Source organism: Maylandia zebra, linkage group LG23, assembly GCF_041146795.1.
Source record: "Maylandia zebra isolate NMK-2024a linkage group LG23, Mzebra_GT3a, whole genome shotgun sequence".
Lineage (NCBI taxonomy): Eukaryota > Metazoa > Chordata > Actinopteri > Cichliformes > Cichlidae > Maylandia > Maylandia zebra.
The window spans coordinates 6157648-6416704 of NC_135188.1; the positions used below are offsets into that span (position 1 = coordinate 6157648).

The following is a 259057-nucleotide window of genomic DNA, read 5'->3' on the forward strand; positions in this document are numbered from 1 at the left end:
CTCCTTGGCGGCCGCTTATCGGGGCCTGGAGCCTGGGGCTCGCTCGGGCCACTTCGGAGGTGGGGTGCCCCCGGCCTCTCGGCCTGGGGCTTGGTCACTCAGGCACGGCTGGCTGCCGGCAGAGCTCACGGGCGCGTCACTGCAACTCCCCCTGGCCTCTGCTCCGCAGCTGCTGAGTGAGCCCTCATCTGGGACTCTCCTCAGCTCTTTCTGGGACAGTGGCGCGGCTGCCCCTCTGTTGGTCTTCCTTGGTCTCTTGTGTTCTGGGGGCCTCTGGATGTCTGGAGTTTTGATCTCCTCCATACCTGCTTCATGCCCTGGAGGACGGGGCTGTGGCCCCCCACACCTTCTAGCAGATCATTACATGAAGGAACCTTTTAAAAAAACAAGCGCATCCATGCTCACAGGTGTACACACGGGTGATCACACCCACAAACTACACCCTTTTTGGCTCCTACCTCAAAGCACACTGTGTTCTGTTGATCTTATGTGCTGCACAATAATGTTTAATATTTAGTATTTACTGTCATATTCCCATATATCATTGTGATGCTGTTTATTCTATTACTCTTGTTCTCTTCTGCTTGTTTTCTTTTTTCTTTCTCAGCAGGTGATCCAGGTGATCGATATATGCATTTTTTTTTCTTCTTCTTTTTTTTTCTCTGCTCATTCTGTTGGTTTTTGTTTTTTGCCCTTCTCCCCCGTCCCTCTTCTCAGCTGTTTCTCTTTCCCTTTCTTTCTCCCCTTCTTTCCCCCAGTCAAGTCTGTCCCGTATTCAGCAAGTGAAAATAAAATAAACAATAAAAGGTGAATCAAATGGACCATTACGGCAAGGCTGGGATGGTCAATTTGGTAAAGTAAATCCGTTGGGCATCTTTCTTTGCCTTTAGACAACAATTCTGATGGCAAAAGAGCCAAACGGGACAGGCAAAAAAAAAGAAAGAAACAAATTTGTTTTTTTTCTACCTATAGTGACAAACTCTGAGTTTAAAAATAAACCCTGAGTTGGTTAACTCTAAAATTGGCAATTCTGAGCTTTTGTTTCCAGAACAGAATAAGTTTAATCAGTTCACAGTTTGTTAAGCACGTATGTATAAGAGAAAGGAAGCAGTCATCAGTGGCACTCTGATACCACGATTCACCATGGCAGCAGATATTTAAAGAGCAGAGGCAACATTTTAATCCAGTGGACCCAGGAATATGAACTGAAACAATGAACATGAAGGAGGAAAAATAATTATAATTAGCTTGGTCCACTCTGTCACCATCGACAGAATAAGTTTGATTTAAAAGATACATTCAATTTCAGTTTTTCAATTTTATTTATATAGAGTAAATCACGACAACAGTTGCCTCAAGATGCTTTATATTGTAAGGTAAAGGGCACTACTTAACTAGTAATGATAAACATGTTGGAAGACATGTCATAACTGTTACTGGTTTTAAATATTTCAGTAAAGTTTCTGGAGAATCATTTTGAATAAATAATACAAACTGCGAGGAAATTTCAATATAAAATGTTCAGAACAGAGACTGTCTGGAGGCTGCATTTCAAAACTCTCTTTAAATAAACATGTAGTTCTTTTTAGAGTCATAAAGTCATTTCAGCTTTATCTTCATTTAAAGAGTCAAAGCTGTGTTAAATTTTTCCATAAGTGCAACTGATCACAACATATAATTAATTATTGATCAGTGTGTTGTGTCAAAAACTTTATATAGAGAAGTTTGATTTAAACAGTGTTTGCTAAAAATAATAAATACCCAGAAGCAAGCTAGTATCTAACTGGGATTTAATCTAAGGAGCTTGGAAAGAAAAGCATCTGGACTTCTTTAAGTTGCTTGAAGACGTTTCACTTCTCATCCGAGAAGCTTCTTCTTCTTCTTCTTCTTCTTCTGAACTGATGACCTGGATGACTGAGAACCTTCACAGACAACTGGGATTTACGTTTTTGTAAACTATACATTTCTGAAGATGTATTTGCTTTGCTATGCTCTTTGATAGCAATATTATAAAAGGAAACAGATCACTTTACGGATTACTTTCTGCCTCCCCAGTCGAGCCCCCATGTCTGTCTGGCTTCCCTGTGCTGTCTGTTTTCTCTTTTTTGTCAAGTGTGTATACATTAGTCACAGTCTCTATGTCACTTCCTATTTTATTTTGATAGTCACTCATCTTAGGTGCATTATTTTTTTTTTTTAGTTTTTCTTTCCTTGTCTCCTTGATCAGATTCTTTTCAGCTGTGTTCCCCAGGTGTGCCTTACTTCCCTCTTCTGTGTAAATTGTCTGCATCTCCCTCTGAGTTTTTGTTGTGTGTGTAGCTTCACACTTCATGGTGTGTGTAACTTCTATTTGTCATCACCTGTTTACCAGACAATTCCTACCCAGTTCTGCTATTGTTTTCGTCACCTTTTTGCCAGCCCATAAATGCTGTGATTTTGAGTTCAATCCATCTGTTGAGTCACCTTAGTTCATGATGTAACCAATGAAAATGATGTTATTGTGGGCGGTATGATATGGAACAACCACACTGCTTATTACTTAACTCTTTCTTCACTGTTGTCTTCAAACAACCAAGGCAACTATACACTACTAGGGATGGGTATCATTTAGGTTTTATCCAATACCGGTGCCAAACCGGTACTTTTGAAATGGTGCCGGTGCTTAAACAGTGCTCAAACCAGTGCTTAAAGAATGGAGAACACAAACTTTGTCCAAAAACCTCTTATGTTTTTATTTTTAGCAGTCTCTTTTTTTCTTGCAAAATCATAACCAAGTTAGCCTTTTCTGTTGATACAACATACCTCCTTTGGTAGGAACGGGTGCTACACTGGCAGGGCTAGGGGCCAGGACTCTCCTCTTCAGGTTCTTGGGGAATGTTGCTAACTCCGGGTCTGATAACAGGCACACAGTAGATGTGCTCGGTGTGGGGTCTTGCAGTAAGCTATCAAATACGGTGCATTTCTCGGCTTTTAAAAAAACGCTATGTGTTGCCAGGTGTTTCATCAGATTCGCGGTGTTACCTCCTTTGCACAGTATCACCTTAAAGCACTTGTTGCAGGCTGCTGAGTTTGCATCTTTTGCTGTGAAGTACAGCCAGACTTCTGACCGCTTCGCCTTGGGCATTTTTAATCTGTAGCTCTGCTCTAAAAGAACGTACATACCTGGGCCCGCCTACTATCCTTGGAAAGGTAAAATGATTGGCTAGAATCTAAAGTGTATCACAGCTCAGGAAAAAAAAGCACCGAAATGTGCGCTGCTTTTTGGTCTGGTTACTACAGTTTAAGTCAGAACCAGTGCCATTATCGGTACCCATCCCTATACACTACCCAACAGATAAGCATTTATTTTTTAATAGACATCAAATATATTACATTTCGTTTTATACCCTTCTAATTTGTCATCATTTGTCTGACAGTTTTTTACTACATTCTTCTGTTCTCTTATTTTTGGTTGAAGCACGAGTTCACTGTTCACATAACAGATGAGTAAATGATAGGAGCACAAAAAAGACTTACAGTAAACTGAGAGAATATTAACCAGCCCACTTGAGGACCTTCAGTCGAGCAAAGGTTAGATACATGAGCTGAAAAAACAAAGCAAAAAGCATTCAGGCAGATGTGACTACACTCCTACACAGGCAGGACCACATAGTTTAACCCTGTTAAATTGTTTCCACAACAATTAAGAAAAATTGCACCTTCAATTAGGAGTTGTTTCCTCCTGAAGGTGACAGACAACAACAGCAAAGACATGCTGGGTGCTGTGAGGGAGTTGTGCGTAGGCGTGTGTACAGCTGATAATGTCGAGGTGCTGGGCTGACAGATGTGTTTATGTCAGGTAAGTTGTTATGCCATGCAGTCAGGGGCTATACAAATGTTTGTGTGAGAGTGTGTGTGTGTGTGTGTGAGTTGATGGGGTTACATGTTTTACTTGCACGGCACTGTTCGCATGTTGGTGTGTTTTTTAAAGTGTTTAGCTGCTGTCAGATGGGCTTCGTCTTTAATCTGTGCAGACAGCTTTGTAATTGGAGCACTGCATGAAGAGCAGCTCATAGTGTGTAAGATCAAGAAATAATTGAGGTGGAGGATGGGTGCATGTGCAGGGGTGTATGGCAGGGTGTTTGGTTGGGGTTGAGAGCCCAGGGACTGGTGGCAGTGTTCCTGGGGCTGAGGGGGTTCTTGGTTTGTCACCGGGGCAACAGCATCATTGTCTGGGTCAATTCACTCGATCCCCACCTGTGTGCCCCCTCAATCTGGTCAAAACCAATTGAGTGCTTGTATGAATGGATTCCAAAGGCAGCAGTAAGAGCCTGCCCAATTTTCATTTCAATGCATTTCAGACACATTACAGTTTCACTTTCAATTCTCCCCATCACAGGGCCCCAACATAATGCGGTCCTCTCCTCTGGTTCCAGCCTCCTCCCCCAAGTACACCCACTGCACAGGAGCACAGCAGATGAACTCACCAGACAGGTGCCATACTGCTCACCAGAATGACAATTTGCCTTTTGGAAATCAGCCTCTGGCTCCATTGTGTTCCCTGAAATTGAGTTAGCCCATCAGCAGACACTCAACAGCTCCCTCCTGTCCCCTCCCCCTCCCTCCCTCCCCCTCCCTTTCTCTCTGTTTCTGTCAGTCCCTTTAATGTTAAAGCTAGATGAGGAGAGTGCTTTCATCGGAACGTCTTCACAATAGAAGCATATTTTAAATTGGAAAAGCATTGCATATTATGCAACTGCTAGGGAGCTGTCTAGCATAAAAGTTGTAATAAAAAACTGGTCCGTATGCAGGTGAGCGGCAGCAGGTATTCATTTCATCTGCACAAATTGTATCACTGCAGTCGTATTGCTTATTTTTATGTGACATAAAATAGGAAGGTAGGCCTAAAAAATGCAATACTTCTATCAAGCAAAAAAGAGAAGACACCGTTTTTAAGATAATAAGTCCCAGCCCTCCTGTGTCATGAAAAGAATACCCTATAGTACTTTAAAGCAAGCACCTACTTCCTATATTCATTAGAGCCCAATATCAGCAACTCTGGAGACATTATAGATAATCAGGGCAGGCAGTATGCAGAAAGATATTGGCTGCCTAACAGGGTCCTTGGTCAAGCCTAATTAGCTGCTGTATCCAAAATCAAATCTGTTATCCATCAGGAGAAATGGTTTAGAGCTTCATCCATCTCCGGTGTTTCTGCAGAACATACAGTCAGACGTTTTAATTAATCTGTATTGCACAGGTAGCAGAACTAACCTAGTTACTGTTGCAATAAGGCTTAGGTGGTGCGGTAATGGTAGGAAGACGAAACTGGAAATGCAAAGATGTGCTCCACTCACTTAATTGGATGGCCATATGTAATAGTTGTGAAGCTGAATTATTTTCAACCTTAAGAGCTTTTATATTATTTGTGGCACCTCGTAAAGTACTTGCCTCTTGCCAAACAGTGACAACAAACAACATGAAGTTAATGTGGCTAATAGATGTCACATTAAAGGCTTTGTAAATTGTTTTATTAAGACAGGTCATTTTTTAAACTGAATTTTTCTGCTGTCATTCATTACCAGAGAGAACAGAGAATTTATTTGGTTGTTTAATCTGTGATCACACTAATGCACACCTCATTTACAGAATATACTGATAAGCAAGGGTCTTTGTGACAGTACTGAGACAATTATTTTTGAGGAAACGGAGAATGCTTGCTTTGGTTTCGATCACCTTAGGTAATGTATAACTAAAGAGTTGGTTGCTTTAACTGGCTGTACTGCTAGATGGCAGATATTTTTCTCTTCAGCTAATACAAGTGTTTATATATTTGGATTATTTATTTAAATAGTCTGGCAACAGTATCACTTGGCAAGCATTTTATTGTACAATCAGACGATGTAAATTCTTACATCACTACCTGCAACAACTACGTGCCGTAAAGCATATAGTAATTTGCATTATGAGTTAAGTATTGTTATTGTAGGCGCTAAAATAATATATCAGGTGACAATGAATAATGCAAATTTTATGCAAATGCTTTAACAGCAGTCTGCTAGAGGACAGAAGGGAATTTGGGCTGTAAAGAAAGATTAATTAAACCTACACAATCTTGACTGGAAAATTGTCAAGGTTATTTTTTTTAGAAAAGATAGAAAACAGGTCATAGTACCAGACCGTTCTTTAGGTTTCTATGAATACAAGCAGGCACTATTTAATAATAAAATTCTACTATTGATCCAGTGTTAGGTGGCCATGCAGGATTTTTGATTCTGTGCACTTCTGTTCCTCTTTGTAAGCGAAGTGGGGGTTTTTTCTTTCTTTTTTTATTAAAGCCAAGTTTCTAAACGATGTTGGAAGAGGATTTATACGTTCTGACCACAAAAAGGTTTGGACTGAAAAACTGTCGTATAGAAAGTGAGTGTGAGTGCTTGCGCTCTTACCATTGTGCCTGTGCGCATGTGTTTGTGTGCGGTGCCTCTGCTTTGTGTTGAGTCCAGATGGCTTTGTGCTTTCCTTAAGGGGGTGGTGTCAAGAGCGCTTGCTTTGTTTCTCAGGAAAAAAAAAAATCTGAACATTGACCCTTATTGACAGATCTAACGGACAAAAACATCTGTGAAAACCGTGTGTGCAAATGTTCCTATGTCAGTTTGTTCTTACTCTTACATACATATTTAGAACTGCCTCATGCAGAACATGCATGTGAACATATGATGAAGACCTGGAAGTAGTCAAAAAAAAATTACACAGCTTTAAATGCAATACTACTACTAAAAATGATAATACTAATAATAAATGAATACTAAAAATAGTAATAACACTAATACTACTAATAATACTATTATATTATTAGTGGTATTATTATTATTATTATTTCTTACTTGTAATTATTTACAGTTTTAGCAAGATAATTTGAATTGAACACATGAGATATTAAATTACATAAAGAGGGCTAACTAGTGTAGACTTTAAACTTTGTAAAACCATATTGTTATAGGCATTATCTTGTCATGTCTTTTCTCATGTCATCTTGTCTTATCATTAACGATGACCCCCATCCTATCTAAATGTTGTCTAATATAGTCTAATTTCTTGGCACTTTCCCACAAATGCTGGAGGATCTGGATGTTTATTATTGCAGTGAGTTTCTTATCTCAAGGTAGTCTCCACCGGTCTTCTCCCTTTTTTTGTATTGTCAAGGATTTTCGTTTTACTTGAGCCATCATGAGTGGAAAGGATATTTAGAATCGCTGTTATTTCACTGTTATTTTTTTAAACATCTTGACTCCTGTGAAACACTTTTGAAAGGTGCATATTTTCTGGCCTCCTCCTTGGACACTATTGCTTTAATTTCTTCAGGCTTCATTCTGTCTTTCTCTCGGTGTTTTTCTCTTAGTGATACAGGCTTCTCTCTTACAACAGCTCTTTCTCCACTTCACCTAAAGGCAAATATTTTTGCTTGTATAGAGAAATCTGGGTGTGGGCATATGCAGACTGCAGATAGTGACCATGAGCTGGTTGATATATATTGATTTTGATTCACTAACATGTGCACAGTAGTACAAACAAAACTGACTGGTACACATTTCATGATTCTGATTTTGCAGACACACATACAAACATTTTTGCACACATATTAGTGACTCAATCCTAAATTTTTGTTTAGATCACACATCTTTATCCGTTTGCTCCTATTACTACCATAATAAAGCAGTTTTGACTCTTTACGAACTTCATGAGGGTTCTCCCATTTCTTATCCTTCAAGCTCGGGTCCTCTACCAGAGGCCTGGGAGCTTGAGGGTCCTGCGCAGTATCTTAGCTGTTCCCAGGACTGCGCTCTTCTGGACAGAGATCTCCGATGTTATTCCCGGGATCTGCTGGAGCCACTCGCCTAGCTTGGGAGTCACCGCACCTAGTGCTCCGATTACCACGGGGACCACCGTTACCTTCACCCTCCACATCCTCTCGAGCTCTTCTCTGAGCCCTTGGTATTTCTCCAGCTTCTCGTGTTCCTTCTTCCTGATGTTGCTGTCATTCGGAACCGCTACATCGATCACTACGGCCGTCTTCTTCTGTTTGTCTACCACCACTATGTCCGGTTGGTTAGCCACCACCATTTTGTCCGTCTGTATCTGGAAGTCCCACAGGATCTTAGCTCGGTCATTCTCCACCACCCTTGGGGGCATCTCCCATTTTGACCTCGGGACTTCCAGGTTATACTCGGCACAGATGTTCCTGTACACTATGCCGGCCACTTGGTTATGGCGTTCCATGTATGCCTTGCCTGCTAGCATCTTGCACCCTGCTGTTATGTGCTGGATTGTCTCTGGGGCATCTTTACACAGCCTGCACCTGGGGTCTTGCCTGGTGTGATAGACCCCAGCCTCTATGGATGTTGTGCTCAGAGCTTGTTCTTGTGCTGCCATGATTAGTGCCTCTGTGCTGTCTTTCAGTCCAGCTTTGTCCAGCCACTGGTAGGATTTCTGGATATCAGCCACCTCCTCTATCTGCCGGTGGTACATACCGTGCAAGGGCCTGTCCTTCCATGATGGTTCCTCGTCTCCCTCCTCTTTCTTGGGTTTCTGTTGCCTGAGGTATTCACTGAGCACTCGGTCAGTTGGGGCCATCTTCCCAATGTATTCTTGGATGTTCCTTGTCTCATCCTGGACTGTGGTGCTGACACTCACCAGTCCCCGGCCCCCTTCCTTCCGCTTAGCGTACAGCCTCAGGGTGCTGGACTTGGGGTGAAACCCTCCATGCATGGTAAGGAGCTTTCTTGTCTTTATGTCAGTGGCTTCTATCTCCTCCTTTGGCCAGCCTATTACCCCAGCAGGGTACCTGATCACGGGCAGGGCGTACGTGTTGATGGCCCGGATCTTGTTCTTACCATTCAGCTGACTCCTCAGGACTTGCCTGACCCTCTGCAGGTACTTGGTGGTTGCAGCCTTTCTGGCGGCCTCTTCATGGTTCCCATTTGCCTGCGGGATCCCCAGGTACTTGTAACTGTCCTCTATGTCTGCAATGTTGCCTTCTGGTAGTTCAATCCCCTCAGTTCTGACTACCTTCCCTCTCTTTGATACCATCCGACTACACTTCTCCAGTCCGAACGACATTCCAATGTCATTGCTGTATAGCCTGGTAGTGTGGATCAGTGAATCGATGTCTCGTTCACTCTTGGCATACAGCTTGATGTCATCCATGTACAGGAGGTGGCTGACAACTGCTCCGTTCCGTAGTCGGTATCCGTAGCCAGTCTTGTTAATGATCTCACTGAGGGGGTTCAGGCCTATGCAGAACAGCAGTGGGGACAGAGCATCTCCCTGGTAGATCCCGCACTTGATGGTTACTTGTGCTATGGGCTTGGAGTTGGCCTCTAGTGTTGTACGCCACATCCCCATTGAGTTCCTGATGAAGGTTCTTAGGGTCCCATTGATCTTGTACAATTCTAGGCATTCCAGTATCCAGCTGTGGGGCATTGAGTCATAGGCCTTCTTGTAATCAATCCAGGCAGTGCACAGGTTGGTCAGTCTGGTCTTGCAGTCTCGGCTGATTGATATGATATGTGTATATATATATATATATATGTATATATGTATATATGTATATGTATATGTATGTATGTATGTATATATATATATATATATATATATATATATATATATATATATATATATATATATATATATATATATATATATATATATATATATATATATACATATATACATATATATATGTATATGTGTGTATGTATATATATATGTATGTATATATATATATATATATATATATATATATATATATATATATATATATATATATATATATATATATATATATATATATATATATATATATGTGTATGTATATATATATATATATATATATGTATATATATGAAAAAAACCCCTTGGGAGTGTTTTCAAATTTGAATACTGCTGATTTGTTTACATTTCAGCTTTTTCTTCCAGTGTGCAGAACCTGGAATCCCAATGCAGTTAATAGGGAATGGTCTTGACCAAAGTAATACATCAATGCCAAGTAGGACTGAGATCTGCTAGTGAAATATGATTTGCTCTTTATCAGTTTAAATAAGTTCCCATAACTCCATTAAATGAAAATAAACTGCTGTATTTGCCAGCCAAAGCCCACTTACTTATGGTGGATGTGGATGGTGGATACATGGGAAAAAAGAGGAAATAACTGTATATATCTTATTTCTACACGAAGTAGCAAAAATATGCTTTGTCCACAAAAAAGGGATGGAAATTACAGATGGATTTGGAACTTCAGAACTCCACATTCTTGACTCATAAATAAGATTATAAAGAGAAATCAGGTTTACAATTTGATTTCTCGAGAGGTTGAGCATCATGCTGTAGTTCAGAGAAAAGCATTATGAAAAAAAGCGGGTTATGAATCTGTTTTCAAATTGAGGCCACCTCACCAACACTTAAACTCTTTTAAGTAGGGAAAAAAAAGAGTGCTCGAAAGAACCATTCAGCTTTCTTGCCATTTCCACTCTTTTTTCTTATACTGTGCTTCACATTAAACACCTTCAGCAAAATGCTGTAAAATAATAACTATTACTGCAGGCAATGTAATCTCTTGATGTTCAGTGAACATTGTCAAGTAATAGAAGCTTAAAGGGATGTAATGGCCATTTCTCTTTGCACCTGTTTGGCTCAGTGTCGCCCACCTCTTCTCCATATCACCTTGGCCATAGGCTATTTTCCTCTGTACAGGCTGTAAAAACCTTACAAGGGCTAGCAACCTGAATGACATTCACTTAAACGAGACAGTACAAATCGCTTTTAGGACATACACTTCATACGAGTGTACTCGTGCTTGTCCTTGTCTGGGTTGATTTAAATTTCCACCTGTCATTATGCTGTTTAATCAAATTTCTTTTTTGTAATGCTGGACAACACCTTGAAATATATTATGTCCTTCCAAGAACAGCCATCTATTTTCTGTAATAAACTAAAGATTGAATATTAACAACTCTTTGTGCATGGTAGGCAAAGTGTGATACAAAACCAATGTTGACAGACAAATTATTCAGGGATATTTTTGTTAGATAATATACACAGAAAAATAGAGTTCTATTTTGCTGAAATCAGCCTTGAGCATTTGTCACAAGTCCTAGTCATAGAGTGAATATTACAAATGGATATAGCCATTGTGACATTACCCACTGGTTAATGAAGTCTTTTGTGTGGCTTTGAGCTCAACTTTTCTTGGTTTTTGAAATCAAACATCATGAGCGAGGGACACTGAAGGATGCTGCATGCCCATATTGCAACTACTTATCAATTGCAAGGTAAGACTAGACTGATCTTGCCCTCCTTTAGTGTCCTTTTTACTCTAATATATAGTATCATGATATTATATCACACAGGCCTAGAGTCAGGAACTCCCTAGGTACCTCCAGTCTGTAGAGAAAAATGTGTATTCTCCAATCAGTTGGCAAATAGTCACTAGAGGTTGTTGGCTGCCACTCAGTGAAATCAGTTACTAGCATATTGCTACAGTTACCCATAGTTTACATGTAAGACACTAACTTGTCTATGAACATCAGCTAATTTTCTAGCCATAGTGGAACTTGAAAATCTGCAAAGGAAACATGAAACACACAGTAAAAGTCGTGCCAAACAGCATGTTTCAAGAAGCTTCAAACACTTTACTTTGAAGAGAAACAGTTTCCTTTCTTGTTTGCATCATACTTTTCACCGTTTCACTTCTGCCTCTGCAAACTGTAGGTGAATGCGGCAACCTGCAAGTAAGCAAAGCAGTCACAGGGAGGTTTTCAGTGCACCGTGTTGTGATCTGTTTCCTCTAGGGATTGGCAGGAACTATAAACAGTCAGAAAATACACATTTTTCCTGGCAAGGGGATTGCCAAGTGGTATCTAGACATGTTACTGGAAATTACATTATTAAATAAAAGTAAAGCAAAGAAGAAGAGTCTTACATTTGAGAAGCTAAAACAATTAAATGTTTTTGTATTTGACTTGATGAATAACTTCTACACATTAGTTTTCATTTTCTCTTTTTATCTGGTGTTGGTTGAATTTAGACTCGTACGTCATACAAAAATTGTTCGCTGTACTAGCATGTGTGGAACTCTGTACTGCAGGGCTGTTTCTATAGCAGCAGGGGTTAAAGAGGGCACGGAAAAGCACACTCTAAGCTTTCTTTGTTGGTCTTTTCTCTATTTACTTCTCTTCATCTAAGTTGTTCCCTTCCTCACAGAATGTGAGGCTCAGCTTGTTTGTGGCCCTGGAAATAACGTATTCGAAGATGAATTGTATCTGTGCATTTGATATTCACAGTACTTCTTATTTAGAATTTTGAAATTATGTTTTGTGAATACAATGTTGAAGAGATACATACAGAACATGTGAATTTGTTCAAATTCTGCTCAGGGTTGTTTCATGAAAAGTAAATTAGATGTAATACTGGCAGTAATAATACTTGTAATGCTTAAGTGATCAAAAAAGAACACTTTGGTTAATGAAATACACCCTGCTAGAGCTTTTGTGTCTTTGTATTTCTACAAAAATAATGCTGTGATCACATAAAAAATGTGACTCATAATCACTCAAATGCCCTTATTACTAGCTCTTTGGGTTCTTTTCTGTCCTTTAGTTTGTTATATAATTTTTTATACGTGTAAAAGTCCACTCTAAATTGAGCGTCTCTGTCCTGCATAAAAATGTTGCCAAACTGCCTAAAATGCTATATTTATAGTCCAGACTTTTCTTGTGTTACTTATTTATGTTCCAATTTAAAACACGGACACAAATGAACAGCTCTTTCAGTTAATCCAGATGGAGCAAACTGACAGTCTTCATGCACTCCCTGCATTTTAAGATTTCACTTATTTTCAACTCAATTTATATACAGCGCCAATCACAGCAACATCGCCTCAAAGTGTTTAATAATGTAAGGTTAAGATCCTATAATAATACAGATAAACCCCAACAATCAGACGACCCCCTTATGAGCAATCACTTTGGCGACCATGGGAAGGAAAAACTCCTTTTTAACTGGTAGAAACTTCACACAGAACCAGGCTCAGGGAGAAGCTCTGGGAAAAACTCCCAGTGAGTAGAGCCTACATTTCTTTTTCTATTAACAAAGCGCTATATAAGAATCAGTCCATTTACCATTTCCCACGCTCCAGCCAGCACACCTGTTTTTTTTCCTGTTTTATTTGTTTTTATCAGTCTAATCACCTGCCTGCATATAAGGTCTTGCTCTATCAACCTTCACCAGATTGTGTCCTGCATGGCTGCAATTCTTCCAGACTCACTTACCTGATTCCATCAAACCGATCCATGCCTTCTGGAAATCTCAGGTCAAGAACTCATCTCTTGGATCTACCTATGTACGACCTACCTGTCTCTACTTTTTCCAAAAACATGACCAGTGGCTTTGCCCGCTGTTTACTTCAAGTGTCTCCAAAGTGAGAATACCTACCTGCATTCAGAAACTGCCTCTTACGTTGTTAGTCTTACGTTGCAAATCTAAACATATTCCAATATAAAAACAAACAAAATAATAAATGTTACTCTGTGGTCTTCTAGTAGAAAAAGCAATGGAAAATGTCATTAGTCAAAATGCACTGAAAATATGCTTTGTTATCAAATCGAATGAGATACAGTATCCAGACACCGTCATCCTAGCTGTGCTTTTCTTTTATCTTCCTCGAAGGCACGGCATTACTTTAGATGTCTGTTAGAAATTCAGATCATGAATGTATATATGCAGTTTGATGTGGGTAGTGTATATGGTGCAGTGTCTCTTTTCTTGGTCCAAAGCATGCATATCACATTGTTGAGATCAGCAGTTGTGTTTCCAGCAAAGATTAGTCATGACACTGGCTCTGATACTGTCTGCTCACGGACTCATTTATAAATTCTTATATGTTTTGACAGGTACGAAATATGTTTGGACAGCTGAAACACATCAGACTGCATATTCTAGTGTCAAACACCATTTTAGTAACTGTTCTGAAATCTGCAGTGTTAAGACTGGCTGCGCGGTAGATATGTGTGTTTCAACAGACGATAATGAGCGACAGATACAAAGTGAGAGCGAGGAAATAAAAGACAAGAGAAAGCAGATTTTATACATCCTTAATTGTCTTCCTCTGCCAACATCAAACAGAACAGTGTGTGGCATCTTGAAAGAGACTTCATCCATAATTTTGAATGCAGCTCCACAATGTGCTGTGTACTTGCATAAATAAAAAAAATACACATAACATGCAGAGGAAACATGATATGAAGACAGAGAAGGAAAAGTTACGAGGCACTGCTCAAGAGTGGCCTCAACTGCTTACAGCTACAAACCGTCACCAAAATTTAAACTAATGATGAATGGAAGTGGTTGATCTTATTTTCTAACCTTAAACTGTACTCTAAAATTTAGTGAAGGAACATTATGCAGCACTGTATGATGCAATAACTCAGATATGGCATTGCTCCATTCTCACTTACCCAATGGAAATTATTTTTTTCAAAGAAATTATTTGTTTAATTACCCCAAGTGGTGGAGCCAATTAAGAATATAAACTCAATTAAGTCTTAAGTGTGAATTTTTACTTGGAAATCAGATAATGAAGTGAAACAGACAGGAGCCTCTCTGATAAGTACAGTCATTCATAAAGAGGATTGTTTACGTGTGTAATTACTCTCCATGGCTTTTCTACCATGACGGGCTTGCCTTGAATTTTGGCTTTTTCTTTGTGTAAACCTTCTGTGAATGTGTTGGTGAGTGAAAGTGACTTTCAGATCCATGTTACTGATGATGGCTGGACCTCTGAACCTGCTGTCATTGAGTTTCAAAAGTCTGCCAAGATACATCCAGATTTTATAGATGTATTAAGTAGCTGATTTTCAACAACTCTTTTATTTATAAATTATACAAATCGATGGAACCACATTGCTGCAGCTAGAGACAATATTTCCCTGCCAATAACAGAGAATTTGTTTTTCCGCTTGTGCAAAACTAATGGACGTCTGGCAACTTCCCTCTTGGGTTGCTGCCAGTGTGGTTATATAGATGATAATAATGAGCCTCTTTTAATTTGGTACCATGTTGTTGGGTTTTTTTTTGTTTGTTTGTTTTTTTACTTCTTATTTAGTACTACTGCGATTTAAAAAAAAAAAAAAAAAAAAAAAAAAAAAAAAAAAGCAGTTGGTGTATTGAACAGAATATTTCATTCTTGGACTATATTGTCCCGAATGTCCATTGTAATTTTAGTTACAGAAAGGTAGTGCACTCTTTAGTTAAAATGTAATTTCAACTGAGATGCAAATTAATTGCTCCCACTTTTGTAAAAAGGCATCTCTTAGCAAGAAAGTAATTCTCTCCATCATAAATATTTCCATCTCTGAGTCCACCCATTGTTTAAGATTTGGAGTTCTTTGTAATTGCTTTGTTTTCTTGGTTTTTTTCCCCCGTTAGCAGTAATGAGTTTTAACAACGTTCTCTTTTTATTACCCCAAGGTACAATATCATGACATCTTGGGGATTTCATTTCATCAGCGGTTTTGGTGCACATTGACATGACAGCATCTCACAGTTGCTGCAGATTCGTCAGCTACACATCCATTGTGCGAATTTCTCATTGCACCACATCCCAAAGGTGCTCTATTTTATTGAGATTTTATGGCTGTAGAGGCCATTTGAATACAGAGAACCAATTGTAAAGTTCAGAAAACCAGTTTAAGATTATTTGAGCTTTGTGATAAAGTGCATTGTCCTTTTGGAAGCAGCCATCAGAAAATGGGTACACTGGTCATAAAAGGATGGACATTTTCAGAAGCAATCCTCAGCTAGGCTGTGGCATATAAATGACCCTTAGTTTGTATGAATGGGCCTAAAGTGTACCCAGTAAATATTCCTCATACCATTATACCACCAGCAACCTGAACCGTTGAGATGAGGCAAAATGTATCCATTCTTTCGTGTTGTTTACACCAAAGTCTTACCATACCATCTAAATGTCACAGCACAAATTGGGACTTGTGAGACCAGGCAATGTTTTTCTGGTATTGTGTTACTGAGTTTTGGTGAGCCAGTGTAGACTATAGCCTTAGTTTTCTGTTCTTGGCTGTTTCTCCAAATGAGTCTTCTGCTGCTGTAGCCCATCTGCTCCAAAGTTCGATGTGTTGTGCATTCAGAGATGCTCTTCTACATACTTTGGTTATAACAAGTTACTTTCGCCTTCTTATCAGTTTGAAGTAGTCTGGCCATTCTCATCTGACCTCTGGTATCAACAAGCCATTAGTTTTCTGATTAATTCTCTTTAAACCCTAGAGATAGTTTAGTTGGGAAATGCTAGTAGATTATTCTCAGAGAAGTCTATTTGATCTTTATTCTCCATTCTTGAACTTTAATAGGTTTTCTTGACCATGTCTACATGCCTAAATGCACTGAATTTCTCTTATGTGATTGGTTGATTAGATATCTGTGTTACCAGTAGTTAAAAAGGTACATCTAACAAAGTACCCAGTGAGTGTGTCCACACTGTCTCCAGCATGGCTGCTATGACTAGAATTGTGTGCTTTTCATGTAAAAATGTAAGTTAAAAATAAAAATATACAAAATTCCAGCCAAATTCTCTCCACTTGCATGAGCTAGTAGATGTGAGTTGTATTACCAAAATGGAGTGACAATCGTCTTCAGATTTCTTTATTTAGTTCTTTTTTCCATTTTTTTTTTTTTTTTTTTTTTACACATCTAGTTTTATTTGCACATGTATCTGTTTCTGTAGATACTGGTGTAATTTAGAGATGGTTTTCATATTAGTGTGTTTATGTGGTTCAGTCAAAATGTGTACTATCTTTAATTGGCAGCAGCTTATCTACAAGAAAAAATCTAAAAGGCAGTTTATTTAAAAACGAATTTTAATATATTGTAATAGGTAAACATGTCTAAATATAAAGATGAAAGAGAAATCAATTTAAGAGTGAAAGCAAGCCAGCCTCCCTTCAACATCTACTACAAGGAAAATATAACTTCTAAACGATCACATTTTGAAAACCTAAAGTTAACTACTACTACCAGTTTAAAAAAATGTTACATTAAAAACTCATGGTCTGTAAGGCTATGTAGCCAATAGAGCTTTTCACCTGGAAAACTCTGAAGTCCTTGTTTTATTACCTGCCACTTTCTATACTGTTTGTAATCTGAAGGGTGTAAAAAATACTGGTTATATTATATTAATTTGGTGTGTTTTTAATTAATATCTGATGTTCAGATAAAAGCCCCGGGACTTAAACTGTGATGTAAAGACATAAAATAATAAAATAATCTTAACCTCATTCTAATTCTCCCTGACAAGCACCTCATGCCAGACGGCTCTCCTGATAGGCGATGCCAAAATGAGGTGAAACACAGTGCGAGGAGAGGGCTCTGCATGCAAGATTAAAGCTATGTTGATTTTGTCAGCAAGCAGAGGTTGTCTGGAGTTTAACAAATCAGGGAAATTCACACTCGCAAGACTGGGGCTTTTTCAGGACAGGCCAATAAAGAATAATTTTTTTCCCAACGGACCTGCAGTGTAGATTCCCCTCTGCCATTACTGTATCACTTCCTCTTTGCCTTTTACCTCCCTTTCGCCCCCTCTACTTCTCCAAACCAAGTCCCCTGGCACATAGCTTCTTACTCATCTTCTGTCTTGTCTTTTATGCCATATCTTTTCTCTTCACCTACTATTCTTAGCCAGAGGCATTTTGTTTTTTCTCCTTTTTGCCCTCTCAGCCTCCCTCGAGCCTTCTGTCTCCTTATCTGTCTCTGTCCATCTAGTCTTTTGAGTCACAAATAAAATTTTCTGTCTGCCATAGATGGTAGAGGAAGGAAAAACCAGTCTCAGTAAGGTGATGGGCCGACACATGCCACCAGAACACTAATTCATCGTGGCATTGATTCTCCAAGTAGTTCGGACTCTACTGGAAGGATGGAAGACTATTCTCCCAAATATATGCCCTTACTTGGTGTTTTGATGATGTCAGTGATTCAGTTCAGTGACTGCACCTGCCTTATGGATGAAGCATTGTAATCCCAAAAGAAAGTGACCCTATTAGTTGTCTTTTTATAGGATAAATGAAGGACTTTGCACTAATTTTGCAGCGATCTTTCCTTCTTATACAGCAGTCACAATGGCAAAGTGCACCCAACTACTTTGTTGCAGAGTTGCCGTGGAAATGATGGTCTAGTTTTCACCAAACTCTTCTTTTGTGTATATCTACGACCATGAAAACATAGGATTGGTTAATGCTTTATCATGTCACTGTAGAGCCAAAAAACGGAATACTGTTTATTAACATGCTTTTTCTTATTTTTTGTCATATTTATAATATAGATCATATATAAAATAATGAGATCAGCCTATATAGAAGTAATCCCTGTGAGCAACAACCTGAGGTTTCAGTTTGCTTTAACTATGTTGCAGAGAATTTCTACACTCTGCGTCATAGAGACCAGATATGAATAATATTGTCATCTCAGACACACAGCTTAGTTTGCAAATAGAGAAACCCCACCTACCATCAGATCTTTTGTTTGCCAGTGGCAGCCAGTCATTGGAAAGTTAGCTTGAGGAGGCTTAAAAGAGTCCAAGAATAGAGTGGAAAATGAGCAAAATCCCACACTTTACCACTGTTATTACCTGAAGCAGATTTAAAAGTGTGTTAAAATGTATAGGACATTCAGTCACCCAGGGACAATATAACAGTGCTATCAGAATGACATTTATTACTCCAGGCACACAGTAATGATATATATCATCCTACCTTTCATAATACTCTTGCAACCAGCAGTGTCAGTAACAGAAATGTTATTCCCAACACACTCACATCTTTATATATAAGACACATCGGATCAAGATCAAGAAGTTTCAAAGGTTATTTGTAAGGAAACCGACAGGTGAACAAAAGCCTTGTGAAGATAACGCACAAAAAGGAAAATGTCACTTCTGAGAATGTGGGGGAGCACATGTATGTAAATAGAGTGTATTTACATACTGGGCATGTTTGTACGTGTGTGAATGCAAGGAAGAAAAATTAGAGACATTTTAGCCACAGACAAAAAGCACATCTGAAGCGTATGTTCTGATTACCAAGATTTCTCCTTAAAGCAGAGATGTTTTTCAAAGTGAGTTTCTTTAAAAATGTCATCTCCTGCTTAGATAAATGGTTTACACCTTCTTTGCTGCCTATTGAGCCATCATAGTTCCTTTGTGTCGTAAAAAGAAGAGTATACTTAGTGCTATATAAAACTATAATAAACTTGCTCCCTGCAAATGTCTGCAAATCCTGATATTTATTCTTCAGGAAGATCATTAGAGAGGAACTGGAGGCAACCATATGGACACGAATGCTGCTCAGCTCAGTCCATTATTTAAATACAGATCTTGGTAGACACCACCAGTAGGCTTTCTCCATCTGCTGGCACAAACACATACCTAGGATGCAAGGCAGTAACTTGAACAAAATGTGTTATAGAAAATGTCCCTGTTCAGATGGTTTATTTTAAGTTGAGTTTTATTTCAATACTGAAAGTAAAAGTAAGACATCATATTGGGAGCTGATAGACAATGACAGGTAATACTGTTGAAATCCAGAACAGTCAGCTTTATGAGAAATGTCTCGAACAGACAGTTGTATCTGAAAGTCAGCAAAATTGTTGCAAATTTCCCCTGAAACCATTTTAACACACATCCAAGCAGTTCATAGTCTCAGGATTCTGTTTGAATCATTAACCCGTATGAATGCTTAGAAATTACATGATTTGTTTTTGCAAAACAAATGTGAGCAAATGTTTTAGCTTTTAAAATTCAACATTTACACAGATTTATATGATAGCTGACATTATACATTACTGTAGCAACACGATCACCGTTTCTTTTACGACATCACCATAACGAAGGCACTAAACAGCAGCTTGGCTGCTCTTTTGTTTCATTTGACTCCAGAAGACAAGAGAAAGATCAACATGAAAAAGAAGCAAATTCATATTGCCCCCGGCATGCTTTTCCATGCTAAAATATGCATCAGAGGCTGTGATTATTATGCCTGCCTCTTTCTATCGAAACTAGTGGAGCAAGATTATTTGGTTCTACATAAAATGCAGCTGAGGATGCCTAATATCAGAGTAGTTCTGCTGCTGTATAAAGTTTTTTATAAGTTAAGGTAGATGAGTATGTGAAATTCTTGATGGTTTATGACATAGTTGATTGTTTATTTTTCACTATTCAAGTAGCCATCACATCACAGATATATAACATTTTGTGGTTGGCAGTGTGGCTATTAGGGAATTCATGTAGTACAATGTAAGGCAGAGGTCCCCAACCTTTTTTGCGCCACGGACCGGTTTATGCCCGAGAATATTTTCATGGACCAGCCTTTAAAGTGTCGCGGATAAATACAACAAAATAAAACTAGTACCGGTACCGAAAAAAATAAGATTTATTCATAACACACGTGAAAAGACCCAGGAAAACCGAGTAAACGATAAAAGCGATAACAAAATAACGCTGAAAACCGATAAAAACCCTGAAAACTATACATTTCACATCTGAGCCTCAACTCTCGCGGCCCGGTACCAAACGACTCACGGACCGATACCGGTCCGAGGCCCGGGGGTTGGGGACCGCTGATGTAAGGCACTCAACATGCTTAAATTAGCAGCAGGAATTGCTGGAGGTTGGAGAAAAGAAAAAAGGTGTCATGCAAGAAAAGTGGAAAAGGAGGGCTGGAGTTAAATGATATGCACAAGATAATTAGAGATTGTGAAGTGAAGAGATGAAAAGAACCAAGTGCCTCAATATTCCAATACATGAGGGACCCTGCAGGTGGACACCAGGCCTTTAGGCTGAAATATATACACTCATTTTCTTGCCACCAATTGTACAAATTGTTCTCTGCGCTGGTCTATCTACACATGCTGTCTTTTCAGATAAAGCCAAGCCAAGGGAGCCGGAACGGCATGCTGTGTTTGGAGGCTTGATTATGCAGAGTGGCAGACTGAGAGAGGCGTTTGGAAACGCTTCAGCAGACAGATCACTGCTGGGCCTCTACGCGGTGTGTGTTTGCTGTCCAGTAGCCGAGCTTCACAGATAGTACTGCTTCCCTGTTGACTGGCAACTCTTTAAAGGCCCCCCTGGACTGAATGAGCTCTGTGGGAAGAATGAGAGGAAAATGGGTGAAGAGACCACTCAGGACAAACAAATTTAGAAGAAACAGGGAAAAGTGTACCTTTAGACAAAGGGATAAATACAAGAACTTATTAAAGATGCTTTATGAATTGTATTGTAATGAATTTTGAGAAGCCCAGAAACATGTTTGATTTTACTTCTCAATGGGGTCCGATGTATTACTTTCAGTGTAGTGAGCAATATTAAATACTGCCGACTGTGACTTCCGTACCTCAGCTCTTTATCAGATTGTTTCTGTCATTGCTTTCCTGCCCTCCACCTCATCAGAGACACTGGAGTGTCCGTGGATGAGACTTCTGCAGTGAAAAAACAGTTGCAGGCATCGTCTCTCTGGTTCCCTGCACTGACACTGCGATTTGTAGAAGTCACACACTACAGTGATTGCAAATAATGATGAGCTGGTGAAGAAAGGCCGAGGGAGAGATGAGGTGGTGATTGCTGCTGCACTGTGTAAGTCAATAATGGAGAATATATGTCATCTGCCATTATGTATCTTACAGCGCCCCCGTAACCCATATGCTAATTAATGCTGATTTATGCCTCATTATGTTGATTTATAACATGGCTACCAGAGTGCTGTTGACTGACTGCAGGACAAAACCCCAGTTTGAAACATGTTAGCATCACTCTCGCGTGGTCTTCGGGATGGCTCGGTGAAGATGTGTCTCGTTGTTTTAAAAAAAATCTCACTTAGAATAATTTTTTGAGCGATCATGATAAATCTATGTCATAAATTTTTTTTATACTGCACCATTAAAGGGCCAAAACTGTAGCTCTATGTGATTCAGTCCATTAACTGCAAATCATGTACACTTTGCATTACTGATGGCCATTTTCCAAACCATAACTTTGATTTCCTACGTTCGAGTCACTCATTCATTTGCCTCATTTCAATAAAATACATACATCAACTTGCTGAGACTTGAAGCTTACTCGAAATAGGCAATCCATCATAGCTTTTACTGTATACATGGCAACTCATTTAAAAGTTTTAAAATATGGAGTGGCGGTGCTTTTATAGCAGCCTATGACATTCAAGTTTTCATTGTTACCTAGCATTTTGTACTAATTAGCTATGTTAGAAAAAAAAATCTCCGACCAAAACACGAGATGGAAGGCTGTTATTTTTCTTTCTCCTAAACTCTACACAAAGTAGCAGTACGAAAAGCCAGAAACACAAAACTGATCTACTATCTCTTCATAAAAAGTCATAGCAAACAAGTTTTAACCAAAAGTTGCCCATTTTCACATTTGTCAGACATGTAGCAACATTAGCATTATTTTGACTTATAGTTCAAGCCAAGTGATGGAAATAATTCCAGAATTCACTCTCATTTTAGCTTTGTTTATGTCCCGAGAAAGAGAGATATATGAAATATGTTAATGACAGAGCTGAGTTTGATCAGAAACAATAAAACTGTGGACCATAAATCAAAACCAGAGGAATGGAAGATGTTTAACAACATTGCAGAGCTGAGAAAAACTGAAGGATACCATTATTTGTATCTTCGTCAGGGCATAATATTACACTTTATTATTTGATTGATTATTAATATGTAAATTTAAATCAGAGGAGCTTTAAGGAACTATTTTTTATGACCAAGTTTTATGCAAGTTGGAATGATGGGGTCTATATTGCATGAATGAAAAAAATCTAAAGCCTCCAAATATCAAAAGATCAATGGCAATAATGTGAAATACACTGGCCACTTCATTAGATACACCTTACTAGTATTGGGTCCACTTGCTTTAATTCTTTGTTTCATAGATTCAACAAGATGCTGGAAACATTCTTTTGAGATTTCCTATTGATGTGATAGCATCATACGGTTCCTACAGATTTGCTACCCATCATGTGAATCTCCCATTCCACCATATCCTAAAGGTGCTCTGTTGGACTGAGCTCTGGTGACTGTGGAGCTCATTTGAGTACAGAGAGCTCATTATCATGTTAAAGAAACCAGTTTTAGGTGATCTTAGCTTATCCTCCTGGAAGCATCCATCACAAGATGACTACAGCATGATCGTCAAGAGATGAACATCATCAGCAACAGTTCTCAAGTAAGTTGTATAAATGATCTTCAGTTGGTACTAAGGGGCCCAAAGTGTACCCAGAATATTTTCCCCCTACCATTACACCACCACCACCACCACCAATCTGAACTTGTAATACAAGGCAGGTTGGATCCATACTTTCATGTTGTTTACCCCAAACTCTCACAATACCATCCAAATATTGTAGCAGACCAGAAAACATCTGTGATTATCCAATTTTAATGAACCCATGCAAATGTTATCCTCAGTTTCCCGATTTTAGCAGACAGGAGTGTCACCTGGTATGGTCTTCTGCTGCTGTAGCCCATATGCTTCAAGATTTGATGTCTGTGTATTTAGAAATGTACTTCTGCATACCTTGTTTAGAACATCTTCTGATCTCTGACATCAACAAGGCATTTTCCTCCCACAGAACTGGCGATCACTGGATGTTTTCTGCTTTGTGAACCATTCTCTGTAAACTCCAGAGATGGTGGTGCAAGAAAATCCCAACAGATCAACAGTTTCTGAAATACTCGGATCTGCTCGTCTGACACACCAATGATGCCACGTTCATAGCCACTTAAATCATCTCTCTTCCCTATTCTATTATTGATATGAACTTCAACAGTTCTCTTGGACATTTCTATTGGACATGCTTAAATACACTGATTTGCTGGTGTGTGATTGGCTGATTGGTGTTTGCACTAACAAGGTGTACCTAATGAAGTGGCTGGTAAGTTTCTAGTTAATGGGCTAAAATATGGAAAATTATCAGTAAGTGCTTGTGAACACTTCACTAAATGCTAGAAAATGCTGATTGATTATACATATATTCAATTCTACCTTCTATTTCAGGCAGCAGGTTCAGAGTGGCCAAGTATACTGATATTTGTAAAGAAACTGTAAAACTGGCATTTGACCTACCTACTGTTTTTGTGCATGCTCCCTGGATTTAAAGCTTGTGTTTCATCTCAGCCTTCTGGACCATGGCAGACACATTTACTTCAGGCTTTTTCACCAAACAGTCATCTCCACCTTAACAGTCAGTCTTCAAAAGAAGAAAAAGTCACTGGTATCAGTGCTGATGGTGCTGTTAGTGGCTCCCATAGAAGTTTGTAATTCCGTCCCAGGATACAGTCTTTGATCAAATCATGCAGTTTCTGAAGCAGTGTGCCAGAATGTCAGTAAAGAAAACAGAGTTTTGGCCACACTTGACTGAGCCTTTTACTTAGAAGCACTCACATGATGAAGGAAATGCATTCTTGATCATTTTTGTAATGGAAATGTTACAATTATGCATCATCAATATGCTGTTAGGCCTCATTGACAAAGGTTAAGAATAATATCAGCTCACCCCACTGTAATGCAAAATATGAAGAAAATCTGTATGGCAGTGTCTCGTGTTTGAGTTAATTTTATTTGTAGTATAATATTTATATACACGATGTGATTTTCTTTGATAACACTCCTTTGATCAGAAGGGGGAGAACTGTCAGCAGATTGGAGAAGGGCTGGCGGTAGAAATACAGCTAAAATATGGTTTCACAAATAATGCTGTTCAAATGGAGTTCACATGCCTTTTTGAATTTGACAAAAACAAATCTGGTAAACTGGTTTGCTGATGAAACATCCCAAAACATAACATTTCCATAATTCACAACTGTCAAAAAAAAGGTTAGGACGCAAATGGAGGAAGTTAAAGGCTGATTGACTTAAACGAAAAAGCTTTAATGCTGAAGTAAATCCAATTTAAACAAAGTCCAAACATGAAAAGAGAACTCTATAAACACTAAAGGCAAAAAAAATTACAGTGCTGAACATAAGGAGAAAAAACAGGAAACGAGACGAAGGCCCAGTCCACAGTTAAAGGTTTAGCCTTGCTGCCTGATTCTGGCCGCCAGGCAAAGGCATTTTAACTTAATATCTCATGGTCATGATGACCTCCTTATAAAAGCCTATTTCATGAGCAGAACATACAGGAACACACTCAAAGTCGATACATTGCGCAATTGTCATTCTCGACCTCCATGACCATATCTGTGTGACAAGACAATCCCAAAGGCCAAAACTAAAACAGCTATACCAAAAGGTGATACCATGAAACAGACACTAGAAAAGAATATTTCAGTATGTCGTTCACATGGATGGCATGTTGCCTGGGTCTAGACATATGAATCAGTCCACTCCACTGAGTTGTCTGATTCATATGGGACGGGGAGATAAAAGGTGAATGTAGTCACTGTGACCTCACCCGTTGGTCTGTGTACTTCAGTTTTAAAGCTTAGGTTTCTTTAGATTTAATGTCAGTATCTTGATTTTTTTGAAGAAGAAAAACAGCAAGGAATAGGTCTGATGGGAACCCAGAAACAGATGGAGGACAAAGCATACCCTTCTATATCGTCTATTTTACCCTCAGTGTGACCATTATTTATAGAATAAAAAATGTCCTGTAATGAAGAAGGCTTGAAATTACAAACTGAGACCATAAACTCATTAGGAAAATGTTTACTGAGGTAATAAATCAAGAAGTAGAAGAAAAGTTGGGCCTTTGCTCATAGGCTTCTATACAAGTTGACGTATTTTTGCAAGCAGAGGAGTTGGCCCCTGCTGGTTATGATATTTGCAGGTTTAATGCTGAAGGGGCAGTCTTCATGGACCACATGCTGTTATTTTTAATCTGATTTTTTTGGATTTGAGTTGTAAACTGATAGGGCTTATACACTTTGTGTTTACTGTATTTTTACCATAGCCAGCAATGCCAGCTGTTAGTAAAGAGACAAAAGCAAATATTGAACAAACAAAAATTGAGTAATATACAAGGTCAGTAAAAATAAAACCTGTGTAGGATGGCTTAGATATGTTTGTTTTAACCCTGCAGTGAAATTTGAATCTGTACATAATGGTTTCTAATCCCAGTTCTTATTGATTTTAGTATGTTGACACTTTGCCTTTATTATGTCCTCCCTGCCACGACCCTACAAAAACAGATACTGATAAAATACATTAGCAGGAAAACGCTAGATTCTGGCTGCAAAAAAGCACATGTATTCTTTGTGTTATGCCTTTACTGGGAACATCATTAAACATCAAACCAAACCTTTCTTGCTCCCTGCCTTCCATCAGGGTCAGTCAGAGAGTCTCTGATTGGCTGTCTGTTTATAATAGGCTAAGCAAAGCCCAGCTAACAGCCTCTTGTCTCCTCCCCTCTCACCTTCATTTATTATAGATCACCTGCCCCCACCTGCATGGCTTCATTACTCCCTCATTTACAGCTTCTCTGGTCTGCTGACTCTTCTTTTTTTCCTCGGTGCCTAACAGCTCTCCTGGTGCTGCTGTTTCAAACCCCGCCAGCATCACCCCTCTCTTTGTCTGTCTTCCCTCTCCTCCTCCTATCCCTTTCTCTCGACCATCCTGAGTTCTCATTTTCATCCATTAGGTAATTTAAACCGTCATGCAGGCAGTCGTTCGCAATGATGGCAAATGACTGAGTGCAGTTTGCTGATAGCCTTTTAGTGCTAGTGTCATTCATTTCTGGGTCAGTAAGCTGCAGGACCTGGATTGGCACCAGTGGTGACCCTGACATATGACACACACAAATATCCCTCTCTATTTGTCAGACACACATGCACTGTTACTCCCTCCCTCTGTTTAGCTGCTTACCGATGAGCCTATCTAGAAAGCTGTCTAATGACTTGACAAAGCCATATAAACAAAAGAGAACAAAAAGTTATTGGCAGCTGGGCCCGGGAACCTTTTGCTGCCTTCTTATTTCTCTTAGTCTACTTATACGTGAAGGTGTAGTACTGTCTAAATAGTAATAAGCTAATTGACCAAAGAGTATTTATTTGATTGGCATTTACTAACCTTGCTATACCGGATTTTTACCTGCGTGTGCTCCCTTTATTTGTATGTTTAGGCTTGAGTTGCTTTCTCTCTTACCTTGTTTGGCCCTCAGGAGACAAGCTATCCTGAAAAAACAAAACAAACAAGCACAAACGTAAAATAAGCTTAAGGCCAAATCACTGTTGCTACCTGTGTACTATTGCTAGTCTGTGTATGTGTGTGTGTATTTTGAGTTAAAGGAAGAATAAGGTTTTAGAAATCTTGAAATGTTTGAATTTGTTGATGGAAAATTATTTAATGGGGAATGCACTCAGCATCAAGTCTTTTCATGCGCTCTCTTACATATACAGATGCCTTGAAACACAATAAAACCCACTGCTGCCTCCTCCACTTTTCACTTGGTTGTTTACTCAGGCTGGATGTGCATCACTTTCAGCTTTCTTTAAATGAAGGCAGCTGGTGGGAGTTTGTGTATTACAATTCTAAAGATTAACATCAGTTTGTCAGGATGCTTATGTAACTTATTAAATTTGTTTTCCATCACTGTGACCATTTAAATGTGAGGATTTCTCTGAATAATTGGAAGCAGGAAAATGCCGAGGTTGGCTGCGCAAAAAGTTTGTGTTCTGTTAAACAAGTTTAAACTCAATGCAACAAAACCATTGGGGATTAATTGTGATTTGTTACCACTCTAGCTGTGGGACACTAAAATGTTGTTACAGCAGGGAGAACACAACCTGCTGACCTTGGTAATTCTCTAATTTGGCCTGTGCAGTCACCAACTTTACTTGAACATACAGGTGTTAAAAATATGGCCCACAGGCCAAAATCAGCCTCCCAAATGAGTCAATCTAGACCATTTATGCAACAGTATTTTTGCACTTAACACTGTATTTTGTATAGAGGGACACTATGTTGCAAGATGCTTAGAATGAACAATGAGAGCAGCTGTCTGACCTAACACATTTCTGGTAAGAAATTTACATTCATCATGGGCGTTAATGTCTTAGTAATTTGGGGCTTTAAAAGATTTCTTTAAACTTTTCTTTTTCTAGGATGGAATGATTGCACAGCATACATAGTGACAAGTAGGGGCTTCTTTCTTGGTGAGCACACTGGCTTCACTGTGGACAGTGGTGCTGGTATTCCAGCAGTTTTCAGTTTATGACAGGCTTCAACCTTGGTGGTTTCTGGGTTCTTGAACATCAGAACCAAATTTCCCGTCATGTAAAGGTAACAGTTTGGGCCATCACCCAGACCTTGGCAAAGTGGTAACACATCCAAATAACTTGTACTCATGTATTATTGTTGAAGGAATATACCATTATTTAAAAATCACTCCAACAGACCTTCCCAATTTTTGTAAAATGTAGAATCTCCTTAGAACTTCACTTTGGCCCTTGGACTTGCCTGTCGTTCGTAGTATTGGTCATCCAATGAGTGCTGTCAAACAAATGCTTTTTAGGGTGGCAAAGTGAAACTACCAGTTGCAGTCAATAAGGATCATGAAAAAGACCTTTGGGCAGATGTGTGCTGTAAAGTTATTCCAACTTGGAAAAAGAACAGTTCAAAGAAATTATTAAAAGCCCCAAATTACCACCACATTCATGCTCCTGATGACTGTATATAAATTTCTGCTCACAACTGTAGATTATTCTGGCCTACAGTATAGAGACTGAATGTGGAAAATCTGAGACATTGTTGAAACTGCATAATTTTTCTTATGATACTCATGTTGCTCATGAATGTTCTGAACGTAGTTCTTCACACCAAAATAAAGGACATTTGACGGTGTTTTATTGGTTTTTAATAAAATTATGTTAGTCTGACTAACTTGAAGTCAAATTAAGCTATCCCATGATCTAAAATGAACATGTTCAGGATGGATTGGCTTATCATTTTGTACAGATATTCACGATTTCCTGATGATGTCACAGGTCCAAACAGACTCAAGCGCAGACCAGGTTTATTTCAAAATGAAAGTCAACAGTTTATTTACAGAAACACCAAGTGCAATATAGACAATGTGCAGGGCCCGGGGCTTTCAGGGATCCATGGGGAGGAAGGGAAAAGGTCCCCACACACACACGCAACGTTCCTCTTCAGTCACTCAGGCTCTCGCTTCACGCACATCTCGCCACTCAGCCACTCTCAGATAATCCAGGGACAGGAAAACGGAACAGGTCCAGAGGACTCTAAATACAGGAGAACATGGTCAGAAACAAGCTAGAGATTCGCACAGGATAAACAGGTTTGCTGGAGCTGCACTAAGACAGGTTACTCAATGATCTAGTGGCAAGAAGCGCTAAATCACCATCTTAAATAGCGGCCAGGTAATCAGGCAGATCAGCTGCCCGTGAGTAATCAGGCCAGGTACATGGGCCAAAGGCGGAGCCCAAGATGAGCTCCGCCCAGGTAGACCGAGGATAGAAGAGAGGACATCTGAGTTTCTAAAGGCACCATAAAGTTGACTTTTGTGGTTTTTCATGAATTGTTTGGAAAAATATTTGATGTGAACATACTGGCTGTCTAACCAGGGTGCAACCTGTTTCTACAACAACAGTTGCAGCCTGCATTTAATAAGTGGTTAAGAAAATGAATTGGTGGATTTGATGTTCCCATTATGAATGTAACAACTTAAATGGATCATTAACTTAATGTCCAGTGCCACCTTCAGATGAAGATATCCTTTTGCATTTGCTTTCACTTTTCTTCAGTTCCCTCTGTGTTAAGAGCTGATTGGTAGAATGCTAATACTCTGACTTCACATATTGAGCATGGTAAACATTATAGTAGTTACAAAGCAGTATGATTTGCATCCTATTGTTAGTTGTTTGTTTTTTGTTTTTTTTTTTAAGCAAAAACTCCTAAGTGCTTCATTGCAATACTATTAATTTTTATTTTTGAAATTAAGGGCATAATGTGTAATGACATAAAAGATGGCTTTGTTATAAGGCTGCTAAATAGCTGTTTTTTGTGGATTGTCATTATATACATGCTACAGTTTATTTCGTATGATCAGGTCTAGTGTATGGCCAGGGCTATCTTATAAAGGGGATTTTAATCTCACTGGGATTTAATGTTAAATATATGTAAAATGGTAGTTCTTAGTGTTATAAATGTAAAGCTGACTGAATGCAAAAAGAGATATAGAGTGTAACAGGCCCTGTGATTTATAGCCAGATGGAGTCACTGATGCATTCAAGTAACTGTTTTAAAGATGAAGGTAGCTCACTGGGTAATCTTGCACTCTGGGTCAGAGTTTAAACACACATTTGTTGTGTCTGATTGAGACTACAGAGAGGACAGATTATTTAAGATGGGAAAACAACAATGAGCACAAAGCTTTAATAGCAGAAGTCTGTCTGGGCGTCTGCATGTCTGCTGACCTTTTTCCTGATTTCCTCTTCCTCAGTGGCAGAAAAACAAGCTTCAATCAGTTTGTTTTAATTGCCAAACAAATATACGTTCTGTTAATTAAAACTGAAATACGATGGCTTTTCTTTGTGTTGACTTCACTCGAGATACTCACCCACGTACAGTACCGTGAGATGTTTTCAATGAGTTTCTGGGGATAGAAAATGCAGTGTTGTTGTCATTAAAGCTGATGTGTGCTTCTTGATTGTTACGCCTCTCAGAGTTAAGTCTGTGTGCAAACAAAAGCCCAGTTCCTGTCAAAGACTAGGGGGTAAACTTTATCCCAGAATCCTCTCAGGGACGAACGCATTTCTCTGCTCTGTCTAATTATTCCTTTGGGTTTCAGGGGTGGCTGGACAATGTTTTAAGAAGCCAGTTCTCCAGGGATTAATTTCTCTCATGCTTTGCCTAATTAAGGTATTAACAAAATGTAATAAACTCTTGCCAGAGGATGCTTCAAAGCAGTGCATTGCTCATTGCTCCAGTTGCCCCATCAAATATGTATTTAATCTAAGTATAATGTAGTGGCTACAGAAGATAAACACATTTACCCACAGCTATAAAGCCTAGGAATCGATATAAACCATTTCTTTGTTTACTCTCTTGTTTGTAGTTTGATTGCCTTCAGGGAAACAGAGAAGCAGGAAAAACAGAGAGGCAAAGATTAAAACAAAAAAACAGGGAGTAAGAAAGCACTGTCTCTGTAGTCTTCGTCATCATCTCAATCATCACCACCATCATCAGAACTCTTCAAAGGATCCTGCCCTTTTTAAAAGTCGGGATATGAGGAGATCTGATAAGCTTGGGCTCAGGGTGGTGCTGCAGTCCTTTTGGTGTCAAACTCACTGGAGAGTCCGCCTGGCTTCAACCATTCTTTAAAGCTGAGGATAGTCTCAAGCACTTAGCCAGGATTAGCTGAAGAGCACTGCTTTGAACAGGACAAAGATTTCAGCCATCCCCACAGTACAGCCATTATGCCATCAGCAACCTGTCTGTAAGCATCAGATGATTTGCTCTAAGTGATGAGTTGTTTAAGTCTTTTTCTGCCAGTGATCATTAGAGTTGCCTCCCATGTTTTTTCATCAACTCTGAAATCCAATGATATTCCCAATATGCCTGCAAATAAAATCTGCTGTATGCCTGTTTATTAAATGTAAGTTGAGAGCAAATAAAATAATTGCAAAAAAAAGAATGATATTGATTGTAAGGCTCATTTTATAGTGAGCAAGCTAACTTTGATGCACAGAAACAAGGCTTATGAATTTCATGAGGTATCTTACAGTTTGTCATCCCTATTTGAATTATGAAAATTACATCATCACAATCAAAAATATTTTTTAATTCTAATTTGAGCATTTCTCTCACAGTCACTTTATAACTTCCTAATTCTTGATTAACTGTCTTTTTCTGGTCTCTCCTTCAAACCTGCAGCATTACAATTGGCCAAAAGAAGATAATACATGATATACTTTCCAAAGTCTCACTCTTGGCTTTTATTTTATTTTATAATATATTTTATGATATGCCTTATGACACTGCTCAATTTTTAATTACTCAGGGGGCTAGCTCCCAAATATATAACACTTGTGGTTATTGGATAAGTCTTGTCTGCATCTTTATGTTCTCTGGCCTTTTTGTTGCTCCCTTGGCTAGGACTAACACTTGTGTTGAGGAAGCTGTAGTTTCATGGCCCTTTCCTCTAAAGCAGCCATCCAAAAGACCGGGAGGCATTTGAACCTGCTGACAGCTCCACAGAATTTCAAGTTATACTTTGTCAACAAAGTATTTAAATAATGGCAAACAGCAGCTGGGGTCAGCGTGAAGTATTTTTAAGTACCATCGAAGAATTGTTTTTCTTATTGCCTTTTCTCTGTCTTGTTATGCTTCTGCTATAATTAATAATTTAATGCCTTTTAAAAAAAAAAAAATGTACTGGAAGTACTATGGAGCTGGTTTAGACCACATTTAACCACTGACCTTCTGATTTGGGAGATAGCCAACTCTTCCTCCTGAGGCACAGCTACCCAATGATGAAAAATAAAATAACTAAGAAATGGTAAAAGTAATGTGTAATCATAAAAATAGAATTTAACAATGAATCAAAGATTTCTTTTGCTTATGTTCGTTCACACTTAACTATAGGAACAGAGAGCTTTAATGGTCTGCTGTGAAAGGAAAGACCTTATTTTTGGCTGTGTCTGATGAGATTAAATATAAAGTCTGTTTCATGATTTATTGATCATCATGTGATGATTTTAAGAGCTGAACTTCAAGGTGTCTTTTTCTGTGTGTGCGACTAGAATGGGAGAAAAAAAGTGAGCCATGGAGAAACCTTTTAAAGATTTTCTTTTTCTTGTTTTGCTTGTAAAAAGATATTGATTTAAGTCTTCCCAACTTAGAAAAAACATTTTAAAGCAAAGATGATAGACATTGTTTCGCTATGCATTTGATATTTGTGGCATGACAATGATTTATAACTGCCAGCTCTTTGGCGAGCAGACATGCAATCATGCTTTGGTAATGCCAATGATTTAAAATATTATGTCATTAAATCTAAGCAGCAGCCTAAACCATACCCCCGCCATGCATCCTTTCCACAGATGCAACCAGCAAACAGTGTATTGATTAGCACGAGGATAGCAAGATAAACAAAATGTAATTTGTGACATTTATATGTATCGTACTCATTACACAAGACAGACTCAAACAGACTCGAACTTTATCTCATTCTTATGTTTCAGTAAAAGCAACCGTCATTCAATACTTACTACCTTCAGGTCCAACATGAGCTGCTCACTTTCACTTGAGAAGGCAGAGGGAAGGCAGACACGGGGCACAAGTATAAATGGAAACAAGGTCCCTCCAGTTGTGGAGATTTAACGCAGGGCTATTCACACTTTATGCCGCTCAAAAGCTTCAGCACCACGGACAGCTCCTTTAGTCTTTAGATGCCGTGTGGTCTCCATTAGCGACCCTTTTTACAGCAGCCAAGAATACTGGAGGCATGTGGTAAAAACGCACTCTGCCTATAGGAAAAAAATATATACATGTAAAATCAACAAAAATGCAAGCTGCCCCAGTTATGCGTAAATTATACAACTCTGCTGAACAATGCCTTAATCTTCCTGTCCGCACGGGTCTCACGGGGGATCATTATTCTTTAACAAAGCAGTGGGTCTTTCAAACTGCCCGTGAATGTATACAAGCACCACTTTTGCAAACTCTTTCAAATGACCGTTTTTATTTTTATTATTTCACAAGCACCACAGTAATTATGCTAATGTTAAACTCCCACCGCGCAGACTTTACAGTGCAGGGTAGAAAGCCAGTAAGCCTCGCTATATGTCCATGTCAGATTCGCTCTTATGTGAAAAATGTTGATTCAACGTTTGCCGCTTAGGCCTGCCAACTAAATCCTTGGCAATTTGGGCATTAATCCAATTTGATAGCCTAAGCTCGCTCCATTGCAAGTAAATCTCAGGTTGAGGTCACTGCTACGCTGCCAAACAAGGTAATTCTTTCCCTAAAGTCATTAATTACAGCGCTCAGACAAAGGCCAAACGGGATTGTGGGGGCCTACAGTAGGACAGAGATGCCAAATCACGTCTTAAACTAAACCCTCTCCCTCCCCGACTGTCATAAATTCCTTGAACAGATAATGACTAATGGATTTGTGATTGTTGTGTGCCTGGGTTTATTACAAGCAACCACACGTCTTGTCAGGCGGTCTACATGCGTTACATTAGATGGTTTTCAAGAGATGCTCGAAGTACAAACTTCTGATCTTTATATCAACCTTAACACTAAAGGCTCCCCCCCCCCCCCCCCCCCCCCCCCCCCAACACTCTTACACACACTCACACATCATCCTCCTCCCCTTCGTTCCGCACACCCAACCACCAGCACCCCCCAATCTTCGTTCATCCCTCTCTCCTGCTATTTGAATAGAGAGCCTGCGGAGCACTCTTTTGTTCAGTAGCGCTCAGCTGCTGGAGAGGTGAGCACCACTCTGGCTGGCGCTCATCCACTCATCGCTGCTGCTGATTCGACAAGTCCCCGAAAGACGCAAGGACACGTCTCTGCATCCAGGCGCACTGCACACGAAACGACACAGACCCTGTCTCCCTGTCTGACAGAAATTCCTCGGACTCGCGGGGCTTTTACGCGTCTCTTGGATGGTTCAGCTTCCCTGACTGTGGCGCTACCACCTGCACTGTATCACACAGACGCTCCTGTAAAGCTGCGGCATCGCTCTACATTCCTGTAGACGGGACCTGACTTGATCTGAAAGGTGAAGGCGAGTAGTCTTGTGTGTTTTTGCATATCTATTTATTTATGAATTTGTCTGACTGTATTATAAAATTAAGTCAATTTAACATTATTTTAATTCCACGAAACGAAATGGGTGTTTCACGAATTTTGTTCACTTAAAGTCGATCATCATTTGGAAATGTCCTTGTCGGTACTATTCAAAGACAAAGATATGTGGCTGTTACCAAAAGAAATGTGCTTTATATCGCAAAAGTGTGTAGTCTTTGCAAGCATGCGATTCACTGCTTGAAGCTAGTTACTGCTTCCATAAGGCTATTTTTCAATTAATCCTTTTAGGTTTTGCTGTGTTGGTGATTTAGTTTTAATAAGACTCCAAAATGCACTTTGACAAAAGTTAAGCGATTTTGCTTTTTTCTGTCTGTTTGAATTACGTCGTAATTGTCCAATTATGCAGCATCTGTTGAAAAGTAATAAATGTAGCAAAGCGTCGCTCCCTCTTATTTTCTCCTTTGAGGCTGCTTATGTTCAAAAGGATGTTTGACAGCGCCGGTTACTGTACGATTTGGATCTGTATGACCATGAGCTCACTTCTTTGTAGTGAAAATCCCATTTTCTTCTCCTTTGGTAAGCCTTCAGGTGAGGCAGATGGGGACAGAGGGAGCTTTTGGAGTGGGTGTAAGTCGATAGGCAGCGCAGGCAGGGCTGTCAGCGCTGTCAGCGAAGCAAAGGAGGGAAACCTGAGACATTATCTTGGATGGCACTTGTACTCCACCTAAAGGGTCTCTCAATTATTTCTACTGAAGAAAGGCTGGCATCTGGCAGAAGGAGCTCTAGGTCACAAACTGACTGAAAAGGAGGAGGTCCAGCCCAGCCTGCATGCCACGGTTCAGTCCTGTGTGGACATGGCTTTCATTTGCCTGTGTAGCAGCGAGGAGTGTTTTTTGTGGATGAAAAAGAAAGTAAAGTTTTGTTTCATTTTTCATGTTTGTCAGAGAATGGCAATGGAGCTGGAGTGAGGTTGCTCATGACCCCCTGGGAAATTAAGCAGAAATTCAGCCAAACTGTTTGTGAAATGGTTACTAGCCTCCCTCCCTCCCTTTTCTCACTCTCGCTGGGTTCTTATTCTGTCTTATAATTGTGTGTCTCAGGTATTTGCATACATGTGCACACATTCACTCAGCCAGCCAACCTAGAATTTGTCTAAGCAGTCTTCAGCCAAACAGATTATGCACCATTTTTATCTGATATTCCATCTCTCCAAATCTCCCACAACTACACAAATCTTTTGAATCTGTTTGGGCTTAGCATTGGCAATGTGATCCTTGATACTCCAGGTCTGCAAACTGACCAGCCTCATTTTCATTCTGTGACTGATTGTAGATAAAACATTCTCCTCTCACTGGTTGGGCAGCCATGTGTAGGTCTTTGTCTATCTGATAAGTGTGTGTGTGTGTGTGTGTGTGTGTGTGTGTGTGTGTGTGTGTGTGTGTGTGTGTGTGTGTGTGTGTGTGTGTGTGTGTGTACATTTATGGCCACCGATGCTTCCAGTTGCTGAGTTTTGCTGTTGGATGATATGGGCATCATCAGCTCCTGTTGCACTATTAGTATCTGGCTGCACATTAAACTGCTGTTTAAGTCCCTCTGCTTCTTTCTGCCTTGTCCACTCATGCATATTGCAGAAGGTTTCTGTGTTTGTCTTTGTGTCTCTTTCTCTTGCCCTGCACTGTTTGGACTCTCACTCATCACTCTTGCACTGGATCGCAGGCTCTACTGTTAGCGCTATTGTTCTCAGAAGAGGTATTCTTTTTCTGTGGCATTGCCAGTTCACTGCCCCCATTTTCACATTTTCTGTGTGATGAGGCATTACAATGGATGAACAATATTCCTTTAGAGAGTGGTTCATCGCTTCTTAGTGGCTCCTCTCCAACTGCGGTCAAGGCCAAAAGCAGTTCGGAAATGTTGTCATCACATCTCATGAGCATGGACAGAAAAGCAAGACAGAACGAAAGAGGAAAGAGAGAAAGAAAGAAAGAGAATGAAGAAGGGATGTAACAGACTGTGGGAGTTTTACAGCATTATCTGCTCTTTGCATGAGGTTGCGTTGTCACATATTTCAATAATGTGTCTTTTCTGGTTGGCTGCACTCAGCTTAGTGCAGACACTTGTAGCGGAAGACGTGAATGGGCCAGAATTCAATTTTGCACTTGAGTAGTGTCCAAGCAAGTAAATTGGAAACTGTGAATTTTTACAGAGATTTCGCAAATGTAAGACATTAATATTCCTACAATGAACCTTCTGCTATGCTTAAAACAAACAAAGCCGCCCTGGCACAGGATGAAACAAGGGAAAGCTGCCAAGCAACTGCACAATATCAGTACAGAAGATCTCTGGGCTTGAGTTAGACTGTTTGACTGGCAAAGGCCTCCAGCTTGAAATCCTGTAGTTGGAAGAGTGTGGCGCTATGAATCAGCTGTGATCCTGCTGTGTGTAATTTTACAGTGGGAAGGAACATTTATTAATATGTTTTTTCTTTTGTGTGTTTTCGATAAAGGTTCAGAGCTGTAGGCTCACAACGTATGTTACAAATGGGGGTAGTTTTTTTTCCCCCCATGGTGGGAGAAGGGCCAGGAGGGATACTGGAAGACTCCTGCAGTGAGAGACTAATTTACACACTTACAGTACATAACCTGGATCCAATTAGGCAGTGAAAACACTCACAGCAGCCTACGCGCATATTCAATTCTGTTTGTATAAATGATCATGAGAGTGTGCGCTTGCTATTGTCTGTTCAAGTTACACGTGTGTCGCAGCAGAACCCTGAGCACACACGACCATAGATCACATTTTAGGCCAGGATCCACTTGGCACCTCTGTTCCCCCAGCCCCAGGGTCATTTCATTGGTTTAATGAATGCTGTACCTTTGCTCGCTGGACGACGTCAGTCTCCTTGATAGACAGCTCTGGGTCCCTCCATTCCTCCAACCTGACACCACCAAGCAGATGGAGCGGAGCCTAAGTGGGCTGCTGCTAGCTTTGCCTTGGCTAATAATATAATAGCCTGGCATTAACCATGTTGAACTAGCCACTGTGCGTAGCGCCAAGCAAATGAGCAGCGCAGCTGGGCCATCATGGCAAGTGGCAGAGCAGACAAAGCCCAGGAGGCACAGAGGCAGAAAAAAAGGTAGTTTAGCACAATCCCTCCAGACGCAGCTTGTGAATATTCATCAGTCAACCTCTCCATCCCCACCTCCCCAAATCCAGCGCTCTCACCAAATGTATTATTCAAAAGAAGCATTTTCACTATTAAATACTATAAATAAGTAATGACATCTGGTAACAGTTTTTGTCTGCTGAATTAATGACAGGAGCACAGTTGAGTATCTTCCAGTGATTGGAGAAATTATTCCTGAAGGTGGATTTTTGTTAAGCCTTCCTTTCCCCTTTGTCTTGCCAGTTCAGTGTGTTGCCTCTTTTGTTAAACTCATTTGGCACATCAGTAAATCTGAATTGGCCCATGTCTCTATCATTCACCTTCTAAAACACCCAAGAGGAGAAGCAAATACTAAGAAGCTGCTTATTTTACCATTATGTCTGCATTTCCTTGCCTGAGCTAATCTTCGGAAAATGAAAAGCTCCCTGTTGGCTCTTTCTGTGGTTTCAGCACTGGACAGCGCCTGAAGAATTGCCTGTTTTGTCTACCTCATTGTTTTTCTTTCCTGCCTAACAAAAACTCAACAGGGTTCCCACATCTTCACGCACATAGTGTACAACTGAAAGACGTCTTACTGAAGGATATCAGCTATAAAATGCTGGAATTATTGTTGTACAGACTGTATCTGTCAGACTCTGATGAGCTGGTAAACAGGGAGTGCTTGGAAAGCCTACAGATGGTCAATGTTTTCCACTCATGTGTGCTCCATTTCCCAAAGGAGAAACCCACATTTTTGTTGTATGTGACAACAAAAGTGTTCGATTTTAATCTGTAGCGGTACAGAGGAGTCCCCTGGATCTGCTCGTTGATTTCCAGACAGGAAGATCATAACTAAAGTTTGAGAAACACAAGACATAAGTGGGGAGAACAATAAGAAGGACGTCTTGTTACCAAGAGTGATTTCTGTCTGTCTTCCTCTACTTTAGCCTGCCGCCTGGATTCTACACAGTGGGGCTATTTATGAAGCCGAGGCACCAGTATGATACTTATAAAGCCCTCCTCGCTAATAACAGATCTAGCTCTGGGGTTCCTGAAACCAATCACAGGGATTTATGGGAGAGAATTGGAAAGTAGTAAAATTAATTTTATTCAGAACCTTTGCACCCAGGTTAAGCTTATCCATGCACGCTGCTGCCAGGTGGGGAGCACATTATTCTAGTTCTGCAGCTGTTGATATTGGTTAGCACTTTTGAGCCACACAAAATAAGACACAATGTGATTTTCCCTGCTTGGTGTTATTCACGCAAATGTTGAAAAACTATTATGTTCAGTAGTCCTTAGTGCATGATTTCTGGAAAATTATTTGGCTTCAGAAGGTTTCTTGTTGGTTTATTTTGTCATTGTAAAAAAAATAATAAATCAGTTCTGCTTTTTATTCTGTTCCCCATCCAGGAAAAAATAGGTTTCTGTAACCCTCCTGTCTGTCTCCCTAGAGGCAAAGAACTGTGAATCATATTTTTCTTAAAGGTTTTTATTGTTGTGGTAATATTGGCTTTTACTCTTGTTCACAGTTCTTCTGATGAAGCAGCTCTGCTCATTTTAATGAATCCAGACGCTCTCACAAATTAGATTAAAATATAACCGTCTTGGACTATGACAATCACATAAAAGTCACTCTAAAAATATAGTCTAAACTTTAATATGTAAATCTACTCTGACAGAAAGACCAAACCAAGCCTTCTTATGTTGTGTTTTATAGGGTGTGATCAAAAATTCAGAGAACAGGTCCATAAAAGTCAAAAGCCTTACCTGATTTAAAGTTGTCCGATTTCAGATTCAAGGTCATCTTTTTCAGGCATGTCCAGGGAGCCTTGAGTGTGGCTTCTATCATTAGCGTCTTACTGGAAGTCCTGTTCTGAGCACTTGCACTGTGCACTCTGCAATTTCTCTGCAGACCTCCACAGAGATTAAACGTCATTCATCTTGTGCTTCAAACTAATCCACATTTTGTGTGGAGGATCATGCTGGTAACGAGACCTGGGTTTCCATCCATGAACAAGTAGTTTTAAGTGAAAGACTATGCTTTCCAAGCCAGAGGGCACGTGTGTCATGTGTGACACGACAACCTCTCTGTTTGTCATAGTGTTTATCATGAATTATCATGATAACACTGTAAACATGGAGTTCCGATCTAATGTTTTGAGGTGTCTGAGGGAGAATGTTCAACTTAAAAATAAAAAATGTCTCTTTCTTGAGAATGTCCTGGTCTTGCCCTGGTCCCAGATAGTTAATAACCTAATGTATTTTGCACTTGTGGGGAAAACCAGAGATTAAACCATTTTAGAAAAGCATAAGAAGTGCTCCAAACAGAGAGCACTTTTGCCTCACAGCAAAAAAGATCCTTGATTCCAATGTGTTAATCACTGAATTGCTTCAAAAGAAATTTTTGAAGATATGTGAAGGGCTACATTCACGGTCACATTTAAATCAGGTAATCTCCTTCAAAAAGTATTTTTATTAATCACACTTCATATGTTATGTCATATAAGTAAGATGTGACAGAAAAACCCTGCTGGCACAAATATGTTTATAAGATTTGTATGTATATACAGTGGGGCAAAAAAGTATTTAGTCAGCCACCGATTGTGCAAGTTCCCCCGCTTAAAATGATGACAGAGGTCAGTAATTTGCACCAGAGGTACACTTCAACTGTGAGAGACAGAATGTGAAAAAAAAATCCATGAATTCACATGGTAGGATTTGTAAAGAATTTATTCCTAAATTAGGGTGGAAAATAAGTATTTGGTCACCTCAAACAAGGAAAATCTCTGGCTCTCACAGACCTGTAACGTCTTCTGTAAGAAGCTTTTCTGTCCCCCACTTGTTACCTGTATGAATGGCACCTGTTTGAACTCATCATCTGTATAAAAGACACCTGTCCACAGCCTCAAACAGTCAGACTCCAAACTCCGCCATGGCCAAGACCAAAGAGCTTTCGAAGGACACCAGGAAAAGTATTGTAGACCTGCACCAGACTGGGAAGACTGAATCTACAATAGGCAAGCAGCTTGGTGTGAAAAAATCAACTGTGGGAGCAATCATCAGAAAATGGAAGACATACAAGACCACTGATAATCTCCCTCGATCTGGGGCTCCACGCAAGATCTCATCCCGTGGGGTCAAAATGATCATGAGAACGGTGAGCAAAGATCCCAGAACCACACGGGGGGACCTGGTGAATGACCTGCAGAGAGCAGGGACCAAAGTAACAAAGGTCACCATCAGTAACACACTACAACGGCAGGGAATCAAATCCCGCAGTGCCAGACGTGTTCCGCTGCTGAAGCCAGTGCATGTCCAGGCCCGTCTGAAGTTTGCCAGAGAGCACATGGATGATACAGCAGAGGATTGGGAGAATGTCATGTGGTCAGATGAAACCAAAGTAGAACTTTTTGGTATAAACTCAACTCGTCGTGTTTGGAGGAAGAAGAATACTGAGTTGCATCCCAAGAACACCATACCTACTGTGAAGCATGGGGGTGGAAACATCATGCTATGGGGCTGTTTTTCTGCCAAGGGGACAGGACGACTGATCCGTGTTAAGGACAGAATGAATGGGGCCATGTATCGTGAGATTTTGAGCCAAAACCTCCTTCCATCAGGGAGAACTTTGAAGATGAAACGAGGCTGGGTCTTCCAAAATGACAATGATCCAAAACACACCGCCCGGGCAACAAAGGAGTGGCTCCGTAAGAAGCATTTGAAAGTCCTGGAGTGGCCTAGCCAGTCTCCAGACCTCAACCCCATAGAAAATCTGTGGCGGGAGTTGAAAGTTCGTGTTGCTCGGCGACAGCCCCAAAACATCACTGCTCTCGAGAAGATCTGCATGGAGGAATGGGCCAAAATACCAGCTACTGTGTGTGCAAACCTGGTAAAGACCTATAGTAAATGTTTGACCTCTGTTATTGCCAACAAAGGTTATGTTACAAAGTATTGAGTTGTATTTTTGTTATTGACCAAATACTTATTTTCCACCCTGATTTACGAATAAATTCTTTACAAATCCTACCATGTGGATTCATGGATTTTTTTTTCACATTCTGTCTCTCACAGTTGAAGTGTACCTCTGGTGCAAATTACTGACCTCTGTCATCATTTTAGGTGGGGGAACTTGCACAATCGGTGGCTGACTAAATACTTTTTTGCCCCACTGTACACACTTGATCTTATCTATGTTTCAAACCAATAATCTTCTCACAAGCTCTGGCCACTAAAGTTAACTTCAGGTTGGTGCAATTAGAGGCTTATCAAAGTCAGTAGGATTGTTTTAAAGGGAACATAAATTTCCATACAATATGTTATAATTCATGTAATAGATGCTGAGATATCTAAGTCTCAACCAAACTGGTGTATGCTGAAATCAGCATTCACCTGCTGAGTGGCTAAAACCTGCAAAGATTTGTGTGCACCAGTTGGCTCGTAAAGTACTCTTTAAAAACTAAAACTATCAAGGAACATTCAGAGAGATATGAGACAGACGGGGATATAGATACAGATAAATGGGGAAACAGTCAGTGTGAGCAGCAGCAGCTGGCCAACTTCCAGGCCTCACCAGGTGGATTTAGTCAATTGTGTCCAAAGTCAGCCTACAGGTGACTCTTGGATTTGTCGTCCATGACGGTTTACCCACCGACATGAGAAAATCTGCTCCTGGAGAGGTTTGGACCTGTCTGTATTACAGCTGTATCCAAGCACTCCTGTGTACGTGTGTGTGTGTGTGTGTGTGTGTGTGTGTGTGTGTGTGTGTGTGTGTGTGTGTGTGTGTGTGTGTGTGTGTGTGTGTGTGCGCGCACATAGCTCAGTGGGATCCATGGATATGCTGAGCTAAACAGAATGTGCCAGAGGATTAGAAAGTAGGTGAAAAGGTCAAACCAAGAGCTACCTTCATGTGGTCAGGGTTCATCTTCTTGGCATTCACCACAACACATCTATTCTGCTAATTTGTTTGTTATCTGTTTTTACAAGTTATCTCATAACCATATATGATAGTAAAATTATAACATCTAACATGAGAGGAGGATGTTAGTGAAGCTAATGTCCATTATGGACAGCACCTCTCACTCCCTTGCAGGAGACTATGGAGGCACCGAGCAGCTCCATCAGCAGTAGGCGTTACAGCCACGCCATCGCAGGTCCTTCATCACGACAGCAGTCACATTGTACAGTGCACACAAGTGTACAGAAACCGGCTATAATTTACCTGTATATATTATCATTTTCACTGCACTTTAAGTAAATGTGAAAAATTCTCTGTAATTGGATTTACTGCATAAAGCAACAATTTGTAAATAATACTAATGACTCTTTTTTTTATTTGTACACTATTTTTCTAATCTATTTGTTTTTCTAGTTTTTATTTTTCTAATATATCTCTAATTCACTTCCTCTTGCTGACCCTTGTGCTGCTGTAATATTGTGTGAATTTCCCCAGGGTGGGATTAATAAAGTCTTTGTCTATGTCTAAGTCAGTGTCAGATTCCAGGGTGATATTTCACATCTTCTCTGTTTCTTTCGTTGGTGCTGAACGAAATGCTGGAGAAACCAACCTAATATTGAATTTGCAATGCAGATAACGGGTCAGATGTCTTGCCAGTAGAGTTCGTAGTTATTTGGCAGTTCTTAATAAGATTGCCAATGCTCCACCAAAGTGGCTTTTACACTGAGCTATGACGCATGCTGCCTTCAAAGCCCTGAGGTATTAGAGTCGATGGTAGAAGTGATGGTGGGGGTAGCGGCAACTGTGCATGTGTGTGGGTAAGGAAGTCAGGGGGTTAAACCTTTGGTCAAGGACTGTGGCTAATAGGAGTGGACAATACAGTGTCAAAATTATATCATGATATTTCAAATAAATATGTAGAAAGAATTACTAAATAAAGCTTTATCAGCAATTGCAGCCCGCAGGATTTAGTAGTGCAAGCAAAATGAATGGCGTTTTCCATCCTATAGTGCAATAGTAGTGACACAGCATAAGTCATATGTAAGTAAAAAGCTGCTTAGGCAGTGCCTTCCCTGGAAATTTTATGTATGCACTATATTGTGACATCATAACATTGAATTTGAAAAATATTTTCTACCTGGGATGTACCAGTTACTTAAATCCCTCCTTTTCCCACCATAACACTATTTAGGAATTTTGCATCCACCATTTGCTCTTCTTCTAATATGAAATTCGGTTGAGTCATTCACTTACTTTTTGGTTGCACATCACCTGCTGCTCATATCTCCTCCTTCACAGCTTGGTTGTAATTGATGACGTTTTTGTTTTTTGCCTGTGTGGTGAAACAGATTAGTTTCCACTTTTAACAGTTTCCTTCATATTTTGCAAAGTATCAAACTTTGTTGGAGGTCTGACCTCTTGTATCCCAGCCACTTCCTGTTATTGAAGTAGCTCCCTTTTTTAGGTACTTGGATTTTAGGTAATTGGATGCTGAAATGCTGGACTCGCTCTTAGGCATGTTTGGGCTTGTGTTGTTGTTGTGGATAGTAGGGAACATAACGCATGGCATTACTATATCACTGAAAGCATAATACTGTTTATACAGTAAGTGTACGGTATGAGGAGGTGGCATTTGGACTCCTGGTTTAGAGGAACTGATTTAATCAATTTTTTGGGAAGAGAAGAACTCATTTTCCCAGTGTTCGTGGGATTGCTAGCAAGATCACAGCTTGTTTAAAGAACAATTTTCAATTCAAATAGCTTTTCCTGTTTATTTTTCCAAAGCACTGATCAAACAAAGAAATAAAATCTCTGTTGTCTGCTGTCCAAATCATGACGAAACCAAGTTACTCACCGGGTCATCCAATTTGTCACACTACATGTGGAGGTCCATTTTTGTGGTTGCAAATTTTAATGTACAAGGCTGTTAAACAATTACCGAGTTGCGGCTTTGCACAGACTCTCTGCAGGCCAATTCCCCTCAGCGCTTAGAGTAGCTTTTCAGTTCTGCTCTGGCAAATTCAAAATGAGCTGCTGGGGTGCATACCAGTACTGTTTTGTAATTAACTGTCACACTGCTAAATTAATAGAGAAGAAAATAAAGCATGGAAAATGCAGAAAATGAAGAGCCCTTGCTGCAGTCACTCAATCTTTAGTCAGACAGGAATTACATTAATCAGCCGTTTTTCTTTATGTCAAAGTGTAAATCTTCAACCCCAACATCTGGTTTCTCTGTCATTGAGGCTTCCTACATCCCTGCCTCTTGCATCCAACAAAAAGCCACATTCAGTTTGTGCCCCTTATGTTCTCTCCCCATCCACTCTTTCTGGGATTTTTTCCCCACAGCTGTAATTAAAGGGGCTGTCTCTCTGACTTTCTAACTGTCCTAATAATTACACATTGGCGCAGAAGTGCTGGAGCCCTCCGGATTGCTCCTGGACCTCTTTGATAAATTTGGCAACTGCTCCCAGAGCTGTTGCTGGGGCACCTCTAGTGACTGTGAATGCCCGTGACTTGGTGGATCTGTGTGTGATAGAAAGGTTGGTGTGAGATCACTGCCACTGTATCCCCAAGCGTTCAGTTCTCTGCAGAGATTGATTGGGGTTGCTGTTTGTGATGGACCCTTCTGTGTGCACTCTTGTTTGCACTGCAAAGGGGTTTCTGCAGCTGCACTGAGGACTGTGTGTGATTATGTGCACACATTCATTACCAGATCATCCGCATTTTAGTCTGACTCTTCTTATCTGTTTTGACTTGCTCCAGCCGTTACATTGGAGTCCATTGGCTTCGTGGATAGCAGCCAGGAAAACGGTGCATAATAATTGTAGTAAAATGTCTCTTCTCACTGGTGTCCTCTTTTTGCTTTAATGTGTGTTGGGACATATGGTTTCATAATGCTTGACTATCCAAATGCCTGCCACCCCCTCCCGTGGTCAGAAGCACACATGCAAACCCTCTAGACAAAGAAAAACACAGAGATTCTCTTTGCTCACCTCAGGTATTTGAGGCCAAGCTCTAATTGGACCTTGTCTTAGTCTGACCTTCATTGTTTTCACAGAGAAAAGATCGCAGAGAGACATTCCTCTCCTCTCCATGTCAAACTATCAGGCTCAACAGTAAGGAGGCATGTTAAAGCAACCTTTAGCTGCCACCCAAAGCTTCTCCAAAAGGGTCAGCGCTGTCTGAAGCTTTGGAGTTTATTTCTTAGCACTCTCCTCGGTAGGTAGTCAGTGTGTGTGTGTGTGTGTGTGTGCCTTTTGATTGTTATATGCACATTTTGTGTGTGTCTTGCCTGCGACTGCAACAAGACAAGCACCCAAGAATTGCAAGTTTCAAATAGTGAGTCGGCTTTCGAGTTCGTGATGTGATTTACCACTGAGCCATTAGCAGTCAAGCTGGGTATGCTTCAGGTGTTCTCAGAGGGAATGGGAAAAGAAATACTCCCCACTGCACTGCACACTGATTTTAAAAGCTCCCTTGTGATTTATTAGGAAAACATTTCTTTAGACCACCCGCAATCACTTCACTGCCTTAGAACGTATAGATGCAGAGTGTGCACACAATCGCAAGCTCGCATGCTGAAGTAGCAGGAGAGCAATTTGGGGCGGATTTTAAGTGGCCATTGGAGATTCACAGTAAATCACTAGATTTTCTCTTCTCTGAGCTCTAAATGTCCTGTCATCGTAGTGCTTTGGTAGGTGCTTTACAGAGCTGCTTGTGCCAATATCTACATGTTTTTGCTGTCTACTCCCACTTGGGGTACGGCAATATATCATATAACCTTTAATGTGAGCTACTCTTGTTTTCGTTTGTGCTCCCCCGTCGATCCTTTAGCTTTTGCTGTGCTGTGGAGAAGACAGATGTCTTAATGTTCATTAATTTCTTTGCAGTGGTGAGAAACTGAAAAGTCAAAATTGTTCACTGTTTCTGCTTTTCATTCATTCCACAATAATCTTTCGGTCTTTGTTTCTTTTATCTTCTTTGTCTTTATTGTTACTCCTGCTATGATTGTTCCCTTTCCAAGTTTTAGACCAACTGCCATTTCAGCCAGTGGGTAGCATCAGCACTGCTGGGTAATACTCCAAGCACGTGTCTGTTAAGATGCTACCAGAACCAATTCTTACAATAACTTTTTTCTAAATTTCAGCATTCAGAATTGTTTTTTTAATTACTGTTTTTTGTACTGTAGGTGACATTAGCAGTGTACATACCAAGTCTGCAGTTCCTCCAGAGCTGTTGGGGGCAGCATAAGTTTACAGGTGTTCTTGTCTGACTTTACATCCTGAAGAAGGAGGAAATTTGCAAATCAGGGATAAGCTGGATTGGCTTGTGTTACTGCAAAATTGGGCTGACTGAATACCAAGTAAATACAGGGCCAGTATAATAGATACCCCCCCCCCCCAAAAAAAAACAAAACAAAAAACAAACAAACAAACAAACAAACAAACAAACAAACAAACAAACAAAAAACAAAACAAAACAAAAAACTTTTAATTTGTAAAGACAGCTTATGTAAGAGACAGTGGTGTGTCTCCTGAAAAAATAACAATAACAATAACTAGGTTTAACACAAAAGGGTTATTATATCTGGATATCTTCATACTTCATGTTTATGTATGGTTTTCAGTTCCAATAATATAATTCATTTAACAAATGTCAGTGCGCTAAATATATTATGTGAATTTCTGAATGTGTTTTATAATCAGTGTGCTGAAGTACCAATTATGATGACTAATAACGCTTTGAAAATTACCTTTGATTAATGCAGATCTGACATGAGTCATGACTGAATCATCATTTTCACCACTATATGAGCTACCTGGTTATTCTTTGCTTCTCTTAAAGGACTTTGCTAGTGGGCAGATGAACCCAGTCGGGTCGACCTGGGTTTATCTGAAAGATTCCCTCAGATTTTCTTCACTCCAGCAAAAAAAAATTTTTTTATTTTTAAAAAGTTCCAAAGTTTTCATGTTTTTTCGTATATTTCTATAAATTGGTTTTGCTACCTCAGTAGAGAATTTCTTTCTGCATCGTTTGGGAAATTTTCTTATACAGCTGCAACATATCTCCACGTGATGCTCCTTTTTTTCACTCACTGAAGCTTGCATCTGTCTGCTTAGTGCAACTGAGTCACATGGAGATAGCAAAACACAGCCGAGGACGGGGAGGGGGTGCTTGCATAAGGGAAGTTTGCACAGACATGTGTACTGTTTGATGAAATGGGAACAACGTACTGAACATAGCTGAGAGAAACAAACGAAAGCATTGATCCTATCGTGCTAGCATCAATCTGACACCAGTTCAATGTTGGTATTGAGACTATCAGAAATACTACACATGGACTCTCAGAATAGCTCTGCCTGGATGTCATTCATATCCCAAAATACAAGTTACCATTTCGTTGGAGGCAGAGGGCATTGCCATTGTGAAATCATGCATGATTCCTAAGTTAAAAGGTTTTTAATGGATAATGTTTTATCAACCAATGGAAGCCTATCCAGGAACCATGTAATGTTAACATTTTATGGCTTTCCATCACCGTCTCATTGATTTTGAATGGTTAAACATTTAAAACTTTTTACTGAAGGAGTTTATCAAAGTCAAAGTAAACTTTATTGTCATCTCTGCTATATACAGTACAGTATATATAGAGACGAGACGACAAGGCTCCGGTTCCATTCAGTGCAAAAAACAACAATAAATCTAATTGTAAGAAATAAATATACTCTTTAAGACTAAGGTAAGGGGAGTCAATATGCACTTAAACTAAAAAGGATCAGTCACAGTCTAGCTTTACAATTTACAACTGAGATTTAAAGTGACCTTGAAGTGGTTTAAAGAACATGGGATAATATGATTCTTTATATTTCATTCTGGTAAAAGAATTGGTTATTGAGTAATGTGTAATTCTACTTGTACGAGTATCAGCTGGTATTTCTGGTATCATTCCCAGTCTTTGTAGTCTCTACATTGCTAACACTTTATTACAGGCATTGTAAATGAAATAAATAGTAAGGCTTTTTTAAAACTGTTGACACATAATCAAATTATAATTAATAATGTTTACTGATTTGCTTATGACATAAACATAGATTGACTCATGCTTACTATTTATAATTAATTATCATTTGATTGTTTACAAATGAAAGAAGTCTTATATAAACTTATATTTTATTAACTGCCAATGCACAATTTATGAACAATAGTTGTTATAACCTGCTACTGATTTCCCATAATCCTTTCCACATAGATGGAGAGCTAATGGATATTGTAAAGAATGTGTCTAACTGATTATGCATAATGTGTGTTGTGTTTAGTACGACTACTACAAACATATTACATCTCCACACAAGGAAATCATTGATTCTTTCTTCCTCCTGCTTTTTTTTTGCATCTCGCTGAATCAAGGTCACATTTGAACTTTAGCACGTTTAAGAGGCCAATCCTGCAATCACGCTTCCTGATTGGGGTGTTTATTCTCAATCAAGATCTCAGGAAGGCCAACATCTTTAACAGCCCATCATCACACCTCACAGCAATCACAGCATTTGTCATTTCTTGTCTATTACTACAAACACCCTTAATTGGCTGCTGTATCTCCCTGGACCACGCTGCCGCTACCGCTGCTGCTGATGAAGTCACTCAGGATTAATAGCCCTTTTTCATAATGCAGACTCTGAAATTAGCTCTGTAAATGAATTCTCAAGATTATGGCTTGGCTGCAGTTTTTGTTTTATTTGATTTTAAATTGTGTTTTTTTAAAAGGTCTTGCTCCAGTTCATTATGGGTTTTATGTTCCCCCTGACCTGGCTGACCTTAAGCTTTGGCCGAGCTCTGTTTTAAACTGCTTGCCTGTGTGCTGTCCAACACCAGTGTTTGTCCGAGCAGCTTTGCCTTTTCCTAAAGCCAGGAGCTCGGGCTGCTCATCTTGTCACTACCGTGGATCCAACTGCCAGCTCCTCAGGCCCCCAGTGACATCTGCTCTTTGCATTTGGCTGCCAGATAAATGAGGTGTTTGCTTTTCTTTGGCACATCAGTACCTTTTGGAAGGTCATTGAGGGTGATTTCACCAGGGAAAGTGAACACTGTTGATATTAAAGGACAAGTAGTTCTGAATGTGTTAGCCCATTAAACACAAATCATATACGCTATAGGTTACTGCCAGCCATTTCCCAAAGGCGACTAGGTATTTACATAAATTTCTTTGCTTTACCTATCCCACAGCAAAGTGAATATTTCTTGATGTTAGTAATCCATCAGGGTGAGCATTAAGTTCATGAAACCTCTTTGTGTCCAACCTCTTTTGTTCCATTTGTTGAAGGTTGCAGGCTGTAGATTTTGTAGCTACTGAAAACTACCAGAAATACAGTAGAATTCTCAATCCTCTCAAATTTATCAGAATGATTAATCCCCTACCCCTCTCACAAGTTTGTAGTCCCTTCCCACAGTAAAGTGAAGTTTTCAAGATCAAAAGAGCTTCTATTGGAGACTTCAGTTAAAAGAAAGGAAATGAAAAGCTTCTTCGATATCTGACCATTACTTTAAGTAACATGCAGTATTCACATTTCTCACCAGGCGTCAAGACCAGGCATTAGTGGCAGTTTGTTCATTCTGTCCCATTTAGGAAATGCTTTTACTGGTGAAAAAATTATACCCACAAACAGGAGCAGTCTAGTATTACCATTTTTGTGAATGTGTCAACGTTACACTCAAAACGCAGCTGATGAACAGCCTTGCAGAGCTGCTAGTATTTTAGAAAAGTATGTGCTTTTTGTTGTTTTTATATGACTGGGAAATGCATGATAGCAAGCTCTGACAGTCATACAAGCAAAGCCAAGGCAAAGTACAGGGTGTACTGGTTTAGGAAGAAGTTTAGAAAGAAGTTTAATGTGAAAGCACATGAGTGTTTAGTTTTAAAAGAAAAAGTCTTAAAAGAAAAAAAATCAGGATAGGATTCGAGATAGTTACCTTGATGTCTGATGAATGTCTTACAGACAAAAACATTTATTATTTAATGTATTATATTAATACAGTTATTACGGATTGTTATAGATAATGTGAATCTGTAATTCACGTTAAAAAAAACCCTCAAGCAGAGAACTTGAGCAACCCCAGACAAAGGTAGCATGTCTAAGTCTCCTTATGTACACAAAACATATCAAATTTAAAGCTGCAAATTTCTCATCTCTCCCTTTGACATGCCAGTGCTGCTACCATCCATTGTTGGCTGCTGTTTCAGCTCCTCTACCACCTCAACATCCACTCAGGCTCCATGTGAATAATTACTCATCATTCCCCAATTTTATATGTAACATATTTGCAGCGACACGCTTGGCACCTAGATGCCAAACTCTAATTATGTTCCTCTGCTGTAATCATTTCAACTGTAAGATGTCTGTCTAAACTATGCTTTTTGCTTTCTTTTGCTCATGTACTGCAGTTAGCTGGCATGCAGCATCGGTCTCTGGCTTCAGAAGTCAGATTCAAAGCTCCCAGAAAATTGAAAAGGAAAAGAAATGTGATATACAAAACCACAAACATGTTTAGAGGATATCTTTTCTGTTAATGGGTCAGACTGGTCGAAGCCCAGTGTATCCAGCTCACGAATCTGTCTCAAGGAATACACTAAATCTCTTTATTATGCCAGTGCCTTCTGCCTGCACATCTTTCTCAGTAGGCAAATGTTTTGTATTCTTTTACTTCTCTCTACCACACCGATCCTCCGCTCATCCATTTATAGACAGCTCTGTATTTGCCCTCCCTCTTCTGATTCTTTCAAGTAAATCCTCCCATGATCATTTACTTAACATAGCTCCTACTCAGACCCCCCATCACTTCACCCAGCCTCTGCATGGAAATGTGCTTTGAATTAGCTTTGCCATGCCTTCTTCTTTAGAGCAAAGGTAAGCCACAGGAACAAGAGTGCGTCACACACACTCCGTGAAGCTTTAAATTCCCTCATACAGATCACCGTCACCTTTGATTAGCTTTGAATTTTCTCTTGTGTCTCATTTAGGACTTCTCTTTCCTCAGTGCTTTTTGTGGCCACTGTGTAACATGTAAATCTTCCTTCCTTGATCTCAAACCTCGGTTTGCAGCCAGCTTCCACTATGACTCATTTTGCTGGAGTGCCTACTTTTATGTTCACTGTCATTAATTATACAGTACCTACGTAAGTACCGTGCATAATTATCTCACAGCCTCAACATGGAAATGTCTTGTTGCTGTTCCTGTTCCATTTGTCAAGATGCAAAACAAAATGTTATAAAGAAAGACACTTGTGTTATTTACCTCTTATGCACTGTAAATGAATGAAATTACACAAGAAAATGATGTAGTAAAAATAGTTCCTTAACTTCAAAAGGCACTTTTCCCAAAATCTAAATATTTTTCATTCTTTTAGATCTTATTTCTCTATAAATATTATTGTCGCAACATATATTGCATCTTTCCACTAGTTTTCACAGTCTTTTACCACTGTCTATAACTCAGACAAGTAGTATTTTCATTGCCCGACAGCATGGCACATCCCACCTCTTTGACTTTTTCTTTTGTCAGGTTATAGAGATTCATCTTGTAGCTGTCAGAATGAATGAGGTGAAACATATGTTTGAGGTAGAAAATGTCCAGTCCGTATCTGGACAATCTTTTCCATATAAATATTATATTTAAAGGATGAAAAAAATATTGCTCTAAAAGTTTTACTTAGGGAGTAAGAGAAACATCAAAAGAAATAACTGCCAAAAGACTCCTGAGTCCAGGGCATCACTACAAATTCACTTAACATGCTTAGTATAGTTGAAGGACTAGTGTGGTGTTTTGGAAAATACACCTGAGGTGGCTGCTTGCAGGTTAGATGAGAATACTGATTAGGATACAGTCAATTAGACTGGAAGAAGGTTGCACCTGATATTTTGTTTCCAGGTACAGGTAAACACATTCTGGCAACCCACTGGTTAGTCCGCCACAAAAACACCGATGACACATGTGGGATGGTTGAAGAGTCCAGGCTCAGTTATGTAGGTAATCTTCTGATGTATTTGCCACCACTTCATATCTTAAATAATGCTCACTGGTAGCTTCTTCAATGATGTGTCTCAAAGTTGTACTAAGTTACTTAACTGAATGTTATTTCACCTCTAATTGCTACAAGCTTCTAAATTTCATTTAGGACTTCAAGTTCTGTCCAAACAAATGAAGCATGAGGACTTTGAAATGCTAAATAATCATTTTTTAGCTCTTACAACCACAGCGGCTTAAACTTGGGTGGCCAAGAGAACCTGGACTGCAAAGGGACTGCATGTGGAAACTGGAAAGCTTCAGGTGTCTCCACATATCTAGTGTAGCCATATGTTTAATCTGTTTATAATGATTAAACTAAATATGATTCAACCCAAGGATACTGATGATTGACATGAGCAGGTGGTAAATACATTAGAGGATTACCCAGGCAACTGTAGCCTGGAATGCCCACTAGCTATAAGTGGTCAGCAACAAAATAATGGGCATAGAGCAAATCCCACATATACTTAATTTTTTTAACTCTTCGGATTGAGCCGGAATACGTTTTTAGTTCTGTCTCCTGACAAATACAGGTTAGTAGGAAACACCCTCAAAGAGCAGCATGAAATTACATGTATCCAACAATAATGACTCATATGATGCAATTCGTGCATAATTTACATTTCTACTGTGCTTATTTCACGGTTACAACATCCACCTGCTTCTCAGAGTTACTCTTTTTGAGAGAAATTCATCCACCTATGAAACAGGATTTCTGTTCTGACACTACTCTGATGGGATTAGCGCTGTTCAAATGTGCAAAATACTCAATTTATCAAGAAGCCAACAACTGGGAATCATGTGAAATTAGAAATGAAATGCTGTCTCTCATATAAACCTGTACCAAATAAAGACTTGGATCTCTTTCTGCAAATAGGGTGCATAAAGACCTAGCCACTATTTGAGCATTTACAGTATTTATGGGGCACATGTAGTATAAGATACATAAACCTTGTGATTGAAATTCTGAAGATGTTATAGTCTTCCTTGTCATTTGTTGCACAAGCCTATTGGCATCACACTTTCTTCTCTTCCTTCCACCTGTGCCTCTCAACATTGCAACACTTTGGCTTTCTCTCAGTCAGCTGTTATGATATGTTGTGACACTTTCCCCTCAAGTAATTGTGTGTGAAGGAGATGTCGCTGAACTTGAACTGCTATCACGGCCATATTACTCCCACCAAAAGCAGAAGAATACAGTAGCTTTGTTTCTTTGTAACTTTACCTCCCCTTTGACTTAATCTTTTCACCACTTTTCATTCACCAGGCGGTGGGTCAAAACCATCAACGGAGAAGTAAAAAAAGAAAAAGAAAAAAGGGAACAAAAAAGGAGGAAAATGGGAAAATGTAGAAATGGTTATTTGCAACGAGATTTTGAGGAACTGCTGAGTTCACCCCACAATCAAATATAAATGTTTTCCCTCTGAGTGGTAGTGCCAGATTTACATTTAGATTGTTTTAGCGTGAGATGTACAGCATTGGAGATATCGTCTTTTTAAATGTTGGTGCTCCCTCTGATATGTAGTAGAGCTAACTGGCAGCAATGTCAGTGCACCAAAAGTCATGTTTTGTGTTCCTCAAAAAAAGAAAAAAATCCACAAATGTTGTTACGTTAGCTTCATGAACTATTACTGTGAAAACTATAAAGTGTGAAAAGAAGCTCATGCTAACACAAGCGTGGCAATGCTAAACTTCTGCACAAAGACAGAAGACAATGTTGCTGAGCTTTTAATTTTTGGGTACTTGAGCAATACAAAGCAAGGGGACTTAGTTTCATTATAATCAAGGCAAGGCAGACACCTCTATAGCTGAGAATCCAAAAACTGGGCAATACACATCAATACAGGCGAATGGAAAATACATACTTTTAATTTTCAGTTATCGAAAGAAAATCATGTTAGAGAATAATTATAGAATAATTGAAGATGTGGAGCAGCTATTAAAATCAAATGTGTCCCTAAGCTGCCAGTGCTGTATCCTGAGGAAGACAGGTAATGGGCGGCGGTCGGGGGGATGAGAGGCATCCGCTGCTTGAACAGTTGGCTACACTGACAGGACAGCATCCATCAGGGCTTCATGGATGACGGCAAGTTACCAGGTACGAGCCCAGAGAGAGTGAAAGAGCTGGCCGCATTGACAAACACACATTCACAAATCTTATCCCAATATTTACCCATCATTGCTTGTGAAATATGAAATGTGGGTTGTTTATCCTGAAGGTAATAACCAACCATGTCCGTAATTTGCCTCAGTTGGTGTAGAGGGAACTATTATTTGATGCATGACTCCACCTCGGAATTGCAGATCATGCCTATGAAGTCCCACTACAGTGGTAATGCAGGAGGACAGCTGAGAGCCTGTGGCTGTGTGTGGTCGTGATGAGATGTGTAATTATCCAAAGCAGCCTGACAAAGTGCTGCAGGTGCATGAGAGATGAAAGGAAATGAGCCAGGAGAGAGGTCAGGCAAAGAGGAGAGGAGTAGTTATTGTAGCCTGCAAAATTCAAGGTTGATCCAGTTTGGTGAAGTCATGCAATGATATATTGTTTTTTAGTCTTTATGTCAGTGAATTCAATACTCTCTTGCTACGTGCTCGAGTCAAAGCATTTCTCATTCAGTCTGGAAATACAGTGCTTTGATAACCACTGCTGAGGATGACTATCAAGGCTACAGTATGAATCAGGTACTTTGTTTGCACTGCCAAGAGTCCAGGTGGAAGAGGTGGAGGTTAACATCACCGATCAGGGTAATTAATTGCTCCAATTTAGTCATTAAGTGTTGAGCTGGAACCGATAGCTGACACCTGCAGGGTCTCTGAGAGAGTCACAAAGAGAAATGATAGGGGGAACTGGAACAGTGGGATGGAGGGACAGGAGAAAGGTAGTGACTGTATCGTTTTAAAAATAAAGGGAAGTATATAAGCTAAAAATGAATGCAAATGACCTATTCTCGTAAATTGAGTGATATTACTACAAGAAACCTGTATTGATTTGTTATGTAGCTCATTTTGGCTGCAGTTTAAAATTCAGTGGCAGTTCATAGGTGTGTGTGTGTGTGTGTGTGTGTGTGTGTGTGTGTGTGTGTGTGTGTGTGTGTGTGTGTGTGTGTGTGTGTGTGTGTGTGTGTGTGTGTGTGGGTCTGTGGGTCTGTGGGTCTGTGGCCACTGAGGTAAATTCTGACAGGCCCCTGGTGTGACACCTTCACTGGTTCTGCTTCTGCCAAGACACTCATCAGTGATCCCACGGAGAGGGAGGAACAGAGCAGAAAATTGGAAGGCAAGAGAGAAAGAAAAAAGTTAGAGGAGAGGCAGAAATGTGTACAAAAGAAAATCTAGGCAAAGAGAACAAATGGAAAAAAGTTTAAAAAAAAAAAAAAAGATGGCGTAGCTATTAATCTGCAGAAAGACTTTTAGAATAGCACAAAAAATACATATAATTTTAGGCTTCTGAAAAAGTGCAATTATAAAATGAGACTTTCCTGATTGGAATCTTGATTTAAATTCAGCTCAAGTAAAAAAAATACTTAAACTCTGTAAAATCTGCTTCCCAAATAGTTATAATAAAGCCACAATAGAGGCCACATAACATTCCCTGTAATTTTACCTAGGTCATTGTGGTTAAACGGTACAAAAACAAAAGGTTGCAAAGACTGAAATTCTCACATGAAATCCACTGAACTCTAATTAAGTTTTGTTTTGTTGCAAGCACATCTAAACGGAAACGTTTCAATAAGATAACCACAATTTGTGGCTTAAGCTCATTTTTACAATGGAGACCAAAGTGGTATGGATGTTCTCATTAGATTGTGAGAAACAAAAGCAATAATTTCTCACAAATTCAGACTATTCTTTGAGTTGTTGCGTAAAGCATTTGGGTAAAGAAATACAGATAGAGAAAGAGCAATGGGAATTAAGCACCCAGTGAGTGGGGTGTCATCCAGAAAAGGCTTTCCATCCCTGTCTGTTCTGTACAAGTAGGTTTTCGTGCAACAGATGGTCCAAGCAAAGCTAGCCAGCCACTTTTTACCTCAACTTTTAAATAATTTCTCACTCTTACAGTCTTTTCCTCTACTTCCCAAGTTGCCTTGACCTTTTCTTCATCGCTTTCTTATTCCTCCCTCGCTTTCAAAATGCTTCTAGAGCTCCTTCACCTGCTTTCATTGTCTTCAGCAGTGCCTGCTCTGTAAATCCAGTGTTTCTTCTTGGGTTCCAGTGCTGAGTAATTACAGCACAGGCTGGAGGAGGTTACGTTTGCCACACCAGCACTCTTTTTCTCTGATATTCAAATGAGCTTTTGCGTCCTCATTTGTCATCTGTTCGATGTTGCGTGCACGCGCGTGTGCTTACATGTTTGTGTACGTTGCGTCTCATCTCTTATTTAGTGTATCCCACGGGAACGTCGGTGAGGTGAGAAATTAGAAACGGGGCTGATTAATTCCTGGAAAAAAGGAATTAAAGGGTTCTTCCCTGCCATCCTCTTTGTGGAGGAGCTGGGATTTACCTGCAGTGTGATTGAAGGTGGCTGCTCTGCGCTGCCACTGTCATTAATAATCACCAGCCTTCAGAAAGATTCATGCTGCCATGTGCTAGTTGGTTCAAAACACTTAGCCATTACACATGACACCGAGGGCTTGATAAATGACAGGCTAATAGCTCTCCATTCCAGCACCAAAGCTGTGGGACAACAATAAGAACCATTAAGCTTTTATCAAAAAGATTACAAGAACAGGTTACAATTCAACAAAAGTGGCAGCTTGTCAGAAAACTGAACAAAAATGAATGACTGTAATGGAAAATTAGTACAGCTTGGTTTATTCTCTATTTGTTTGGCTGGTATTGTAATAAATTTTAAAAAGAATCAGAGGCTGTGCATTTCTCGTTTGGGGCCTGTGTGCTTGGAATGAATATTACTGGGGAGAACACAGGCGCTGTTGACTCATAAGCAAGAAGCATCTTTCTGATGGAATGGCTTTGCTTCTGTGATGCTCTCATTTAGTCAGCTCACAGAGTAAAACCTTTAAAGCCCCCCTACTCCACTTCTTCTTCTCATGTACAGGGAAAAATATAATAAATGTGATCAAATTTACAGGTTGCTAACAGTGTTCTCTCCTGTAAAGCAGGTTAATTTGTCTCCAATAAAGAAGCAGTCGGAGCAAAATCGCTTTATTACTTTAGATTCAGGATGGAGTGCCTTAGTTTTTTTTGTGTTTGACTTTTTTCTGAAGGTGTATTCAGCGGAGATGAATAAGCACTTCATGGCTGGCTCTAATTTTCCCTGGTCAAGTGTTAGGCTGCAGGTACTAATCAGTTTCATTACACTAACTGAGGTGATAAGGCCTCTTGGGAAATTGGAAAAGGAGTGTTTAGCGCTGCAGCACAGCCTTTTACCTAGCCCGAACTCTTCATGTGTTGCATGCAAAATGAAAAAGCAACACAAATGACAGCATGTTACACTTTTAAAAAATTACATATTAGTAACGGCCTCAAGGATATAACTGAAACAACCACCTGTAGTGTAAGAGAAATACAATGGCACTTATATATTGGAGGGCATAAAGTATTTCCATGCTTAAATTTTGCAGGTTGCACGGGAAGCTTTTGGGATCCAAAGTCTGTCAATTACTGACAAAAACGTGATAGAACTGAACTGATCAAAGGCTGTCCTGATGTAGTCTGGCCTCTTTGTTCCTTTCTCAAGGGATGGGGGAAGGGGTTGTATTGATGCTCTGCTGCGACTTCACATTCAAAAGGCTTCTCTCCAGACCAGAAAGCAAACAGAAATTCAATGCATATGCTGAAGACCAACGCACATGCACAGTCACAGACATACAGTATTCGTACAGATTGACTCACCCGAGCATGAGAATGGCTAGCGACAATTTGTCACATCAGAGCTACGCGCCTGTACAGGTGCACGGTCTGCCCCAAACTGCGTTAGAATGATATCATATGTTTTCCTGTCGCCCTCCCAGAGAGACCTGCCTGACCAGAAAGATGATCGCCACGCCTGAGATTAATTCTGGTTTTTGCTGCTAATTATTTTATGCCTTCGTTTGAACTGTCTGATGAAATCCAATTATCAGGCAGTCTGTGTAGCTTACAAGATTGGGGCGGCGACGAGGGGAGGGGAGAAATTGGAGGGCTGGGAGAGAAACAGGGACAGGGGAAACACTGTCTGCTTGTGAGATATGAAGAACCTCACAGAGCAATCCTTTATATACGATGCTTTTAAACGCTTGTTTACTTTGAAATGGTGACTGTGTTTCTTTTTGCTTTTCAAATCACCAAATAGGCAAAAGGCTTCAAGCAATAGTTTGTCTGGCTGGAGCTGGTTAGCTTGGATTAGCTTAGCCTCTGTAATTGGGGTGAAACACTAGCATGGGCTCTGTTTAACAACATCAAATATCTATCTACTAACACCTCTAAAGGTCACTAATTAAGACACTGTCTTTTTTTACACAAAAACTGAGGAATAGCACCAGCAGCCCCACAGATTAAGTAACAAGCTAACAAAATTAAGGCTTTGGAGATCTTTGTAGTATAAATCTAGAACTATTTCTTGAGAAAAACGGGTACACAAGAGAAAAGATGGAGTCAAATGGACAGGAAGTCTCCAGATATCTTCATTGTTGACGAAGAACTTAAATGACAACAGGAGTATCGACTTTGCAGCAGGGAGTGACATGTTGCTCATGTTAAAATCGACTTGTCTGTATGTAGGATAAGTGAGCCTAACAACAAATAGCCTAAAACTAACAATCAAGTGAACCTTAAATTGAACTACACACCTCTGAGAAATGTCAATTTGTGTTGCCTAGCTGGTTCTGCTTTATGCAGCTCATGGGTTAAATCTGTGTTCTGCTGCATGCTCAGTGTCCCGCTCTTTCACATCCACTCACATGTTCTGAAATTGGTTGTCATGCTTGGACGTGGAGGGCTGCTGGTAGCCACTTTATTCCAAGACAGCCAGGAGCAGGGCTAGAGCAGACACCAGATAAATAGGTAAATAAACCTCTGCCTTAGGCAGGTATCATCAATTTTGATTCTCCCAAATGAGTGTGCCTGAGAATCGATATACCTAGGGGATCCTGGTCCATCTCCATCTCAAACCGAGAACTCGTGCTTGGACTTAGACCGCACTGTGGCACTTTGCAATAAAGCCTGAAATAAGCCAGACTGCACCATCGCCTCTTGCTTTCTATCGCTCTTTTCCATCCTCAGTCGTTCTACTTTTTTACAGAGTTGCCCAAACTTTCCATTCTTCTCTTCATCTCCCATGGCTTCACTCCCACCAGTGCCTCACACCTTCCTCAACCTGCTTGTTTACACGTTAACAGCAATTATACTCCTTTGCCACGCTTAAAGAAAGACTGGAGACATCTGTACATTTCTACAACTCATTAACACTTCTGCATGTGACTTTTTAATGCATTTAAGAGCAGTGAAGCTACTCCCACTATTATGTGCCTGCTTCATTTCACCTTGCATTTTACACCCCACCCCCCACACAGAATTTCCTTTCTTAGTGCTTTGAGTATTTGATTTTTTTCCCCCCCCCTTTCTATTCTCACACTTCGATTCTTCCGCCTCACACAGTTATCACAGCTCAGTGTCTTTCTCCTTCATGCGGTTTCTTTTCTTACACTCTCTGTCTACCCTGTCAAAATCAGGTTCCCTTCATGGCCCGAGTATGCTCCAATTCCAATTTCTGCTCAATTTATTCACTGTACTTTTCATCTTGTCTTGGTCTCTCAGTTTTTTTTTTTAAACCTCCATTTTTTCCCCAGTTTCTTTCCATGTTATTTCCTATATATCCGCTATCTGGTACAATTTGTCAGAGCTGATTCATTGTCAGAATCTTATCAGCAATCTCATTGTCACTCTTCTATATTTCAGTTGCCTATAAGACTTCGGACTTGTTAATCAGCCCTTTTTCTTTCAGTCGCACTTCAATTTTAGACTGAGATTAACACAACTTCACGTTTCTAGTCCTGAACATTTTTAGTCACATCTCACTGCTCTTATTAACTGTACTCATTTATTTGTCTAAAAAATTAAGAATTTTCTTCTAGGGGCTATAGCTTTTAGATCAGAGTTGTAGAATGTGGATGTATTTTTAGTGCAGATTTTACTGCAAACTCTTAAAACTAATGATGAACAAAACCCACTTTATTGCATTTTATTTTAAGAAGCACCACAAAAAGATTAAATTGGATCATCGGTATGCTGTTTCATTCAGCAGTCACAGACATTACTCATTAAAATCATTCACAAATGGTGGGTGTATTCTTAAACACACAATCTTTTTTATGTTTTTTGCAGCTCATTAGCTTCACGTCCTTGTTTTTGCCTGAATGTAGTGTTTTAATAGTTTCAGTTTGTCATCAGTCCTGCCATGATATTTTCTGTTTTCCATTTCTCATGTGGCATACTCTCTCAATGCCCGACTTCCTCTAGTGATGCCATAACATCAAAGGTATGGCTTAAATTCAAATTTTCTGTCACAAACACTCAGTGTCCAACTCAGGAAGAAGAATATTTATATTTTAATATTTTACAAAGCCCTTGTATATCTGCTACACTGTCAGACCAAATAATGTTATCTTCTGGATTAGCAAAGAATGATGCTAACGCTCACGCTCTAAAAGTAGAGCTGCACTCTTCAACTGGGTGGGGACCAGAATTGGCCAATTTTCAGTGTTCTTAATCATGACTGGCAAGTCTGCATCATACGTTTCATCCATGTGCAAACCAAGCAAATAGTTGCATATGCAATCACAGCTAAGTGGTAAAAGGTCATTAGTGTAGAAGCTTTTCACTGTGGGCAAAGACACAAACGTAGCCATGAAAACATTCTTAACAAGAAACCTAATCAGACACTTAAATCACATTTTAAAAGGCTTAAAGAGGAGAAATGGCCAAAGCTATAGATATCCACCTCAGAGCCCACTGTACGCCAGTGTCAAGGTGACGATGTGTGGCAGGCAGGATGTGGACCCAAACGCAAGACTCAAGACGAAGGAATAAACTCAAAACGGCAACTTTATTGCTGGAAAAACTTCACGTCAAGTACAAAACTAAACTAGGAACTGGAATCAAGAAACTCGAACACTAGGAAATAAACCAGGAACTGAGAACTAGGAATTAACTAAGAACACGAAGGGGGGGAAATACAGCATAGTGAGAGTACAACATGACAACGGACAGAGGAAAACACAGGGCTAAAATATACCAGTGAGTAATGAGGGAATGGAAAACAGGAGGAAAGCACAGCTGGGGCTAATCTGACATAACGAGACAAAGGAAACAAAGCAGAATACGCTAACATAGGACACAGACTGTCAAAGTAAAACAGGAAGCACAAGGCATTCACAAAGACGCAGACTAGAAAGAGACATGGAAACATGACAGACTCTGGAACAGAAGGAACACAAAGCGAAGAGACGAAAGTAACAAGACATGGGACACAGGGAAGAGATTAATTAATAAATAAGCTGGAGAAAAAAAACAAATGTCAGATACTTACATTATTGTTACTTACACTGTTTTGTTATATAAATCTGTCTAAAAGTGGGTGCACAGCAGCTCGTTTTCAGTTAATTACGTGTACCTTCTTTCTAATAGCAGAGCAATTTTCAATTATTTAAATGAGAGATGATCTTTAACTTACTACAAAATATTATTGTGAATTAAAAGAAACATTTATATTTGCTCGTGTAGGATCTTAAAAAAAAGAAAAAGCTCTTAAAAAGTCTGACTAGCTTATCCTAAAAAATCTAATTATAATAACTGCTATTGCTGTTATCCCATAGATTCAGTTCTTTCAGTGATGTCTCTCTCTCTCTCTCTTATAACGTCTATGGTTTGACCGTCAGTCAGCCAGAAACTGTGACACCAAAGGTCACAGTCCAGTCCAGTTCCCACTCAGGGGGCTGCAGTGTTAGCTGAGCCATACACACAAACATCCAACCCTTGTGAACATGATACAAACACACCATCTGTCCATCTGCATCCTGGTGACTTCACGGTTAAGTTTGTGTATGTGTGTTTCAGATGGATGTCTGTGTCTGGCAGTTGCAGCAATCGTGATGAGATGTAGACTGATTTAATTGCACATCAAAGCAGCAATTTACCCCTGCCACAGGGCTAGTGTGTGTGTGTGTGTGTGTGTGAGAGAGAGAGAGAGAGAGAGAGAGAGAGAGAGAGAGAGAGAGACCACCTATGCATAGTCTTCTCAGTGTGTTAATTGTGATATGGTTTAATGAAAAATATAAAAGTGGATTATATGGATCTCGCGTACACACACACACACATACACCGATTTTGTGTCATACTGGGGTGTTTCTATATAAATATTTCTCTTATTTTGGTCAACCCTCCCAGAATGGCTTCTCAGCTTCCTTTTGAAAATACAAGGGACAATTAGATAAGTCCCTAAACGACAGGCAGCTCTCATCCCTCTGTTAATTAGTCTGCTCTCTCTGTGTGGCTGACTTGCATGATGAGGGAGGTGGAGGAATGAAGGAAGGAGAAGGAGCATGTGTATCACCAAGGGAGGAAGGATGGAGTATTCAAACTCATCCATCATAGACAACTGAAACAACTGTGATGGCAGTACTGGGTTTAGTTCATTAAAATCCTAAACTTTAATAAATGTGTATCACAGGAATAATTATCAGAGTATTGATATGAATATTGATCAGATGAGAAAATCACATCTAAAATGATCTAATTTATTCTCAGTGCAGCTAATTTTGCTCCACAACTCTTCATATGCATTGCATACTTTTGCAGATTTGATAGCATTACATCATGTCACAATACTAAAAATAGAGGAGAATACACCAGCCACCCTTTTCTGTAACCCATCATGCCTGTGGTGTGGTGGTTGAAAAGCAAAACTCGAGTCAACTCATGCTACTGTACATACTGTATGATTGTGCTGATCTATAGACTGCTGCTCTATTTATTCTAATGGGAGAATCTGGTGCACAGTTGATAGTGCTGGTTTACTGACCAGCTCCTTGGCCTTTGCCTCAGCATGATTTAGTGCCGCTGCTCTGCTGACATTGATTAACTGAGGAGTCTTTACAACCTACAGTCAACATCCTGGATTTACTGTATCCCATTCGTCCCTGGATCCTGAAAACAGACCAAAAAAGGGACAAATTGAGAGAGGAAACACAAAGACGTACGAGCTGGAGTCAGATGACAGAGAAGAAACAATGTAGAAAAGAGAGAATAAGAGAGTGAAAGAAGTAAAGAGAGGAAAAATCTTGGCAGCTTTCCCAGAGAAGTATGTCCTTCTCCAAGACCTGCTGTAATAAACTGATAACATCCTTTCAGCACCGCCATGTACAGTGGTATACAAAATATGTTTGAGCCTGTGTTTAGTAGCTATATTGAGAGGAGGATGGTTTATATAGATAAATAGATAGATAGATAGATAGTCTAAACGAGCCCTGACGGCAGATGCAACTTTGCCTCTCGTGTTCAAGGTGTTGAAACCATTTCTTTCCTACACCCTGCCTCAAGCTACATTTACTATTCCAGGCGAAGGCAAGTAAGCGGCCAAGGGGACCTTGATGTCACCAGAACAAGTTTAACATTTGCCACCATATAAAGTGGCTTTGCAGGCAGGCCAATGAGAAGCCTCAGACATTTGAAAATTGCCTGGCCACCCTTCCCGCACATAAAAAGCTTTCTGTCACCTCATTTTTCAGGAGAATCTCTCACTCTGTTCCTCCCTCTCTCTGTTCGTTACCTTTCTCTTTCTATCGTTCACTCTTGCCCTTTTTTATTCACATGTAGGATGAGCTCGCCTTTTCTGGCCACAGAGAGCAAGGTAATATGTTTTAGAGAAAGTAATGGGAGATATTCCACTTCCAGCTGACTCTTTAACAGGAGCTCGGGTTGTGGTGGCTGGTGTGTGGGTGCGCTGTATGAATGAGGGAGACCAGGGTGGCTTTCAGCTGTAAGTAATGGCTTTCTGTATGGTTCTGGGCAGCCCTGAAGCCTATTCCCACTCGGCACCATCAGGGTGCTCAGCAGTGTCAGCCCTGCTTTCTATAGCATAGAAGCTCTTTCTCTTTTTTTTAACCTGTCCTTTGCCACTCAGACCATCGTGTTTATTGAAAATTTGAGGAATCGCAGCAGAAAAGCATCTAAATGCAAACATTCAGACAGACAAATGGACTTGATAAAAACACCTGTCTGGGTTTGGGTAAGTGTGCGCACGCAGTTTTGTGCAGTAAAACACAGTAATTGACAACACTTTTCAGCTCTGAGGCACACAATGGTGGAGGAAGCGCAGTCTCATCCTTGCTTTTTATTCCCTCTTCCTTCATGGCTTTTATCCCTCTGTCCCTCTTGTCCCAACTCCTGATTAACTGCACCTTTTCATATGAGTACGAGGAGCTCCTCATTCATGTCCTACAGAGCCTATTAAAAAATAATCTGCATTCGTGTGGGACCTTTAAATATAACAATTAGAGTTCTTTGTAAAATAAAATGCCTCACTTGCAATATCAAAAGAAAAGCGAACAATAAGAAAAACAAAAGCATGAAACTCTTTGTTTAAAAAAAAAAAAGGCACAAATTATCTACAAAAAGCATTCAAGTGTGTCCTGAGTTGAGATGTATGCGCAGGTGTATGCACTAATGAGTTTATATCAAGTGCATGTCTGCATTCGAGTGCGTGCGAGCAAGCATCTGTTCATGTCATCCACACTTCATTCACACTCTTAGCACACAGGTATATCCACATTCCCATAGGTATTTTAAACATTACTTATTCAGTGTTCATAATATTCCAGGCTTCATTTTAATGCAGATCAGTTCTCCTCCCTCATAAACAGTGCCTTCTTCAGACTTTCAGATTCTAAGGAAAATTTTATTGCCTGTATTTGCACTGTTGGCATGCATACGTGCGTGCGTGTGTGTGTGTGTGTGTGTGTGTGTGTGTGTGTGTGAGAGAGAGAGACAGAGAGAGAGAGAGAGAGAGAGACAGAGAGAGAGAGATGGAATAAACCTGTCTCTGAGTTAACCTGTGTGTCTAAGCCCATATGGTGGTTTCTTAATCTCATGGCAACTTTTGCGTTTTGGGAGTCTTGCCATATTCCCTCACCCTGGTCTACGAGCTTCTGTTCCCTTCCAAGCATATACAGAGAGTGCAGGCATAGCAAAGCATCAGGGGAAATTTATGGCTGCTTAAGATTCAAGTTCCCCTCTCATCCACTCAGGCTTGGCATTTGAGTTGGGCTGAAATAAGCCTTGGCTTTCTCAGTACCGTTTTTGTTTCTCTGTGCCTTTTCACACTTTGTTTACCTCACTTCCTTTCGCTTTTATTTCAGCTACCTGCCCATTTTTCTTCCTCTCTCAATTTGGATGGTAATTGAGGAGTTATCAATGAGTCATCTCAATTGTCAGCTGTACAACTTATTCTCTTCCAGCACACAGTATATGTTCCTTTTTTCTTTCATTCTTTTTTCTTGTCTGAACAGCCGTACGGTCCTGCTGTTTTGCCTCATACAGGTTTTATAAGCTGGAATATAGCCACCCACTCAGCCATTGTTTTTATTTAGGTGTTTCATGCTGTAGCTCGCCAGCAACAAAAGAAACCCACCCAAGGATAACACATGCTTCAAGACAGGTGCAAACACAGAACAGTCCCCTTTTGTGCAGAAAATGTGAAGTGCTGAAGCCATTTATGTATGACACAGCGTGACAGGTTGCTTGCTAAAACCTTGGTAATATCCTCCTGGAAGGAAAACAGCCCTTTGTCACTCGAAGGGTAGCCTCATTTTTCACTCTAAGGGACTTATACACAGACACTGATGGGACTAACTCCCCCTGTGAAACCAGCATTAATGTGTGTGTGAATGTGTGTGCATGTGTGCTGCGGGGACAACAGAAGTGTGTGGCGATGGAGTGACAGGCAGCCCGAGTGATTAATGTGCCTCCTTAATAATGCAGCATGGCGAGGAAAGAGTGTTGCGACAATTTGAGAAAAGCAAATAAATGAAGCAAGATCAAACTTGTGTGTGAGAAAAACACACACAAAAAAAGACTTCTTTGAGCCATGGGTAAAGATGGTGGCAGACGTAGACTGGCAGCTAATTTTATCCAAATATAGATAGACAGAAAAAGGTAGAAGGTGAGATTAAGATGGAACGACAGATGGATTGAGCAAGTCATCCATGAAAGGCTGAGGTTGGACCAAGGTCTTTGGAACTGAAAGGAAAATGCGACAGCTTGGCTCTGTATCTTTCTTTCAGGATGTCTCTGTATTTTTGTCGGTCTGTCTGTAACCATCTAGCTGTCTGTCTTATCTACAGTATCTGTGACAGGCATGGTGGGGAACAGGGCACATCTCTGACATGCTGAGATCTGGCTGAATCTTTCCTGCTGATATTACCACACAGCAGGAGAGATCATACTGACTTTCAGTTGCGATTAGTCAGCTTCGGTTGGAAGACTTTCTAATAGCATTAATAAATCAAGGAATCTCTGTATGTTTTTCTGCCTTTATTTTCTTTGCATATCTCATTAGCTATTCACCCGATCCACTTCACACTTATATTATGGGGGACCTAGATAAGTGAAGCGTCAGCTTTGAGGCTGTATAGATGAGGGGCTGGGCGGTAAAGGTAGTATTTGTAGGTTCTTATGCTAGATTTATTACTTCCTGTCTGTGATCTCATATAACATATTCAAGTCACATAGTTCAAAAAATAAACCTTCATTGACTTGTTGTCATTTATTCTCCTTTTTTGGTAGGAAAAATCATATTAAAAGTAGCTGAACTCTTTTAGTCTTTCAGTTTCTCAGCATCTCTCAACGTGTACTCAGCACAAAATGATGTCTTTAATATTTAACTATCAGACCAGCTAATATTCAGGCTCCATACATAGTGAACTCTGCTGCACCTATTTAGTAATTAAACAGCCCTGATTCTGACTGGAATTTGCCTGAGTTCAATATATAAATGTGGAGCCAAGACTGGAGCCAAATTCACATGGATCAGAATATTTTTCTTGCATCCCCCAAACTCTTGATGGAGAATTTACGCTGCTGAATTTAGACTCGATGTGGGAGTTTAATGTCAGGTCTGACTCAAGTGAGCTGATGTTTTCAAAGGACAGTCTCAGCATGTTGTCTGGAACATACTTTGTAGAAAGCACTTAGAATACAGATGTAGAAAACCGCTCTCACTTATACAACATTGTCCTAGAATCCTTGTAACAGCCAGAGTCCTATTGTGGATATACAAGAGATAACCTTGCATCACAAAAGAGGAGAGAGGAGGAGAAAGGAGGGCACAGCGGTCTATAGAAAGGTGTGATGTACCAATGCAAAGCATTAACGTTGTCCTGGAAGAGTTTAATACACAATTTGCAGAAAAGGGCATACTAAGATAAAATGTTGTACTTTTTATTTACTATAGCTTTGTGGAGGCCTTAAATTTAAAATGCAAAGGGAATGAAAAGCAAACACCATGAAAAAAGTGAAGGAACGATGGATAGTAGACTAAATGTAGAGATGATGGTTGGGTAAAATAAAAGGAAGCGATGAAAATGGTTGGTCACAGTAAACAAAATTGTGACCGGAGAGTGCACATGAGTAGCTGCTAATGATTAACAGCTTTGATAAACTGAGGAGGGAAAGACACAAGAAAGAGTCAAACCTAGCAACCAGTGAAGGAAAAATAAAGCACAATATCAAACTATGATGAATATGGAGCTGCAAGACAGAAGGAACAGAGGTGGAAAGGAAGATTCATGAATGCACTGGAGGAAGATGTGGCTCAGTATACATGAAGAGGATGCAAGAGATAGGGTGAGATGGAGGCAGATGACCTGCTGTGGCAGAAGCTTAAACTGTGACTGTGTAATTACTTAAGCAATTTTGAAAACAATATGCTTTTATTTTAGAATTAATTAAAAAAGTTCCGAATGTTAGAAAATACAGCACCAAGCCAAAATAGCAATTAAGATAGACTTTTAATACATGCTGTTTGGACTTGCAGAGTCTTCTGTGTATATTCTCATGAAAGTTGAAATTAAATACCTGATGCTGATCTAGCTTTTCTAAAAAAAAAAAAAAAAAAAGAAAAGAAGAAAAAACAGATCAGTTCAGTTAAATTGAACTTGTATTGTGATGCCTGTCCTGCACATAATTAAGGCTGCAGGCTTTTAATAATTACTTTCAGAGAGTTTTGTAAAATAGCTGCATTTATTTGCCTTAACCATTTGCTATCAAGCAGGATTTTACAATGGTTCAGCTTCAAAAATGTTCTTTTTGCAAACTTGCTGTTTTGACGTGTGCTGCCACCGTGGACATTGAGCTGTTGCAGAGCATATGTATTTGGTATGAGGTCAGTGTTTTTGTCCTTGGCTGTAACGTTGAGATTGAGTCAGAGAGACCAGCGCTGCCGTAACTGACACTGGTTATCTATGTCCTGCATCTCTGCGACCAGCCACTAAATCCTCCTCCATCCCTCCCACCCAGCTCCTCTCCTGCCCTCAGGCCCCGCTCGGCCTGCCATGTCTCCAGAGATGCCATACTCATTATTTACACCCGGGACCCAACAGCAGGAGGCCGACTTACCTCATTTGGTCTCCATCCCCTTGCTTTTGTGACTTAAAGACATTATGTTATAGTCACATATACATAAATAAATGCTCAGATAATAGTGTTACTTGAGCCTTGTTTGTATGGTCGTCCATCTCTTGTTTTCTTGTTGGCTGCTGTAAACTCTCGGACAACTACGATGAAAAATACAAAAGGTTGCAAAGATCTTGGCAAGAGAGAAAAAATATTCAGTCCTGTGATGTACACTGGCATTGGGTAGTCATTATCAGCATGTTTTAGTTCCTATACTCCTTGAATTTTAAAGTGAAAGCTAAGCCAGCATCGGTGTAAGTCACAAATATCCCTAGTTATTTAAAAAATGTTTTCCAGATAAACTTATACAGACATACCATAGACACCTCCTGTCAACCTACCTCTCAAATACATAGCTTTTTTTGTTGAATGTGGCAGACTCGATCCTGCTTTGATTCAGCAGAGTTTTCAGCAGGCAGTGTGGAACAAGCGAACCCAGAGGTCCATCATGTTAGATTTGGCTCTAGTATCCTTATCTATCTATTTTTATTCTTGAAATCCATCAGCATCTCTTCCTCTTCTTCAGCATTTTTCCCAAAAAGTCTCTTTTGCTTTCCCCCCCTCCATTAAACCTTTGAACAGCTTGCTATATCAAGCAAGCCATTAGGCACATTATATAGTTAATATTTTTTACCAGAATTTTCATCACATCTATTGCCAGTTGGTTGATGGCTTAGTGCGCAAAGATGGTATGGCATGGTTTTTGAGAGCTTGGATATAAGGTGAAAATTTATGCCATGAAATATTCTGAGAAAGAAGCACATATTGGGATAGATTTAAAGATAAAAGGTAAATCTCAGCCTGTACATTTAATTCTGAGCAATAGCTATTTGTGAAGTGTAAAGATAATCATCTATTTCTTTATTGTACTTCAAAAGGATTAAACACAATGGTCACATCAAGTCGAGGTATTTATTACATAGCCTTTAAAAGCCTTTAATCACCATTGTCTGAAAAGGCTTCAGAAGACTTTATCCCACCCACATTACGAAACAGCAAATTAAACTGAAGAATGAACTGTATGTGTGTCCTAAGGCCTTCACTGAGCAACAGGGGGGGAAAAAATCCCTTGAAAAGGAATTATTAATGATGACTCATCCAAGCATGTCTTGTGTATTAGAAGAACTTCACAAGGGCAATGTGTTGATTACAGTTTCCTTTGTGTACTCACATTTCCTCCCTCTCTCTTCATCTCTGTCTCCAGGTGCAGCAGGATGCAGGGCTTACTGCCTGTTTGTGGACCGCAGCTCCTGCTGGCCCTCCTTCTGCTTCAAACTGCGGTCTGGGGTGAGTCCTCATTAAACTGTGGGCAATCCCCATCGTCTGACCTAGAGTGCATGTAATACAGAACTTTCTGATAACCATCTGCACACATAGCCATTAAACCAGTGTCTCGGAAATCTTCCCAGAAGCTAAAGTTTCTACAAATTTTCTCTTACGTGTATTAGATTAATTATAAACAATTAAATCACAAGATTTAGGTTCTCTGATACACAGACAACTCTTGCCTCACTTTTCTGACCCAGAAGTTATATTCGAGTTTTATATCTTTTGTTTCTTAGCAGTAGCTGATAATGGCTAGCTGTGCCAATTAAGGACAATATAATATGGATAATAGCTATAGTCATTTAGATGTGGCCAATTTGTGAAATATTGCGTGTTGTGAGCAGTAGCCCTCCGCAGCTATCTTCAAGGAGATTAAAAAACCACATCTCTTTACATTTCTCATTAGCTCTTCTCGGTCATGCTGACATTTTCTTTGTCAGTGTGTCCATTTCCCTCTAATTCTGTAGCCGCGCTCACGATGTGAATGCTTGGCAGACCTTCACCACCAGCCCACTTACTTTCATTTCATCTGCTCGTAATTACCCCAATGGCTCATTCAAGAGGAGCTTGAAAGGATGAGAAGTACAACAGAAATCACATCTGAGATCTCCGAAGCTAGCTTTCACCCTCTCAGCCATTTTAGAGAGACTGAAATGATTTTGATTGAGATTTGATAAGTCTCTGAGATATTTATTTCTAATATAAATTTGCAGAGCTCATTAAACTTTTCTTTGATTGGGCTCAAAAGCTGGACTTTACGATCCTAATCCTCTCATTATGTGTCAGCGAGTTAGCCAAACTTTTGAATGTTTGTTTTACTGACTCACTAAACCTTTGAGTTTAGAAAAGGACATCGTGACAGAGAAACATGTAATTGGGTGTATGAAAAGAAATCATCCATACAGTTAAGACGGAACTCTAAGTCTTGTCAGCCTGTACGCCTAATCTGGTTAACTGCTATCTTATCTGTCTGTTTAGTAGTGTTATCTGTCCATTACAAGGACACAGTATGCAATACAAGGATCTACAACCCACGGTACTTCTTTGCCCTCTCCAAACTCTCCTTGTACACTCCTGCTGTGTATCTGTGTGTATCTGCATGTGCTGGTGTGTATGTAGGACAGACTGCACGCCCCCTCACTGCTCTCAGTGGCCTCCCCAACCGTCTGCTCAGTGTATTGCATTGTTTCTGCCTTCTGTGCAAGAAAAAAAAATCTACTGTCCTGGCAGCAGGGCCTTTCTGTGACTCAGGGCTCTGATTCCACAGCAGAGAGATGATGAAAATGCAGCCAACTCTTCTGTCTTTCTCTGTGTGTATTTGTTTGTGTGAAAGCCTCAGGTTACATCTGCCAGGTAGTTGCAGCCAACTTACAGAGAACTGTAGCCCGCACACACACAGAGCATCTCCAAGGAGTCTGATAACACACTCGTGACAATTCAGAGTGTGTATGTCATGCGAGAAGACACTCCCTGCTTCTGTTTTGGAGTTTTGGAGGAGTTTTTGAGGCCATCAACATTGCCTGTTCTCGCTTTCTTTTTTTCCTCCTTGCATTTTGTGCTTTTTTCCACTTGAGTGGCTCTGGAAATAGTCAATGGTAGGGGACTACTGGGAGGGGTGGCACTAAAGCTCACCCTGTGACACTTTGCTTGACAGCCCTGAAATGGAAAGATGGTGGGGAAGGAACAGATTAGGTGTGAGCTTTTTGCACGTGTCTGTCTGTGTGTTGGCGATAGTGTGAGCTTGCCTTGCACTCCTGTACAAACGCTGATATACTTGTATATATGCATGTTTATGAATTTTAAAATGTCGGCAGTGTGCCAAGCAAGATAAAGGTATCATTATGCCTCAGAAGGTCCAAAATTAGTCATGGCAGCAGCCTCAGGGAAGTTAGTGTGAAGCCTGACATGGCCTGGTAAAAGTCAGCTCAGGCACAGAGAGCTACAGTGAGAGGGTTAATAACTGTCACCTAGGAAGGCGGAGGAGACAAAGCATGTAGTCAGATTTAGAAAGGATTTAAGGCATGATTTAAGATTACAGTAGGTATGGGGGAATATACCTGATCACAAAATACCCAGGGAGTTGGTAACGAGGGTCATTTACTTTAATCACCCGCTTAAATAGATTTGTTTGATTTGATTGTTGCTTGCTGGCATCGTGACTTGTGCAATAAGTTGAGCTGTTGCTTTCATGGTAAGGCAAGGCATGGGAGAGAGTGTCTGGCACCGTCAAGTCCTGCATTGCACGAGCGCTAGAGGATGGCACTGGTTCAGATGGTAAGAACAATTTGTGGAGTGACACAGTTTGCTGTGTATGATAGTCTTTTTCAACGCTGGACATTAAACAGCCAAAATGCCTCCACATTCCCATATTCCGTCTTTTCTACAGTGCCCTCTTTTGGGACATGTGAGCCTTGAGCTGCGTCAATTGGGGTGCCATGTTTGGTAACGTTGTTTTTGTCTTTTATCTCGCTCACACTCCTAATGTACTGGTGTACATTAACATTAGTAGAAGTGGTACTCTTGCAGGCTGTGCCTCAAACCTACCCTCACGTGGCTTTAACTGTATTCAGACCACATGCCTGGTTCAGGATGGGACTGTTAAATTAGAGCTTTTCAAAACCAAACCCTAGTGAGCAGTCTGGAAATAGCAGCAGCACTATAAGCAGTCCAGAATTGCATAGGAAGGTTGCCTTGAAGAAGCGATTGGTCACATTTAGATCATATATGTTTTTTGCCTTTTATGATTATGCTTCTTGTACAGAAAAAAAACGTGCCTGGCTCTAACCAGGTCAATAAGCACTGTGTTCATTTATCAAGGCTTAATTATAACAGACGTGCATTAGATAAATTCCCACCCTGCAAATTTCACAGCACAAAATAAATCCATCTTTAATCCAAACTCTGGCTGTTTGAACACTATTATAGTTTCGAACACAAGTCACAGTTATTCTTTCTCACTTGATCTGATTGTTGCAAACTCTGCTTTCCGCTGCAGTGTGATCATTCAGAAGGCTGACTTGCTCAACAAAGCACCGACTGTCTGCGTTTAGTTACAAGCAGATAAAATATCTGTTAAGATCCAAGTAGAAAGATTTCTGCAGGTGACATTTAGAGGAAGGAATAAATGTCTGAGACGCAACGTCAGTCGGCCATTCATTTCAGCCAGTATATCAAACTGAGCATAATCTTAACTTTATTGTATAGCCACATTGTATATTCCTGTTACATAGCACAGCATCAGTTCAGTCTAAATATCAGAAATGTTTTCCTGATTTGTCTCATCTGTTCTGTCTTGTTTTCGCTAAGACTGTGGATTCGCTCTATCTTCCGTCTGTAAATCTTTTTTCCTTCGCACAACTGGTAACATTAGCACACATCTCTGGCAGAGACATAAAGCAGCTAAAATGCAAAATGCTGCTCATTAGTGTGACATGTCAAGTGGCAGAAACAGTTTGTGAAAAAGAAATCCTTTTGCAGAGGATACATTTTACAAATCAGGAACATAACAAAATACATGTCTGCATATGGCTGCTGTTAATTAAGTAAGACAGGAATTTGCAATTAGTGCATGTGTACATTCTCCTGTCTGTCACATTAGGTTTTGTTTCCAAAGGCTACTTTTCATTAATTTTAGTCTAGCTTTGAAATAGGATTAGGATTTATATGAAGAAAAGCCAAACTGAGAAAAATGAGGAGCAGGCGTTAAGAGAGAAAGAAGTCGGTTAGGCAGAAAAGCATAGGTGGTATATAATAAGAGCACAAAATACCCAATGGATGGAGAAGAAAGACGTGAGCGCAATAGGAAAGAAAACATCAAGAAGCTGAGGAGGACTCCTGGAAACAAGTGGGAGTTGAAGGGATGTTTTGGTGGAAGATATCATGAGAGAGAATGTCAGCAAGAAGACATTAATTCCAAACCCTGCATGATGTCCGCCTGGCAGATCTGGTGTGCTTAGAGAGGTGACATGAATGTGCATGGACACAGACACACACACATACACACAGACACAGAAAACTTAGTGTGTCTTTGAATGTCTTTGGTTTAGAAGATCCAACTGTTTGTGTAACTTTGTATATTTACAGTGTGCGTCTCTGCAGATGAGACTGTGTACTTCCTGTAGGGGTAGTGCAGCTGCACTGCAGTGAAACACACACCACTGATCAAACACGATGGAAAAATGAGGAAACCAGCCCTTCGTTTAATTTACATTATACAGTACATAGCATCAGATCTGCTCTTTGAGGAGGCCACCGACAACGCACACAGTTAAAGTGTGTATGCATGTGTGAGCGCGCGTGTGAGTGTGCTTTTAATCAGAAGCTTCTTCCCGCCTTTTTTTGCACTTGTGGCGCCTCTGTTGCCATGGTTATGGTTTCTTGGCTTGGACAGGGCGGCATCAGCCTCAGCGTCGTTTACTGTGCTCTTCGTAAGCGATAACGTGGCAGTGCTTAAGGATCAGCCATCGCCGTTTTCATGTTATTCATCTTGTTCTCTCCATTTGTCTTTGTGCATCATCCAAGGTCTTTTTCAAAGGATGCATTTCTTCACAACCAACAAAGAAAACCCCAAAACAATAAAGACAGCAAACGAAATGCTCTCAGGAAAACAAAACTAACCCCCACTTACCACCATTGCCCTTGACGTGTTTTATTCACACAGAAGGCAAAACTTATACAGCTTCCACTTGCTCTAAAAAGTTCGACTTTACCCTCTTTCTTTTGTTTTCCCTGTTTACCAAAGAAACTTACCACAGTAAAATACATATAAATATTTCTCCTTGTGTGTTAATTTGAATAATTTCTTGTGAAAAAATTTAAATGAAACTATAACCTCATACTAAGCAGCTACATAGTCAGTTTTGAGGGCCACTTTGAGGTCTAATGATTTTTAACTTTAAACAGGAGTACCTGTTTTTTTATTTTGTTGTTGTTGTTAGTTTTTTTTTAACTTGCAAAGTATATGGTTAATCTGATTATTATTAATTAAACAACTGAGCAGTATTTGAGTATGCAGAGCGGTAATGTACATCTAAAATAAACAGCATCATTAAAACACTTGTCATGTGCATTAAGTGCATTTTATCGGATGTCTTTGAACACAGAACTTTCATTTCTGGCAGATTATTTAACCCAGTTCTGTGTTTTTTAGTGAGGTATCAGAGCACCAAGTGCACAGGAGGCCAGTTAAACATACAAAACTGTTACAGTCTACAAATAATCAGAACTAATCTAACTGTATCATAAATAAATACTTGAGTAAAAGTGCAACAGAAAATTTCTTAGGAACTCAACAGTTGCAAATCTGTTTATTTTTACACAATTATGTTTCTGATAATCATATATGAATTATTAGTAAGGCATTTACCTATTGCAGTTAAATAAATATAAACCGCTTCCTGTGAACTGTCTCTTTATGTAGCACCTCCCAGGTGAAAGCAAAATCTCAAAAGAGTTCAAGCCGTGCCTGCTGCTGTGCAGTTGTATGTGTTGTATCGACTGTCATTTCTTAACACAGTAATCAACAAATAGCGGCGTGACTCTGTCAGACAGCTCGTCTGTCATGATTTATGACCTGCACACACACTTGTCCACACACACACACTTACACAAACATATAATCAGCTGGCATGCAGGCAGCAGAAGTGGAGTGCCGACGACTGCAGAGGGATATACTCGATCAGTCCCGGGAGCTCTTGACTGGCAGGTTGGCAGCTGTGATGTTGGCAAATTGAAGACAATGCTGCCTTTATCTTTGGAAAACCCATTGCAAGCCCCATGGAAAGAAAGAAAAGGAGGAAGAATAAGAAAGAGAGAACGAGAACAAGGAATGATGTTCTCAATTGTGTTCCTATTACAGTGAAAATGCCATTACCGCCCACCTTGTGTCTGTGTGCAGCTCCGTGCCAGCTATATAAAGGCTCTCCGACTGTTTAATAATTCGAGAGCACCTCTAATGGAAAGACAGATGGGTCAGTGGTGATGATCACGCAGATGCCTCTGTGAACCAACAGAGAAAATGGGAAAATCTAAGCTCTACCTGCAGGCTGCTGGAAGTGGATCTTCCGGGAAGAGTTGCACGATGTGTCCTGTTACACCTTACCCTTCTCGTACCCATGCAGGCAAAGACACAAGATGAGGTCAATAAAAGATCACCTGGTGACATTTAGAAGAGTCCTCCATAGCACCTTGGGTTTTGCTATCCAATGTTGCCAGTGGACAAGTTTTACTGAGCACACGCTCCCTTTTTGAGCACCTTTCTGCTTTGTATTGACATTCAGGATTTCCTCTTGTCTTTTTTCACCTCACAGCCAGCCAAGCCTTGTTTAGAAAAAAGAATGACAATGAGAAATATGAAACAAGGATAGATAACAAAACAAAAGAGCCTTGTGTGGGTTATGCCTGTGACAACATTTCTATCTAAATGCAGATTTCAGATAGAGGTGGCACTGGCGCCCTTGCTTGTTTACATTCATTACCATGGAGGAAGAGAGCAATGTTGTTGTTTGTCTTGTTTTTTTTTTTCTTTCAAAATTCCCCCAGTCCCCTTCGAGATGTAATTTAGGCTTTTCAACAAGTGAATCGGCAATTTATTTTATTTAATTTCTCTGAGCAAATTGCAGCACTGGCCATGTAACAAAGATAAGCATTTGTCCAAATAAAGTGGACAGAAAGAGTGAAGAGTGGGCGGGAGAATGTGAATGAGATTTTGATTGTGAAACTTGGTTGGCTACATTTAAAGCTTTGTATCGCTTTTGGCAACATTGGGGTTGTTACCCAAATGACACTTACGCAGGTGGAACTTGGCAAGAAAATGGCAGGCCAATTAAAAGAATAAATTTGCCTATTTTTGTTCTGTGCACGCTTTAGGCAAGGAAGTTTGTAGGTTGATTGTCTTCTGGGAGCGCGTTTCACTCTATTTGTGTGTGTCCGGGCATGTGTGTTGGGAGGAGGGGCACGTGCATGAGTGTGTGACAATCAAAGACGAGTGCCACATCCTCAAGGGGGATAAAGCAAAGAGCGTGACAGCAGGTAGTGGAATCTGATAGCCTCTCTTCTGAAAGATGTTTTTTTTAAGTGCGCTTCTGTTTGTGTTTGTGTGTATGAGCATGAATGTCTCACTTTGTCAATCTTTACACATCTCCTGCTGAATCATAACAGTGCATGTCTACTTTTTCCATCATCTTCTCTTGACTCCCTTTCCACATCACATCACTTCAATTTTCCTGTTACACATACCCCCTGTTTCTTTTTTCCTTTTCTTTCTGTTCGTTTGGATATTGGGTTTGTTTCTCTCCCATTCTTTACCTCCTTCCAAACTCATCATCCTGGACTCTGTCATGATTGAGTCAGTTGTGTATCTTTTAGATTACTTCTGCAAGTTCTTCTATCAATGCAAAATGATATTGTTGCTGCCATCAAGTAAAACAGAAGTCAGAAGTAAATTATTTCCTGCACGTCTACTCTCATACCAGAGAGCTCAAGTATTTTCTGTGCTGTTATTGACAAAATTAATATGAATAATTTATTAGAAATTATAAGCATCCCAATACACCTGGTAACCTTGATGCTTTGATAAACTTAAACCTTCCACTGAGTCAACATTCAGCCGATGTGAGCTGCTCATTATATAAAAACATTGCTTAGTAATCAGGACTAGTGAAAGTGCCTGAAGTCATTTCATTATTATTTGCAAAAAGGGACTTTCTCAGTGTCACCGCTTGCCTTGACTGAAGGTGTCTAAAATATGTGGCACTCTAAAACACTTTGCAAAAACTTAATCAGATGCATTCCCTGTGCAGCTAAGCAGACCAACAGTGACCACATGAGCTGCCAGGCAGGAGGAAAAGAGGAAGACCACAGAGGAGATTTATGGAAGCAGTGAAGGAAGACATGCAGAGGGGTGGTGTGACAAAGGAGGATGGTAGAGATGGGATGAGCAGAAAGTTAGATGAATAGAAGAGAGAATGACATCACAGTCCAATAAACCCTCAACAAACATGGTTGTGGGAATATGCTTTACTTTCTACAAAATCACCTGACATAAACCCCAATGGGAGCATTAAATACTGAGAAAGTCAAGCATTCATTACATGGCAAGAGGCTATTTGGAACAGCCATGCTGGCAAAACAGTGGTATCCATGGTTTACATGAACTTGTGGTGTCTGTTCAGCTGAGATGTATGGTTTCATATATATGTTTTATATTTTGATAATAAAATTAATATTGTTATTGATTGAGCCTAACAACGCAGGAACTCCAGCAACACGTAAAGCTAAAGAGGAACAACTTTTGTTGCTATTTACTGATTGAGCCACCAGAAAATAAATATGAGCATTCATCTAACTAAAAAAACATTTTTTTAATACATAGGCGAGAAAAAACAGTAATCAGAAAAAGGTGTCTTCTCTAAGTAGCCACATGGTAACAACCCACACTGCTTTGCTTATTTATTCCTCACCTCCCCTTCTTGTCTTATCGTTCTGCTTTCGAAAGCTTCATGCATTTTGTTTCACAGGTCACCTCACTCGACGGGCTGAACGCCTCTCGAGTGCAAAACGAGAGGCCATTTCAGAGCACAAATGCTGTTTGATGTTGCCATGCCAAGCAACACAGATCTGTCGGTGAGGGAGTTAAACAAGTAGCATTTGTCTAAGGCGATGTCACTGGGAGAAGCAGAGAAGTGGGTATTAATGTGTGTTTATGCGTCTGTGGGGAGGTGAAAATGTGATGGGAGGGCTGATGTTAAGCTATCAGGGAAGAGGCACTCATCCTCTTAGCTTGAGCAACTGCAACAGGATAAGGGCTACAGGAATGAGCAATGACAGCTAATCATGCACATTTTTTATGTGTGTTCAAAGGCACATTAACCAGTAAGGGATGAAATGTGGCAGCAAGGTTTGTGTGTTATGTGTGTGTGTCTGTGTGTGCAGAGCAGAGAGTGTGCACTTGATGTTCCATGAATAGTAAATAAGAGATAAGATTTTTTTTTTCCACTTGCAAGTACACACACACATTCACATCATATTCCCCTGTTGGGAGCATTGCATTCAGTGGCTGTCAAAGATAAGGCAACTAATTCAAAGTTGAGTCAGAATGGTGGAATAAGTGAATTTTTACAGAAGGGCTAAGGAGGATCAAGTCCTGAAAACAATAATAATAATAAAAAATAAAATAGTATATCTTTATACATATGTGGAATAAAAATACAAAAATAAGAAAAAGTGAGTTGAAAAGCTCATCTGAAAGCTGGCAGGTGGTTGTACTGCAGGGGACGAAGAGGGAAAAGAGAATGGCAGGAGATGGGGAGAAAAATGACAAGGATGGGAGAAGGACGGAGGGGTTGAGCAGCTCACGCAGCGATGCGTCTGTGATCACTGGAAAAGCACTGTTCCAGAAATATGCCATTTAATTACAGGCAGGACAGGCTGACCTTATAGCGTGTAGTACTTTAACATGGATTCAGACAAATAGGAATGGAGCATGACAGCGGAAACCGACACTAATAAAAGAAATCGGGTAGGCTCATTTTCCCCACCTCACTGTCTGTTTCACAATCCTTGGCTGTGCTAAATTCTTTATTTGTTTTTTCTCTCTACTTGTCTTTTGTCACTCATTCTTAGCAGCAGCTGTACCTGTTTGATATAGATCTTCAACTTCTCTGCAGGTCAAATTGTGTTTCTAATTATTTGCTGACTGACTGACACTACAGGCCAGTTTTAAAACATGTTTTATTAATAAAGTAACTTACTGTGGACCCTGGTCTGTTCCCAGAGTTTTTGAAGTCTCAGTTTCTTATTTATTTTTAGGTACTCTCTGTTTCTTTGCTTTAAGGTTTCTTTTATTCTTAGTATATTGTTGTTTAGTGCTGAGGTTTTATTTTCAATTATTCCTGACCATTATAATGCTTGTTATCTTTTAGTAATAGATACTGTTTACATTCATGGATTTATTAATCCCTGTGTGTCTTTCCTCATTTTAAATGAAACTGGTGTTTATATAGTGCTTTGCTATTCCAATCATTTTAGTAGTACAAGCCTTATTAATGCATTCACATTCATACAACCACTTTTATCTATGGCTAAGACTTTTAGCCTAACATTCAGACGCTCACACTTTGATGGATGCATCAAGGGCAACTCTGTCTCACTCAGGAACACTTTAACATGTTTTATTTTTATAGTTACTTGTCTCTTCTGTCTTGATTGTCCTCACAAGTGACTCAAGTGACTCACACTTGTGTCTCAGCTGTTTCCACTTCCCTGATTACCCCATCTGTATAAATAGTCCCATCTTCTCCTCAGCCTTTGTCTCACTATCTTATTAGCTCCCTGTGTTAAGTTCTCGTGTGGCCTGAACGATCTTGGATTCTGTATGGGACTTTTGTTTACCAAAGACAGACAGCAGCATTAAAGATTTAAATGCAACTCATGTGAGATAGTTTTACAGTCTAGGGTTAGAGGGCAGAGCAGGGTGATAGTGAACAGAGTTCAGTCTTCTAACATCCTGGTGAATGAAGCTGTTTATCAGTCTAGCAGAGCGAGCCCGGATGCTCTAGAAATCTTCTTCCCGAAGGCAAGAAGCTGAAAAGGAAGTGTGAAGGGTGGAAGAGATGGGTGTTGAAAATGTCCATGAGGAAGGGCAGGAGGGCACAAATAATCTTGTTGGCTGCACTCACTATGGCTTGCTGGGTCTTCCGGTCAGCCGGTCTTCTGGCAGGAGGTTGTGCAGCCTCGGTTCCACACAGCAGCCAGCGAGGACACTTTCAATGGTGCCCTTGTAGAATGAATACATGATAACAATTGCTAATGACAAAAAACAATTACAAGAGCAGAAAGCTAATCGGGGTATTCCATATGTATTTTTCCAGCAACTAACAAAACTTTAGTCAGCCTAATTGTTTCCTGTTCTTCTTGGGGAATCCAGAGACACTGCTGGGCCAGATAGATATCACCCCTGAAATTCCAGGTCTACCCTGAGGTCTTCAAGGGAAGTTTCCCTGGAGGAATCCTGATTAGAGACCTGCACCACATCGCATGGCTTCTCTTTGACACAAGGGAGCAGCAGCTCTATATTTCTAAAGCTATTCCCTGCCAGCCTACGGAGGAAATTAATTCATCTAAATGTATCTGCAGTCTAATTCTTTTGGTCACTACCCAAAGCTCATGACCATAAGTAATAAATCAAAGGATTTTCTTTCTTGCTCAGCTCTTTCTTCACCATAAGTCTGCTACACAACCCTCATCACTTGCAGCCCTACACTAACCCACCTGTCCATCTCACAGTCATGACTTCAGATTTGGAGGGAACAATTCTCTTCAATTAAACGAACAAAAAATACAATGAACCTTTCATGTAAGAATTGCTTTCCCAAAAGATTGAACCCTCCTGGAGTCATGGAGCTCAGCCAGGCACGGCTGCAAGAAATATCATTAAGCCACCCATCAGCTGCTGCATACACACAACTGTACATTGAAAATGAATGTGTTTCTTGGCTGTTTCTTGTCTTTGGGGCAAATTAGATAAGACAGCAACATTTTTTATCAGGATTCTTAGAAATAAGAGAAAGGAAGTAGTGACTGATAAGCGAACTATAAAAAAGTGAGATGAGGGGAAAGCGTTTACAGGTAAACCTCATTCATACACTGTGCACAAGAGAAACAAAGAAGTGGATAAAGCTCAGAAGTGATAAACTGCATCACTGTGTTGTTTTGTTTCCCTCTACAATGTAAATGAGCTACCTATATCTTTTCTGTGAAGGTGGCACCGGATTAGAGCATAAAGATAATGTATGATGTGTATTAAAGAAACTCTACCATTGAAAAAAAGAGTTTTACACTGGTTGAAAACAAATATCAATAACAGAACTTTGCAGGATTTTGCTCAAGACACTACCTTTTCTTAAAGTCATTCATTTTAATAATATCCTGTCCCTGCATTTAGGATAAAATATTTTTATTTTTACGGTGGGGATGGTGGTGACTTAAACTGCAAAAAGAGGTGTGTAATATTGATCCTATAATTCATATCCACATTTGATGTATGGTTCATGAAAGCACCTTTGAAATCTTTTATATATATGCCTCCCAGTGTTAGATATCAAGCTAATGGTCTGTTGGATCAATGACGGATAATCAATAATCATAGGGACACAATGAGCTTGTGTTTTTTCCCTTCTACTCTACTACAAGAAAGATCTGATGGGGTAACGGAACTCAGAGGGAAAGCACATGCTTGACTCTCAAAGAAGCAACTAAGAGAAACCTGCTTAATGAGACAAAACATTTTGTTACTTCATTTACAAATGAAAAGCACTGATTTATTTCTCCTCTCCTCTTCTCAGGCTTAACCAGTGCAGATACAGTGGTGAATATGCGGAAGGTTACCCATCAGACCATAAGTGAGGAGCTTTCTAAAACAGTTCTGCTCCCTTGCCTCTTCACCCTCCGCCCCAGTGCTGGTTCATTCCATGAGCCGCCCAGAATCAAGTGGACTAAGGTTTGGGGCCAAAGAGGCTCTGATGGCCTGCAAAAGGAACAGTCAGTCCTGGTGGCCAAAGACAATGTGGTCAAGGTACAGTAAACATATTTACCGTTAGTAAATGCTTGACTTACCTGTAATTTAGCTATTTCTCTCAAACATTTTTTTTTCACTATTTTTCTCACTCTCTGCTCCTCAGGTGAAGAAGGCCTTCCAGGGTCGTGTCACACTGCCTGGTTATAATAAGAACCGCTACAATGCCAGTCTCGCTCTGACTGGGCTGCGCTCTAGCGACTCTGGTCTATATCGGTGTGAGGTAGTGGTGGGCATTAATGATGAGCAGGACACAGTTCCTCTGGAGGTCACAGGTGAATAAAATGTAAACTTTTCTTTCACTGTGATAGTTATTTTAAATTTAAGGTAAAGTTTTCAACATTTCACCTACATTTAAATTACTTCTGGTAAAATATAGTGAGTAGTCACACTAGCATCACCCGCTCCTCACCCTACCTCTAAGGCAGAAAACTCCAGAAGTGGAAGATTTAGAGCTCGATAACCTCATCCACAAACTAGTAGGAAGAAAACTAGGCGCCAAGCATTTGGTGGCCAGATCTGTAACCATGATGCTCGGTCAATTACAGTGGAAAGAAATAGCATGAACCCCTGTCTAGCAAAGTCCATGTATCTACCCCATCCTGTGGATGCACCACCTGCAGGGATAGGCATTGATGTTGCGTTCAGTGTGAGCTGGGAGGTAGGCAAAAGTAGGCTCCAGGGTCTTTTTTTGTAAGCAGTTGCAAAATAAATATACCTGCAGTGCTGAATTACAATAAAACAACAGTATAATATTTGTGACTGGATGACTGATTCTGTTTTAAAATTGCTCCAGTTTCATTTCAAAATGATCCCAGTCACGGTCCAGATGATTTTAAAATTATTTAAAAGCTTACACTTCATTATTTAGTAGTGTGTACAATATCTGTGCAACTGATTCAGGATGTAGTATCTGTTATATAAAGAAACAACTTGGAATACAACGCAGTAGCAATTTAAAATTACTGCTAGTTCATCTGGTTAGATGTAGCATCATTAGGAGTGCAGACAGAATTACCAGTAATAAAAAAATCAAGAACTAAACTAATAAAAAGATTCAAAAACTCAAACAGCATATTTGGGGTAATCTTCATTAATTGTTTGTGTTATTATTGTAGTGTTCAGTTATACCACTGCCTCCTCTCATCCTAATCAGAGTTTGTACATGTAACAAACTTAGGACGTGACCAGGTTTTGTTTTAATTTGATGGCTATAAGACGAATTATTAACACTATTTTCAATGTTTTGTAAGAAAAAGAAAAAAGGTAGAAAGCAGGAAGTATCTTCATAAAAACTGATTATTTCTATTCAGTGTGTGTTTATGTACGCGATTACATTATGTATGCGTTATGTGTGTTTAACCAACACAAAGAACTGTCTCAGCAAATAACTGCCGCGCTGGTTGTGTATAGCTCCATTGTAGCTCTCAAGGTCTGCCACTATGAATAATAATGACCCTGTTTCCGTGTCAGGCTAGTACAATCATTACAGCAAGGGTTGTTTACTGTTTATGTAGAATGTATGATGATAGGGAAAAGGTGAAGGAACTCAAACACATTAAACATCATTGACCTGGGCCATTCAGGTGCTGTTCATGCACTGAAAACCTAATGAAGCCAATAAGGTAGAAACCCAGCAGGGCACAGTGTTGTCAAATAGCATTGCACCGAGAGCTCTGTGTGGCTCTAGGTGGCTTAACTAAATAGGCAAACCATTTGTTCTGTCCAGGAAACCGATATTTGTGGAATACCACGCTACTTGGAGGTAGCTCGCTCTAGTGGAACTATTATTACCGTGTCTGGGTGTTTTATCTGCAAAGCTATCATAGGTTTTTGTCGGGGCACTCACTATTTTTAATAATAACCTACTATCATAATGACTGCCGGGAACTGATTGATGCATTAGGCACTGTACACCACGCCACCACTTACTAAGAAGCCATGCTACCGCTAACATAACCAACAGAAGCTGTAAAAGTTCAGAGGACTTTTGGCTCCATTTTCACTCTTCATAGTAATAGAGACAGACTGCACTCAGTTTCTGCACATGGTTCAAATGTGAACACGTGCAAGCTTGTTAATGTCTGTGGGAAATTTGTGTGTGCCTGTTTGTGAAGACCACTATGCCTAATGCCTAATTTCAGTACTTCAACAAGGATGCCATCTGGTTTTGTCAAGTATGAAGAACACCTAATAGGTGCTCATAGAATACATTTCATAAGTGAGACCCCTGCCACTATGCTTGGGAGACCCTGTGTCCTCCCATTCTTGGCCAATTGATTAATACACCATGAAAACCACTCCTTCAGAGAGAAGCCAATTACGTAGCTGGCGAGGAGTAGCCTTCTCCAGGGCTTAGTCTTAATTGGAAGTCACGGTACATGGCAGACCACAGCCGTCCTCTCGCTAATTCTACCAACTGCTCAACATGTTAATTAGCAGGTATTGATACTGCTCAGCTGTATTAATATCATATTAATCCACACCACTCTTCTTATAGAGTAATTTGTGTGTTCCCTGATGTCCTCTTCTGCCATTTGTTGTTTTTTTTTTTATTTCTCCCTTGTTCCCTCTGCCTTTCTTCCTCCTTGTTTTGTCTCCATCGTCTTCCTTTCTCCTGGCACATATTGACTGACCAATTGGCTGTGTCTCACCAATTACAACGCAGTGCTATTGATTGTGTTTGTCAGACTTTCTCTGTGGTGACATATGGCAGCTCACTGCTGTAAGAGCAGTGCATAGTGTATCTGCACTGACTATTGTTAATGTAACCTCTGAATGGAAGGAAACTACTTGAATGGCCAGATCATGTCAGCTATAAGACGACCATCTAGAAAAGCTGATATCAACTCTGCAAGTTTCTGAAAGTTTACTGGAGAGATTGAAGTTGTTTTCTTTTTTCCAAAAGTTTGTTTTTGTTTTGTTTTTTTCTTATTTTGTGGATGATGATTGTAGTGCATCGAACAGCAGTGTCTAACACACTAGTCTAAAATGTCACTGCTTTGAAATGTTTCCTCATATAGCGCTTGTGTAACTTACAGGTCAGCACTGCGACTGTTTAATTTTACTTTATGTTCTGTTGTTTCCTTTGTCACCTTTTCTGCGTTGTCACAAATTAGGAATGAAAGTGTGGTTTAGAAATCACACTCTGAACTTAAAATACATCAGTTGCAGAAAGATGATACAACCAAGAGGTGGGAGTAAACTATCTTTAGACTTGTAATGCATTGCTCAGTTTGTTAACTTCATTGTGACACATTCATTATTTACATGTTGTGCCTTTAATCCAATTGCTTGCAGTTCAGACATATGTGTTTAAGTGATATGTAAATATCACTTGGCCCAATGTAGTAGAGTTACTGTTGCTCCTTTCAGAATGGCACAAAATGTTCAAATGCTGTCAGACTAGCTGTTTCTGTATTTGCTGTGTTTATATTGTCAGACTTGAAAGTGGTTCTCTCATCCATGGCCAGAAAGCAAGTAAGTGATTGTATTTTCAAAAAAATTAGCACTTTGAAACAGCTCTTACCGCTCTGTAATTTAAACAAAAAAGGTTGATCATTTATTCAAAATTGCCTCATTGTATTTGTTGGGTTAAATAAAGAAAAATAATTATACATTTTTAAACACTAAAGCACATTGCGCCATATAATAATTCAAGTGTCAAGAGACACCAGCTCCTGATTAGTGTAGCAACGAGGGCATCATATGGTGGCTTTCTGTTTTTCCCTTAGGAGACTGTGTGGGGATGTACAAAGATGCATCGTGGTAAAAATAGATGAGATGAGGTATTGTGCATTCCCTGTGGAAAGGCACTGGGTTTCCCATGCTGAGAGGAAACCCATTTATCTCTCTGGTGCATGTGTTAGCCAGCAAGCTACAGTAGCATCTATGTTTGGACAAAACCCCGCAGCCTCAAAAGAGAAGGGATGGAGGCTGAGAAATTAGGAGAAGAGAAAAGAAACAAAACATTTCTTCTGCCCGCAACAGCAGATGCACTGCTGGTGCTGTGGGAACTCTCTCTGTCTACAAATGGCCCTGCTTACTCTCTGCGCTAAAGCCTGGAGTGTTAATGCTCAAATTGTCACAAGGGCCCTACGTCTCACATAGGAATATCTGTCACTCTCCCAGACAATGCCAGCGAAGATAAAGGCGATGTATTAGTTGCCAAACAGCCACTAGCTTTCATGTTGCTGGATGCACATCAGGGGCACAGTGTTGTGTGAAAGGCAACCAGAGGTGTGAACTGAAGGATAAACACTTGAACTTGGATAGACCTTCTGATGCAGTTCTATTCCAGGTTCGATGGAATATACTGTGTCATGTCTTTCTACTTCAAAATTTTTAACCAAGCTTTTCATATTCTCTGCCTATTTTTCTTTTCACTTTGGTTTAATGCACGCATGGTTTTCCTTTTCTTTGTCTGTCTTCTTTGTCATTCCATCATGGGTTCAGAGGCAGGCGGCGTGCAGCAGGGGGACACTGTGTTTGTACTGTTAAATCAGTCAAATAAACATCACCACTGTTTGTCAATCTCTGTATCCAAGGGCAACATCTCTTTTCTCAAATAAGCCAACCGACTATCCGATGCAAATGAGACTCACGTACAGAGGTTCCTGAATCTGAATCCTGTAGTTTCATATCACACAGATGGAACAATGTCAACACCTGATGAGGATGTCAAGGGGGCTTTGTGCACATATGCCTGTGAGCATGTACATGCTCATGTTTCGATGGTGCAAGGTTATAGTTCATAAATACTTTGGTGAATTGAAGGTTGCATGTTATGTATTCGTGTTTTTTGAGCTTCCTCTTTATTTCTTATCACAATTTCTTTGCTCCAGGTGTGGTATTCCACTACCGGGCCCCTCATGACCGCTATGCCCTGACCTTTGCTGATGCCAAGAGGGTGTGCATGGAGAACTCAGCGGCCATTGCAACACCTGGTCAGCTGCAGGCTACCTTTGCTGATGGCTATGACAACTGTGACGCTGGCTGGCTTTCTGACCAGACTGTACGGTGAGGCTTTTCAAGCTGGGTACAAGAGCTATTTGGGTTTTGTTGGAATAAAATTCAAGAATACATTATTCAATATGACTAGTTAATATACTGGCTGAATTACTACATTCTAGAAACTGTATATAAACAATGTAAATAGCTTCCAGGTCTTAAAAAAATATATCCAGTTTTGAAGTGCATTAAATCTGCTTTCTTTCTCCTCTGTCATTACTTTCTTATGATGTGATGGCCCAAATCACTGGTTTCAAGTTATTTATTCACAATGTCCGTTTTTTAAAATTCTGGCCCAACGTAGAATGGCCTGGCTAACCGCCCACCTCACTGCTGCTAAATTTAGATGTTTTTTGCTTCTATCATTAATTACCCTTTTATTTACCCCAAATCACTCAAATCCACTCCCCACTCATGGAGTCTGCTTTAAATAACACAAGATGTTCATAGCCAGTTCACAAACCCAAGTGACTCCTCAGTCTTTTTGTGGAATCTGTGCAACAAACCCCCATTAAATAAAGGGTATCATCAGCAAATCCAGAAGAAAAATTGTGAAAAAAAGACATATTTTCCCTCTGGACAAATGACAACAAATAAGCTGTGTGACTCTGAAGTCTTGTTCTGTATGTCTGTAAATTTTCTCCCCAACAAACACAACAATGTCGACAAAACGTCGTCACCTGCAGGTGTCTTTGGTTTCATTCTACAATACTGGACTTATTTTTCTACAAGGTTTGAACTTTGAGTGTTAAACAAGAGAGAAAAGTGTGAAATGTTCATCCCTGTCTGAGAAAAGTGTATAAAGTGTGTAGTGAGGGCTTTTACAGCCTTAAAACATCTATAATAATTGGCTAATTTGCAGATTTCACCTATCGCGGGTTATTTTTAGAACGTAACTCCCGTGAAAAACAAGGGACCACTGTAATGGGAAATGGCATGGGTTCATGCATAGTTTCATAACATGTGTAAGAATTGGTACCCTCAATTTATTTGAATTGTTTTCTGCTAATCCAATTGAGAAAACCTGGGGTAAATTTTAAAAGGTCATTAATGATAGCTGAAATGAAAAAACAGTGGTGAGCAGTTAGGCAGGACGCTATGGGATAATGATCTAATAGTGCCAAAAATCACAATCACTTTCTGTAAGCTCTGTCTTTTCACTTTCATAAGGCTTTGTCTGAAGTTCATCTATGTCACTTGATTGGTGCTTTTCATTGGCTGTGACTTAAGAACGCACATGAGTTATTTAAAAAATCCCAACAACATTTGACTGAAGGTATTTTTGGGGATGACTGGAAGAGGTCTTCAAAACATCCATTACTTTGGTGATTTTGTATGGTGGAAATTGACCTTGTAACATGCTTTGAACGCTTTGCTTGATCCTTTTTGAATCCTCATTTATGTGGTTTAAAGATATATGCACAAAATTACTTTCAGCAAGCCCAACCCCATTGGTTGGGATTGCTATGCTCGAGGTGTAGTCATGAGGTTTGGTGAAAAATATCAGTCAGTGTGCCAAATTTCAAGTTTTAGAGAATCTGTGAGGAAACTGTCTTCGGTTACAGGCAACACATTATTTATCCTATAGACACTGACTGACTCATAGATTGCAGCTGAACTTGACTTTTAAATAAGTTATCTATCTAGTTCTCATACTAACACGGTTTGCTGAAGAGAGTTATCATATAAAACCTCTTTCAAGCAGTAGATAAGACTAATATTTGTGATTGCTTTCCTCACTATCAAACATTATAACAAAAGACAATCTCTAAATAATACGTCTACAAAAACACAAGTTAATGAACTATCTATAAGTATAAAGTATCAAAGTTTGAAAGTCATTGTGATATTTTGGGGGTTTTCATAGACTTGATACTGTGCAACATAATTGGACCTAATAGCTTGTTTGTACACTGGAAAGGCAGTTTAACTACATCAGCCCCCTCTGAGCTGCCTGTCAGCCATGTACCACTTGCCACTTTCTGTTAAATCCCTTTTTACATTACCAGTCAGAGCCTGCCTCTCCACATTGTTTTCCATATCAGCATTTTAATTTCAAATTGCCGTTGCTCCACTTGGCAAGCACACTGACTGTTGTCTGCCTGACAGTTTTTCACAGACTTCCTGCGGCACGACTTCCTTGCCTTTTTCTTTCTCGCCTTCCATCCCGCACTCCTGTTGTTTTCACTCGGGAGCTACCTAATTGGTCCAGATCCAGGAGGCTCTGACTGCACATCAGCCAGGAGGAAAGTGTCCAATTAATACTTGGTGAAAAAATATAGACATCAACCGCCATTTCATCAGACACCAAGCAAAAAGAAAGTAGCTGCGGCCTGAGACACTAAAAGATTTTGTTCTCTTCTTATATCACAAGCATGTCTGTCTTCTTCATGTATATTTGATTGCGCATCTTTTCCAAGTGCTTCATAAAGTCCCTGTATGCCCAGCATAATCTTTTAATCAGCCTCTTTGTTTGCACTGTGGTGCTGCAGGAAACAATGTTCTTGTGGAATAATTGCTCAGTTGGAGCCTAAATATAGATTGTTGATGTTGTTTTTTTCTTTTTAGCCCCACAGGCATGCCAAGCCACCACACAAATTCCTGATTCTTTTAACCTCTTCTTGACTTTCTATCTCTCTTTCTTTCTCTTTCTAAAAGCTCGAGCATTGACAGTCTTATACTGCTAGAGCACTAAATGCATTTTCAAATGATTTAAAATGAAACGATTTGGTTGTGAAACTCACACCGAGGGCAGAACAATTAAAACAAACAAGATAGTGTATCCATTGAAGTGCTTGCCAATTATTTTCCCGCGGTTGTTGTCGCATATTGTAAATGTTACTATATTTCTTGCTTCCAACCAGATTCAAGAGAGGACATCTCTGTGTTTATTTTTCATTAGTATTTGGGAAATATATTTTGGTCAACTCTGAGAGGAAGATATGTTTAAACTTATTGTATTTCAGGGCAGGCAATGATAAAAGTGTACCTTTTATCTTATTTTGTATGCGTGTGAACACAGACTCATCCCAGGGGAGCCAAGTCTCTGGCTGCTTTTTTCATGGCCAGGCTATATTAATCTCACTCTCTTTTCTTCTCTCACTCTCTCTGTCATTGTCCCTATCTCTTGGGTTCCTCTGCAGGTATCCCATCCAGTCACCACGGCCAGGTTGCTATGGGGATTGTGAGGACTCACCTGGAGTTCGTAACTACGGCAATAGGTCCCCTGATGAGCTGTTTGATGTCTACTGTTTTGCTAAGCGTCTTCAAGGTAGGAGTCAGGAGCTTCTACCATAAATTTGAGTTTAGTCATGCATGGGTCCACTAAGCCGAGGGTTCGCAGTGCCAGAAGGCTGTGACCAGGCCTTAATACTCTGTTAGCACAGTGTAGAGAAGAGCAGTGGGAGAGGAAAGGGAGGAGAGTTTGTTCAACTGAGGGAGATGCAGAGGCCTGAAGGCAGAATCTAAGTGGGTCAGTAGTGTTATCATAAAAGTTTGCTCTGATTTGCAGCGCCACAAGAAGAGGTGGCACTGGGCACATCTTATGTGTCCAAAATCTTATTTACCCCATCCCCAATTGCTGCATGTTGTAAACGCAATAGCTTACACAATAAAACTGGGAAATCTATAGATTTGGTGTCATGCTTATTCCATTTTTATCGTTTTAATCTTTATTGTGAGATTTTTACAAGGATGTAATAAAGATGTCATGGACTGTGTGTCAAAGATCGGCTGTGTGGGAGTCGAAGGTGGACTGCAATAGAAAAAGCAAAACAACCTTAATCCTGTCTTGCAAAATGTAAACAACGCCTAAAAACAGGGCCATAAAATACAAATAAAAGACAACAAGGAACAAAGGAACGCAAAGCAATGAGGGACGACGTGGCAAACAACAAGGCGACTCAGACGACATATACTCACATGATAACAAGGTGGAGAGGTAACGGGTGAGAACACAGCTGAGGATAACTTAACATAATGACTCAGAAGGAATAAAAAAATAAAAATGGGAACAAAACAGAGACTAAACAAGCCATGAAAACACAAGGGAGGCAGGAACACACAGGAACTCAGTGACTTAAATACCCAACTTGAAGTAAAAGTAAAAACAGAAAATATAAATATAAAGAAACCGACCAGGAAATGCTATTACAAGAAAAATGTCAAAACAAATGATTCTCAAAGCCAAAAGAATAATATTATACAGAAAACTCAGAACCCTGACAGCACACTTATAACTGCAAAAAGGTAGCGGAAAGCTCTCTTTACACATTAGAGACTTAATATAGATTTACTTTGCAAGTTAGGGGGCATATCCTGATTTCATAAAGTGTTGCTCCACCTTTAAGTTGTTCTCCAAGTTGGCTGACTTTTTGCCTATAGCCTAAATCTGTTAGCGTCACATCATATAAAATATATAACAATTGAATGCATGTTTGAAGCATTTTTTACAGAGTATTCTGTTCAATGCCAGTTAGCTGGAAGCATTGCAAGACAGATGGAGACAGAGTTGGTTTTCATACATCAAAATCAATGGTTGTTGGCTAGAAATTGGAGGCCTGCTTTGGTTTTCTCTCACAAATGTCCATAAATCTTGAATGATAGATCTGACAACTATGTCAGTGTTTACTGCATCACCTCAAAGCCTGACGATTATAGCAAGAGTAGCTGGTAGGCTGCACCTTATAAAGCTGCTACTGTGCAAAATGAAAGTCCTCCAAATCTACAAGAACTTCAAACCATTTTTAAGGATTAGAGAAGAAAGATGGCCATATGATCAAGCTATTTAAACGTTATTTAAAGAAAACATTTGTACTTACATCTTGAAATCAAATATTGCAGTGATGAAACATTTTCTGTCATTGTCTGACTTTTTCTTTTTGACTGAATGACAGAAAAATCAGACGGCCGTCCATCATTTTTGACAGATTAGAAGAATGGCCTGTATTTGTATAGCAAATAATTCATATGCAATAGTGACAAGAACAGTGCTCACAGCATTGGTGACTTCTCTTTTTCTAAACATAACATCAAACATTATACAGAAATATCCTCCCTCAATTTCTTTGGGTGCATCTGTGACCACTGCAGGTCATAGATGGATTCTGTTGCACCCTGATACAGAAGAAACGCATGTGGTCTCATGTAAACACAGTATTGCTGACCTCTGATCGCCTCCCTGGGGGCAGCGTTTCTAGACTCGTCCATCCCACCCATCCATTCTCTTCAGCTATAATAGAGCAAGAGGCGGGGTGCACCCTGGACAGGTCGCCAATCTTCAATATATGAGGTTATGATGAGGGTTATTATATGATTACTGACAGTGGCCCCATCAGTTATCTTACTTTATCAAGCGAGCATCCTGTTTTCGTCACATTTGGTTGTTTAATAACAATGGTTGGAGTATTTTAGTGTCACTTTGAGTAAAAACTTATGTGCTTCTTGTGGTGTTGACATGAGGAGTGATCCCAAGGTCTGTGAAACTGTCTGTCCTTTCCTGATAAATGCATGTTCTCTACTCTGTATTAAACAGTGACTGAGTTGTTTCTTTATTATCTTTTTATTGAATATATTTCTTTATCAGGATAAATTAAAATTAAAATGACTGGTAATAATAGATTATGATGGACATTTTATGACCCTGTCTGTCACAATGACAGATGATGCAACCTCAGCTTGAAAGACATCAAGTCAGCCAGTGACCTTTATGATGCTTATTCCTCTTAAAGAGTCATTGATGTGCTTTGAGATTTGCCTTCTTTCTTCTCAAACGTCTCAGTTACATTTTTAGCCCTCTATTCTTTAATCTCAACATTGGATACACAGTATTTGTTGCCATCTTGATGAGGACTGAGCAGCGGCTAAACACCAGGGGAAATTATGGATATAAATCAATTAAACTAGTTGATAAGTTTTATTGTTTTTAGGTCAAATTAACAAACATATCTAACATTTTGCTCCTCCCGTTTGATTTAATTGGTGACTGAAGCCTCTCCACTCATTACTTATCTTAGATAGATGACAGCTGTGCAAGTGTGCTCAGGCATCACAAGTTCACTACCGCTCATACTACATGACAAGCTCTATGAGTGCAATTTACCGTACGTCCAGTGTATCCTTTGTGTAACGCAGTATATTTAAGCTGTCAGAGCTCTGATTGCTCTCTTGTTGCCACACTGCTATGATAGCCCTTCTTTCAAGTGTTAGTGCTGTTTTTAGAGAATATTAGATCACCTCCAAAAATCCAACTGTAGATTGTAAGTATGTGTTCCTCAAGGGGGAAAGTGATTATCATCTCTCTCTCTCCTCCCTGCTGTGCTGAGCGTGGTGTTTCCTCTAGGGGAATGATGGGCTCAGTGCTGAAATGGCAAATATTAACACTGCATATATTCGTCATTCACACCATAATCACGTCTATGCCTGACTGAAATTAAGTGTTTGTCATACTTTAACCTCGTGCAAATTCCAAAGCCCAATTATAATAACCGGCATCCGTTTTTCTAATAATTTTAACACCGCATTCTGACCTGCAACAGGGGTTACTTTATCTAGGTCTCTCAGTATGAGGTGTGCAACTGTCATTAAGCATCATAGTAGTAAGAAAGCCATTCCACTATTTAAAGACAATATTAACACCTAGTATGGGACTGATGTGCTGAGAAGAGAAAATTGTACGACAATCTCTAGACTTTATATCCTGCAGTTAAGAATGTTGTTCAGTGGAATTAACAACCTGATTGAAGTAATCAGCAAATAATTGTCTGCAGTCAAAGCAAAATTCCTGGGTGATACATAGCTGGCGTTTCATTCATTAATAAGAAAACAACAAAAACTAAAAGATGAATTAATAAACTCAGCAACAGACCTTTCTCTACATGTACAAAAGCTCAATGGCGTGTCCAGCGGGGTGGCCTGGGGGGGGGGGCACAGGCCACCCCCCCAACCAGACTGGCCACCCCAGGTGCCACCCCAAAGGCAAAACAATAAAATTCAATCAAATATCAAATGTCCGATTATGTTTTCACGGTGACGCTCAGATATCCGAGTGTAAGTGAATGCAGCATCGGCTTCTGCGCTATGTGCATCACGTTAGCAAAGGTAGGAGAGCCAAGCGCGAAAGATGGCACTGCAGGAACACAATTTTTCGGTGAAAGAAAATGAGGACAGAATAAATGTCCCGGTAAGTAATATTAAGTTTGTTGAGTTTAGTAAACTTCGGTGAAATTAGAATACCAAGGAAAAAATAACACTTAAAGAATTATTGCAGCCGTGGAATATTTCAGACAGTATGCTACTGAGGGCAGCTAACATAAGAGTTATGAGTTATAAGATGTAATCTAAGTCGTAACATTGCTGTATGGAGCTGCAGATTTGGTTGCAGGTTAACATAGCTGGACTGGCCATCGGGCTTATTTGACTTATTTTTTATTTTTTTTGTAACGGCATGAACAATGAGAGGTGGTGGATTGGCCAGATGCAGGTCGATGTGTAGAAATAACTCCGTTGTTTGGTGGTGGCTATGGCGGGGCTTCCACAGAGGCAGCAGGTGGATGAGGGAAGGGGAGGCAGGAGGAGAGCCCCGAGGCAGCCGCCAGTCCGAGTGTCAGGTGAACTGAAGTTCAGGTAAGAAGTTATGACCTGCAGTCTATCTGGGTCAGATATGAACTAAGTTTAGGTGGAGTTTATTTTCGTTGTGCTGACTTTTTACTGTCAGTTGCAATAACTCATACTGCGTTGATGTTAATGATAGTGAACTTTATTTTATTCATAAGGTTAGTTAGTAGAGTTGCCAACGGCTCCTTAAAAAAATGGAATGGTCCCTCATTCAGAGAAAATATTACACGTTTCGTATTGAGCTGAGAAGACACGCAGTTTGTCCCGGACTTTAGCTAGAATGGAAAAAGACACAAAGCTGGATTTATTCTGTCTTTACGCTGCACAGCTGCCTCTTCTCTCATCCTGCCTCTCCTGTTGCTACTTCAATCATGAAACTGATCGATGATCAGCTGATCGTCTCTCTTGTTTGTTTATCGCCCACTTTGCGCCAGAAAGACGAAACCAGCAGATGTCGCGCTAAACAACAGCAGCACGTTTAAGCTTGATCGGCTGTTGTTAGAATTTATTTAATATTAATTTCTAGTATCAGCTGATGTTTTCTGGAGCCACAGCTGTAAAGCTGCTGGTCATGATGTCGGTTTGGATATCTGGTGAGAGGGAAACGTGAAGACCACCCACCAGGATCCTTTTTTATGTAGCTGACAGCTGGTAACTGTGCAGGGGCGGGTCTAGCAAAGTTTTGCCAGGGGGCCAGGTAGGGCATTAACAGGGAAAGGGGGAACAAAGAAATACTTTTCTTTCTTATTCTCATTTAAAATATCTAGCTTTTATTAAATAATTATCTAAATCTTACAACCAAAGTTTTTATCTGACGTAAAATGTATAGAAATCATACATATACCAAAAAGACTGTACATCACTGTCACAACAGGGTTTGTTTTCATTCAAAGGCTTTATGGCTTTAATACCTGGTGGGTCGGTCTGTAGTCAAAATGCCCGATTTTCTGTCCCAGTCCAGCCCTGCAGGTTATACTGGCAGTGTCACCATGCCAGCTGAATGTATTTCATCATCAGCCAGTGTTGTTCTTTATCAATATTACCAAAGTTTACCATAAGGCAGCATAGAAAGTATTTACTTGCTTTCAGGTTTTATTCAAATATTAGTCTTTTCAGTTGTTTCTCCACTTTTTTCCTGTTTCAAAATCAAACACCAGTTTGTGAGAAGATTATCTTCTTTTTTTAACAGGCAGAGAAAGTTTTACATTGGAACTGGCTAATTTGTCAATTGTTTGCTACAAATGTTCGTATTTTAATATTCAAAAATGTTTTTGCCCAAAACATATGTGCAGTATATGTCAGTAAAAATACTATGCAAATATTGCTGTCCTTGAATGCTGAGTAAACACTGACAAAGCACTAATTGTATCTCTTGTACTTTATCAACGCAGTATCTAAAAACTTTGCACCGTAGTGGTTAAAATCTCATTCTAATAAGAGTTAAAAGTGCATTTGGTTATTAGGTTTATAGGATTATTGAATTATGGTTAAGGGTTGGTAGAATTTTTTTTTTAAACATTATCTGCCAATTAAATCTGCCACCCTTCTCCAAATCTGTGCCCCTACCTGGCCCCCCCAACAAAAATTTTCTAGACACGCCACTGCAAAAGCTCAGCTGGGCTTGATTTGCACAAAAAAATGACAGTATATAGGTCTTTCGCTGATTTGTCAATCTTTTCTAATTTAATCTGCAATCTATAAAAATTAGCACACTTTCAGCACCTTTTAAATGCCTATTTAAGCATCTTCTAACTTTAGTTCTGACAAATAACACCTCATATATCCCCTTTCTGGCTCTTTCCCATTTTATTTTGCTTGGATCTTGACCTTTTTAACTGTTCAGAAAAACTGAAGTGACATTCTTCTTTCTTGACATAAATCTCCTAGATCCTCGTATCAAATGTGTTCTTCTGTTTTCTGCTCCTCATTCTTACTGTCCAACCCTCCAGCTTATATATTTTTCATCACCACACCCTGAGCTGCCAGCGATCATATAAATGCATTTGTGCTATGTTCTTCTTGAGCACTCTCTGTCTTGCCTGTTTTTGAATTTCTTCTTTATCAGCATCAACAGCACCATTCTTCAGCCTCTTTTTTCTTCTTTTCTTTTATTCGCTGTCTGTGTACTTAGATCTTATTTTTTTAAATGTCTTTGATTTCAAACAATTTCCTTTAGTCAATACTTTGAATTACTGATTTCCTTTTATTATTGCAGGCAACAATAAATGCCTTCTGCTTCCTCACTTCTAGTCTACACCTCTTACTTTTTTTACAGTTCACAAAGGAGAAAGAGAAAATGTCTAGAACTGACTGCCGTTATAGCACCTTAAAAGAAAATACTAATACGGTTCAACCAAGAAGAGACAGACACAAACCCAAATTCATTTAACATCAGTTTGCAATACCAAATGATCCAAGAATCAACCAGCACTCAAAATCCTGCTACTGCCAACCAACAAAACAAAAATTTTCTCGAGGCTGAAGTGCTTTTGCTCTGTAATACAACTCAACGTTTCTTTTTACACCTTCCAGGTGAGGTTTTTCACTCCACAGTGCCAGAGAAGCTGAGCCTTGCCACCGCCTCCACTCACTGCCATTCCCTGGGAGCCCAGCTGGCTACTGTTGGGCAGCTCTTCCTCGCCTGGCAGGCTGGTCTTGACCAGTGTGATCCCGGCTGGCTCGCTGATGGCAGCGTTCGCTATCCCATCAACGTCCCGCGGAAGAACTGCGGTGGAGACGAGCCTGGGGTACGGACTGTCTACAACAACCCGAACCGGACTGGGTTTCCTGACACCGCAGCTCTGTTTGATGCCTACTGCTACCGAGGTACTAAGCCCTCTGCGATAATGAAGGTGATGCAGTTACATTGTGGTAATTGCCATGGTAACGAGCGTTGTATCTGGGGAATTGTTTCCCCTTCTGATTTTTAATTAACATGAGATGTTGGTGTCACACATGAAGGAGTTGTGAAGAGACTGCGACATTTGTTTCCCCTCAATGGATATCAGGGCTTGTATGTTGTGGGTTTCTGCGCTTGCAAGACAGAATGGAAATGTGGATCAAATAAGAGTGAGAGCATGACTAAAGCAAGTCTAGCTGGGGTCTGCAGTGACTGTGTCTGGCCTTGTCCTCTTATCTGCTGACACACGAATAAGTTGGGCTCATCTTCAAACTGAATGAACTATTTTGTTCACTGTTTGTAGCCAACTTCTTCCACCAACACACACAGAATAAGAACTGATATTATGAGAAGACTACAAATTAATATTTAGGTAGGAAAAAAGAAAGAATGACAATTTCATCTTTCACATTGTCAGCCCATGAAAATGTAACTGAAGTGAAACATCTGCATAACCCAGTAATTTTAAAGTAAACAAGAACAGCGTGAGAGCGGAGCAGCAGTGAATCTGTCAAAACAAACAGCTGACAGATGAACCTCTTCATAGCACCAACAATGCTGAACGCAGATTTACAAGAATAATGTCTTTCAGATAGCTAAAAGTAGATAAAAATGGTAATGGATTTTGTTTATTAACATAGATATGGTTCGTGTGAATAATATTGTGGATACAGTCACATTTATATATTTGCTGATTTCAAATGGTTGTAATTTTTTGTAGAAAAACAGATCTACTTGTGATATCTATAACACATGTGTGTCCTACTCTGGATTTAATCTTCTTAAAAATAAGGAATGTGAGGTTTTGGGCTGTGTTGTAAGGTAGAAGACAAAACAAGTCAATTGATGTTTGATTGTGTGTTTCAGCCCACCAGCCAGCAGGGGTGCAGGCTGCGGAGCCACAGCCTTTGTATCAGACACCTCACCTGGCAGCAGAGGCCATGTCCTTATTAACCGAAGCCCAGGATAGTGCCTCTATTCCTAAGACTTCCACCTGGACTGGCCTTGTTGACTTAGATGAAGTACGAGTCCCGTCCATTGCTGGAATCAACAACTCATCTGAGATCTCCGAAGAGCATGTGATCACCCACTTAAGGCCTGAGGAGGGTTGGGATGAAACTCAGGATGGACCTGGAACGCCAGAACCCAGCCAGAATGAGTCACACAGCTTAAATAACAGCAAGACTCTGGGCGTTTCTGACCTTGAAACCTTCGAGAAGCATGGAGGCTCTGCCCATGAGGAAGAAGATGGAAGCTACTTTGGATCTGAGACCCCAACATTATCCTCAATTTCTACTTCCACGCCCCAAGTTCAAACCAGTAATAGTATTCTGACTGACTTTGTTAACACTCTTATGAGGCCTTTTAGATACTGGACTCAGAGTGAGAAAGGCGATGATACAGAGAAAACACCCATGGTGCCAGACGAAAAGACAACAAATAACCAAACACAGGGGGAAGCGCCCAGCAGGAACCCAAGTTTTCCAAAACCCAGTGGGAAAAAGGGCAGCATAGATAATGCCATTATGGAGCACAGAAGTGGCACTTTTTCTTTCAGGAGTCCGGTGACTGAGCTGCAGAACTCAGAAGAAGGTCTTTCCAGTGAGGAGAAAGAGGTGATGCCATTGATTCAGTTAGTACCTGCAGTCCAAAGCACAGAGGCAAGTGGTACGAGCAGCCCTCCAGGAGAGAGAACAACGAGCCCCATCGCTGACCACACTCAATCTGCTGTTAAAGGTATGCGTTCAGCTTTTAATTTGTATGTATATTTCTATCTACAATTCAACTTTACCCTTTAAAACAAATAACTACACGTGAAATTGAAACAGAAATGAGCCTAAATTGAAGCTGTTTTGTTTCAAATGGAGGCGGGGTGCATTTGAATATCTCTGGTAAATATAGAATCTGTTTGTGTCATGCCTTTTAAATAGTCTCTGCCTCTCCATTCCACTCTATCTTCTTTCCCCTCGAGTATGCCATAATATATTCCTCCGCAGGGCAATTTGAAGTATCGCTGTAAATTTAATTAAACAGTAATTGCAAACAAACAAAGGGGGCACAGCACATACAGTAATGCAGGGTGTTGGAGTGTTCTGCCTTCATTCTCATATTTATTCAAAAAGCGCTTTGTTTACATTGCAGGCTGTAAGAGTAACAGCTATGCTTACTTTTTTAAACCTATTTGAATGTGATGAAATGTGTTTTTTTTTTTGTCTTTTGTATTTTTGTTTAAAAGAGGACAACTTACAGCCTGTTTTTTTTAGGAAATGGAGCTATATTAGACTATATTAGTGGGAATACCTGTGGCTAATATTATAATATAGAATAATATAGAAACATTTCAAAATCCATCTTTCATAGTGATTAACAAGGATACAAAAAAAATCCAAACATACAAGTCCTAAAATCCTGAGATTTAAAGGAAGACATGAGAATCTGGAGTGCAAAGTCTGATATATAATACTGTGCTGAAGTCTTGAGCCCCTCATTTCTTTTTGCTTTGATTCCAAGGAGCCAGATTTTCTTGTGATTGTTTTAAAGTGGCGTTGGGCTATAGTTCTCTCAGCTGTCTGAAGGTCTTTCAAAGTTTGTCTTTGATCATTGGCCGCTCTTTCACACATTTTCCATCCAGTCCCTGTATGTGGCCATGTTGAATGGAATGCCTCTTTGCTTGTTAAGCCACCTAAGACTGACCTTTGAATCCTTCAAGCATAAAAAGGGGCACCTAACTCAAGGGACGAGCCAGCGTTGTGACAGACAGCTTAGCAAAGAAAAATTTTAAACTGTTTCTTTAGCTAGCCTTATAATAGCAGCCTGTTGTAAAAGCACGTCATTTGTTGCTATTTCTTCTGTTGAATCTACAGAAATGCCAAAAATAACACAGTTTGATCGGCATAAAATAGTGTTTGTGGTACAATAAAGTAATTTTTGAAGAGTTATTAGCCAAAAACAGGCATTTTTAGGATAGTTTGCTGTGTGTCCTTAAACGTTTTGAGGAAACAGGACAAACAGAGGACAAAAGAAGAAATAGCAGGTCTAAAAAAAACTATCTGCAGCAGAAGAGCAGTATCCAGCAAAGACCTGACAGAGGACTTGAGAGAAGCAGCTGGCCCTTCAGTTGATTCATCATCCATTCACTGAAGCCTTGTCGGAAATGGTCTCAATGGAAGTGTAGCTGTCAAGGAGCCATTCTCAGATAGACAACAGCAAGAAAAGCCTGACAACTGCCAAATTACACAAGAGCTGGGCTGAAAATCAATGGCAACAGGCCTGATGGAGTGATGGCTCTAAATGTGAAATTTCTGGTTGAAACCGTGATCAACAAGTGTGGAGCAATTCAGAAGAGAGGCACAACAGTGAGTGTCCACAGCCATCTGTAAGACATGGTGGAGGCTCTGTCATGGTTTGGGGCCACATTTTAGCGAGTGGTGTTGAAAATCTTGTCAAAATTGATGGAATTATGAATGCAGAGAAGTACCATCAGATTTTGATCCACCATACAATACCATCTTTAAAGTATTTGATTAGTAAATAAGTTAATTGATTAGGTCAGTGCATACAAGCATACCTGGATGGAAAAAGACAATGGAACACTATCAGTCATGGATTGGCCTCCCCAGAGCAACACTCCCGAAGCAACGTTGCCTCATCTTGACAAAGAAAAGAACAAAAAGGTAGCCAACATCCAAAGAAGAGCTTTGAGTGTCCTTCAGGAAGAATGGAGAACTATTCCTGAAGAATAGTAAAAGGAATTACAAGAAAACTGTCTAAGAGAGTTCAGGCTGTGTTAAAAAATAAATATGGTGTTACCAAATACTGACTTTAAAGCTCATCAAAATTGTACACATCAACTGTTTTGCCTTATATAGTGTATTCTACTATAATACTAAATTAGAGCACATCAGAAAGAGGTAAACAAGCAAGGCTAAAAAGAAAGTGTACTACAACCTTGGGTTGATGGAAGCAGGAAGCTTTTCTTTAATGGCTGCCACAAATAACACATCCATGGCGCCAGCTAAATAGGAAAGATCCAAAGTAAGACAAACATTCACACCAGCAGCCAAAAGAATGATTCAATAAAGGTGCAAGGCTTTTCTCACCTAGCAATTGCTGGCTTTATTAATATAAATACTCACTGCTGTGCTACCTGAAATCCCATAGCAACCCAATCCCAAGGTATTAATGAAAATCCATCCTTTAGTCCGCATGCATTATTCACAACCTTATCCAATTAACATGGAGGCTGGGCTGCAATGCCGTTCACTCTAACCACCATCCATGTCTCTGCCAATTAGGCCCCAGCTCTTTGAAGGTAGGCAGTAATGATCACTACAGTGTGGGTGAGCAACACACGAGGAGCGTGAGTATAGGAGGGAAGAAGCAAACAAAGGGAAAGATGGAGGAAGGACTGTGAGGTGTAGTTTTTTTTTTCTTTAATGTTGCTGTGATGGAAAACTGCCCAGCTGATGTCTAGTAGAACCAATGAACTAAATTAGCTGTTGTTGTGCATCAAGGGCTCAACACTTGATAGCGATTAACATTGCTGTTTTGTCTCTTTGATTGAGGGGAGGAAAACATTTGTTAAGATGGGAATTTATATAATGATCACATTTATTTCAGATGCTTAAAAATTCTTTGCATCAAGAGCATTCAGTTAAATTATTTGCCAAGAAAATATGAGTATTTTGAACATTTTAATAAACTGAAACAGCATGTTAACAAATTATATTCAGGTCAAGAATCACAGCTGAGGAAATATTTGCCAGCTTCATACCAGTCTCAGAAGACAGTGAGGTCTTCACACTGACACTCAGTGTGGCTGCTCCTGACATGATTCACCTGGCCATGCAATAACTTTGCCTCAGTCTTTTTTTATTAGATGCCATATCTGTAGATGGAATGAGCTGGCATTAGTACCATCTTCTGTCTCGCGCGCCTTCTCTTTCTATCATTGTCAGTCTCCTCGCTCGCAATTTAATATCATGTCTGCCTGACCTGCAGGGATTCTTTCAGCCCGTTTACTCCACTAAAGTGGAGTCAACACAGCAGAACCACTCAGTGGAAGCACACAATTACTGTCTGAATGAGGTTCATTATAAGTTTATTTTGCAGCATTTTTGCTCTGAGTTCTGGCCATTTCCACCAAGCCCTCCACCAGCAGATTTACAGCAGCTGAGCTGAACTCTAACCATGCTCTAAATAGCGCCATGAAATCACCCAAACCTATGCCTAATCGTCTCATTTTATTTATTACATGGTTCATTACATAGATGATCAAACCAGATTAATGTGTTTAATTATTCTCACTTCCATCAGTGTGTGTAGTAAAAGTATGTAATTAGCTATTTGGATTATTAATAGGACAATTACACCAGGCTACATGGCTCTTATGGAAATGAACCTCAGGCTCGTAAACCTCACTTAGGCATACGGCAACAGCGAACCTTCTGAATAATTTACATACACTTTAATATTTTATGCATAGACATATTTGTGCATGTTGTCCATCTTGAGGTAATTTGTTGTGCTGTATTGCTATACTTTTCTGGCACGTTAACCGAACTGAGGGTAGCCAAACTGGGCTGAATGATTATAAAGGTGGGATCACTAACTAGACCTCTCAGTAATGTGACTGCACCACTCTCCTAAAAAAAATCCCCACGAACATCATCCATGAGTTACACATGCAGACAGAATGAATTATTGATGGTGTAGACAGAGTCTGGTTTAAAGCTGTAAGCTGATAACATACAGTGGAACATTTCATCTAAATAAACAGATCGAGATGGAGCTTGTTGTGGAGCCAGTCATTTGCTTATCGTGCTGCAAGTGCATCTGCATTTTTCCACATGGCTTCTCTCACTACAGGCAACTGTATACCAGCAGGAACTTGTTTTAGGTAAAAGAATCCACAGGGAGTGGAGAAACAGGGACAGAGAAGTGTGAAATTACATTTGAATACATCCTCCCATCCTTTTGGTGTGAGTTTATTCGTGGGCATGTGTGCATATACTCCAGAAGAGGAGGTTCCCATTTTTGTCTACAAACTCCAGCAACTTTAATACCCACACTGATCAGCTCCAGTGGTGCAGAAAAATATCCAAAACATCCAGCTTACAGTAAATGGCAGTTAACTGCTTCTTTTAGTTTGCCAAAATTATCATTTGACTACAGCTTCAAGGAACACACAGAAGAAAAAATTGAACCTACATCTCAGGTACATTGCGTCCGTAGTAAACGTGTAAAAGCACAGTTAAGATTTTAAAGACATTTTAATACACTTTAAGTTGTTGCAGCAGTGCATAAAAATGTAGAAAATATAGTTTTATGGAAATAATAGAAAAAGATGGCATGGCTAAACTACAATTGTTCTCTGCAGGTGATTGTGTTACAAACCAAGACTAAGAAGAGTAAATTCTACTCGAGAATGCAGCTTTGAGGGAAATGGGCTCCATAGGCAATAAACACATCTGAGAGAACTCTAGATTGTTTACTTTGTTTGATCTTGGTTGATATAATTCATTCTGAAATAATGTGTTTAAATTATTAACAGCTTTAGTTTATTACATGATAAATATGATGAACAAAAACTGTACTTTCCAAGCTCAATTGGAAAGCGCAGTGTTGGATATTTCTGTGCTCCGGTCAAGCACGAGGAACATTTTGCTGTTCTTTTTTTTTGCATCCTGATAGATAAGTGTGAATGAAATCAGTTTGAAGCCATAGCCACTCAGCCTGATTGGTCAAGTAACCAAGAATTATTCTTTGTTTATTTAACTTCTTATAAAAAAAACCCCCAAAAAAACAGGGATATTACTGATGGAGATTATGGAATTGTTGCTTGTGTAATCAGGAATCAAATGGTGAAGAAAGGCATAAAAGGAATGACTTCATGGCATTTCAATCTACATTGTTTCATGGTGAACTCCCTCTTCATTATTTACATGCATTTTCACACACTTGATTATTTTTACACATTTGGACCTGATTATTTGAGTGTTTCTCTCACCAAGACTTAGCTAAGACTGGCTGGCTGTGCAAGCCCTTTCTGACTTCTGTTTCCCTACTGGCAGGCTGACAGCCACTGTATCTAAAATCCTCCATTGGATAGATTCCAACTCCACTGTCTTGTGTTGCATCTAATGATGCTATTCTTTGCTTTTAAAGTTCACTGTTGGTCTCTAACCAAACGCTGTGCAGTGCAGAACAAGGACCACTGTTCTTAACTGCTCTCCAAGGGCACAAGGTTGCTCATGGCTCTGTGGTTTATTTGCCGTAAAGTAGAGCAACTTTTATTTGCAGAGTTGCATCGTTTATGTCGTGTTATTTATTCGTTCTTGATCAGTGAGTGGGTGAGTGGTTGCACAAACCAGTGAACCTACCTCATTCTTCAATATCCACCCTTTCCATTACCGCAAATTGAATCCAATTCCAGTTCGGTTGGGAAAAAAGCAGAATTCTATTATTTCATAACTGCGTACAATGTGTGTGCAGGAATAAAGGAAATATGCAAATACTATGAATGAAATCAGATACAGTTAACACACAGCATTTCCATCTCAGAGCACTGGCCACAGCAAATCTGTGTTCTTGCTGTTATCATTCATTTTTTAACTATGTTCCCTGAACAGTCTCCATGGGGTTGATGTAGTCTGTGCTTGAGTTTTAAATTGCTAATTCTAGATAACATCCCCTGATGCTTTGCTTAATTAGTCTGTTCTGTCTCTGTATTTTCTATAGAAATCCCTGAATCGGATCCCACTGAGAGCTCACCATCCAGTGAACATGTCAACTTCTCCAGTCTTCAGGGTCTCAGGCGACACCCTACCTTTGTTCCTGCTCCCAGCTCCCAGTTTCAGTGGGCCATCAAATCAATGCGCATTCCCAAACTAGGCCTTCCTAAAAATGTGGGCTATGTGGGTAAAAAACCCACCTGGGAGCCAATGGAAGCTAAAGCAGGACCCATTGAGATGATGACCCTGCCTACCTTCCTTCGACAGGACTACACAGATAATTATTCAGGTGAAGGCAAAGAGCAGGATACAGAGAATGTCAATACTCCAACTGCCAGAAGCGCATCAGGAGAGGAGAAAGTGATAGAGGGTAGTGGAGAAGGGAGCAACGTGGCGGATGGATTTGGAGTGAAAGACAACAATTTGGACAGCAGTGGCATCAAAGTGATTACTGAGTCGAAATCTTCACTCAGCCACAGTGATTTTGCCACTGTGACTGAGCGCACAACTCTGTCCCACTGGCAGCTGGTGGAACAGCCCACCACCCCACCTCAGGTCTCCCAGGAAACAGAGTCAGCAGAGGAGGCTAGGGGCGAGATCTTCTACATTCACAGGCCTACTGACAAGCTCTCATCTACCTCCTCACACAGCGGGGAAGTTAGTTCAAACTCCGGATTCACCCCAGTTTATAGAAAAGACAGTAAAGATACAAGCACTGATGAGGTGATGATTACTGCACATGAGGCTTTGATAGAGATGCTGACAACTTCTGAAATGACGACGGCAGAGCTTCTGGGCAGAGATGCACAGACAGTGGATCCTGCTACCACAGCAGCCACTATAGAAAATAGATCTTATACAGAGGAGCCATCTATTTCCATTTCATGGGCTCAGGAAGACAAGGAGAAAGCTACAAGTTTCCCCAACATGCAGGGCCTCTCATCGACTCCCTCACCCGAAGGAGCATCCACAACCACTTCTGGAGTCATTCACTTGACTACTGCCGTATCAGACATCAAGGTTGCTGCTACAGAAATGGAATCCAGATCTGCCGTTTCTGAGTCTTTTGTTGTGGGAAGCCATTGGACGCCATTCAAGGGCTTAAAGTCAGAGGAACATAAAACCCCGCCAACAACAGAAGATACTGGTACAAAGAATCCTTTTGGCATTCTTGTACCCAGCTGGGAATTTGGGCTCATCCCATCAGGTAGGTTAGCTTCATGTTGTTCCCAGTGAATTAACTGTCATTATTGTCTTCATCATTGTGATTGTCTAATCAGCAGAGATTTATTTAATTATGTATGCAGATTAGTTGGAGACAAAAGCATCAGTACCCTCCACCTTAAAACTAACTCAGATATAAAACATATGCTCCCAACTTGGTCTGTCTGTCACTTGTTGTTTCATTCTACATCCTGTTTCTGTCTCCTGCTTTGACATATATCATGCATTCTTAATCCAGCCTCGTTTGCCCTTTGTGCCTTCACATTTACTTTCATTCCTTGTCCCACCCTCCCACACTGGTATGGAGACAACTTTAGACAGAGAAGTAGTGCAGTGAAGTGAGACCAGCTAGGTCTTAGTGAAGTAATTAGCGGGTCACAGTGAGTGCAATTAGGTGAGCTGGGAAGAGGCAGAGATCCTAGTCCCCAACAAATCAATGTAGACACAAACTACAAGATGGAACTCGTAATAGACTGTGGTCTCTTCTTCTGTCTCATTTTCTTTTGTGTTCATGTTTATTTGACTCAGTCTTCCATTTTTGGTTCAACTATGTTTTCTTATACACTCACAATAATTGCAATGTCTGTGCTCTTTGTCTCACGACAATCACATCGATTTCTTTTGATACTTAATGCACCTGCTACTTGTGGCAGAAAACCTCAAAGTAAATGAACACGGAAAATGCTGCATGCTGTATAAGTCTACTCAGGTCTCTGAAATTTGTCTGGTTTTAACAACCAAAATGTGTTTGCTCAATGTTTAATGAATCTATGTGGAAGGATTGCAATATTTATTGCTCCTTAACTAATGCCTTATATTCATCCTCAGATCTGTGCTTCTAGGTTTTGAAAATGCATTTTTAACATCATGATTTGGATTATGAGTCATCCTGCTCAGTAAAGTGCATTTCTAAAAGTTTTATGTCATCACATGGAGTTGGTGCTGTTGGGAATCACATTGCACGTGGCCCACATACTGTACAGTTTTTTATATAGATAGATAGATTGATTTACACTATCTATCTATCTATCTATCTATCTATCTATCTATCTATCTATCTATCTATCTATCTATCTATCTATCTATCTATCTATCTATCTATCTATCTATCTATCTATCTATCTATCTATCTGTCTGTCTGTCTGTCTGTCTGTCTGTCTGTCTGTCTGTCTGTCTGTCTGTCTGTCTGTCTGTCTGTCTGTCTGTCTGTCTGTCTGTCTGTCTGTCTGTCTGTCTATCTATCTATCAGTCAAAAGTTTGGACACACCTTCTTATTTAATGGTTATTCTTTATATAGGCCAAGGGTTTGCAGCACTGTCAATAAAACAAAGGGTGGCTACTTTGAGGAATCTAAAATATACGCCAATTCCATATCTTGTTTTAAAATATTTGATGTTTTCAGTATGAAGACATTGAGAAGGTGTGTCCAAACTTTTGACTGGTATATGCATTTAAAAATTATTATATATATTAAAATAAAAAGTCTGAATATATCGAATGAAGACATCCCCACAGGAGAAATCAGATTTGGTCGAGTGATGTTTTCTAGTTTACAGGGAGCTGTAAAGCAGGAGATGAGCTTTCATCCGTTTAATAACAACAGGAGTAGGAGATAGATTTTGATTTCAGTCGAATGCACCCCAGCAAACCAATAACGTAGGCTCAACTCTGTCTTGTTTGCTTCAGGTGCATGCATTCAATATATTTCACATTTTATGAATGCTTTCCATGGAGCATGACCATGACCCATTATGCAATCATTTAATTTAGTGAACGTGTAAATCCTGCCAAATTATTTTATTCAGAGAAGGAAAAAACTGTTTATATAAGTGCAGCTCAAGGGCATTTAAAAAAAAAAAGTAAACACTATATTCTCTGTGTTCAACTGTTTATTACATCAGAAAAAGAAAAGAAAACAGTCAGTAGTAGAGGACATTTTGTCTTTATCATGGTGATATTTGAATGGACTGAGTGGCCCTGCTCTTGTTGAGTGATTAGAAGCATGAGACCACTTCCTCTGTGTGACCTTTTATAGTTGTCAGTTTTTAGTACAGAGGAAATTACAGCAATGGTTGTCTGCCCATTACTTCAGAGAGATAGAGACAGAGAGAAGGGAAAGGGCAGGAGGATGGACAGCCCTGGGAAGTAAGAATAGGGGGCGGGAGGGTTGAGGCAGTGCTTGAGAGAGGTGAGCATGTCCTCCACAATGCTGTGGGTAGGAGAACATAAAGCTCTTTAATCAATGATCAGAGACTACACTAACCATAGTCCTGTGGGCATCCAGAGAGCACATTGTTCCTCCCCATGTTTTCTTTTTCCTCTCCTCCTTTTTCTTTTTTAAATTTATTTTTTTACATGTCTGTGCTTCCTTCCGATCTTCATTCATCGCTGTCTGATCAGGCTCAGCCCCTCTGTGTCCTGTTTGGCTATATATCTCTGTGCTAAGACAATGGTATATAACGAAACACCCAGCTTTTCCAATCCCTTGTTGCTTTGCCCTCCAGCTAAACCCACACAGATGGGTGGACACACACACTCAAACACAAACACATACATAAGGGGGAAAAAGATATGTGAAGAAGCACCAGCATGCACAGCTCACTCTGAAGTAAACCTCTCTAATCCATCCCACATGTCACACCATCATATACAAACACACACACAGGATATGTGCTAATCCCTCTCTGTGAACACTGTGAAAAGTAGAGACATTTATTTTCTTTTTAAAATTTATTTTATCTTAATTTCCATATTGTATAATCCTAAAGACGGCATTTGTTGAAGTTTGCAACTACGAAAAGTTACAAAAATTGATTTCCAATCCAACGTGTCTCAACAAGCATGGAAATTTACCAAATGCTTCGGAGCACTGGCATCCGGCCCTTTAGGGTGATGAAGCGAGGCAGGTGCATACAGTAATATTGGCTGTCTATCCAACCTTTAAATTACCAATGCTGGTCTGATACTCTGGCAAACAGGGAGCAGGATGCCTCTGACTTATAGCCATTTTGACTGAAGCCTTGTCCCAGGCTCTAGATGGATCAGACCTCTGGCAACATCAATAACACGGCAGCCAGCCCTCTACCAAATTAGAGTGTTAAATTTGGAGGAGAAAAGCCAGTAGGTTGAAGTGTGTGCATGTGTGCGTGCGTGTGTATGTGTTTATGGGAGGAGACGGAGATAAATGGAGACAGGGACAGACTGGGGTGGCATATTATGAGTGTGGGTCTGTGGATAGATGTTCAGTTTGTCTGCTGGCTGTTGGAGTCCTTGGATAGGCTGTCTGGAGCAGCAAGAGGGCACATTCTCAATGCTGCATATAGAAGTGTATTGATTTTCCTGCCTCTCGCTCCCTGTGTCTTCCATCTTTTTTTTTTCTTGACTATCCTTCTTTCCCTCTGCCCTACTAGCTTTTCTCATCTCCCTCCTTACCCATCTCCCTGACTTTATGTCTTTTATTACTCTGCTGGTCATTGTTATGACTCTCCCTGGCATAATGTTTTGATAGCCTCTTGAACTCCAACATGATACAACACAAGGCAGTCAATTGCTGTCTAACTGTATCTGTCCCCTGTAGGATCCTCTGCCTCAGCAAAATCACTTGCGTTTAAAAAAGAAGTCACCTCACTTTAAATCCATTCATTGCCTAATCAGTCATCCTCCCCTCTACTTTCCATCTCCAAGTTTCTCTTCTTTCTTTTCATGGTGTAATTCCACCATTTTTCCATATCAAACACTCCTGCCGAATCGAATCCAGCGCCACTGGCTGCTGCTTATTAAATGAATGGGCTTTGTTAAAGAGGAGCCTTAAGGGACTTTTGGTTCTATCGTGGTGTGGGATGAAATGGTGTTACATACCGCTCTGTGCTGACTGAGCATAGGCCCTTTGTATCCCGTTAACCAGGGAAATAACAGCACTACCAAAGTGTTGAAAATGAGCTCAGATCAACTATGCTGAGCCTTTTGTGTACATCATTAACTGTTAATGATATTAATGCAGACCAGTCTTAAATCCACTGAAATCTCCAGTCTTAAATCTCCATCAAATCCTACTGTCAGTTTCTCTGTAAACAGATGTATAACTTTGAGGATATCTCAGTGATTAGTCTCAGGTGAAGTCTACTAAGGAGAGGATGTCATTCTTTGAGGAAATAATCATGCCGGGACCCAAATACAGAAACCACGGAGGCAAAATGGAAATTTACAAAAAATTCACTCCTTTATTTTCAGCACACAAGTATGACTGAACAAAATTTCATTCAATACAAGTGTATTTTTCAAAAACAAACACTAAAAGTCCTAATCAAAACAACCAAATGTAGTAGATTATCTTGAGATCACAAATGAATTATATGCAGAAACAGAAGGGCTTTGTGACAGCAACCTGACGAATATGGAGGGAGAAAATGCATACTAAATAAATACACCAGGGAGAAGGGTAAGAAGGTGCAGGTGAATTCAATTAAGACAATAATGAGGATGGGAGACGGAAAAAAAGAAGACAGTAAGATGCAGAAATTAGCATGAAGAACTAACCTACAAAATGATTACTGATTACTACAGCTATAAAAAAAAGTCAGTAATTTGCCCCTCAGGGATAGGAGAGCAGAGACAAACAGAAACAAACAAATCCATTGTTTTACTGACAAACTAGTCTTTTCTTCATTCTTGCTACAGTTACTTGTTATGTTGTCAGTTTGTATTCCCTCAATGGTCAGACACAGTGTTACCACCCTAAGATTAGCCTTTAGGTCCGTATCCTCAGGTAAACAAGATGGTCTCAATTTCCAGTCAACTGAAAGATCTCTTACAAGTGTGAATCGATAACCCCTGTTTTACCCCCAAATCACAGTTTACAAGAGAATTTTGGACAGCAGGACAATAAGTACAGCTGGTATCAAAACCTTCTTTCATTTGTTCTTACAGAACAGAGCAAAACTACATCAATACTATCACGCTGTTAGTCATGGCATTAACTCCAGCAAACTATAGACTGGATGGACATGATGGATGTAGCCCTTTTTTTAAACTCTATATTGCTCAGCCAGCTATACGTGCAACTTAGGTGCAGTTTGTTTGTTTTTTTAATTATGGTTGGATCTGCCCCTTAATGCATCTCCTCATACTGTGTTTCATTCTTAATCATAGTAAGAATGAAACATTCCATTATGCAAGAAGATAATTCATTAATTTGAACTTGGAAGAGTTTTCATTTTTGTTGTTTTGTTCCTTTGAAAATTGATAATATGAAATATACCATAAAGTACATGAGGAATAACATAAACCGAGTACATAAGAAGAAGAGTAAAGATTAAAGAGAGCAATAAAACAAAAGCAGCCTTGATGAAGTACAGAGAGCTCAGTCAAACATGATTAACCTTTCCCAAGTCAAGCTGAGCTTTACTTGCTGAGCAACGTCCAAGAAGTGGGTAAGCACAAGGGCCAAACGCTGTGCCTGGCAAGGTCATCATCTAACATCAACAGCAGTGATATAAAAAACAAATTCTTGCTCCTTTGCAAAGCACTGTTGGTTTTCAATGAATAAACTCAAACCCATCCTGAGTAAATTTCACCAGGGAATTTTTATTTTCATGCTTTTTATGCAATTTTTTATTTTACATCAGCCAAAACGCTCCAGCGAAAAAAAATATCTGTTATCAGTGTTCACTGTCTTCTGGAAATGGAGAGCATTCTTTAAACATGTAAAAGTCAATGACATGCCACTTAAGTTGGTAAAGCTAATACTCTGTGAAAATTTTTGGTTTATTATTCTGCAGCAAGCTTGGAAAAGCATAGAAAAGTCTTGAACAGGCGTTTTTATGGCATCATAAAAATGCTTTATTATGTTTGCTGCCACAACAAAACCTGGTGATTATTCAGCCTAGGAGCCCCATCACAGGCAGCTGTATTTTATTTTTTAGATTGTGTGACCCAGAGCTCCCATTATGGCAGATGAATGACTGCATCTCTTGACTGTTCCTGGTAGCAAATCCGCAACAGAATTGATAAACAAGTTTTGTTGTTGTTTTTATGAATATTTTCTCATCTCAAAGCCCTCTAAAGATCAGTTGGGAGGCAGACAAAAGTGTGGTGTTAACTCTAGTAATGCAGTAACAATCGATACTAAACTTCAGTTTTTTGTGTCCCTGGGCACAACATATGTCTTCTAATCATGCATTTGTCTTTTTATTACTCAGCTTTATACTCGCATATGCACAAAGCCCCTTTGTGTGACCATTTGTGGTCTTTTCTCCCATTCAGCTCTCAGTAACTTTGCATTTTTGTATTGCAAGTTTACGATAATTGATCCTAGTCCCATACCAGCCAAAATATGGCAAACATTTGCTCCTGTTGCCTTTATGAATGAGTCACATTCAAACCAGCTGACTCAATGAGGAGTAAAACAACTAAAAGTAAAATCTCACAGCAGATACAGCCATCAGCTGCTTGGTGGAGCATTCAGGCAACCTCATCTCTGCCTGTTTTATGGTACTCATTTTCATTTTGAAGCTGCTCAAAAGAAGATGAATGAAGACCCCTCCTGGGTTGTATGTCACCCTATTTAGAAAAAAAAAAACAAGAACAAAAACCAAAGAGCATTTCACTCAGGGATTTTTTTTTCTTACCCAATGAAAAACTGAGTGTTTGTTGTCAGGCACAGACTTTGGGATCCTGCTGGTTTGTAGAGTTTCAGTGAAGCAAAGAACAACATCACCTCTGTGTGCCACCAATTGTGAGGTGATAGGGGCGATGGATGGAGACAGAGAGCTGGACGTGGTGCTGTCAGACAGAATAAAATCCTTTATGTGGAGTCATTGTGTGACTGTGCAGAGTAGAAAACACTCACCTGGTTGCATGATATAGGTTACAGTGGAGCATTCAAGTGCCATCAGATTAGATGTCAGGAATCAGCTTCCTTCTGCTGAAAGAGACAGGTAACAGTTCTATCCTCTCCGTGGTCAGAGAAATGAGACAAAATATCAGCTACTTTTATTACAACCAAATGCGGAGCATGTAGGCATTCATTTTATGGTAACAGGTCACTAGGCAGAGCATAAAAACAATGGCTGCCAAACATGATTTGAATACCAGCATCCTTGCGTGTTCCTCTCACGTTTCCGCACTCCATTTGCAGTCAGACACACGCGTGCACACCTGTCAGGATCTCAGCAAGTCACACATGCATGCACTTGCCGTCAAAAATGGAGCTGCCATCAAGGTTAACAGCGAAATGTATGATTTCGAATTGAGGTATTTTCTAGCTACAGACGAGTGGCAGCAGAGGGGATGAGTGCACTCAGCTGGGGGTTTTGAGTTGCCAAATTGCCTGACTGACTTTGCTCCTTCTCTGTGGTGCTAAAGGCAGAGCAGTGGCAGCGGTGTTTGGCTCCCAGCATCAGTCACAACGCATCATGTAGCAGCCAGCCCACAGCGGGTGCAAGGGCTGAGCGGTCTCTTCATGTAGGGCATGTCAGACACACCCACGGATCTGTCCCAGCGAGAAGGATTCAGAGACGAGGAAAAATTACAAGTCACAAGAGGGGGAAGGTCTCTAAATGGGTAGAGGATATGAAGGTGTAAATTATACAATTTTCTGAGTTTCTGCTGGCAAGCAGCACTCTGGGGTCATCTAAAGTAGTTCTTCTTTGTTGAGTTTTAAATATTTCTACAGGCAAACCCTCCTGCCCACAGCTTGCTTGTAGTAATAGTGCTGCAATGCTGTCAGAACAACTTCCTCGTGGTAACCACAGTGGGATAGAGACATACACACAGGGGAAGATGAGATTCCCTAACCACACACGTACATGTGTGTGTGTGTGTGTGTGTGTGTGTGTGTGTGTGTGTGTGTGTGTGTGTGTGTGTGTGTGTGTGTGTGTGTGTGTGTGTGTGTTCCCTTCTATTACCAATTTTCTGACCTAAATCCATTTAGATAGTTGCATTGTGGAGACCTGACTAGATTTCAGGGACAAAAAGCAAGTCCCTAAAGTTTAACTCATTCAATATAAGGTTAGGCAAGAAGTAGTTATCCTTAGGGTTTAGAACCCTGAAACGAATAAAAGTGTAATGTCCTCTAAAGGAATAGAAATAGAACTGCTCGTGTCGCCTTTCCTTTTCATTTAAAGCAAAAAAAAAATGTCGTGTGTCCAAAGTCAGTGAGGGTGTTTCCAAGCATGCTTGGCATATTTGTAGATTTTTGCAGAAAAGATTTGGAAAAAGTAGAATAGAAACTGAAGTATTTTGGAGTTTAATCATTGCCTTCTCAGCCAGTCTCAGCATTAGCCTCATCTCTTTTAAGCATATGTGTCAATCGCAGTGAGGAAATGGCTCATCATTTTCAAGTGTGGAAATAAGCTTCACCAAGCAAGAAAGTATTTTTGTTTTTGATTCAGTTTAACTAGACACAAATGTACACCATCGCACTGTGTTTCCAAGGGAGGTTATTCCTTTTAAAATTTCATTTAAAATTCTAGTGTGTCTCAGTGATGTGCACCTAGTGCTTAGCTCCATGATTTCTAACAATCACAGTTAGAAATGCAGTGTCTTTTAGGTGTGAAATGTTTCTGATCTATACACCCACCAAGAGTTATATCCAACACAGTCCAACACAGGTACAAAAATTAAATATGAATGACTTCAAAGAAACCCTCTCAGAGCAGCACCAGCTTCTTATTGAGAACAGTCTGGGCTTGGGTGAGGTTGGACAGGTAGGTCACCATTAACAGGTCATTGATGTTGGAATTGAGCATGTTCTCAAAGTCCTCAGGTGAGATAGTGGGTACTTTGTTTACCAGATCCATCAGGAAACGGCCCACGCTGTTGTCTGCTGTCACCTTGCCAGACAGCACATCCTCAATGTATGCCAGCACTGTGGTCAACATGTACAAACAGCATTAGATGACATATAACAGAAATATAAATGATAATTGGTTTTACAGCTTATTTGAAACAATGTTTAACAAATCATCAAAAGCATTTTTTCTTGCTAAAACCTCCTTATTATTCTGAAAATGCCGAAACTCACAAAATTCAACCATTTTCCAACCTCTTGCTTCTGATTTGCATGGAACTCTTTTGTAAATCTTTTGCACCACATGTGCTACAAGGGCATAAAAATATCAGAGGAGGACTGTGGATTTCAAGGTCAAAGCATACCATCATGTTCCTTGCACTTCATGTGGCACATTTTGCAGTGCAGCTTACTGAATACTGAAAATATGAAACAGCGTACTGCACTCGTTGCACACTTAATTTGACAGCATATTTTTCATTCACCGTGCATCTTGATGGAATTGTTCAATCACTTCATGTGTAACGCTGCAAATTCTTTAAGTCAAAATATAAATAATTCATAATCATTGGCAGTGTTTAAGCCCCTTTTTAGTTCTGTGGGTATATAAAATGTTATTAGACAGTTAAAAATGGGAGGATGTGGTTGATTCAATATTCTATTTCACAAAGCTCTGAAAATGAAAGCAAAGACAAATTGAAGAGAAGGGGGAAGAAACCCAAAGTGGATCGAATGTGTTTGTGATGATAAGCCAGGATGGATTATTTTGCTGCCACTCTGACAGTCCAGATAATGCAATTTATTTAGCACGATCGGAGACGCTACAAGTGCTGCTCTTGTAACAATGGACCCTCAATTTGTTCGTCAGTCTCGCTTTACAGGGCTGTGGAATTGGGTTGTGTTGAATCCCTGGTATGTTACTCCTCCCCGGTCCTATCCAGGCTGATTCAGTGTGACGCTCGGCCCACAAGGTGCTCACTAAGAGTGCATCGGCTGCTTTCTGCTGTCTCGGGCTGCTGGTGCTGTAGCTAATCGCAAGTGTCATGCTTTTTCATATTTTGTGTTGTTGTGTGTGCGCGCTTGTGTGTGTGTATGTGTTTGCTTGGAGAAAAAAAAATTAAATATAGTTAAAAAGAGATGAAGTTGAAAGTGGAAAGTTTTATTTAAATTTGCAATGGACCAAAAGCCAGATTGGGCTAAAGTAGATTTCTAAACTTTCATCAGCTTCAGCTTTTTGTATATATTTTTTTTTCTTGTATTGTGAAAGTGCAAGTTTGTTTGAATTAATTGTTTTTTCTGTAACGCATCTGAGCCTGTTTGCTTCTCTTTTTGTTTTGGGTTTGTTTTTGTGTTATATTTTGAAAAAAAAATTGCAATGGACTCTCGGGTTGTCTTGCTATTTACACAAAGAAAAATTGATAAATAACTCTAAATATGCTTTATATCTTAGATTCCTGAGAGTAGCCACCCTTTGCTGGTTTATTGACAGCGCTGCAAACCCTTGGCCTTTTCTCAATGAGCTTCATGATGTAATCACCTGAAATAGTTTCCACTACACAGGTGGGCCCTGTCAGGGTTCATTTGTGGAATTTCTTGAACTCTTAATGGTGTGGGGACTATCAGTTGTGTTGTGCAGAAGTCAGTTTGGTACACAGTTGAGAGCCCTATTTGACAACTGTTAGAATTCATATTGTGGTAAGAACCAATCAGCTAAGTAAAGAGAAACAACAGTCCATCATTGCTGAACTGAAGGTCAGTCAGTGGAGAAAATTACTAAAACTTTGAATGTGTGCCCAGTCACAAAAACCATCAAGTGCTACGATGAAACTGGTTCACATGAGGACTGCCCCAGGAAAGGAAGACCAAGAGTCACCTCTGCTGCTGAGGATAAATTCATCCGAGTCACCAGCCTCAGAAATTGCAAGTTAACAGCACTCAGATTAGAGCCCAGATAAATGCTACGAGTTCCAGTAGAAGACACATCTCTTCATCAAATGTTCAGAGGAGACTGCGCGAATCAGGCCTTTATGGTCAAATAGCTGCTAAGAAACTATGACTAAGGAAAAGCAACAAGCATAAGAGATTTTTTTGGGCCAAGAAACACAAGGAGTGGACATTAGAGCAGTGGAAATCTGTGCTTTGTTCTGATGAGTTCAGATTTGAGATCTTTGGTTCCACCTGCTGTGTCTTTGTGTGACGCAGAAAAGGATGGTCTCTACATGCATGGTTCCCATTGCGAAGCGTAGAGGAGGAGACGTGATGGTGTGGGGGTGCTTTGCTGGTGACACTGATGGGGATCTATTCAAAACTGAAGGCCACAGCATCCTGCAGTGACATCCCATCCGGATTGTATTTAGTTGGACCATCATTAATTTTTCAACAAGACAATGATCCCAAACACACCTCCAGGTTGCGTAAAGGCTGTTTGACCAAGTAAATGAGCCATGGAGTGCTGTCCCTGATGGCCTGTACTCCACAGTCAGCAGACCTAAACTCAGTCGAGATGGTTTAGGATGAGATGGACCACAGGGGGAAGGCAAAAGAGCCCTCAGTGCTCAGCATCTGTGGGAACTCGTCCTCATGAAGCACATCGAGAGAATGCCAAGAGTGTGCAAAGCAGTAATCAAAGCAAAGCGTGGCTTTAAAAACCATTAAATGAGAAGGTGTGTCCAACCTTTTGACTCGTGTGTATATATATGGTCTTGTTTTTCATTTTAATTTTTTATTTGGTAATACATCTTATTTGGGCTTTTTTCCTTTATGCGTCTCCACAGCTCTGTTTGTTTTGTGTCACATACACCAGCAGGGTTAACTTACCCCATTGAAATATGACTGAAATTGATCCCCGTACGATTTAAATAAATAATACTTTGGAACAGTTTAATATATTGGCAAGGTAGTAGGAGTCATTTGAGTAATCCAGTGTTGATTGCAACTTTAAGCATTCTTATTAATAATTAATGGAGCACTGTTAATGGTTACTTGTGGAATGGCTGAGCAGTGTGTTTGACATCTAGAACTACAGTTTAGATCCAGTGTTGCTTTCACCCCTTTTCACCTCTGGACACACTCTCTCTCTCACAGACACACAAAGGTGTGTAACGGCAACTAGACAAGGGACATCATATGTGGTCAGATGGACAGAAAAAGCTTCTCCCTCCCCTGCAGTGCTCATAAATCCTATTTTGTCAGACTCAGTGCAGTAATCACATCACTACACCTGCTCCATGAACAACCTTGCCTCTAAGATGTGAACACATTCCCAAAGGGTGCAGGCTTCTGTCTGCAGCTTTTGAAGTACATCAGGTGTTCTGATCATCCAATCAGCTCCTGCGAGATCAGTAGTCAGAAGACTGATCGATAGAATTACAAATGACTTCACACTGTTTGTAGTTTTTTGGCCTTTACATTCACCTACCCTAATCAGTTTTATCACTACATTGACAATGTGACTTTGCACAAAGAACTTTCCGGTGTTTTATAGATTAACACTGACAATTGAAACCTTTGACTTTTGAGAGACAAAAAACAGATTTAGATGTACATTTACAAGCCGTTCAATAATGACATTAAATCATAGAGAACACACTTCTGAGGCAGCTGCTCCTAGACTTTTTTTTTTTTGCAGAATTTGCCTGATTGCTATCCCTTGGTCTTCCAGTTAAATGCAGACTGTGTCATTTCCACCCCTAGGGGTTTCTCAATAAAACTGATAATAAAAAAGGTAATTTGACAGCGTTGTGAAGGAGGATGAGGTTGTAGAAGTTGTTGTCTTACTACCATTGCCGCAAAAGTCTAGTGTGGGTAAAACTTTTTAATATAAAACCTCATGGTATCTTTCAGGGAAACAGGGGTAAGACGATAACGTCCGTCAGTGAATATTATTTTAACTCGAAACACGATATCTTGATGTTGGTAAGATGATATTTCAAATAAGCCAACCCTATCCCAAAACGCTTTCTCCAGATGAACAGATTCAACCTTTTGGGATTTACTTATCTGGATGATTGAGCATGCATCAAGACAATCTAACTCTATCAATTCATTCTAATGAAATATGTAACTTTAGCTAAGATAACGTTATTTTCTTACCTTCCCACTAAACATTGGCTGTTGGATAGATGTACAGATCATTTTTTTATTGGATTTTGTTATTTATAAATATCAACATTATTGTTTGAAAAATAACACAAAAGAACAGATTATTTATAAACAAAAACAATTTATTACGTGTTGGCCAATTTATTTTTTGTGCTTATTTTACATTTTCTTGTTTTTCCTTAATTGGTTTATTTATTTGTTGAATAAATCAACTTAATTGTTTGTAACCAGGCTAAAACTTTATTAAAATGTGTTGAAAGATTAAAAACATTGAGATCCATGTTAAAATATAAAATAATAATAGTATTTAGTATTTAGAAAAACTTTTTGAAATTCCTTTTAGAAGGAGTACAATGTGTTTACTAAGTTTAAAAGAGCTTTTGCACTATATATGATTATTTTTTATGAGTACCCTGTTTTATTGTGAAGAGCTTTGAAAGAGGAAGTCAATGTTGTTGTGATCGGCAGCAGGACAGACAAGTTGCGATGGAGTTTATACAAGTGTATGTATGAACTGGACTATCTGCTCGACAGTCTTTGTTGATGTGCACATTTTGCAAACTGTCTGTGAGAAGCTGGGGACATATCTGGTCGAAATCCACCATGCAGCTGCTCACTTTTGTTTTAGCTTAAGAGCCCACAAAATCTTGGAGATGTCCGCTGATCACTGCATTCCTTCACACACAACTTTTTGTGTACAGGAAACATGCCCTCCACTCTTTGGACACATGGGACTACAGAGCCTTCAGAAGCAGTATAAAAACAATCTCTATAATGAGTCGAAGTTTGCCATTGAAAAAACGTCCACAACAACCACATTTTGGCCCGTACCTGGAGGTCATATGGATAACAACACTAGACGTTGCCTGGTGTTACAAAACAAACCCTTCAGTAGCTGAAAATTGCACGTCCATAGTTGCATATGCAACTATCCATAATTAACATTTAGCTGATTATCCCTTCGAGGTCATTTTTTTTGTGTATGTTCAAGCAGCTTACTAAGCAGCTTCTGTTGTTAGGTTTGCCACTGGCAGTCCTGCTATATTGCCTTGCACCATTTATGGTGTATTACACTGAATCTGTTCTGTACACTGAAATGTCTTCTGTTTATCACCTTCGCCTCTCCGTGTGGGATGCACTGGCATTTGCCTCCCAGGTAGACACTAAGCCGAAGTTGTTGGTATGATCAAAAAATGATGGCATATGCAGCAGGTCAGGTGTTTTCTGCTGAATATTCCCCATCAAAGGCCACAGGATGTTATACAAGAAGTCAGTTTTGATAATCTCACCGAGGGACAAATTGGAGGCGCACAACATCTGGAAAGTTGAAAAAATAGCAAAGAATGGTCCTGGTCCCAGCCCTTGACTTGACACATCACTCTAAGTTTTGAAAAAAGTAGAATTTTGAAGCAAAAACTGCTGTTTGGTTTCTGAGTCATAGCTGGAGATCCAGCATTTTTTACCACCAATGATCCTCCACTCAAAAGTCAGGCCATTTGAAAACAAAATTGGTATTTGACCTTGGGGTCAGTGGTAAAATCACACAAGTACATAGGATCAGAACAGGTCTACCAGGGACTGTTCTGAAAATAGTTGTATGCAATAGCTTGGTAGCTGGCAAGAGTAAAGTGCAAAATTTACATTGTTCAGTTTGTAGCACAGATGCAACTGACTTTTCGTTAAAACCATGAGATTATATTTTTAAATCCCCACTTGTTTTAATAGAGTAACCAATAGGAAGTGAAAATATTGCAATTATATAGCATTTCACCAAGAAAGAGGAAGTACAAAGATAATTTTTAAAACCTGAAAACCACAGTTGTGATAGCCTCCAGCTCCCTAATGACCCTTAACTGGATAAATACAAGAGGATGGATGGATGGAATGAATTGCATTCAGTTAAACCATATTTAATTTTCTTCTAAAACTACCAGTCTTCACACGTATCTTGTGTACCACTGCTTTAGACTGGTAAAGGGAGAGCAGGAAGCAGCTTTTTCCCAGGGAGTTGAGACTGGCTGTTGTGTACATGATCCCTTAACTTGTAGGCCTGAGAAGTTTAGTGTAATGCTCCAGACTGCAGACCGACAGCTCTTGGGTGCATTAAATTGACGGTTGGGGCACCGACATCAGTAAGAGGCGAGAGCTGCACTACCCACAAGTAAACTTAACCTCTGTCTCACTCTATCTCTTCTTCTGCCCTTTTCCACTTTCTTACCTTCCCTTTCCACCTTTGTGTAGCTCACCTCTGTAAATCAATCACTTTGAAGTAATCTAAGATTGCATTGGGGTCTGCATCTCTGTGCTAGAGAGACGTGTTATCTATATTTCAACACAAAGCGGTTTTATATTTCCCCAGTGTGTATTCAGCTTGCAGTGGCAGTAATTGTGGCTGATCTGCACTGAGTGACTTTCCTGCCCAGGGGACACTGATACATGGCTAATGTTCAGACATGTGAGTCTCTATGTCATTCCTGTCAGAGGCGAGATGGAAATTTGAAGTCATATAGGTCATACGGATTATTGACTGAACCGTAGACTTTGGCAGAGCAGACAGTAGAGCCAACTTTTTACAATGGGTGTATTTTTCATCATGGAAAGTCATGCCGCACCTAATTATCTTAAAGAGCACTTCTAGTTTTATACAATCTGGCCTAGTACTCATTGCTGAGCTGTGCAAACACTAGAAGTATTAAGGAGAAGATAAGAATGATTAGAACTTAGGTGTGAGATCCCTAAAAGTTAAATGGGCTTTCATTGCTTTCTCATTTCCTGTGTGTCTGTATACCATAAAAGGTGTGACTATGAAGTTCAGCAAGTCTGCACCTAAAAATTAAAAACATTGTTTTTAATTTTTTGACGTGCACATCGTTTCTGAAACATCGCCAGGAAGTCACGTTTTGCCCTCTTCTTCTTGCGTGTCCGCAGCATTGTTTCAACATTTCTAGTTTTTTGCGTATTTTACTCTATTTTAAATTCTAGACTCCCCAAGTGTGGGGAATTCTTGGAGTTATACAGCACAGATGTTGCCACTTTCATATACAAAAAATGAACTTGTGATAAAATAGATGTTCACGGTGGCCATTGAACAAGTGACTATATAAATATTTCACACTGCACACACAGATGAGCTGCCACAGTGATGACAACAACTCTAGTGAAGCCCATACTTTGCAGTTTAGCCCTGGCATTCATCTGGCTCTAACATTTCTGTGTGCTTCGGTACCTTTTCGGAATGTATTGTAGCATTAAAGTTTTATGGGCCAGCTCTTTCTTGGGCCTAGGTGATGGCTTATCACGCTCAGAGAGGGGGAACACTTGAACAGGCTGAGGTATGATCTATGTCTCAGCAAAGCTATTACAAGGTTCACTGAGTCCAAGCACAGCTAAATGGTGGGTGATAAGCAGGTGTATATACAGCAAATGTAAGTGCATATGTGTGCAGTTTTGCCACATGTGGGTGTGCGTGTCACACATTTATTCATGCAGACTTCAGTGTTTCTGTCAGCACAACCTTTTCAGCAGGCTTCCATTCAGATGAATTTGCTAACCACTCAGCCTCAGACTTCATAGGACTTGAGACATTTCCCCAAGTGCAATCCTCTTTTATGGTCCATTCTAAATCCTGTGTGTGTACGAGCACACATCGAGGAGTAGCTTCCCAAATATGCCACAACGCTAAGATAATCTCTCTCTTGAGAGGCTTAGAAAAAAACTAAAGATGACCCAATGGAGCAGTAAAATGTCACCCAGCAGAACATATTTCATAAAACTCTGCAGAGGAATGAAGAGATGTTGCAATATCTGCTCATTGTCAGGGATGAAGACTTTACATTTTGTGAGTATGAATTTGTGTCACACCGCAGACCTTAGCCCTGGAAGTTGAAACCCTGCAAGGCTGAAAATGTCTCTCTTTTGCTATATCTGCCTATTTCCGTGTGTCTATGTCAGGGACAAGTTTCTCTATCTTTCCCCTTGTCTTTTTTCGTACTCTAGCCTCCAATCTTTCTTCTTCGGTCTTCGGCACAGAAGGAGAAAGACACACAGAAAGGATAGAAGGAGCGACCTATTTAAAGACCAGTGTGTAATTAATCATAAGCTAGCAGCATTAAGAGAGGAAGAAATGTATGACAGTTCTCTCTGTGGCTTTCTGTCCCTCTCTAGTTGGCATTTTCTCATACTTGTGCTTCTCTTTAATAAATGTGAATTTCTATCTTCTCCTCCCATCTGTGTCACGGACCAGGGGCTTTATCTCCTCCCTCTCATACTTTTTAAAAACTGTTTTCCAATTATATAATAACCGCAGTTAATATACGTGTACAGACATGCCCACAAGTACACTGTTCCAAAAAATAGTAATGTCAAAGTATCTTACTGTATATTTTACAGTTTTGTACTGTCTTTCTAGAATATCATTAAATTTACATAAGTAGACTGTAATTTTACATGTCAAAGGTAAAATAACATATCATTACTGTAAATATAGTAAAACAAAATTTACTTCTTTTTTAAATATATTTTTTGTACATATGCATATTTAGATTGTAAAAATACATTCAGAAATGTATCATAATTTCACAAATATTTGTCTGTTATGTGAGAGAATGATCTGTTAAATTCAAATGTAATACTATGGAAAAATATATAAAATGATCAAAAATTAATGAGAATAATCAATAATTTAAGGAGTATTTGAATTATAATTTTGCTGAAAATTTCATGTCATCTAGGTCTGATTCAATAATTCAGAGGTAACAAGTGAAAATATAATTAATAGGAATAAAAACTAAAAAAAAAACATATAAAACATTGCACGGCCACTCTGTGCTAATTATATATTTTAAAAAATAAATGTAGAGGTAGGAATTGCAATTAATATAAATCTCAAAGTATTCACAACATTCCTGAACAGAAATAGGCCTCTGCACCTGGGGTGAGGGTGTGGCCATGAAAACAATGTGACATGCCATTGGATGTTGGGACACATAATAACATGACGCTAAGCATCGGCCAATGAATGTGAACTAACAACCACAAGGTCGTGGGTATGGCTGCACTGTAGGAAAAAATCCTAATATAAAAGTATTTTACTGCATTTTACAGTTTTGTTCTGTTCTTCAAGAATATCATTAAAGTTAGGTAAATAGACTGTGATTTCACATTTCAAATGTAAATTAACGTTAAATCACTGTAATGCAATAAAACATAATTTTATTGATATATTGATATACCTTTATTAGTCCCACAAGGGGAAATTTCACAAATATATGTCCGTTATTTGAAAGATTGAACTGTTGAATTCAAATGTAATGCTATGGATTTGATTTGATATACCTTTATTAGTCCTACAAGGGGAAATTTCATAAGGCTGCCAACCTATTGCACGCAATGGCGGCGCCATCTTACCCTCCGACCATACATACATTACACAAAACATCACATGGGGAAGACAGGTCAGAGAGGTATAACAATGGAAAATGCACCACATGAGGAAAGATAAGGAGAAAAAAAGAACTCCCCCCAGACTGAGCTCCAGCAGGGAGATCAGTTTGAGAACAGAAAAAAACACCTCTGCACATAGCACATGAAAAAACTCTTAATACACCAAAGAAACACATGACAAGCAAGCAGGGGTGGGTAAAGGGTGAGAGACAGCCGATTTAGACAGTACATCCGGGCCTGCAGCCTGTACGCTGGTCTCCTTGATCCACCGTCAGCATCAGAGGGGAATAAGCGTCGAAGGCGTTTGGAAAGGGAGGGGGGGATGAGTGTGTGGAAAAGTATATAACATGATTCCTATAACCTTGTGTTACATCACATAAGTATTATTATCATTGCTATTTAGGGCAATTGCGGCTCAAGAGTTGGCAGTTTGCCTTGTGATCAGAAGGTTGCCGGTTCGAGCCCCGGCTCGGACACTCTCGGTATTGTGTCTGTGGTCAAGACTCTTCGCCTACTGGTGATGGCCAGAGGGGCCGATGGTGCGATATGGCAACCTCGCCTCTGTCAGTCTCTCCCAGGGCATGCAATCCATTATTATTTAAACCAACTGTTAACTGTATATTTCTGTACATTTACGTATTATGATTCATATTGCCACATTCATTGACCTTGTTTATAGGTAATTTCATTGTTTGATCACGTTAAAATGTTCCTAATTTGATGTCTAAAAGCACTTGGAGAAGGCAGAATCCCATGTGAGATTAGCGTAACAAACTGTATTTTCATTACTGAAAATAACTGTATTTTCATGAGGAAGTTATTTTCTGTTATTTTACGGTAGTATTTTGGCGCCCCAGCTGCCAGAATATTACAGTTTTTTTAAGATGTTTTTTTTAACAGTGTACTAGATGCAATGGGCTGGCTTTGTGTCTTCTTAAACATTCAAGCAGAACCTTGATGTGTACTGAAACTTTCCTGTACTCAATCCATACCTATGATTTCAGCACCAAGTCTGCAGGCTATTGTTTGTGGACAGATGGTGAAGAACACGGTCTCATTTGTGTGTAATAAGTCGTTACTAATTGTCTGCAGATTGGATCAATGTTCTATTCTGCTACAGCTCAGCTCCTTGTCTGTGTATTACCATAGACTGCACTGCCACCATTTATCACTGCTGGTAGAGGAAAAGTCCTTTTAAACTCATTATTAAGGCAATTTTGCTAGAACTACTTTAATTATAGCAAGAAATCATTTCTTTTGTGGCAAAAATTGAACCAATAGGAATTCATTTATGAGGTTTTTAAGGCATAAATGCATACATTCCCATATACATGAATAAACACAGCTGCCACACACAAGCTTTGCTCTAATTTTTCCTATCAGCTGGCAATGCCATTCACTGATATCTTAAAGAGCTTATGGATTACTTTTGAAGATCTGTCACTCTAATTTTTCACGATTGCAAAGAAGAGCCTTGTGCGACATTAATTCCAACAGCACCACAAGCCAAATCTATAGTGATACTCTCTGTGGTTTGACTGAATGGGGGTATAGTCATAAGGAGTTTGCCTTTTGGGTTCTGAAGCCTTTTTCACTGATAACCTGGTCCTCAGCTGCCAGTTACTTTGTGTGCATCGCTACCTTTTCTACTGCACCAGTAACTTGAGACATTTGTGTAACTGATTGAATGCCCCAAAACTGACAGAGATAATCAAATGGTAGACCTATTTTTGGCAGTATGTGGTAAAGTTTGAGTAAGTGTGACTCAAGCAGTTTATTTAAGTGGGAAAGAGACCATTGGTTTATTTCATTGCAACTTAAATGTAAACATTTAAAAGATAACATGTAGAGGTTTGTCGAAGAAGCCATATAGATATTTAAAACTCCAACATATTAGACTGTCTTTTTTTCTTTCAAACATATGAAACATAAACAGATTTCCCTAACATTTGTCTTGCATATTTATTTTTCCATTAATACTCGGCCAATCTCTGCTGGGATCAGCTAGTCGTTGTTTTTTGAGGCGTTCCAAACTGTGTTACCAACAGGGAAACTGCAGAAAGTCTCTACCTTCAAACTATGGAACATCAGCACTAACAATAGTTTAAGGATGTGTCTTGTCTCTTCTTTACTTTTTTAATTTTTGCTTTATCAGCAATTATAGATGCTGATACTGAAAGGCATTTACTAACAACATATAGCCAATATGGGCCAACCAGTAAATTGTTGGTGCTCTAATATAAAGTTGTATACTTGAAGTCTTGCTTCAGCCAGGTTGATCTCTACCTTAGCATATAAATTTGGTTTTAATACGAGCAGACGATACTTTTTATGGGGAATTAGACAATTATTAGCTCTTTTATATTTGAAGTGCATACCATAAGGGTATCTCGCTGATACTGATACCTTCAAACACTGCACAACAACATTGCGAAGGACATTTGCTTCGCCCCCAATTCCAGTTAATGGTTTTATTTATATTATACAATGTAAAATGTAAAAAAGTACATTTTACAATGAATTACATTTTTTTAAATTAAATGTGGATTTCTAAGATTTGCAAATCATTGCATTCTGTTTAAATTTTACAAAACATCCTAACTTAATTGGAATTGGGTTAAGTTAATATTAGCTTTGAGGCACTATGATTTCTCTCTATTCAAGAGAGGTCAAGAGAATAAAGTTCAATAGAATCTGTGCCGAGCTGAAATAAAAAACATTATCGTCACTACTATTCATCACTGATTATTTATCCCTAATTTTCCATTAAAAAGAATTCTATGCATTTCTCCTTTTTTATTTTTTTTTATTTGAAGTATGAAACATTATTGACTTTCAAGTCACTCGCTTTGAAGCTAAATGCATGTGTGTTACATGTGCACTGGTATTTATGGCGGCTAACCACCATTTCCACATTACCAATTTACCTTTAGCCCTGGTGGATGAATTGATAGACAGATAACAACTCAGAAGGTGTCTGTCCTTTACCTCTTTCCTTCATTTCCGCAATTTTTCTTTACCCGACATTTTCAAACCCAACCAAGCCTTCAAATTGACCATATCCTAAGTGTGTTTTCACTTTGTCATACACTACTAGTACTTAGAGATTTCCCCATTTCCATCAGCACGTCATTAACCTTTAAGCAATGTATGTTTTCAAATCACGTACAGTGTTGCTTTTTCCTCCCCACTGCTGAATTAAGAAATGAGCCTGTCTCTAATGGTTTTTCTCATTCGGCGAATCACTTTTATGTATTTTCAAAGCCAGCATTTCCATCATTGCCCCTGCCCGCTGTATCAACAGCAGCCCCTCTGCAACAGCAGGAGTTTATCACCATGTTTCACAGAAAATTGAACACGCGGCCACATTATATCTCGTGTGCATGCAATGAGTCAGGGTCAGAGAAACATCCAGATATTCACACACATATGCTTCCAGATGTGCACATGTATAAAGACAGTAACGCACCCACCAATGCAAGTGTTCCCACACTTTTAGACCAAGTGTACTCTGTGTTGTGCACAGCATCTCTATGCTCATACATCATTAAGTGAGCCTGGGTGTTATTATGGAGAAGATGCAGTGTATTAGATGCCCTGACAGATTGTGTCAGGGCCTGCAATCCTATCAGGATTGGATAATAAAAAGACACTTAATCTAGGCAGTTCCCTACAGTCCTTTGCACACAGAATAAAAAATCCTGATGATCATTCTGTGCTCTAACTGTCCTTGTCAAATTTTCTCCTCCCTCTGTCCCATACTAAAATATAAGTTCAATAATTACAAGTTAATCTCAATCTCCACCATTCATCTGCCAAAACATTTCCCATGAAAAGGCACAGAGTTATAGCCCACCAACGTAAAATGCGTTTATTACCTTCTCGGCAACTCACTAATGGGCCATAGAAATAGGTCCCTGCATCAGTATGGATGACTAGAGTATGATCAGCTAATTTATGAGGACCTTGTCTCATCAGTAAGACCTGAGATGTGGGACAGTCAACTTAGCATGCTGTCCTTCTGGTGTGCCCCATTTTACTATCATTCATGATAAATAGGGGCATGACAGACACAACAACAGCCAATCCGTCACCTTGTTGAAAGTCATAGAGTCTGAGACATACTGTCTGCCTATGCTCTTCTTCTATCCCTGCCAGAGAGGAGCCAAAAATGAGCTCAGTAAGGGTAATGACAGAGGTATAATGCGGGCACATTGCCTGTTATAGTTTGTGAAGACACTTTTATAATGCTCTCTATCTATAGAAATATACCTGATAAATTCAGTTAACTTCTCCCTCGTCTTGTTTTCTTTCCTGACAGTGGAGAGTAATCCATGCCAGACCAATCCTTGCCTCCATGGTGGAAGCTGCCTGCAGGAAGGGGATGGTTACAGTTGCTACTGTCCTCAGGGGTTCTCTGGAGAGAGCTGTGAGATCGGTGAGTCACTGCCAGGTCAGGTATGAGTGAGGGAACCTCAGAGGTCAGCAGCTGCAAACTGCTGTGTCCCTGAAGCATAGGGGGAAATAATGACAGGCATATTCTGACTTAACATTTAACATATGCAGTCTACTGTGAGGTGACTTCACGAGGAAATGGCAGATTGCCTCTGTGGGCCTTGTTTCCATATTATGTGTTTGAATAACTGATTACAATCTCAGCCGCTTCACTGTCAGGTCCAGGAGGCCTGGGTCAAGCTCCCTGACTGAAAATGAACATGAAATCTCCATATGCTGCAAGTCGGCCGTTTGTGCCAGAGGCTGTTCAAGATGAAGTATAGAGTATGTGCCTCAACTGTGTGTGAGTGTGTGTGTGTGTTTTCACCTTCTGCCCTGAGAGCAGTGGGCAGCTCATGTTTCCACTCAGCTATGTGATGTGAGAATGTGTCTGTCAGAAAATGGCAGTGCAGTGATTTAGGTGAATGAGGCTGTGTGTGTGACACAAGGACATATAGGCCACAGAGGAGCTCTGAGCTCACTGAGCAGTGGAGCAGCTGATTAAAGTATTGTCGAAGCGGTGCACGCCGCAGTGGATGAGGGAAAATACAGCAAAGAAAAGGAAGATGTGGCAGTAGTAGAAAATATCAAAGTGACTTTACTACTTTGAATGGCACTTTAAAAACTGAGAAACACTCAGTGGAAGACTTTGACTGAGCTTAAACACATCACCTTTGATGCAAAGTTGTTGACAGCATTCAGTCTGACATTGATTCTGGGTCCTGGCCAAATTTCTGTGGGAATACTACAGTAAATGTTAGCTTGTGCACAAGAGTTACACGATGTTGCAGTATGTGCATATCAAGCCATGTCCTGTTTTTGTGTTGTCCTTGCTGTAACAGCTCCAACAGATGAATTACAAACATCTCCAGTTGTGGTTCCGTCGTCCATGGTCTGATGTCTATGGTGTGATGGTCTTTTTCAGTTTTTCACAGTCATCCATGCAAAGACATTCGGCCACGCTGTGGTTTTAATGATCAATACTTATGGAAAGGAGTCACAGATCAGGGGTGAATATATTGACCTGGCTCTGATTATTCAATGCCTTTTAATGCTTTGACTCAAAAGTACCTATTATATAACATTTAGGCATGCCTGTGCATGAATGTCATTGAGGATCAATCAACACAACACTGGATCAATGAAAATTGATGCCAAATGAATGTATAACATCCACGAATGCACTTTGTAATGATTTTTAGCCATTGGATTTGGTTAAGGCTGCATAAAGCTTGATGGTTTATAGAAGCAGCTAGAATAAATTGTGATATTTTAGCTAAAATGTTTGGGCAGAAAAGCACTAAAAAGTCACAAAATATTGGTTATTTACTTATTTCTTCATTTCTGTGTCTCTCTTTGGCTTTCTTTTCTTTGAAGTTGTTATTTCCCAATGTAACTAAATTGCTGTGATGGCAATTAGAACAGCTGCATATCTGATGTGTTTTGCTATTACTTACCGCTAAAGGCAAAAAAGGTTAGCAACCTATAACAGAACATGCTTGACTACAATTTAAATATGTGCTATTTTGAAGAGGGAGTAGAAAGTCAGCTTTAATAACAGTGTTTCATTTCACATGTGTAGCCTCAGTGTCCTTAATCAGTCACTGATGGACAGCTTATTGAAGAGCTTCCATCTTTTTTCTTCTGGTTCAAATTGATTTTAGACAGCCAATACAATCCTATTATAGCCATAAAATCCAATAAACCAGTATTCCACCCATTGCCCCTACTCCATACAAGGTGATTATTTAGGCAAAATGATGCAATGTCATCCTTAGGGACTGTCTCTGGAACTTTTGGGAATTCTTTGGCGAAAAGCATTTTAAAGAACTGGTGTCTTCATGCTTTTTGTTTCCTCTGTGAGTTTGTAGTTAGTATTTATGGAGGTGTGACAGTGTAAAAATTATCTTCCAACTCCACTCTAACTTCTATTCAGGGCTCTAACTTTATCTAAACCCACAGAAGGCTGTCAGTAAGACATATGGGCAGTAATAAATCTAAAGACATTAACAATCTTGTTTGAAGTTGTGGTATCCCACTGATCATGAGAACCAATTTTTAGAATGCTGCAATAGAAAAAGTGGTTGATGAGGCACATCAAAGCCTCTAAGTTTGATGGCCATGTGTTGATACACAGTGATTAATTATATTATCCATATCCCACAGCTGGAATGAGTTGGAGATACAGAATAATTTAATAAACATTTACTGCACAAATAAAATAGTTGAAGGACTTGTTGAAGTGATTATCTTTAATGATTCTTGTTGTAACAATGAAGTGTGTGGATTGCAACGTTAAGGTAAGGAGGCAAAGTTGACAGTTAACAGAAAGCTTTTAAATGCTATCCAAACAAATGCAACTTGAGCGGGGACAAACAAGAGCTTGTGAAAGGTAGGACACAACAGGTACATTCACAGAAAGCCTGACAAAGAGGGCAGGACTATTTATACACTGGAGGCTAATTGAAAACTAGAAAAAAGAAGCACATTCTGAGATGCATTACAAACCTAATAACTAACGCAGTTCACTATACAGCACACTTAATTATCAGGGCTCTAGACTAACTTTTGCCATGGGCGTACTGGTACGCCTAACTTTAAAAAGTTAGGTGTACCGGCACAAAAGTTAGGCGCACACAAATTTTATAATAATTTATATAATATAATGTGTTTTTCTGGATACACTGTGCTTTTTCAGCATTCAAAGATTGATGACACCGTGTCAGAGCACTGGCTATGAATTTCAGAAGGATCAGGCCTTAACTTAACAGAAAAGTTATCAATAGTTCTTTTCCTATTACAGCTACATCCACTTCTGTCGTGCCTAGGCTGCTCACTAGGGCTGGGTATCATCACTGATTTCTATAATCCATTCGATTCCGGTTTTCAAAGTCCCGATTTGATTCAACTTAGCCTCAGACAGTCAGAAATATTATAATTCTGATCATTTATCAGTACTGACTTCATCAGAATTGTGAACATCACAGCAGATGCCTTTGTGTGAAAGTAACTGAGAATAAAACACAGAAAAACATGAAGGAGATTTTCCTGGTCTGGCTTTTTATAGCAGATAACCTTAAAAATATTCTACAATGTTCTGTATATAAAGTTTAAATTTCTTCAGTATTGAGCAACAGAAAAAATAGGCTTTGTTGTCCGAGGTCATTTAAGTGACAAAAAGAAAAAGAAAAGAAAAAGACAGCAGCCGACAGCGCTGTAAACAACGGTAGACTGGTGGGTAATAAGCGAATGAATAATACAGAAAACAGAGATTGGAGACGGGAAACTGTTCTTGAAGTACAGAGAGAGATAGAGAGAGAGCTAGCTGTGCATGAAGTGTGTTTTTAATAGTCGTGGAAGCAAAACAGCAAAATTCATGATGACATTGATCAAATGTGAAGCGTAGTTTGCTGCTTCTTTTGCTGCTGGCTTGGTGAATTTTGGTTGGAGAGAGACAAAACCTGCAGCTCAGAATCAGCGCAAAAAGACGTAATCACAGCGCGGACCGGACGCATCAGAATCGCTAAGCTCCGACAGCATGTCCGTCTACAGGCCGTCGGGTGAGAAAGCCGAGAAAGACAAAGCTGATTCTGATGCGTCGGCTCTGTGTTTACGTCTTTGTGTGGAGTCCGTGTACCTGCTCTCATTTGCTGTTTGGTTGTTGTTGAAATGGTTTTGTGAGCTTTAATCTGAGAATCTGGCGTTTCTGGCAAAACACAGTTATATTTAAAAGTCGATTCAGGATTTAATGAATTGATATCGCTTTATTCAAGCTACTCACCTCCCACTTCCACCTGCACTTTCAACTGGACCACGGCCAATCAGAGAGGTCCCGCCCCTTACTATCTCTGATTGGTTTAGTCCACGATAGGGGCATAATGTGTGTCTGTTGTTGACCACAGGGAAGGTTGCAGATTTTTTTTTTTTTTGCTACCCGAACAGTTGGTCGCACAGGTGCAACCAAATATTTTTTTTAGTCGCACCACTGAAAAATTTGGTCGCATTTGCGACCAAATTGGTCGCACTCTAGAGCCCTGATTATTGTTGAGTGATGACTAAAAGGCTTGTTGAGAAATGATAGGTATGTGTGGGTGCGAAATGTTGGGTGCTTTTAATTAAAAAAATGAAAGGACTTAAGTTTGTGTGAGCCAAACAACTTTAACAAGAGCACAGCAGCACAACAAGCATCGACTTCGTACATCTACTTTTCAAAACAGAGATCTGCCAGCCTTCTACAACTGAGGTTAATAAAAGCCCCATTTACTTTTTTATGAAAAAACACACAAACCAGATGCAGTGCCCCCAGGCATTAGTGTATCCCAAGTAACCATGATAATAAATATTAAATCTTGTTTAAAAATCTTTCTTATATTTATTAATACTAAAATCTCTAAATTTCACACACACTATAACTTTATCTGCCAGCTGTAAACACTGATTGAATCCTAATGGAACAGACCTGAGGGGTGTACTATGAAGTGAGATTAGTGTCTTAGCTATGCTAAGCTTAAAATCAGAGGGTTTTTTTTTTTTTGTATCATGAAAGAGGCTCCTTTCTCACCTGGCTAAGTCATAGTGGTAACTTTAACATTTCATTTACACCATGTTTTACATTAAGTGCATTATAGATTCTCTGTTGGCAGATCTGTTTTATATGTGGAAGTTGTTAAGCCACACCTTACTAAAACCACCACCAAATGAAGTGCACACCACAATATCACAGGAAGGTGCATAAATTAATTTAGTGATGCCAAAAATGTATAAATGCCATTATAACTGATCCTAATCTGCTGCTAAGTCTATTTTACACTGCTGGAATTGCAGCTACTAGAAGACAGAACACACACCAATATTACCTGTTCAGTGAATGAAAGTAATTTCACTTTGATCTGTTGACAAATTTCCATGTCTCCTTTATTGGGCTATGGGACAGTAACCTTTAATGTTCAAACGTATCCAGTTTAAAGTTTCAGAAGTCTAATGTGCAGCCAACAGCGTAGAAACAGACAGCAGTGCTGAGAGCGCACTCAGCAATAAAATGATTAACTCGCATTGGAATTGTTTATTTTACTGCTCTGTGCGCTAAAGCGCCAGATTAATGATTTTCTGAAGCATTAATCTCGTCTCTTATTTGCGACAGTTACATTTTACTTTTAGATTTTTTTTATGGGCTTTATAGATTTTTATCATCATCATCTGATAATGTCTCTGCTTGGAATAAGCAGCACTCACAGCGATTATTTTGTGTGGAAGAAATGTCATGTGACCCACCAATGGCCCATTTTTATGTGAGTGTGCACAGAGCCAGAAGCACGAAGCTCTGCTTAACAGAGAAAGTTAATAATCACAACTGTGATACAAGTCAATGGGGTTTAAAAATTTTGTGAAATCCTTCCTCTACGAAACTAGTATTAGTACACCTCTCTGGTCTGACTTTACTTGACTGGACTCTCATAATCGACTTGAGAGTGTCTCCACTTTACAATGACACTTAAATGCATGAAGTAAACTAGATCATTAACTTTTCTCAGTGTTAATTTTTCAACAATACACGTGTAATACTATTAACCAACAGTTTAAATGCAAAACCTGAAACCAGATGCATATGATAGTCCACAAATCATCCAGTTTCTATAAAAGAATTAGGTAGTAGTGAGAATTTGTGCAAGTCATGGACATACATGACATGCACACGCAGTTTCCTAGTTTTAGTGATAACTATCCTTTCATTTTATCATCAAGTATTAAATACTTTATGAGATCTTTTAAAGTGCGAGCGCTACAAATGTTTTACATTAATGGTACAGCTTCTATGAATATCCACAGCCATATGTAGCAGTTGTTCATGGTGACAAATGCTCTGGTGCTTTTGGAGGGTTTTGCCCATGTGACACAATGTGTTCATTGCCATCCATTCTGTTAAAAGGTCTATTAAGTATTAACTGCACTGCAAACTAATATATTTATGCCCATTTCATTCTAACTGGAGAGGGAAAAGCAGCCTTATGCACATAAATTCATAAAGCAAAATCAAGTACATGTTTAGTTTTATCTCATACTATTTTTTTGTCTGTGTATGTTCACAGTGTCACTCGTGGGTTTTTTGTAGTTTTGTGTGGTATCTTTCCTGTACTCCTATGTTTTGTAAAAAGAATGCTCCCACATTCATCACATAAAACACCACGATTACATTTTAGTTAGAGTGATTTTGTTTGTTCATGACCTTGAAAATGGCAGCAGCCATACACTTCATTCTTCAGTACTTCCTGCCTGTATCGCACATTCTGGCAAATCCAGCAGGTTTATTTTATTCAGTTGTTGTGTTAAATTTAAATCAACATGGATGAGAAGTCAGAGTTCAGGATCCTGTGGCTTCTAATCAAATGTACTCTGCTGTCTGTATATAGTATATTTAAAAAACAAACAAACAAACAAAAAACTCCTGCCATGCAACACCAACAGGGTTATAATGGTGCAACATTTGTAGTTCTTTTGATTTAGAATCTGCAACCAGAGCAATAAATCACAAATTTAATAGATTCCTCCAAGATTAGGACCGTTGTTTGCCTTTATTTATAGTATAAAACCAAAATCCAACTCTTTCTGACAGAAGCAGCTTTTTCTGTTTAGTTCAAATGTGGTTTGTCGAGAAGGAAATGCATTAACCTATCTCCATCTATTTCTAAAGACTGGCCAACAAATCACAGTGATTCTAGGCAGACCAGGAATTATGCAAATTATTTCAGGTCAACTGCTATTTGCTTTGCCAGAAGATCTCAATCACGCCATCAGTCCGTCAATCAGGACAAAAAAGGGAGCAGGCAGGTAAGCAATTTCAGGCTGTAAATCACTCATATGCATCTAGATTAACAACAACACACTGTTATTACTGGCAACACATACAAGTCTGAGAGAAAATCAAAGCTAAAAGCTAGTAAATGAACTGTGATTTTTGGATTTCATATTCAGCGTGTGTTATAGGGTGAAGAAGGTAAATGGTGGTGTTAAAAGTGGGAAATTACTCTGGTCATCCTATTCTCACTTCCTGTGTTTTAACCCCTGTCTCACTTCATCTCTGTCCATCTTACTCATGGCCTGGTGTGGATTCCCCTCCTCCACTTTCTCTGTCATTTGCATGATGAATTGGAGGAGATAATAGTACCTGTGCTGCTTCATAAAGTTCAACAGTTTGGCCGAACTGACATGGTCACAGTTGCCTTGTAAGGACAAGCTCCCATTCTCATAAACTGCAACTAATGATCTGAGTAACTGCTACACAAATACTGATCATCGAAACTGACGACTATAATTGCCACATACAGTAATAGAATATTGGTAAATAAGACTCACACACTGTGTATTAAAATACATGTATTGTTTGTTTGTTGAATTGTCACATTATCACGGGAGTGATACGGGGCAGGGTTGTTCCACTTGACTGTAAAACATATTGTATGTATGTGTCATGAAACGCTGTGTGGCAGGCAGGGATTGGACCCAAACGCAAACTCACGGGGACAGAACTTGAACTCAAAAGCACAGCTTTATTGCTGGAAAATAGAACACAAGCAATACAAAACTGAACTGGGAAAAGCTAATTATAACACATACCAGAAGACATGGGGAGAATCACACACAGCATGAGGGACGACGCGATACTGACTCAGAGAAACACAGGGTTTAAATACAATGGGAAGTAACGAGGGGAATGAGACACAGAAGGAGAGCACAGCTGGGAGAAATCAGAACTGACGAGACAAGGGAGCAAAGTAGGATACACTCACATGAGACACAGACCTTCAAAGTAAAACAGGAATTAGCAAAGATGCAAACTAGACTAGGGGAGACAGCAACTAAGAAACACAGAGGGCAGCTACTAAATACTCAGAGAACTAAACAGAATACAAGAACACCAAACTAAGACACTACACTAAAGAACAAGCTAGGACAACAACAAGAACTAAGAACATAATACAGAAAACTCAGAGGCACAAGAAACTCAAAACACTGGGTCACTGACCCAGGACCGTGACAGTATGATTTATTGTTTGCTAGATGCCGGCTGAATAAAAAGGCTTATGCTAACATAAGCCAGTAAAGGCTGCATATTTTAATTCATCTACTGAAGAAACTTAACTCCCAGGGTGTTCAGGCAAAATAGTTCTTTGGTTGCAACCTTTTATTAATTCTGGGAGGACAACATCAAGTGGATTTTAGGTAGCAGGGTCTTTGGTTTTACTGGTTAGATGTACAATTGGAGTCAAAGCTTTATATATATTTATTATGGGCATTAATGTCATGGTGAGTCTGGGCTTTTAGTGATTTCTTTAAACTGTTCTTTTTCCAGGGTAAAATTATATCGCAGCATACATCTTTAATGACTTTAAAAAATTAGAAATGCACAAGTTTTAATTTATTTAGGATTTTCTCTAATCCAGACAGGGTCAAAAGAATGCTCACTAATATTTGGTTAGCAAGTTGCGCTTCAGCCAGCCACCTCACCTTTTGATAGTCATCAACACGCGTCTGGTATAGTTCTGAATGGATTCTGAATTCCCTACTGAATTTGTTGGATTCATTTAAATTGGTTACCTGACGAGGACCAAGCTCTTAAGCATAGTCCACAAAGTTTCAGTAGGGTTGAGGTTGGGGGTGTAGGAAGGCCATTCCAGAAGCTTAACGTTAGGCCGCTTTATGCATTCCAAAACCATTTGCAATGTGCTTGGGCTCATCATCCTGTTGGAACACCCAACTGTGTCCAAGTTTCAACCATCCAGCTGTTGATTTCATCAAAAGTGTCTGGTTAAGTTTTCCCTTGCTAAGGGACATTTATTATTAATGTCCATAGATTCAGTCTGATGTAACCTTTTAACTACAACTTTATGTATTTATTGATTGCTGTTTATTTGTATTTATTGGGCAATGGTGGTTTGTTAATGTGGATGGAGATTTTAAATAATTTAGGAAAGGGTTTTATGTAAGAAGTCTCTTTGAATCTGCTTATAGTACACATCCAGTAGTATTTAAGCAGAGGCCCACTTAGTGTGTCAGTTGTTGTCATTGATGGGATTGACTTGTGTTGTGTTTGAACTGGTGTTGGGATCTGTCTGTGGAGAGTGCTAGTCAGAATTGTTTCTTATGTTATCTGGTGGAACAAATAAATGTGTTTCATGTTTCAAAACTCCTCTTGGACTTGTGATTTCCTCTTTCTGCCTCTTGGGTCACTTGACCAATTTCACATGCCTCATAAACTCGTCTTATTTCTTATCCTTAATCAGCCTTGCTCATTTCTTCTCAGCTTTCCAAAAATTTCTCAAGTAAATCAGTCAAAAACAACACCACGTCTAATAGGCATAAACATCTATCCAGTTCCTTTTCAATTTAACAGAGCACATTTGCTCAGACTTACAGGTGGTTTAAAGAACTCCCTGGTCAATTTCAGCAAAATAAATTGAAAAGCGACATCTTTTGCAGTATGTTTGCACATAGCAGAGTCCTCAGGTTGGTTTTCTGCTTGACAGGAAGCACTCTTTTTTTTTTTTTTTTTTTTAATTTGCACCTTACCACACACTCTGCTCTTCCAACTTTCCCAATCATGGTGATTAGATCGGAGTTATTTCCCCCAGTTCCTCCCTCTCTCCCGTGCTTGCTCTTTACCGTTTATCAAATATGTTTTTTCTATTTCTTACATTTTTCACTTTGACCGCATCTTCATGCCTTCACCTCATTTGTCGCTCTTTCACGCTCCATCTCCTTATTTTCTTTCCTAGTTGCCATTTCCTGTATTTTCCTTCTCCTTCTGCCGTTCTTTTGCACCCATTTCTTCCCTCTCTTCTGCTCAGACCATCATTTTTTCCTTCATCCTTCCTCCCTTCCTTGACCCCTCCAGAACATCGCTCTTTGGCAAAGCCTGCAGTGTAGGGCTGCATTGAAATCGCGCTGCAGTGCAGAGATTGGGGTGAACACAAACCCTCCACCCCACACTATCACCTCCAGTTCTCCCAAATAACACATTTCATTTCCTGCCACACTTCCTCACTCTCTTGCAACCCCGAACCTCTCCCCCCACCTCTCTCTGTGGCTCCATGCCTTTTTTTCTCCCTCTCTTGCTCAGTATTTTTCTGTCAAAGGCCAATACAATTATTCATACCGAAATGTCTCTGTACTCATGCATAAAATGAAACTTATTCAAGCTCACACGCTCACTCACCTGCATACTCGAATTGCCAAATATGCTCACAAGGGCATGTGCAAAATGTATTCTCCTTTTTATGTCCATTTTTTCTCTACACAGATATGACCTCCCCCCCACACACACACCTGTTTGTACCTGTCTTATGTTAAACTAATATGTACTCAAGACTATAAGAAGAGCTAATGCACAACTCTTGTTTAAAGAGGGCATTAGAAATGCCTCCACTGGTTGATGTATTAACTAATTCATCCTCTAGGGCCAACTCCTTTCACATCAGCTCATATGATTGAGCCTGAAAGATTCATGAGGTTGAGGCTATTCATATCAGCGGCCCATACCCACTTCACCAAAGGTCCATACATCTAAGCGGTGAGGTCAAAGACGATTGTGAAAGTGGAAAGCACAGACTGTAGCTGAACATGGTGGATGTTCTATGGCAGATACACACAGGCTGTTCAGATATTTGTCAGCAGATTCTCTCAAGATTAACAAAGTGTGAAGCTAAAGTTGGTATTCTTAGAGCTAGAGGTGATTTATGCAGTAAAGCAAAGAGTTATAATCAGAAGTGTAAAAAAGTAAGAAAGAAATGTGCAGATCGATAGATCCTAGGTGAGTTGTTAGGTTACATATAGGAAGATAGATGGAAGGAGCAGGAGCTGCCGTGCTGCTCCCCTCAGGACATCTCATTCATTCCATCATTAATGATGCAGTGGATTTATGTGTTTGGCTCCAAATCCTTCTAGTTCTAGAGGTTAGGCCCATATGTTATAGAGTTTCTAGTGCTTTTTCTTTGCTTCTATTTTTCCTGCAATAGTAGGGCAATCACCACCAGGTAGGAAAAAGTGATATTAAGAAAAGGTCATTCATATGCCACCAACAACTCTGACAAACTCAACCATGGGAAAATACAGTCCTGGTCTTTAATGATCCTGGATTTTTTTTTAATCAGACGTCTTTTAACTCAAACAAGACGCTTTTAAGAGCAATCTTTGCTGAAAAATATGGGGTGGTGATGCATTTTGTGGTTAAAATAAGACTTTTTTGGTGAATTCTTTTGGTTTGAAGGTGGTATAACAACAAATGACTCAGCATTGTGACTCAAAATGAACAATCCATGAGCTACCATGTGATGGCAAGTGTGCGAATGGCAGAGAACATCTCTTTTGGTGTGATTGATGACCGGCAGTTTTTCACAGTTTGTCAGCAGCTGACGAGTTCTTAAAGGGCTATGATTGGCTGGCTCAGCCAGTACCCCATGTCTCATTAATTCGTCCACATCACTGGATTCCTCAATCAGCATTATGATTGGCTGTACCCCCGCTGCCACTACCATGCATACTCTTACCCCAACACCACCAAGAATGCCAAAAAAAACCTGTAGTACTGATTGACACTGTTGCGCCTGCAGCTGACTCAGTTGGTGGTGCATCCATTAGACACATTCAAAAAAACGCCACAAAAAAAAACATTAATAAAAAAAAAAACCAAGCATCTGCAGAGGGGTACTGGAGTGTAGGCAAACTCTGTTCACAGAAGATATGAGATAGGTGATGGCATAATTTCTCAGTTTTCAATCACCATGGACACTCCCTCCTCTCAAACCTCCTCAGGACAATGAGAATCAAAGGACACACTGGCTGCAGAGTTGAATAAGAATGAGCTACAGGGCTCATAATGTGCGTGCGTCCATGTGTGAATACATGTGAGTGCAGCACACCGTATCTCTTTGGTGTGAACACATCTGCAGATTAATGAGCTCCTGGCCAAGTTGCCAGGATTCACCTCTCTCTTTTTATCTCTTTTTCACTCTCTCACCAGCTCACACATACACACTCACCACCACCTTGAGTTGACTCATCTTTTCTGCCACTCTTTGTAATTCACTTGTCAGCTGGAGTACCGAATATGCATAGAAATTGAATGAATATGCATGTATGTGGCTGATATGCGTTTGATTTAGCTCAGTGAGTATGTGTGCGTTGTGTTGGATGGAGAGAGGCAATGGTTCTGTATACATTGGGTGACAGCTGTGGGAGGAAGTGAAGCATATAAAGGCTGGCCACGTAGAAAGCGGGACAAATTGATTTCCCATGAAGACCGCAAACTGGGTTTTACACGGGAGGGTCTTATCAGTGTTCCAGAAACACTCACACAATGACACTCAAGTACAGACACACAAGCACCTACAGACTGAGACTCAAACTTATGTCAGCTGTAAATATGAATTAAATACTTCTTCAACACAGTGCGCTCATGCAAGAAAATAAAAACATATGGCATGGTTTAGACAGGAACTGTATATATAAGATGGACTTAGCCAGTATGACATCATCGACTGGTTTTGACTTCACAGTTTGAAGCTGTTATCATTTAGCTGTCACCGTGTTGGCATGTTGGCTCTATGCAGACAGTCATTACCATATTTGAATGAAAGTGATTTCATTAATTAAAGAAATTAATTTGTTGGTGGAGCCAACAAATGTAGCAATGCACCTAAAAACGACAAATATGTAGTAGTTAACAGGCATAGGACATTTTTACACATGTAGTCTAAACAATGCCCACTTCTGTGCTGTTAATTCACTTACCATTAGTATCCATGGATACAGACTTTGTACTATGTGCTAGAATGTAAAGACAATTTAATGTCTGATTCATGCATCTGCATTCACCACCTGGTAATGACTAGATTAGTTTTGGAGCCCCTTGTAGGGGCTGAGCTGTCAACTGATCACCACCTGGTGGTGAGTTGGATCAGGTGGCGGGGGAGGACGCTGGACAGACCTGGTGCACGTAAACACGTAGTGAGGGTGTGCTGGGAACGTCTAGCAGAGGCCCCAGTCCACGAGATCTTCAACGCACACCTCCGGCAGAGCTTCAACAGCATTCCGAGGGAGACTGGGGACATTGAGTCCGAATGGACCATGTACAGCGTCTCCATTGCCGGCAATAAGTCGGACTCATTCCCGGTGGGTGATGGGCTCCGCCAGGGCTGCCCTTTGTCGCCGGTTCTGTTCATAATTTTTATGGACAGGATTTCTAGGCGCAGCCAAGTGGCGGAGGGCTTTCGCTTTGATGGCCTCAGAATCTCATCTCTGATTTTTGCGGATGATGTGGTTCTGTTGGCTTCATCGGGTGAGGGCCTCCAGCTCGCACTGGAACGGTTCGCAGCCGAGTGTGAAGCAGCGGGAATGAGGATCAGCACCTCCAAATCTGAGGCCATGGTTCTCAGCCGGGAAAGGGTGGAGTGCCCTCTCCGGGTCGGGGATGAGTTCCTGCCCCAAGTGGAGGAGTTCAAGTATCTCGGGGTCTTGTTCGCGAGTGATGGGAGAAGGGAGCCAGAGATCGACAGACGGATTGGGGCTGCAGCTGCAGTAATGCAGACACTGCACCGGTCCATCGTGGTGAAGAGGGAGCTGAGTGTAAAAGCGAAGCTCTCAATTTACCGGTCGATCTACGTCCCTACCCTCGCCTATGGCTACGAGCTGTGGGTAGTGACCAAAAGAACGAGATCGCGGATACAAGCGTCAGAAATGAGCTTCCTCCGAAGGGTGGCTGGCCTCTCCCTTAGAGATAGGGTGAGAAGTTCGGCCATCCGGGAGGGGCTCAGAGTAGAGCCGTTGCTGCTCCACATCGAAAGGAGCCAGCTGAGGTGGTTCGGGCATCTGACAAGGATGCCCTCTTGGCGCCTCCTGGGTGAGGTGTTCCAGGCATGTCCCACCGGGAGGAGGCCCCGGGGCAGACCCAGGACACGCTGGAGAGATTATATCTCTCGGCTGGCCTGGGAACGTCTTGGTGTTCCCCCGGATAAGCTGGAGGAGGTGGCTGGGGAGAGGGAGGTCTGGGCCTCTTTGCTTAGGCTGCTGCCCCCGCGATCCGGCCTCGGATAAAGCGGATGAGGATGGATGGATGGATGGATAGTTTTGGAGCTGCATGTGTAAGAACAAATATAAGTATAAACACTGTATACTTTGCATATATTTGACATTTTTAATGAGGAATAAAATGCAAGAAACACTGTACTAAAATGTATGAGCAAATGCATTACTGTACACCTTGTGGTGGCCCAACAGTGTAAAGGATTTTTTTTTTGTTATATCTCCATAGCAGCAACCCAGAGGGCGGAAAATAACCAAAGAGATGAATGAGGTAGAGTGAGATGAAGCAAGAAAGCATGAAAGAGAAAGAGACAGAGCAAAGATGACTGAGGGGATAAAGTCCTTCACTAGGCTCATGTCTGAATGACTGTCAGATCTACACTGGCTGAAAAATAGTAAATAATTCCTTCTTAGTATTTACCAGAGGGCAGTTTTTTTTTTTTTTTTTTCATTCAATTTCCTTACCAGAAATAGATTTAAGAATTCAACATCAGAGCTCTCACCACTCCGGAAAACATCCTTATATAATTTTACTGTCAGTGATTAATTGATTCTGACAGGACAAAGGGAAAAATAGATAATTTTAGTCTACTATTTCCTCTTTAACTATGTCAGAAATAACGACAGGAGGCAAAGAATAGCCTGTCACTCACCCCTCTAGGGAACTGCTCTACTTAAAGTTATTGTATTTTTTAAGTGTGCGCACTCATAGAGGTAAGGACCAAAAGACAAGGAGGCGAGGAAGGATGGAAAAGCATGCAAGGAAGGAAGCACAAAAATGAAAAAAATATAACAAAGTATGCACAAAAAGGAGGAACACAGATGGAAGATGGAGGACTGGAAAAAGCTTCAAGGAAGCAAGTGGAGAAAAGTGATATCACAAGCAATCCATTGTACGATTTAGACGTGTGGCTCCTTTAAGCTGTGATGAGACGTGTTAATGATAACACCTGGCACCCTGGGTGTTACGGGCAGACAGAGCTGTCAGAGAACAGACCTTACACCACACAGCCTTGAGGGACACCACCACTGCTAACACCAGGAACCCTAAAGGGACACCTGTAAACCTTGTAGACTCAAAGGAAATCAGCCTGGTAAGAGCCACAGGGTGAACGAGGATAAACTTGCCATTAAAAGATCTCCAGAGGGAGAGAGAGAAAATAGAAGGTGAAGAGACTCGGAAGTGACTAATATAACAGTATTAGCGAAGACAACGAGGGAGGAGAAATAGAAAGGAGAGGAAGAGGATTCTTTGGATCTGTTCTGCATGTTCTGTCACTTTACAGTCCTGAATATCTCCAGTTTCCTTCTTTCGACTTCTGTGGCGAGACAAAAATAGCGTGAGGCTGTAAGATACTGGTGGCATTGTGGCAGCTTGCTTGGCTTCTCCTGTCCCTGGCTTCCATTTCTTGGCCATTGGCCCCCTCCCACACAAAATATAAACAGACCCTGAAGATAAAGCCAGTGAACACACACAAACACACACACACAGCACTGGGGAGCGGAGTCAGACTGTCAGAAGTGAAGGCTAGCAGAGCGATTTGAGATGTTGTGACACTTTAGCTCATTACATTTTCCCAGGCTGTTATGAATGTTGCAACAGTGCTGTCAACCAAAGCGAAGACCTGTCTGAAACATACTGTGGGCACACACATTCACAGACACGCCACTGACGCAGCCTGCGCATTGCCACATCCACATTGCAGGCCTTGAATTAAGATGAATCTTTTGCTGTTTTTATTCTCAACGTTGCAGATTTTTGGGGGGAAATGTCTACAAGGACGGCTTTAGGCTCACTTTGCTCACTTTCCTTTGACACAAGAAAATCTGGTAACCCCTGACGAGCCGGATCCCTGCCTGCATGAAGCTCTTAGTACATCATCTGGGCTCCCACATGATGTACTGGTGAAGTAATGTAGTCCTGTTCAAAAGGGGTGAAATACTTTTCTCTATTTCTAACCAGAAATGCACAGTAAAAGATTGTGTTATCGTCAGACTGTGGATCCTCTGATCAGCTGATCACGCCCAAGCACGCTCTCTTGAGAGCAGCATAGAGCCTTGGGCAGTACCAGAGCTGCTGTGTAGTCTCCTCTTGTCCCTGCTGATCCTGATCCGTTTGTAATTCAGTGCACCTAAAGACAGCTTAAGGCCCAGGACTCTACTGTGTGCTGGTGGTACACACACATGCACACACAAAATTCGTATCTCACATACATTCATACACGTCCATGAGCTAAACACATTTTTACACTGATTGCAGCTATTTTGTCTCCTGTCTGTCTGTATTTCACTGGCCTCAAGGAGACCTACGAGTACTGACCGTCGAATTTTGTTTTTTTTCCCTTAAGTCAATATGCCGCAACCAAAAAATTTAGCTGTGATATATGACATATGAATCAGAATCAGAATCAGAATACTTTATTGATCCCTGGGGGAAATTATTTTTTATTACAGTGCTCCATTTTAAACCAACATTAAGACAAGACAGACAATACGCTAACTAAGAATAGTACAATATATACATATATATACATACATACATACATAAGTCACTTATAAATAAATATTTGGAAAAGAAACATGTGTAGTTGTAGCAGCAAACAGTGTGTTAAGTGGATGCGTTGTACAGGGAGATGGCCACAGGCAGGAATGATTTCCTGTGTCGTTCAGTGGTGCTTTTCGGTAATCTCAGTCTCTCACTGAACGAGCTCCTGTGACTGACCAACATGTCATGGAGTGGGTGGGAGGTGTTATCCAACATTGTCTTTATCTTGGACAGCATCCGCCTCTCCGACACCACCTTGAGGGAGTCCAGCTCCATCCCCACAACATTGCTGGCCTTACGGATCAGTTTATTAAGTCTGTTGGCATCTGCGACCCTCAGCCTGCTCCCCCAGCATGCAACAGCATAGAGGATCGCACTGGCCACCACAGACTCATAGAAAATCCTCAGCATTTTCTGGCAGATGTTGAAGGACCTCAGTCGCCTCAAAAAATAGAGACGACTCTGGCCCTTCCTGTAAAGTGCTGTGGTGTTTTTAGCCCAGTCCAGTTTATTGTCAATGTGTACTCCAAGGTATTTATAGTCCTCCACAATGTCAACACTGACCCCCTGGATTGAAACAGGGGTCAAGTGTTTCCTGGTCTTCCTGAAGTCCACGATCAGTTCCTTGGTCTTTGCCACGTTGAGCTGCAGATGATTCTGCTCACACCACGTGACAAAGGAGTCGACCACAGCCCGGTACTCTGTCTCATCATCCCTGCTGATGCATCCAACCACCGCAGAGTCATCAGAAAACTTCTGAAGATGGCAGGTCTCTGTGCAGTGGCTGAAGTCTGTGGTGTAGAGGGTGAAGAGGAAGGGGGAGAGGACAGTCCCCTGTGGTGCCCCTGTGTTGCTAATCACCTTGTCAGACACACACTGTGGGAGACGTACATATTGTGGTCTTCCTGTCAGGTAATCAACAATCCAGGACACCAGAGAAGCATCCACCTGCATCGCTGCTAACTTATCACCCAGGAGGGTCGGCCTGATGGTGTTGAAAGCACTGGAAAAGTCAAAAAACATGACCCTCACAGTGCTCGCCGGCTGGTCCAGATGGGTGTAGACACGATTGAGCAGGTAGATGATGGCGTCCTCTGTTCCGAGACGAGGCTGATAAGCGAACTGAAGGGGATCCAGATGTGGTCTTACTATGGGTCGCAGCTGGTCCAGGATGAGCCTTTCCAGGGTCTTCATGATGTGGGAGGTCAGTGCCACGGGCCTGTAATCCTGGGGGCCACTGGGACGAGGCGTCTTTGGTACAGGGACGAGGCATGATGTCTTCCACATCACCGGGACCCTCTGCAGACTCAGACTCAGCATAAACAGTTTATGAAAGACTCCACACAGCTGGGGGGCACAGGCCTTGAGGACAAGGGGACTCACTCCGTCTGGTCCAGCAGACTTGCCTGAGTGAAGTCTCCTCATTTGCATCTCAACCTGGTATTGAGTGAAGGTGATGGGTGGGGGAGGGGTGTCAGGAATCTCACAGGAGGCAACATGTGAAGAGAGAGGCTGGCACAGTGGTGTGGCTCTGGATTCCAGGCTGACTGCAGGTGAGGTTGTGGGGGTGGGAGCAGACACTGTGGTGTCGAATCTATTGAAAAACAGATTCAACTCGTCGGCTCTATTCTCACCTCCCTCAGCTCCCCTGCTGTTGGTTGGCCTGAATCCAGTGATGGTCTTCATGCCCCTCCACACCTCTCTCATGCTGTTCTGCTGGAGTTTCCACTCCAGCTTCCTCCTGTAATTGTCCTTAGCCTCTCTGATCTTGTCCTTTAGTAACACCTGGACCTTCCTCACCTCCTCTTTGTTGCCCCCTCTGAAAGCCCTCTTCTTGTTGTTGAGGAGGGCTTTGATGTCCTTAGTCACCCACGGCTTGTTATTTGGGTAACAATGAACAGTCTGAGCTGGAACAATGGAGTCGGTGCAGAAAGTTATGTAGTCTGTGATACACTCAGTAAGCCCATTGATGTCCTCGGCGTGAGGCTCACAGAGTGTTTCCCAGTCGGTCACCTCGAAACAGCCCTGTAGTTCCGCTATTGCCTCCTCTGACCACCTCCTAACAGTCCTGGTGGTCACAGGTTCCCTCCTCACAATTGGCACATAGCGGGGGGTGAGGTGAATCAGGTTATGATCTGACCTACCAAGTGGGGGGAGGGAGGAGGAGCTGTATGCATCCTTGACGTTAGCATACAGTAAGTCTAAAGTTTTCTCTCCCCTGGTGGGACAGGTATTATTATTATTATTATTATTATTATTATTATTATTATTATTATGTCTGCCTCACCCTTAAAGGTGCAACCTAAGAAGATGGATACATATTTCTCGACTGTATAAATAGACAATGTCACACTAACAACTGTTTTTACATTTGAGGCTTGAGGTTGCTGTTCCCTCAACATAGTCCGCTGAATGGTTAATGTGGCTGTACTAAATTAAGCCCATGGTGAAATTGGGTTACACTATTAATGTAAGCTACATTTGCAAGAGAAAAACCAATAGGCAGAATTTTGTGACACTTGGTGTTGCGGTGGTTCACAGGCAACAGAAATTGTTATGTTTTGGTGCAGACTGGGACGACTTTCAAATGTTGGAAATAGGGAATTTGCACTTGCATCAGCAGTGGCAGTGACAGTGGTGGAGGGCCTTGCTCTCAGATTGCCCCTTTTGTGTTAGCATGGCATACAAGTTAAATTTGTTGTATTTAACGCTGTCTGATAAATATCAGTGAATTAGTGTTATTGCTATTTTTAGCTGCTGAAGACACTTCTATGTTCACCAGTTTGTTAACAATTTTGTCTGTTTCTGTTGGACAATGTAGAGGACTGGTGATCTTAAAAAAAAAAATCACAATCCCGTGTTGAAGTTATTTTTGGTAAATTAATTCAAAAAGGATAATTTTATTCACCTCCTTCACCACAAATTACTGCTCCATAAGGCGTGACATGGAGAGAAGCAGCTTGCAGCAGGCTGAGATGTTACTGAAGCCTAGCAGTGTTGGTCAAGTTACTTGAAAAAAGTATTTAGTTACTAATATTACTAATAAATGCAGCTGGAAGAATTGATATAAATAAGTAATAAATCTGCATATTCCAGCATATAAGACAAAAGAATGTTTTGTGTTTACACTCACTCTTTCAAATAGATGCAAGTAAAAACAAAAAGCAAAAAATAAATAAAATAGTGCTTTCAGTGTTATTCTCGTTAAAATGATGTTAACCGCATCCGCCATAACCGCATTAACGCGGCAAATCTCCTTTAGCAATCTAATGCGGATTGCCCCATGCGTGGGACTGCACAGCGCTAACACGTTAACGAGCTAACCATGCTAACATGTTGACGTCATGCAGCCCCACGCACGGGACCATCCACATTAACTAACAGAGATTTGCCGTGTTGATGCGGTTATGGCGTTAACGTCATTTTAACAAGCTGGTAGCACTAAAATAAAATCAAAAATTGAGCGGCACTAAGTCCTGTTGCTCTTAAATCTATTGTCACCTGTTTAGCAGGAGTGGGGTTTGCCCAGTACCAGGAGTCATGTCAGTGGGGGGATCCGGGGGTTTCTCTGTGAATTTCACATTCCCGTGGCAGCTTGCCAGGTGCTTGCTCAGATTTGAAGTTCAACTTTTTGCTGTAGAAAGAAGTTTTCTTCCCACGCAGAGTGTACAGAGGACGCTAATGTTTTTGTCACTTGTTACGGAATAAAACTTAAAGTAATGTAAGTACGTCCACGCTTTAAACGCTGCATGGTCGTACTCTCCCCCACACTCCATATTATCCATTGTTGATCTACACAGGTCTGTTGCTGCCACGAGCGTCGCACGGGCTTACGTCATTGTCACAACAGTTTAATAACGCAGTAACGCAGCATGCTTATGGGAAAGTAAGTAAAGAATAGTAATCCCTTACATTACGCGTTACTTGAAAAGAGTAATCAGATTACAAACTGCTCATCTCTGAAGCCTTCACCTTCTCTAGTTTTGTGTTAAGTGTTTCTCAACTTCCTCTTGATAATACAGTCATGTTGACTGGTCAGTCAAGCGCAGTAATAACATGGTCAGTAAATAATTTGATAGTAGTTTTGGCACTGTGCTTCTGGAAAAAGAAATGGTCTCCATTTGTCTGCAGATGGATGTAAGTGCTCTAAAGTCAGTCTCCTAGTAGACAACTGCAGTTTGCATTTGGTAAAACACAGCGTACCAAACAACACCAACACCAGAAGATGGCACGTCAAATCATCACCGAGTGCAGAGACTTCATACTGGAGAACAAACACCTTAGATTTTGTGCCTCTCCACTCATCCTTTCACTTGGAACTTCCAAATGAAATGAAAAACTTAGTTTCATCTGAAAAGAGAATTTTGGAAGTCCAATTCTTTTCCTCTTTAGCACAAGTAAGACACTTGTGATGTTGTTTCTGTTTCAGGAGTGGTTTGATATGAGAAATGTGACAGTGATTTTTGTGTGTCATAGTTCTTCATGCACTGACACCAGCCTCAGTGCACTCCTTGTGATTCTCTCCCAAGTTTTTGAATCAACATTTCTTGACAGTTCTCTGCAGGCTCTGTTCAGCCCTGTGGCTTGTGCACCTTTTCCCACCACACTTTTCCCTTCCAGTCACTTTTACACAAACATGCTTGAGTACAACACTCTGTGAACAGTCAGTCCTTTCAACAGTGACCTTATCCTGTCAGTGATATGCACAACTGTCAAATCAGCAATTTTCCCCACGATTGTTGTGTGCATTTCACTTTACATGAAATAAATACAGAATATATGAACGTTTACATTTTTGTGTGAAATTATGAAAAAAAAAAAAATCAAACAAAATGTAACATTATGCATTAGAACAGTGGACATATCTGAGCTGACTTGTGATGCTGGAAATTATGTTATGAGGATTTATGATTTGCGAGTTGAAACTGGATTAAATGATGAAAGCAATATGCAAAAAATTAATAAATGAACCAAAATAGTTAGCTGAATGACACTAAAGCCCTTTCTGTTCAGTAAAACTGCAGAGCCGGGTGATAGTTCTCTTATATTCACATATAAAAAGGAAGACATCTTTTTATCCATTTTTAAATATAAAAATGGTAATTAGTGCTGCCAAAAATGCAAGCTAAAAGGGCTCTTGCTCAAAACAAAAGCGGGAGAATAGAGATCCATTTAGGCATCTTGGCACTAACACATACTGAAACACAAGTACATCGGCTGCAGCTGCAGATATGCAGTCTATAAACACACAAAAACATATAATTGTTTTCTCCTACACACTCATACACAGCCGTTAAACACACATTCACAAAAACATAACAAAATTCATTTTATGCTCATTAATGTCGCTGTACGCACCCACACACACACACACAGCACTCACCTACATTATGGTTATTGACACAAAGCAACATGGTCCATTGTGTGCTGTTTGGACGAGCGGGCGCTCAATAGAAAGGTATCCTTCTTTGTAGAAGGGCATGGAAATGTCAATGCCCCTCAGCAAGCTAAAGGAAGCCAGTCTCCTAGGGTCTTTTAATATGAAAGATGACGAACACAAAAAAAAAAAAAAACCTTTTAGCAAAAAACACTTTTTGTCATGAACATTTCAATGTCAAAGCCTCCATTTTGCAGGATCACATGTCAGTTTATTTTTGGATAATGTCAGTTGTCGTTCTTAGGCAATTAGAAGAATGCGTTTGTATATAGGTGTCTGAAGGCGATAGCGTCATTGGGAGTGTGTCATGGTTAATGTGCATTAATGTGTATTTTTCTGCATGTTACCCTCCCTCTGTGGTAATAATACTGTCCTTTCATCCCTTCTATGCCACACTGTCAGGTTTAGAAGTCCTCGGATGGCATTTAGTGGTTCAAAGGTTCTCTGTGTAATTGATCAGACTGCTACTTGATCTGTACAGCTGGCATTTAGTCCACACAGAAAAATGTGCTTTTCCAGCTCTGTTAGGATAAACTTGCTTTCAAATGTCAGTGCCTGCCACCGACAGAAGTTTGACATGGATGAATTGTATACAGAGCATAATGAGATTTCAGTTTCTCACCTTCCATCACTTGCTTTTGTGGGCATACAGGTATTTACATAATGAGTCAACACAATTATAATAGATGTGCCATACTGCAAATATACGCTCACTAATGGCTTTATTTTGTTATCTGAATGTTTCAAATTTTCTCTGTTGCTTTATTCTTTGTTTGCTTCTTCTTTTTTTATCATTTAACAAAGCTCTTTTTGGAAGGGTAATTATTTTTGACCAAAGCAGTTACACCATTTTGCAAAAACGACACTGTTTCTTTGTCAGAATTTTCCCTTAAATGTTAAATAGGTTTAAAAAGAAGTCAGCTGCAGCACTAAATTTCACAGCTCCTACTGCTCTTTCAAACAGTCATTATGTTGACAGGTAAATGGCTGCAATCTTGACCCTCTCAATAGGTGTTTATAGTGGTTTTGGGTAATCAGAATGGGCACCCAGCAGCTTTACTCCCTTCTCACTCCTCTCAAGCTACAAAGCAAACCCTAGATGCAGGATCATTAAAATCAGTTGATCAGAGGGAATTGTTACTATTTTTATATCAAAGCCCACAAAAAGTTAAAAAAAAAAGTCTTAAATGCTTTTCTTTTTGACGTTTGCTATCATTTGATGTGGTAGGTGAATATTTATGAGTGTCTGAAATAGGGATCAGGACATTTGCAAAAAAAAAATCAGAAAAGATGACCAAAAAGGACATAGTCACCCTTCAGTTAATTTTAATGAGAGGGGACAGATAAGAATATACAGATTTCAAGCACTGTCTTTCATCTGTGGAATGAAAAGGGCTTCCTCTGTGCAAGTAAATGCTTTTATAAGTAACATCATGTTCCTTGCAACTAGAACGTTCTGAGAAATGGACCTGTAACTGAATTTTCAATTTTATTTTTTTTTTAAATTCATGAAAAAAGAGGAAATATATGTAGACAAAATAATTTGGAATATTCAAAGAACAAAAATGGGGCTAATTTCATGCAATAAATATAAGACCTAGTATTTATTTCCAAATTGGTTTTATATCTTCAAACAGTCTTTAAACACAAAGTCCTGTACCAGGAAGCAGGATTTGGGGTTATTCCGGTAACTTCAGGGTAATCCTGTACAACACAGGTGGATTACTTCTTACTGTGGTGCATTGGCACACTAATGATAGACCTAAGTTGCTCCAGAGAAGGTTATGTTCCAAATTAGAGATCAACAGGTTAAAAAACAAAATCACCTCTTTCTGATCTGTCAATTCTCCAGAAGTATAAAGTTTTAAACAACATTTCAAGGCTTCGTCTTTCGCTGATGGGCCTCAGCAAATATTGATGTTTAGATATAGCTCTATTCCTGTAAAGAATTTTACAACTGCATTGATGTATGTATAAAATATGACACCTAATTGTTCTTGCTGACCTTATGAAATGCATATACACTAAGCCTATGTTTGAACTAATTTATTATTTAAACAGAACCATTAAAAAACACTGAACCTGCAGCTGGAAGAATTAATATTAAAACAGTTTGACATAATCTGTCAGTAATGATGATCAGAGCTGTGATATTGATAAGTCTGATAATTCGCACATTTACTGTTATTGTCTTTGTCATGTGTGTTCAGTCTGATTTTATAACTTATGTAACAGAGCCTATCCTCGTTATAATTAAATTATAAAAACAGATTTTATTTAATGTCATTTCTCGTGTTAGACTAAAGAGCTTAATAGAAGGATAGTTCCAATCTTATAACCGTGGTATATATTTTATAGCATAGTTACTAGACCGCTAAAATAATATACTATGTTTTAATGCATAGTCCTTTGCTGAAATATTGATTTCTTTCTCGAAGCCTTTATTGCCCCCTAAGTGAACTGTCTCTTTGCTGTACTCTTCCTATTTTATCCCGATTCATAGCCATTAAATAATGATTGTTTTTCAAGTCTTGTTTATATAAAAAAAAGAAAAAGAGCTTTATACTTTTTATTTGGCCTCAATATTCAGAAACACGCAGGCTGGGGCGAGTGTTAAAAGTGTAACTCTCTCTGCTTGAAAGTAGAAAAAGACCCTCTGGAAGCACAAGCATGTCAGATAGGTCGACCGGGTGATGGAGTTGAACTTTAGCGTCACAATGCTCTGGATGAGTAAGCAGCTAATAGGAATTTAATCTGATCTATTGAACTGAGAGATAATCCAGAAAGGGAAATGGGGGAAAGGCTGGACCATGTTATTCTCCCACCCATTTTCTGTTGACTCCCACTCTTATTCTCTCTGTATCTCTCTGTTTCTTTCTCTGTCCCTTTTCAATTATTCATACTATGGTTTTGACACATGCCTGCAGTAAGCCTCCAGATATTCTGTCAAGTGACACCACCCCCAGTTTGTCTGGCTGCTCTCTCACTATCCTCCCCCATATTCCTCTCTCTATTTCCCCTTCCTCCATCCTCATAACTCACCAGCTCTCCTCAGCTACACACAGGAAGATGAGGATAAACAACAAGTGGAGGTCAAATTTTCATCTTGCAATCAGAAACAGCCCCATTCAAATGATGTAGTTAAACCTTAATTTGATATTTTTCATCACAGTAACTTATTAAGTTTTTGCATTCATTTGCTTCCTGCCGATTCAATTTAAAATACTGGCTCAAATAAAAGCTAGTAGGGTCACGAGTTTGTAAGCGACACACAGAAATTACCACAGTGGCTGGCACCTGTTTATTCCTCCATCCATTTCTCTGCCAGTAGATAAGTGGAGCACTGCTCTCCTCAACTCCCTGGAGACTGTACTAGTGCCCAGGCCTGATTTGGTTGTGCTGGGGAATGAGCCAGAGAGTGTGGACACACATACAAATTCTCAAATCCAGTCTCACACACACACTGCCACCTGCTTAAGTTGGATGGTCCTCTCATTAAGTCAGCCGGGCGGACATCGAGTGGATAGGCCCTACCGCACTTTGGCCCTCATCTCACTGTTTAAGGAGAGGAACAGTGTTTTCATGGCTATATAGAGCACAATGGTAATATTATATTTTTTCAGCAGCTTTAGATTTAGCATCAAAAGTTAACCTGAATGTTTGACCTTTACTGTGCTGAATGATGTATATAGTTCGGACTGCTGCAGGTACAAGGTTTAGCATTGTTTTGTGACAAGACAAGCAGCTTGGAAACCAGTGATGGGCAAGTAGGTAATTCCCACAAGTATACAGTGCAAACCTAGCCTCCAGCTCTCATTCACTGTGAATGGACTAGGAGGTAAAGGGCAGCCACTGCACATTCATACAGCCCTTCTTTTGAATAAGTAGGAAGATAAAGTAACACCTACTCAATATAGTTTAAAAAATGAACTATGTAATTAAACTTTTATACCAATGAAAATGTAGTTAGCAAACCATTTTAGTTGGACTTATTCTTTGGGTTTTTACTGAAGTCCTGTGATACCCACACAGTTATTATTATACTTTTAAGAAGCACATTAACATTTTTACAAATGATCCCTCATTTTTTAATAACTAATAGGTGTATGTGGGATATTTTACTCTTACTCGGTGGACAAGGTGATAGCAAATGCATTTTAGGTGTGTTTTTTTTCTTTATGCTTTTAATGTAGTGTTTCTCAAATGCCTGATTTCCCAAAATGTTTGATTGATAACTGTTTTATTTAAAAAAGGCTGTGTAAAGTCTTACTTGGTTATTTTCCCTATAGATATATATGTTACTTTAGTTTCACTTCATATTTGTCAATTCGTTTTCCATGCCTCCAGTGGCTCTGCACTTGAGAAACACTCGCTTAATCCAAAGTGACAGCAAATTTGAGTGAAGCCTACATCTATACATGCTCTATTAGGTCTTCAGCTGCTACTCCAAAGCTCTGTGTCATCAAGGTCACAGAAGTCTGAGAAAAATCTAGACAAAAGACTAGTGTGCTTTTCCCCAAGGCTTTTAAATTGGTTACAAGAAGATGAAATTACCTCTTCAGAAACTACACAGGTTGTTAACTCATGTTTATAGTGGAATTTTGTAGTTTCTCTTACAGTGCTTCAAATATTACCTCGGCATTACCCGAGTTAAGCTCATATTCACGGGCAGACAGGTTGGTCAAAGTATGAAGCTACAGAGGAGGATTTACTTATCCTTTTTAGTCATCATTCACAAGTGTGAATCCATCCAGTCTATCGTTTTTACAAAAGAGCTAGGACTGCATTAAAGACTAGATACTCAGGCATGAAGTAAGAAATAGATGTATATTTTTAAGTACTTTCTTCCATATTTTTAGGCCAAAATTCATTCATGTGTGTGCACTTTTCTCTACTGTGAAAAAGGAAAAGGAAACCCATTTCCTACATAATCTTTTGCTTCTTTTATTTGGTCTCACTGAGATCCACTCTTGGTAATTGTACAGCGATGGTCCAATGCTAATACAGAATATGCGCTCTCTCTCTCGCTCTCTCTCTCCCTCTCGCTCTGCCTTTGTGTGTGTCTGGGGGTGTGTGTGTCCCTCAAAAAAGAAAAGAGGTTAATCAGAATACTGCCATATCCATAAATCCCATTAGAACTGCAGAGACACTTGCACTTTCAATTTAATTCCCTAAAAGTGTAGCTTTTTAATTAATACTTGACTCTTTCTGGTCAATAGTGCATATATTTTTGTGAACATGTCATCAGAGGAAACTGTATATACAGTGGTGGTTTTGTAAAAATAATAAAACAATTAAACAGGGTGATACAGAAAAATACCTATATTGAATGACTTGTACCAGTGGATTACAAACACTTTATTATTATGTTTCTTTACTTGAACATCACGTTTGTCTGCTTATTCAGTTAGACACTTTGTTAGGTGCACCCATTCAGCTGCTTGTTAACTTGAATCTCTAATCAGCCAATCATTTGACAGCAACTCAGTGTTTTAAGTGCATTAATCTGAAGTTCAAACTGAACATCAGAGTGTGGAAGAAAGGTGATTTGAGTGACTTTGAACATGGCATGCTTTGTTGGTGCCATATGGACTATTGTGAGCATTTCAGAGGCTGGTATTCCACTGGGATGCATTGTCTCAAAGCTGGACACATCAAAGGTGAAGTTAGTATGTAAAGAGATCTGTGAAAAGATCATCAGTGGATTAAATATCAGGATATTATATGCATATTTCATAGATGATTATCCAAAGTCAAGGATATTGTCAGTATCTGTGACAAATACACAGATACCAATTCACTGCCTAGATAGTACCATAGTTTAGTGCTTTTATTTCAATGAGGTTAGCCATCTCTATAGTTTATCATTTGCAGAGAAAATATGCAGTGAGTAGCAGTTCTCTGGTTGAAAATGGCTTGTTGGTGACAGAGGTCAGAGGAAAATAGACAGATTGTTTGTAGCTGGCCTCAGCACCATAAATCAACACTTGAAGCAGATGGACTGCAGAAGCAGAAGACCACACTGTGAACCACTCAGATGCGACCAGAACCTGAGGATATAATTCAGCTCAACAAAACTGGACAACAGAAAATTGGAAAAAACATTGCCTGGTCTGGTGATCTTTGTTGCAACATTTAGGATTTATCGTTAAGAATTTGGTGTAAGCAACATAAAAACACAGATCCATCCTACCGTGCATCAACAGTTCAGGCTGGTGGTGTAATAATGTGGCATATGAATATATTTGCTGGAAGTCCATCCCATATGACCACAGTGTACTCATTTTCCCGCATTTCCAACAGGAAAACCAGAGGTGGGAAACAATGAAATTCAAGTACTTTACTTGAGTATTTATTTTTTTGAGAACTTTTTATTGTACTCCCTAAATTTTTAAAGAAATATCTGTACTTTGTACTCTTTACATTTTCAAAACAGGCTTGTTACTTTAGGTTAATTTACGTCTTTTATACCCAATTGGCCGGAGGGAGTGCAGGTGCCCGCCGTATGTTGTGTACGTGCTACTTCAGCATCTAGCTAGCACTACTGAGGAGGACAAAGCATGAAGCGAGTGCCATTTTTTTAAGTGGCATTTAATTTCAAATTCAACGTTTTTATCAGCTGAACAAACATCAGAAAACACACAAACTGTTTGTTTGGAGTTTGGCGCACAGTTTGCTGCTAGCTAAAGGTCCAGCTGCTGGATTCACAGGGAGACAAGAGAATGAGAGCTAACGTCGCTCTGAGATGGAGAAAGATGTAGGAAGACAGACAGAGAGGAAGAAGAGTGGTGAGATTTAAAGGTAAAGACTGCTCACTGATAAACTGCAGATTTAAAGCTTACATGTCATTTTAATCACATATTGAATTTGTGTATTTATAAATTATGTTTTTTTTTCATTTTGTGAAACGTCCTGCTAAACAAAGAAAGCTATACTAGTTGTGTGTTATTCAAATGTTTGAATGAAAATTCTGGGTAGTTATGTGAAGGATAAACAACTGTATAGGTCTAGTATAAAGATAGTATAAAGGGTATAGTGTCAGTGTAGGGGGTGGACATCGGACTTTGATACTAGCTTTGAAACATCTGATGACATCTTGTTGGATAAATCCACAAAGAGCAGAAGGTTAGCTGATCACAGCCAGTACACTACAAAAGCCTAATGAGGCTCACATTAGTAACTGTGAGATGTTATTCTTTTCCGTGCACTGAGCCACTAAACAGATATTAGTATTCCCCACCTGCTGAGTCCCACTGTAACCTTTGACTAGACTAATTTTATTGTTTAGGTGTATGCGTTTGCCACCTCTAAGGATAACACACCATGTCACTAAGCTTGTCAATGATTGTTAGTTCACTCTACTGAAATGAGCTCCACAGTCAGCATTTTGTTGAATGCCAAAAGAATTAAGGCAGTTCTGAAGGCAAAATGGGGACCAACCAGGTACTGGCAAGATGTACCTAATGAATCGTCCAGTGAGTGTATATACAGTAAAAGCATTTTGTCCTTAAATTTCTTCAGATTTCTGTGAACCTGACAACATGAAGCTATTAATATCCCCTGTGCTCTTGGCTCTCAACTGAGAAAATATCTGTCGTCTACTGTGGCCCCACTAATAGCTCATGTACAGAGCTGTACTTTATTGACCCTGTTGCTCCTAAAATCCAAGGGGTGCCTTGAGTCTTCGGCTTAGCTCTCTTCTGCAGTGCTTAATGAGACCAGATGCTGGCTCATATTAGGGTTCTTTTTTTTCTTTGAACAGCTGTACTGGCAACCTGCTCATCTATTGGCTCGGTGTGGCTGTGGAAGGAGAGACATTTTCTGGAGTTTCTGAGAGATCGGTTCAAATTATCATTTTTTTGTGCAAATACATTTTATGTTTGCATTCAGCTACACTGAAGATACTTAAACTCACGTTTTTCAATTAAACAGTTCTGTGTAACCATGTTTCGGTGTTTATGATACGGTGTTTATGTTTATGATACCAGTCTCCAGCTGGTAAAGTCAGACTAGGTATCAAAATATTCAATGCTGATTTAGAGATCATATGTGTAAAATGGCCTGGTAAATGGCCTGTATTTCATTCACACACTGGTGATGGCAGCTACATTGTAGCCACAGCCACCCTGTGGTGCACTGACAGAGGCGAGGCTGCCGGACACTGGCGCCACCGGGCCCTCTGACCACCACCAGTAGGCACAAGGACACAACGACCGAGACTGTCCAAGCCAGGGCTCGAACCAGCAACCTTCCGATTACAAGGCAAACTCCCAACTCTTGAGCCACGATCGCCCCTACTATATCTTATAGGTTAACTTTTAACTGTCTCACTCTTTTCTCTTGATCTCTCATTTAGATACAAGCTAAATTTCACTTGCTAATCTTGGTAGCGTATTACTAACCTTTACTTTTGGGCATTATATTGTAGTGATGAAGGAAAAGGCACAGAGATACTGCTGTAACATTTCTTTCATTTTGCCTGTATTTTCTCTTATGATACAGCAAATGGTACAGCTTTTGAATTTCTGTTACACTGAAATATCTTGATGCATGCTCAATCATCCAGGTAATGAAATCCAAGAAAGCTTATTCTGTTCATCTGGATGTAGCGTTGGAAGAAACATTTGTCACTCATCCAGGTGACTTAAATGAGTGAGCCAGTGTTGATTGTGTTCATCTCGATGAACACAATCAACTTTCTGAGTGTTACACTGAGAGTTGGCCCTGTCTACTTTATGACTGATTTCACTAACTTAATCACCCCTGTGCCGTTCACAATGGCTGAGGCCTTGTGCGTATTGCTATCTCATACAGCGAAAGCAAAGAGAGAGCTGCTGACTTTTTGTTTGGCTGTTTAACTCACATTTACAATAATGTGCTGAAGTGTTGAATCACCCCTCATTTATTATTTTTTTGGCTTCTAAGAAGACAGCGTTAATTTTTTAAATGTGGTTTTGAACAATAGTTCTCTGGGCTTTTCCAAGCTGGACTTTGATCACTTTTTAACTCATCTTCAGTCCAGTCTTTCACTTTAGTCCAGGGGCAAACAAATGCCAGTGAGAACACACTTTTACAGACATACTGTTAAATTGTAAGATAATTCCCAAAGAGCTAATAGCTTAAAAATTTACCATATCTCAGTACACTGTGCAGTGTGTTCTTAAAAAATCAGAGGAAACTGGACACTTGGAAACTGGAGGACAAAAAAGAAAAAAGATGTGGCAAGCCTAAAAAAAAGAAAAATCTGCAACAGATAAACAGTATTTGAAAGCCCCCAAAAAATCCAATTGAGACCTGACACAGGCCGACGATATAAATCTGGTGCTTTAGTTGATTGCGCTAGTGTTCAATGAAGCCTCATCAGAAATGGTCTCAGTGGAAGGGTGGCTGTCAAGAAGCCATTCTTCAGATTTTGATCCACCATGAATTCAACAGCTTTATTTTTCAGCAGCCATCCCAAACACACTGCCAATGCAGTAAAAGCAAGCCAGATATAAATAAACTTTTTTTTAGTAGAGGACTATACAGTAATATTGTATCATTATACTTTGAGGCTTTCATTGTAGTATCTTATTGTATATCATCATTTCTCTGAAGCATATGTGGCTGTGGGTACTTGCTGTTAATTTTAACTTTATTGATTTCACATTAGGTTATTTGACAGCTAATAACTTACATAGGTTGCATTGCTAGTCCAGTACTTCACATGCCATTTGGGTTATTAGTATTGATCCGCCCTATCCTGTTTAGCAGTTTATAAAGCATTTAACAGTCCTGCTGCAGTCTCCAGCTGTTTAGTGTTGCACTTTCTAAAGATTGTGAGAGTCATAAAAGACAGATTCAAACCAAAAACGGTGAAGATGAGCGATGATAGTATAGTTTGATTACTGGCACAGTAAAATCAATTGTATAACAACTAACTCTGATAACTCTTTGCAATACTTCACCAGGAATCGATCGGAATAGATTTCTTTTTTTACTTGTGTAGCTCCCCCATTGGTTTTCGCTTTCCCATATATGGAACTATAATCCAGTGACACTGGTGTGTTTGTTTGTTTCTTTTAAAAGATCAAACCTCCAATTTGAATGAAATTTAAGCAAAAGAGCTGAGCCAAGATAACTCTGTTGACATCAGTTTTTTTTATTTCAGTGAAATTTGCCCTTATATGCACTTATAATAACCTTTTACATATCAAACTTCTTGATAAGTTCCTGAGCATTTAAGATAAAAAAAAAATTAACGATGTGCTGCTTTAAAGCCAAACAATGATAAAGCCTTTCCATTCACTGACCCTTAAAATTTGGACCAGCCACCCACTTATAATGTCAGATTATCTGTGCCAGACCTAAAGCTCATTTTAATGGTGTGGGAAGTGTTTACTCTCTGCGTATCTCTGCTTTGTTATTTTGTTTCTTCGTGTACTTTCTTTTTCCACCCTGTCGTGACTCAGACAGAGGCAGTTATACACGGATTTCCAGTGATACACTAAACCAAGCATCTCATTCCGGTTCCTCTGGCTGGGTCTCTACCTCCTGCATCAAATTCAGCTTTTGATATCAGCCAGCCCAAAGCGGGGCACCAGCAATGAAGCTGTCATGCTGTTTTATCCAAACAGACTCTTCCGCCCCAAACAGAGTCTGCCTGCAAAGCCGCTGTAATCCAACCCTGAAACTTGCCAACTTCCCAGACTCACAGAATCGTATCACCTCTCCGAATGGCTTTCTCCACCCATCCTTGTTTTCATCACCTCTCCTTCCTAACTCTGCTCCTCTCCATGTTTGTCAGTATTTCTTTATCCTCTCATCTTCCCTCAGTCTTCTGTCTTTCCGCTGCCTCCCTCCTCTCCCTTCACCTTTCCTCCCCTCCTGTGACCTCTTGCCAAAGCTCCAGGGATTCACTCAGTTGTTGTGATGGCAGAGGACTGTGGGATACCAGCTACAGTTTTAATGATTTTGCCCCCAGGCACAGATCAGCCAGAGAAATACAGCTACCATTTTTCAACAGAATGGGAACTCTCACCCAGGCAACGCCTCTGTGAAATATGTGTGAATTTGGATATGCCTGTGCACAAACATCTAAACTTGTTTTAATATCACATTCTAAGCGATGGCTTCGGCATTTTGTTTCTGGTCACTTTGAGAAATTTTAAATTGCATTATTATACATGTTTTCATAGCTGCTAGCGAGATAACTTTTGAGTGGGAGCAGTGTTGTTGCTGAAGTTGGAAGTTCATTTTAACTGTTTTTCTTTGTTTTCCTCCATGCCGCTTTGTCTCTCTTCATAGCTTCCACCGTACTCTCCCTCTCTCTTTTGGCTCAAGTTTGACAGCAGAACTGCGGCACGTCCTGCAAACACATTGCAATTAGCATCATGCGCTTCAGTGCATCCCAAACCGCTCGCTGATGAAGTTCAATCAATTCGCTTTAATTATAACTTTCTCAGAAACAGCTCTAATTTCTGCAAAAGTTTGATCTCTCAGGGGTTTTTTTTTCAATAACAAGCTGTGGCAGGTAGTTTAGAAAAGTAGCCATTTGGAAAGTGCTGTTTATACGTCTATGTTTCTGTCTAATCTCACTCACCTCCTCATGTTCTCTCTCTCCCTGCAGACATTGATGACTGCCAGTCGAATCCATGTCAGAACGGAGGAACCTGCATCGATGAGATCAACTCTTTTGTGTGTCTTTGTCTGCCCAGCTATGGTGGCGCTACTTGCGAAAAAGGTAAAGGTAAAAATGGGATTGCTTCCCCTTTTACTCATTAGTTCATTTTAGTAAACGCTGCATGTGTGCAGGGATGAAATACATTCCCTCTTTCTAATTTCTATTAGTTCTTAGCTTACCTTAATTTTTGGATCAACCGGAAACTTTAAAAGGGGCTTCTGGGACAACCTGATTATACAAAATTACAGTAGTAAAAATGATAAAAGGAGTTTTTCAGCATTATTTCCAGAGAGTATATTCCTAATGTTAGTAATATTGTGCTGTTGAAAGTAGCTACTCCAGGATGAGGATAATGCAAAAAAAATACAGAAGAAAAACAGAGCTGTGCAGGACCAAAAGGAAGAGATGATGAAGGTGGAGAAGCAAGGTAACAAGCGAGGATAATAAAAAAAAGAAGACTGGGTATTCCTCTGTGTATATGCAAAAGAGAATAAGAAGATGGTTTAAGACCAGTATGTGGAGACAAAGGTAGATTTAGGAAGATGGAGTTAATGAGTTATGTGTCAGTGAAGACAGAGGAGATAGAGGAAATGGAGAAGGAGGGGGTGAATGTAGACAAAGAAGTTGAGGAGGGGGAGACAGGGAAGCCCTGTGGCATAATGTATGGGTTTATAGAGAACACCTGCGTCCAGCTGGTTTTGTTTCTCATTATGGGAATTCCCATGTGAGAAAAGGGGCATTTCATGGAAACGTGGCCTACATGTCACTGCAGAACACCACTGAGGGGTACTTACAGCTACTGTTTGCATTAGGGTTTGCTTTGAACAGATTTTTACCCAGATTCTACGACAGACATATTATTGGATATTTTCTAATGTAAGAACCGTGTAATCAATGCAGTCTAAAGAAAAGAAGGTCACATAACGCTGACAGTTGAGACTGAAAATGAAACCAAAATTGAAGATAAAAATGGAGAAGAAATGTGTACGGCCCTCACCATGTCTCAGGTTAAAAACAAAGTACAGTTATTGCATAAGTACCTTTGTAGTCTCTCAGGCAGATGCTTGTCTAAATAAACAAATGCCGATTTTCTTGGAAATCATTAGAAAGACATCCCAATTAACTTTCCTGAGAATCTTGATAAATTTCAGGGTTTCTTAAGCATGAAAATAACCTAGAATTAGTTGTCTCTGTATACTCGATACAGTGCAACCAGGGATTTCTCATAAGTAAATTGGCTCATTTGTGAATGAAGACAGCTGAGCTGACGAGTTTTAGGTAGAGGGAGAGTTAGAAAATTGTGCTTAATTAAATGCAGCCAAGCTAAGTTCCTGCCCATTCAGGTTGACCTTTGACCTTATCTCAGAAGAAGAGTTGTGTCTCTGAAGATGTGTCTTTTCTTTTAATGCAAGTTTTGCTTCTGGTCTCTTTTGCTTTTTACTACTCTTTTCTGATCTGGGACTTTGAGGGAACAACAATCGATGCTGCGCAAAGAGCGGGAAGAGAATGAAGCACAATGGACATTTTAAATGTTGAAAACTTTAGTTTTGGTTTTGGCAGGTTGCAAAAAGAAAAGTAATGACATGTAAGCAGAACAAAAACACAAAGCTCCAAATTAGCTCTGCTCTTTGACAGCGTGCAGGTTAGTTTCCACAGCAGTTTGACACTCTAGTCCTCACTGACACATATTGACTACTGTATACTGACTTATACTGTAACATTTCTGCTCATGAATTAGCTCTTTTCTTTTCTTATGTAGGTGCTTTTCTGTACATCAAAAGTAAGACTTAAAGTGTACACTGGTGTTTATCTATTAAACTCTTAGTCCCTTTTCTTTTCTGCACTGAGATAATTATTAAAAGAAAACTAATGCATTACATTACTTAATTACTCCCAAGAGACAATAATTTTTTACGCTTCATGTGACATTATTTGTGCGTCACTCTTTAACATAACCTAAAGCGCACTATCATATTATTACAAGTTAACAATGTAAGCCTACAGCCACATGCCGAATCAAATGCCTATCCCAATGAGAACATGCTTACAATCTTTCTTTTAGTGTTTAAGTTTGAATATAAAAGTTGAAAATCATCCCAAAGAGATTTCAATTTAACTTTCAATTCAATTTCAATTTATTTATTTATTTATACAGCACCAAATCACAAAAAACAGTCACGTCAAGGCACTTTATATTGTAAGGTAGACGCTACCGTAATACATACACAGAAAAACCCAACAATCATACGACCCCCTATGAGCAAATGGGTGTGGCAACAACTCTGATGTAGCAAAGTTGTTGCCACAGCAATTCTACAGTTGAACTATGTAAAGGTAAAAATGGAGGCTGCAATATGTTGGCTGTGTCAAAGTCACTCACCACTGACTTTGTTACCTGTTGAAGATCGGGCTGTGGCCGCTGTGCTCGGGTCTGCATACAGACAGACTAAACATCACTCTGGGTTCTTCACCTACTGTAATAGTATGTCACGATCCTGGGTCTTATGACCCAGTGTTTTGAGTTTTAGTTCATTTTGATGTTTATAGTATGTTTAAGCTCATTAGGTCTCCTATGTTCATTTGCTTATTAGTACCCCCTTGTGTTTCCAACCCATGTTAAGTCTCCCCTGCTCTTCATGTGTTTCATGTCTGTGTCTTACGTTGTCAAGTTCTGGTTGTCATGTCTGCGTCTCATTATGTTTCCTATTTTATTTTGAAGAGATCTCGTGTTTTTATATTATGGATTATGTTTTGAGTCCTTTGTTGTACTGTTTCTTGTTTCCCTAGGTCTCAGTTATGGTTATCATAGGTTTAGTTCTTTGGCTTTGTAATATGGCTTCCCTGTGTTCCATGTTGTGTCTACTGTGACGTTTTTGTACCATGTTTCAGGTTCCTATGTTCTGTCTTCCCAGTTGCTGTTAAGTTTACAGGTCTAGAGTTCAGTCAGTGTGTTCCCTGTTTTACTTTGAAGGTCCGTGTCTCATGTCAGTGTTTCTAGTTTTGCTTCCCTTGTCTCGTCCAGCCTGATTACTCCCAGCTGTGCTCTCCTTCTGTGTCTCGTTCCCTCGTTATCCCTCTGTGTATTTGAGCCCTGTGTTTCTCTTTGTTAGTGTCGTAGTCTCCCTCGTGGCCTGTGAGTCAGTTTATCCATGCCCCAGTTTAGTTTTGTTATATTTTTGTGCCATTCTGCAATAAAGCAGCTTTTTGAGTTTTATTCCTGCGTGGTGAGTTTTGCGTTTGGGTCCTTCTCTTGCCTGCACACAGCCGAAACATGACATAGTATTCTGTCTGTGCAGATGTTTGCAATGAGCCCGTTTTGTGTTAGTATAATGCAGCTGTTTCTGCCCTGGGTGTGATTTGCCATGTACCATAACACTCGTCCTTTTGTGGAATAAAAATAAATGTACTGTCCATATCTGTGCTCCTGAGAAGTCATAGACTGATCTACCATGTTCCTTCTTCTTTCACACAAACTGAAACCAGCTGATTTTAGTGTAATTGTGCAGAGGGAAAAATGCACCTTTGACATTTTTTTTTTTTTTGCTATCCACCTATCATGCAGACAACTGAAGATCATTTGTAATGAATATTGGCATAATTGTAACAGAAATGTGATTATTAATTTAGTACAGTAACACATTACTTTGTAAAGCAGTCCACCCAGGATTTAAAATCTTATTATAGTTTTTATTTTTTTTGAAAAAGCACACACAACATAATTGAAAGCAATGCAACACACACTACAGAACATTGAGCTTAGCATTATCTCAGAGCAACACAGATGTAAACAATAATGGAGACTTTGGTGCCACAGCTTGCTGCAGTAAGAAACAGTAAAATCAGAAGGCTGAAGTTTGGATGAAAGTGCTTGGAAGGATGCAGCTTTAGTGAGAAGTGATGAGTGCTGAGACTGTGTGCAGTTATAGTTGTCAAAAATAAGTATGTTAGCTAACATTAGTCTAAGCATCAGCTGTTCCAGGACTGGCATTGTACATAAAGTCATATTTGTTGTGTACTAAAAAGCTTTTACTCCATTTCAGCTGTCCAGTGCTCCCGTACAGTAGCTTGTTGTTTTACAGTCACTATTTCAAGTGCTTTCTCATTCACTTCTGTCTGCTTGTAGACTGAAAGTGCTGATTTAACTATTACCATGCTGTCATATTGCAGATTTTAATAAATGTCACAGATGTTTGATGTTATTGAGATTCTTTTGGAAGGTTTCAAATGAGTTTTGTAAACCCTTTACAATACCACTGTAGGGCATTTTGACTTGAATATATTTCTTGAAAGTCCAACAACTTCATTCACAAGCTGTGTTAAATCTTCTAAATGCTGCCTTTAATCTCACTGGTCCCTGTATTTTCATTAGTTCTCATCTACCTCTTTTTGATCTTTAACCAGAGCAAATGTTACTTTGGTCACAGCATTTGTAATTTTCCTTGAGCTTATGATTGTCTCTTTAATATTCATTCACTTCCTCTGGTGCAGATCATGAATAAACAAACAAAAGAAAAACATTTAGGCATAGTTTAAAAGTCCCATAAAAATGCAGAGCTTCTTCAAATCAGGGTTGGTTATTAAATGCTTGATTGATCTCACGAATTAGACTTTGATATCCTTCAATATTGCATCTATAAGACATATAAGAAAAAGTGTAGTTTTTTCTTTGCCAAACACAGAGTACCTGAGTGCGCCTGTCGTTTGACATGCACACGAGCTCTGCGTACGTTTCCTCTCCTGCTGCGTTGCTGCCTTCATGGCTGATTGGGAGCAGCAGGACTGATTGTGTAAATCTAAAGTCTCTGTTTTCCTGTCGCTTTTATCTCTCGCTGCTCTGCACTCGCAGAAATGTGGGATTCAGCTGTGAAAAGTGCGATTCGCAACAGGCGTCGCTCTGCCATTTCAGCGTGATCTCAGTTTGATATCCAGAGGGAGGTCTCAACTGCGAAAGAAACGGCAGAAATGAACTCATTTGTTCCGCCGAAGCTTCCATCCATTTAAATGTCATCCAATTGGTCCCCGTCTCACTAAAGTGGTCCGGGTTTTTTTTTCTGTCTCATTGGTTGTGTGTACTTGAGTGCAAGTGTGCATACGTGTGTGACTGTGCTTGTACACGTTCAGGTCTATGTGTTGTGAGCTCACAGCCTTGGATGCAGGGTAGATCCAGTCAGCTACTTCCTCCGGCCTGTTACCATGGTGATCCAATCTGAGAGTCAATAATAGTAAGTTGACAGGGCTGAAATCCTTCAGTGAATGTGCCGAGGGAGAAGGAGAAGGCTTGTTACTGTGCAATTTTAGCAATTCTATTTACATTTCACATTTTATTTCTTTTTCTTGAAACAAATTGTAGAGCTTTAGATTTCAGAGACATTGTTGATAATCTTGTCATTCGTAAAGCCTTTAGCAGGATTTGCTGTGTAATAACTTAACAATCCATACTTATGCAGATTTTTTGTTGTTGCCAGCAATGAAAGGAGATTTGATAAAAAGAATAGGAGGTTTGCGCTTAGCTAACAAAGACACCAGTCAGTTGTTTCACTCGCGTTGCGCTGTTGAGTCTGTCCCGCTGTAATTTGGCTCACTGCCTAATCAGCGGAGGCAGAAACCACATCTTGCTTGGCTTGACTGAAGTGAAAAGTGACGGGCAGAGAATTAACTCCCATCAGCTTCTTTCCTGCTGTCTGCTTTTTTTTATTCACTCCACAGTTCTTTTCCCTACATCTTTCTAGGGAGAAAAACGACATAATGTGTACAGCTGAGAGTGTGGATTTGTTTCTTTACTATTCCACTACAGCACACACCTGTGTTTCATGTCAGCTTCATTTTTGTTGTTTCCTCTCCCTACCTTTCTGCTGTCACTCCCTGCGATTCTGGCATCCTTTTGCGCCTCTCATCTCCGGTGCACCACAGGAGTCTTTGTTACGCTCTGCGAGTGTGTGTTTGTGTTTTTGCCTGTGTGAGCGCATCTTTGTCAGTGTGTCTGTTTGGGTGCATCTGCTGTTTTGTGTCTGTGTGTGTGAAGTTTCACAGAGCTGTGAAGTTACAGATCTTTCAGCTAAACTACCTTTACTCAGCCATCAAACACTCACATGTCCTAGCGTTTCTTTTGTGAGGATCCTCGTTGACATTATCCAAAATTCACACTCCCTTAACATGAGCCAGAACTTTACTCTTAACCCACCAACAGGCCTCTGAAGAGAATGAGGACCAAAAATGGTCATCACTTTGCATATCAAAAAAAACATATTACATCAATCCTCAAAAAGAAAAAAGGCACAAAAGTATAAATGATCTCAGATTCCCTCTTTTTTTCTGTTTGTTGACAGATTTATTGACAGAACTGAAGGAGTTAACTATGGACTGTTAAACTAAGAACAGTGTTGTCAGGAAATGCTGGAGGTTTCTGTAGGCAGGGAAACAGGCAGTTAGCAAGGACCAGGGAACTATAACAGTTACTGAAGACTAACAGTGATTAGTCCTGTGACCTTTTGTGGAGATGGAAGCAGGTGATGTTGGGAGGCTTATAAGCAAGCAGTCAAGTTGTGACTGAAGGTGAATTTGCTGGAGAGTGGACAGGTAGTTGACAAACAGTTTGATTCCACTGTGGAACGAATTCCAGCATGGATGGAGGTACGTAACCTGCTGCATTGTATTCTGCACTTCTTACTGGAATGTGGGAAACAACTCCAATGAACCTGCATACACAGGTAACTGGAAAACAGGCATGCAGAAAGTGTTACATGCTAGAAAAATGCAAGTGCAAAGACTAAACTGGGAGAACCAATATCCCACCACTGCTCACCATCTTGAGCAGTAGGTCAGTGCTTAAAAACACAAAGTTTGATTAGGGAATGCGTTGCAATTGAGCGACCGGATTGCTCCACCTGTAGGCAGAGCACAGATGGACCCACCTCTCCGCTTGAGAACAAAGAGTCAGCAAAAGGGAAAGAGAGGAAAGAGGAAGGAAAATGAAAAAAACAAAAACAGTGCATGCCTGGATCCTGACAACAGTCTATGAATGTGTACATACATCCCAAAACAGCCAAAACACTTTACCTATCCATGTATCCATCTAAATGCAATGTTTTCCTGCATGTCTAGTTATTAAATGGTTGCTTAGATTGCAGCTGAACACTTTCATTTAGGCAGTGAAGTCAGTGTGACACATAACAAAGTTACAAAACCAACAGCTTAATAAGTTTAAAATCCAATCCACCGGAAATAACTTCTGACTCCCACTCTCAGTGTTCCTTTATAGAACAATAATCTACAAATTAGAAATAAAAAGCCTGTTTTAAAAGGATTGTGTTGCTAATTAATCCCACGATGTCTGGTTGCTGCTTGGTTATCTTTGAGAAATGTGTTTGCTGCCACCCTAAACACACAGAGTGCCGGCAAGGAGTGGTTCACATGTCATCCATCTTCTCTGACACCCCTTTCTGTTCCTCGTACGCCAAATCATTAATATTTATTGTGTGGTTTTTGGAAGGACGTGCTATAGCTTAGTAGGCTGCACAGCTGTTAGCGGAAAGCGTGACCGCTGAGTGCTGGTTGAGCACATAAACAAGCATGCCAGAAGTTTCTCCCAGAGGTGTGTTGGTGATGATTGCAGCCATCAGAAAGTGCAGCAAAAACATCACATGCCACAACCATTCATTGAAATCCAATATAAATTCAGTGGAAGTCAAATTGTTCCAGACAGGCTGGCTCACCTTTTCGACTGGCATACACATTGTCAAACACACACAAGCATACATTACATATACGAGCATAGAACTGAAATACTAAGTTGTTTCTGACAGGAAAACAAAAACTCAGAGCATTACAGGGAAGGGGAAGCAAAGTAGAGCACAACCCTCCCAAAGAGGATGCCAGGTGAATCTGGGACAGAGAGCTATGAAGACTTTTGAATATGTCAATTCCAACAGCAACACCAGTGCTGTAGATTGGAAGAAGACAATCTAGTGAAGCCTACACACTGCGGCTAATGAGGAGCAGAGCAGTCTGAGTCGACTAATAGTAGGAAGTGTCTCAGAAAGCACCAGATGCAGTCCTCCAGTCAATCTGTCACTGCTCAAGTTTTTAAATCACTTCCTCACACTAACTAATTTCCTCTTATACCAGTTTAGCTTTTTCTCTTGCTTACACTGAAACAGATTTTCTTGTAATTTTGAGTTAGGAGGGATAATAATTTGTGCACTTTTTTACAAGGATTGTGGGGGGAATATTTTTCCTCTGTCGTCCCAAAAAAAACTACCCACATTCTGCACCTAATGATTTAGGTCCACTGTCACCACCTCACTAACCTCAGTGGCCTAACCCATCCTCTTGTTAATGTGCCTTAAGCACAATCTATTCATAATTTCATGCAACTTCATACATTAGTCTGTCTACGGGCTTTTGGAGAGTGTTACTACTAGAAAGCATTTTTTAGAAGTATAGAAAACATACTTCGGCTAAACTGAAAATGACTAATATTCTGATGGTTTGGAGATAAAAACAGAGGAGAACTTTGCTCCTCATCTTGGTTGCTGCATTAGATATTACCCAGTTTTTACACTTGTACTGCATCCCTAAACTAAAAATCTGAATTTCCCAGTGGAGCTGTATGTGAGTGTGTAAAATGTGTAATCTGAATCTGGGAGACTGATGATTAAACTGTCTTTTATCCAGTGAATTCCTTGGGAGCGAGTGGCTTGCTTTATGCACACTGTGGCCAAGCAGCAATTTCACATAAAAAGTATTTCCAGTTGTGATAAAGTGTCAGATGCAGAAAACCTCCTTCTGTGTGTTACATGTACAAAAGGTCAACAACTGTACAAACATTATCCTAAGAAATATTTAAATCAGTGTGGTATACAAAAACTGGTATACAAAACTCAGTTTTCAAGGTCATTCTTTCAGATTTATTGTATGAAAGGTGTAATCAAAAACAGGATTTTAATGTATTTTTAAATACCTTGATCTGTAATGGTGCATAATACTAAGTAAAGCTTTAAAATAAGAAAAAGTACAATGTGCAGTAACTGTGTTCAAAGTGAAGTGGATTAAAAGCAGGAAGCAGCATAAGATGGAAATAAAGTAAAAGTATGTTAAACATAAATAAAGTACTTGAGTGAATGTACTCAGTTACATTCCTACTGGTTTAATGGCTTTGATACTTCCCATACCTCCACTCCAAACACCTTCCTGTATTTAAATTGAATTATGTAAGTGCAAATTGTTGAGAAGACCAATGAATGCATGGAACTTAAAAGCCAGTATCTCAGATTTTGTTTTATTTTTATTTAATTTTATTAATAGTACTCTCTGAAATATATAGTATTTTCTAAGTTTAAAATGAAGGAGACTGCTTTGTATGATGAAGAGGTCAGGCATTGTTGCAAAAGTCAGCGACCAAACGCTGTATGACTAACAAGTAGTAGGCCCGGGTTCAAGCCTCGGACCTTCACAGCATAAGAGATTGTGAGGCAGTTATATTTTTTTTCTTTGACGTGCTGCAATAATACAAAATCTATAAAGTTATTCACACATTCAGATTTCTACTGAGTCAGATTCATGCCAGGTTTTGCCCATTCCAGGCCAGTTCGTCTTCATCACGTCAAACTGGCCTCTTGGCAAGATGATTCCATTCCGGAAATCCTGTAGGTCAATTTAGATGTTTTCTCTACTATTATAACACTAAAGTGCAGTGTTGCGGTGTATTTTCACTGCGTCTGAGACAAACAAATAGAGACAATGTGTCTTGGTGTAATTTGTGGTGGAGCTGCAGCCTTTCTTCTCTGACTGAGACAAGCAGAGTGTACTGAGAGTTTACAGCTACACTTGTTACTGTAAGTGCAATCATCACAACCTTTGTGAGTAAAACCCAGACCCAAATGTTCATCCAAATGGTGATGAACTGTATTTCTAACTACTTTGCCATCCACTCCACTACATTTACGTGACAGGCATAAATGTAATGGACTTTATGCAAATGATAACTTTATTTACCCTGCTAAACAAGTACTTAATGTCTTCTTTTTATTGTATGAGCTTACATTGTTTGCCTAACAGACTGGTCTGTGTGAACAAGTTCAAGCTGGCCAGTAGTTACAGCATCTCCTCCAGTCCCATAATGGTCACAAAACACTGCCTTGCACTTACGTGTTTCAAAAAGACCACAAGGTTAAAGCAAACTGTTAAAAAACGATCTAAAATGAAAGCTGGCTGTGTGTGACTAAACTGCCAGCTCAGTTTGTCACTTATCTTCAAATTTTCTAAATTGTTTTAAGCTTGGCTCCAGGCTAAAACAGCAGCCACCCCCACTCATTCTTCAGCTGCATTAGACGGGTGCTTGCTACATCAGCTGCAGAGGGAGGGGGAAGAAATGAGCGATAGTGGCTGATGTCTGTCTTCATCATTTCTTCTAAACTTCAGTGAACTTCATGTCAGAAATATGATTTAGTTTTCTGACATTTTGCATTTGTTTCTGGTGAGTTATTATTTTGTGACTTGGAGGGTTGCCCTAAACTGCTCTGGAAACTTTTACTGGTTCTTTTCGTTATTCAGAGTATTAAAAAAAACAATTTTAGGGGGATCACTAAAGTAAAGATAATATTATATTTGTAGACCTGGTTAATAGTGTTTCCTTGACTATATTAAAGCAGAGAACCACTGCCATCTTCAACCTGCATTTTCAGAGCCTAAGCCCTCCAGAAACTTGGAGAATATTTGTCTCTACAGTCTTGGTCTGCCACTGTACCCTCAGCACTTTGGCTAGACATGTGGTAAACAAGCCCTGGTTTGCTGTTTAAGGTCAGCCTCTTCTTGTTTAGGTGAGAACGGAGACGTTGTTTTGATTCTGACAATACTGCTGCTGTCTAAACTGGCGAAAAGCTTGACTCATAATTACATTTTGTGCATCCTGTGGGTCTTTAGAGGCTATTACCGGTAATGAAGATCCAAGCGTTCAAATAATATGTCGACCAAGACATGTGCAAGACTGAGAAGTGAGGGAGCTGAGGCTTCTTGGATTACCTTGCCCACAGCAATCTCCTGAAGGAAAACACGTGCACAGTGAGAAAGTCAGGTGAACGCACACAGAGGCAGGTATTTACATAAAATATCACTGAGGTTTTGCCTAAGCCTGGCAGAGACTTTTCAAATTGAGCAATAGCAAGGCTTACTCTCACTCCATATGCTAGTGTGTTCAACACTTGCCAGTTCTCTCTCCAAGCAGTAAACCTTGAGAGATGAGAGGTAATTTTTTTCTCATTCAGGGTGCTTAATTAAACAATGTTCCTGAAGCAACTGTTATCCTCCTCCCCGAATGAAAGAAAGTTCAGGCTGAAGAGAAAGAAAATGTGGAGAAGAGAGCAGAAACAGAAAGGAAGCATCTGAACAGGTGCTAAGAAAAGATGAAAAGAGAGGAAGTGTGTTCCAGTGGTGTGCATTAATGAACATTTCGGATGGAAGGTTGTAAAAAGTAATACTTTGAGGTGCGCTGGAGGTTTACCACGATTCTGTTCTTCTTCTTTCTGATATTCCCAAGAAAATTGTACTCTGATACTGAAGTTCTGAAGCCTGCCTTGCAGTATCACAATCTCTTTTGTCTTTCATTTGTTATCTCAGAGTTCATTTTCAGCACAGAAAGTTTTCCACATAGGATTTTACCCTGCATTTCAACCACAGGTGCAGGTTCCAGGTTTGTACCTCTTCACACAGCATTACCTTTGAGTAATAACACAGAACCAGTCACTTGGGGGTATTACTTTCAAGTAATATGCATTTTATTAACTAATTTGGTTTTAATGGGGGAAATCATTATTTGATCCCCTGCTGAATTTGTAAGTTTTCTCTCTTATAATGTAATGAACAATCATATTTTATCATAGTTACATTTTAATTAAGAGAGAATTCATCTCAGTGCTTCACTGTGTTCTCTGGGTCATACTCAGCATTTTTCTTCCTCGATGAGTCGAGTTGATGCTAAAGAGTTAGATTATGGTTTCATCTTTTCCCCAAGCCTCTTTGAACCATTTAGATGTTCACTGGCAAACTTAACACAGACAGGAGGACCTTGCGGGTGTTGCAAGATTTCAATCCATTACAGTGTAGTGTGCTACCAATGGTGTTCTTGGTAACTGTGATGCCAACTGCCTACAGATCTTTTACAAGCTCCTCCCATGTAGTTCTGGGCTTGTCCACCACCTTTCTCATGCTCATTCTTACCCTATGGTCATTTATGCTTCTTCCAATTCCAAATAATTGACAGCTGTCACCTTCTCACCCAATCTTCCTGCTGATTGTCTTGTAGCCCATTCCATCTTTGTGCAAGTCTTCAATCGCATCCTTTCACAGCTCTTTGGTCTTGCCCATGGTGCTGGAGAAATTGGAATGGGAGAAACAGATATTTGGGACAGGTGTGTTTTTTAGAAACATAGGCTGAGATCAGCTGTATTTGTAATCAATGGATTTATTGATTTCTGGCTGGGTTGTACGGAATAAAATACCTATTTGCACTCATTGATGTGCAAATAATGTTATCACTTTTATTTAATGTGGGTTTTTTCCTAGATTTTTGTTGATATTCTTGTAAGTGAGCAAGCTTAAAAATTCAGCAGGAAATCAATTATTTCCCCGCACTGTAAAAGCAATCATCAGATCTTTGTTTTGATAGAGCCAGGTGGGTGCTTTTCAGTGTGAACATAATGGCAGGTCTCTTCCCCTACTTCAGTGCAAACATCTGACAGTCACTGTGTTCCTGTGTTCTACGCAATAATAACCAATCTGTTGTTTGTTTAGTTTTTTTATTGGTCTAATTTCCCAAAATGTTTTTTGTGGTTTTTCAGATGGTAGTTAAAACACAAATGTGCTGAAGTCATAATTCAGTTGTAGAGTTTTATTTTTCTGGCTGTGTGATTCCTGGCAATTCTCTTAAACTCTATTTTGTTCATTTGAGGCTGATTAACAAATGATTAGCAAACAGATGCCTGTTTATACATCCAGCTGATACGGCTAATGGTTTTGGGACACTTCATTAAAAATACCCAGTGGCCACTGTACAGGCTCTCCACGGTTTCCAATATCTGTCTCTTTAGGAGAGATTCTCCGATACTAATTTTCCAGTGCTAATTTTCTCTGTCTAAGACAAAGGGCAACTTCAAGAGCTAATTAAAACAAAAGTGGCAAAAACTGCAGTTCCTCCATGTGCCACTGGAGGTTCACTCCAAACAGTAGCCGCCTAAGTTAAAATGTTCAGCTTTGCAGCACTCAAAAAAGCATTTACACTCTGGTACAAAAAAGGCTTTGGGTTCTACTAAACAAAATTATAACTCAATCACCTGGATACTAGAGGCAGCGTTGATTGGCACATCACTGAAGTGGATGTAACTATTTTGACTGTAGAGTTATATGTATATCTGTACTTTGTACCTAAACAGTTTATGGATGCAGCTGGCTAATCAAACTTGTTAGTAATGTCTGATTAACTAATTCTACCTTTTCATAAGGTAACTTCTGGCTCTAGAAAAAGAGGCCTTGAAGCTTTAAAGAGGCAGAGTCCAAAATCAGTCAATGACATCACGTTGGCTACATCAATGTTTTATTCTTTCTCTAGTCTAAACACTGGGTTTGGATGAGCTTTTTGCTTCCTACTGCTGGAAATACTGCTGATCAGAATGTTGAAATTCAACTACAATTCTAAGCACAGTTAATCTGCTAAAGTAAGTTGACCAGCAGCTTTTAGAAGTCTCTGACATTCTGAAATGACCCTCTCCTCAAGATGAGGTCATCTACCTTTTTTTTTTTTTTTTTTTTTTTTTTTTTTAAATGACATCAGAAACAGCAGTATGCGACATTACGGGAAGAGAGAGAAAAAAAAAAAAAGAACTCCTGGGTCACCTGTATGGAGAAAAAACAAAAAAAACAAACAGAGGAGACAGCAAACAACAAAGAGCAACATAATAATAGAGAAAACAAAGCACCATCACAATAAACTAGCTAGTCATAGATATCAATATTTACTAAATAATAAACGATATTGTGCAGCACGCAAGATAGACAGCGCACAGTGTGCTTTGAGGCAGCAGCCAAGAAAGCTTTAGTCCGCGTCTGTGAATACCCATTTGTGCATACCTGTGTGGATCAGCATGCTTGCATTCCAAAGGTTTCTCCATGTAATGATCTGCTAGGGAGTGTGGGGGGGCCACAGCCCCGTCCTCCAGGGTGTGAAGCGGGTATGGAGGAGATCAAAACTCCAGACATCCAGAGGCCCCCAGAACACAAGAGACCATGGAAGACCAACAGAGGGGCAGCCGCGCCACTGTTCCAGTAAGAGCTGAGGAGAGTCCCAGATGAGGGCTCGCCCAGCAGCCGCGGAGCAGAAGTCAGGGGGAGTTGCAGTGACGCGCCCGTGAGCTCCGCCGGCCCCCAGCTGTGCCTGAGTGACCGAGCCCCAGGCCGAGAGGCCGGGGGCACCCCACCTCCAAAGGGGCCCGAGCGAGCCCCAGGCCCCGACAAGCGGCCGCCAAGGAGTGAGCCGGTGTGTACCCGGACGCCCACCCCCAGACACAAAGAACCACCAACACACCGACACCTGAGGGAGTCCGCCACCGGCAGGGGAAGTGGTGGTGGGTGGAGATAGGCCTCCAAACCTTGGAGGGCCTGAGGTCATCTACCTTAATAATAGTACTCAGGTCTTGATTAAAACATACCATTTCTAATCAATATGAGGGCCCGGTGGCGCCAGTGTCCGGCAGCCTCGCCTCTGTCAGTGTGCCCCAGGGTGGCTGTGGCTACAACGTAGCTTGCCATCACCAGTGTGTGAATGTGTGTGTGAATGGGTGGATGATTGGATGCGTAAAGCGCGTTGGGGTCCTTAGGGACTAGTAAAGCGCTATACAAATACAGACCATTTACCATTTTTTACCATAATATTCTAAACTTTTACGATGATCTTTGTGGGTACAATTTGAATCACTGTTAGGTTTTCCCAGTGGGTTACTTTTTTTTATTCTTTTAAGCTGTGTCTTGAACATTTTCGTTTTGCTTATATGTTTAATCAGTGATTTAGTTTGGAATGCTTAAAAAGGACTATTCCATTGGTACCTACTCGGATTGACTCGCCACAACTCAACTCGAATTGACTGGTTTTCCATTACAGTTTAGTATTTCCTAATGGTCATTGTCATAGCAACACGGATGAGCATCCCGCAACGTAATTAACATACAACACAAACACTACCACAAAGGTGGACGTAAAAGCAAAAATATATCTGCTCGGTCTGTGGCTTTTCGTCAGAATCAGGGACCATGGTGTTGTTTTTTTTGTAGCTATTTCCCTCATTGCCAGATTTCAGAAATGGCAGTTTTGATTTTCATGAACAAGACACTCATGACTCATCTAGTGACTCTACTGACTAACCAATCAGTGGCATGCAGTCGGTCACATTTTAGTACCTGTTTGGATTGCTTGAAGCCCCAGCCAAGCAGGTACTAAAAAAGTACCTGCTACCAGGTACTATGACCTAATATAAAAGCCCTGAAAACTGTAGCGAACTGTGCTGAGTCGATTCGAATAGGTAGTAATGGAAAAGAGGCTATACTGTGAAGCACTGCTGTTGTCATTTGCTATCCGGTCGTTAAGTGATGACGTGACGAATCCTACTTCCGGGTCTAAAGTAGTCTGCGTTTAATATGGCTTTTGTGTTGTTAACATGTTTAATGTTATGTATTTTCTTCTATTTAATCTCAAAAAACTCCTAAAACAGTCAGTGATCACTGTTGACCTCCCTCGGCTTTTATTACCGCTAATCATTTATTTAAGCTCAGTTTTTAAAACCTTAGGATGTAACTACAGCCCAGCCCATGCAGAAGTATATGAATAACTAACCTCGTATTGTGGATGGATTATCTCAGTTGTTCTCCTGGCTGAAGTTTGGTCCTTTTACAGCATCCTGCCATGCGATTACAAATGTACCTGACCACCGAGAACACTCACGTTAACTTTTATCGAGTGGAAAAAAAGTTAGCTTGTTTATATTATGCTAACATAGCTGGTAAACTGACATGATTTAACAACTAGTCAGGTAGAAATTTTCATAATTTAAATAACTAGAAAAGACTTAGATAGGGGTGGTAACTCTCTAGTGATTTAGTTGCAAATAACTTCTTTCATTTAAACATTGACATGTGTCCATTGTTCATTTGAATACTAATGTCTGATTTAGACTTCTGAGGTAAATCTCTCTGTATAACATAACCTACATAAGTGGTTGATATTGTTGCCAACAGAAGAAACACAGAGGGAACTTAAGCTGCTACTAAAAGTAACAAAAACATTAACTAAAACAGGATGCAAAAGTGAAACTCCTGACCATAATAAACATAAGGTAAAACAGGAGTCAGGGACTCAAAGGTTTTACAGAGAATTAAGCTTACAGTGTAGCAGAATAAAGAAATCAAAACCCAACAAACACAGAATTGAAACACTTGGAATAACAATATAAACTCAACTAAACCCAAACTCACTTGTATTCACAAGGAATTCAAAACCCCAAAACATTACACTTTGTTAATTAATGCATGTGGGCGCCAGTTTAATTCACTAGTTAAGCAGGCAACCAGTTGCGATGCAGCGGCCTGGGCAGGCAAAAATGTAAAAATCAAGTACATACTTTTTTTTAAAGTGTATTATACAGTAATAAAATGTGACCTGTCACCTGCTATAGGTGTGTTTACCTACCTTAAGCTTTGCATTAGCTGCAAGCATTTAAAGCCATTACCGGCCTACTCTTAGAATAACACTGGCAAAGATGCAGACAATGGATGTACACCAATATATTAACATCATATGCTAAGTGCACACTGTGCCCACCCGTATAAAACAGACCAGCTGTGTGCCTGCTGTGTGAATTGTTGCCTTTTCCGTCTAAAGGCTCCTGCTGCCCTCTCTTTTACCTCAGCCTCCTACATCAGCATCAATCTGCAAAGACACATCTATGGGATAATTATGCAGAATGAGCGCTCAGACTGGCATCAGTCATTCATGTTGCACTCTGAAGCTTTTTTTACTGTAACATCCATTACTCCTAATTGTGAGAATCACACTATTAGAATGTTCCATTAATCAATGCAGCACTCATAATAACCATTATTAATTCCTCAGCCAGTGGCACATTCTCGTCACATTCTCACCTTTCTCAGCAGATTCTCGCTGTCTCTCTCACTCATTTGCTCTCTCTCTGGACTCCTGTCATCTGCCCTCTTGGAAATGGCAACACTGGCCTGTCAGCCTTCAAAGTCTCAAACGGGGCGAACACAAAATGGCAGCACACGCAAACACGCGCAAACGTGAGCACATGGCATTTCATCATTCAGGAGATCTAAAAGAGGCGAGTAGCAGCAGAAGTATCACTTGGTGATGTGGATAAACGACCCAATCAGTCAACTGGAAGTGTATGGCCTTTTATTTCCTAACTGCTGTTCACTAAAGTCTGTGGGAATATTAATCGCTGAAATGTACCCCCTACGTCTCCCTCCTCCTGACAGAGGGAAAACGGGAAAAAGAAGACGACTTGAATAATGTCTAAATATTTGAAGAGGTTGATGTGATGTCTGGCTTTGAGCCTCACTGTCAGAGAGTGGGAGAAGAAATCAGCAGAGACTAGGTTGAAGATCTGAGGGGGAGAAAACATGCCTGTTTATTTTTGATCTCTCCTTTTTCTTTCTCTCTGTCTTGCTTTACTTTCGATTTCCTTTTCTGTCTCTCTTTTCTCTGCCCTCCCACACTGTAGCTCACTGCTTTCTTAGCTCCCGTTTTTCGTTCTCCTCAGACTCCACTTTTTTCTCAAGCCTATGTAGAAGCCTATGAAAAGCCCCTGTTTACTGTTCACAGCCCCTGTTTTAAAATGACTGGTTAATGCCTAATTGGGAGCAACGGTAACCTTAAATACTCACTGACTCCCACTGTGGACCCCATAGCAGAATGTGTGTGAATCAGTCAGTGTGTGTGTGTGTGTGTGTGTGTGTGTGTGTGTGTGTGTGTGTGTGTGTGTGTTTCGTCTCTCTCTTTGTGACACCTACCCTGATTCTCCTGTCCCTGTTCCTGTAGATAACAACCCTTTCTCCACTTCCATGAGCCAAACTGGACTCACTCCCGATTGTAATACAATGTACCAGCTGCCATGTGGGTAAACACACTAGCAGGTAGCTAGCGGATGTGATGACAGAGTGAAAGAGTGTGTTTGCAGTCAGCAGAGGAAATGACAGCAGCAGTGACTGATTTTTGGTCCCAGAAGACCAAAGATAACACTGTGCTGGCAAATGCTAATCGACTTTGTGTGTTCAGAAGTGTACTATCTGCACGAAGGACGGCTGGAAAATTCAGCACGTCCCCTGCGAAGCATCCCTAATCCTTAGGGCTCATCACAGACTGTATATAAAATACTGCATCAAACATTCATATAGTAAGCTTTATGCCAACAAAATACTGCATAGTCAGTCATGTGAAAGCTCTGTGACAGCATTTTGCAACTTTTTGGAACTTTTTTATCTTTTGGTCCCACCCACGTGGTAAGAAATATAGATACAGTTACAAAGTAATGCACCAGGGATGTGCGGCTGCATGGATTTGGCTGATTTTAGATGATACTGGGTTGCACTGCAGAAAAAGTTGAGCCAGGTTCAACTTATTCAACTGTGTTGTTTGGCTGGAGCCCAGGGGTGCAGCATCAACAGAATAGCCATATCCAAACAAATGAAAAAGCTTTTCCACACAGGCCTTCTGTTGGTTGAGCAGTCTGTTCTTTTTCTTTTGAAGATTATTTAAGCAAGCATTAAGGGGGGGAAAGGGCTATTGGCGTCCTATCACTAATAAACATGCAGGCTTAGGGAACCAAGAATTAAAGACAAATGTTTGTCGGGGGTATTTTGCTGTTTTATGCTTCTTTTTTTCTTTTTCTGTTTTTACTGTATGATCTTGCTGGAGTTCAGTGAGCTTCATAATACTTAATGAAACTTTTTATGAGCCATGAAAAAAATAAAAACTACCACATTAGTCATCCTTATTTTGAATGAAAGTAAAAGACACAGAGATAGCTTTATATTTTATATACAGACAGATTTTTCATGCTCTGTAACAAGAAGAGTGCTGTTAATGGACTTCAGTTCTCTCACCTTTATCTCCTTGCCTTTGCTCTCTGTTGCAGTCATTAGTGACATTTCTGTTCTCAACAGCTTTAAAATGGATTTAACTCAAAGATGCCTCAAAAGCCATTAGATTCTTATTTTGTCATCAGTGATAGCCAGGAAGTTATATTTTTAGGTTAAGTAGTGTTTCTTAGAGTGTCAGCTGAGCTTACATGTGAGGCTTTTCACTTGTTGAGACAAAACCATTTATACCATCTTTTTTGTTTAAAATTTGAATCATAAAACACATACTCTTCAAATTCAAACTGTAAAGGAAAAGAACCAGCAGCACTAAGTCCCCATAATGTGAAAGCAAATTCATTCTAAAATGAGCAACAACCTCCACATAAATCCAAACGTGATGTTAAAGCCAGGCTCATCTTGTTCTGAAGCAGCGGGGTGGACCAGAGAGCCAGTGAGCTGCCCAGAGGAGGCTGAAACTGTTAAAATGGCTAATTGGGTTTCATGTCATTAGCGCGTTTTGAGGTCATCAGATTAATTCCCCAGACTACCAAGAGACATTTGAGCAGGAAAAGAAATGAAGTGATACTCCACATTTACATCATTTACAATACAGTAGTAGCCATCTTACACCACTGCCCAGAAGTCAGTGTTATATCAAACAAAACCAGGGTAATCTGGAAAGCAGTCCTCTTGATGATTTTAATAAAATGACCATTTACTTTATGAGTAAGTCATCACAAGACGATAAACCTGATCAGACATTTGATGGAAGCTTTTGGGCTCTGACGCATCCAGAGATACTATAGACCAGCGGTCCCCAACCTTTTTTGTGCCACAGGCCGGTTTATGTCCGAAAATATTTTTACAGACCGACCTTTAAGGTGTCACGGATAAAAACAACAAAATAAAACCAGTACCGATACCAGAAAAAAAGAAGATATATTCATGACACACAGGGAAAGACCCAGTGAAACTGAGTTAACGATAAAAAAAATAACGATAACAACCGCTAAAAACTCTGAAAACCATAAATTTCACACCCGAGCCTCAACTCTCGCGGCCCGTTACCAAACGACTCACGGACCAGTACCGGTTTATGGCCCGGGGATTGGGGACCGATCCATTTCTTGTGTGGGGGGTTGTGCTTTTGCAGGTGTGAATATATCTTTCTGTGGACAGATTTAATCAATGCTTTGCCATCAATACGGTCACAAAACTTTAAAGTTGTACATTTGAAAAAAAACAAATTGAAAAAAAATTGAACAAGTGGTTGAGTTTGAAGATGGTAATGCTACAACCCATAAATAGTAAAAAGATCCTGCAAAGTGTGACAAGGAGGCCATTTTTATCTCAAATATAGGATAAATCAACAAGTATCTAAATTATACTCTCCCAAGTACTCAAGGAAAACAGTGGTCTGAAGATTCGCTGCTGTACTTTTTGTGACTAAAATGTATTTATATATAGATGTTTTTGTATGTTAATGATCCACATCAAACAGCTGACATTTTAAACCTCATTTCATATGTAAGGAAGTGCTAAATCTTCTCGTTTTAATAAGTATATGTTGATCCATGTCTTGTGGACGCTCAAATCTCACTTCCTTTAGTCAGTCTTCCTTAAAGATGATCTGCTCATCCTGCCCAGTGTTTAAACCCATGTGTGCTTTGCTGTGACAAGATTTTGGATGTTTTTTTTTATTTTTTCGTAATTGCCGTAACCAACATATTAGACTTTGAAATAAGAACAAAGTGGGTCGGCTTTTTCAAATGATGAATATTTAAAAACATCAGCCTTGCCCATATGAAATCCTTTAAAAAACCGACCATGTTTTATTAGTAAGTCAACACAACACGATAAACCTGATCAGACATTTGATGGAGGCTTTTGGGCTCTGACGCCATTTTATACTCAGCCCAGTAAAAACATATTGTTAGCAGCCCAGATATATGTCTGACCTTTGTGTGACTGCAACTCATTTTAGAGAATGGACTTCTTGTTTTATGTAGGAACCGATTTTCTTCAGGCCTCCTGCAAGGGGTTGAATGAATGCATGTCAAAGGGGCCAGTGGATGTATGTTGAATTTTAAATAGTGGAGAGTGCCACCGGGGCTTTAACGAGTAAGATAATTGGACAGGCACTTGCCATGACAAATTTCACTGACATACTGTGTGCAAACATTATTGTCATTAATCATTTCTCTGCATCTCTTTCTGGCCCCACGTGCACATGCATTCAGCCAACATGATCATCTGTCTATTTTTTTAATGACATAGCACTAAGCCTAAAGTACAAATATCCAGTAACATGTTGTTGCATGGTGGGTAGACTGTAGGAGTTTGCACATTGTGCAGCCGTTTTATACTTTGCTCATTATTGTGGCTGACTGACAATAAGTTTGTCATTCTAACACTCAGAAGAGATACTTGTCATCTTCTGAGTCAGCTAATGCATTGAGCAGCAAAAAAGAAACAATGGTTCTGTATTTCATAAGTTTGGACTTTTATATTAATTCAAGGAGAGTTTTTCCAAACTTCACTTTCAGACAAAAAATGTAGCTCTACCTGAGGAGGCAGTGTTACGGTGACCCAGTGCAGTGCATTTTGTGAACTTGCGTCATTGCACTTCACAGCGGAGTACCTCCATGTCCCTGAACACTCTGAAAGGAGGAGAGCTTAACAGTATAAAAGGCAAAGGTTTGGAAGCCCTTCTTTAATATTCCTGTAAAGAAAAGCTTTCATTACGGACTCCTTTCCTCTTGTCTTCTCTCTTCTCTGTTCTCCTTCTTCTTTCCATGGCCAAGACAGCATCTCTCTGCATACTAAGCAGGGCCCCATACGGCCCAATTTGCACTGCCCAATTTACTGGTGTCGCTTCACATTTGTTGGGGGAGAAGCTGAGGCCATTTCCCTGATCCTCACAAAGAGGGAAGGGGCACGAGAGATGGTGAGGATGAGGGAAAACTGGAGGTGGCTCAACTGACAGATCAAGCCTGAACCACATCAACTATGACATTTAAACTTATACACGTTATATTCACAGACACACATGCACACATACACAGTCCAAAGCATAAAATGAGAAGCCAAACACACACCGCATTACAACTCACAGTTGCACAGCTAACCCCCAGAGAGATGAGGAGAGAATAGATGGGAAAGATGAAGGGAAAGAAGGAGGAAGGGTTTGGGGGGTGGGGATAAGAGGGAGGGACAGACACTGTGCTGACAGGGCTGTGACAGCGCTTAATTACCAAGCGAGCACTGCACACTGGAAGCAATTTCTAAGGATTGTTGTCATTTGAATAGATTAAAACGCCCTTTCACTGGACTAAGCTGTCTCACCAGCGACTTGGCTCTGCTGTAGATGAAAAGTCCGAGGCAAATCAAAGAGGAGAAGACACCAGCAGAGCCAGAAATGGAGGGAAGGAGGCAGAGAGGGGTGTCACAGAGGGCACTAACAGCAACACCATGTAGGGTTTTTTGTTTGTTTGTTTTTTGCTGCAGAACAGGAACATGTTGTGTGTGGATGCAAACATAAACACTAAATTAATGATGGTCTCCCTCTCTTAATGCCCAAATCGTCCTACCTCTTTCCCTTGCAGCACCATGTGGGTGTTTTAACAATTAAAAAAATCTCACTTGTCTTCCCTTGTGGATTTAAATTGACTAATAACTGTCTTTTTCAATTATCTTCCCCTTCTCTTTCACTACCCTCCTACATACCCGCAGACACCGAAGGCTGCGAGCACACTTGGAGGAAGTTTCATGGCCACTGCTACAGATATTTCACACGCAGACACACCTGGGAGGACGCTGAGAAAGACTGCAGGGAGCACAATGGCCACCTGGCCAGTATCCACAGTGTGGCTGAGCAGAACTTCATCAGAGGTGAGTAAGGAGAAACAGGACAATAGCAGATTTGGCACAGAGTGCAGCTCTTTCTGATGTTGTTACTCTGCAGAAAAACTAAAGTTAGGAAGACAAATTTGGACATTCAAGGGCCAGTAAGTCTTGCTGTTAGATGACAGCTCACTTGAGCATGCCCGAGGTTAGGTGGACATAAAATCTCCAAGTTGAAACCTCAGTTAATGAGACTCTAGCAACTTTGACACAGCCATTCTAGGAGCTAAATGCTCACAACAGCATAGTAACAGCAGCACCATGCTGATGCCACCTCCTTAGTGTTTCCGCCTCATGTTTACCGTGTTCATTGTCAGGAGCTGAGGCCTATGTGCAGTTCTGTTTGCAACATAGCCGTCCACTTAGTTTATGATTGTTTATGATACCCACATCCATTCATCCATCCATTTTCTGCCACAGTCTGGGTCACAGGGACAGAGATGCCAAGACCTACTTCTCCCTAGGCATCCCCTCCAAGGGGACAGTGAGGTGTTTCCAAGCCAGCCAAAACATATAATTTCTTCAGTTTATCCTCCATATGCCTCCTTATAGTAGAACATGCAGGAAGCATTTTAGCTAGGAAGCATCCAGGAGGTGCCCAGGAAGTACATCCTATTCAGAGGTCCAAACCAACTGAACTAATGCAGAGGAGCCGTAGCTCTCTGCTGATTTCCTTCCGAATAACCAAGCTCTTCATCGTATCTCTGAGGCTGAGCCCAGACACCCTTTGGCCAAAGCTCATTTCGACTGTTTGTATCTGCGATCTTGTTCTTTTGGTCACTAACCAGAGCTCACGGCCATAGAGGAAGGTAGGAATATAAATCGATAGCTCGCTTTCTGTCTTCACCACAATCAACAATTTCTGAGTCACTGCCACATCAGTCCGTCTGTCAGTCATCCACTCTACACCTTCCACATTTGTGAACAAGACACTGAGATACTTAAACTTGTCCACTTGTGGTAACATCAACATAATATGCTTCCATTTTTCAACTGAAGATTCTTATGTTTTAGTGTTGAGGACATCTGAAGATTTAGATAGGCATCCTCACGCTTTCTATTTCACGTCGCTATATTTCAGAAATATCTGGTGACACTTGTAATCACCAGTCACTTTTAAAGAAGACATTGCTCAGTTTAAATGATAGTACTGATTTAGTAATAATAGCCTAACCTGCTGTCACTTGGATGGCTGCCTTTGCCTCCTGCACAAAGCTTTTAGAGGCCAGTGAGTGGTATCTACTTTTGTACTTTATTATCATACTTGGAGATGATACCGGACCTTCCCTTTTATGTTTTCCCTAACTCAGTATTAAATATCTTTATAGTTCAGCTGTGGACGGACCTTAAAGGACTTGATTTTGCTGCCGTTTAAAACAGCCTTAAGGAGCAAAGTCCGAGCTAAATAAATCTATATCACCATTTGTTGCAGTGAGTTGACCCTGCAGGCCCTGATATAAGTGTCTGTACAGTAAGTGATATTGATTGTGCTATATTCTTTCTGCAAATGTTATTTTTTTCAACTTTTGTGATAGCTTCACCAAAGCAAATGAATCCATAACCTGAAACTTAATAGGAAAAAATTGATTTAATTACAATTATTAGGACTTCTGAGTTTTACGTATGTGAAACAAGCACATGCCTTGGAAAGGTTTATGACTACTTGAGTATGATCCATATCTTTTAACATAAGGATTTGCATTTTAGGTGGTAGAGGGCATTAAGTTACATGAATGGCATACAAAAAAGGTGTGTGACATCACCAAAATATCATCATACATCTCTTTTCATGGGCACTTATCTATTCAAGGTCATCTCCTCATGCACCTCCAGTTAGCTTCCTGCATAGCTGCTATTTTTAGAGCACTTAAACAAGGTCTATTCTGACTAATCGGGTATATAGATCTGAGTTTTTACCACAGACATCAACCTACTGGGACAGCAAACATAATCTTGTGTAATGGAGTGACTTTTGTGTCAAGGATCATCCCTGTTGATTAGCTCTGTATCTCAGTGTACAATCCAGAGGCCAAGCAACAGCTTTTTGGGTTAGAATCTTCAGCGTCCAAAATAGACATTCACAGTTTTGTCCACTGAAGACTGTCAAGGCTGAGGTCGTAATGGAGAATGTGTGTATTGAGGTTGAGCTTTTGTTACCTAGTGGCTACACAAGCCACGAAGTACCAACGGCCAGATTTGGTGTGTGGTAGTAACAGGTAAATCCATCCCATTATCCAGTGCACATGTCAGACCCACATGTGCAGGTGGTCAGCTGAGAAGTTAATGATCATGCTCTATATTTGTAATATGAACAGAGAACCCGAGATGTGTTGCTGTGGTTGTTTTAGTATGTAATTATGGTGTTTGGTGTCCTTTCCTGTTGTCCTGAATTGAATAAGCCAAACAGTTGAAGAGCTAAATACATCTCCTTGGCTCTTCAACTCATGTTCATTGTGGACTTAAATATTTGGCCACAGAGAGCAGTTTAATTAGTGCCAGTCAGCATTACCATGCTAATATCCATTCAGTTTTTCTTTGGTGCTCCATAAAGCTTCATCTCTTTATTCTTAAGTTTTTGCCCTCTGGCAAGCTCCACAGCCACTTGTGTTGTAATAAGACCTGATCAGCAGCAGCAAACTATTCTGGATCAGCCGTCTGTCCCGACCAGATGCCAAGAAAAGACAGTACCACCCACCTAGAACTGATCTTTCTCCTATTTGCTCACCATTACCAAAAAGTGCGTTTAATTGCCTCGAAAATGGACGTCTCCACCCCTGCAATAAGAGGATCACAGCCATTAGGAAGATTAATGGGCCTGGTAATGATGTTAATCAGATTCACCATGATTGAAATTCCATTACATACAGTATGTGCAAGCACATGCACATGGCTGGCCTACTGCGCACAGAGACACCCACACACACACAAATGAGATTAACCCAAAACACCATTAGGGAAATATCCTTTCACACAAACAAAAATCTCATCACACGTATACCGTAGACAGAAATAATATATCTCTATTAATGGTCATCATTCATCTGAGGTCAGCCAGCTCCAGGACTGTCAAGCTTGAGTCGAGCTCATGTGTGAAACCTGCACTAAGAAGAATAAGAGTACCCTGAGTTATACTACAAAGCCCTCCACTGTTTTACACCAAGGGCAGGGCTGGACTGGGACAAAAAATTGGCCTGGGCATTTTGACTAGAGACCGGCCCACCGGGTATTATATTATAGCCTCGCCTCTGTCACGCACTGACAGAGGCGAGGCTGCCGGACACTGACCACCACCAGTAGGCAACGGGTGAAGTGTCTTGCCCAAGGACACAATGACCGAGACTGTCCAAGCCGGGGCTCAAACCGGCAACCTTCCGATTACAAGGAAGGGTTTTTTTTACAGGACAGTTGGCAACTCTACTAACTAACCTTATGAATAAAATAAAGTTCACTATCATTAACATCATAGCACCCACCCAGCTGTATAGAAACTCCGTCATGCTAGCTAGTACGCAGTGCGAGTAATTGTGACTGACTATAACAATTTAGCACAACGAAAATAAACTCCACCTAAACTCGGTTTATATCTGACCCAGATAGACTGCAGGTCATAACTTCTTACCTGAAGTTCACCTGACACTCGGACCGGCGGCCGCACAAAATACCCTCTGTGCTATCCACTTGTATTGTCGGACCAAGGCACTTTTGGCTCCCCGTTTGCAACATCTGGACCAAACCTAGAACGTTTTTTGGGATGTGTGTTTGTTTTGTTTTTGAAAGAGTGTTGCGACACCAAAAGCATATGGCTTCCCTTCATCACCTCAGCAGACACTTTCACACTATCCAATGAACAGTCTGCCTCTATATAAGATCCAGCTTATTTGGTACAAACTTTCTCCACCAGGTAATGTCCTCAGAATGAGGCCAGTGCAGATAAAGTCATATGACGAGTAGTTGGCAATAGTCTCCTCTTTAGGTGCTGGATTTTCAGCACTGGTGATTAGGTGTTTTGTTGCTCCACACAACAAAGTGATCAGTTTCCCACCTGAATCAGGGTTTGTGATGTGTCACAGCCTCATGACAAATGTTTTTAAAGGATTTTTTGTGAGAAATGAGTGCGTATCATGTACTCATACAGTAAACCATAGAACAACAATTCATTCCTAACAATTTTTTTGTAGTATGTTGTAATAATTATCTATAGATGTCAAGCAATACATTGAATTGCCCCATATATGTCTTTATTGTTTATTTGTAGGTGTGGATACTGTGTGTAGTGCTCTACTGTTTTCTGCATTAATTTTTTGTTTGCAATTTCTTACTCAGGTCTAAGCCATGACAACACCTGGATTGGGCTGAATGATCGGACAGTAGAAGATGATTTTCAGTGGACTGACAAGATGGACCTGGTGAGGATCCAGCTGTTTTTGTTTTGTTTTGTAGTCAGCTGATTCCAGCGTACTTAAAGCTCCTGGAGTTGCATAGCAAATTTTGATGTGGTCATTGTAGCAGCAGTCGTGATTCCCAACAAAATGTTTTCTCCACTGCCTGTAGTAAAAAAAAGTAGCACTTTTTGCTCAAGTTTGTTTCTTTAACCTTGCCTGCTTGTGTATGTGTGCAGCAATATGAGAACTGGCGTGAAAACCAGCCAGACAACTTCTTTGCTGGAGGAGAAGACTGTGTGGTGATGATTGCTCATGAGAATGGCAAATGGAATGACGTGCCCTGCAACTACAATCTGCCCTACGTCTGCAAGAAGGGAACAGGTGAGAACAACACAGGGGGAAGAAGAGGAGAGGAGAGTTTTCTGCAACTGAAACAGTTGATAAAGATGACTGAGAAAAGAGGTGAGGAGGCAGAGAGCAGCAAGATGTAAATTGGAAAGAGGAAGAGGTTGCAAAGAGTGAGAAATGTCAGATCTGAAGTGCGAGGCAGCAAGGGATCGGACTGAAGAAGGCAGAGACAGAATGAGGATGTACAGCTCACCGCGCTTTGCTGTCAGCTCTTTAGTTTCAAATCCTGTACAGCCTTTAAAATAGAATCACAAAATAGAAAGGTGATGAAAAGTTCTTGAGACTGTGTTTTTTTATGTAAAGCAGCTCGAAAATGCTGCACACCGTCTCTATCAAAGCACAGAGACTGACAGCGCACGTACCTTCAGGTGATTCTGAATATCCTGTGTCATGCTTTACATTACACACAACTGTGTGCGGTGCAAGAGATTAAGACCAAGCCTCTTCAGTCACTCTGCATACCTTAGAGTCACACTGCTTGCGTCTTACAAGCCCTCTCTTTCTGATGTCCTGTCATCCTCCAGCATCAACTTTAACAAGTTTTCCACACACGGCTCATGTCCTGACTCGATTTTTTCTTTACCCATGTGCTGTTTTAGTTATCATTGTATACGCTGCTACCTCTTCTTTATGTCTCCTGTTGCAGCTGTCCCATCTAAGTGTAGGCTTCTACGTGTTCCTCTGAGAGCATATTAGAGCTTATTTTTTCATACAGGTCAAACTTATGATCAAGAGCGGGTGGCTTGACATATAAATAGTGGGGGTGCAACCATACACAAAATTCACAGTTCAGTTCGATACTTTGGTGTCACGGTTCGATATTTTTTCGATACAAAAATTGTTCATGCCTTTTTAATTTGTCATTTATTAAAATTATAAATATATATTTTAACTCAAAAGTACAGTTTTTAAATGTAATGTTGCTTAAACAACAAAATAATAAAAATAATAAATCTATCTGATCGAGAAATCACTCATCTTTGGAAAAGAGAGTTTATTACAGAGAAATGGCTCTTTCCAACATAAAAGCTATACTATAGGCTTCTTCTGGGCTATATTCTCAGCAGCATATTAAACATATCAGGTCCCCATAAGGAGAATCATGTGCTAACGGCTGTCTAAATGACTCGGGTAAAGTTTGTAGCATGCGTGCTTGTTGTTTTTGTCTGCTTCCACTTGTCTTTGCACTAGGATGATGTCGGCTGCAAATCTCTATTAACGAGTTACCACGGATCACCCCGTGCGTGGGGCTGGGCGGCGTCAACACGTTAACGAGCTAACTGCACTAACGCACTAGTTCCCACCGATTGAGCATTGCGTGGCACATCCGACATACTGTTTTACTTTTGTGACGCGCTTACCATCAGGGTCATGCTTCACATGAAAACCAAGATAGTTCCAAAGGCCAGCTCTGAATGAGGGTGGGGGAGGTTCAATTTGCCATGTTGCAACGAGCTTAGCTTCTGTCTTGCTAGCTTGCACTGCGCTCAATGGATCTGCACTCGACAGTGCAGCCTAGGTGGAGTAGTCGAACGCAGATCCACTGAGCGCTCAACACAGACAGCTTCGTCAGAAGAAAAGTTGATAAAATAAAAAATAAAATTTGTATTGTTCGATACATATGCGTACCGAACTGAAAGCACTGTATCGAACGGTTCAATATCGATACGAGTATCGTTGCACCCCTAATAAATAGGTAAGCCAGGCTGGTTTAGAGCAATACTGGGGCACAAGAAGACACTGGAGGCTGAATTTGAAAAAAAAATTATAAATAATAATTATAACTCTAGTACTTCTTATATGTTTGCAAATCATCGATATGTTGGCTTGCTCTTTATTTCAGGTGTTAATTGCCTCTCAATCTGAGGCAATGCTTACGCTTTGCTTTAAGAAAGCATAAAGATGTCTTGTTGTTGCTTTTTTATCACACTTGATTTACTTCTAAGTTGCATTGTTACAACATCTAAAGCATTCTGATCTTCTCTGTTAGAAACACGTTTTTTATCATGTCCCTGCGTTTCTTTTGGAGTTTTACACCTGGATTCTCTGGCCAATTTTTTTTCTTTCCCTGCTTGCCTCTGTTAGATCCTGTCACCTGCTCTTCCTACAGGCTGACTTTAAACTGATAAACCTAACATGAAAACCTCATTGATGGTCATCATATCAAATTAACCTAACCATTTGTGCTTATTTGTACCAGGTATAGAGAATTTAATATTTGTAGCCTTATGAAGAGTGTCATCATTTATCTTACAAATACTAAATGCAAACCCAGTGTGTGAAAAGTCTTCCTGATTCAACAGCTAGTAGAACCAATTCAATAGCTGGTAAGGACCAGATTGTTCTATTATTTCCTCACAGAATTGAAACGTGTACTTTCTTTTTCTCTTGATTATATGTGTTTTTTGATGGATAGACAGTTCTTTGGTTAATCTTTCCCCGGTACATGATGTGCTGGTATCTGATTGAAATGTTAAGGAATAAATGAAAAAGTGCAAAAGTGATAATTACAAAGTTGTGGCACTTCAAAAGAAAACATCTTTGTCACATTTAATTGCTTTTGGTTGAAACTTCATGTCTTTGACTGATCCTCATACTCAACAGTCTTTTTCTGTATTGTCCTTTACTCTGAGGCCTATGCAAAGGCTCTCTTACCTCTCTTACCTTAGATTTAGTTTATTTTTGTTCTTGGTTTAACTGCTGGCTTTGCTGTAGTAGAAAACAACATTTATTTCCGTAAGAGCACTATTACTTCAAAGGTTTTATGTCTCAACCACTGTTTGCCAACCGCCCTTTTTTATGCTCTGTGACTTTAATTTTGTGCAAATCATTCGTCTCACTGTCCCCCCTGTCATCTTTCCTCCCATCATTGAGTTGAGTATTATAACTTTGAGTATTCATATATGACCGTGGGAGTCTGCGGTCTTCTCAGGAGTTGGATTGAGTTGTTCTTTTCAAGTCTTTATGCGTGTTTTTGGAAAATAGCATCAGCAGATGTTGGATCAGCCAGTTGATCGTGGAGACACGTACAGAAAACAGGCTGCTGCTATATTGGTGTATCAAAGGAGAGCTGTTTCCCTTGTGAGCAAGGTGTTGCAGCACCTCTGCTGCTCACTGTCACAAGTCCCAGGCATACAGCCCACCTCTGACCTTAATCAGTCACTTACAATCACCAGCATCTTTTCATCTTTTCCCTGCTTCCCTGTCATCCTCTTTTTCACTCACTCAAGTAACCCCCATGTACTGTCTGATCGTATCAGTGGAGTTCTCAGCTCCATGCTGAGACTCATTTCTAATTACCCCAGCTCATGTGATCTGATTGTCTTCTCATCACACGAGCCAATCGGGCATCTTGATCAGCTGCTTGGGGGGTCAGTTAGGGTGGCGTGTTGTACAGATGGTGATGATTTCTTTTATTTAAGCAAAAAGACCTGATGCAGTCATCTCATAAGACAGTACAGTATTAGTACTTTGACTCTACTCATTTTACTGTACTCTATTTTTGAATTTGGGTTGGAATAGTATTTCTCATGTACTAATATTTTGTACATTTTTATAGAGGAACGTTCAGTTACCTTTTTGTCCTTCAAGGACTACTTTTTACTTTCTTACTTTGGGGCCATTTCAGAGCCTGTACTTTCCCACTTTTACTTGAGTAAAGAAGTTGCTTGAGTATTTTTAACACATTTACCTTACTACTTAGAAAGAAAGTCTGTACTTTTGCCACCTCTGTAGAAGGATATATATATCTATATCTATATAGCTCTGGCCTTTTTTACTAAAAGTGATGCTCTTTGTAGGATTGATTCAACTTGTTTCAAAATTCAGATGTAATATTTGATTGCTGGATCAACGTTATCCAAGTAAGGGATAAAGAAAAAATGGAAAAAAAGCAAAACTGATTGAGTTCAACATTTACATTTGGATTACGGTGACAAGAATGTCACACAGTCATCTGCCTCTAAGCTCTTCTAGCAAGGATGAGAAGAAATTTACCTACAACAAGACATGTAAGAATTATAAAATTATTCAGTTTTTTTATGGCTTATTACAGAGGGGGGAAATCTAATTTTGCATGACATACAGACACTGTGAGCGCGTTGGGAAATAATAGGTTGATGTCAGTGCCTTCAGCAGTTCATGTGTCCACTGGGGTGTAATATAGCCACTGTGTAATACACACAAACCTGCTATTTCTGAATTCTATTTTGTATTTGCAAGAGAAGCTTTACCAGCTTCCACCTTAGTGTGAGACCTACAAGCCTTTCAAATAATTCAAAGGAACCGATATTTATGAATTTTGCTGGAAAATAGTGCACATATTTCCAGTGTAATAATATTTGTTTCGTTTGTTTGGTCTGATGATGAGTCTAGCCATTCAGAGAGAAAATAGAAGGTAAGAAGAAGATCGCTCTCCTCGCCAACCCTTCCTGACCAAGCACAAACTTCCCCCAAGCTCCCCACATATTCTCCACAGGGACATGCCTGTAGGAACACAGCAGAAGGTCAAGGCCTGCAAGCGGCCCTCCAAGGAAATGCTGTCTGACCAAGCCAGACTGCTTACCAGCTTAAAGCTATAAGCTACTTTTTCAAATAGTCTCCTTTTAATTTAAATCAAAATGGAGAAAAAAAAATCCTACTTGCAGTTTTGTGTTATTTGCTTCTTAATATCTGTATGTTTGGGATGCACAGACTCGATTAAAACGCACATTATCTGCAGCTACACAACACTAAGGAACCCTCTGCTTCCTTATTACACTGTTATTCTCTTTTGTGTGCTTTTGCAGCTTTTTTCTATTCCCTGATGTTTTCTTAATTTGCAGTGCATTTGACCTCTCAGAGTTGGGCGTGCTCGAAACATCTCACTTAGGAGAAATTAACCTCCTAAGACCCGAACTCTTTCATGGCATGCGTTTTTAATTTCTCTATTCTATTCTATTTGGGCTGATTGGGACCTGATGAATTTAACGACATTCGTTTTAAATTTCGATAGAACAGTGGAAATATAATGTCCTCGTAAGTGGATATCAGGCCCTTGTAGAGCAACATTTAGTATTTTGGTCTAGACCAGCGGTCCCCAACCTTTTTTGCACCACGGACCGGTTTATGCCCGACAATATTTTCACGGACCGGCCTTTAAGGTGTCGCGGATAAATACAGCAAAATAAAACTAGTACCGGTACCGAAAAAAAGAAGATTTATTCATAACACACGTGAAAAGACCCAGGAAAACCGAGTTAACGATAAAAACGATAACAAAATAACGCTAAAACCGATAAAAAACCCTGAAAACCATACATTTCACACCTGAGCCTCAACTCTCGCGGCCCGGTACCAAATGACTCGGTCCGTGGCCCGGGGGTTGGGGACCACTGGTCTAGACAACCCAAAATGTGATATCCACATATGTGGACGCCAGGAGGTTAAGGATGCATCCTAGTAAGATGCATCCGAGGTCACTCCCAAAGCTTGTAGCCATAGGTGAGAGGAGGAATCGGCACATAGATCGACCGGTAAAAAATCATTTACGCTCAGCTTTGTCTTTGCCACAGCAGACAGATACTGCATCCACATTATTGCACACATTGCATCAGTCAATCTCCAACCTACTTCCCTTACTCATGAAGATCCCAAGATATTTGAATTTTCCATTAGAGGCAACAACTCTTTCCCAACCCAAAACAGTCACCCTTTTCCAACAGAGGCTGACTGCAAAAAGCAAGGAGAAGATGCTGCAACCACCAAACCTGACATTCTTCCTTGGCTGTGTGTGCCTAGAAATTCTAAACATAATCATTGGCAAAGCGCAGTCCTAGTAAAGTCCAGCCATCACTTATGGCTGGACTTTGGTTCTACAGGAATTGAATAGCCTGTACCACTGGGCCTAACACTCCCAAAAGCCCCCCCCCGTCACACACACACACATACACAGGACACCCTGAAGGACGCAGTCAAATGCCTTCTCCGAGGCCACAGGTTATAAATCTAAGTGGACTTTGGATGAGATTTGTTACCTGTGGTGTATTTCTGTTTAGTGAACAACAAAACAAAACCATTATCTCAGTTGATCTGAGCAGCTGTCAGTGTTCACAAAAACAGACTTTCTTAATAAACAAAACTGAGTTTGAGCATAACTCTGTGTGAGACGTACTCCCATAGTGTTGTGCAGAGAATACACACACACATTTGCACATCTCTCTGATTTGTTTTCACATGATTGCCAGTAGGTGTGCGGATGTTTTGAGGCCATAAAGGAACCAACTAGAGGAACCCAGCAGCTGTTTGCAGCTTTCCGCATGACTCACAGTGACTGCCCCCCTGCAACACAAGAAAAACGGCAAAGAAAATAACTATAGATATTTTCACAACACGCATGCAGATATACTGCGTAACTTCGTCTTAACTTCCAGTGTTGACTTAGAACAGGGATCTCGAACCTGTGGCTCTGGACCACATCCGGCTCTTTTATTGATAAATATGAGTATGAATAATGGTGATTTTACACATAGTTTTATTCATGCTGATAAGGGGAAAATAGAGAATGTAATGCTTATTGAAAAGATTTGTTTGCTTTGATTGGAAATGCTGTTAAAAACATGATCAACACAGGTCAGAGATCTGTTTATTTGATATATTATAGTTTATTTCTATTTGAACTGTTTTAAAACTATTAGGCTTCTTTATGTTCTATTTATAATCAAAGTAGCCTCCGCTAAATTTGATATACTTGCACGAACAGCACTCAAGGGATGCAAAGCGGTCTCTACATAAAAGATTTTTTCCCCTTCATCTCACAGCTGTTCTGTTTTATCTGTAATAAGAATCATTTAAAAAGTAAATAATTTTCATTCTGTTTTATCTGTCATTTCAAAAATACAGCAAAAACATGACATTATTTTAATGGAAATGCAAAGTTAAAGAGCCAAAATCACTGCAGCTTTTAATTATTTACACCCACGAGTAATGTTGATAGGCTAATTAATAATTAATAGGCTTCCGCAGTGATATTATTTGGGAGGAAACCTGCGTTTGATAGTAAAGTTTACTCATCCTAACCTTGAATTAATGTTACGTAGTTGTATGAGCCGTCAGACCAACCAGTCAGGTGGCAGTTGTTACATTTATCCATATTTAGTGAAGACACTGAGCAAAGTGTATTTTAGATGTTGCAATGACAAACAATGCTTCAAATATGGACTTTACTGTGAAGAAGTTTCTAAAATGATTCATTGTCATGCAAGCAAAGATGAGTCTTTTACCAATCACACGTCCTAAAACACTGAACAGGTACTTTTGGTGTTTTTTATAGGTTTTTTGATGGGCTTTTCTAAGACCCAGCATCCTTTCACTCGCAGCCCTCTACTCTTTACTATAAAAACCACCTTTTCCAGCTCCATTTCCCTTTTCTGAGTTTTTTGACGTTTTATTTTATACCTACTTCAGTGCAATCTCACTTAGCTTGTCTGCACTGTGAGAAAACTTTCAACAGCGTACATAGGTGACAGCTAATGAAAAGCTACCTTTTAGCCTTTCATTTGTGTCAAGACAGTAATAGTCTCAAGTGAGGGGGAAGTGCTTATTGCCCTTTCCATCCACAGTTTATTAAACTGTAAATGTGACGTTAAACCCTTCATCAGAGTTAATGGCATTGCTTTCCCTTATTAAGAATTTAAGAGGTATTAGGACACAGACAAGGGAATTAAGGACTGTAAACCTTTTCTGATTGCTGATTAAGTCCTCTCCTGACTGGTTTGTTGCTGAACTGTGCAAATGGCATCCAAGGATGAAGTCAGGGGCCATCAAAGCTGACTTTAAGTTTCCTGTCTGAAAGGACCTCAAGCTGGGTTTCAACTCCGGGACGAAGGCAGGTTGACATAGTGGGGACTGATAGTACCAGTAATATCAGTTGGGGGTTCGAAATAGTGCTGTACTGTAGTTATATTTAACTTTATTTTTCATTAGTTGTCATAGAAATTATTAAGTTCCCCCAGTGGTAAATGGAAAAGTTTAAAACTACAGCCTGTCTATATTTTATTTAGTTAATTTAATAATTTACATAATGGATCAGATGGAGTTAATGACTAAAACCTAACCATAGTTTTTCCATTATTTTGTTTTGCATTGTATTGAAAGATAGAACTGAAGTCAGCCTCGACCACTGCAGACTGACACCCCGACGGGAGAGCTAAAAAAAATTGGTGAAGTTGTTTCCATCCTGTCAGTCTCTGCCCAGAGTGTCAGTTCTCTGTCTGTCTCAGCTTGAGTAAACAATTTTCTGATTCTGCCTCCTCTCTTTTATGTGTCTAAAATGCTGTGTTACTTTGAATCCCACCTACTCACTCGCTGACAGACTTGGACAGACACCCTGTCCTGCAGATGCTAAATCCACAGATTGAAGCGGTTTTCAAAAAATGTTTTATCCAAGTCATAGTCATAGTCATAGTGTGTGGGATGTGTTCTTAAAATCTAAAACACCATTTGGAACCATTTGTTTAAGTGAAGCACACTAATGGGGTGAATCCAGGTTCAATCCAAGTCATTACTGTTTAAAGACGACTTATTATGGTCAATTCCAGCTCCATGTTCTTCGTCTCTACTGCTTCACTGTTCCGAATAAACAAATAAAATAAAATGTTTTCATTTCTTTTCCCTCCATTTGACGCAACTTTCTTTTGATTGAACTTCCTCTTAAAAATAAGGATTGAATCGCAGGTAGGGGGTTTTTGTGATCCCACTCAGAGCTGTGTGCCTAAGAGGAACGTATTAAGGATATCTCTTCTCACTGGTGTCATACAGAGCCAAGGGAATAAAAATAGCCTGAAACCGAACATTCAGAGGACTCTGAAGCCTGAGATTGTTGCTCATAGGGATCACTTGAGCTGATCACGTCAGAGAATAACAAGGAAAACAATGATAAGAACCTTTTAAGAATCTTATTTGATTAATAAATACTAATGACACAGCAAGAATTGTAAGTAATTACGATAAAAATAACTAACCTCATTAATATTCTGTATTTCTCTGTCTCTATAGTGCTTTGCGGGGCCCCTCCAACTGTGGATAATGCCTTCCTGATTGGTCGGAAGCGTACCCACTATGACATCCACTCAGTAGTGCGTTACCAGTGCGCCGATGGCTTCCTGCAGCGGCACGTGCCCACTGCTAAGTGTCGTGCTAACGGCAAATGGGACCGACCTAAAATCATCTGCATAAAATGTGAGTGTTAACAAAGAGAATATGGCTGCTTGGTAAACAGCAAGACTTACAGAATTTTTTAGGTCATTTTCACATTTCTGTTTTGTTTTTTTTAATCATTATTAATATTTTTAGCATGCACACCAAAAAAGACTGAACCCCAAACATCAACAGCCCCCAGGAGCTGCTGTCACTTTGTGTATTCTCGGGCTTTCCATCCCCGCTCTCATTATTGATAATTGCAGTTTTTAGTCCCTTGGGCTTGCTTAGAAGTCGCAGGGTGTCCTTTGAAGTGTTTCGTGCTCGAGGTAGTTTTTTTTCCACTTTTCCTTTGTAGACTTTTTCAAAACTAATTCTAACAGGTTGAAGCTTCATGTAAATCAACACACGTGCAAGAAAGAAAGAAAGGTCCAGTGATTTACTGAAAGATCTGCAAACAAATACAGGAAATGCAGTATATGATGCAAAAATAGCGGTTATGCAGTTTTAATGTGTTTGAGTCAATATTTGGTGTAACCACCTTTATTCCTCAACACAGCCTGAACTCTATTAGCCAGCTTTCTTGTAATTTCTTTAAATAGTAATAACTCTCCAGGATTCTTGAAGGACATTTAAAGCTCCTTTTTGGATGTTGGATGCTTCAGTAAACAGTAGATGAATCAGTTAAACGGCACGGTGCATTTTTCAGGTCCTGTATCAGGTCTTTGCTGGATTCTTCCTATTTCTTAAGGACCTGGCCTTCATATACTATTGTTTCACAATTTTTAGACGTGAGAGTTTTTCTTTGTACTCCACTTGTTTAATTTCCTCAACTTTTTAAGAACATACTGACAGGTTTCCAGCTAAAGCTCTTTGAAAGTCACTTTTTTGGTCCAACAAAACTTGAATTTTTATTTTTGGAATTTTATGTAGATTAAACTAAAGAAGTAGGGACATGTTACATGCCGCTTGTAACAAAGTGTGTCTGAAATTGTCATTTAAAATTGGATCTTTGTTAAGTTGCGTGTTGTGTGTAGACACATCACCGATTCATCCCTCGAGTTAAGTGTCTTTTTCTGCTTGAATGATTAATAGGTCAGTGTTAAGTGGTTTGATAAACAAAAGCGCAGTCCTCTAAAAATGGTCAAGTACAAGACAACACTGAAAATTAAAGAAAATACAGTCAATATCTAAAGAAAATCTTTGGTAGACGTTCATTAAGCGCTGAAAATTACAGCTACAACTTTAAAACGGCTCAAGTGGCTCAAAACTTTTCCACAGTACTGTTGTTTTGCACATGTAAAACATCTGCACAAAATAATCCTGCACAGATGGTGATAGTGATGACATTGTGGTGATATTGCACTTGCTGCCGGGTATTTCTAAAACAGCACAGAAGATCAGTTTCTTTCACTGAATACCTTATCTTATAACATAAACTTTACTTTTATCAATTTTTAAACTGCTCACACTAACCGCGACAGAATATACCAACTTGATGTCATAACTTTTCACCATAATTTTCTCTTCCTCATAGGCCGGTTGATCTATATGAAATATTCAACAAACTGAGCCTTGTATTTCACTTCACTTTGCTCACAGTGTGACAGTAATGATGAAATACTGAAATAATGTAACTTCTGTTCAAAGCGATAAAGATTCCTTTGCTTATGACTCTTTATCTTTGGACAGAGTTGTTTTTATGGCCCAGAGTTATGATGTTGTTATCATTCATTGCAGACGACATTTCTTTGTTGCCAAACCCAGAAAGGGACGGAGCAATCTAATTTGGCAGTACACACCAGGAACAAGCTTATACCGAGGCAGTGAGTGGGTGGCTAGCTCATTGTGCCCTTGCTAAAGGCACCCAGTCTACTCAATGAGAGATAAAACAGATTCCCTCAGTGTGGTGGAAACAGTTAAACCATCTGCACATTTTGACCTTCCTGCGTTTTGATCCGTTCTCTCGCATCTTACCTGGTTTCAAAAACTTCTGATGCTTGCCAGTGATTCATCTCCCGCTTGCATCACTTTTCTACCCTTCACTTTCATCTCATTACATACTGAATTACTCCTTTAATACTTCTCTCTTCCACTTTGGTTGTTCCTCCAGCCCGGCGAGCTCACCGTTACCGGCGCCACCACCACAAGACCAGGAGAGAGCGCAGAAAGCACAAGAGGCACAGCCACAGAGAGGGAGGCCACCACGGCAGAGAGGGAGGCCAGGGTCACAACCACGCCCGCTTCTGAACCAAAAAAAAACATCATCCCCCCCCCCTTTTTCTCCTCTGCTGCCAGCTGCAGTTTGCCTGTCTCCCTGTCGTCCCCATTTCCCCAAACAGTTCTTCACAATAACAGCCCAAAACTCTCTGACCAAGCCGCCTCCCTCCGGCCTTGTCCCGCACTGCATTGTCCTGCCCTTAGCTCTCCAAGTCAGCCTGTATCATAGTCAACTGCATCAACAGGACAATAATAAATCCCTTTGTACTCTTTTTACTTTCCTTTCTCGGTCCGACGTTCTGGTCATACCCTTGCTGTCTCTTACCTACCTTCTTTCTTGACCCACTTACTCTTCCCTCGAGCTCAACGATGACCTGAAACATGGGGCTACACTGACCTGTTTTTAAAAAAAAAAATCTTTGAGAGCCACACTGAACATTCTTCAGAGAGAAGTTCCTAAATAGGGATTACATCATTGAATTTGCTGTATCAAAATCAGACGAGTCAAGGAAGACGTGTTGTTGACTTGAGCCTTTTGTCTGTTGAACACATAGTTATTTTTTACAAATACTCAGTGTTTACTTCTTGACTCTGCTGCTTTTGGTTCGCTCTTTGTAAGGCATTGTACTTGACTTAAAGCGACGCTGAGTTGTTCCGAAACAGATTTAATTGATTTTCTTTCATTCAGAAGCAGTTGTAATTGAATTATTTTAATTGTTAGCGTTGTATCTTCTTGTCAGTGTAAGACCATTACTTTAGATCAGATGCTTGACCCCAGAGGAAAATGGAAATCGCATCCCTTCCCATTGCAGTTTCATCACATCACACATCAGTCACTTTTCAGAAGTGTTGAACAATATCAAACACCTCCTGCTGCGTCATACATCCACACCTGTCATTGTAGAGGGGGAATCTGAACGTTTGATGTCAGCTTGTCTCAACTCAGCTCAGCAGTCCCGCATTTGCTTTGTCTTTTTTCACAATTTGAGCTGCTGTGGGATTGTGTGCTGTGAATTAATCAAGGTGATGCAGCAGGGTGAAGAGCCTCTCACGTATCTGCTTCGCCTTTATTTTGAAGGTTTACTGCTGTTTTTGCTGCATTGTGTATTCAACAAAAGTATGGGTACATTCATATTGGGGTGTGTCAGACCAAGGACTGCATTAGCTAGGTGCATAAGTATTATTCAGTCCCTCTCTGAGTGATGTTGTCCTATTGTTCAATTTTGCAATTAATTTTATGTAGACGTGCAAATGATTAGCAAACATGGCAGTGAGATCACACTTTTATATATCACAAAAACACAGGACTTTCTTTCATCAGGACAACAGGTCAAGAAAAGTAAAACGCTGATTTGGCCATTAATACAGGGGAAAATGTTGCTATAGAAACAAACTTAAATCTTCACTCCCAGGTAGTTTAAAACATATGTTTTAAAAGCATCCACTTTTTTTATCTGTTTGTCCAGCTTATGCTACAGTCACACTAGGAAAAACAGGGACAACAAAATTATTGGGACAGTTTACAATTAACTTGCAACCTCGCTGCCTTTAAAACGGTTGTTTCGAAGACTGAAATCTGGCCCGTGACCATTTGCACTCAGTTGCCATCTTCAAAGTAACTTTGGTTTGACAAGACAGAGATAAACTGGAAATAAGCTTATCCCAGGTGTTATATGGGTAGAGCCAGGGTACTCCGAGCACATGTCCCATCAAAGGGCTAACACAGAGACACAGACAACCACACCCTCTCACATCCACACCAGTTTGGAAAATCCTCAGAGGCACAGGGAGAACTTCCAAACTGCACGTAGACACCCACGCTCACCATGAGGTTCAAATCAAGAGCCATATTGCAGTGAGACAACAGTGTAACCACTGTGCCACAACCTTTTCATGGCTCGGGATTTGTTTGTCTCAATTTTTAAACATCCAGCCTTTGTAGGGCATTATTAGCAGTGAGTAGTTAAAAGTTAGCTAGCTGCCTGCTAGATTTGTATCATTTCATTAGGTTTTTTTTTTTTTTAATTATTATTATTTTACTGAAAACAGCCAGTTGCTGCTTGTGGAAAGAGTGCTGATGAGACTGAACCAAAAAGTAAAGTTAGGGGCTACAAAGATTCAATCTCTCAGATGCTCTGAAAATATTAGTGATTTTTGTCTGTGTTTGTCACTGAAATCATAATTTGATCTGTTGTCATAACACTGACATTCAGAACAAGGTTTAAAGATTAAAGGACTGAAGATGTACATTTTTGTAGTGTAGTCTTCAGCCTTAACCAGCCCTCTGAAGCAGGAAGAATTGAGCAAGTAGTGGGAAACAAGCACGACAACAAGCTGAGATTGTTGCATCATGAATCAGAGCTTTGTGCAGAGTATGAGGATGAATATGATGCAGAGGAGACGGAGACAACAAGCTCTTGCTCGTCTCGTGTCTGTCTGTGTGGATGCCGCATGTGTGCGTTATGGCTGAAGACGCCGACAATGGCTGAGGTCCCAGTGGATGACGATATAAAGGATCAGCAGAGATTAAGGCTTGCCATTTCTGGAGTCTCGCAGCTGTTCACACCTGAGCTCGCCCCTGTCGTGTCTCCTCTTTTAAAGAGGGGATTGAAATGGATAGAACAAGCACTTTGCTCCCTTTTTCTTCCCCTTTACTGCCAGGTTAAATTGCTGTTTTTTAAAGCCAGCACTTGGGGTTAGAGCTTCTGGGATTACACCCCAGCACTTTTATCCCTCATTTCTCTATCTCGTTATACTTTTATCATCACCACCTATACACTTTAGTACCTTTCATCTTTGTCGGGAAGTGGACAATAAGCACACCTAAATTCAGTTTAACTTGTTTTTTAGTGGAGAAAGCGTAGACTCAGGGTTTTCAGCAGCCTCTCGCGCATCTTATGAAAACACTAAACCAGGATCGGGTTATATAAAGTCACTTGAGGTAAGAAAATCTATCCTGCGCACATAAATCCCCCCCCGTCTTTGTTTATCTCCCCTCACCTTGGCAATGACAACGCTCCTCCACATGGAGAAGAATAGTGATCGTAGATCCCTGTATCAGTTTAATTAATCTGCTGCATGCCTAATTAACAAGTTGCATTATCTGCAGAACCCCAGAGCAGCCATGACAAGGGGAAGGTTTTGCTGACGGACAGCGAGTGGAAAGTAAAGAGTGACAGACAGGAAGCCCAAAGAACTGTCACAGCTGTCACTCGACGATGTCAGACTGACACAAACTTCTTTTTTTCTGTCTTTCCTGTAAAATAGACTGATAAAAGAAAGCGGATGAATAAAAGGGCAGACCGAAGACCTAATTCAAATCAGAGTTGACACACAGGGACGGTTTAATTACAGCTGCGTAAAGGTTGAGCTGTGTGACAGGACTAAATTTTAATGCGATAAAGTGATAAGGAAATGAATACAAGCCAGCTTCTAGTGGTTAATAAGACTAGACATTTGTTTTTAAGGAGAGTCTGACGTCTGTCAATTTTTCATTGCCTCTGCAGAGATTTTTAGGCCTTCCAAACAAGATGCAGAAAATATATTTAAATCTTCTATCCTACATGAGTTGATAGGTTGATATGTGTGGAATTTCTACTGATAATGTTCCATTTTTTATTTAAAAAAAGAGATAAGTCAGAAGTATAATAGACAGCACATAAAAGATCAGTTTGAATTTAACGCAGAGCTTCGCCCTCTGGACCGAGGGTAATGAACAATTTAGCTTTTGCACATCCGCTGGGACTGAGCTGGTCTTTTAAAGGTGGTTAACCTTTCTCACCGGCAGAGAGGAGAAAAAAAAATCTTTCAATGAATTCAAACAGCCACACTTTCCCTCTTGAAATTTCAAACAGTGTCTGTCTCTCTTTGCTTTTGACTCCTCCTTTTAATCTCCTCCACCCACACTCCTCTCCTCTTCCCTCGTCGGGCTTTCTAGTCAGAGCCCCAAGGGCAGGCAAACAGAAAGCGACAAACTCTTATAATTGTGAGTGTTAATTATGAAGATGAATGAGTTAACAGCGGTCTCTGCCAGCTGTCTCTTGGCTCAGCACCACACCTCGGGGGGGAAAGCAGCGGGCAAAACGCTGAACGTCTTCGCAGCCAGAAGGCCTCTTCTCAGGCTTAGCCACCTATCGTAATTGTTACCCACTTACTGAGTTCCGCATACATGAGATAAGAATTGGATTGATGGGAGTGCAGTGGCATCTTCTTGTGCTTGTAGCTGTGACTGTCTGATTGCCCTCTGTCTGAATGTTGACAGCGGGAGCGCAGCTCGGTTAAATGTGTTGTACATGTTTTTGATGAAGCACGTGCCTAGTTGGAAGAGTGTGACCGAGGCGGGTGCAGCGGCCTTCATAAACACCAATGTAATTTCCAGTGTACGTGGAGGAAAAAAAATCTAATATCCCAGCATGAAATTGCAGATAATAAAACAACGTTACAAGAGAAAATCTTTCTAGGATGACGACTTGAAGGCATAGTTCACCCCATTATCAAATATACATGTTTTTCCACTATCCTTCTCAGATTGCATATGGTCTGACTTATCCAGTTCTGTAGTTATCTGCAATTGAGAGATGGCTGCCTTCTCTCTCTAGAATTAAATGGAACTTGTAATGACAAACTATGCATTTGAAAAACATGGCAGCAATGTGTTTTCTTTGCAGAAGTCACCACCTGTTAATTATTTAAAAGAAACACATCCTGTATCAGTTTGTCTGCCAAACTATACCTCTAAATTAAAGGAAGCTGCATTAGTATTCAGCTGAAGGATCATTAATGTTTACATCCTGTCACAGTGTCATGGGCACAACCTCTTGTCACAGATATATGCGTGCTTCCTTTTGCAAAGTGATACTGCTGGCAAGGCTATCTTGATTATAGAAAAAATATTTCTGAGGAAAAGACATTGAAGCTTAGTTTTTCAAGGCGCTTCAAGCGCTACAAAACCAACGCCATCGTAGTTCTGTTATAGTCGAGAAAACAAAAACAGCTGTTTAAGAGTTTAACATCTGTAAAATTGGGCAACTCATAGTGTAAATGGAAAGTATCAGTCACTTTGCACATACCTCGAGGATTGATCAGTTAAATGCCTAATAGTACTGTGATGCCTGTTAGTGTTATAAATGAATTTTCTGAGGAATGATCAGAGCCATTAATCATATTGCAGCGATTTTCACTTAAAGCGCTTTGTGCAACAGGCTGCTTTCACCCATTCAAACACACATTTATAAAGTGCTTATTCCATACATAAAGCATTCACACATCTGCACTCACACACTAGCGAGACTACGACTAGGACACCCTGACCTGCAGACTGGAGCAGCCAGAGGTCAAAGTCAAGTCTACCGCCTGTTTGCAATGACAAAGAGCGTATGTTTGTGGGGATGAAGGAAACCAAGAACTTCTTTCCCCCATGTATTGTAACATCTTTCTGTTCTCTGGACCTGATGCATTTGAACAGGACACTCATCAGTCATGACAGCCTGATAAGAGCATTAGAGGCTGTTGTCCTTCCTCAATCACACGCAGACAGACTATTGATTTCGTGATTAGGCTGTCTGTCCTGGGTTCTTATTAAGTCCGTCGATGGCATCGGCGGTACAATTGCATTGACTGACTGCTGAGCGTTTTTTAAATGACAGGAAAACAGACTGGTGTAGCTTATACCACTCCTATGTGTCCATAAGACACTCCAGGTAGTATCCTGTCCCATATGCATACTACTACTCTCATAACTCCCTATCTCAATCTCATAACTATCTCATGAGGATTTTTTTTTTAAACTTTCGCCTCCCTCCTGAGGACTGCTGCATCACTTATCTAACATAGTGGAAACCACACTGCTGGTATTTGTATAACATCGCAGCTCTGTCTGATGCTGAGTTGAGACAATTTATCACTGTAAAGAAAATGGTTGGGATGGATGGATGAATGAAGATATGTTACAGTGGGATTATGACAAACGCAAAGCAGGAAGCAGTGAAAATGCTCCCTTTTCTCCTCTGTGATATAAATACTCAAAGTTTTTTGTTAGAACAATCCATTTAAACTCTGGGTGTGTTTGTTGTTTAGCCTCTCTGGGCCATATTCACACAGCCTCTGTGGATGAAAAACCCATCGCCTGCTTTCTGTTCCTCTCGTCAGCTCACACGCTGCTGGTTTATACCGCTGCAACAGAAAAACAAGAGGCGCTCGGTCAACAGGAGAGATGGAAGCAAAGTAATAGTTTGCCAAACTGACAAACATCACTTCTTTGGCTCTGTTCCCTGCACAACACTTCAGTCTGTGTGTGTTCGTGTCGACTGTGAGCACAGACACAATATCGCTGACGCTGGGCTCATCTACAGCTGTGTGAATGTGGTCCACAAGTATTTATCCATATTTATTGATGTATGTTCTTATGAATTCCAGTCCTGTCCCTGTATTATATTCTTTACAAGACAAATGATCATTAAAGGAAACCCTTGTTTGGATCCGTTAACTTCTTGCTCAGCGTGGTTATTTGTGTTTGAATTACTAAAAAACAGTATGCACCTTATTTTGCATTGAATTAAGCTTTTCTTTATTATTATTATTATTATTAGCATTAGCATTATTAGCATGTTGTCATTTATGTGCCGTACACTGTTCATCACTGCAAATTACCAGAATCAGAATCTTTCTAAGCCACCTTGGTGTGTTGAAAGAGGATTTAATACAAATTATATTAATCACTTTGTTCGTATAATCATTACTAATCAAAATAAAAAGTAAAACATTAGGTGATAAATAAGATTTTTTTTAAAAACTGTAAATTCATTTTTAAAAACTAACAAATATTAAAGGAAAAAGCCTTTGAAGGCAGATGTGGCAGATGAGCCATCCAGCCCTAAAACATATATATGTTTATTAAAAAATAGTTTGTCGTTTGGTGAATGAAGCAGCCATAAACTGGCTGGTTTAGGTAAGCATAAATATTGGAAAAAGGGGAGAGAGCTAAATGGCTATAGAGGAAGAGACTATATATAAATGTAAAAAGCCAGCATCTTATTTTGGAGGGCTTCTTTTTATCTATGATGACACATATACCTACCAGTTGAAAAAGCTTGTAGTTAGGGCTAGATCAGGTGACCCTGAATCATCCCTTGGCGATGATCCTGCGAGCAACAGGGTCAGACTGCTGCAGAACTTGAGGTGATATACGGCGATACGACAAGCATGTCTTGTCCACTCACCTCTTTTGACTGTCCAGGTGTTCGCATACCACTGCAGCGTGTCAAATGTTGTCTTTTCTCTCCAGTTGTTTGTGCTTTTCTCCTGTCTCTCTGTGCTTTCCTTTTTCTTTTCTCTTCTCTCTCCCTTCACCGTCCAACCAGTCGCAGCAGATGGCACTCATCCCTGAACGTGGTTCTGATGGAGACGTCTTCCTGTTGAAAGGGAGTTTTTCCTTCCCACTGTCGCATTCATGTGCAGTAATGTGCAAAAGTCTTGAGTAACCCTTTGTTTCTTTGTTATTTTGCTAGGAAAATAGGAAATACATGAGGTAAGTTATTGAAATATCTGCTAACATAAATGGAAATGCAGTTTATATAAGACAGAGTTTGTCATGTCTGTCCCGTTTGTAGCAACTGAAAATAAAATAAATTCATAATTATAATAAAGGTCAATCAAATGGACCAATATGGCAAGGCCATGATGATCCACTTGGTAAAATAAATCCGCTTGGCATCTTTCTTGGCCTTAAGACAACAATTCTGATGGCTAAAGATCCAAACGGGACACAAAAAAAAAAAAAAAAAAGACAGAGTTTGTGAAGTTCTGAGGAGCTCAACAGAACTCCTCTTTTAATGTTCACTGCCTTTTGTTATGTCCTCTCTCAACATGATCTCAAACTGCTTGTCAGGGTCCTGGGTCTCCTGACCCAGCGTTTTTAGTTCTTTGTGATTTTTGTATTATTGTACTTGTGTGTGATTTATTCTATGGTTTCTAGTTTTGATCCCTTGCCCTTTATGTCTCTCTGTGTCCCCTCTGTTCTGTGTAAGTCTGTGTCTGCATGTTTGAGTTTCCCTCTGTGTCTTTTGGGTCATCGAGTCCTCTGCCTTACTGGTTATGTCTCTGTGGTTCTTAGTTGCTGTCTCCACCGTGTCAAGTTCGCGTCTCTGTGTCATACTTCCTGTATTACTTTGAAGGTCCGTGTCTCATGTGAATGTGTTCAGGTTACGCTTCCTTGTCTCGTCAGTTCTGATTTCCCTCAGCTGTGCTCTCCTTCTGTGTCTCATTCCCCTCATTACTTCCCAGTGTATTTAAACCCTGTGTTTCTCTGAGTCAGTGTCGTGTCGTACCCTCAATAAGCTGTGTGGTTTGCTGCTGTGTTTCGTCTCCAGCTACAGTTCAGTATTTCTGCTACAGTGTTTTAGTCCACCAGCGTTTTTTGTTTGTCTTTTGGTGGATTTAGTTTAGTAAGAGGTTTTCCCAGCAATAAAGCTGCGCTTTAAGTTGTACTTCTGTGTCTGAGTCCTGCATTTTGGATCCACCACTCCTGCTTGCCTGCCTGCCACAAAGCCAACCATGACAGCTTCACGGAGGCCAATCCATGACTGATAATATTCAACAGTTTTTTTTTTATATATATATCCATGCATACTTTTACTGTACTGGCAGTAGGGATGGGTACACGGTAGTAACCAGACTGAAAAGCAGCGCACATTTCGGTGCTTTATTTTTTCCTGAAATGTCATACACTTTGGATTCTAGCCAATCATTTTACCTTTGCAAGCGTAGTAGGCGGGCCCAGGTACGTACGTTCTTTTAGAGCCGAGCGACAGATAAAAAATGCCCAAGGCGAAGCGGTCAAAAGTCTGGCTGTACTTCACAGCAAAAGATGCAAACTCAGCAGCCTGCAACAAGTGCTTTAAGGTGATACTGTGATACTGTCAAAGGAGGTAACACCTCAAATCTGATGAAAAACCTGGCGACGTATAGCATTTTGTTAAAAGCCGAGAAATGCGCCGTATTTCATAGCTTGCTGCGAGATCTCACACCTTGCACATCTACTGCGGGTGTGGTGCCTGTTATCGGACCCGGAGTTAGCAACATCCCCCAAGAACCCGAAGAGGAGAGTCCTGGCCCCTAGCCCTGCCAGTGTAGCAGAAATGATGACGGATGATGATGGCAGCAGCAGCCGTTCTTCTCTGCGTGAGTAGCTTAATGTTATTCGTGTGTAATTTACGTTGAGTAGGCTAACCACGTTATTAAATTTACGCATGTAAGGTGAACCAGCAAACACCGTCGTAGTTACATGCGGCTGTCTTCTTGTTTGATGGCAGATACTCCCTTCACCCTGGCCAAAAAGGCTAAAATGACCAAAGAAAGAGTGGGAAACAGTTAAACATGAGAGGTTTTTGGACGAAGTTTGTGTTTTTTCCATTGATTAAGCACTGCTTCCAGCCCAGAGTGATACCATATATCCCCTATAGCTGCAGAAAAGGCTAACATTGTTATCTTTTTACAACAAAACACCTGAACATGAGGTTTTTGGACAAGGTTTGTGTTCTCCATTCTTTAAGCACCGGTTCCAGCACCGGTTCCAGCACCGTTTAAGCACCGGCACCGTTTCAAAAGTTCAGATTTGGTACTGGTATCGGATAAAACCTAAACGATACCCATCCCTAACTGGCAGTGTGTTTGACATTATTACCAAGACTAACAAGTTGAACCAAACTGTTCCACACCATGCTGAGATGTGCCAGGATTTTACTATTAGCTCTTTGGAAATCACATTGTTGATACAAAAATACTATTTTATTTCTGTCAAACTATGCTATCTTTGTCTATTTTCTTTTCTTTGTAGAGTCAGCTAAAGAAACAAATGGTTCAAAAGATGAACATCATTTGTGTTAGGTGCCTTTTTACGATTGAATGATTCAGTGTTAAGTGCTTTACCAAAAAAACTGAAACAAACAAAAAAAACATTGCTCTGAAATTTTAAGGTATAAAGATCCACTGATAACAAATGGAAAAAATAGCTAATGTCCAAAAAAGACATTTGAAAACCCTCCAACAAGCCTGGAGAACTGTGGCTCCAGACCACTTTAAATAATTGCAAATACTAATAAAGAAATGAGGGGTGGCTCCTGATTTTTCCAGAATTTCATTCACAAAATTTGGACCATAGACTTTCTGGATAGACCATTAAGTAAATTATGGTATCTCTCATATAATTACAACATTCTCCAAAAGACAGCTCCTTGACACACAAGGATGGTTTCAGTTGTTCAGTCAGGCTTGCAATAGGTTGTGCTTGTTAACAATTGGAGACTGAGACTGAGATTGTGTCAGTTACTTCGTTACTGAGTCACAGGTCAACAGCAGAGAAGGTGAATGTTTAGTAGATGATGCTGTCCTTTAAAAATAGAAATGTGAGTTTTTTAAGCTTTTTCAGTCCAAAACCTGTGCTGATGTAAAAGCCTTCTGTAAGAAATAATTAAGTGCTGAAAAACTAATGTAACCAATGGCTGTAAACTCTGTTTTTGTCGAATTATTTTATCGTCAACGGTCTCAACCGTGTCCCATTCATTCCTGGAAAAACCAAACTGAACGTTTTTGCTTGTGTGTCATCAGAGTGTGTCCTCTCCAGTTACCATTGTGTTCATTTATATGTGAGAGATTCAGTTTTGCTCTAAGCTCCATCTGCTCCTCGCTGACCAAAATGTGCTCAGGACATCCTTTCCAAATATCTTTAGATGAGATGAAATATTTTCCTCACATCCAAGACACAAATAAAACTAATACAATTTTGGCCTCATTTTTTTTTTCTTAATATTCCAACTCAGTTCTGGCTGAGGCAACAGGGTAGGCTGCCAAGGGCGAATCCCTCAGTGGCACAAGTGAAAAAGCGTAGGAGGAAAAGACGAAAAGAAGGAGGAGACAGACAAGTGAGGAGGATCAAAGGTAGGAGGAAGGAAGGAAGAAGGTGAAAGGGGAATTCGAATGAGTGGGAGGGCTTTTGTTTTGGAAGCAGTTTGTGAATACTTCTACTGTTGCACCATCTAACCTCGGAGACCTTCACTTCACCTGAACTTCCTCTGATGAGTGCTCTCCTATCAATGCATGGTTTCATTGCCTCACAACACTGTTTTGTGTAAGAAGCCAATCTCATCTTCACTCCCTCAGTCTCTTTCTCTGTATTTCTTCCCTGCATTGCTCTTCTCATTTTTCTCAACTCTTTTGATATGTGACTCACTCATTTCATTATTATTCCAAAACACCGGAAGAATCCACACTGCTGGGTTCAGTTTCACGACGACAATCAGTCACTTTGAATGTAGCGTCTCTTTTACGCTCCCTGCTCAGGCGTGTTCGCTGATGTTTTTCATTCAGCTCAAGTTCCAAGGACAGTGCTCATTAAGAGTGCTTACTGGGAATTTCTGTTAAATTCAAAGCTGAAAATGACCTTCAGCTCTCCTCTGTTGCTGTGTTGTACCGAGAGATTTGTTACAGGCACTTGGAGCAGCGCTCCAAAAAAATCGCTTAAATTTCATCCAAAGCCCTCAAATGTTTGGCTCCGAGGACCAGTATGCACCTACACGCTCTGAGCCGAGTGTCCATATGGCTTATAAAAACATACAGAGGGTCCTACAAGAAGATTTTTCTCTGAAAAGACATTAAAATGCATTATTTTTTAGGTCAGATTTGTGCTATTTCTTGCAATACAACTTGGCTTTGAGATGAACAGATAAATTAGAGGCATGAAAAGACTTCTCATCCTAACCTTGTTCTTGGGTCGATATTGGCCTCATCTGGCAGGCATGGCGAATCGATGCGGATCTCTGGCATTATCTTGCATTATCGCTTAATGACACTGCCAAAGTTCAAGAAGATTATGAAAAGCAACAAGGGGTTTAGCATCATCTCAGGCCTGACAGTCTCTTACTCCGTCTCCACTCCGCCTCTCCCATAAGTACTGTCTGTTTTTATCTTACACATTAACATAAAAGGCTCCAGGCAAGAACGCACATATACATGAACACCGAACTGCTTATCCAAATCAAAAAAAGATTAATGTGCATCTTAACCCTGTTTATCTTCCTCATCTTTATTGTGGCCAGGTTGTTGAATAGCTTTGCTCATGAATCTGCGTTCAGGCCCGTCTTAATGATGGCGCGCCGCAGATGGCGGCCTGTCAGCTCTCTAACAGCTTCTTTTACAGTTGTGTGTGTGCGATTGTGTGTTTGTGTGCATGCATAAGTCAGGGCGGAGGAGCAATGCCAGCAAAATCATCAGTCTGAGCCAGGTCTTTCACACACCGGCGACCACGCATTCTGCTCTACCAGCTGTGTATACGCTGTGCGGTGTTTTGTTATATGACCCCATCAGATGATCAGGAAATCTGGCTCGATTAAGCTTGTTTTAGCACATCTCAACTCTCATCAAACATGGGAAGCAACTAAGTGCATTTTCTCCAATGTAATGTAGCTCATTATATTTCTCTGACAGCTATTAGCTGCAAATTAAGACCATGGAAAAGTATAATAGATAGGCATAGCTGCTGCGACATCACTGGGTCTGTAGCCTCGAGACGAGCCTTTTCACTGTCATCACATCTCACTCTTGAATCACTGACCAGTGAGCATATTCTGGATAAACCTCCTTTCTGACACCTAGAAAAGCCCATAAAGTCAGCAGGAAAGAGTTCTGGGCAGAGGGCTGTTTGTCCCTGCATTTCTGCAGGACTTAGATTGTTTTTGCAGCCACAGTTATCACCTCCTGGTGGCTTTTGAAAAAACTGCAGGTTTAGTGCACTTCCAGTTGGCTTTATTTTTCAGATCCAGAAGCTATATCCATTTTTTATATTGTTTATGATTCAGAGTGAATTTTCAAAACTTAATCCCTCTACGCATAATATAAGGGTGATCTGTTACCTTTTCTTTATGGTTAATATTCAGCAACTTAGTTTGGTATTTGTAGTTATAGTACTGTAAAAAAATACTCCATTACAAGTGAAAGTCCTGCAGTAATGCTCTAGTCAATGTACTTGTGTACGGAAATGTGTACCAAAAACGGCAACATTATAACAATCCATAATATTTAATTATCACTGCAAAGCAAAGTTTATGAATTTTCCTCTCTAATTTTCTAATTAACGAAATGTTTATTCCACTGTCGGGTTGGTTAATCTGTAACTTTGCACATGTTTTGTTTGGTCTTACAGTCCTCATTTGTAAAGAAGCCTATAACTAATAAGCAGAAAAATGCAGTGACAGTTGCAAAGGCAGTGTCTGGTGGACTGTAGACATGTAAACAGTGAAAGCCAATTTTCAGCACAAGTGTTTTAATGGGTATGAATGGGTTGAGCTATCATTAACATTCACTTACTGCGTTACTGTTAAAAATCAGTATTGTATGACTGTATAATTGTGTAACTAAAAGAAGCCAGAACCTATAATAATATCCATGAAAATGAATCAAATCACGAAATAGTTAAACATCAACTTAAATATGCTCTATGCATCCTGCTAACCCTCTGTTAGCAGGATGCATAAATGGATGGATGACCTGAAATGCTCATAGTTGGTTTCTGTTGCTCAGTTCTGATCAGTATAGTAAAGTTTGCTTTCTGTTGCTAACCATTTTCTCCCTAGAGCTTGTTGTGTTGGTTGCAGGCTATATTTGTTATAAAAGCGCATCTGGTGCCTTCATTTGTATTCTTTTTCTTTCTTTTCTTTTCTTTGTTTTTTTTGGATAAGCATGACACATTCACTGAAGGGGCCACCTACTACTAGCATGACTAACATGTGTAGGTTTTGTTATGCTTCATCTCTGTAACATTCGAGTTGGTAAAGTTGCAGTTGAGACTCTTTAGAACAGGTTTAATAACATCTGCGTCAGTCTTTATTGTTGATGTTAAATGTTTACAACTGATGGAAGCGCACCCACTTCACACATTAGGGTGTTTAAAAGTTTTTTGTAAGCTGTACCCTCACGGTTCCCAAACTTCCTCATGGGATGCCACTTGGCACAGCTGGTTGAATAAAAGTGAGTTTACCAGATTTTACTGATCTCTGCTTAAGGTGTTGTGGAGATAAACTGAAGGGCACAAAGCTAGTTTGTCTTTGCAAGGAGTTCAAACAACAGTACAGAGTACAACGGAAGTGTGCATGGTTTTTGACCATGTAAACCTGGAATATTTTAAGAGACTTGTGATCTGCCGTGGTTACAGAATTCCATTATAACACTATAACTCATACATCAGCATGCGGTATATCTGAAAGATTACATATATAGACAAAGTAAGACAGTATGAAGCCTTTCATTCAGTAAGGTCAGCTTGACAGAGAAGTAGCAGTCTTACAATTTTTCATTACAAAGGCTAGCCAAGGCCTGCAGTTACAGCTACTGCCATAAGCAGTACTATGAGGAAGAATAAGGTGTTAAACAAAAAAGACAACCCAACCTTTGAAGTCTGACATGATTAGCCATTTCTGGGTCCAAAATCCTCTTCAGTTCCCAAATTGAAACAAACACTGCAGCATCACTGAGAGTTAAAAACTCTTTCATCTTTAATAAAATGATCCGTGTGGCTGCTCTACCAGGTGTAACAATTAAGTTTAACATCCGAGCATTCATGAAAAGCAGGATTTATGAAGTTTAACATGGGTAGAAGTTAGCAGGGAGTTAGCTTGCTAGTTTTAGCTAAAGATGATACACCATATTCTGACTGAGGGATTTCTGAAACATTAACACGTACATCTCTGCTGCCACTTCGGACATAAATGAAGACAAAAAGCTAAACAGCAGCGACAGCTTTAAAATGTGCTGCAGATGAATAGGGATAATAAAAACCCAGAGAGGCCGGCAGTGCTCACCGACTATTTTTCAGGGCTTGTTCATTAAAACTCGCTAAAAACCAAGAGCCTTAATAAACACAGTGTCGTTTGGACCTAGAGCAGGGTTCATATGTCATTGCTTCATATTTCTGGTTGCCAGCCTGTCACGGGCCTAACACAGCGAAACAGACAGCAATTCACACTCACATTCACATCTATAGACACTTTAGAATCAGCAGTTAACCTAACCCCGCTAACTGCACCTATGCCAAATGATATTTAACAAAACTTAAGTTTTAGTCATTTCTCTCCAGCTTTTAGCTCAGAAGTTTGGATTCTTTGTGCCTCTTTAGGAAAGTCACTTAAAGTTTCTGTGAAAGATCAAAGTGCACGCAGGCCTTTGGGTGAATACTAGGCATCGTCATGACTAAGGCTGAGCAGTTTGTGTACTTGGATCCATTCAATTCCTTCTCTCTCAGGCAGGACCACAATAGCTCACTGGCTTGCCAATTTCTGCATGCCACTGCAAGGCCAGATACCCGAATCTTCCTGCATTCCCCATCACTCTGCATTCCAAACGTTTTTCAGCCTCTCCTTCCTTTTCCTCTTATGTCTTTTTTCTTTTTTTCATTTCATTCCCAACAAACCTTTTTTTTCTCCCACCTATCTCTCTTCCACTCCTCTTATTCTCTCTGTTGCCATTCACACTGTCATTTCCTCTGACTTTGTGTTTCTGCTGAGGCTGTCTCCTTTCTGTCATCTCTTCCAAACAGACCCACAAACTAACACCGCACCTCTGTCCATCTATACACACACACACACACACACACACACACACTCAGACTGTTTCATTACCCTCCTGCTATTTTCTTTCGACCCAATCCGGGAGAGCTGAAAGGACCCAGCATCAGCATGACTCTCACTTCTTGATGACGGAGCTTGACAGCTCACCACCACAGAGAACAGCCAATGTAAAGTTGAAGGCTGGACTGTGGTAAAACTAAAATTCACTATCTTTAGAAGCATCTATAGATGTCAGGGTAAACTCTCCCTTTCATTAGCCGCAGTGCACTCCATTAGATGGTTAACGCTTTCATTAAACTGAACACTGCTGCCTGTTAAAAATGCCCCTCACTCTCGAGGAAAAGTACTCACAATTTAGCCAATTAACCATCTCCAAAAACCAAGTGTTTCTGATGCATAATACGTATCACCAGCATTCTCCTGCCAAATTACACACAGAACACACAAGGCGCTATGAGAGACTGTTCAGAAGGATTGGGTAATTTCTAAATCTATTTCCCATGGGCTCATGTTGCATGAATATGGGGCCATGTTGGTTTAAATCATATAAATGTTGAGAAGTGATTAATAAAAAATATAACTAACACCTAAGGGGATCGTCTCAGGGACATTGCATCAGTTTAATCTTTGCTTGTAATGTCAAAGGTCAATAAATGAATGGTGTCTTTACACATTTGTAGAAAGTTTCTGATACTAGTTTCCCTCTAATCATGGAATATATTACGAAAGCATTAATAAGCTTCCAAAGAGAGTAGAGGTTTCTTTGTTATTTATTGTGACACTGGCACAGCACATGCTGAGAAAACAGGGCAGGATTGTAGTTTCTTTGGAAGATGAGAGCCAGCAGCAGAAGTGTCAAGTTTTCCCTTCAGCAAGCCGTTTTCAGGGACATAACCACACTATCTGTAGTCCACAGAGCCTCAGTGATGACATGCTATCAGTAGTAAAAAATTATAATCTGGCTATAAGATTAGTAATTACAGTAGTTATGAATTATTATGGACAATTAAGTTGTGGCCTTAAGTTGATAAGCCTTGAGTTAATAAGCTATGGCCACATTATAACTAAATTATGCCTATATCTTTATATTGCATATTTACTGAGCACACTGGGTTAGATCTGCACAGTTATTATGAAAGATGAGGCCCGGATAAATTTCAAAAATGGTGTAGAGAAGAAGAGTTGAACAATTGGGGGGAAAAAGCAGCATTCAAACTGTAAAAACTGGCAAGTAAGCACAAGTTCTAATATGCATATTGATTGCTTCTAATTATTATTATTATCATCATTATTATTATTATTGCAGTCATTTGTAAATCTCATAAACCCATATTTTGTTGACAATACAACATAGAAAGCAGAGATGTTAGCTGATTTTTGGATTTGATGGCAAAACGTTTCAAAGGATTGGGACTGGAGAAACAAAAGTCTGGAAAAGTTAGTGATGCTAACAAGAAACAGTTGAGGGAAGATTTGTTCTGCGGTCAGACAAACGTGGACATCCCATCGTCCAGAAAGAGAAAAGGGATGGTACCGCTTGTCATTAGCTCTCAGTTCAAAAGCCCACATTTCTCATGGGCATTAGTGCCTATAGAATGGGCAGCTTACACTTCTGGAAACGCAGCATCAGTAAAATATATACAGGTTTTGTGACATCTTTTTCATAGGCCTTTCATATTTCAGCAAGACGCTGCTAATTCAGATAGTACATCTATTACAACAGCATAGCTTCATCTAGTCCAGCTGCACAACTGGGCTGCCTGTGGTCCAGACCTTTCACCACATTAAAATATTTGGAGTATCATGACATCATTACAAATAAGACTGTTAAAAGAAGACAGGATGCTACACAGTGGTAAACATGGCCCTGTTACTGCCATCAAATTCAAAGTGACCTTATTTTTTTCTTTTGCATTTTAAACATTTAATATGTTTTATGTCTTATTGAGAATTAAACACTGCATTCTTTTTACAGCTTGGGAATTTGGGTTGTAACTTAAACTGATTTTTCTGCATGCCATCAGTAACATGACTAACACTGTCTCTAGTACATCCATGAACATCTGCTTATATGCATATCTGTCTGCTGATTTTTAATGGTTATTGTGGTTCTTAATTTTTTCTTTATCGTGACAACTTTTTGACATGATCGCTAAGGTGGGTTGTTTTGAGAGTTGGATTCTTGAGTGATCTTATTTTGGATCCCTGTCTCAGTCTCATTGCTGCATTGCTGCATTGCTGTTCAGTTGTTGTGATGTCATTACCGCTGGTTTCTCTCTTGAGTTTATTTTCCTTTGCTTTGTACTTTCAGATCTTTTTCTCATCTGTTCAATTCTAACATCTGGCACCTGTAGGCTGTGTGGAGGGTTTTTTTAGGTATACTCTTTCACAGCCCTGACCTGCCAAAATAACACAGTTTCTGTGTTGAAGTTCCTCAGGATTGCACTGCATAGCTTAAAGTCTGTGTCAAGCTGAAGCCTCATGTAAAGACTTCAATAACTGTATGTTAGAATAATCTCACAACATGATAACTACTCAAAGATCTCATTAAAACTCCTGCCAGTGTTAAATAAAAGTTGATTAAATCTTCTATTTATCCTTTGTGTAATAAAAGCTTTATGAAGCCTGTCCTGTGTTGTCAGTAAACATCAGATTTTATATGTGGTCTAGGATCCTAATTTAGTTATCACTTTCCCACATCTTATGAACTTGCAGCCATGGAATATTATTATTTTCACCCATGTCATGGTGGAGCTCTGTAGATAGTAGATAATGTGTGATAATTTTCCACAAAATATCTTGTTGAAGAGGAAGCTAGGTTGAAAAATGTGACCATAAGCAAGGAGGGAGTATAAAGGTTAGAGAGTTTATCAAAAGGCTTTTTTCAATAATTCACATAGAAACTTGATGTAAAAAAACAAAAAAACAAAACATAAATATATAGTTTTACACTAAAAACCTACAGTTTGCACAAGTGTTAAAGGGTTAGTACGTGTTATTAATCTCTGGCTCTCTCCAGCAGATGGCCCCGCCCATCCCTGAGCCTGGTTCTGCCAGAGGTTTCTTCCTGTTAAAAGGGAGTTTTTCCTTCCCACTGTCGCCAAAGTGCTTGCTCATAGGGGGTCATATGATTGTTGGATTTTTCTCTGTATGTATTATTGTAGACTTTACCTTACAATATAAAGCACTTTGAGGCAACTGTTGTTGTGATTTGGCGCTGTATAAATAAAAATGAATTTAATTAAATAAATGTGTTTCCCTCTGGACACATAGCATATGTCCGTATGATAGTCATACTCATCCCATATTTTTACATTCCAACTGTTTTTTACTGTTATTACACCACATGAAATACACAAATCTCTTTCTAACAGCACATTGTGTGTTCCAGTTATTACCCCTTTAAAGCACTTTGTGATTCTTTTTGAAACACCCTGTAAAGGTAGTGTCCAATATTTTGTTATGATCTGAGTTTGTACTGATGAACTTATACTTTCATGTTTAAACGGGATGGATACCAAAAATTCTTTAGATGAGTCCATCACAGTGTGCCAATGAAGCACACCACAAGATGGTGCTAATTTGAGAGGAAAATAGTGGGGACAGGTAGTTTATATACAGGTAAGTGACATAGATATAGATGAGCCTGATCAACTGCGATGTAACTGATCTATGGAGTGCATTGGGTCTGTTATAAAGCAGCTTGTAAGCCAGCAGGTCTGATCTCACAGATGAAGACTTAAATTGAAACACTTGGCTTTGGTTCAGATTGATGCTGCCATAATAAAATAGATAACACACAAAACCCAGAAAAAGTCCTACATTTCCAGTTTGTTCACCTCAAAAACTTCAGGAGCTGTACAAGTCTTTGTTAAGGTCCTTCTTCAGTTGTAATGAACCCCATACCAAAGTGGCCACTAGTGATTAAAGTGTGCTGAAGTATGAACCAACTGATTTTATTATAAGTTAGGTGTTAGTTATTTTCTCAAACCATAAAACTCTGAGTCAATACAGCACCAACATGCACAAACCCAGGACCTCCAATAAGAACACTGCAGCCACCATTAATACACCTTTCAATCATGTGGAAAGTCAAGTGTGAAAAAAGGTAGGGTCACCAACGTCCTCAGCGCAGGTGAAATCAATCCCTCAGTACAATATGGTATTTACCCTGTAACATTTAGTGTTTGTGACTCACTGACATTTCTGTCAAATAGTCAATTTTACTACCAGGTCGCTTCATTCAGAATCAACTGACTCAATATCTGTGCAGCAGTGATAATGCGAGACAATGAAATTCTCACTGTATGAAAGTAACGAAAAAAAGCTTCAGTGCTTCTTTTATTGCCCTTCTTTATGAGAGGAAAGGTGATAATACCTTCCTACAGTTGAAAGTGACACCGCAGCAGATGATTCTGGAAAACAAACTATTAATGTAATTGGATTTCTATTTCATGCCACAACCTGCTGATATGTAACCCACAGGTGAGCTATGAACATCATGCTGCTGTGATAAATTCTGCTTCTTATCAAGCTGTTGCCCAGCATGAACATTTATATTTTAAAAAGCTCTATAAATAAAGATTATGAGCTATATTGGATCATCAGTGTTAATTTATTGTAATGTTTAAAATAATTCAATTTGTGTCAGTTGTGTCTTCAGTTTAAGAACTGCTGCACTGCCGGTCTTTAGGTTTATGAATAATGAATTTAACTTCAGTCACAGAAAGCTTTAATAAAGGAACGAGTTACAATGGATCATCTCTGCAGCTGGAAAAAGAGATATCAGTGGACAAGATGAGCAATTAATCTCAATGTGACAAGCTTTTCTTATTACCCTATATGTCTTTTAATAAAATCCAGACTTGGTAATAAAGTCTTATCATTATTATTATTATTGTTTATATACTGTAGCCTGTATGAAATATCATTGTAAGTATCTAAAATGTGCTTATGAAATCCTTATAAAATCTGTCATATCATTCATTTACCTCATGATGTGTAAGAAATGCGATTAGAAAAAGATACAGGTCATCTTTTTTTATTACCATTTTTACATTTTATGCACTCACCGGACACATTTAACATATTGGAAACCCTCTTTCCTCAGGGATTTTGCTCCATGTTGTCACTATAGCATTGCACAGTTGCTGCAGATTTGTCAGCTGCACACCCATCATTGCAAATCTCCACCACATCACAAAGGTGCTCTAATGGATGGAGATCTGGTGACTGTGGAGGCCATTTGAGTACAGTTCAAAAAAACAGTTTGAGATGATCTGAGTTTTGTGGAATGGCATATTATCCTGTCGGAAGCAGCCATCAGAAGAAGGCTACACTCTGGGCATAAATGGATGGACATGGTCATAAGAAATACTCAGGTAGGCTCTGCTGTTTAACTGATGCTTAATTAATACTAAGGGGTCCAAAGTGTGCCAAGAAAATATCACACATACTGTTACACAACCAACAGCAGCTTGAGTTGTTGATACAAGGCCAGCTGGAGCTATGCTTTCATGCTGTTTATGCCAAATTCTGACACTCCAATATCAATGTTGCAACAATAATCAAGACTCATCAATTTTCCAATCTTTGGGGTCCAATTTCGGTGAGCCCAAGTAAAGTGTAGCCTTAATTCTTAGATGACAGGAATTACACTCGGCATGACTGTTGTAACCCATCTGTGTCACAGTTTGACGTGTTTTTCGTAAAGCGATGCTCTTCTGGTTAATCGAGTTGCGCGGAGGGAGGGGGGCTGGAGCTATCATAATCAGAGGGTGAGAGGCAGGGTACACCCCGGACAGATTGCTAGTCTGTCGCAAGGCTAACACGAAGAGACTGTTTATACTCATATTCACACCACCTATGGGGAATTTAGAATCAGCAGTTAACCTAACCACGCTAATTGCACGTCTTTGAACTGTGGAAAGAAGCCAGAGAGATCTCACACAAACACGAGGAGGACATTCAAACACACACACAGAAAGGCCCCGGCCAGATTGTGAAGTCAAAGTCAGCACCTTCTTGCTGCAAGGCAACAGTGCTAACAACCGCACCACCATGCATTATACATTTAAAGTCACTTGAATCAACTTTATGCTTCATATCTACATGCTTAAATGCATTACACTCCTGCCATGTGAGTAGTTGATTAGATGTGTATGTAAACGAGCACCTGAACAGGTGGAGAGAATGAAGTAGTTAGCAAGTGTATATTTACACAGAGCAAACAGAGATGTAATTAAGAATATTAACTATGGCTGCACTTCAGGGCTGAGGTATTTAGCGTGCCTGTCCACTCAAATGTAAACGAGTTATTGTTTATGGTGCTTTGTTGCCCCTGTATCACTAGTGAAAGGGAACATCTGATGTAATGGCCTAAAGAAATGGTAAAGGTCTAAAACGTCTGAGGTGGAAGAATACGTCTGTGCAGGGAAAAGTGTAATCAGGCTTACAAGTAAACACCTGTGAGGTGCATGTGTCAGTAATATCAGTGTACGTCAGCTATATTGTTTCATTTTGTTTCTCGTGTTTCTTTTCTGTCACTTGACCCCACCCTTCTGCTTCCATCTCAGAGCTGTTCGGAGGGCCTGACTTCTGTCACAGGCTGATAAATGAGAGCCAGCACCAGATCGTTCCTCTGTATTCACTGTGTGGCAGTTCTGTTGTTACAGGGTCACCTAATTTCATTTCATGCTCAAAAGAAAAGGCGGTGAAAGGACCTTATGAAATGAAAGCAGTACGACGGTCATACTCAAAAATTTGAGTAGGGTTTTTTTTCTGGTTTCCTTTCAAAGCTCACTTCTGTTCAGTCTTTCATTTTAAATAAAGGGATTCTAAAAAAGCTTTGCCATTTTGTCTCGTCAAACTTTCGCCTGCCTGGCCTGTTGTGTCTGTAGTTTGTGCTGGTGTCACAAAATTGGTTTGATTGGTGGCTACAGTTACTGCTATTATGTTCACAAAAGCATAGTGTGCACATTTCATTTCAGAGTTGGCAGTCAGAGTCTAAAATATCGCCTCTTATTTACAGTGACCTCACTCTTACATAATCGAGATGCTGTTTAAATGCCATCCACTGTAAATATCAAATGGCTTACCGTCACAATCCCGAGCACAATAAAAAAAACAGCTGAATTACTTCATTACTGATGTGCAGAATACGCAATCCTTCGTAAATTATAAATGCCACAGTTAATCAAGTAGGACTTTGCTCATTAATTTAGTGGCTCTGCCTAATGTCACAAAGTAGAACAAACTAATGGGACTGGGTAAAGTGCTCAGCAAATCATTAGAATCTTCACCTTTGATGATTGACGTCATCTCAAAGGAAAAAAAACGGCACAAAGACGTCAACATGTAGCAAACAGAGGTGATTGTTTGTCACGGACAGCATTTATTTCATGGTGCTGGACTTGCCATGAACTTGACTTAATTACAAGCTGCCTGTTGCTATGACGATGACATGGTTTGTTCTGCTGTGTTGGTGCAGTGCCAACATGTTTCCGCTCAGAGCTGTGTTCGCTGCTCAGCAGCTTCTGTCACTGGCAAACAATCAAACGTGCGAGGAAGACAAAAGCACAAAAAACATTAGTGTGACACCCACAAAATTGATTATGAACACAAAAGTAAAAATCTTAAGTCTCACGTGAGACTGAAAACTAAGAAGTTGGGTGGAAATTTAATGGTATGAACTTTGCTCCTCTGCTTTTTCTTCCAACACCACTATCAGGTTTGTTTTGTTTTAAATGACTTTGTTCCATACTTATCCCTGGGTCTGTTATTTTGAGTTGTAAAGAGTGTGGTACACTGGCAGGTATGACTGCATGTAATGTCGATTTTAGTGCCAATTCTAGGTACTGTAGCTAGTTAACAGCAACAGACTTTTTTCAGGGATCAGCATTGTTGTCTGTTTTGCTATTGTCTGGTATTCATGCATGGTAACTATCACCCTCACTTTAGTAGAAGTTTTTAATGTGTGGCTAAAACGGCAAGAAGCTGTAAATATAAAAGCAAAATACAGCAGCGAGTTCGACAACCATGTTCAAATTTTGACATCTTCCTTTCTGGTGAATGCACAACCTGTGAAATTTTAAGATACTACTGCCCTGCTGAGTATTACACACTACTCAACTAAGCAGTCTAGATGTACAGTGTTTACTGCATTGCTTCTGTCTGAAAGTATTTCATTTCAGTTTTCACCCAAATTCAGAAAGATTTCATCGAGGGAAAGAAGTGCACCGACACAAGTTCAAACCAAAACTTTTATTTTCTTCTTGAATATCCATTCATTCAGTAGTTGCAAACATCCTCAGTTATAAAGATCACTGCATTTAGCAATGACAGTGCAATCGGTGGCTCTGTGCAGTCAACAGCAATTACTGTAGCTTGTGTTCATGTTAATTCAGCCCTGTGATCTACTCGCAGCCAAACAATACATGCTTGCTTAGGTTTTCGTTAAGGTGCTGCCTTAATAAAGGACTATGTGTTTAAAGTGCAATTATTCTAGTTCAGCATTTACTACTTGTTCTTCAGCTCTGAGGATGCGATTGTGAGGTCTTAATGACATTGTGCAGAGGGTTGCTCACCAAGCAACCAATCAGATATAGGCAGGTACAATAAAAACTGTGAATCTTGGATATTTTTTTTTCTGCCTGCCATGCAGCTCATCCCATTTCTCTCTCAGTAATGAATATTTTCACCCTGGCATCAGGATCACAGCGGGGTCCAAAGCATGATTCACTCACACATGTAAACAAGATCATTTATGTTAGACTCTCTGATCTGAGTGATGATCAAGCCGCTATTAATTCTTGCAGTTTTCCGGGTACAGATGTGCTAACAGTCACTCGTGATAGCTGAATGACTCAAAACGAAAGGAAAACCACCCTTATAAAGATGTCATCCTTAATTTTACACAGCCTTGTTCTTCTCTCTGGCAATTCTGCAAATGAGTGCATCTTGTCTCTGAGTGTTTTTTGCTTTTTTTTAAATGTGATGAATGAAATCTGGCTGCTAGGCGACAGTCAAATCTGAAATTGCATCCCCCTCCTGCTCTCAGTCTTCCTACTTTAAATCACCTTTGTGGCGTTCACGGGGATGCTGTTGCTGCTCTTCCTCTTTGTCAAACTCGCTATAGTGCTTTTTGTCTTCCCAGTTCCACCCACTGCTTCATCCTTGTTTTCACGAAAACAGTAGACTCCGTAGAGGCGGAATTTTTTATCAGGGAAGCCAAGGTTTCGGACTCCTGGCTGGGATCCTCCACAGCGAGAACGGGGGTTGACTATGGGGTACCGAATGCTGCCATCCTCAAGCCAGCCTGCTTCACAGCGGTCCAGGAGTTGAAACTTCCACGCTGCATAAAGCTGACCCACTTTGGCCGCCACTGAACCGTCTCGAATGCACGCCTTAATCGCCTCCGCATAGTTCACCTTCTTGAAGCGCTTGAGGAAATACACTTTGCCTAAGGCGGAAAAAAAGAGAGAGGCGAAGGAAAGTTGTTTGTTGTAAGAACATGTTAAAAGGTGAAGGAAAACAGAGTCAGTGCATTGTTCAGGGGGGCAGAAGAGAAGCGAATGAGAGAAGAAAGCCCCAGAGACAAGCTAAGCCCTGAGGGTAGATATTCACAGTTTTCCTGGCCTCTCTGCCTGATTGTGTTCAGAATATCAAGTCATTCCAACAACCGTCTGGGCTGCTGCTCAAAAAATCGAAAGGTAATACTGTATCAGCAGGCAGAAGTCTAAAATTACTCTTAAAATGCTTCAATTTTTTGCTTTCTTCATACCTCTGAGGAGACTTTTCGCCTGGCAGTATATTAAAGTATATCGGTATCCTGATAAGCTAACTAGTTTGAACTGAGCTGAATCACAAGTACGTTCACCTAAGAAAGCAGCACAGAATAAACAATCTAACCAAGAATAAACGTCTGCTGGTTTCTAAAGCCAACGGTTTATGAAAATCATCTCAGCGAGCAAAGCTTTGCAGTTGGCTCAGTTATTGATTTTATGCTTGTTTATGTGACTGGTGGCTATTAGAGAGGCAGAATATTGTCTCATATTTCCCCAGTGGACTTTCAGTAAATGCATTTCAGCTGGACCGAGACACAGCATCGGTCACAACCGCTGCTCAAACCTCCTGCCCACAACAGACTGTCCACAGTAATTAACACACAAGGGAAGCCATGAGCAATTGTTTAAGGTTTCTGTCAAACCACCTTTTTCTCACTAAGGAAAGGCACTGGTTATTTTAAAACAGTTTGTGATTCAATAAAATCATTTTAAACTGTTTTTAAAACTTCTTAAACACGGATGCAGACTCAAACCACAGCAGTTGAACAGTTCAACAAGCCGAACTTCTTCTCACTAAGAGTTAAATGTGAAGCTCAGTATCTATGACTCTTTAGGGGCTACATACCAGCATAAACTCTAGAAGGTTGTACTATTCCTTGGCAGGTACATTTAACTTCTAGTCTTTCTGTCTGCCTATTCCCCCAACAAGAAATATTTTGCCAGTTGCAAATCTGAGTATAGCAGTTTATTCTTATAATAATCAACGTGGGCTTTTTATATACTGTCTACTCTGAGCCAAGGTGTCTTTCTGGAATAACTTTTGACTACACATACCTTTCCTCCAGTAAAACTCTTTTACTTTTCTTTTTTTTTTTTTTGTTTAGGCTTGTGAACATGAAGGTAGCATGTGCAGACTCTCTGTGGGAATGTGATGTAAATCAAAGAACAGGGAGATGAAAGGCAAGGCTTTCTACCCAGAGGACACTGTGGCCCTAGCAGGGCTGAATCAACATACCCTGATTTAAAACCAATGGCCTAAGGCCTCAAAGATCACAGGGAGAGATCAGAGATCTCATTTCCCCCTGGTCTACCACTCATGAAACATCCTATTTTTAAAAGTAGCAGCATGACAAAGTAGCACTTGAAAGCTTTTGTTCTTTCTTAATATCATGTCACAGATACTTGATAGCACTTCTTATTTGTTGTATTGTCATGTATGTCATGTATCTCCATCTCTCACCGTTGAGCTTGGAAGTGAAGCAGAAAGCATCATAACGCTCATCTTCTTTGTGCCTATAGCCGTAGTTTCGAACACCAGCTGGGGTGTCCTTACGTCCGCACTCGTCCCTGGGATGAGAGATAGGGTACTGAACTGAGCCGTCCTCCAGCCATCCAGCATTACACCAGTCTAGTCCCTCCAGCCATGCCTGCAGAAGAAGATAATGTAGGTCAGTGGGTCGATCTAAAGGATTAAAGAAATTATAAAGAGGGGAACAAATTCAGTTTATCTCTTGTGACATAACTCCATTGCACTTGACTTTACTCCATAAAGCCTCTAAGAGTTGGAGGACTGACCTGCAGTAAAATTCCTGATCTCCATATTCTTAATTCCAGACTTACTACTGCTCTAAAAAGTTAATGACATCAGTAAGTAAGCATATTGTAATAACTAAAAAAGTACCTGTAGACTAATGTACTATGGATGGTGTTATCTCTATGCATCCTAACTAGCAATACCTTCTCAGTATGACATACCGTCCATGTTTAATTCAATTAAAGTATGTGTATTCACCTTGTGCAGTTGAGAATGAGAAGCTAGAATGGCATCCTGCTTTTTGCAAGCATCCTCAGCCTGGTAGTAGTTGAGCTTGTAGCGCCCCTCACGGGGATAGTAGGGAAAGACCACTCCTACAGGCGACAGAATCAAAGTAGGAAGCTGTAAATGTCTTTAGTTTTTCTGAATTTCATACAGACATTAAAATTATAAGATTTATTTTAGGTATTTAGTTATTCCAAAGTTAACAAATTCCTTTGTCGCAGCAATTAAAATTAAATTAAACACCACAGACATATAGAGTCAGGTAAAAAAAAAATGAATAATGAAGAGAGAAAGTGAAGAGATATGTGCTGTCTTGGAAAACACAAGGTGCACCCTTTATGCTTCCATGGGAATTAAAAGCCAAAGTTGCAGCCAGGTGCACTTGATTAACGGATCGTGAGAAAGCGTGAGGAACTCTATAAAAATAGTGTTGGCAGTTTGCTGTACTGGTGCATTCAGATGTGTGTTAACACCCTGGGAACAGAAGCGATTGTTACTGTCCATCAGTCTTGAAAGGATAATAACGACATTTCTAAGCAATTTAAAGTCCATGATTGTACAGTGAGAAAGATTATTCACAACTGGAAAACATTCAAGACAGTTGCTGATCTTCCCAGGATTGGAAATCCTAGAAGATTTACCACAAGGTCAGACCCTAAAAGAAAGAAGAAGAAGAAGAAGAAACAAGGAGCTACATCTCAGACTCTACAGGCCTCTGTTAGTATGCTAAATGGGTTGTTTGGAAGGGTCTCCAGGAGAAAGTCTCTAGTGTTAAATTCAAGTCCAAAATGCTGGGGCAGCACCTTGAGATGACTCTGCATAAACAATGAGCTGAAGCAATGCTGTAAAGAAGAGTAACAAGTAATAAGTAAAATGTATAGATCAATCAATTAAAATGCAGTATGACAGTTAACTTAATAAGACAAAAACAAATTTGAAATCATAAATTCAATAAGATAAGTATACCTTTAAATAACAGTATTTAATAATAATATCATTATATAACAGAACAAAAATCTTCATCTTCAAATTCAACAAAGCAAACTAAAAAATCATTTAAAATGACTTTAAAAATACATGCATATAAGATGGCATTTAGGTCTCACAGTATAACAGTGTGCAATGCGGTGAACTCAAATAAACTGAACATTTCAACAAAATTTCCTACAAATGGCCCAGAGCCTGACCTTCTAAGTCAAGGTTGACAAATCCTGTATCGTCTTCCATGTCGTTAGTGACCTCACACTCGTAGCGTCCATAGTCCTCCAGCGTGACATTTTGGATGATCACCGATGCGTCGCCTGGTCCTGCTTGCTCCAGAAACACACGGCCACGATACGATCCAAACACACGCTGCTGCCTGGAGAGATTTGAAAGACACTCATTGTCCTCAAAACAGCTGCTGTTAGCAAAATGATTGAAAAATGCTCCAACCTGAGAAAATACTTGGATGATAAACTGTGTGTGACAGAGTTTATTATGTCAGTGCATCTTATCAATAAAATTAGCGAAACTAAAGCAAATTTGGAAAAAAAAAAATCATGAAATCATAATTAGTTAAAACAAAAGTGCAAGATGAATCAACTGAGAATAACGATGCAGAATTTACTTTCCCAGTGCTACAAAGACGTCCTCGAACTGCAGCGTGTCCGTCACTTTGGTCCATTTAATCCTGATGCGAGCAGGATCGACGTTCTCCGGCTCATGATGGAATCTGCAGGGCAAAGTGATGGAGCCACCCCGATGTGTCACCACTTTACCAGGGGCAGTCTGCACAATCACGGCTCCAGTGTCGTCCTCTGAAAGGAAAGAAGAAGGAGGGAAAATTGGCTCAGTTTATTTCACTGCTACTGATGGAAGATTTTTAGTAATATATTCTTTTATATGCAGGTTTGTGGCTAATATTTCTTTTTCTTATTACTAAACAGAAGTCTATTTTGGGAAATATGCGACCCATACTTGTAACTGTAATCATGAAATTCAGTCTCTGAATCTATTTGTGAGGCTTATCTCTCTAAGATGCCTGCAAAAATTGAATCAGCATCAGCTAATAAAGCGTGTGCTGTTTACTTGTGCCATCACATTACTGCTCCGGTAATTGAGCATATCAACAGAGGAGAACGTTTTTTTCCTATCGAAGGGTCCAGCAAGCAGCACACTCATCTTCCTGTCTGCTCTATCATGACATTACTCACTCTACAATTTTAACCTCCACTTCTGCAGAGAGCGATTCACCAAAATTACCCAAGACTAATGGTAACCACAGTCCTCTTCCTCCAAATGGACAATAACAAGACCTGTTTAGCATTTTTGGCAGACATTTGTTCAGACGCTCTGTGTGCACACGCACCTAGGCAACCAAAGACTCACAACATGTGTGGGGTAAACATTTAAAATGTTTAATGAGCAGCTGCAAAAGGTTTTCTGCTATGTTGTGACCAGATAAAGGCACCTACAATTATCCATGCCAGCCAGAAATTAGTCCTGTCACTACTTACTGGTCTCTGCAAAGTTGTTTATCACCATCACAAATAAAAGCATCAAGTGATGTTTAATCAAAACTTTGAGCGCATTATTTCTCAGCGTTGGAGGTTATGTTGTGACATACTTATGTTAAGCCAAATAACACAAAGTTAACATTTTCATTAGGTTTTAAAAATTTCCAGCAGTGATAGTGTTTTCAGATCCAAGGGGTTCATCAGTCACTTTTAAAAAGGGTCACACTGTTTACTCTGGGGATCTGCAAATGTTTTAACCCTCCTGCTGTTTCATCTTCACTTCACCTTTTCTTAAATTAACATTGTTTGGCTGCTTTATGCTTCTAAATCATAATTTAATGTGGACTTTCATTCAAGTCAGTTTTATTTAAATAGTGGCAAATCACAACACTTGCCTCAAGGCGCTTTGTATTGTAAGGTAAAGAGCCTACAATAATACAGAGAAAACCACAGCAGTCAGATGACCCACTATTAGTAAGCACTTGGTAACAGTGGGAAGGAAAAACTCGCTTTTAACAGGAAGAATAGGCAGAACCAGCCATGGAAGCATGGCTTTTCATCTGTTGAAATCTGCTTCAACCTGTTGGGGATGAGGGAAAGGAGACAGTACAGGCAATACTGTGGAAGAGAGCCAGAAATTAATAATGACAAATGATTAAATGCACAGTGTTTTATAAACATACACAGAGTGAAAAGAGGTGAGTGAGGAAAAAACAGTGCATCATGGGAAGCCCCCAGCAGCACCATAACTAAGGGAGGAATCAGGGTCACCTGATGCAGCCTTAACTATTTGTTTTATCAAAATGGAAAGTATTAGGCCTACTCTATAAAAAGTGGTGAGGGTGTCTATCTCCTGAATCCAAATTGGGAGCTGGTTCCACAGAAAGTTGAAGGCTCTGCCTCCCATTCTGCTTCTAATTACAGAGGAATCACAAGAAAACCCGCAATCTGAGAGCAAAGTGCTCTGATGGAGTGATATGGTGCCGTGAGGTCTTTAAGATAAGATGATTATTGATCATTCAACACCCTGTATGTGAGGAGAAGGATTTAACAGAGAGCCAATGAAGAGGCTAATATGGAAGAAATATGCTATCTCTTTCTAGTCCTGTCAGTACTCTCACTGCAATATTTTGGCTAAACTGAAGGCCTTTCAAGGATTTTTTTAGGACAGCCTGATAATAGTAAATTACAAAAGTACAGCCTAGAAATAAATAAATTCATGAACTAGTTTCAGCATCACCCTGAGAAAAGTTTTTAATCTTAAAGACATTGTGCAAACGCAAAAGTAGTCCTACACATCCTGGTCAGAAACAACTCCATGGTTACTGACAGTGCTACAGCAGACCAAGGTAATGCCATCCAGAGCAAGCATCTAGTTAGACACCATGTTTCTAGGTTTTTTGGGGATGAGTTCATAACCTAGGTTTCATCTGAATTCAGAAGCAGGAAACAGGTCACCCAGATCTTTAAATATTTAGGACATTTTTGTAGTTCAATGATTTGCTTTGTGTAGTATGGCTTCATTGATCGATAAAGCTGAGTATCATCTGCATAACAATGAAAATGTATGTTATGCCTTTGAATGATACTTTCTAAGGGAAGCATGTTTAATGAAAATAGAATTGGTTCCAGTATCGAATCCTGTGGAAGTACATAATTACACCTTTAACACGTAACCTCTAATACCTGTAAAACATTATGGTCAATGATGTGGTGAGTGATACCTGCACTGAGGTCTAACAGGAAAAGCACAGAGATGAGTCCACTGTCAGATTCCATAAGAAGATCATTTGTAAACTTCACTAATGCTGTTTCTGTGCTGTGATGAACTGAAAAAGCCTGACTGAAATTCTTCAAATAAACCACTCCTCTGGAGATGATCAGATTTTAGGCCTACAGAGGATTTCAACATTAACTATTTCATTCATCTTCTAGTCTAAACACAGTGTAGAAAAAGAGTAGAAAGCAAGTGTGTGACTCAAGTGAGCCAGTACCCGACTGACTTAAGTTTTCCATCATGTTTTAAAATGTCCAGTCTAGAAACAACCTAAAAGGAATAGGAATTGATGAAACATAAAGTACATCATATTTCAGTTTTAGGATTTTGCATGTCAGGACAGAAAAAAAGAAACATTTTGTCCTTAACAGGCCTAAAGATTATGTAAATAAAACCTCAGATGAACAACAAAATGTGGCATATTGCATTTAAAAATAGTCATTAATCGTTTATTTGTTTGTTTAAATGCAAAAGCAATGTGTGAAAAACTATTCACCGTTACTGCTTCCATGGGAACTGAGTGGGAAAGTCACAACCAGGCGCTGCTAATAAAATGCACTTGATTAAATGGTCATCAAAACGTTTGAGCATCTCTATAAAATCAAATCTAATCAAAGCCAAGAACGGAAGACAGAGAAACAATTGTTACCACCTATCAGTCGGGGAAGAATAATAAGGCCATTGCCAAGCAATTTGAAGTCCATCATTCTGCAGTGACAAAGATTATTCAGAAGTAGAAAACAATCAAGCCAGATGCCAATCTTCCCAGGAGTGGACATCCCAGCAAATTCACCCCAAAGTCAGAATGTGCAAAACAAAAGATACATCTCAAACTCTGCAGGCTTCAGTTTGCATGTCAAATGTAAAATTTGTGAAAGGGCGAACTGAACAGTTACAGCCTATTTGGAAGGTTTGCAAGGGGAAAGCCACTTTTCTCTAAAAAGAGCATTGCATCATGGCTTAGGTTTGCAGGGCTGCATGTGAACAGACTGCAAGAACAATGTCCTTTGAACAGACAAGACCAAAGTGGAGATGTCTGGCCATAATCCACAGTGCCACACTTAGTGAAAACGAGAGTATCAAAGTGTTTTAGGGCAACACAGTGGTTAGCACCCTCACCTCACAGCAAGAAAGGTCACCAGTGGTCTTTCTGTGTGGATCTCTCTTAGGGGCTTCTCCTCAGGTACTCTGGCTTCCTCCCACAATCCAAGGACATGCTTGTTAGCTTAATTTGTCATTTTATTTTGCCCGTAGGTATCAGTGTGAGCCTGAATGATTGTCCACCTCTCTGTGTTAGCACTGCAACAGACAGCAACCTTTTCAGGGTGTACCCTCACTTTCACCCCATGACTGCTGTCATGAACTGAGAGTGAGTGTGCTTCACGAACCTGTACCTATTTGTATCTAGAAGCTGATAAATTCACGAAGTACCAGCATGTCTGTAACACATAAACTACATGAATAAATAAAATTATAAACGTTATGTTGAACAACAGCAAGAATTCAATTATTTTAAACTGTTTTATTTCAAGAGAAAATAGATCTTTTTAGCTTTTACTCTGAAGGTAATATAGACAACCAGAAGTACTGCAGTCAATAGTTTAATCTTTGACATTCTCTATTTTTCTGACAAGACAAACGTTTATCTCGGTCCTCAGGTGGGCAGTGTTTAATTGGGTGCTCACAGTTCTGATAATGAACAAAAGTGAAAGCTTTGCTTGTGAAGATTATCATTGTTACAAAATGGCCAAGGCGGTTTTGTCTGCACAGCCCAATGTCACGGAAATGAATGAATAAAATCGCAATTGCCAAGAAATTCTGCACAAAATACTGTGGGATGTGGAATATATTATATATTAATGTGAATACAGGTGCACTGAGTTTGGAGAGTTAGTGGAGAGCTCCGGATCCCAAAGCCCATAAAAAGTTAAAGAAGTCTATTTTGCTTGGACTCTAAGATAACCCAGCTGAGGTTAATAAAGCTGTTCAGATTTTTCCAGTAACTTTTCCACCAACTTTTTATTACTATCTTAGTAAAAAAAAAAAAAAAAATCCTGAAGAAACTCTACATATCATTCATGTTATTGAGCAGATAAATGCAAATCAAGATCTCCTCACCTTGGAGAAGTGTAATTGTTCATACAAATGAAAGTGTTAACTGGTCTTACCAAGAACATGCACCACTTTCCTCCTTCCTTTCTCTATGCCAGCAGGCGAGGAAGATACCGAGAGAGCAGAAGTCAGGATAAATGCCACAAAGATCAGAGGCTGGAGCTCCTTTGAGAACTGCAAGAAAGGACAGCTCATACATGACAACCAGCGCAATCGGAAACAACTTAGTAGAACTTGCTGGCAGTGCCTTGTAGTAGTTGAGCTTGACAGTGTCAACTTTGATACATCCTAAACAAGTAGGATAAAATCAACATTTCCTAGCACTTTCCAGCAATAATAAAACTCAACCAGAAAATGCATATATTGCCTGTTTAAATGCTCTGCACTGAAGCTGGTAACCAAATGGCTGAAAACAGACAATCAATTATATTAATCAATTTTTTAGCTCACAGTCACAGCACAAAAGAGAAGCATAGTTCTCACAGCATAGTTTAAACTTATAGCTTGTTTGCTATTTTTTATCTGCACTGCCATGTGTCTCAATTAAGAACTGGAAGTATTTTAAAGATTTTTTTTTCAGTGAAAAGTCCTGGATCAGAGGCAGCCAGCTAGTAAACAAAAGACTACACACAGGAACAACACAAACATCATGGCAGCTACTGAAGAAAAACATAAATGTGGTATTTGTTGTTGTTATCATACACATTAGACATAAGGACTGTTATTACCTGTTCTCTGGCAGGTACCACAAAAGGGTAACTTTGCTAAAAATAAATAAATAAACACAATTCTCCCTGAATGCTATTGTTTCACAGGAGAGTGTGTAATGCATGGACAGAGCCAGCATGTGACACCAGTGTTTCTGCTGCATCAATATATCCATGATTGGTCGAGGGGATGGTGCAATGCAAACCACTCTGCATATGCAGAGGTCAGAGTTTCACTTCATTGTGTATGGAATAAAATCATTATAATAGTCATCTTAAAGGTGTCAAGGCAAATGCTGCCACTGCATGCACTGCTAGAGGTCTGCAATGTCAGCGTCACCTGTGAATAATCCCTTCCTATGAAACAGCTCTGGTGCACCACATAAATTCTGAACATGAATTCAGGCCTCAGTGAAGCAGAGTAACTAAAGCAGCAGCTATTTTACATGCACATTGCACACTATAAACAGCCCTGCTGCATCATTTCTCTCAAGGTTAGTCCAATGATCATCCCTGCAGCTGCACGGTAACGTAGCACACAGAACTGCCGAGCAGAGCCATACTATCCGAGCATAGAAGTGTATGAACTTACCATGGCTATCACAACAGGATTAATGCCTGGATGATGACGATGTGATGCTGTGAAGCGTTTAACTCCTCAGCAAGGCTAAACGCTGATCTGCAGCAGCACTCACCTCTCTCTTGCACCCCCCACCCCCCACCTTTCTCTCTGTTTCCAGTCCCATTGCTGTTCTCTCACTCTGCAGGGGAACCACCAGTGTTTGTGGGTCGTTCCCGCAGTCCTCCGATGACGCAGCACATATTTGATTGTGCACTGTGCGTGGATACGTCTTCTCTGCATTATAAAGCCAATTAGAGTGTCACTTATTCGACTGTCACATTGATTCAGTTAATGTGGTGAAAGCTTATTTACTTTCAGGCAAACCAATGTTTCTTTTCAAGATCAATATCAATAATAGAAACTGTTTGCATGAAATGCTGACTGAGAATTAAGATTGATTGTTGTATTCAAGACAAATCAAATTCACTTAGATAACTTTATGGCTGAGTAAGAGAAAGGTAATAAAGAGTGCACTTTGAGCTCAAGTTGTTGGGTTTTCTCTTGTTGCATTGAAGGGCCAGTAATTAACATGAATGACATACCATTACACAAGGAATGTGAATTGTTCTTACAGAATTCAGAGCATATCATGAAATATAATTAAATATAATTCAAATATGGCTCCAACTATTTGAAGGTGGAGCTTGGCATCATTAGTTTAAAAACTTTTACAGAGATAGTTGATTATAGTGCCAATGAAAGATTGTGTGGGTTCAAAGACCGGGGCCACAGGTAAAAGCTTTAGGCCTCTCTAAAATTACTGTGCATGATCTAAAGACAAAATTGCAACGGATCAGATGATGGTATAAAACTTCACTTGAAAGCAAAGTTTTTGCCTTTGCTGTCCATTGACTGAATTTTTATTGATGTGAAGGTTATCAGACTGAGGTGCAAAGAAGAAGTTTTGTCCCTCAGACTTGCATGAATTTTCTGTTCATCCAGTGGGATAAATTGGTTAAGAACATGCATAAGTCTGTCATAGGAAGCTCTGTTGTCTCATATTCTCTCCACATATCCTCTGTCAAATTCAAAATTTCAGTATCACCAATTAAGTCCAATTCCGTGTCTCTGTAAGCTAATTCTTTATATTGATTGTAATCGGTGACTGTCCCTTTTAGACCGTCTGCCGAGTAAGCCTTCCCCCTTCTCATGTCCACCCCATCCAAGTTTTCCTAGGGATCTCATCCAAAGTCTTCAGCTTTCTGCTTACTATGCTCAACCACCATCTCCCGTGTCTTGACTCTAGGGGGTCCAGTCAATGTCTCCTGCCCTCATCTGGGATTCTACTCTATGATGTAGCTTCTCATCACAGTCAAACCACCAAAAATACATCAATTCTTAAGTTCAGAGTTTTGTTATAAATTTGTCTCTTTTCTTCCAAAATGACATCGCCTTATTGGAATCAGGGATTTTTCAAGTCTTTTTTAAGCGTGACTTGTGCCCACCCACTCTCTGAAATATCAAAACCGCATCAGTATAAGATGCAAAAATAAATAAATAAATTAAGGAAAGGGGAAATTTGTACACAAACAACTAAATAATGATTTATGGGGGAAATTGAAGGTTGACAGCATTAACACTGACAGCTTGCTTTCAGGCCATGAGCCAACAGCTGGCTGTTACCAAAAGCATTAACAGGCTGTTTGATGCATTTTTTTAACCCGCTCTTCAATGATGTATTATCCTCAAATGAACAAAATATTCTCTGCCCTGTATCCATGGAATTTTAACAAGGTTTTTGCATGCAAGTTATTCGTTTTCGGGGACCTCAGAGCAGAGAAGAGAAAAATGATCCTCCTACAAATCTATTAAAATCTGGAAAACACACTCCAGGCATTCTTTTTCTGATACTGTTAAAACACTAAGGGTTTTGTCTAAGATTAACTGTTACCTAGAGGGGAGGTAATTTTCTCTAATGAAATTGAACAACCATTGGCCAAAAATGTCCATCAGCATTGATTCAGTGACTTAGATTTTGTGGATTTAAAACCTACTTTCTGAAACCAATTTCAAGAAAATCAGTACTATCAAAGTTAGGAGTCACCTGTTTTCTTTGCATCTAGTATGGCAGGGATGGCTATGGCAGATATCGCTAAGTTAAAATTCAAGTTCATAGTCAAAGCATATGTTAGTTAACTGATGCCTTTTCATGTATGCAGCATGTTACCAACCACTGTCTCATAAATAGTCAGAGAGCTTGAGTCATGAGAACAAATAGAGCCTATTTGTTTGTGTTCATATTAAATGCATGGACCAAATAACAAGTGGACCATGTTCAGATTAGGGAAACACATGCTGATCATGCACTTGATGTGTTTTGACTCGGCATGGTAATATTTGTGTAGCTCTATGTAAACTGTGAAACTTTCCTTTTATCATAAGCCATGCATTAATTGGTTATTTAACTTAAGTTGTGCCATGCATTCATAAAATCATATACATTTATATTTATATTTTATCACGATACCTCACTGGAAGTCCTTCCACCCCTGCAGTGTGGATTGCTTAGTTGTATTTTTCACTGCTCCACACCTCTCCTGGGCCTCCTGCACAGCCGAGCAGACATCTGCAGCAAAGATCCCCTGTGACGCCCATCATGGGATTAGAGAGCTGTTTGGAGTATCCGCATTTGATTTAAAGCCTGTGTCATACACACAGAATGCACCGAATGTGCAAGCAGGAACGATGTCACACTTCAGCATGTAAAAAAGCTGCTGAGCGAGAGCGAATTAAATGAGTTTGCCTCTCTCCCTATCTGCTGGCCTATTGCTTAGCAAAGTACGAGGGATAATTACTTGTGAGTGGGCTACAGTTATTGATGGGGTGGGGATGGAAAGAAAGGTTACACTGCTGTTTCAAAAAGCTTTATCTAGCCACATAAATAACTCCTTCATCTCTGTCAAGAAACACTGTTCGTTGTGCTCATGTGACTGAACTGCATTCAAAGCATCGAGTTATTGAAAATATTTGGCAGATAGTTTTGTGAATTCCATTACATGCTGAAGCGATAATTATTCTTAAGCCTCTCATTCTGAGAACCCACAGTTATAACACTGGCAGGGATCTCAACAATAGTCTTTCTTCTAATTAAATGTCAGCAAACCTCCTCCAGTGAGCCCGGTGGTCACTGAAGTGTGTTTGTTTCCCCTAAACAAAAACAACACAAATCATAAGTCATTCATTTGATGTCTTTGTAAAAGACAATGATGAGAGTAGACTATTTACTGAGCCGCCCACACACTTCCAACACACAGCAGCATCAATCAGCAGAAAGGAAACAAAGGGGATCAAGGAACATAAACAGATATGGAATGAAAAGCTGGCAATTTGGGCACCGAGGATCAGACAGAATGCAGAACAGTAGAGGCGTGTCTCGTGTTCCTGCTATTCTGAGAGAACGAATGTCTTTTTAAAACTAGTTGTGTATATTCACCAGAGTGACTGAGTGACAACAGCTGTCGGCACATCCTTGCCACTCAGTCCCTGAGTAATGATCTGCCCTGGCTCCAGTGATGCTGGGTGGGAAAAGGTGAGCATATAGAGTCTCAGTTATATAGCATACTGCAAGATGTCAGTTAGCTCAGTGTGACATCTCACTTTTGTGCGAAAATATAATAAAAAGTTTTTCCGTACTTTGAAACATGTATAAAGTTGATCAGATCATCAGTTGATCTCATAAAAGAGCCAAACTGCAAAACATGAGTTAAATTACTGGTGTTCTTTTCACCATAATGGCTTTATTTGGATTCAGTCCACACAAATAGGTATCACTGCTCTCCTTGTTTGTACCCTGTATTTATTTGTATTTTAGCATCTGTGAAAAATTAAAATATCAAAAATTAGTTCTTAGCAGCCCCTACATGTAAAGAGAAGTACCATATGGAATACTTGGAACTTGAAAAATACTATCAAATATTATTCTTATACACGTTTTGAAACTTCTCTCTTCTCTGATATCTTAAGCACATTTAAGGGTTTGTATTTGTGAGGGAATATGGTATGTTCAGGAAATGTAAGTCTTTTTTATTTACATGTTTTCTGTTTGTTAAGATTGGACTGTGTTATGACTCAGTCCAACGCCTCAGCTCTGCACCTCTCTGAAGAGTCGGCTGTTTTTCTTCTAGCGTTGTCCTGCTGCATATCTGTATCTTTTACAGGTCATAGCGTGTCATTTTTTTTAATGGCAAAAATGCCATCCAGAACGATGAGTAAAATCATCAGGTGCAGCAAATATTTAATTCTTCATCTCCCAATTGTAACTTTAAAACTACCCACACAGTGCTTGGAGTGAAACTGTGCTTGAAATTGCAACACATCGGCAAACCTTCGAAAGGTACTCTGCCAGTAAAGAAAGAGGTATGTCGGTTATTCTGTGCAGAGTATACAGTGAATCTGTCAAATTAAATCTATGTAAAAAGATGTAATATGATATTGAATCTCTGCATTGAGTCAGACTTACTCTCACACCACACTGGAGGGTTCTTCCAGTTAAAAGGGAGTTTTTCCTTCCCACTGTTGCCAAAGAGCTTGCTCATAGGAGGTCATATGATTGTTGGGTTTTTCTCTGTATTTGTTATCGTAGTATTGTCTACCTTACAATATAAAATGCCTTGAGGTGACTGTTGCTGTGTTTTTGGCACTGTATAAATAAATTGAATTGAACTGAATTACAAATCAAATTAGTTTTCTACAAAAGCTAATTTTCAAAGAACCAGCCAAATATAAGTGAATAGAGGGCGCAGAAGTCCATAGAAGCTGGGCTGATGTAGTGCACTGATCTTGTGGACCCTGTACATTTTTAATGAACTGGCTTTTATTTTTTTTATTTTTTTGAGAAAAACTCGAATGATTGTCATTGCCGATTATTTTCATCCTTTTGAGGCCATGAATATCTGTACTTAATTTTGTGTAATTCAGCAAACTGAATAAAGCTTTAGTTCAAGCTGTTGTAGTTAGGCTCAGCCCACAGGCTGATCTCAGTGACAGTTCAAATCAGCTGATGGCTCATTTGATACCTTTCTATGCACCAGCTGCCACATCACGTTCAGTAGCTGACAAAACATTGATGTTTTGCTCTACTCTCCACTTTATTTTACTCTATGCAATATTTGTCAACACAAGAAGAATAGTCTTGAAATCACCAAGTCTGCATTTCATCATGTGGGCACATTATCTTAATTAAATTCAACCTGTTACTTACTTAAATATTTTACTATAAACTAAAAGGGTTAACCCCTATTATGGCACTCCAAAAAAGTGAGCTGATGAGTTGTCTCAGTATACATCCAAGTGGCTCCAAATACCCCTGCTTTTCCTATACAAGCTTTCTGCTGCCATGGTTATGTATAGATGATGGTATTGACATTGACCAATTTGTGGTTTTACTGTTTATGCATACAATATGAGAAAAAGATGCTGAAAGCAAAGAAATAACCAATAAATCCACAGACATTCAGCAAAATAAGTTGTATTTTGGCATTTTGAAACATGGTCTTTCAAAGAAAACAGTTCTTCATGAATCATCAGATAAGTAATTACCTCCAAAGGTCAGAGAAAATTAAAAATGATCATTTCAGTTTATACTTGGTGTCTTTCTCTTCGCTGATTGGTAAACCCGTTTGCCCAGGGAAGGGAGCAATTTTTAGGAAGAAATAGGGGTTGCTGTAGACCCGCAGGGCCACAAGGACGGGAGTGGCTGCATAGACCAAGTTAGCTGCCAGCACCAACCAGAAAGCATCACTTGGAATGCGATACGGCGCTGTGGTGCGAGGGTGGAGGAATCCCCCGATGTGGGACCATTGGCACTGAAAGGAGAAAGAGAAAGAAAGAGGTCAAACTGTTTGCATATAGGAGGACATTACTTTACATATCAGCTTTTACTCGTCTCTTACTCTCTCTGCACACTGATGACAGATAACTTGATGCCTCAGTATTTCTTTCCAAAAATTATAAACAAATTTTTCCACTGTTATTAGTCTATTAAAATACACAAGATAAAGCTACTAACAAAAAAGATAAACGACATCTGAAAATGTCATCTTTATGTCTAACTGGAAGTTGGCTTAGAAGACAGAGAGTGTGCAAAAAGGCTTTAATCAAGTAGTTTCTCTTCTCATGGCTCCAATTTTTCTGTCAGAGCAATATGGAGAGAAAGCACCACCAGCTTGTTTGTTACAGAGAATATGCTTCAAAGGATAAATTTTGTCCAGGTCATTTTTAGAAAGATGAAAGCTCACTAGATGGAGTTAATTGCCCTGACATGTGTTGGACCGCTTCTTATTTAACATAAACGGCAGATGGAAAACTGTAATAGGTCAAAGGCAGCAATTATCGCAGCAGCTTCCAATGCAGAAAACTGTCAGTGAATCTTGCATCAGTATTCAAAGACCTGTAGCTTAAACTATGTATTCATAGTAATTTTCTTTATTTACAGTCTGTCCTCTGGTGGCGTTACCTGGATCATAGCTCCGGCAAGAAAGATGGTCCAGTCCGGCATCCATGTGCACCCAGGCTTGAGGAGACCATAAACAAAAGCACCCAGCAAGGGTAGTGCATAAAAGAACAGGTGCAGCATCTAGGGTTAAAAAAAAAAAAGCTTGCACCATTAGTCTAATAATATGATTTCATATCATATCTCACAATACTAAAAATGTATCTTTCTCACAGTAGGTAGTCTCTGTCTATAATATCTTGTATATTCCAGGATATATTGCTCAGGATATGGTTGGACGTGCCCAACAGAGCTGAAAGATTCTTCCATCACTGTCAGTCAGTGTTGTTGTTGAGCCCTGACCAACAGTCCAGCAGACAATTAATACAGTACATCCTCAGTCTCCACTGGCCCACATCGCACTTCAGCTACTCACAGTGAATACAGAAGAGGGCTGCTTAAGCCTCAAAATGCAAACACAGAGCGCCCTTTAATGTGCTGCAGAAAAGTAGCACTAATCGAAATAAAACCTAAGAGAATTAGTATTGGCAGGTATCACAATTAAAATACTCCGCTTTGTCCCTTCCAGTTATATCCTGGGGGTTAATTTAACCTTTTATCCCACAGTTGAACTGCATACATTGGATGAATGTACAATTAATTCAATAATTAAAATGAAGAGACAAAAATAATCAAAAGAAAATACTAAAATCATTAACTTTAGCACTGCAGTGTTTTGCTGCTTCTCAGCTATGCATGCTCTCTAACACAAATTTGCACCCTCAGCACAAATTACCATTTCCACACAAGGGTCGTTACAGAGAGAGTCTTGACCTTCAACTTAAAATATTTGGTGCATGAAAGCCTGTTTCCCACTTTATAAAAGCCTCAAATTATACCAGTGAACGGTTTCCTTTCATTCTCGGTCTTAGGTCCAGATGAATTCTAATGAGTTGAGCTCGGGGCCTGAAAGCCAATCATATATGCCCTTCAGTCTTTTGTTGAAATGCCTTCTTAGTGCAGCCACAGTAATCTGTCGCATATCATTCATCATCATCAATAAATGAAGAGGTCGGTTAGTTCAGAAACTGAGCAGGATTGCCCGGTAAGCCAAACTTCATTTGATTTCTTTGCACATGCCCATGAAGCCTTGGCAGTCACACACAAACGCAGATCTGCAAACATTGCTAAACAAGACGCACTTCCACATGCTGCACACGCATCTTCCTCCCGCCCAGCGAGATGCTGATGGGAGGCTTTGGGCAGGGATTACCTTATCAAGTTCTCAGCATGCGGTTCATCTGTCTGATCATTGACTCTCAATTGTGCCTGGACTGCAGTCCAGACAAGGTCTTTGGATAACCTATTGACAAAGCCATGTATGCCAAACAAAGCACAACAAAACCCACGGCTACACAGGGTCAGAGGAAGAAAATAAAAAGACAGCAGACCAATGCCCGTCAAAGTAATAATGTGTTATCCATCTTAACCAAATGAAAGACAGACACAAAGATCCGCTGGCCTCTCAACCCACGCTCGTTATTGCTGTAATGATGAAAAAGGGCCTTGTAATCAGCTGCGAGTTGAAAGAGTGGGGGAGATAAGGGCAAGCTTCCAGCACGCTCATAGTGAGATCCATGAAAGCAGAGGTCCATTATGTGGCTTGTTATTTAAAATAGACTGGAGAAGAGCTTTCAGGTGTTCCAGCAACGGCAGGCAGAAAGGCTGAGTGTGGTGAGAAAATAAAACACCCACCATAACTCTAGGGTAGCCCACAGGATCCTTCAGGTAAGGTTCATACTGCTTCAGGTATATGAAACAGGCTTCAAGTGGAGAGTCCAGAGCCACCTACAGAGAGCAAACAACATAACAACAGAAAAACCTTACAGTGTAGTTCAGTTTAAGAGAACAGCATAAAATACCAATGCGTAGATCTGAACGATTCTCTTCCCTTGTCAAAATAGCAAAATGAACATCCAGAGAAGATTTGTCAATGTGACTAAACAGAATAACACACTGAGCATGGTTAAAGGAATTGTTTGACATTTTGGAAAACATGTTTATTCACTGTATACTGAGGGGTTCGTGAGTTTCTGCCTGCACTGTGTCACACCCTCTCTAAATCTCCCACTCTCTTGTCTACCCTCTTTTTAAGTCTGTCTGTCTTCCAGGAGTGAAGAAGCTGTCAGAGTTGTTTGACTGCACCTTGAGCAGGAGTGTCCAAAAAAATATAAAATGGGGAATATCCCAGGAGTCAGCCTGCATTCAAACAGTCAATTTTGTTTAGAAAGTTTCCCAACTGAGTGAAGTGACCTGGAAGTATCGACATCGCAGTAATAACAAGGTCGACTTCTATAAATGTTAATATGCCTGCTTTTTTAGAGCTTTTAGCATAAAATAAACTGGACTCTTGGTTATGTGAAGGAGGAAATGTGATCAGTGTCAATTAATGTGGATTTACATAGGTAGTTGCTGTATTGCCAGGCTTAAGGAGTATGATTGCTGAGCTATTTTAAGTCAGTCACAGAAAAGACCAATAAAGAAACGAGATACACTGAATCCAGGGTGAAAGATCATATGACTAGATGTGACCTGACAAGCACTTCATAACCTACATATTATATGTCTTATAAAAATACTATTATTTTAACTCCAGCTTTTCTAATAAGATGATGCTTCTTATCAGTTGTTGTCTTTTTTCACTTTCTTTTAAAACTACAGTTGTAGTCCTTCATTAAAATCTCTTTAAAATTTTATATATGACATACTAACCAAGCCTCTCAGGATGGTGAAGGCCATGGCAGCTATCAGGAGAAACAGCAGAATGATGTCCAAAGGACGCCAGATCAGCTTCAGGCTCTGAGCATGCTGGGCCTGTGGAATGTTAAGAATTTGTCGATATGTGAAGAGGACTCAAAACAAATATATTCACCTCCTTCTCCTTCACTATGAAAAGTATTGATTGCAGGTGCTTTAAATTAAGTCAGCCTAACTTGAATTGAAATGAAGACCACAACAAGTTATAGCTCAAATACAGCTTCCCCCTGGCATAAATAAATGTGCAATCAAACAATCATGGCTCAGGTGTCTAAATGTTGAGCTTCATCTATGTTTTTTTATCAACTCTGACTGTGAGGATAGCATGGAAGCAGAAAGCTGAGTTAAAGGAACGGTGCCGGTGAGATAAATTGGCATGGAACTGGAAATCTGCAGAACTGAGGCCCTTTAAGACTCAACTGGAACAAAATACTACATAATATGATAGAAAAAGCAAGAATCTGAGATTTAATTGTTGTTTTTAAAAAACTAACAGATTCAGCAAGCACACCACTCTAACTACACTAATAGTCGCACAGATTTTTCATTGTTTGGATCACATTCACCTGAGCAACAATGCACCTCTAAAGCCCTCCACAATCATATAAATGTCTAATTATTCATGTTCTGTACTTACATTGTATCCACCAATAAGCGGTCTATCTTTTGCCCGAGTGAATAGAACGATTGCTCCCAAAACAGGCATCAAAAGAAAGAGAAAATTGAGCCAGAAGGCTGGATGGATCTCTGACCCATATTTACCTGCCACAAAGAGAAAGATAGACACTTATTGTCAGCATGCACTTAACTATACAAACACCGCCTGTAAACATCTTAATGTAAATGAGCAATTAAGCTTTCTATTAAAACCTCAATTGTGATACTCGAGGCAAAAGAGAGATGTGCAGCGTATCGATGCTAACATAACAGAGCGAACATCACGTTGCCTCCAGACAAGTCTGGGCTTCTGACGCTTATGTATGCAGTTTGAAATGCCAACAACAGATGCTTTAAGTCTGTTTGCTGCTTTGTTCTGTGAGGTTGTGATGGCAGGCGAGACACGGGGCATGTGTGTTTAGTTGGCAGGCTGAACTGTGACACTGATGGTACAAGGCAGGGCAGATGTTTGCCTGATTAAAGCTTGTCATCGTGGGACAGACAGAAAGCGGATTGAAGATGCGGCTCACCTGCCACTATCCCGACAATAAACACACTCATGTTGGCACACAAAGAGCCAGCCCAGAACAGGCCCAGAGTGCGGTAGGCTTTCCTGTGAGAGAAACAGAAAAATACAGAAAAAAAGACCAAAGAGATCAAATGAGATGGAAAGTTATATGTTAAATTTCAAGGCTGGGTAAGTTTAAATAAATGATATTTGAGAACTTCTCATATCCATCCTACAGATAACACAATGCCTAGCTCACTTTCTAAAGTGACAAAAGGCTGATATTGTTTAAAAGAGGATTTAATATCCATGATAGCGCCATCCCCAAGGCTGTGCTCCCCCTGAACTCTTGAACTCACTGGCTGCACTTTATGACTAACTCACTCAAGAGGAGGCTTTCTTTTTTTGTTTTCTTTTTTTTTAATCTTTTTTTTCTCGAGCCGTTGTCTGGGATTTATGTGATAAATCCACCCATGAATTTCTAAAGTGAAACACATCATTTGCTCAGTTACTATTTCTTTAGAAAAGCTCAAATACAGGAAAAAGATAAGCCTGAAGCTTGACATATGCTGTAAAAGAAAAGTTTATCTTTGCACTGAAATGCATTCCTACTGCTTTTAGACTGTATACACAGACAGTTTTCATACCATCCTGTGTGTGTTTTCGCATTTTGAAAGGGACCCTACCCTGTAGATCTCTCTATTGTCATTTAATGCAGACATTATGTGATGTGATTTTAGCATCACCCACCTGTCTGTTATTCTGCTGATCATCATCAGGTACATGATAAAGTGTGCTATTCCATCCCAGTAACACATCATGATGCCATACGACGTTCCAAGATAGGGCTCTCCCTGAAACACAGAAGTTGTACACATGCCTCACAGCATTATTATCATGTTTGCTTAACATGGTTATTTGTGCTTTGATCGGTGTTTGTTGGGTTTTGTTTTTTTTTCAGAATTTCAGAATTTTAAATGTTAATAAATAAGAATAATAAGAATAAGAATAAAACCTACCGTCTTCTGGTAAAACTCCATAAAGCCAGAAATAATGCCATCATATTCCAGAGCACTTGTCAGGTCAATGATACATGTGAAAGAAAACTCAGCAAAAACTGTGGGGGAAAAAATGATTTAATGGATATTTAAAAGGCTAACCTGTGTGCTTCATACCAGAAGCCCTGTAATTTCAGCTCTGTGCCTGTGTGTAGGTGATAATTGGTAGTGTACAATATCTTTAGAACCTTGAAAAACTCGGAAGGTTAAGCAGCTTTGCTCGCTTTGAAGGCACTATAATATTAAAAGTTACTCTTTTTGCATATTCTGACACCTGAATTCCTCTATAAATTAAAGTATATTAGAACATGACATCAAATCTTTCTAGATTTTCTGAGCCTTTTTCATTGTTTTTTTGTTTAAAAGGTTTTCCTTCAAATGGCAGGTGATTGATTAATGGAACAGCTTGGGGAGAAAATTAAGTCTTGAGCAACGAGGTTGACTGTGCATGCTTAAATCGAGTCCATGGTGAACAGACTTCTGTCCTTAGGTTAAGGACCCAGGAGAACTGAAAGGTCTCGTCTAGCAAATAATATTTAAGAATGAAGCCACACATACACATTATTGGCATGGAGGGCTTACTATTAATATAAACTGTAACAATAACACTGTTGTTATGAACTATTATTAATACTACAGTTTACATTCTATTCAAGCTCTCTTTGAGAAATTACAAAGTCTGAAGTGTTGCTTTAGACCCATATTGCAGCATTAAAATAACAGAATGCAATGTGCTATTCAGTATCATTTGCATACAGTATGTTTCATTATAAAACAATTGACCAGCAACTCCCTTTCCAGATGTCCAGATTTTATCTTAGGCGTGATCTAATTGGCTTGGAAATGATGTGATTGTGAATGCCACTGAGCAGCAGCATGACTTTTGGTAGACCATCTGGTAGAGTTATTGTGACAGAATAAATGATTGCTATTCTACAGCACAGCATAGCAGTTATTATAAAATACAACAGCCAACTTCTACACATTGCAAACTGCTGTTTGTGCATACTGTACTGCTGATTAGATTGCTACTTCCATTTATGCATTGTGCACTGTTGCAAGTGTTAGTACTTTTGCACAACAGCAAGAAGCTTGTGGGTTTGAGTCTGCTGATCAACTAGAGCCTTTCTGTGTGGATTTTCCAAATTTTCTCTGTGTTTGTGTGGTTATTCTCCAGGTTCTCATACATCTATGAACAGCCTCAAGTTTATTGGGTTTTTTGTTGGTTTTCTACTTTATTTTATTGTTTCATTGTAAGTTAGCTGACTATCTGGATCACAGTTACAAACTTTCATGTTGCCCAGTACTAATATGTGCAGGTTACAGCCCCCTGTACAGGATAAAGTGGGTATAATCATTGATATATAGAAAAAAATACACGTCTGCAGTTTAAGTCAATTAAAAGAGAACACCTGTGAAAGCCATTACAATGATCTACCACCTGGCCACTGCAGAATCTGTGTTTTTATACAGAAACCACTGTTTCACATATTGTCTCCCTCATGTAATCCTGAGGAGCTCCACTAGGATTATCTCTGAGATCTAAGAGGTGATATAGCAGAGAGATTGTGGCCCTCTAGCAATGAGAAAAGCCTGCCACTTCTTTTCATTTAATGTTTTGGCTCTTATAGACAATACCAGCACTGCCTTGAGCACCCACAGCCAATAGTTTAAAATTTCCACCCAAATAGCCTAGCCCCTAGCATCTGCTGCAGGGATCAATTTGAGGGGGGAACCCTGGGGTAGAGAGGAAGCTCAGTTTGACCGGTCACACTAATTCACATTACAGCACAAAATATTTTAGAATTCTTTAAACTTGCATGAAAAGTGCACAAGCTGCTATTGTTATATGACCAAAGTGACTACAAAGGTCCTCAAATTATTCAGACTGAGTCAGTAGGGCAATCCAGATTCTACTATACAGGAGCAACGACCGTGTCCTGTATTACGAAATAGCTGTGACCTTTTTTCTTAAGAAGCAATCAAAAACTCCGTTTTAAAAGAATAGCTGAAAGGTTAAGTAAGTGCAAGAGCTGTGAGGGTTGTCAGTCTGCAGGGAGCGTTTGGGTCAGTCACGCTTTAGAAAAGCCTGGTAAAACGTTGCTCTGAGCCTAATCAGTCTAAGCTGCTTTCAACATATCAGGTGAAATCACACTGAATACAATTCATGTTTTCACGCTTCTGTAAATCCTTTTGTGGGAGTTGGAACAATGCATAGCAGTCATTAAAATTCCATAGTGTATTTGGAAATGCAACGCAAGTAAGTTGAGAAATGCACATATTTGCGTTGATTACCAAAGAATAAGAAGTCTTTAGGTGCGTTTCCACGAGTGATGAGGAAGTAGAACAGAAACACAATCACCAGCACAGCAACACCAATCTCCAGAATCACATAAGGCCTGTGGAAACAGAGAAATGTCAATGTGTCATAAGAAAATATCCATTTTTTTAACACAATCTCACTGCTGATGCTTTTAGATAGCAAGCTATCTTTGATATATATATATAGATATATATATACGTACGTACGTACTTTCCCACAGTCAGTATTCATCTGCTATATCTCATCTCTCTTGGTGTAGTAGCTAAAAGCACATCTTTACAAACTTTAATCAATCATAGGCAGAGGTGTGGGATGCAGCAAGCTAAGGCCATGTTAGTTCAGCATTGCCCTCCATGTTTACTGGTCAAAGGTACCTCCGCCTTACACTGGAAAAGATTAATGTGCTCAAGGTATCTCCTAGTAAACAACATTGCATCCTCACAAAACTCACAGTGTGTGCTCACAGAAGGAAAACAAATGCTATGAGAGCAAAGGCATGCTCCCTAGCTACCCCTCCAATTCAACAGTACAGGAAGATTTATGCACACAATACCGTTTGTTTGTGGAGTGGAAGAGCACAAGGCATATTGTATGTCAAGAGTAATTTATCAAACTCTTCTGTGCAGTCCATATTGACTGTCAGTGTCCACATGGGCAAATAAATAAATAAATGTCTGTGTGGAGACATATTCACATAGGAAGAATAAAAAATTCTGCTGAAATGCTTTGTGGGTGAGGGAAGACTAAAACATGCATATTATCACCATCTTTGTTTATTCCGGCTAAAGCATTATAATGTTTATCCATCAGCTGCTGACAATCTTATAAAGACAGTATCCTAATAAACAGGCACAAGAGATACGCCTTGAATGAGAACGTGATTCCTTAGAGCTTAGAAAAGCAATTACCCCATCATCATATCAGTCATATCATTATGCCCACAAACTTTGCCTTCTATTTGCTCCCTTTTAGTTTCTCCTTTCCCTTCAAGAAATGTTAGCTTTAAAGAGTTTGCACAACTAGCATATACACTCTTTAAACTGATGTCATAGAATGTACGGGGTTGAATATGGTCAAGGATTCCTCAGCTTGTTATACATACTGTATATCACAGTCACCAGTACTAATGCAGTTTGAGTTTTAAGCTTACAGAGTCCTCTAGTGGTAGAAAAGTATACCAGCTGTCACCCAGTGATACTGGAAGGATTTCTAACATTACTGTATATTAACAATTATTCTCATAGTTTAAAAAAATGCATGTGTTGTGAGTGAATAATATATAACGTGTTACAATGATTTCATGGGAAAGACTGTATGTATTAAGGTGATAAGAAATCAGTACATTTAATAACTTACTCTTGAAGCTCAGAGATGGTGTTCATGGCATAGAGGATGCCAAGGGCGGAAAATGAGAATAGAAAGACAAAAATCTCCATCTCTTCAATAGCTGTTCAGCGCCCTCCCTGCAGGATTCACACTAAGGATGAAAATATAATGCAATTATAAGTGAATAGCATTCTCATCCAGCAATAAAAACAAATTTAAATAGTCGACTGAGCCAATATTAATAACATCAGCACATTATTAACTTGAAAACTGAAATTAAATGGTATTAAGCAAAATTAGATGAATGAGTTCCACAAAGTATCATTTAAAATGAAACCTTAACAGTGAAATAAATGAAAAAGAAGGAGAGCAGGGTCTTACCGTCTGGCTACGTTTGGTGAATTAATCAAATTACTGCTGGCCCGAGGCAGACATGGCATTTACTGGGGAAAGAATGAGTGGTAACAAAGAAGCTTTTGGGGGGAAAGTTGGGCAATTTGGTTTTGTCAGAGATTTACATAAGTCGTATTAGATAATAGGCCTACATTCCATATTAGGCCATGCAACGTTTTCAGCTTACGTATACTGATTATGTGAGGCATTTAATGCTTAGTTATATGAAATATGCCTTCTCTATACTCAGACATACAATACAACAGTGTTGAACTGATACGATATAAAGCGCCTTGAGGCGACAGTTGTTGTGATTTGGTGCTATATAAATAAAATTGAATTGAATTGAATTGACTTGACTTGAACAAAAGCTAAATCAAAATTTGATTTCAATTAATGAACCCTTTACACTCTAAAGTTATGAAAATGTCTGCACATCAAATAGCATTTGAGAACTTGCGCAAACTTCCCACAAGAAAATAGACCCTAATTGTAAGGTTTGTATCTTCTGCGCATTTGATTTGATAGGGAGTGACATTCACGTTTCTGCTGAAACAGGACTGCATACACCGAGCTCTATTTAAGTAAATCATTTGCTTTCAACGAGTTGCAAATTTTCAAAGAAAGAAAGAAAGAAAGAAAGAAAGAAAGAAAGAAAGGAGCCGTAGCATTCCTATAGTCCTGTCAAAAGAAGGATTGCTGCAGACCGTTAATCTGTGACATACAGTCAAGACTGTAGACAGGAAATGTTTCCGCAGTTCTTTTTCTACTAATTATCAGAATTTCTCAACAGAGCCAAATCCTCACTATGCCTGTGTGCCGTGGCCTGGTTTTATGTGTTTTTGCACAACGGCTTGGGCTTTTGAGGTCTCGAACTTTATAATCCAGCTCACGTCAAAGAAAGCATTGTCAGAAAAATTCCACTAGGGTGAGCCAAACGCTAAAAAAATAAAATAAAATCCTGCTATGTTTGTGTGCAAATAAACTCTGAGAAACTACAGTTCATTTTGAACTTTGACATAGAGCAGATTTTTATTAATGATGCACACATCAGTCAGCATTTGCTCAGAGTATTATGGCAGAAACTGAGACTTTGCAGTTATTGTTACTGGACAGTGAATCAGCTGAGGAATGAGTAAATGTCTTAAGTGGAAACACCTTCAGAGATGAGCCAAAGTACTGTAAAGAACTAGAATGCATCATGAAGGTTTTATTTTGCTTTCACATACTGTATCATCAACCACCACCTCGCTAACACAAGAGAGAACAAGAATACTTGACAGAAAGAAAAGAGCACCACCCTGCCAGTATCTTTCCAAAAGAAAAGAAAAGAAAAGAAAAGAAAAGAAAAGAAAAGAAAAGAAAAGAAAAGAAGAGTGAATTTGAATACAAACAAATGTACACACACACACATACACATCGCCCTTTGCTTCCCACCAACCTCTATTGTTGGGAATAAGAGGAAGGCAGTTTTACCAGGAAGGCTGTGGCAATGTGTGTTTGCTGGAAACAACTGGATCTCTTCCAGCTCCGTTGTTCAATATCACAGGATGGACAGACTGATACCAAAATGAAAGAGTGACCTGCAGGAGGAAGAAGAGCATGTACTCCATTTCACATCTTAAATGAAACATGCTTTTATAGAATAACTGTCCGTGGGGAAGTAGTCTGATAGATCTGCTGAAATGAAAGTGGTGTGACATCATGGTTGATATGCCACTGCCAGCCAGTCAGGTTGGAATTTATGTCCATGTCTGTCCAGGCTCATATGAAGTGATACCTTTGTTTGATTGTAATAAAAAGGTTATTTAAAGGTTATGCTAGATTAATAAAGGTGATTCTGATAGAACACAAACATATACGAATGACAATGCATGAGTAGTCAGTGCATGACTAAAGGCTAAAAGCGTGTTATGTGAAGTGATGCTGACGCTGATCTTTCAGCTGCATTTGCCTAGACCTTATTTCATAGTTAAAAACAAAAGAGCAACAAAGAGATGAGTTAAAAGCAAAATATATTCACACTATGACAAAATAAACTAAACAGAATAATTTACCCTAGAGTCTAAGTGAAACAAAGAGAATAAAAGTGGCTGGACTGCAGGTATTTAGCCTAGATGATATTGCATAAATGTTTTAACAACACATGGAAACTGTTTAAATATTGTGCTCTATGATGGTTATGTCCTGGGGGAGAAAAAGGATGAAGGTGTTGTCAGAGCTCCAACTTTCTGATGACCTTTCCCTTGCCCTCTTTTTCCGGGAAGAGTTTACATCTGTTAAATGGAGTAACCGGCAACCAAGTATTTATACTGCCCATCACCCAGTTTACTGTATTTCTACACTTACAGCAAAGCTCAGGAGCCAAACAATAAAGTGGTGAAAGCTGTTGTGATGAATGGTGAGGTAGAACCTGAGCAAGAGTACCTGTGACAGCCTGAACTTTTCCAGTTGTCTTAGGCAGTACATACACTTTTACCTTTGCATACCAAAATCTAATCAGGCAGTGTTACATTACAAACAAAAGTTTGTGCTAAATTTCAAGAAATTCCTTCAAGGCATTCCTGATTTATCCTTTTTACCTGCGCCAAGGAGTTTAAGTTTTTGGTAGTATCTGTGTGCATCCGTTCTGTCATTCTCTGTTAAGAAGACAGCTTTAAAAGCTTTAAATTAATTCAGCTAAAACTTTATAGCTGTGTACAGTTGTATTAACAGTTCATTAAAATTTGCATGGTCAACCTAATAATTTATTGGTCCAAAATTGACAAAAAACCTTATAACCTTATATGTTTCTTATAAGTGTTGTGTGTATTGTCAACACAATACACACATTTGCCCACATCACACACATTGCTGAAGTGCATTATTCTGAGCATGATGAAGTACCCATTTCTTAAACGCTCGAAATGTTACTGAAAAATGACAATAGGTTTTCAGACTGAAAAGAATGGGTTGGCATGGGATAATTTCGAGTACAGTTTATTGATTTTATTATGAATCTGTTAATTTACAGAAAGAGGTTATAACTGTTAAAATACATAACAATTTGAATAGATGTGCGATGTTGCTGAATACATTTTTTTTGTTTTTTAGGAAACAAAATAAATTTCTGATCAAAACCTTTTGTTCATTAAAAAGATTATTACTTAAAATTTTAACTAATTTTACTAAACAATGAAATTAATGCTATACACCTGCACATAAACCTGCACTTTGCACTGTTTTTTGCAGTTTTTACTACAGTTTAAAAAAAAAAAAACTTTTTTCACTGCAGGCCTATTAAAGTACTTTTAAAATAAACAAAGAAAACAAAATGAATTAATATAATGAATATAATATATAAAAAATGGCTATAAAAATATAATACTATTTCCCTAAAAGTGAATACTGTCCAGTGAGCTGGCTGCTGTGGAAGAGGTTTTTTCCTTTTGGAGTGCTTTTTCTTGTTCATTTTATTTATTACACCTTTATTTAATCAGGAGGTCCCTTGAGACCAACTGTTAAAAATCAAATGTAACATCAAAACACATCAAACAAAATAAAATAAGTCAGAGTCAAAATAACACAAATACAAGGTCCGGCTTATAAATAGCGGTTACACTCTCTAGTTACAGGAGTCTTTATGAGAGCTCTGAACTCTCCCACGGAGATAAAAACATTCAACTTTAATGTGCGCTGAAGGTTATTTCATGACAAAGATGCAAAATTAGAGCATGTTTGTAGAAACTCAACGGCTGGATCAATAACCTCACAAAAAGAAGGAAAAAACAGAGACATATACACCCTACATATAAGCATATGGATATCAAAAAACAACTGCATAAAAACATAGCAATAAATCATACTTTTCTTACATTTATGATTATCAGCAGTTTCAGGAGTAATACTTGAACCTGCAAGAGTAGCAGTAGGGATTGTGCACAGAATGTTGGTCCATGGAAGGGAAAAACTGTAAAATAGGTTAATTAATTAATATATGAAAATAAAGAATCTGGTTAAACCTAGTTCTTAAAACTGCAGCTGAAACAAAACAAATGCACATAGCGCCTAACAAGACCGTTTAAAGTGACATACTTTAAGAATTCAGTTTTATTTATATAGCACCAAATCACACCAGTCACCTGAAGGCTCTTTATACTGTGTGGTAAAGACAATACAGTAACATAGAGAAAACCCCAGCAATCACACATGCCCCAATGAGGAAGCACTTGGCAACAGTGGAAAGGAAAAACTCCCTTTTAACGGAAAAATCCTCTTAAAGATCCAGGCTGAAGGAGGGTTAGCCCTCGGCCATTGATCGGTTGGGAGTGAGATGGGGTAGACATGACAAAAAGCACAATGATGGACCAGAGACAGAGATTAATAATGACTAATGATTAAATGCAGAGTGGGTACAACCACAGAAAGTGAAAAGAAGTAAGTGAAAAAGAAACCCTCAGTGCATCATGGGACGCCTCCAGCAACCCGGGCCTCTTGCACCACTAAGGAGGAGTTTGGGTACCTGATCCAGTCCTAACTATAAGCTATATCAAAAGGAAAAGTTTTAAGTCAAATCTTAAAAACAGAGAAGGTGTCTGTTCCCAAAAAGGGAGCTGGTTCAACAGAATAAAAGGCCTAAAACTGCAGCCTGAGCGCAAAGTGGTCTGTTGGGGTGATGTAGCACTACGAGGTTTAACCTCTAAACTTTTATAACCTAATGCACACTTACATTAAGTTACATATTGTTTAAACCAGTGAAAACTGTGTTTGTCGGTATTATTTATTTATTTTTATTTATATTGGTTTATTGTAGACTTACACTTGTTTTTAAAACTATGAAA

The 259057-nt window shown here is 39.9% G+C and overlaps 3 protein-coding genes across 5 annotated transcripts; 1 reads left to right on the plus strand and 2 right to left on the minus strand.

Annotated features, from left to right (window-relative positions):
* The first annotated feature begins 34492 nt into the window (after positions 1-34492).
* Positions 34493-210278, plus strand: ncanb (neurocan b). Of its 3 annotated transcripts, none has more exons than XM_076880012.1 (16): positions 34493-34808; positions 70859-70941; positions 83322-83551; positions 83658-83826; positions 88396-88570; positions 91705-91832; positions 98708-99001; positions 99942-100811; positions 106815-108014; positions 130684-130800; positions 164520-164639; positions 187440-187598; positions 191934-192016; positions 192229-192373; positions 201434-201616; positions 203688-210278. In XM_076880012.1, exons 2-16 carry the CDS (start codon positions 70869-70871, stop codon positions 203822-203824), a joined length of 4083 nt encoding a protein of 1360 aa, XP_076736127.1. In that variant the 5' UTR covers positions 34493-34808; positions 70859-70868; the 3' UTR covers positions 203825-210278. The 3 variants fall into 3 exon arrangements, with proteins under 3 accessions (XP_076736127.1, XP_076736126.1, XP_004554940.1); XM_076880011.1 differs by having other exon boundaries at positions 34493-34802; XM_004554883.3 differs by having other exon boundaries at positions 34493-34802; positions 164520-164633.
* Positions 210279-227652: 17374 nt separating this feature from the next.
* On the minus strand, positions 227653-238919 carry hapln4 (hyaluronan and proteoglycan link protein 4). Its single transcript, XM_004554881.3, has 7 exons — positions 238696-238919; positions 237453-237570; positions 232619-232808; positions 232197-232369; positions 230983-231098; positions 230431-230617; positions 227653-228865 (listed from the first exon to the last, which is right to left on the minus strand). Exons 1-7 carry the CDS (start codon positions 238696-238698, stop codon positions 228474-228476), a joined length of 1179 nt encoding a protein of 392 aa, XP_004554938.1. The 5' UTR covers positions 238699-238919; the 3' UTR covers positions 227653-228473.
* A 5257-nt stretch (positions 238920-244176) lies between these two features.
* tm6sf2b (transmembrane 6 superfamily member 2b) lies at positions 244177-254293 on the minus strand. The gene is made up of 11 exons (XM_004554880.3): positions 254226-254293; positions 253875-253995; positions 252491-252594; positions 250157-250254; positions 249888-249991; positions 249160-249242; positions 248610-248734; positions 247928-248029; positions 246911-247003; positions 245180-245299; positions 244177-244529 (listed from the first exon to the last, which is right to left on the minus strand). Exons 2-11 carry the CDS (start codon positions 253952-253954, stop codon positions 244293-244295), a joined length of 1146 nt encoding a protein of 381 aa, XP_004554937.2. The 5' UTR covers positions 253955-253995; positions 254226-254293; the 3' UTR covers positions 244177-244292.
* Between the last annotated feature and the right edge of the window lie 4764 nt (positions 254294-259057).

Coding starts and splice junctions, on each gene's coding strand:
- ncanb (XM_076880012.1), top strand. CDS start 70,869: ATGCAGGGCTTACTGCCTGTTTGTGGACCGCAGCTCCTGCTGGCCCTC. Junction 70,942..83,321: donor GCTTCAAACTGCGGTCTGGG/GTGAGTCCTCAT, acceptor TCCTCTTCTCAG/GCTTAACCAGTGCAGATACA. Junction 130,801..164,519: donor TGGAGAGAGCTGTGAGATCG/GTGAGTCACTGC, acceptor CTCTCCCTGCAG/ACATTGATGACTGCCAGTCG.
- hapln4 (XM_004554881.3), bottom strand. Junction 232,370..232,618: donor GTCTTTGTAGCACTGGGAAA/GTAAATTCTGCA, acceptor AAATCTCTCCAG/GCAGCAGCGTGTGTTTGGAT. Junction 228,866..230,430: donor CTTCACTTCCAAGCTCAACG/GTGAGAGATGGA, acceptor TTTCCGCCTTAG/GCAAAGTGTATTTCCTCAAG.
- tm6sf2b (XM_004554880.3), bottom strand. CDS start 253,954: ATGGAGATTTTTGTCTTTCTATTCTCATTTTCCGCCCTTGGCATCCTC. Junction 249,243..249,887: donor ATCAGCAGAATAACAGACAG/GTGGGTGATGCT, acceptor TTTCTCTCACAG/GAAAGCCTACCGCACTCTGG. Junction 248,030..248,609: donor CGCTTATTGGTGGATACAAT/GTAAGTACAGAA, acceptor AACATTCCACAG/GCCCAGCATGCTCAGAGCCT.